Consider the following 241,114-nt stretch of genomic DNA (forward strand, 5'->3'; position numbering starts at 1 on the left):
AGGCTTTCAGATGTATATGAGGGGCCATATGTTTGGGGGATGATTGCCAGCATATAGGTTGGGGGTGGGGTGGCATAGGTAGAGATAAAGGAAGTTTCCAAAGGAATTATAAAAGACTTACAGGTTCCTGGGGGTTGGGCTAAGACTGCCTTTTGCCATTAGAAAAGTATCAGCATCCAGGCACCTGAGTGGCTCAGTTGTTAAGCATCTGCCTTCAGCTCAGATCTTGATCCCAGGATCCTAGGATGGAGTCCCCGTCTAACTCCCTGCTTAGTGGGGAGACTGCTTCTCTTTTTTCCACTCCCCCTGCTTGTGATGAAGTATTGAATATAGATAAAGTTCAATGATGTAGAGTTTGGAGCCCACGGACAAGAAAGAACTCTTGAGCTGTCTTTGGTGTGAAATGGAATGCTTGAGAATGATTGTCAACACTACCTTAGATGGCTTAGAGATAAAGTTTCCAAAGAATTGTTAAAGTAGACATACAGGATCCTGGTTGGGGGTAGCGGTTGGCCAGGCTAGGATTGCCATTTGCTTGTTCTTACTTAGCAAAGCCTTAAGGTGCAAGTAGTTGAAGTCCCTAGAGGAATATCACTCTGCCTATTTTAAGGGCTTGTCAGTAAGTAGGAAATTTAATAATTTTTCTTCTACCTCTGTTTCCCACATCATTCCCCCCTGAACAACTTTGACCCTTAAATCTTTAAGATTGCTGAGGGTGGAAGGTCTCGTCTTCTGTAACTTCTTCCTGCTGAATAGGGGCACAATAATATTGGTCAGTTGAGGAATGTACAGGGGAATTACGAAAGATGGAGGCAGCTGAATCCATCGCTGACAGTGTCTCTGTGAGTGCTAAGGATCATCTGTTGATGTGAAGTCATTGCAGCAATGGAGTCTCGCACCAAGCAGAGAAATAATGAAAAAGACAACACAATAAGATTAGGAAGGCTAGACAATGAGTAGTCCAACAAAGATCTTTAATTGTTGACCACAATCCTCCTTCAAACCAGTAACTTAACCAATCACTGGGAGAGAAAAGAATTTTGCAGAGTTGCAATTTGAGTATTCATATCTTGTATTATAGTCCAGTGACATTTTTGTGATAATCTGGGATCTAAACACAACATTTTGTTTTGATGATTGTACATGTGCCACCCTCTGCTGCTGTTAGGATAACTAAGTCTACTATATTGTAAAAATGCTTTACACATTTGTGTTTCAGTTATTTAATAGAGAAATGCTATTCCGAGCAAGGTCTTCAGCCATGTACTTATCAAGACCTTTCATGTGTCAAGCAACACCCACCATTCACAAAGGGGAACAAAAATGGATGTTAGTTGGTCACCAATGAGACACAGAATAAGGTCACCATTGTTTTAAGTTTTGGAAGTCTGGCCAAGTTGGTAATGGTTTTAATAATGCACCCATGATTCCAGGCAAAACCCAGAGTAGAGTGGCCTATCCAGTCTGGGGGAAGCCATGAACATGAGTCAGATCCATATAACCATTGGGTCCTGTTAGAGGAGACCATCCTTCAATTCTGGGTTTCTGCAACTGCAGTCAAGATATCAAGGGCTATTCAGTTTTGGAGGGCCATCTCTTTAACTTGTAACAAAAAGCAGTCCATTCTTATTTTGTAGGGACCAAGGGAGTCTAAACCAATGGACAATTTTCCTTCACAAAGTTTTTGTCATCTGTATGGCCTTTTGGTCCAAACCAGTGGCCTGATGTAAACCCTGTATTACTTTCATTGCTTCCTAAGTTCATATCCTTTGACGTCCTTTGCAATGAATTTTAGCTATCTCCTTAGGTAGGTGTACAGCCTCAAGAAGGGTCATGATCGGGGCGCCTGGGTGGCTCAGTGGGTTAAGCCGCTGCCTTCGGCTCAGGTCATGATCTCAGGGTCCTGGGATCGAGTCCCGCATCGGGCTCTCTGCTCAGCAGCGAGCCTGCTTCCCTCTCTCTCTCTCTCTGCCTGCCTCTCTATCTACTTGTGATCTCTGTCAAATAAATAAATAAAATATTTAAAAAAAAAAAAAAAGAAGGGTCATGATCTTAGGCCCATATATGATTGGGGAAGTGTGACTTGATAATAATCCCCTTTCCTTCCAAATAGCTCCATGGGCATGTAGTACCAGGACGGCATATTTGGAGTCAGTAAAATATTGATTTTTAAACCTTTTGCCAATTGAAGAACACAGGTAATACTACTATTTCAGCCTTTTGGGCCAAAGTATTTATTGGTAGGAGTTTTGCCTCAATATTTTTAATTAGACTGACTACAGCATATCCAGCCTTTTTTTTTTTCTCCCTTATCCATGAAGCTACTGCCATTGGTAAACCAATTATCATCTGCATTTTTAACAGGGGAGTTGTTTAAGTCTGGCCTGCTAGAATAGACAAGATCAATGATTTCTGAACAGCTATGTTCTATAGAAGTACAATGGTCAGGGTGATAAGTTATACAATTGTTGGAGAATCAATCCCATATTCCTGTTGTTTAATCATGCACCATGGAGTTATTATCCCCACAGAATAAAAAGCAATAAGAGTGTATAAATGAGCTACTATGTAACATCTCTGAAGTTTACCTCAAATTGTCTAGCTTAGGTAAACAACATTTAAAGACAATCAAACCTAGAACTTAACAGCCACAAAGGTGTGTTACTGAAACATAATTTTTCTCTCTAAAATAACCCTCATTTCCAGAGATAGCCAAAAATGAGGACTAATTCATTTGAAAACAAGTCCAGTTTTAACAAACTTGACTTAATTATTTACATAGTGGCTCAGCAAGAACAGTGAGTGATCATATAGATCTTTTAGAATCTGATTTGCTGGAACTTTTCATAAGGAATCTCTAGGGTGAACTTTTAGTAGACTCTCCAGGCCAGAAGGCAAGCCACATACTTGCCATCAGACATGCCTGCAATACCTGTATATTTGGGCAGATTCTGTTTCACAAGGTTCCCAAAGTATCCTGAGATTCCTGCACCTGCCAGGAAATGACATTCTTTACTCACCTGGTGAGGCTGCTGGGAACTCTGTAAGCAAGGTATCAGGCCAATAGTTTCAAGGGGTGTTGTGGCTCCAGGTTTCATAAAGTCAACCTTAGTTCGTTAAAGCTGTCTGGTCATATGCGTCTTTCTCAAATATGACATTCCAGTCAAAGCCTTGGTAAAATAACCAGTGTTTCCAATGGTGTCCTGTTGCAAGAACAGATTCTTATTGAACTGATTGCCATGGAAGAAAGAATACTTACTGAGACCTTTTGAGCTTCAGAGGATTCAGATAGAAAAGTTGAGTGCTTTGACTTGTTTAGAAATAAATATTTTTAATTTTTCTTAGTCTGGAAGAGTAAACATTAGAGAATGAGCAATGTCTAAAATAAGAGATATAGCACCATAATCTTTTAGTTCATTTAGTCCCTTGTTACTAGTTCTGGTTTAGTTTGAATGCAGCTTTAGATAGTTCTGGAATTTCTTGCCCATTTCAGTTTTAGGATTTTCAAATATATCAAATATCTGTATTTGTCCTGAAAGTCCTTTATATGAACTCTCTTTTAAGGTGAGACTCATTTTACAAGAGAATTCAAACAACTATAAATGACAAAAGCTCAGAATGTTTATGGTTAAAGAGCTGATGAGATGAGTTTACAAATTTATTTTTTTTTAATATTTTATTTATTTAACAGAGAGAAATCACAACTAGGCAGAGAGGCAGGCAGAGAGAGAGGAGGAAGCAGGCTCTCCGCGGAGCAGAGAGCCCGACACGGGGCTTGATCCCAGGACCCTGAGATCACAACCTGAGCCAAAGGCAGTGGCTTAATCCACTGAGCCACCCAGGCGCCCCGAGTTTACAAATTTAGATGGCAAGGAAATCAGGTTATCCTGTGACACATAACACTTCAATAATTACAACATGAAGAGATGATCTATCAAAACACTAAAACTTTAGGAAATGCATAGAATCTCTAGAATAGTTATAGCATTTACCCAAATGTAACCCAAATTTTATCATTTGTTTAGCAGTACTTCCTGAGTAAGTTCGCATACCAAGGAAAAGCCTAAAGAGTTAAAAGAGATTTCATTTACAATTTAAATCTTGTCAACATTTGCTAAAATCTTACAAACTTTTAAAGCACAGGCCTCAATATAATTAGGGATGTTAAAGACCTGATATAGGTGAAATGTGGAACACAGTTTTTCAGGACAGGCAAAGAGTAAACTATTGTTTACATTTTCTTAATAGCAGATCAATTCATTTAAGATAACTTTTGTCTTCCTTTTTTTTTTAAGATTTTATTTATTTATTTGACAGAGAGATCACAAGTAGGCAAAGAGGCAGGCAGAGAGAGAGGAGGAAGCAGGTCCCTGCTGAGCAGACAGCCCTATGCGGGACTCAATCCCAGGACCCTGAGATCATGACCTGAGCCAAAGGCAGTGGCTTAACCCACTGAGCCACCCAGGCGCCCCAAGATAACTTTTGTCTTCTTGAACAGAAAGAATTTCAGTCTTAAACCAATGTGCCTTTAAAACCCATTCATTTTGAGCAGTGCTCTCGGAGGAGAAAGCTTGCGGTGGGTGGCCAGGCGGTGGTCCTACTAGTTTTCTTTGTAATTGGTGGTCCGAGGCCAGGCCTCAAGTGGGAACGGCCTCACCATGATGGACGGAAGGCCGGGCCGAGTGCCCTTACAGTTCCTGCCGGATGAGGCCCAGAGCCTCCCCCCGCCCAAGCTGACCGACCCGTGGCTCACCTACATGGGCTTCTTGGGCTACTGCTCCAGCCTACTTGATAACGCGATCCGTCGGAGGCCAGTGATGTCTGCCGGTTTACATCGCCAGCTCCTGTATGTTACTTCCTTTGTCTTTATTGGATATTATCTTTTAAAACGTCAAGACTATGTGTATGCTGTGAAGGACCATGATATGTTTGCTTATGTAAAATCACATTCAGAGGATTTTCCTGAAAAAGATAAGAGAATGTATGGCGAATTGCTTGAAGAATTCCATCCAGTGCATTCAAGTCTCCAGAATGCTTCCTTTGGTTTCACTGGACAGTTATTCCTGAGTTTTGTGGAACATGTTTCCATGATATGGGAAGTTTATGTTAATCTGTGTGTTAACACCTTATGATTAAAATGGTCATCACGAGAAAAAAACAAAACAAAACAAAAAAAATTCATTTCAATCTTAGTCTGTCCTGACCACACCTAATATTCTTTTCCTGAAGATTTCCCTTCACTTCACTACAACTTTTCTTTGCATTCAGATTGTGTCCCAAGCCATTTCTTTCCAAACACCATCTCATTTAGCAAAATTACCTTTTATCTTTAACAAAATGCATTCCCATTCCTTACCTTTCTTACGTATCTACTCTTCCACATCCAGAGTTGTTTCCCTTGTTTCCATTAGTCTTAGTTACAGTTAGAATTTTGTACTCTTAGAAACACCTTAGTCCCTAGTCAGTTAAGTATTAATTCTGAACTGTTAGAACAGAATTCTTTATGAATCAGTTAAGCACAAAACGAGTTTACTGAAAGATTTAAATATTCTTTTTTTCTTTGCTGTAAGAAGTCAAAAGCACAGACCTACATCCAGTAATTAATGACTTAGCACTTTATCCTATTTGTAATGTAAGGACCTACTTTATATATTTATTTATCCAGAGGCTTCCATTGAGGTTAAACAATAACTTTGTTGTTTAATTCTTAAACTGTCCCTGCTCCCCTTCCCCCAGGGTTTTTAAAAACAAGTCCCGGAAACCAGGTCCAGGTGTGGAGGCCATGAAAAACAAGGCTGTACCCGCCTGAGTCTAGCCCTGACAGCCATCTTGGCAAAGCAAAAGCTGGCACCTTGCACTATGAGTGGGTTAGCATAAGAATGGCCATCCTGAAGGCCAGGAAGGCATTTTACTGGGCGTCCGTAACCGGCCCACACTGCGTACCTGACTTGAGATAAGAGGAACTAGCTAAAACCTGGAAAAACAACTTAATCATATACCACCAGGGTGCTTAGGCGGTGGTGCCTAGGGACCAGATGTTAATAAAAAACAGTTAACTTGCAGAGATCCCAATCCTGCAAGACAAGAGTCTCCCTCAGTTTACAAATGTCCTAGTGATTTACAACAAAGAAGCTATCTTCTCAATAGTCCAATTTCCAGAGACAAACAGCTCAGTTCTTGAGCCTAAGGTCGCCCTCCCCACCATAAAACCGAAGGAGGCTGAGGCAGAGGGAAATGTAAATAAAGTTAAGTTTCTTCTAAACCTACATCTCACTTAACCACCAGAGTGACGCCGGGGTGGCAAAGTGGGGCACAAGATATGTATGTAGCTATGAAAAAGTGCCTTGAAAATGCTATATTAAACCCTTGGTTTTCAGAGCTCAACCCTTGTTGAAACCCGCTGTGGCGGGCAGATACTTGGACCCCAGCTAGCTGGAAATAAACCTCGCTGCATGACTTGCATCATCGAGAGTGTTCTCCGTCTCATTGAGGGGTGGTCGACTCTGTACCCTAACAGTAAGACCTAGATGTGCATGAATTTAATTCCATTTGTCATCCAAGCAAAACTTTGTAAACTTTCAGGTTACCGAAGAGTTTGAAAGCCATGTTAACAATTAACCATGAAAACTCTGAGGCAGACAATGAACCATCAGTTTAGTCATCTTTTTGATGAATGGCCCAACAGTTAACATGAGGTTATCTGACCTTCAGTAGACCTTGATAGAATAAAAGCTTCACATTTACTGCTGTAACTTCAAAGACATGTCTATCTTAGTTAAACCAATAAACTTAACTTAGTTTAAATACTGATTTATGTTCCACCTGGGTTCACCCCATTTTCAGTATTTACCTGAGACACGGGTGGGGAAATCTGGGGGGGGGGGTGTTAGGTCCAGGGGGTGCTCTTCTTGGTCTTGACAGGGAAGAGAGAAGGAGCCGTGGTGCAGGAGGCACAAGAATGGTCTAGAGGCCAGTTATGCAGGCCGCACCCAAGCTGGTGCAGAAACAGAAGGGGGAGACAGAAGAAACAAAGTGCTGCCAGAAGGCAGAGAAAGGATTCCCATTTTAGAGCTCATCAGCCCCAAGAGAGGAGCATACGTGATGTTTTCCCTCCAACAATGGGGCAGGGGTTAAGCAGTCCGTCTCTGGCTAGAGAAGACAGGGAATTTCCCTGAAACAAAGGGATATTCCTTAAAGTCTCCATCTCAAGTTAGTCTAAACTAACCCAGTTGGCTCCAGTTATAGCCATTAACAAGGGAAATGAGTGAGGGAGAAGCCCTCACATCTATTAGGAGGACAGATAAAGTCATAGTCCCTTTCCTAGGGATGGCCTGTGTATCCTCCAGCAACCGGGGTTTACCAAGAGGCCTATCTACATAATTATCATCCAGTGTCAGGAGGGAGTTTACTAGGTGACTCATTCCGGCAAACACACTCTGCAAAAGACCCTTAGGTCGGGGTCCTGGTGTAGAGCAATGAAGGCCTAGGTATCCTAGGTCCATTCGCCCTATTTCCTGCAGAGGAGATCTAACTGAAATTTCCTAGTGAGGCCATGTAGTGTTACCAGAGCTCAGTCCTTTCCTAAGTTTTGCAATCCAAATTATTTCCAGTGGGTTAAAAGGCACTCCGAGGTAGAGAGTCCTTGGAAACTGAAAAAGCCCACCGAGGCCATGCTCCCAGAAAAGTAAAGAAGGTCCATTACAAATCCCCCCGACACCTGGGTAGTGTCCCACACAGGTTCCCTTGTGCCAAAAGCGACCGGAGGCATCCCTCAACAAGACATTTCTATTGATCACGATCCTGCCTTCCCTTGGAAGGCATTCCCACCATAAAAGGCCCTGGAGGGTTGCTGGTTCCCCTACCCTCCCCCATCACATCCTAGGCTGCCGATGTGTGCCTGGCGAATGGACCAAATGACTGTGCCATGCCATGCCATGGTCTGTCCTGAAGATTGCATACTGTGTTGCTATTTTAACCCATGGAAATACCAGAAAAGTTTTTATAAGGGGAAATTAACCAATTTCATAGCTTTAAGTAGTTTGTAGAAGACACTGACAAGAAACAGTAAAGACTGAAATACATCGTGGTCCATGCAACATTCCAACACATGTGGTCCTTACAGCCAACTTCCCTAGGAAATGGTCCCTGGTTGCGTTTTAATTCAATTGGGTACTGGTTTCAGCCAACTCCTAGTGGAGGCCCTGTGGCCAGAAGTGGCTAGACCAGGGATGTGGAGGGGATCACATTAGATCAATCAGGAGGAAACGTCACACGGGAGTCAAGACTGGCAGCCATCCTGGTGACTTAGGTGGCTGTTCCATGCACAAGAGAGACAACTTTATTTAATCACAGGAATAAAGAGAGGGCATCAAGTTTCTAGGTCTTACTACCATTCCGGCCAGGGTACTTACAGCCAAAAGGGAGACGTTCTCCTCCCAGTAGAGTTGCCATGCGCTAAAGGATCACAGCATGAGCAATTGATATATGTGTTCCAATAAGACTATATACCTTGAAAAGCCCCTGAAATGAGACTAAAAGGAAGAAGAGAGAAAGTACTCACCAATTTTGCACCAAAGCTCAGAGTCCAAATGTAAAGACTCAAAGTCCCTTCATCATTGCCAAAAGATGAAGTCTTAGAATATAGATAAGGTTCAATGATGCAGACTTTGGAGCCAATAGACAGGAAAGAACACTTGAGATGTCTCTGGTGCAAAATAGTCGATTATTAAAGCACAGGGATAGGGCAGAATGGGCAGAAAGAGCTGCTGCCCCAGTGGTCCATTATATGCTTGCAAGTTGGGAGGGGCTTAGGGAATAGCATAACTCTCTATGGAATTTTGGAAGCAAAGTTTCCAGGACCTTGAGGGCCAGCTATGGTTGGGAAAACCATTATTCATTACCAACAATAAAACCTTTCCTTGAGACCCTTTAGATATCTATTGGTGTCCATATGCTTGGGAATGATTGTCAATACTATCTTGGAGATCTAGAGATAAAGTTTCCAAAGGAATTGTTAAAGTAGACTTCGAGGATCCTGGTTAGGGGTAGGGTCGATCAGACTAGTATCCTTTGCTCTTAGCAAAGCCTTAAGGTGGGGGTAGTTGAGTCCCTAGATGTATGTCACTCTGCCCGTTTTAAGGGGTTATCAGTGGCTAAGGAAATTTAATCATTTTTCTTCTGCCTCTGTTTCCCACATGACTTGTGTTCCATCTCTTGCTGTCTCTCTCTGTTAAATAAATAAAATCTTTAAAAAAAAAGAAAAAGGAATGTGTCAACATTGAAACAGCTGAGCTCCCAGATTAAAGTCATTGTACCTGTTACAAACAATTGGTAATGGGCAGTAAGGAAATTTAATTTTTTTGCCTTTGTTTCCAGCATCACTATCACAGCCTATTTCCAATGGATTTAATCAGACCTTTGCAAAACTGAACTGCATCCCCTTTTATCAGTTGTGGGTTAAAGGAAGCACAGGTCAAATGCATTGGACATGCTGTAATTGTCTCAAACACAGAATTTTCAATTTCCATTTGTAAAGTAAGAGCTATCAGTAAATCAGGAATAATCAGTATTTGTTAAGAGCATTTATTGCAAGTCATCAGGAGAGGTTAATAGGTAATCCATCAAACTCAAACAGTCCTGGGAAATTTCCTCTATGGAAAAAGGAAGATGGGCATCAGGGTTGAGACTATTATAGCAAGTAAGTGACATGAGGTACTATTAGCAAGATGATTTCACAGGAAGTTATGTGGGAAACAAAGGCAATAGAAAAAATTAAACTTCCTTACTGATGAGGGAACAGAAGGCTGGCTGAGGACAAAGCAAAAGCTGACACCCTCCAACCTTCCCCCATCCCACTCCTGGGTGGGACATATGTGATATTCTTTAGGAATCTCCCACCCATCTTTTTCTTTTTTTTTTTTTTAAAGATTCTATTTATTTATTTGACAGAAAGAGATCATAAGTAGGCAGAGAGGCAGGCAGAGAGAGAGAGAGGAGGAAGCAGGCTCCCCGCAGAGCACAGAGCCGGATGCAGGACTTGATCCCAGCACCCTGGGATCATGTCCTGAGCTGAAGGCAGAGGCTTTAACCCACTGAGCCACCCAGGTGTCCCCTGGTGTCTGGTATCTTGTAGGTCCTCTTTAGGATATGAAAGTTCTACTGAACCCTCCCTTTCCTTACTTCCCTGGGGCAGCAGCTCTTCCTGCCCACAGATCCTGTTCTCATACTTTAATAAACCACCATTTTGCACCAAAGATGTCCCAAGAATTCTTTCTTGGTCACAGTCTCCAGACCTCACCCTACCAAACCTCACCTATATCCTAGAACTTCATCATTCCTACCTACAGACTTGATGAGTTCTTGAAACAGGCATAGTCATAGGAAAACACCTGCCTGCATGTTGACACTTTGCTAAGGATCCTGTAATTGATGTAGGAAAGACTTTAGAGTTTGAAGCCAATGGTCAGGAAAGAGAAGGAAGGAAGGGAGGAAAGGAGGAAGGGAGGGAGGAAGAGGGGTAGAGAGAAAGGGAGGAAGGACTGAGCCACTGAGGCATCCCATATTGTCTGGAAATCTTGGAAAATTTGCATTTTTGGCAACTGAGGGGTTTTTTTTTTTAAGATTTTATTTATTTTATTTAACAGACAGAAATTACAAGCAGGCGGAGAGGCAGGCAGAGATAGAGAAGAGGAAGCAGGCTCCCCGCTGAGCAGAGAGCCCGATGCGGGGCTCGATCCCAAAGGCAGAGGCTTTAACCACTGAGCCACCCAGGCACCCCTGAGGGGTTTTTTTAATTTAAGATTTTATTTATTTAACAGAGAGATCACAACCAGGCAGAGAAGCAGGCAGAGGGAGAGAGAAGGAAACAGGCTCCCTGCTGAACAGAGAGCCTGATTTGGGGCTTGATCCCAGGACCCTGAGATCATGACCTGACCCGAAGGCAGAGGCTTTAACCCACTGAGCTACCTAGGCGCCCCAGGTTGTTATGTTTTTTAAGAGTAAGGAGGCTTTTTAAGGCAATCAAAATTTCACCAAAAGAAAATTATAGTCATAAAATTCAATAAATAAATGTAAAGGTTATAAACAAGATTTTAATTATGAAAGGATTAGTTTTAGGTGGGTTTTTAAATTTTTCTTTAAGTTTTTTTTTTTAAGATTATTTATTTTTTTGATGGGCAGAAATCACAAGTAGGCAGAGAGACAGGCAGAGAGAGAAGACGGGAAGCAGGCTGCCTGCAGAGCAGAGAGCCCGATGTGGGGCTCCATCCCAGGACCCTGGGATCATGACCTGAGCCGAAGGCAGAGGCTTTAACCCGCTCAGACACCCAGGCACCCATATATTTTTTCTTTTCTTTTTTTTTTTTTTGTTTTGTTTTGTTTTGTTTTTTCTTTTTCTTAAAGATTTTATTTATTTGGGAGAGAGCATGAGAAGGGGGAGGGTCAGAGGGAGAAGCAGATTCCCCCATTGAACAGCGAGCCAGATGCGGGACTTGATTCAGGGACTCCAGGATCATGAGCTGAGCTGAAAGCAGTCGCTTAACCAACTGAGCCACCCAGGATCCCCTAGGTGGGCTGTTTTTTGTTTTTTGGGTTTTTTTTTTTTAGATTTTTTTTTTTTAAGATTTTATTTATTTATTTGACAGAGAGAGATCACAAGTAGACAGAGAGGCAGGCAGAGAGAGAGAGGGGGGGAAGCAGGCTCGCTGCTGAGGAGAGAGCCCGATGCGGGACTCGATCTCAGGACCCTGAGATCATGACCTGAGCCGAAGGCAGCGGCTTAACCCACTGAGCCACCCAGGCGCCCTTTTTTTTTAGATTTTAATTAGTTATTTGTGAGAGGGAGAGAAAGAGAGAGAGAGCACAAGCAGGGCGAGAAGAAGGTAGCCAGAGAGAAGCAGACTCCCCACTGAGCAAGGATCCCGTCTCAGAGCTCCATCCCAGGATCCTGAGATCACAACATGAGCTGCAAGCAGGCAATTAACCAAGGCACTCCTCTTTTTTCTAAGATAAATAAAATCTTAAAAAAAATTTAAAACTAAAACAATTTTAAATTAAAAATTTCAAAGTTAAGGGGCACCTGGGTGGCTCAGTGGGTTAAAGCCTCTGCCTTCGGCTCAGGTCATGATCCTGGGGTCCTGGGATCGAGCCCCGCATCGGGCTCTCTGCTCAGCAGGGATCCTGCTTCCCTTCCTCTCTCTCTGCCTGCCTCTCTGCCTACTTGTGATCTCTCTCTGTCAAATAAATAATAAATAAAATCTTAAAAAAAAAAAAAATTTTCAAAGTTAAAAAACATGACATTAATAAATTACTCTTAAAACTCAACAATATTGGGGCGCCTGGTTGGCTCAGTGGGTTAAGCCGCTGCCTTCGGCTCAGGTCATGATCTCAGGGACCTGGGATTGAGCCCCGCATCGGGCTCTCTGCTCAGCAGAGAGCCTGCATCCCTCTCATTCTCTCTGCCTGCCTCTCTGCCTACTTGTGATCTCTGTCAAATAAATAAATAAAATCTTTAAAAAAAAAAAACAACAAACTCAACAATATTGAAAAAAAATCCAGATTTAAAAACGGCCAATTAGGAAAATGCAAATTAAACAAGGGGGTACTACTCACTTATTAAAATGGTTAACAGTTTTGTTTTTTATTTATTTAAAAAAAAATTTTTTTTCCCTATTTGACAGACCGATCACAGGTAAGGAGAGAGGCAGGCAGAGAGAGAGGGGGAAGCAGGCTCCCTGCTGAGCAGAGAGCCCAATGTGGGGCTGGATCCCAGGACCCTGGGATCATGACCTGAACTGAAGGCAGAGGCTTTAACCCACTGAACCACCCAGGAGCCCCTATAATAGCCTATTTATAATCACAGAAACAGAAACCAAGATACCTTTCATTAAATGAATGAACCAAGAAGATATAGTAGATGTATATGATGGAATCTGACTCAGCAATGAAGAAAAATGAGCTATCAAGCCATAGCAGTATGTACAAATCTTAAATTCATGTGGTAGTAAAATAAGTCAATACAGAAAGGCAGTATATTGTATGATTGTGTTACAGGATTTTTTCATGGTCAGTGGCAGCAGTTCTTGGTCATTCCACGTCAGAGAATGAAGAGGTAGGCCAGACAGAGTGGTGGGAAACAAAGCAAGGTTTACTGGGTGATACCAAAGTGATAGTACCTACTTCCTATGGATGGAGGGGACCTGAGACAGTTGCCACCTGAGTGTCTAAGTATAGGAGTTTTTAATGGGCTCGTTGGCAGCGATTTTAATCTGATTAACTCTCCCTTTGCTGTCATCCAATCAGGTTTTCATCATGTATATCTTTGACAGGGTAGAGGGTAGAGGGCTCCTTCCAGGGTGGTATAAAATCCTTTTAAGTGTGGTTTCATCTTGGGGTGGGGGTGGGGGGCTTGTCCTTGCCTGCCTGCCTTCCAACCAGCCTTCATTAATTACATATATACAATATTTTGGAAGAGATAAAACTATACAGAGTGTAAACATCTTGGTGGTTCCCAGAGATCTGAAATGGGGAGAAGATTGAAAGGGGAGACATTTTTGGGGGTAAAACCATTCTGTATGATTCTGTATGGTGAACACATGACTCAATGCAATTGCCAAAACCCATAAAATTTTATGGCACAGGGCACCTGGGTGGCTCAGTGGGTTAAGCCGCTGCCTTCGGCTCAGGTCATGATCTCAGGGTCCTGGGATCGAGTCCCACATCAGGCTCTCTGCTTGGCGGGGAGACTGCTTCCCTCTCTCTCTCAATCTGCCTGCCTCTCTGCCTACTTGTGATCTCTCTCTCTCTCTCTCTCTCTCTCGCTGTCAAATAAATAAATAAATAAATAATCTTTTTTTTTTTTTAAGATTTTATTTATTTATTTGACAGAGAGAGATCACAAGTAGGCAGAGAGGCAGGCAGAGAGAGAGGAGGAAGCAGGCTTCCTGCGGAGCAGAGAGCCCGATGCGGGGCTCGATCCCAGGACCCTGAGATCATGACCTGAGCCGAAGGCAGCAGCTTAATCCACTGAGCCACCCAGGCGCCCCAATAAATAATCTTTAAAAAAAAAAATTTTATGGCACAAAAGTGAGGAGCGCCTGGGTGGCTTACTTGGTTAAATGTCTAGCTCTTAGTTTGCGCTCAGGTCATTATCCTAGGTTCATAAGATGAAACCCCATGGCAGCCTCTCTTCTTAGTGACAAGCCTTCTTAAGATTGTCTCTTTCCCTCCCCCTTTGCTCCCATTCCCTCTCCATGTTTTGTGTCTCTCTTTTTCTGTCTCAAATAAATCTTTTTTTTTTTTTTAATTAACCTTATGGGGTAGCTAGGTGATGGACACTGGGGAGGGTATGTGCTGTGGTGGATGCTGTGAAGTGTGTAAGCCTGATGATTCACAGACCTGTACCCCTGGGGCAAATAATACATTATATGTTAATAAAGAAAATAAAGAAATAAAAATTTTAAAACCCTAAAACTAAAAAATTGAAAAGTAAAAAATAAAAATAAATAATATAGATTCAAAAAATTAAAACATGAAACTTATGTGCATTCACACATATACATACCAATGCAAGCAGCACAATTAGCATAAAGAAGAGCCTTGCAAGAAACTCAGAATACCACAAAAGAATCTAACTATATTGGAAAAGTATGAAACAACCTCAGTGAGATGAGATGAGGGAAGGCTGACCTAAGTAACTTTGGAAATGAATGGGGTTTATAAAAGCAAAGGGAAAAGGAACAGCTTAGAAACACTACACTATAGTTGATAAACTTATTTCCTGGGAATAAGGATTATCAAGTTTAAAATCACTATACTTGTATGCTAAAATTGAACAATTAAGCAAATAAGTGGTGAATATTCAGGTCCTCACTAATCAAGTAAGAGATCACTGATAAGCAAAGGGAGGAATGTTTAATGATTCACATGATAATGGACTAGAGTTGTGGACATGGTAATGAATCCAAGTTTTGCTTAATTTAAAACTATCTTAATAGGGGCACCTGGGTGGCTCAGTGGGTTAAGCCTCTGCCTTTGGCTCAGGTCATGATCTCAGGGTCCTGGGATCGGGCCCCCCACATCGGGCTCTCTGCTCAGCCGGGAGCCTGCTTCTCCCTCCCTCTCTGTCTATTTGTGATCGATCTCTCTCTCTCTCTCTGTCAAATAAATAAATAAAATCTTTAAAATTAAATAAATAAATTATCTTAATAGAGATAACATATAAAGAATACTAACAGATATGTGTGTAACACAATTTAATTTTCATATATATATATTTCTATTAGCTGAGAAGGACTAAAAAAAAAATATCCTCATAGTAACAAGCACATGAAGTGCCTGGATCTTGATTTCTTGGTGCTTCTTAAAGAGTTTTGAGGTTTTTAAAAATTTTTTTGAAGTAATCTCTACACCCAAAATGGGGCTCAAAATTCCAACCCAAAATCAAGAGTCACGTGTTGCTGAGCCAGCCAGATGTTCCTGGGTCTTGGTTCCTTTTCCTTTTCTTTCTTTCTTTATTTTCTTTTTAAGATTTTACTTGACAGAGAGAGAGCATAAGCAGGCAGAGGCAGGCAGAGGGATGGAGAGAAGCAGTCTCCCTGCTGAGCAGAGAGCCAGATGCAGGGCACAATCCTAGGATCCTGGGATCATGACCTGACCCAAAGGTAGAGAGCTTAACGACGGAGCCACCCAGGCACAACCCCCATCTTTTTTTTTTTTTTTTCCAAGATCTTATTTATTCATTTGAGAGAGACAGACTATGACCATGAGCACAAGCAGGGGCAAGAGGCAGAGGGAGAGGGAGAAGCAGGCTCCCTGTGGAGCAAAGGAATGGATATGACTCTCTAACCCAGGACCTTGGGATCCATGAGTTAAGCTGAAGGCAGATGTTTAAAAGACTGAGCCACCCAGGCATCCCACCTAGTTACTATTTCTTAAACACACAAGGCACATTCCTGCCTTAGAATTCTTCGTTTTCCCCAATTTCTATATAGATATCATATCACCTCCAAATCTGTGCTAAATTTCTATCTATGCAAATAGGCTTATGTGCCCACTTTATTGAAATTGTAATCTGCTCATTTCCCCCATATTTCAAATTCTCTCATATACTAGTCCAGTTTTCTTTCTTAATTTTATTTTTTAAAGTAAGCTCTACACCCAACGTAGGACTCAGATTCATAGCCCTGAAATCAAAAATTGCATCATCTATGGATTGAGTCAGCAAAGGGCCCTCCATTTTTTTCTTTGTTATAGAATTTATCAATTTCTTACAGGTATATTATACATCATTAATTTTTCATTTGTAAGATCCTCTAGATCTCCTTTTATTCCTTTTATTCCTTGATACACCAAGAGAACTTTGAACTTTGAACAGGTCCTGGCACAAATATTAGTTCAAGAAATATTTTATTTATTTATTTAAGATTTTTTATTTACTTACTTGACACAGAGAGCACAAGCAGAGGGAGCAGCACGCAGATGGAGAAGCAGGGAGCCTGACACAGGCTCCATCCCAGGACTCTGGAAACATGACTGAAGCTGAAGGCAGATGCTTAACTAGTGAGATCTCTAGGTGCCTCTTAGGACAAATGCACCGATGAACAAATTAATCCCAAAGGCAAAAGTGAATGAAAGTTAGCTTAAATGCTAAATTCTACTATGAAAATGTTTACTTAATAAGGAAGAATTTTAATTCTACTTAGGTGATTTTATGTGGACAATGATATCTCAAAGGAAAATGCTCTAATACTAGGAAGCTAACAACTACATGATGAACATAAATGAACATAAAGATAAAAGAGAAAGAAACCATTCAGTAGGGTGCCTGGGTGGCTCAGTGGGTTAAGCCGCTGCCTTCGGCTCAGGTCATGATCTCAGGGTCCTGGGATCGAGTCCCACATCGGGCTCTCTGCTCAGCAGGGAGCCTGCTTCCCTCTCTCTCTCTGCCTGCCTCTCTATCTACTTGTGATCTCTCTCTGTCAAATAAATAAATAAATAAATAAATCTTTAAAAAAAAGAAACCATTCAGTAGAAGGAGAAAACCAAAAAATGCTTGTTCCCACTCACTATTTCTTTTCCTTTTCTTTTCTTTTTTGTAATTTTTTTTTTAGATTTTATTTTATTTTATTTATTTGGCAGAGAGAGAGATCACAAGTAGGCAGAGAGGCAGGCAGAGGGAGGAGGAAGCAGGCTCCCTGTGGAGCAGAGAGCCTGACGCGGGGCTCGATCTCAAGACCCTGAGATCATGACCTGAGCCGAAGGCAGTGGCTTAATCCACTGAGCCACCCAAGCGCCCCTCTTTTTTGTAATTTTTTTAAGATTTTTATTTATTTAATAGAGAGAGAGACACAGTGAGAGAGGGAACGCAAACAGGGGGAGTGGGGGAGGGGGAAGCAGACTCCCCGCTGAGCAGAGAGCCCAGTGCAGGGCTCAACCCAGGACCCTGGGATCATGACCCCAGCTGAAGGCAGAGGCTTTAACTCACTGAGCCACCCAGGCCCCCAATTATGGAGACTCTTATCCATTGTTTGTTAGGCTGTCATAACACTTTCCTCTATGATACAGAGAGCAAAGGTAAAAGAAAAAAAAACCTGAACTTCCTTATAACTTACAGCCCATTGACAAGTACTTTGGATAGGCAGATAAGCCTTTGCTAAAGGCTTAGCTTAGCATTAGTCCAATCCCCAGAATCCTGTATATCTCCTTCAATATTTAAAAATGGCTTTGGGGAGTGCCCAGCACTCCTGCTCCGCAGGAAGACTGCTTCTCCCCTCTCTCTGCTGGTCTCTCTGCCTGCTTGTGATCTCTGTCAGTGGAATAAATGAATAAAATCTTAAAAAAAAAAAAAAGAAATGGAAAGGAAAATAAAAAGGAGATCGTCCTTAATACAATTGAAAGAAATAAGAGACTGTTGGGTCCCCCCAAAAATGGATACCCCAATAATGGGTCCATGATTAAAGGAGTGAGACTGATACAAAGTGAAAATCAAGCAAAGCTTTATTTCACGCCAAGCATCAAGAATCAAACCAACCGTCAGGCTAGTCACCTGACGTCAGGGCCACCCCTTACAGCAAGAGCAACCCCTCCTTGTTTTCCAGACTAACTTTTAGAGAGCAAAGGCCATGTGGATGGGCCTGGCCATGCACAGGTGACCAATGAGATTGTAACACAGAGAAAGCTGCACAGTCAAGCTAGGTCACACATAAGTGACCAACTGAATTACAATTTACCCTAGTAGACATTTGAACCAGCCTATCATCTTGGTCAGAATTGGTGCCCAAGGGGCGCCTGGGTGGCTCAGTGGTTTAGGCCACTGCCTTTGGCTCGGGTCATGATCTCAGGGTCCTGGGATCGAGTCCCGCGTCGGGCTCTCTGCTCGGCAGGGAGCCTGCTTCCCTCTCACTCTCTCTGCTTGCCTCTCTGCCTACTTGTGATCTCTCTCTGTCAAGTAAATAAATAAAATCTTTAAAAAAAAAAAAAAGAATTGGTGCCCAAACTCTTGGTAGCGAGGGAGACAGTGTGTGCCCCCACTGATTGAATACCTCCACCTGGCCCAACCCACCCTTGTATTTGGACTTTATTACCTGGGACTGGTTTCTGGGACTTGTTTTTAAGTAAGTTCCCCTTGAGTCCATTTAAGTTTCACAACAAAATGGCAGTTCAACCAGGGTGGGGCTGCTTTGGCTAAATAGTCCCTTACAGTCATAGTATAAGTAAAGAATAAATCCATAGATTTTTAAAATCTATAAATATTGGATATTGAAAAACACATTCAATAGGGGTCCCTAGGTGGCTCAGTCATTAAGCATCTGCTTTCAGCTCAGGTCATGATCCCAGGACTGTGGGATCAACCTCCATATCAGGCTCCCTCCTTGGCAGGGAGCCTGCTTCTCCCTCTCTCACTCCCCTTGCTTGTGTTCCCTCTCTTGCTCTGTCTCTCTCCGTGAAATAAATAAATAAAATCTAAACACACACACGCATTCAATAAGGAAAGTGAGAAGATTCTCTCTAAAAGTTGATTTTAAAAGATCTGCAATTAAAAACATAAGTGTCAGGGCAGCTGGGTGGTCGCTCAGTCAGTTATATATCTGCATCTGGCTCAGGTCATGATCTCAGGGTCCTGGGATCGAGCCCCACATTGGGCTCTCTGCTCAGCAGGGAGCCTGCTTCCCTCTCTCTCTCTGCCTGCCTCTCTGCCTACTTGTGATCTCTCTCTCTCTGTCAAATAAATAAATAAAATCCTTTTAAAAAATAAATAAATAAAACTTATGGGAGGGGGGTTGGGAGGGGGAGTGGGGTTATGGACATTGGGGAGGGTATGTGCTATGGTGGATGCTGTGAAGTGTGTAAACGTGATGATTCACAGACCTGTACCCCTGGGGATAAAAATACATTATATGTTTATAAAAAAAAAACTTAAAAAACAAATAAACAAACAACAGGGCACCTGGGTAACAGTCGTTAAGGGGCTGCCTTCAGTTCAGGTCATCATCCTAGGGTTCTGGGATTGAGCCCCGCATCGGGCTCCCTGCTCAGTGGAGAGCCTGCTTTCCCCTCTCGCTCTGTCTGCCACTTGTCTTGCTCATGCTTTCTCCCTCTTTCTCTCTGTCAAATAAATAAATAAAATATTAAAATCTTTAAAAATAAATAAATAAATCAATTAATTAAATAATTTAAATAAATAAAGGACCTAAAATTGAGATAATCTTTGATTAGATGGCAATTATCCTTATAAAGGACAAAGGGAAAGAACTCTTCCAATATATTGACTTTTGAGTTTGTGGCCTAGCTTCCAGAACTATGAGAAAATAAATTTCTGTTGTTTTAAGCCACCGAAGTTCAGATAACCCACTATAACAGCCTTAGGAAACTAATGCAGTTGTTTATCAACAGAAATCTATCAATGGGGCGCTTGGGTGGCTCAGTGGGTTGGAGCCTCTGCCTTCCACTCAGGTTGTGATCCCAGGGACCTGGGATTGAGTCCCGCATCTGGCTCTCTGTCAGCGGGGAGCCTGCTTCTGCCTCTCTGCCTGCTTCTGATCTCTCTCTGTGTGAAATAAATAAATAAAATCTTAAAAGAAAATCTATCAATAAAACTTAACAAATATACATTGTAAAGCATAAAGCAATATAATTACCCATATATAATTATAGATATAGAATATATTTGACTAAATTTCAGGTATATTCATGATAAAAAACTCTTCTTAAACTAAAAATAGAAGTGACTTATCTTGTCATTATGATGGGATCTATGAAAAACTACCACAAACAATCTATTTAACAAAACAAAACTGAACTAAAAAATCTTTTCATCTTCAAAAATTAAACAAAGACATTCATGTACCTCCTTCATTCAACAACATGTTGGAGGTCTAGTCTGTCCAGAAAAAGGAGAAATAAAACTTGAAACAAAAGCCAAGTTTTTAGTGTCAGATAACATGAGCATCTACTCAGAAAGTTCAAAATAATCCATACAAGGAATTACGGGGGTTAATAAACCACTTAAGAAACTCCCTAATACAAAACTAAGAGAAAAAAAAAAAAACAATTGCCAGGGTGCCAGGGTGGCTCAGTCAGTTAAGTACCTGCGTTCAGCTCAGGTCATGACCCCAGGTTCTTGGGACTGAGTTCCATGTTGGTCTCCCTGCTCAATAGGAATCCTGCTTCTCCTTCCCCCACTCCCGCTGCTTGTGTTCTCTCTCTCGCTCTCTTTGTCAAATAAATAAAATCTTTAAAAAAGAGAGAGAGAGCCCGAATCAGGCTCATATCCAGGTCCTTGAGATCACGACCTAAGCCAAAGGTAGACGCTTAACTAACTGAGCCACCCAGTGCCCCAAAATCATAAAACTCTTGATCTCTTTATAAATTCAAGCACTATGGTGGGTGTATTACTTAAAAAATAAAATGTAAATTTAAATTTTTAAAATTTTTATTTATTTATTTTAGACAGAGAAAGAGGTGGAGAAAACACATGAGCAGCATTAGGGGCAGAGGGAGAGAACTTTCAAGCATGCTCCCACTAAGCAGGGAGCCTAATGTGGGGCTCCATCTAAGGATCCTGAGATTGTGACCTGAGCAGAAATCAAGAGTTGGGATGCTTAATTGATTGAGCCACCCAGGTACCCCAAAAATAAATTTAAAAAAATCTTTTGAGACTTGAAGTTGACACTATTAATAATAATTATGCTAAAACAATAAGAGTAGGGACACCTGGGTGGCTCAGTGGGTTAAGCCACTGCCTTCGGCTCAGGTCATGATCTCAGAGTCCTGGGATCAAGTCTGTCCTTGCTCGTCAGGGAACCTTTTCTCTCGCCACCTCTGCCTGCCACTCTACCTGCTTGTGCATGTGCTCGCGCTCTCTCTCTCTGACAAATAAGTAAATAAAATAAAATAAAATAAAAACAATAAGAGTAAACTAGAGTTGTTAGAGTTTCGATATATCATCATTCTACAAAATTCAACACATTTTCAATTGAAATCCCAACAAAAGATGCATTGAATTTGTACAATCTGATTCTTAAATATACATGAAATAAGAAAAGGCTAAGAACAGTACAATTTTGGGGGTGCCTGGGTGGCTCAGTTGTTAAGCATCTGCCTTCAGCTCAGGTCATGATCCCAAGATTCTGGGATCAAGCCCCACATCAGGCTCCCTTCTCAGCTTGGAGTCTGCTTCTCCCTCTCCCATTCCTCCTGCTTGTGTTCCCTCTCTTGGTGTGTCTCTCTTGTCAAATAAATAAATACAATCTTTTTAAAAAAGAGAGGAGTACATTTTTTTTTATTTTTTTAAGGATTATTTATTTATTTATTTGACAGATGGAGGTCATAAGTAGGCAGAGAGGCAGGCAGAGACAGAGAGAGAGAGAAGCAGGCTCCCCGCTGAGCAGAGAGCCGGATGTGGGGCTCGATCCCAGCACCCTGAGATCATGATCTGAGCTGAAGGCAGAGGCTTTAACCCACTGAGTCACCCAGGCGCCCCGAGAGGAGTACAATTTTTAATCATAAGAAAAGGAGATCTTAACAGGTAGGAAGACCTTTCTTGAGGTAATGGTAATTAGGAGAGTAGCATTCACTCAGGATAAGATAAATGATTAAGAGAACTGGCTGGTTTAGTCAGTAGAGTTTGTGAGTCTTGATATCCCCGTGATGAGTTAAGCCCCATGTTGGGAGTAGAATTTACTTTAAAAAAGAAAGAAAGGATAAATGATTAGTAGACCAAAGTAGGGATCCCATAAACAGAATTAGTATAAATAAAAATAGGTTGTAAATCAGTAGATATTCTTCACAAAATAACGAATATCATACTCCTATCAAATTTCTTGCACAAAAATATCTTCTGTGTGTGTGTGTATTTAAATATTTATTTATTTCTTTATGTGAGAGATAGAATACCAGTAGGAGGAAAGGCAGAGGTAGAGGAAGAAGGAGAAGCAGACTTCCTGATGAGTAGTGAGCTGGATGTGGGGCTTCATTCTAGAATCTAGAGATCATGACCTGAGCCAAAAGCAGATGGTTAACCAACCGAGCCTCCCAGTCACCAGCTCCACAGTCATCCCCCCACCCCCCATCCCAGTATATTTTTAAAAATCTAAATGAAAAGCAAAACAAGTTTTTAGAATAAGTAAGTTTTGGAGAATATCTTTATTGTCTTCAGGTGGAGAAGAATTTTTCCCCTCATAAACCATTTAATTTCTTCTATAAGATAAAATACAGACCATGAAGAAAAACATTAATAAAATTAACTACTGGGAAAGCTCAAAGATGGCAATGTAGGACAGTTCTGAACTCACTTCCTCTATTGACACCCCAAATCTACATTTACATATAGTGCAGTTCTTCATGGAAAGATCCCATAAAGAACAGCAAAGGATGGGACTCAGTTATGTGTCCTGGGATCAAGTCACTGCTTCTCCCTTTCCCTCTGCTTCTCCTTTTCCTCCTGCTTGTATACTTGCTGTCTTTCTTCTTCCCTCAAATAAATAAATAAAATCTTAAAAGAAAAAAAAAAAAACCAGCAAAGAAGATGGAGATATGGTAACAAAGGGAACTTCCCTAGCACCAATGCTGTAAAGTACATTGGGAGAGGATAGTATTAAGAGACTGTGTCAGGGGCGCCTGGGTGGCTCAGTGCGTTGAAGCCTCTGCCTTCGGCTTGGGTCATGATCTCGAGGTCCTGAGATCGAGTCCCATTTGGGCTCTCTGCTCGGCGGGGAGCCTACTTCCTCCTTTCTCTCTCTGCCTGCCTCTCTGCCTACTTGTGATCTCTGTCTGTCAAATAAATAAATACAATATTAAAAAAAGAGAGAGAGAAAGAGACTGTGAGCAGATTTGTCTGCATTAGGGCTCAGAAAAAAAGCTGTGGAGTAAAAAGGCAGATACCCAACAAAGAAATCACACCTAAAACCCTGCCAAATGACAGGGGAGCTGCTGAAACTGTCTCTAAGTCATAGGAGTTGGGGATACAACTCCATTTCACATTGATAGCATGGATGGAAACAGTCCAGGCGTCCTAGTCTGCATACTACCTCAGTGAGCTGAGGCTTCTGGCCTCTCCTGGCTTGCATTAGCCCTAGTCATCTGATCAAGGTATCCCTAATGGAGCCCAAACTTGATCAAGGCTCACTAATAGCTCAAATCATATCATCAAACTGACACAAATTCAAAGCACAGGCCACTTCCGGCCTACATTGCTTTGATGACTCATTGGCGCTCCCCCAAGGAAGTGTCCCTGAATCCCCCCAAGGGGGGTTGATATGCCCTAGCCACCCAGCCAGCTTACTCCTTGTGCAGAGTGCCCTGAAATATTCTAGCTTGCATCAATTTCAGCTACAGCTAACCCTGCTAAGATATCCTATCAAATTGATAGAAACAACTCGGAAAGTCGATCCAAATGAAGATACTGAGGAATATACTCCAAATGAAGAAACAAGACAAACCCTGGGTAAAGATCAAATGAAATGGAAATAAGAAACCTACCTGATGGGCACCTGGGTGTCTCAGTGGGTTAAAGCCTCTGCCTTTAGCTCGGTCGTGATCCTGGGGTCCTGGGATCGAGTCCCGCATCGGGCTCTCTGCTCAGCAGGGAGCCTACATCCCCCTCTCTCTCTCTGTGCCTGCCTCTCTGCCTAATTGTGATCTCTGCGTGTCAAAGAAATAAAATCTTTTTTATTTATTTGACAGACAGAGATCACAGGTAGGCAGAGAGGCAGCCAGAGAGAGAGGAAGAGAAGCAGGCTCCCTGCTGAGCAGAGAGCCCGATGCGGGACTCGATCCCAGGACCCTGAGATCATGACCTGAGCTGAAGGCAGCGGCTTAACCCACTGAGCCATCAGGCGCCCCAAAGAAATAAAATCTTAAAAAAAAAAAACAAAACACCTATCTGATAAGACTAGAGGTCAAAATAATGGTCATAAAGATGCTCACTAGGCTGGGGATGCCTAAGGGCTCAGTTCAAGTGTATGACTCTTGGTTTCAGCTCAGGTCATAATCTCAGCGTTGTGGAATCAAGCTCTGCCTGGGGCTCTGTGATCATGAGGTCTACTTATCCCTCTCTATCCCTGCCCTTACATGCATCCTTTTTGTCTCTTTCTCACACAAATAAATAAACATAATATTTTTTAAAAAGAAGAAATAGAAAATATTAAAAAGAATCAATCAGAGCTGAAGAATACAATAACTGAAATGAAAAATACTCTACAGGGGTGAACAGTAGACTAGAGGATGCAGAAGAACATATTAGTTATCTAAAAGCTACAGTGATAGAATGCACCCATGCTGAATAGGAAAACATATATAAATAAGGACAGGTTGAGGCACCTGCATGGCTCAGTTGGTTGAGCAATCCAACTCCTGGTTTCAGCTCAGGTGTTGTTTTGATTTCATGAGTCACAGGATCAAGCCACACACCAGCCTCCACACTCACCAAGGAGTTGGTTTGAAATTTCTTCCTCTGCCTCTCTGCCCACATGCTCTCTCTATTGTATAATTAAATAAAAAGTCCTTTTTTTTTTTTTTAAGATTTTGTTCATTTATCCGACAGACAGAGCTCACAAGTAGGCAGAGAGGCAGGCAGAGAGAGAGGAGGAAGAAGGCTCCCCTTGGAGCAGAGAGCCCGATGTGGGGCTCGATCCCAGGACCCTGGGATCATGACCTGAGTCGAAGGCAGAGGCTTAACCCACTGAGCCACCCAGGCACCCCGGAAGGGGACTTTTTAAAGTGAAAAAGAAAAGGTCTTAATTGGCAGTAAGAACATTACGAAATGAAAAAATTTCATTAAGTAAAAGCAAACATACAGTAAAGGTAGTAGGACAAACACTTATAAAGCTAGTATGAAGATTACAAGACAAAAGTATTTTTTTAAAGATTTTATTTATTTATTTGAGAGAGAGAGAGAGAGCGAGCACAGAGGGGGAGTGAGATGGAGAAGCAGACTCCACAGTGAGCAGAGAGCCTGATGTAGAACTTGATCCTAGACACTGAGATCATGACTGAGCTGAACTCAGACGCTTAATTGACAGAGCCACCCAGATTCCCCTACATGACAAAAGTATTAAAATCAATTTGTATAAAGATTATTTAAGTGAATGAAAAAAGATATAAAATATGATAACATATACAGCAAATGTGAGGTAAAAATGGACTTGTTGTAGAATGTGTTCAAACTCACTGATCATCACCTAACATAGACTATTATGTATGAGCCTCATGGTAACCACAAACCACAAACTGAAGTTAAAAAAGAAAGAGGAAAAAGAGTCAAGCATAATGCTAAAAAGTAATTAAAAGGAAAGAGAACAAAAGAAGAAAGGAACAGAAAAGAACTGCAAAACAACCAGAACACAATTAATGAAATTGCAAAAGTACATACTTATCAATAATTACTTTGTGTAAATGCTCTAAATCCTCAAATCAAAATACACAGTGGTACAGTGGTGACAGAATACACTTTATATATATATATATTTTTTATTTTATTTTATATCTATTTATTTTATATCTATTATATATCTAATATATATATGATTAATAAAATCTTTTTTTTTAAGATTTTATTTATTTATTTGACAGAGAGAGACCACAAGTAGGCAGAGAGGCAGGCAGAGAGAGTGAGAGGGAAGCAGGCTCCCCGCTGAGCAGAGAGCCCGATGCGGGACTCGATCCCAGGACCCCGAGATCATGACCTGAGCCGAAGGCAGCGGCCTAAACCACTGAGCCACCCAGGCGCCCCTGATTAATAAAATCTTAAATGAGGTGCCTGGGTGGCTCAGTCATTAAGCATCTGCCTTCAGCTCAGGTCATGACCCCAGGGTCCTGGGATCAAGTCCCACATTGGGCTCTCTGCTCAGAGGAGAGCTGCTTCTCCCTCTGCCTGCTGCTACCCCTGCTCATGTTGTCTTTCTCACTGTGTCTCTATCAAAAAAAATAAATGAAATAATTTTAAAAGTTTTTATTTATTTATTTGTCAGAGAGAGACAGAGAAAGAAAGTTTGCAGAGAAAGCTCAAGCAAGGGAAGTGTTAGGCATGGGGAGAAGCAGACTCCCTGCTGAGCAGGGGAGCCCCATACAGGACTTGATCCCAGAATCCTGGGATCATGACCTGAGCTAAAGGCAGATAGTTAACTGACTGAACCATCCAGGTGCCCCAGGAATGGACTTTTTATTTAAAAAGACCCAACTGTATATATGGGGCAACAAGAGACTCTCTTTAATAAAGACACATACAGACTGAAGGTGAAGTGATGGAAGAGAGTCTATGCAAACACAAGGAAAAAAAAAGAGAGAGAAAAAGAAAAAAGAAAATTTCAGGGTAGCAATACTTATATCAGAAAAAATAAACTTTAAAACATAGATACATTTTTCTGATATGAGTATTGCTACCTTGGAATTTGTTTCTTGGGGGTCTGCTTCTTCCTCTGCATCCTGATCCCCCTGCTTGTGCTTTTTCTCTCCCAAATAAATAAATAAAATCTTGGAAAAAACAAAAGTAAAGAAAGAAGAGATAATATCTGTTCCCTCAAACTATTCCAAAAAATAGAAGAGAAAGAAAAGCTTCCAAAAGCATTCTACAAGTGCTGCATTACTTTAATACCACAACCAAAAACATCACATAAAAAAGAAAACTATAGGGGGGCCTGGGTGGCTCAGTGGGTTAAAACCTCTGCCTTCGGCTCAGGTCATGATCCCAGAGTCCTGGGATCGAGCCCCGCATCAGGCTCTCTGCTCAGCAGGGAGCCTGCTTCCTCCTCTCTCTCTGCCTGCCTCTCTGCCTGCCCCTCTGCCTACTTGTGATCTCTGTCTGTCAAATAAATAAATAAAATCTTAAAAAAAAAAACTATAGGTCAATATCTCTGATGAATACAGATGTAAAAATCCTCAACAAAATTTTAGCAAACTACATTTAATAATACATTAAAAGGATCATTCATCATAAGAAATAAGATTTTTTTCAGGGCTACAAGGATGTTTCAATATCTGCAGATTAATCAAGGTGATATCCCACATTAATAAAATAAAGAATAAAAATCCTATGATCATGGGAGCCTGGATGGCTTTGTCCTTAAGCCTCTGCCTCCACGTTGGGTCTTGATCCCAGGGTCCTAGGATTGAGCCCCTCATTGGGCTCGCTGCTTATTGGGGAATCTGCTTCTCTGTCTACCTCTGCTGTTCTCCCTGGGCTCATGCTCTGTCTCTTTCTCTCTGTCAAATAAATAAAAACAGTGAAGATAACAAATAGGAAAGGTGAGAAATGAAGATAAACCTTTGTTGCTGAAATGATTATGGGATCATTCTAGATGATACAAGCTATGTATTTTATGACACAGAAAAGAATTTGTCAATGGAGGGACACCGGGGTGGCTCAGTCGCTTGAGTGTCTGCCTTCTGCTCCAGTCATGATCCCAGGGTTCTGGGGTCTAGTTCCACTTTGGGATCCTTGCTCAGTGGGGAGTCTGTTTCCCCCTCTGCATGCCTCTCTCCCTGCAAGGCTTGCTCTCTCTGAAAAAAAAAAAAAAAAAAAAAAGAATAAAAATAACAATATTTAAATAATTTGTCAGGAAGCCTGGGTGGCTCAGTGGGCTAAAGCCTCTGCCTTCGGCTCAGGTCATGGTCCCAGGGTCCTAGGATCCAGCCCTGTGTCAGGGCTCTCTGCTCAGCAGGGCGCCTGCTTCCTCCTCTCTCTGCCTACTTGTAATCTCTGTCTGTCAAATGAATAAATAAGTAAAATCTTAAAAAAAATAAAATGTGTTTGCTATTAATCTTTTTTTTTAATATTTTATTTATTTGACAGAGAGAAATCACAACTAGGCAGAGAAGCAGGCAGAGAGGAGGAGGAAGCAGGCTCCCTGCGGAGAAGAGATCCAGATGTGGGGCTCGATCCCAGGACCCTGGGATCATGACCTGAGCGGAAGGCAGAGGCTTTAACCCACTGAGCCACCCAGGCGCCCCGCTATTAATCTTTAGAAACATTTAAAATAAAAAAAATTATCTGATATTCCTGATTTTGAGTCTCATAAGCCATGGCCAACAGACTGATGTGGATATAATATTTGACCTTCAAATTTAGAGGGGAAAAAACCTGGCATAGGAGAGAATTGCTATGAGACAAAAAACAAGCAACTCTCTGGTGAGGCCTCTTTCTTAGAATGATTCATCAATGGGCTATTTCTGTGCCTCAAAATATAGTACTGTCTGGTTCTATAGCAGACAGTAGTTAAGAAGTTGACTCCTAAAGTTGTGATTATTAGAAAGTTTGCAGTGGCCCATCCGGGGGGACTCTGTCAGTTAACTATCTGCCTTCAGCTCAGGTCATGATCTCAGTGGGCTGACATTCAACCCCTCATTGGGCTCCCTGCTCAATGGGGAGTCCGCTTCTCCCTCTCTCTCTGACATTCCTGCTCATGCTTTCTCTCTCACTCACTCACTTTCTCAGATAAGAAAAATCTTTTTTAAAAAGGAAGAAAGTTTGGAGGGTAATCAGAGGTTGGTAGAGGGACATCTGTGCATCTGTTCCATCCAAACACTACTGAAGCAAAAGGCAGATCCAGAGGACTGTTTGGCACCTTTGGCACCTTTACCTGACCCTACCCTACTTCTTCTATCCTGCCATCCCCTGCCAAGGGATTCAGTTCTATTTGCAAAAATATAAGGAAGAGAACTCTCTGAGTTTGCTAAATTTGTGCCATTCTGCCTAAATTCATTAATTAATGCCTTAAGGAAAAGAATATGAATGAATATGGGGCCCCTGGGTGGCTCAGTTGATTCAGCATCTGCCTTAGGCTCAGGTTATGATCTCTGGGTCTTGGGATCAAGCCCCAAATAAGCCTTCCTGCTCAGTAGGGGAGTCTGTTTCTCCCTCTGCACCTCTCTTTCTCCCTCCCCCCTGCTCATGCTCACTCTTTCTCTCTGAAATAAATAAATAAAATCTTAAAAAAAAATGAATGAATGTTTTAAGAACAACTAAGCTAGGCTGAATGTAAATGCTATCATGAGGACACGTGACTGACTTAGTCTGAGGAACATGTGATTCTTGATCTGTGTTGTGGGTTCGAGCCCAACGGTGTCAATAGAGAAAATTTAAAAATAAAATCTTGGAAAATGTGGATTTTTTACAAAAGATTTTATTTATTTATTTATTTGACACAGAGAGGGATCACAAGTAGACAGAGAGGCAGGCAGAGAGGGAGAAAGGAGAAAGCAGGCTCCCTGCTAAGCAGAGAGCCCAATACGGGGCTCGATCCCAGAACTCTGAGATCATGTGTTATGCGCTCGCCATATTGATACAAGAAGTAACAACAAACCTGAGAGTGATTTATGAGCTATACTGGAACAGCAAGGACCAGTTAGAGTTTATGACCCCAACCAAATTGCTCTCATCTAACTAGTAAACGTGGGAAGTCACGTGGGCAAACGCACAACACATAGCACAGACCCTTTCTCGCGCTACTCAACTTTTCTGTCCTAAGCCTTTTGTTAGGCTATTCGGACTTTAAAGGAGACACAAGTCACGGCCTGGTTTGGTACTTGTCTCAAGCCTTATGGAGGCCTCCCACATGTCTTAAAGCAATTTACCTTTGATTTTTGTAGGCATTCCAGTTATCACAAGATCAGGATTAATGTTCACTGAATCTCTGATTCAGATTTTCTAATATTATACAGAAGAATAAATTGTACACCCAAACATGGTAACGACAAACATAAGTGAAAACTTATAATGAAAAACAAACAAACCTATCATGGAATAGTCACTTTTGACCCAAAAGTATTGCCATGATAAATTTCCTTATGATCTTCCTGTCTCTTATCTCTACTTTCTTGTCTTTTTTTTTTTCTTTTTAAAAAAAGAGTTTATTTATTTGACAGAGAGAGACATAGCGAGAGACGGAACACAAGCAGGAGGAGTAGGAAAGGAAGTAGACTCCCTGCTGAACAGGGAGCCCAACATGGGGCTGCATCTGAGGACCTGAAGTGTCTGAAGTGTCTGTTGTTAAGTGTCTGAAGGCAGACACTGAGCCACCCAGGCGCCCCTTCTCCATTTTTCCTACTAAAACTATGTGCTAAATATATAACAGTTTTAAGAGTCTTCATATATTCAGGGATCTTTGTTAAAACTGCTCACCTTTTCTAGGATCTTGCCTTGTCATTAAAATAAAGCTCCTCAATTATTGAGCTTCCCCTACTCTCCCATATTCTGTGTTTCAGAGTTTGTGAGTCCAAATAAAATGTTTAGCATATTCTTTCATTACTAAGCTGCCTGTATATATATTGATTTTATTTACTTATTTGATGGGCAGAGATCACAAGCAGGCAGAGTAGCAGGCAGAGAGAGAGGGAAACAGACTCCCCACTGAGCAGAGAGCCTGATGCAGGGCCTCATCCTAGGACCCTGAGACCATGACCCGAGCCGAAGGCAGATGCTTAACTGACTGAGCCATGCAGGCACTCTATATATATATATATATATATATATATATATATATATATATATATATATATACACACGCATATATTAAAATAATATCTAATACTTAATTATTGAATAATTTAGTGTTAAAATTAAATAATTATATTATTTTATAATTATATATTATTATTTGTATATTATATAACATATATTTATTTATAATGTGTTTAATGTGTAAATGGACATATAATATACATATTCTATAAAATAATTTTATATTTAATTATTGAATATTATCAAATATTAATATATGAAAAATAATATGATATTTAATATTCAAATAAATATATATTCAAATATTTTATTTATTTGCCAGAGAGATAAAGAGAGCACAAGCATGGGGAGCAGCAGCCAGAGGGAGAAGCATGCTTCCTGTGGAGCACGGAGACCAGCGTAGGTCTTGATACCAGAACCCTGAGATCATGACCCAAGTCTAAGGCAGACACTCAAGCAACTGAGCTACACAGGCGCCCCCCCATATTCAAATCCTTGAGTAAATTTTTGGGTTTATCACACTCTTACGTTCTCTGACTTCTGTGTTTTTACAGGTATGTAATTTCTGCCTTGACCATACTGTTGTATATAGCTCTTGCCAATTGATCCTCAGTTGTGCAAGAGCTTTCTCTGATTTTGCCTCCCCTGGTCTCTTCAGACTGAAGCACATGTCTCTAAGTTCTACAGAAGTTTGGGTAAATCTCATGGCAATCATTATACTGTATTACACTATTTACTTATACAGCTGCCCAAGTAAGGGTCACTTTGCAGCAGGGTGGACTGTACAATGTCCTTTGATTTTTCATAAGTAGGCTCCAGCTTTGGGTCCAAAGTCACCAACCTGAGATCAAGAGTTGCAAGCTCTACCAACTGAGCCAGCCAGGTACTCCTACACAAGGTCTTTAATAAATATTTGTTAAATTATGGAATGAAACAGTAAATATTTGGGAAAAAATTTTCAATTATCACATCTTTATCATTGATACCCTTTCTATTTTTTACTGGTAGCAACTAATGTAATTCCATGTTTCTGTCTTCAATGAAATGATGGCTACAGTGCCTCCATTTGCAAATGATTTTCTACCTGTTATTTTTCTACCCTTGCTTTTGTGATTCTGGAAGGCCAAGCATAGCCTCACTCTTATGGCCTGATTTATTTAGTTAAGATATGAAATGCAGCTCCTCAATGGGTAGAAACACAAATCTGTCAGGGAATAGTAAAGGATGTCTTTGTATATTAGTTGCTACAAAATGTCATTTCAGTACCTTAAAGCTGGGCATAGGAAGCCATTTTCCGGGTGGTCAGAAAAGCTCCATTATTGGAGATCAGATTATCAGCATCAGAATTTTGTCAATTAGTTTGTGTAGGGAGTTTCTCAAGAGCTAGAATCACAAAGAAGTCTCTTTGCCACAAACAGAGCAGCTAGATAAACATTAACAACAGTGAAAAGCTTGTAGAAGAGAAGGCTAGAAGACATAACCATAGGAAAATGTGCTTGTCAGAAAAGAAAAAGGAAAAAAAAAAACCTGAGAAAAAGTTATTTAGTATTATTTATAGAACTACATTTTATATTGAAGGCTTTTGTTTCCTTTCCTTTTATTTATTTATTTATTTATTTATTTTTATTTGTTTATTTTCAGCATAACAGTGTTCATTGTTTTTGCACCACACCCAGTGCTCCATGCAGTACGTGCCCTCCCTATTACCCACCTTCTGGTTCCTCAACCTCCTACCCCCTGCCCCTTCAAAACCCTCTGGTTGTTTTTCAGAGTCCATAGTCTCTCATGGTTCATCTCCCCTTCCAGTTTCCCTCAACTCCCTCTCCTCCCCATCTCCCCATGTCCTCCATGTTATTTGTTATGCTCCACAAATAAGTGAGACCATATGATACTTGACTCTCTCTGCTTGACTTATTTCGCTCAGCATAATCTCTTCCAGTCCGGTCCATGTTGCTACAAAAGTTGGGTATTCATCCTTTCTGATGGAGGCGTAATACTCCATTGTGTATATGGACCACATCTTCCTTATCCATTCATCCGTTGAAGGGCATCTTGGTTCTTTCCACAGTTTGGCGACCATTGCTGCAATAAACATTGGGGTACAGATGGCCCTTCTTTTCACTACATCTGTATCTTTGAGGTAAATACCCAGCAGTGCAATTGCAGGGTCATAGGGAAGCTCTATTCTTAATTTCTTCAGGAATCTCCACACTGTTCTCCAAAGTGGCTGCACTTATTTTTTTTGAGACAGAGAGTTATCATAATTGGAACGCTGGCTAATATTTCAAAGTATTGGAATAAATGTGAAAAGAGATGGGTCAGTGCTATAACCCTAGTTAACACATAACAACCTATAGTGACTACTACATGATGAAGAAAATTATCCATACGCCCATACCTCAAAAGACCTCTAGACTAGAAAAAAAAAGCAAATTGTTTTTAAAGTGAAAATTTCTTTTTTTAAAAAATTTTTACTTACTTATTGACAGAGAGAGAGAGAGAGAGAATGGGAGCTCATAGCAGGGGGAGTGGAAGACAGAGAAGCAATCTTCCCTCTAAGCAGGGAGCCTGATGTGGGGTTGATCCCAGGACTCTGGAATCATGACCTGAGCTGAAGGCAGCCACTTAATCAACTGTGCCACCCAGGCGCCCCTTTTAAAAAATATTTTATTCATTTATTTGAGAGAGAAAAAGCAAGGGTGAAGGGCGGTGAAGGGCAGAGGGAGAAGGAGAAGCAAACTCCCCTCTGAGCAGGGATCTGGACGCAGGACTCAATCCCAGGATTCTGAGATCATGACCTGAGCCAAAGGCAGCTGGTTAACCAGGTGAGCCACCCAGAAGTCCCCCAAACTGAAAAATTTTAAATTTAAAGTCTGCTCATTCTCAGATCCCTACCTCCTTTCAACTGTAATCAATGCTTAGTTCTTTCATCAAGGCTTACTGACGTCAAGTAGGTAATCTTTATGAAACCTATAAGAATAGGGAAAACTGGTAAAAATTAGGCTTGTGAGCAAATATTTTCAAAACTATTTTTGATGCTAAAGGATGATGTTTAGGTATATTTGTAAATCTAGATAAATCATGATTTTATTAGGTTGACTTTTTTTAAAAATTTTTTTTAAGATTTTATTTATTTATTTATTTGACAGAGAGAGATCGCAAGTAGGCAGAGAGGCAGGCAGAGAGAGAGGAGGAAGCAGGCTCCCTGCTGAGCAGAGAGCCCGATGTGGGGCTCGATCCCAGGACCCTGAGATCATGACCTGAGCTGAAGGCAGCGGCTTACACCACTGAGCCACCCAGGCGCCCCTATTAGGTTGACTTTTAAGATCTTTATACTTTATAACTTACACAGGTTCTACAGTATCTGTATTTCTGCTTCTGCAAAAAAGTGTTCTGTCAAGTAAATAAATAAAATCTTAAAAAAACCCAGCATTTTTACTGATAAGAACTGGAGGTTATATGCTATAAATGTTATAGGAAATTTATTTTTTATTTTTTTTTAAAAGATTTTATTTATTTATTTGACAGATAGAAATTGCAAGTAGGCAGAGAGGCAGGCAGAGAGAGAAAGGAGGAAGCAGGCTCCCTGCCGAGCAGAGCCTAATGCGGGGCTCGGTCCCCAGGACCCTGGGATCATGACCCGAGCCAAAGGCAGAAGCTTCAACCCACTGAGCCACCCAGGCACCCCTATTTTTTAATTTTTTAAAAGGATTTTATTTATTTATTTGAGAGGGAGAGAGTGAGATCACAAGTAGGCAGAGAGGCAGGGAGAGGGGTGGAGGGAAATAGGCTCCCTGCTAAGCAGAGAGCCTGATTTGGGACTCAGTCCCAAGATCCTGAGATCATGATCTGAGCTGAAGGCAGAAGCTTAACCCACTGAGTCACCCAGGTACCCCATGTTACAGGAAATTTATTAAGAAATTTCCCTTTTCCGTACCATGTTTCTACCTCTCCTACCCTTTTCCATGTGGTGTCCTGTCTGCAATCAACGTTGAAAAGTCTGGTTCTGCCAGTTTCCAAGCTATCTTCAAATGATTTGCATAGATACAGCTGTTACGTGTCCATGGGATGAAGTTAGCCCTGACTTCTACTCCACCATCTTCCCAGAAGTCCTAAATTTGGGGCACCTGGGTGGCTCAGTGGTTTAAGCCGCTGCCTTCGGCTCAGGTCATGATCTCAGGGGCCTGGGATCGAGTCCTGCATCAGGCTCTCTGCTCCACAGGGAGCCTGCTTCCCTCTCTCTGCCTGCCTCTCTGCCTACTTGTGATCTCTCTCTGTCAAATACATAAATAAAAAAAAAAAAAAAAAGAAGTCCTAAATTTGCCCTTTGAAAAGACTGGACAGAGGCCTGTTTCTCTCTTGATTATAGTATTCATTATTTACAATACAGAGGCCAGAACTAGAAAATGGTTATCTTTTATTTTCTAAATTTTCTAAGGTTTCTGCATTGTTCAAACTGTGATGCTCTTAATTATTCCCCTTATCTTTACAAGTAGCTCCTGTTAATATGCCTTATGAGATCAGGACAGCAAATACTGAAAGTTGGTAAAAGGAAACTTCACTAACACAGTCTGGAGGTTAGAAGGGAGAGCCTTACCACTCAACTTCAATTAGAGGCATTCTTTTAATTAAGACTCCAAGAGAAGAATCATAATAAGAACGACCAATTACAAGCCCCAAGATGAAAAGGTATACATGCATTAAATCTTGTAGAAGCAGCTGATTATCCCTATAGCGCAGAGTTGCAGGGGTGTTGCCTCACTGAGTCAAAGAATGAATCTAACAGTAGAAAACAGTAAAGTCAAAGTTTATTAACTGGAAGTGAGAACAGAAAGGAAAGAGAAGGATCCTTCTAGAGCCCTGAATGGGTTGCTGGAGGCCTTTTATGGTTGATCTTTTATAGAAAACTGACCAGAGAACTTGGTAAATGTTCTAAAACATGTAAGACAATTATGGTGGGTTTACAAGTATCATGAGACTATTCTGTCTATAGAACAAGGCCATTGGGACTCCTGGGTGGCTCAGTCAGTTAAGCATCTGCCTTTGGCTCAGGTCATGATGCCAGGGTCTTGGCATCCACTCTTCTTTGGGTTCCCTGCTCAGCGGGGAGACTGCCTCCCCCTCTCCCTCTGCCTGCTGCTCCCCTGCTTGTGTTCTGACAAAATAAAATGTTTTTAAAAAAGGAAGAACAAGCAAGGTGGATTAGGTTTCTTCCTTTCACTCTGGTTAATATCTCACTGATAACATTTCTCTACATCTGGTATTTCTTTGTGCCTGGTAAGGAGCCCCCCTGGGTGAGCCTAGCATACAGCCCTCTACATGTTTCTCCCTGCATAGCCTCGCCTATCCCTTAGGTACAACTCAGCTAATGAGAAATTGTCATCACCCTGCAGTCTCTTTTTTCTTTTTCTTTTTTTAAAGATTTTATTTATTTATTTGACAGACGGAGATCACAAATAGGCAGAGAGGCAGGCAGGAGAGAGGAGGAAGCAGGCTCCCCGCTGAGCAGAGAGCCCCATGTGGGACTCGATCCCAGGACTCTGGGATCACAACCCGAGCCAAAGGCAGCGGTTTAACCCACTGAACCACCCAGGCGCCCCCAGTCTCTTTTTTCTAAAGGACTTTCACTCAAAATAATTATTCTGAATATTCTTTTTTTCATAAAATGTCTTCCCCTTTGTTTGTTGGACTTGGCTATAGTTTTGCTCTAAGCTGCATGTTCTGAATTGCAATGCTCTGCTATTGACTTTCACTTTCACGGTTAACACTACCAACATCTGGCAGTTTAGCTCAATTTGGTATTTTCCTTAGATACAAATGAATTGATAAATACAAGGTGTGCAAAACTGTCATCAAGAGAACATCTGGAGAATTCAGGAAAGAAAACCCCGGAAAGAAACGATTCTTTATTTTTCTATTTTTTTAAAGATTTCATTTATTTATTTGACAGAGAGAGATACAAGTAGGCAGAGAGGCAGGCAGAGAGAGTGAGAGGGAAGCAGGCTCCCTGCTGAGCAGAGAGCCCGATGCGGGACTGGATCCCAGGACCCTGAGATCATGACCTGAGCCGAAGGCAGCGGCTTAAACCACTGAGCCACCCAGGCGCCCCGAAACGATTCTTTATTCTGAGGCTTCCAGATCTTTACCTCTTCTCTTTCCAGGTGGTTGAGAAATGGTAGCGAGACAGGGAGTCGTGCGCCGTTATTTCCAGAAGGGCCAAAAGTGCTTGACTCTTCCGCAGTTGACGAGGTTCAGTGCCATGCACTACCTACGAATACAATACCCTGGAAGAGCCCACCAACCACACAGGTCCTGAATTGCAAAGCACATAAAAGATATCCCTGCATCTTTCGCGAGCATTCGCATTTGTAGAACAACTGCGGGATTTCACGGTCCCCATCGGCTTCCTAATTTAGCCATCTTTGCTCCAGACAAAAACAAAGACCCTACGTCTACCCCCTCCTACTATCAGAGATTACTTTACCAGCACTACCCAAGAGTTGTCTGCGTCTGGTGATTACGTTTTCCCTGATAGACGTGTCTATCAACCAATAACGTGTCCGAATTGACAGCTCTCCTGTCCCCTGGTAGAGGAACGCCATGTGGGCGGGGCTGAGGCAGCTAGCAAGTTCAGTGGAACCTAAACAGACGTGCGTCAACAAAGGTCATGTGACACGAACCGGTCACGTCAATTGGCCGTGCCTACTTTGGGGCGGGAGAAAAGAGCGTCACGGAGATTTGGGTTTCGTCCTGTGACACAATTACAACTTTGTGCTGGTGCTGGCGAAGTTTGAGATTCTAGGAAATACTCCCTTTACTGCGAGCTTCCGCTTCTCCTGCTGTCTCCGCCTATTTCGCGATGTGATTCCGTAGCCGAGCCCCGCAACCCTGGCATCCACTGCTCTTGCCATCATCTTGGGATTTTTCGTCGCCGTCACCCGGGGTGTAGGGGGCAGCGCGATAAAGTTGTTGTGCCAGGTTTACGCGACGAAGGCATCTTTTCGAGCTCTTCACTGGGTGGTGGTGGGTTTCGGCGTTGGATTTTACATTTGTTGTGTGCTCATGAAATCCTGCGAAGTATCTCTCGATACCGCCGCCGCCGTTTTCGGTGATGAGGGAAAGAAAATGGCGGCGGGAAAAGAGAGCGGCGAGAGCAAGGAGGGGTCCTCTGGCCTGACAGCAGAAGAGAGGGAGGCGCTCGATGGATTGGACAGGTATGTTCGACTTCATTCTTTCAGCTGATTTCGCACCGGCTGTCGCCGCTCTCCTGGGAGGCCCAAGTACAGCTTGCTTAATGGTAGCAATTGGGTGCTTATCTCCGCGCTATGCAGGCGGCCTCCGCTACCGAGGCCTTGGGCTCGGCAGTGGCTTTCCCGGAGTGTTAACGAGCTGTCTGTATTTCTTTCTACAGCCGTCTCTTCGGGTTCGTGAGGCTTCATGAAGATGGCGCTAGGACGAAAACCCTTTTGGGCAAGGTAGGCAATAGCAGGCTGAGACTTTCATTCCTAAACTTGCAGGCTTCCTGCACCCACTGTCTCCGAGACCAATCAACGCCCCTGTGGATGCGAAAGAAAAGCATCTTTTTGCTTTTCTCTCATTCAGTATATCTTGCTAACGGACTTATGAAATGTTATTTTGTAGTTTGAGTGGTCGATACGGTGGCGTTCTGGTGCTCCGCTCAACAGTTATTTCACAGCGTTTTGGTTAGGAAATTTCTGAATCCTAGTATCACATTATAATGAATGTAAGCATTTCTAAAAATTTCCTACTTACGTATTACTTTCCTCCTGGTGGTTGACTTGTGATGTAATTTTTACTGCACGTTTGGCACGCTACTTATATCCCTAGTTTCAAGAAGAGTAAATGAAAGTTACTTTACAGCCGTGTAGAGTTTGTATTTCGTATTTAACGTGTGAATATTGATTTGCATGTGACCTTAAGTTGTTTACTTGTTTGAAAGCTACGAAAACACTGCTGTGAATGCGATTGTAGGTATCTGGAATTTTTTTTGGAGTCCTCTTTCCTGTCTCTGATAGAAACCACGGAGGATTCCCTCTTTATTTGTGTGAAAAGTTGTTGGCACTGCCCTTTAGTTAATGGCTGCTCCTGTCGCCCAAGATGGCGGGAAATAGAGGGAGGAGAAAGGAAGCGGGGGGGGGGGGGGGGGGGGGGGAGCTTTGGGAAAGGGAAGAGATACAAACAGGGAAATAAAAGCAGTAAGTAGGCCTTGCTATCAGCTGGTGTAGTTTGATGGTGCTTATTAGTAAAAGCCACTATTATTTAAAAGTACAATTAGTATAGTTCTCAAGTTTCAGATTATATTTGTAAGTCTAGATAATACACCCATCAACCTGTAGCGCATGTTGTTACTCTTATATAAGCTGCTGCACAAAAGCCATGCAGTTTCCTTCTCTCTCATTTCTCATTTCCTGAGCAAAATCTATCTAAAATGTCGGCTGTCACCTGGCACCATGAAAGTTGGTCTGTGTGCAACAGATACCTTCCATTACATATTTTCTATGTAAAGCAGGTTAACTATGAATTTGATTAGTTGATGCTGCAATTGTGAAGGAAGTATTAAATACTTTTAAAGATATATTTCTTCCCTGTGTTTTTGTTTGTAGTTTGAATTCCCATAATCATGATCCTGCAACCCACAATCTCATTTTTGTATTTATTTATTTATTTTTTTAAAGATTTTATTTATTTATTTGACAGAGAGAGAGATCACAAGCAGGCAGAGAGACAGGCAGAGAGAGAGGAGGAAGCAGGCTCCTTGCGGAGCAGAGAGCCCGATGTGGGGCTCGATCCCAGGACCCTGAGATCATGACCTGAGCCGAAGGCAGCGGCTTTAACCCACTGAGCCACCCAGGTGCCCCTCATTTTTGTATTTAGTAGTTTTCATGGTAACTAATGGCCAGAAACTGAATTGTAATAATTTTTAAGTAATTTCAGTACATTCATCAGGTATATAATTACTTCTTTAAAAAGGTCAGCCCCAATGTGAAACTCAGTATGGTAGAATGAAAGCAGTACTGCTACATTTAAAATTTTAAATGTACATTTATATTTAAAGGTTTTAAATTTTAAATGTTATATTTAAAATTTTTTTCTCATTAACGTATAATATATCACTGGTTAGAGGTCAGAGGTAGAGGTCAGCTTTCATCAGTATTTTTTTCTTTTCTTTTAAGATTTTGTTTATTTATCTGACAGAAAGAGATCACAAGTAGGCAGAGTGGGGGGGGGGGAGAGGCGGGGGAGCAGGCTTCCTGCTGAGCAGCCAGCCCGATGCAGGGCTCCATCCCAGGACCCTGAGATCACGACCTGAGCCGAACGCAGAGGCTTAACCCACCTGAGCCACCCAGCTGCCCCAGCATTCATCAGTCTTCACGTAACACCCATAACATGCCCTCCTTAATGTCCATCACCCAGTTACCCCATCTGTCTACCCTCCTCCCCAGTTATTGGCCTAGTTTATGACTGAGCACAAAATACAGCATCTTAAAATAGGACTCTTGGGCACAGTGATTCTGTTCACTATTTCTAGAAAGAGTTAATACAAAAAGACTCTTGGGCACAGTGATTCTGTTCACTGACTATTTCTACAAAAAAGGCTGCAAAAACATACTAGAAGTTAGAGTTACTCTTTTGTAAGGACAATTTACACTTAAATCTCCATTTGTGTCAACCTCTCAGTACAAGGAAGAGGAATCATAAATTTTTCTCAAGGTGGAAGGAACAAAAAATAACAGAACTTTCTCTTGCTTAAAGTGCTCTTCCTGGTCAACTTCCATAACTGGCCTTTTTCTTACCCATTATTTTATTTTTGCCTTTGGCTGACCTTAAGTTGGAGGCTTAGGGCTTTTCAAATAGTAACTTGCAGTTTTCCTGGGTATTTCCCCTACATACACTTAACATATACATATTAATAAACTTGTTTGTTTTTCTCTTTTTAAATCTTTTGCTATGGGAGGAAAGGATGTCATCTCAGTCAAGAAATCAGGTTAGAAGGAAAACTATTTTTCCTCCCTTGAACTTAATAAAAACGTACGGCACACAAGAACTCTGTTGCCAGAGCACCAAAGTAACATACCACCAACTCTTTAGTCTTAAAACAGTTATCCAACGGTTTCTGAACACATTTGCTGAAAATCTTAACATATCCATCCAACTCAACCAAGATATTTACTACCAAAAATTTAACAGACTTACTTATAGGATGGTTTTTCTTTGATGTAGAGATTATCTGGTAAAGAGGAAAAGCATTTTCCAAAGTAATTTTTAACTAAATGAATGATGATCTTTGGCCAGCAGTGTAGAACTAGGAAAAACATATATCTTAAAAGGTTACCTCATTATTTACTTCCACTTCTTTCCTTTTTTTTTAAAGATTTTATTTATTTGACATAGAGAGATAGAGAGAGAGGGAACACCAGCACAGAGACCTGGAGAGGAAGAACCAGGATACTCACTGAGGATGGCTGTGGGATTGAGTCCCACATGGGATTCCCTCCTCAGCAGGAAGTCTGCCCCTTTCTTCCTCCCTCAGCTTCTGCTTGCTCTCTCAAATAAACAATACCTTTAAAAAATTAGGGATTTATTTAAAATGCTTATATTACCTTTAAAATGTGAAATTTATTGTTTTATTAATGTAAAGTTTGAAATTATTTTAGTGTAGTCTTAAAAGCTTTTTCTTCAACCATAACTTTTTTACTTCTCATATTATTTCCCTGTCTTTCATAGTAGCAGAAAGACCATCTCTGTCGACTAAAATTCAAGTCATTCCATATTATCAGTTTTTACATTTCATTCATTTGTTTACATTTTTATTTTGGTATGTGGTAGTGTCATTTCATCTATTCCAGAATGCCCAGTGGATGCCTGAAACCACGGATGGTACCATACCCTATGTATTACCATACACATACACCTAAAACAGATTTTAAGGTCTAGATCAGGCACACTAAGAGATTAATAGCAATAACTAGTAGTAAAAGAAAATACTTTATCGGTGTTCTCAAAAATTATTTGAATGTGGTCTTTCAAAATATGTTCTGCTGTACTCACCATTCTTGTGATGATGAGATGATATATGCTATGCGATAAGATGCAGGAAGGTGAGTGGTATAGACTACTCTTGATCTTCCGGCGTACAGAGTGCAATTGACCATAGGTAATGGAAACTGTGGACAGTGAACTGTGGGTAAGTTCAGAGTAGTGTAAATTCAAACATGCAGAAAACCTGTATGAATAGAACAGTTAAAGAACCAACATTTAGCCTTTACCCTGGATCTCTATTAAAGAAAGGAAAAATATATATATACGTAGTCCTCATACAGCACTATTACAATACGATTCATTATATTCTTATTGCTGTAACTTTCATTCCTATTACTTATTCTGTAACTGGAAACCTGTACCTCCCACTCCTTCACCCATTTTCTCCATTCTGGCAACGTAAGTTTGTTCTCTAATACAAGTCCGTTTTGGTAGTCTGTAGTTTCAGGTATTATAAAGCAATAAGTTTTGTATCTTGTATTCTTTTTTTTTTTTTTTTTAATTTATTTTTTATTTGAGAGAGAGCACGCAGGAGTAGGGTGAAGAGCAGAGGGAGAAGCAGATTTCCCATTGAGTGGGGAGGCCAAGGTGGAACTGGATCCTGGGACTCCAGGATCCTGACCTGAGTTGAAGGCAGGTGCTTAACTGACTGAACCACCCAGGTGCTCTTGTATTTTTTCTTCTAACCATCTGCCAGATAGAACTACAGGTACTTGGATAAGAAAGGATCTTGAAATTTTGTTACCTCCAAATGATAGTAATTTCTGGGATCTAAGTATATATTGAGATTTTCAGTATTTTCATGGTTATAATTTGGTGTTTATGTATATGTAGATAGCTAACAGAATGATAACTGAAAGCAATTCTCTTTTAAATCTTTTTTTTTTTTTAAGATTTTATTTATTTTAAGAAAGATCACAGGACAGCTGGGGGAGAGGGATAGGGAGAGAGAATCCTGAGCAGACTCCCCACAGAGCTTGAAGCTGCCTCCAGACTTGACTCTGAGATCATGACCTGAGCTGAAACCCAGGAGTTGGATCCTCCATGGACTAAGTCACATGTGCCCCTTCTTTTAAATTTTATTGTACGGATAACTGAGTCACCTCAGAAGAGCTTTATTAATGAGGTATCTTTAAACTTTTAGAAGTTTTGTTGTTTTTTTTTTTAATTTTTTTTAGAGGTTTTATTTATTTATTTGACAGAGAGAACACAAGTAGGCAGAGAGGCAGGCAGAGAGAGAGGGAAGCCGGCTCCCTGCTGAGCAGAGAGCCTGACGCTGGCTGGATCCCAGAATGCCAGGATCATGAGCTGAGCTGAAGGCAGAGGCCTTAACCCAGTGAGCCACCCAGGCCCCCCTAAACTTTTAGAAGTATTAATGCTGTGTGTGACATACATATATTTTTTCCCTCTAGTTTTGGAATGTGGTTTTTTAATTTTTATTTTATTTATTTATTTTTTTAAGATTTTATTTATTTACTTGACAGACAGAGATCACAAGTTGGCAGAGAGGCAGGCAGAGAGAGTGGGGAAGCAGGTTTTCTGTTGAGTAGAGAGCCTGATGTGGGGATGACCTGAGCTGAAGGCAGAGGCCTTATTTAACCCACTGAACCACCTAGGCACCCCTTGGAATGTGTTTTCATCAAAGAAGATTATTTTACAGGAGGAAGCAAAAAAATTAAGATACTTTATATGGGGGCTCTGACCCACAGCACATTTTCTCATCCCAGCAGAATTGCTGAGGAAGTCTTTTATTTTACTGAGAAGTTAATCCTTTTTTTTTTTTTTTTTGGGGTCAGGGAAAGATATTTGACCTTAGTTGCTTTTTCAGAGCACCATACCCAGGAGTATTCCTGGGACTAGACCCAGAGTATACACCTAATTGTATGTATTTCTTTTGTTGTGGTTACTCTAAATGTATCACATAAGGGACTTAATTAGGATTTTTTTTTATTAGGAAGATTGAAACATTTTGAAGGAGAGCTTGGTTTTTTTGAAGTGCAATGTAAAGAAATGCTAAGTCCTTGTTGTGTGCTAAGCAAACAACAGTTATCTTAAGATTAAAATTTTTTTTTTCTTTTTTTCTTTTTTAAGATTTATTTATTTGACAGAGAGAGATCACAAGTAGACAGAGAGGCAGGCAGAGAGAGAGAGAGGGAAGCAGGCTCGCTGCTGAGCAGAGAGCCCGATGTGGGACTCGATCCCAGGACCCTGAGATCATGACCTGAGCCGAAGGCAGCGGCTTAACCCAGTGAGCCACCCAGGCGCCCCTTAAGATTAAAATTTTTATATCAGGTTTTTTTTTTTTTTTTCTTCTTTTTTTTTTTTTAATTTTTTTTTTTTTTTTTTTTTTTTTTTAGATTTTATTTACTTATTTGACAGACAGAGATCACAAGTAGGAAGAGAAGCAGGCAGAGAGAGAGAGGAGGAAGCAGGCTCCCTGTGAGCAGAGAGCCCGATGCGGGGCTCGACCCCAGGACCCTGGGATCTTGACCTGAGCCGAAGGCAGAGGCTTAACCCACTGAGCCACCCAGGCGCCCCTATATCAGGTTTTTGATTGTTAAGCTTCTGAGATCACCTGTGGTTACTGATAACTCTGGAGAAACTCTAGAAAGTTGTTCTTTGAGATGTTTTAGTGCAAAATCTTCATTTCTTCCTTCTGCAAACTTAAGTTCAAAAAGATTGGACTCTTTATTATTTTTCTCTCTTAAAAAGTACAAGAGGCTATGTGTATGTGTGTGTTGGGCTGAGATAATGTTAATATTAGTATGTTTGAAATAAGATTAGGAGAAAACAGTTGAAACATAGTATATATATTAAATATACTATATACATTTATTAGTCTAAAAGTTATTGTAATTTCTTCGCAAAAACAGTGATTATTACAAACGATAGCTATCCTATCCAGTAGAAATGTATTGTGATGCATGAATTTTTCATTATATGTAATTTTAAATTGCAAAATAGAAAAAGTTACTAAGGGATGCCTAGGTGGTTCAGATGCTTAAGCATCTTCCTTTAGCTCTGGTCATCATCCCAGAGGCTGGGATTGCCCTGCCATCAAGTTCCCTATGCAGTGGAGAGGCCTGCTTCTCCCTCTCCCTCTGCCATTGCCTTGCTTGGGTTTTTTATCTCTCTGGCTCTCTGGCTTTTTATCTCTCCGTTAAATAAATAAATAAAATTTTAAAGGAAAAAAAAGAAAAAGTAAAAATAAAAATAATAAAAAGAAATGGATAAAGTTAATAATTTATTTAATCAAATATCAAAGTTACTTTACTTTGTTATTAGTGAATTTTTTTTTTTAAGATTTTTTATTTATGTATTTGACAGAGAGAGAGATCACAAGTAGGCAGAGAGGCAGGCAGAGAGAGAGGAGGAAGCAGGCTCCCTGCGGAGCAGAGAGCCCGATGTGGGACTCGATCCCAGGACCCTGAGATCATGACCTGAGCTGAAGGCAGTGGCTTAATCCACTGAGCCACCCAGGCGCCCCGTGAATTTTTTTTTTTTTTAATTTTATTCATTTATTTGCCAGACAGAGATCACAAGTAATCACAAGTAGGCACTGGGGGGCAGGGGGGCAGGGGGCAGGCTTCCTGCTGAGCAGAGAGTCAATGTGGGGCTCTATTCCCAGGACCCTGGGATCATGACCAGAGTTGAAGGCAGAGGCTTTAACCTGCTGAGCCACCCAGGTGCCCTATTAGTGAATTTTTTTAAAAGATTTTATTTATTTATTGGAGAGGCGGGAGTGAGAGCCCACACAAGGTGGGGAAAGGGAGAGCAGAAGGATAAGCAGGTTCCTTACCAAGCTGGGAGGCCAATGTGGGGCAGATCCCAGGACTCTGGGATCATGACCTGAACTTTGATGCTTTACCAACTGAGCCATCCAGGTACCCCTTAGTAAGTGAATATTTTATACCTTTTTTATACATAAAGTCTTTCTGACATCTGTTGTCAAATTACAGTACATCTCAGTTTGAACTTGCCACATTCCAAAATTTGAAAATCACAGGCTGTCACTGGTTACTGATGCATTAGTCATTTTTCCTCATGCCTCTTTGAAAGTAGTGTTTTTTATGAACAAAGACCAAAGTAATTATTCAGATCTCCAACTCATTAAAAAGTCATTAAGGAGCTCCTATATTACATGTTTGGCAAGTCTTTCCCCCCATTTTTGTAAGGGAAAGCACCTAGATCATAAGTGATGGTTCCATTAATTAATAAATTCTAAAAAAGCTGCTTCTCGGGAATTGAATCATTAGTTTGTGGTAGAAGTGACATATTGATTCCTTTCATTTCTAGAGCAATCTTTTTTTTGTTTTGTTTTAAGATTTTATTTATTTGATAGAGAGCATAAGTAGGCAGAGAGGCAGGCAGAGAGAAAGAGGAGGAAGCAGGCTCCCTGCTGAGTAGAGAGCTGGATGCCAGAACCCTGGGATCATGACCTGAGCTGAAGATAGAGGCTTTAACCTACTGAGCCACCCAGGCGCAACTAGAGCAATTTCTTACAAATACACATTATCTCAAGAAGGATGCAGTTATATTTCTTTTCTCTTAATGCTTATATTTTTCATTTCTAGGCTGTTCGCTGCTACGAATCTTTAATCTTAAAAGCTGAAGGAAAAGTGGAATCTGATTTCTTTTGTCAATTAGGTCACTTCAACCTTTTATTGGAAGATTATCCAAAAGGTAATAATTTTTCTTTTATAAAAGTTCGGTTTGATTTATGTATGCAGATTGTTTTTTATGTTTGGTCTTGGATAAATTGTTTTCATTTTTTTGTCACAGACAATTTGCTACTGTTTTTAATCTATCTGTTTTAATGTATCTAAATACATTAGATAATGAGAAAGAAAGTAGAGTAGGTAGAAATGTGAAATTTTATGTAATTTTCTGTAAATAGTAATTTTGATCATTCCATAAAACTTTCTTTTTTTTAAGATTTTATTCATTTGTCAGCAAGAGAGAGAGAGCCTGAGAGAGCGAGCCTGCACAAAATGGAGAACAGCAGGCAGAGGGAGAAGCAGACTCCCCACTGAGCAGGGAGCTTGATGTGGGACTCCATCCCAGGACCCTGAGATACAATCTGAGCCAGAGACAGATGATTAACTCACTAAGCCACCCAGGCACCCCCATTCCATAAAACTCTTTTTTTTTTTTTTTTAAAGATTTTATTTATTTACTTTGACAGAAATCACAAGAAAGGCAGGCAGAGAGAGAGGAAGGGAAGCAGGCTCTCCGCTGAGCAGAGAGCCCGATGCGGGACTCGATCCCAGGACCCTGAGATCATGACCCGAGCCGAAGGCAGCGGCTCAATCCACTGAGCCACCCAGGCGCCCCCATTCCATAAAACTCTTAACAGCTTACAGTGTAGATGGGTATTTTGCTTGTTCTTGTGAAAATCCTTGTTAAGATCTTTTTTTTTCTTTTTTTTTTTTTTTTAAGATTTTATTTATTTATTTATTTATTTGTCACAGAGAGAGCGAGTGCACAGGCAGACAGAGTGTCAGGCAGAGTTGGAGAGAGAAGCCGGCTTCCTGCCGAGCAAGGAGCTGATGTGGGACTCGATCCCAGCACCCTGTGATCATGACCTGAGCCAAGCCAAAGGCAGGGGATTAACCAACTGAGCCACCCAGGCGTCCCATGTGTTCTTTAAAATCTTGATTGGTAACCTAATTATCTAGTTTGATAACTTTGTCTATAAGTACAAATGTGGACATACTAGAAAGAGTAAGTCTGGAGAGTTTTCCAACACGAGCAAAGCAGTTCTTAATTTTCAGAAGTGTCTTAAAAATTTAACTCAGTTCTGACCTTATATACCTGGAGATGTTACAGTTCCCATGGGTAAAGGAGTTACTTGTATATGACAGCTCCATTTCAGATACCAGTTGAGAATCAGGGTTGTTACATGCGCTACTTATTTTTTTTTTTTTTAATATTTTATTTATTTATTTGACACAGAGAAAGAGATCACAAGTAGGCAGATAGGCAGGCAGAGAGAGAGGGGAAAGCAGGCTCCCTGCTGAGCAGAGAGCCCGATGCGGGGCTCGATCCCAGGACCCTGAGACCATGACCTGAGCCGAAGGCAGAGGCTTAACCCCCTGAGCCACCCAGGCACCCACATGTGCTACTTATTAACCAACTCTGTAAATCACGGGTTCCACAGTCCTTTCCTTGGGTTTGATATTTTATTAGAATGATTCACAAATGTCAGGGAAACATTTGTTAATTTATTATAAAAGATGTTATAAAGGATACAGATGAACAGCCAAATGAAGAGGAATATAGGGCAAGGAATGGAAGTATCCTGAGCTCAGGAATTTCTCTCTCTCTGAGAAACCAGGGGTGTATTTACCAAATCAGAATCTCATAAACTCCTCTAATTCCAGTGTTCAGCAGTTTATTATAGAGCTTAATTTGCATTATTTTCCCCACCATCCCAGCTTCATATTGAGACTATTCATAAGTTGTCTCTGGCAAAAATTCTGTTGAGAACGAAAGAGCTTCTAATGAAAAACAAAACCACTCCTACCTAGACTCAGGAAATTCAGAATGTTTTAGGAGCTCTCTGCCAAGAACAGGGACAGAGATGCTCTTATATATTTTTATTCTGCAAACACAAATGGTATTTCTTTTTTTTTTTTTTTTAAGATTTTTTTTATTTATTTGATTCAGAGAGAGATCACAAGTAGGCAAAGAGGCAAGCAGAGAGATGAAGGGAAGCAGGTTCCCTGCTGAGCAGAGAGCCCGACACTATGCGGGGCTCATCCCAGGATCCTGATATCATGACCTGAGCCGAAGGCAGAGGCTCAACGCACTTAGCTACCCAGGTGCCCCACAAATGGTATTTCTTTCTTTCTTTCTTTTTTTTTTTTAAAGATTTTATTTATTTATTTGATTCAGAGAGAGATCACAAGTAGGCAAAGAGGCAAGCAGAGAGATGAAGGGAAGCAGGTTCCCTGCTGAGCAGAGAGCCCGATACTATGTGGGGCTCATCCCAGGATCCTGATATCATGACCTGAGCCGAAGGCAGAGGCTCAACGCACTGAGCTACCCAGGTGCCCCACAAATGGTATTTCTTTCTTTCTTTTTTTTTTTTTTAAAGATTTTATTTATTTATTTGACAGACAGATCACAAGTAGGCAGAGAGGCAGGCAGAGAGAGAGAGAGAGGGAGGGAGACAGGCTCCCTGCAGAGAGCCCGATGCGGGACTCGATCCCAGGACTCTGAGATCGTGACCTGAGCAGAAGGCAGCGGTTCAACCCACTGAGCCACCCAGGTGCCCCACAAATGGTATTTCTTTTTTGTTCTTGATTTTGTTTTCCATTTTAGTTTGAAAATACTTAAAAATCCACCTTCATCATGTTATATGTAATAGTACAGATAATCAGGTATAAGTTTGAACTTTGAAGAACATCTCCCATTCATTTAGAGTATTTTTTTCTCAGAAATAAGGGGGCTAGGAGTGCCTGGCTGCTTCAGTCATTAAGCATCTGCCTTTGGCTCAGGTCATGATCCTATCGTCCTGTTCTGTGAGTATCCTGGTTCTTCCTCTCCAGGTCTCTGTGCTGGTGTTCCCTCTCTCTCTATCTCTCTATGTCAAATAAATAAAATCTTTAAAAAAAAAGGAAAGAAGTGGAAGTAAATAATGAGGTAACCTTTTAAGATATATGTTTTTCCTAGTTCTACACTGCTGGCCAAAGATCATCATTCATTTAGTTAAAAATTACTTTGGAAAATGCTTTTCCTCTTTACCAGATAATCTCTACATCAAAGAAAAACCATCCTATAAGTAAGAGTCTGTTAAATTTTTGGTAGTAAATATCTTGGTTGAGTTGGATGGATATGTTTTTTTTTTTTTTTTTTTTTAAAGATTTTTTTTTAATTTATTTATTTGACAGAGAGAGAGATCACAAGTAGGCAGAGAGGCAGGCAGAGAGAGGAGGAAGCAGGCTCCCTGCAGAGCAGAGAGCCCGATGCGGGGCTCGATCCCAGGACCCTGAGATCATGACCTGAGCCGAAGGCAGCGGCCTAATCCACTGAGCCACCCAGGCGCCCCAAGTTGGATGGATATGTTAAGATTTTCAGCAAATGTGTTCAGAAACCGTTGGATAACTGTTTTAAGACTAAAGAGTTGGTGGTATGTTACTTTGGTGCTCTGGCAACAGAGTTCTTGTGTGCCGTACGTTTTTATTAAGTTCAAGGGAGGAAAAATAGTTTTCCTTCTAACCTGATTTCTTGACTGAGATGACATCCTTTCCTCCCATAGCAAAAGATTTAAAAAGAGAAAAACAAACAAGTTTATTAATATGTATATGTTAAGTGTATGTAGGGGAAATACCCAGGAAAACTGCAAGTTACTATTTGAAAAGCCCTAAGCCTCCAACTTAAGGTCAGCCAAAGGCAAAAATAAAATAATGGGTAAGAAAAAGGCCAGTTATGGAAGTTGACCAGGAAGAGCACTTTAAGCAAGAGAAAGTTCTGTTATTTTTTGTTCCTTCCACCTTGAGAAAAATTTATGATTCCTCTTCCTTGTACTGAGAGGTTGACACAAATGGAGATTTAAGTGTAAATTGTCCTTACAAAAGAGTAACTCTAACTTCTAGTATGTTTTTGCAGCCTTTTTTGTAGAAATAGTCAGTGAACAGAATCACTGTGCCCAAGAGTCTTTTTGTATTAACTCTTTCTAGAAATAGTGAACAGAATCACTGTGCCCAAGAGTCCTATTTTAAGATGCTGTATTTTGTGCTCAGTCATAAACTAGGCCAATAACTGGGGAGGAGGGTAGACAGATGGGGTAACTGGGTGATGGACATTAAGGAGGGCATGTTATGGGTGTTACGTGAAGACTGATGAATGCTGGGGCAGCTGGGTGGCTCAGGTGGGTTAAGCCTCTGCGTTCGGCTCAGGTCGTGATCTCAGGGTCCTGGGATGGAGCCCTGCATCGGGCTGGCTGCTCAGCAGGAAGCCTGCTCCCCGGCCTCCCCCCGCTACTCTGCCTACTTGTGATCTCTTTCTGTCAGATAAATAAACAAAATCTTAAAGGAAAAGAAAAAAAGACTGATCAAAGCTGACCTCTACTTTTGACCTCTACTTCAGGGCTCTTGCACCCTGTGACGCAGTTATCTCACATTATATATTAATGAGAAAAAAAATTAAAAAAAATTTAAGCCAGTGGATAATCAGAAATGCTATTTTGGTTTGAGACAGTATAGCATACTATATGAGACACATAATGTGTATTTATAGTCCACACGCAACTTCATTATTTAGAAAAAAAAATTTTTTTTTTTTAAAGGTTTTATTCATTTATCTGACAGAGAAAGATCACAAGTAGGCAGAGAGGCAGGCAGAGAGGAAGGGAAGCAGGCTCCCTGCTGAGCAGAGAGCCCGATTCGGGGCTGGATCCCAAGACCCTGAGATCATGACCTGAGCTGAAGGCAGAGGCTTTAACCCGCTGAGCCACCCAGGCGCCCCCCCAAAAATTTTTTTTTAAGAAATGTTTTAAATTAATAGATTTCTGTGTTTCCCTGGACTTTTGCCTATTCTGTAAATTGGGTAGTAGTAATACAGCAGCTTTATGAATGCTAAACAAAAATTTGACTGGTAGAAAGGAGTTTCACTCCAGTACATAGTTCTTACTAACAATAACACTCTTTTTAAATAATTTTTTTTTAAGATTTTATTTGAGAGAGAGCCAGCATGAGCAGGAGATGAAGGGGAGAGAGAAAGGGAGAAGCTGACTCTGCTGAGCAGGAAGCCAATGTGGGGCTCGATCCCAGGTGGTTGCCATCATGACTTAACCTAAACACAAATGCTTAACTGATGAGTCACCTAAACACCCCTGTCCATAATTTTAATCATAAGGTAACTGGGCCACAACGGTGCAAGAGCCCTGGGCTCTGGGGGTTGCAGACAACCTCTTCTGAACACCACTGACAGAATCTAAAGGCAGACACCAGTAATGAAACAAAAGAATTTACGTGTGAGGCTAATGCCACCAGGCTGTGTCCCAGGACCCATAGGATCCTGGAGGACTACCCAAGAGGGCCCCTTTCACAAAAAATGGAAATCAGACAAGGTAGTAGGAGATGAAAGCATGATTTACTGCATATATATATGCAGAGAGAGATTGAGAGATAAACATGGAGCATCTTGGAGACTCAGAAAGGAAAAGAGCATAAGTCTCATCTTTACTTGGGGCCTGGGGATTTTTTGCCATTGTAGATTGGTGCATGTGTCTTCTTAGGTATCCAGGAGCTGGTCAGAACAAGGATAGGGTTCAGGTGTCCTTCATAAATCATTCATTCCCTGAACTAAGGGGTCTTGACAGTCAGAGTATTTGTAGTCCCTGGTCTTGGAGAACATTTATGACAACTCTTCCTCGTAATTCCTTAGATGTTATCTATTGTGCTGGAAGGCTCTAAAGGTACCATTGTCTCTTTGTCCCTTACAAGGAGGATATATGTTATTTTCAATACAACGCATAAGTAGACTGGGATTGGGAATTCAGGTCTGAGCAAGAGCAGAATCCAGGGAAGAATGGAGTTCCTTCAGTTTCCCTGTCTAAAGGTCGACATTGGGAAGACTAGACAAAGTATGTTTCCAAAGTGCTGAAAATGCTTCCAGGTTTTTTGTTTGTTTGTTTTAAAGATTTTATTTATTTATTTGACAGACAGAGATAACAACTAGGCAGAGAGGCAGCCAGAGAGAGAAAGGTGGAAGCAGGCTCCCCGCTAAGCAGAGAGCCTGATGCGGGCCTTGATCCCAGGATCCTGAGATTATGACTTGAGCCAAAGGCAGAGGCTTTAACTCACTGAGCCACCCAGGCGCCCCAATGCTTCCAGGTTTATACGAGGAAAATGTTGGTACATGCAGGTGGGCAGTAAGGGTCATGTCGATCATTATCTTGGGGTCAGTCATGGGGTTTTTGCTGACTCAAGGCAGTCCTTGTTGCTTGAGGGGGTAATTTCGGTTCCCATCACAGGATGCTTTGCCTGCAGAATTTGCCCGTTTGAAGAGGTGATCTGAAAAGAACTTAATCAGTTAGAAAGTACAGACTTAGGTCAAAATGGAGGTAGTTGATGTCCCGTTACATTACTTTCTTAATCTTAAAAATTAGGATTTTTAAATATAAATTTGAGAGCAAATAACAAAAATCCCATAATTGAAATTGCATAAGAGATTGCCTTTGTTACCTGTATTTAATTATTAGTGTTTTTAATTTCTTGAAGTTTTAAGGCTGATAATTTAGTTAAATTTTTTTTAAAAACGAGGAAATTTTGTGTAGATGATAGTATTTGGCTGGGATGTGGGTAAATATTCCAGGACAATTTGTTTTTTGTTTGTTTGTTTGTTTTTTAAAGATTTTATTTATTTATTTGACAGAGAGATCACAAGTAGGCAGAGAGGCAGGCAGAGAGAGGAGGAAGCAGGCTCCCTGCTGAGCAGACAGCCTGATGCGGGGCTCGATCCCAGGACCTTGAGATCATGACCTGAGCCGAAGGCAGAGGTTTAACCCACTGAGCCACCCAGGCACCCCTTCCAGGACAGTTTGTATTGGAGTTTTATTTTCTCCTTGGTGAGGATAGGTTTGAGCATGTGGTAAATTAGCTATTGGGTAATACTGGCTTCAGTGCTTTGATTCTTGTATATTCATTGATGGGGAGACTAAGTTCTATGCCAAAAGTGACTGATGGTGTATGTTAAAATGATGCTGGCAGACAAGGTCCAGGGACCCAGAGGGGGTCCCCCCAGACCCTGACAAGAGAGTCTCTAACCCAAGCACAAGATGGAAATCAAACTTAAGATAGCAGGAGGTGAAAGCAAAATTTACTGAAGATACAGAGACAGTGTTTGGGAGACTCAAGATAGGAAAGGAGAGAGCCTTGTCTTGGTTTGGGATCCCTTACAAGAAGCACATTCACTGTTTGCATCTGAGAGGTAGGTAAAGTGGAGGGTGCAGATCCTAGCAAGAAAGGAGGAAAAGAAACAAAAAGCAGATTTTTATGAAGTCCTTCAGTTTCCTTTATCTCAAAAAGCTTGATGAGCGTTTTCTTTACCTCTGCCTTTTTGTGTGTCTTGAGTAGAATAATACTCTGTCCTGGGATATATAGTACAAAAATATAAACATAAAATGAGGGGTGCCTGGGTGGCTCAGTCATTGGGCATTTGCCTTTGGCTCAGGTTATGATCCCAGGGTTCTGGAATGAACCTCATATCGGGCTCCCTGCTCAGCGGGAGGCTACTTTCTCCCTTTCTCACTCCCCCTGCTTGTGTTCCCTCTCTTGCTGTCTCCCTCTCTATCAAATAAATAAATAAAATAAAATAAAAAACTTAAATAAACTTAAAATGAATCCTTTCCAGTGATTGGTCTTTGGGTTTCTTTTTTCCAAAACTAAGCAGGTGTTTTTTTCATCTCTGTAGTTGCATATATACATAAGTATGTTTTACATTTGTGTATATATGTATATGCATGTATGTATACACCTATAGTGTTTGTATCTGTCATGTGACAAGTTTATGTATATATTACACGCAATGAATTCTTTTTTATGGTAATTAATTTTTAAGTTTAAAAAAAGATTTTATTTAGGGCGACTGGGTGGCTCAGTGGGTTAAGTCGCTGCCTTCAGCTCAGGTCATGATCTCAGGGTCCTGGCATTGGGCTCTCTGCTCAGCGGGGAGCCTGCTTCCCTCTCTCTCTGCCTGCCTCTCTGTCTACTTGTGATCTCTCTCTGCCAAATAAATCTCTGCCAAATAAATAAATAAAATCTTAAATCTTAATCTTAAATCTTTATCTAAATCTTAAATCTAAAATCTTAAAAAAAAAAAAAAGATTTTATTTCTACATTTGAGAGAGGGAGAAAGAGTGTGTGTATGCCAGGGAGAGAGAGAGAGAATCTCAAACTGACTTCACACTGAGCTCAATCCTGTGATCATGACCTGAGCTAAAACCAAGAGTCCAGCAGGGAGCTTGATGCAGGGCTATGTCCCAGGACTCCAAGATCATGACCTGAGCCAAAGGCAGACCCCCAACTCACTGAACCATCCAGGTGCCCTTATTTTATTTTCTTTTATAAATATTTTATTTATTTGAGGGGCTCGTGGATGTCTCACTTGATTAAGTGTCGCCTTTGTCTTAGGTGGATCGAACCGTAACATCGGGCTCCCTATTTGGCTTCACCCTCTCCCTGTGCCTGTCATTCTGCCTACTTGTGCTCTCTATCTCTCTGTTAAATAAAGGAATAAAATATTTTCTTTTTTTTAAGATTTTATTTATTTGACAGAAATCACAAGTAGGCAGAAATCACAAGAGAGGCAGGCACAGAGAGAGGGGGAGGCAGGCTCCCTGCCGAGCAGAGAGCCGGATGCGGGGCTTGATCCCAGGACCCTGGGATCATGACCTGAGCAGAGGCTTTAACCCACTGAGCCACCCAGGCACCCCAAGGAATAAAATCTTTTAAAAAAAATGTATTTTATTAGGTAGAGAGAGCACAGAAGCCGAAGGGAGAGGCAGACTCCCCAGTGAGCAGGGAGCTCCGAGTGGGGCTTGGATCCCAGGACCCTGGCATTACAAACTGAGGCAAAGGCAGGCATTCAACTGACTGAGCCATCCAGTCACCCCAAAAAGATTTCATTTTTACCTAGTGTGGGGCTTATTAAACTCACAACCCGAAGATCAGGAGTCTTACACTTAACCAACTAAGCCAGCTGGTGCACCAGTTGGCTTTATTAAACAAGAAACAGTTTATTAGGGGCACCTGAGTAGGTTAATCCCCTGTCTTCAGCTCAGGTCATGATCTCAGGGATAGACCCCTGTATCCGGCTCTCCGCTCAGCTGGGAGCCTACTGCCCCCTCTCTGCCCGCCTCTCTGCCTACTTGTGATCTCTCTCTCTCTCTCTCTCAAAAAAATAAAAATAAAAATCTTAAAAAAAAATTAAAAACAAACAAAATCTATGCTCTCTGAAAGGCTCATAGTATCCTTACACCTTGGAGCACTAGACAGCCCTTACTATGCTTGAGGGGCATGTTTTTTATTTTATTTTATTTTTTTAAAATTATTTTTAAAGGTTTTATTTTCTGTTTGAGCAAGAGACAGTCAGAGGTGGAACCCAAACAGGGTGATTAGGAGAGAGAGAAGCCGGGCCTCCCGTGTAGTGGGGAGCCTGAGCCCCTGAACCCTGGGGACATGATATGAGCCAAAGGCAGATGCTTAACGACTGAACCACCCAGGTTGCCCCTTGGAGGGCATTTAAAAAAAATTTTTTTTTTTTTAAAGATTTTATTTATTTGAGAGATCACAAGTAGGCAGAGAGGCAGGCAGAGAGAAAGGGTGGGGAGAAGCAGGCTCCCTGCTGAGCAGAGAGCCTGAGGTGAGGCTCTATCCCAGGACCACAGGATCATGACCCACTGAGCCACGCTGGTGCCCCTAATTTTTTTCTTTTTAAAGATTTTATTTATTTATTTGACAGAGAAAGAGATCACAAGTAGGCAGAGAGAGAGGGGGAAGCAGGCTCCCTGCTTAGCAGAGAGCCCAATGTGGGGCTCAATCCCAGCATCCTGATTACGACGTGAGCCGAAGGCAGAGGCTTAACCCGCTGAGCCATCCAAGCACCCCTTGAAGGGTATTTTAAACAAAAGATTTCGTTACCAAAACCCACAAAAAGTAAAAAAAAAATATATATATATATATAATACTGAGAAAAGGACACCTATAGTCTGGGAACCAAGACAAGATAGTGTTACCTGTTTAGCCTAGCTGAGATGGGTGTCAGGCATTCAAATTTTGCTAATTCTGTTTAGGTCCTAGGTCCATGAAAGAATATGCAAGTGACATGGGTATTATTTACGAGGTTACAAATAAATAGTAGTGAACAGATGAATTTTCTAAATACAGAAGTGGTGGATAATAAGAATTAGCTATGTATTTCAGAGGTGATATGTTTATGCATTTGTATAAGGTGATTTATTCTTTCAGGTAGAGATTAATGGAAAATTTGTAAAATATACATATATTTTATTATAATGTGTATCTACTTAAAAGTTATTTATTTATTTATTTTTAAAGATTTTATTTATTTGACAGACAGAGATCACAAGTAGGCAGAGAGGCAGGCAGAGAGAGAGAGAGGGAGAAGCAAGCTCCCTGCTGAGCAGAGAGCCCAATGTGTGGCTCCATCCTAGGACCCTGAGATCATGACCTGAGCCGAAGGCAGAGGCTTTAACCCACTGAGCCACCCAGGTGCCCCTATTTATTTATTTTTAAAGAGATATTTTTTATTTATTTGACAGAGAGAGAGAAATCACAAATAGGCAGAGCAGCACCCATAGAGAGGGGCAGACAGGCTCCTTGCTGAGTCAAGAGCCCGATGCAGGGCTCAATCCCTGAGATCATGACCTCAGCTGAAGGCAGAGGCTTAATCCACTCAGCTACCCAGGTGTCCCTAAAAAAAAATTTTTTTTTTAAAGATTTTATTTATTTATTTGACAAACAGAGATCACAAGTAGGCAGAGAGGCAGGCAGAGGAGAGAGGGAGAAGCAGGCTCCTCGCTGAGAAGAGAGCCTGATGCGGGGCTTGATCCCAGGACCCTGGGACCGTGACCTGAGCTGAAGGCAGAGGCTTTAACCCACTGAGTCACCCAGGTGCCCCCCCTAAAAATTTTTTATTTAAAAATGTTTTTAAAAGACTTTGACTATATTTAGTCAAAGTAACTATTTTTAACTGGTTGCAAAAGAATTTGCTACATGCACAAAAACCCCTCCAGACCAGGCCTGTTTTGCCCACTTCAGATAAACATCTGCAGGCGGTGGCTGATGTTAGTACAATAGTTCCGTATTGATACAAGAAGTAACAATAAACCTGAGAGTGATTTATGAGCTGTGCTGGAACAGCAAGGACCAGTTAGAGTTTATGACCCCAACCAAATTGCTCTCATCTAACTAGTAAACGTGGGAAGTCACGTGGGCGAGCGCACAACACATAGCACAGACCCTTTCTCAGTGCTACTCAACTTTTCTGTCCTAAGCCTTTTGTTAGGCTATTCGGACTTTAAAGGAAACACAAGTTACGGCCTGGTTTGGTACTTGTCTCAAGCCTTATGGAGGCCTCCCACAAAACACTGTGCTTGTTTCCACTTTTTGCCTATCATTACTAATGAGGGTGTTGTGAATATTGGTCTACACTCTTGTTACTTAAAAAAAAAAGCAAAAATCTAGTCTGATCAGTCTTGGTTTGATTGCAGTGTTACCATTAGTAGTCACCCTTTGTTCCCCTCTTATATTCTGGAAACCACTGATTGAGTTTCTCTATAGGTTTGCCTATTCTACATATTTTATATGAATGGAATTAATAAATGATTTGCACCTGGCTCCTTTCCCTAGATATGTTTTTAGGGATCATCCATATTGCACTTTGTATCAATACTTCTTTTCATTTTATTGCTGAATAATATTCTACTGTATGTGTATATACATTTTATTTAACCATTTGTCCCTAGGTGGGTACTTTGTTTATTTCCACATCTTGACTCAGTTGTACTGTGAACTTTGGTATACAATACCTGTTTGGACTGTTTTCAGTTCCTTTGTATGTCTCTGTAAGAGTAGAGTTGCTGTGTCATTCGTACAATAATTATAGTTTCAGTGTTTTGAGAGACCATCAAAATGTTTCCCATAGAACCTGCACCATTTTACTGTTCCTTTTTTTCCCCCCCTTTTAAAGATTTTATTTATTTATTTATTTATTTATTTATTTATTTTTTTTTTTTTAAGATTTTATTTATTCATTTGACAGACAGAAATCACAAGTAGACAGAGAGGCAGGCAGAGAGAGAGGAGAAAGCAGGCTCCCCGCTGAGCAGAGAGTCCGATGCGGGGCTCGATCCCAGGACCCTGGGATCATGACCTGAGCCGAAGGCAGAGACAGAGATTACAAGCAGGCAGAGAGGTAGGCAGAGAAAGGGGAGGGAAGCAGGCTCCCTGCTGAGAAGAGAGCCCAATCAGGGACTCGATCCCAGAACCCTGAGATCATGACTTGAGCTGAAGGCAGAGGCTTTAACCCACAGAGCCACCCAGGAACCCCTCATTTTACTCTTCAGTAGCAGTATCTGAGGGTTCCAGTTACATTTATTTATTTATTTATTTATTTATTTATTTATTTATTCATTTATTTATTCATTCATTTATTCATTCATTCATTCATTTATTTATTCATTTATTTATTTATGAGAGGCAGAGGGAGATGCATGCTGCCGCCAAGCAGGGAGCCTGATGTGGGACCGGATCTCAGGACCCCGGGACCATGACCCAAGCTGAAGGCAGATGCCCAAACCTGAGCCAGCCAGGCACCCTCCAGTTTCTTTATATGTCCACACCAACACTTGTTTTTCCACTTTTTCTTCTTTGTAGCAATCTAATAACAGTTCACAGTTTTGAGAATCTGCATGTAACTTTTGACTCCTCCAGAACTTTTTTTTGTTTAGAGATTTTACTTGTTTATTTGAAAAATAGAGAGTGAGAGAAAGAGTGCATGTGTGTGCCCACACAAGGCAGAGAACAAGCCGGCTTCCCGTTTGTTCTACTCCATGTGGAATTGTAGTTTTAATCGTTAACATTTTTGTGGTTTTTGCAGGTTTATATAAACAACTGATTTTGTGTTGATAATGTATCTTTGTATACTTTATTAGCTTTAGCACCTATTATATATTTTAAGATCTTTATGGATAGGCTCATGTGAGTAGAAAGTTTTATTTTATTATCGGTCTGGATTCCTTCATTTTCTTGTCTTTTGCCCTGGCTAGAATTTATAGTGATGCTAAATAGTAGTGGGGAAAGACCCTTTCCTTCCTTCTTTTTTTTTTTTTTAAAGATTTACTTATTTTAGAGAGAGTGCACTATTGGGCTTGCAGGCAAGGAGCGGGAGAGGTAAGGGAGAGGGAGAGAGAATCCCAAGCCGACTCAATGCTCATCTAGAAGCCTGATTCAGGATTCCGCCTCACGACCTTGAGATCATGACCTGAGCCAGAATCAAAGGAGAGCTACTTAACGGACTGAAACCCAGGGTCTGCCCCTCTTTGACCATCCCCTTTTTTAAAAGATTTACTTATTTGACAGAGGGTGGGAGGCACAAGCTGGCGGAGTTACAGAAGGAGAGAAGCAGGCTCTCAACAGACTGAACCATGCAGGCAGCACTCTTTTTTTCTTTCTTTTTTTTTTTTTTTTTAAACTTAAAGATTTTATTTATTTATTTGACAGGGAGATCACAAATAAGCAAAGAGGCAGGCAGAGAGAGGGGGCGAAGCAGGCTCCTTTCTGAGCAGAGAGCCCCATGCGGGGCTCGATCCCAGGACCCTGAGACCATGACCTGAGCTGAAGGCAGTGGCTTAACCCACTGAGCCCCCTGGGTCCCTCCCAGGTGGCCCTCTTTGACCCATATTTAGTTGCTTTCTTCTAGTTGAGTTAAGAGCTCTTTGTACAGTTTTGAAAACAATCCTTTATCACAGGTGTCTCTTGCAAATATTTTTTTCCATCCTTTGGGAGGTTTGTACCTGCAGTCTTCTATAATTTTTTAGTTTTTTTTTTTAATATATATTTTTTTAGTTTGAGGTGGTTTTTTAAAAATCAGTTCTTTCTGATTTTCTATGTAAACATGTTGTCTGAACAGATCATTTTATTTCTTCCTTTCAATCTGTATATCTTTCATTTTTTTTCCTTACTGCATTGGAGGACTTCATTACAGTGTTGAAAAGTAGTGGTAAGATGAGACTTCCTTTTTTTGTTCCTGATTTTGTGGGAAAAATTTGAGTCTCTCACCATTAAGTATCATGTTAATTGCAGTTTTTTACAGATATTCTCTACCCAGTTGAGGAAGTTTTCTCTATTTCCACTTTACCCTGTGTATGTTTAATCATGCATTGGTGTTTGATTTTATTAGATGCTTTTCCTTTATCTGTATTATATTGTTACATGGACTTTATTTCTTAGCATATGATACGTACAGTACAGGAAATTATTTTGAATGTTGAATTTGCCTTTCATTCCAGGCATCAGTTCCTGTGGGTATCATGTGTGATTCTTTTTCTAAATTATTGTATTTGATTTGCCAGAATTCTATGGAGGATTACTGCATGTATGTTCTTTAGAGATAGTGACCTATAGTTTATCTTTGATTTTTGGGAAATCTGGCCTCATGGAATGAGTTAGGAAGTATGCCCACTTGCATGTTCTGTAACAGATTATAAAGAATTGGTATAATTTCTTCCTCAAATGTTTGATAAAATTCATCATTGAATCCATCCGGGTCTGTTGCTTCTTGTTCTGAAGGGTTATTATTGAACTAATTTCTTTTAATCAGTATATGCTTGTGTTTGCTTTTTCCAGAGAAAATCAGTTGTTTATATACATATATATTGATATGTAATGTGATGTTGGGGTCTGGGTATGAATTGTCACGGAAGAATTCTTGAGATGTCTTAAAAGGTGGTTTTATTAAATAACGCACAGGTACAGGACACATGGGCACAAAGACCCTGGGATTGTGGTGGGTAACTGATTATATACTTTTTTTTTTAAATATTTTATTTATTTGACAGAGAGAAATCACAAGTAGGCAGAGAGGCAGGCAGAGAGAGAGAGGAGGAAGCAGGCTCCCCGCGGAGCAGAGAGCCCGATGTGGGGCTCGATCCCAGAACCCTGGGATCATGACCTGAGCTGAAGGCAGAGGCTTTAACCCACTGAGCCACCCAGGCGCCCCTGATAATATACTTTTTTTTTTTTTTTAAGATTTTATTTATTTATTTGACAGAGAGAAATCACAAGTAGGCAGAAAGGCAGGCAGAGAGAGAGGAGGAAGAGGAAGCAGGCTCCCCGCGGAGCAGAGAGCCCGATGTGGGGCTCGATCCCAGGACCCTGAGATCATGACCTGAGCCTAAGGCAGAGGCTTTAACCCACTGAGCCACCCAGGCGCCCCTGATTATATACTTTTAACTTGAGAGGGGTATAGGGATAGCATAAGTCTCTAAGGAATTTGGAAGCAAGTCTTCCAAGACTTTGAGGAGCCAACTGCTGTTAAGATAAGGTTATTTACTGTTGTTTAGTAAAATGTTAGTCATGAGATCCTTCACATATATGTCAGTGGGCCATAATGTTTGGAAGATGATTGCTAATATATCACAGGTAGGGTAGAGACAAAGGAAGTTTCCAAAGGATTTTTATATGTTTTTTTTTGTTTGTTTGTTTGTTTTATTTTATTTTATTTATTTGACAGAGAGAAATCACAACCAGGTAGAGAGGAGGAAGCAGGCTCCCTGCGGAGCAGAGAGCCCGATGTGGGGCTCGATCCCAGGACCCTGGGATCATGACCTGAGCCGAAGGCAGAGGCTTTAACCCACTGAGCCACCCAGGCGCCCCAGGATTTTTATATGTTAAAGAACACTTGACGGGATCTAGGAGGTCAGGCTAATACAAAGGTAGGGTTGCCTTTTGTGTCTAAGCAGAGTATTATCATTAAGGCAGTTGTGTGTTCCTAGAGGAAGGTTACTCTGTTTATGTCAAGCTGCAAGTTGTAAGGAAATTTAATTTTTTCTGTACTTGTTTTGCATTTGTCTTCCATATCATATAGGAGAAGATTTATTATAAGAATTGGCTCAGGCGGTTATGAAGGCCCACAAAATGCCATCTGTGAGCTGGAATGACACTAAAAAGGCAGTTTAGTTTTTGGAATGTGTTGTGTTGTTGGGTTTTGCAGCCTGCAGCCTAGAATCTTGAGACTTAAAGCATGGGGACAGGGTTGGTGGTGGTGGGGGGGTGGATGTGGGTAGCAGAAAAGTGCTGCATTGAGGTCATGAGGAGTGACTGATTATAAACTTGGGAGTTGGGGGCATAAGGAAAAATAGAGGTTTTCAAAGGTCTTTCTTATGTTAGAGAAGTCTTGAGACTTTTTTATGTTAGAGAAGACACAGGGTCTACTGTAGGCCTTAGTGTTAGCAGGCTAAGGTGGTTTTCCCCTCTAGCAAGGCATTAACTTTAAGAGTTGGGAGTTTCAGAGCATCTGGGTGGCTCAGTGGGTTAAGCCTCTGCCTTCGGCTCGGCTCATGGTCTCAGGGTCCTGGGATCGAGCCCACATCAGTCTCCCTACTCAGCAGGAAGCCTGCTTCCCTTCCTCTCTGCCTGCCTCTCCACCTACTTGTGATCTCTGTCAAATAAATAAATAAAATCTTAAAAAAAAAAGAGTTGAGGGGCGCCTGGGTGGCTCAGTGGGTTAAGCCGCTGCCTTCGGCTCGGGTCATGATCTCAGGGTTCTGGGATCGAGTCCCGCATATCGGGCTCTCTGCTCAGCAGGGAGCCTGCTTCTCTCTGCCTGCCTCTCTGCCTACTTGTGATATCTCTCTCTCTCTCTCTCTCTCGCTGTCAAATGAATAAATAAATTCTTAAAAAAAAAAAAAAGAGTTGAGAGTTTCTTTTTCTTTTTTTTCTTTTTTTAAAGATTTTTTATTTATTTGACAGAGAGAGAGATCACAAGTAGGCAGAGAGGCAGGCAGAGAGAGAGGAGGAAGCAGGCTCCCTGCGGAGCAGAGAGCCCGATGCGGGGCTCGATCCCAGGACCCTGAGATCATGACCTGAGCCGAAGGCAGTGGCTTAATCCACTGAGCCACCCAGGCGCCCCAAGAGTTTCTTTTTTTTTTTTTTTAAGATTTTTATTTATTTATCTGACAAATAAATTTATTTATTTATTTGACTATTATACTGTAGTATAATAACAGTCCAATTCTGGACACCTGGGAGCCCGGGGATTTCTGATGTATGTTTAGAATCTTAAGGCCTAGTAACTAGAAATTCTGATATCTGAGGGCATGAAAAGATAAAGAGGCAGCCCTTCTTTAGTGGTTTGGTTCTGTTTAGATACTCTGAGGATTCAGTAGTGTGTGCACTTACTGGTGAGGGGTATCTTTTCCTCACCTTGTCTGCTGAATCTCGTGCTGATCTCTTCCCTAAATGCCATCATAGACACACCTGTAATAGAGCACATCATAGAGACACCTAATGATATTTGACCTCCTTTCTGGGCATCCATTAAGTTCATAAAGTTGATGCAGAGAGTTGATGATCTTAAGTGCTGTTTCTAGGTTGTCTTATTTTTTCTTGTATCAATTTGGGTAAATTGTGTCCCAGAATTTATTCATTTCATCCAGGTTATCAAATTTATGAGTATAGAGTCCTAGAATTTCTTTTTTCTTATGTTTAAGGACATTAACTCTGTAGTATGTCTCTCTTTAATTTTTGATGTTAATACTTTCTGTTTATATTCTTTCTGTTTTCTGTTTGTATTCTCTTTTCCCCTAGGTAGCCTTGTTAAAGGCCCGTCTATTCTATTATTCTTCTTAAAGAACTACCTTTGACTTTGTTGATTTTGGTTTTTCTCTATTGATTTCCAGTTTTCAGTTTCATTCTCACTGTTTGTTTTCTTCAGCTTGCTTTGGATTTAATTTTCTTTTCTTTTTTTTTAATTTATTTATTTGACAGAGATCACAAGGAGGCAGAGAGGCAGGCACAGAGAGAGGGGGAGGCAGGCTCCCTGCTGAGCAGAGAGCCTGATGCGGGGCTGGATCCCAGGGCTTTAACCCACTGAGCCACCCAGCCGCCCCTGCTTTTCTTTTCTAGTTTTGTCTTTCAAAGATTGGTTTTAGATAATTACTAATATATGCATTGATTGCTCCACTGCTAAATGCTACTTTTGCTGCATCTCACAGATTTTCAGCAGTTGTATTTTTTATTTCATGTAATTTCAAAATAATTTTGTATTTCTCTTGAGAAATCCCAAAAACTTTCTTCTTGGATTCATGTATTATTTAGAAGTATGTTAATTCCCATATAATTTGCTTTTTTGTAACTATCTTTGTGTTGTTGATTTTTAAAATTTCTTTATGGTCTTATACTTTCTTTTGTGGGTTTTTTTTTTGTGTTTTCTGGTCCAGAACGTGGTGAAATTTCCTTGTGAGCTTGAGAAGAATGTGTATTTTGCTTTTGTTAAGTGAAGTAGTCCGTAGATAAACTGTGATATCCAGTTGATTGATGGTATTGCTGAGTTTAAATATATTCTTGGTGAAATTTTCTTCCTGTTGGGTCAGTCCAGTTTGGTGTATGGGTTTTGAAGTCTCCAACTGTGATTGTGGATATATGTGTATAATATCCTTTATAGAAATTATTTCTGGAAGTTCATAGATTTCAATGCTTTGAATGCTTGGTAGGTAAGCTAGTCTATACATTAATACTTACCTTTATGAATTTCTTTCTATTTTTTTTTAATATTTTTATTTATTTGAGAGAGAGAGAGAGATTACAAGTAGTCAGAGAGGCAGGCAGAGAGAGAGGAGGAAGCAGGCTCCCCGCTGAGCAGAGAGCCGGACGCGGGGCTCGATCCCAGGACCCTGAGATCATGACCTGAGCCGAAGGCAGAGGCTCAACCAACTGAGCCACCCAGGCGCCCCTCTTTCTATTTTTTTTTTTTTTTTAAGATTTTATTGATTTATTTGAGAGAGAGACACAGCGAGAGAGGGAACACAAGCAGAGGGAGTGGGAGAGGGAGAAGCAGGCTCCCCATTGAGCAGGGAGCCAGATTCCGGGCTCAATCCCAGGACCCTGGGATCATGACCTGAGCCAAAGGCAGACGCTTAATGACTGAGCCACCCAGGAGTCCCTCCTTTTTATTTTAGATGTCTTTACATTTAAAGTAAGTTTCTTTAATGTAGTTGGTTCTTGGGTTTTGATCCATTCTTAAAATCTGTCTTGATAAAAAAAAAAAAAAAATCTGTCTTGATATAGGAAAGATGTTAGGGTTTGGCGTTGATGGCAAGAAAGAATTCTTGAGACAGTAGTGGTTTTATTAAAGCATGGGGACAGGACCCAGGGACAAAGAGCTACACTGGGGTCATAAGGAGTGGTGCCTCCCTGCACATTGTATACTTTCAAGTTGGGAGGGGTTAGGGACCAAACTTCCAAAGTTTTTTGGAAATAAGGTTTTCAAGACCTTGAAGGGGCTAGCTATTGTTAGGAAATGGTCATTTATTACTGTTTAGTAAACATTCAGTCATGGGATCCTTCAGTTGAATATCAGTGGGTCATATACTTAGGGAATGATTGCCACCATGTCTCTTAGAGCTGAGCAGGGAGCCCATCGAGGGGCTTGAGTCCCTCTGGGATCATGACCTGAGCTGAAGGAAGCCACTGAACTCACTGAGCTACCCAGATGGCCCTCTAAAGGCTTTTTGTGTGTTGAGGTAGACTTACAGGATCTTGGCAGTTGGGATAATGTTAAGCTAAGACTGCCTTTGATTTAACAATGTATTAACATCAGAGATAGCTGAACTCCCACAGGAATGTCCCTCTGCCTGTTTCAAGGACTTGTCAGTGGGGTTTGGCAGTAATTTAATTTTTTTTGTTTTGCCTTTGTTTCCTGTATCATTAATTCGTGCCTTTAGACCAGTAATGTTCATAATAGTTATTTTTTTTAAATTAACATAAAATGTATTATTTGTACATAATAATTTGTATATAATATCTGTATATTGTACGGGTCTGTGAATCATCAGTCTTACATAATTCACAGCACTCACCATAGCACATACCCTCCCCAGTGCCAGTCTCCCTGCCTCCTCATCACACCCCCACCCCCTCTTCAGTCCTCAGTTTGTTTCCTGAGATTGAGTCTTTTATGGTTTGTCTCCTTCTCTGCTTTGTATTGTTTCGTTTTTTCATCTCTCCCCCTATGATCCTCCACCTTCTTTCTCAAATCCACAAATCTGTGAGATCCACTGATAATTGTCATTCTCTGATTGACTTATCTTGCTTAGCGTAATACCCTCTAGTTCCATCCACATGCCTTGCAAATGGACCCGGTGTATTATGTTCCATTGATCTATGTATCTAGTTTTTGTGCCAGTATCATACTGTCTTGATGGTGAAAGCTTTTGTAATAGAACATGAAGTCTGGAATTGTGATGCCATCAGCTTTGGTTTTCTTTTCCAGCATTTCTCAGGTTATTTGGGGTCTTTTCTGGTTCGATATAAATTTTAGGATTATTTGTTCCATTTCTGTAAAAAAAAGTAATATATAGAGTGCTCTAGGTAGCATAGACATTTTCACAATATTTGTTCTTCAGGGCACCTGGGTGGCTTAGTCATAGGTGTCTGCCTTTGGCTCAGGTCATGATCCCAGGATTCTGGGATCAAGTCTTGCATCTGGCTCCCTTATCAGTGGAAGCCTGCTTCTCCCTCTGCCCCTCCCCCTGCTTATGTGCTCTGTCTTGCTGTCTCTTTCTCTGTCAAATAGATTAAATCTTTAAAAAAATTTATTAAAAAAAATTTGTTCTTCCAAACCATGAGCATTGAACATTTTTCCATTTTTTGAGTCTTCCTTCCACTTTCTTTAATAAGTGTTCTATAGTTTTCTGAGTACAGATCCTTTGCCTCTTTGGTTAGGTTTATTTCTAGGTATCTTATGGTTTTGGGTGTAGTTATAAATGGGATTGACTCCTTAATTTCTTCTGTCTTGGTGGTGGTGTATAGAAATGCAACTGATTGCCTGCATTCTTATATCCTGACACTTTGTCGAATTACTGTATGAGTTCTAGCAGTTTTGGGGTGGAGTTTTCTGGGTTTTCCACACGAAGTTTCTTATCCGTGAAGAGTAAGAGTTTGACTTCTTTGCTGATTGGTATCCCTTTAATTTCTGCTGAGGCTAGGACTTTTAGTACTATGTAGAATAGCAGTGGTGATAGTGGACATCCCTGCCCTGTTCTTTACCTTAGGGGAAAAGCTTTCAGTTTTTCTCCGTTAAGAATGATAGTCGCGGGGGGCGCCTGGGTGGCTCAGTGGATTAAGCCTCTGCCTTCGGGTCAGGTCATGATCTCAGGGTTCTCGGGAGTCTGCTTCCTCCTCTCTCTCTGCCTACCTCTCTGCCTACTTGTGATCTCTGTCTCTGTCAAATTAAAAAAAAAAACAAAACAAAACAAAAGAAAGAATGATAGTCGCGGGGCGCCTGGGTGGCTCAGTGGGTTAAAGCCATCCCGCGGTCCTGGGATCGAGTCCCGCATCGGGCTCTCTGCTCAGCGGGGAGCCTGCTTCCCCCTTCTCTCTGCCTGCCTCTCTGCCTACTTGTGATCTCTATCTGTCAAATGGATAAATAAAATCTTAAAAAAAAATGATAGTCGCATGATTTCATAGATGGCTTTGATGATACTGAGGTATGTACCCTCTGTCCCTACACTTTGAATCGTTTTAATCAAAGGATGCTGTACTTTGTCAGAGCTTTTTGTGTCTATTGAGAGGATCATATGGTTCTTGTCCTTTCCTTTATTAATGTATTGTATCACATTGGTTGATTTGCTGATGTTGAACCAACGTTGGAGCCCTGGAATAAATCCCACTTGGTTGTGATGAATAATCCTATAAGTTTTTAATATTTATTTATTTATTTATTTATTTATTTATTTATTTATTTGATAGACAGAGATCACAAGTAGGCAGAGAGGTAGGCTCCCTGCTGAGCAGAGAGGCTCGTGATCCCAGGACCCTGAGATCATGACCTGAGCCTACGGCAGAGGCTTTAACCCACTGAGCCACCCAGGCGCCCCTGAATAATCCTTTTAATGTACTGTTGAATTCTATTGTCTGGTATTTTGGTGAGAATTTTTGCATCCATGTTCATGAAGGATATTGGTCTGTAATTCTCCTTTTTGATGGGGTGTTTGTTTGGTTTTGGGATCAAGGTAATGCTGGCCTCATAAAATGAGTTTGGAATTTTTTGTTCCATTTCTATTTTTTGGAACAGTTTCAAAAGAATAGTTACTTTTCTTTATTGTTTTATTTTTTATTTTATTTATTCATTTTTTAAAGATTTTATTTATTTTTGTGAGAAAGAGAACATGAGTGAGCATGAGCAAGGGGAAGGATAGAGGGAGAAGCAGACTTCCTGCTGAGCAGGAAACCCGATGCAGGACTCAATCCCAGAACCCTGAGATCATGACCTGAGCTGAAGGCAGGCACTTAAACAACTGAGTCACCCAAGTGACCAATTCTTTTTTAAATGTTTGGTAGAATTTGGCTGGGAAGCCATCTGACCTTGCCTGGGCCCTTGTTTGTTGGAAGATTTTTGATTACTGCTTCAAGTTCCTTGCTGGAACTTTTCTGTTTCTTCCTAGGTCAGTTTTAGTAGTTTATATGTCTCTTGGAATGCATCCATTTCTACCAGATTGTCTAATTTGTTGGCATATAGGTGCTCAAAATATGTTCTTATAATTGTACTTCTTAGGTATTGGGTGTGATCTTTCTTCTTTCATTCATGATTTTATTTATTTGAATCCTTTCTCTTTCATATTGGATAAGTCTGGGCAGCAATTTATCAGTCTTATTCTTTCAGAGAACCAGCCCCTAGTTTCATTGGTCTGTTCAAAAGATGTATTCATCTTTTGGTTTCCGTTTTATTGATTCCTGCTCAGATCTTTACTATTTCCCTTCTCTTGCAAGGTTTAGACTTTATTGTTCTTTCTTCAGCTCTTTAGGTATAGAGTTAGATGGTATATTTTAGGCCTTTCTTGTTTCTTGAGAAAGGCTTGTATTGCTATGTCCTTCTCTCTTAGGACTGCCTTTGCTTTTCCCAAAGCTTTTGAACTGTTGTGTTTTCATTTTCACTTTTCCATGAATTTTTAAAATTCTTCTTTAATTTCCTGGTTGACCCATTCATTCTTTAGTAGGATGCTCTTTACCCTCCATGTATTTGAGTTCTTTCCAACTTTCCTCTTGTGTTTGAGTTTGACTTTCAAAGCATTGTGTGGTCTGAAAATATGCCTTGAATGATCCCAGTCTTTTGATACTGGTTGAGACTGGATTTGTGACCATGATGTGATCTATTCTGGAGAATATTCCATGTGCACTAGAGAAGAATGTGTATTCTGTTGCTTTGGGATGGAATGTTCTGAATATATCTGTGATGTCCATCTGGTCTAGTGTCATTTAAAGCTTTTACTTCCTTGTTGATCTTTTGCTTGGATGATCTGTCCATTTCAGTGAGGGGAGTGTTAAAGTCCCCTATTAATATTCTTTATTGTCAATGTGTTTCTTTGATTTTGTTATTAGTTGGCTTATGTAATTGGCTACTCTCATGTTAGGGGCATATGTGTTTACAGTTGTTAGATGTTCTTGTTGGCTAGACCCTGCAGGTATGATATAGGGCCCTTCCTCATCTCTTACTGTAGTCTTTGGTTTTTAAAATCTAATTTGTCTGATATTGGGATTGCCACCCCAATTTTCTTTTGAAGCCCATTAGCATGGTAAATGGTTTTCCATTCACTTTAAATATGGAAGTGTCTCTGGATCTAAAATGAGTCTTGCAGATTGCATATCAATGGGTTTAGCTTTTTTATCCAATCTGATACCCTTTTGATTGGGGGTATTTAGTCCATTTACATTCAGGGAAACTTGAGAGATACTAATTTAGTGCCATTGTATTGCCTGTAAGGTGACTATTATGGTAGATTGTCTCTGTTCCTTTCTGGTCTATGTTACTTTTGGCCTCTCTCTTTGCTTAGAGGAGCCCATTCAATAAATTTTGTAGGGCTGGTTTGGAGTTTGCAAATTCTTTTAGTTTCTGTTTGTCCTGGAAGATTTTATTTATTTATTTGACAGACAGAGATCACAGATAGGCACAGAGGCAGACAGAGAGAGAGGAAGGGAAGCAGGCTACCTGCTGAGCAGAGAGCCCGATGCGGGGCTCGATCCCAGGATGCTGGGATCATGACCTGAACTGAAGGCAGAGGCTTTAACCCACTGAGCCACCCAGGCACCCCTGTCCTGGAAGCTTTTTATCATTCCTTCTATTTTCATTGACAACCTAGCTGGATAAAGTGTTCTTTGCTGCATATTTTTCTCATTTAGCACCCAAATATATCATGCCAGTTCTTTCTGGCCTGCCAGGTCTGTGTGGATAGGTCCACTGCCAATCTAATGTTTCTATCCTTGTCAGTGACAAGCCTCTTGTCCCTAACTGCTTTCAGCATATTCTTTGTCTCTGAGAGTTGAGTTGTAAGCTTCATTATTATATGTCAGGGTGTTGGATCTATTTTATTGATTTTAAGGGCGCTTTTCTGTGTTCTTGGACTTTGATGCCTGTTTCCTTCCCCATATTAGGGAAGTTCTCTACTATAATTCACTCCAGTATACCTTCTGCTCCTTTCTCTCTCTTTCTTCATCTGTGATCCCAGTTATTCTAACACTTTGGCTTTATGGTATAACTTATCTTTAGGATTCTTCCCTCATGATCCAGTAGTTATTTATCTTTTTCTCAGCTCTTTATTCTTCATCATTTGGTCTTCTGTATCACTGATTCTCTCTTCTGCCTGATTTATCCTAGCAGTTAGAGCCTCCATTTTTTTTTTTTAAAGAGCCTCCATTTTTACTGGACCTCATTAATAGCCTGTTTGATTTGGACTTGGTTGATTTTTTTTTTTCTCCTGAAAGCAATTCTCTAGTGTCTTCTATGCTTTTTTCAAACCCAGCTTGTATCTTTATAATTATTCTGAACCTAAGTTCCAACATCTTACAAAGGTCTGTATTGACTAGGTTCCTGGCAGGTGTCTCTTGTTCTAACTTTTGAGGTGAATTTTTCTGTTTTGTCATTTTGTTGAGAGAAGAACAGATGAACAAAATGCTGAAAGGGTAACAATGACCCCAGAGAAGGAGACCTGAATCTGAGGGGGAAAGAGGGAAAAGGAATATGATCAGACTGGTGAACAGAACAGAGCCACCATACACTAGATTTGGGTGTATTTTGGTCTGTTAGAAGAAACTTCATCCCAAAATTTTAAAGAAAGGATAACATACATATATACACAAAAATAAGGTTAAATACAATGAAGGGATGGAATATAACTGTAAAAATAAAAATAAAAAATTTTAAAAAGGAATTGAGGGGCGCCTGGGTGGCTCAGTGGGTTAAAACCTCTGCCTTTCGCTCAGGTCATGATCCCGGGGTCCGGGATCGAGCCCCGCATCGGGCTCCTTGGCGGGGAGCCTGCTTCCTCCTCTCTCTCTCTCTGCCTGCCTCTCTACTTGTGATCTCTATCTGTCAAATAAATAAATAAAATCTTTAAAAAAAAAAAAAAAGGAATTGATAAGTTGGTTGGAAAAGGAAAGAAGAAAAATTTAAAAAAGAGAGAATGTGATCAAGTGGATGAATAGAACAAAGCCATACTCTAAATTTTGGGTATATTTTGATCTGTTAGAAGAAACTGCATCTCAAAGTGTGAGACAAAGAGAAATAATATATACACACATACATATATATGTATATATGTGTATATAGATACACAAAAATAAGGTAAATACGATGAAGGGATAGAATATGACTGTACAGAATGAAAGCTAAAGGATGGGTGGCTCAGTGGTTTAAGCTGCTGCCTTCGGCTCAGGTCGTGATCTCAGGGTCCTGGGATCGGGTCCCGCATCGGGCTCTCTGCTGAGCAGGAAGCCTGCTTCCCTCTCACTCTCTCTGCCTGCCTCTCTGCCTACTTGTGAGCTCTCTCTGTCAAATAAATAAATAAAATCTTAAAAAAAAAAAAAAAAAAAAAAAAAAAAAAAAAAAAAAGGAATTGATAAATTGTTGGTTGAAAAAGAAAAGAATAATTCAAAAAGAAAAATGAAAATAGGGGCGCCTGGGTGGCTCAGTGGATTAAGCCGCTGCCTTCGGCTCAGGTCATGATCTCAGGGTCCTGGGATCGAGCCCCGCATCAGGCTCTCTGCTCTGCAGGGAGCCTGCTTCCTCCTCTCTCTCTGCCTGCCTCTCTGCCTACTTGTGACCTCTCTCTCTTCAAATAAATAAATAAAATCTTTTAAAAAAAAAAAGAAAAATGAAAATAAAAAGAAAATTTAAAAAATTAAAATTGAATCATGGGGAAAAGGCCATGAATTCTATGTGCTGTATTGCCCTAGCCCTGGAGTTTTGGAGTTCTCATTCATCAGTAACTTGGTCTTGGCTGGATGTTCTTACTGATCTGGGGGAGGGACCTGTTGCTTTGATTCTCAAATGTCTTTGCCCTAGCAGCATGGCTCTGCCATTGCTAGGCTAAGTAATATGCTCGGGTTTGCTCTCTGTAGCTTTCCTTCCCTGAAGGCTTTTCCACACAGCCTTTAGGATGAGAATGAAAATGGTGGTCTCCCAGTCTCTCGCTTCAGAGGAGCCCAGAACTTGGGGTCCTACTCCTCAGTGAACCCTGAGAGAAAAGCAGTTAGTCTCCCTGGTCTCTTTTTGCACTCTGTATTCCCCTGGCCTGTGAGCGAGCGTTTCTCTCTAAGGCACACAGTCCTGTTTGAAGTCTCCAAACCCAAGAGGCTCCTACAGCACTCTCCCTGCCACTCCTTCTGTCAGCTCACCCTTTTCAGTTAGCTTTCCTGCTCCAGTATGTGGGTGCTGTGCTATACTGAGGCACCCCCCATCTTCCTGTGACCCTGAGGATCCTGAGACCTCACTGTCCCAGCAGTGGTTCCACCTCCCACTTAGTCAACTGAGCAACATTCCTCACCAGAGCAGACTCCTATAAGTTGCAGTTTTGTGACTTGCTGCTCTGTCACTTGGCTGACGGAGGCTCCTTCCCTCTGTCCTGTGGTCTTACCATGTGTCATCTCAGATTCACTCCTCCACACCACACTTCCCCTACCTTGCAGAAAATGATCGCTTTTCTGTTCATAGAATTGCTGGTATTTTTTTCTTTGTTCTCCAGCTGAGTTCGTAGGTTTTCTGAATGGTTTCATAGCTATATAGCTGAATTCCTGGGACTAGACGAGATTTAGGTCTCCTACTCCTCTGCCATCTTGGGATCTTGGGGCTGTAATTGTTACAGATACAATTAGATTAATAGCTCCATATATGTTGTTTGTCTTTTTAAAAAAAAGATTTATTTATTTATTTGCTTATTTGTCACAGAGAGAGAGATCACAAGTAGGCAGAGAGGCAGGCGGGGTGGGGGGGAAGCAGGCTCCTTGCTGAGCAGAGAGCCCAATGCGGGGCTTGATCCCAGGACCCCGAAATCATGACCTGAGCTGAAGGCAGTGGCTTAACCTGCTGAGCCATCCAGGCGCCCTGTTTTTTTGTTTTTATTGCCTTTATTCTTTGTTCTTATTTTTGTCTTCCATTCTTTTGCCTTTTCTGATTATAAATTGATTGGCTTTTTTCTGCTTTCTTAACAGTATTTTTTATTTTTTTATTTTATTTTATTTTTTTAAAGATTTTATTTATTTATTTGACAGAGAGAGATCACAAGTAGATAGAGAGGCAGGCAGAGAGAGAGAGGGAAGCAGGCTCCCCGCCGAGCAGAGAGCCCGATGTGGGACTGGATCCCAGGACCCTGAGATCATGACCTGAGCCGAAGGCAGCAGCCCAACCCACTGAGCCACGCAGGCGCCCCTTAACAGTATTTTTTAAAAAAGATTTTATTTATTTGATAGAGGCATTGAGAGAGGGGGTGGAAGAGGGTTCAAGCTGAACAGGAAGCTTGATGTGGGTCTTGATCCCAAGACCCTGGGATCATTACGTAGCCGAAGGCAGACATTCAACAACTGAGCCACCCAGGCACCCTTCTTTTTTTATTTTTAATTTTTTATTAACATACAATGTATTAATAGCCCCAGGGGGACAGGTCTCAGAATTGTCAGGATTACACACTTAACAGCACTCACCATAGCACATACCATCCCCAGTGTCCATGACCCAACCACTCTCTCCCTACACCCCTCCACCCGGCAACACTCAGTTTGTTTTGTGAGATTGAGAGTCTGTTATGGTTTGTCTTCCTCCTAATCCCATTTTGTTTTATTTTTTTCCTTCCCTACCCCTCAAGCCCCTGACTTTGCCTCTCAAATTCCTCATATCAGGGAGAGCATATGATAATTGTCTTTCTCTGAATGACTGATTTCGCTCAGCATAATACCCTCTAGTTCCATCCACATCATTGCAAATGGCAAGATTTCATTTCTTTTGATGGCTGCATAGTATTCCATTGTCTATATACACCACATCTTCTTTATCCATTCATCTGCTGATGGACATCTAGGTTCTTTCCATAGTTTGGCTATTGTGGACATTGCTGCTGTAAACATTGGGGTGCACATGTCCCTTTGGATCACTACATTTGTATGTTTAGGGTAAATACCCAGTAGTGCAATTGCTGGGTCATAAGGTAGCTCTGTTTCCAACTTCTTGAGGAACCTCCATGCTGTTTTCCAGAGTGGCTACACCAGCTTGCATTCCCACCAACAGTGTAGGAGGGTTCCCCTTTCTCGGTATCCTCGCAAGCATCTGTCGTTCCCTCACTGGTTAATTTTAGCCATTCTGACTCATGTGAAGTGGTGTCTCAATGTGGTTCTGATACATGTTTCCCTGACGGCGAGTGATGTGGAGCACTTTTTCATGTGTCTGTTGGCCACATGATGTCTTCTTTGCAGAAATGTCTGTTTATATCCTGTACCATTTCTTAATTTGATTTTTTTTTCCTTGGGTGTTGAGTTTGATAAGTTCTTCATAGATTTTGGATACTAGCGAGACGCCCCTCTTAACCACTTCTTAAAAAAATGTTTTGAAATGTCTACCCTAGAGTAATCAGTATAAATTTAGAAATAATTTCCATGTCAACTTTCAAATAATGCTTCATTGGACTGTGAGCATGTTATGGTAAAGTAACCCCAGTTCCTCTTCCTGTCCTGTGTGTCATTGATGACATTTCATGTTATATATAGGTAGTCTCCAATTTACTGTGGTTTGATTTGAGATTTTTTGTCTTTGTAATGGTGTGAAAAATAATATGCTTTCAAATAGAAGGTGTATTTGAATTTTGAACTTGGATCTTTTCCAGGCTAGTGATATATGGAAATGATGTGATGTGGGTCTCTGAGCCAATGGTCAGAGATTTTTGAAATTTTTTTTGGTACAAAATGTGTTTTTATTCAAGTATGGGGACAAGATCATAGGGCACAAAGAGCTGCACTGGGATTGTGAGTGACTGGTTATATACTCTCTAAGTCAGGAGGGGTAGAGATAAAGGGAGTTTCTAAAAGGATTGTCATATGTTAAAGAAGACTTACAGGATCCTGGAGGTCTGGCTATTATCCAGCAAAGATTGCTTTCTGCCTCAAGCAGAGCATTAATTTTAAGGCAGTTGCTGGAGCTTCTTGAGAAGGAGCTCTCTTTCTGAAGTGTTTGTTGGTGGGATGTAAGTTGTAAGGAAATGTTATTTAATCTGTGTTTCTTTTGCCTTTGTTCTTCTCTTCAGTAAGATCCTTTCATGTGCCTCTGGGCTGCTGCAGTTCTTACAAAATGATAACTTCTTTCTCTACTCAGTATCATTTGCCAAATACGACAGACAGCATTTGATGATGAGCAGGTAATTTATTCAGTGGCCAGAGAATGGAAGAAGAGGAACTCATGTTCTCATGTTGTAAATGCATCTTTTTTTTTTTTTTTTTTTTTTTTTTTTTTAAAGATTTTTTATTTATTTATTTGACAGAGAGATACAAGTAGGCAGAGAGGCAGGCAGAGAGAGTGAGAGGGAAGCAGGCTCCCTGCCGAGCAGAGAGCCCAATGCGGGACTCGATCCCAGGACCCCGAGACCATGACCCGAGCCGAAGGCAGCGGCTTAAACCACTGAGCCACCCAGGCGCCCTAAATGCATCTTTTTTTTTCCTGACAGACAGAGATCACAAGTAGGCAGAGAGGCAGGCAGAGAGAGAGAGGAGGAAGCAGGCTCCCCGCCGAGCAGAGAACCTGACACGGGGCTCAATCCCAGGACCCTGAGACCAGGACCCAAGTTGAAGGCAGAGGCTCTAACCCACTGAGCCACCCAGGCCCCCCCCCCCCCCCGCCTTTTTTAAAAAATTTTATTTATTTGACAGAAAGAGACACAGCGAGAGAGGGAACACAAGCAGGAGGAGTGGGAAAGGGAGAAGCTGACTCCCTGCTGAGCAGAGGGTCCGAAGTGGGACTCGATCCTAGGACCCTGGGATCATGACCTGAGCTGAAGGCAGACAGTTAACGACTGAGCCACCCAGGCACCTTTTTGAGTAGGGTTTTGGGTTAGGGATTTAGGGACTGGTATGGAAGCTGACCTAAGGTCATGACCTAGAGAAACAACTTGGGGTCAGAATCAAGAGTGTGACCTCTTTTCTTCCCTTAAGTGGATGCAGTTTGGTTCTGTTATGTTAATGGTACTGTTATGTTACTGGTACATTTTTATTATTACAGTTAGATGGTAATAATCTAAAGGAAGGTCATCAGGCATATGAATAGGATGAAACTGAAAAGTGATAAACACGTTTTTTTGAAAGTGTTTGGAGCTTGTCATTTCTGGCACCAGTTTCTGCTGACAAGTATCACCTGTAGCAGGAATGGAAAACCTGGATTACTGTGGCTTGTTTGGAGCTTTTTAAAAAGTGAGTTTCTGGGGACGCCTGGATGGCTCAGTTGGTTAAAGACTACTTTCGGCTCAGGTCATGATCCTGGAGTCCAAGGCTCGAGTCTGCATCAGGCTCCCTACTTAGTGGTGAGTGTCCTTTTCCCTCAGACCCTCCCGCCTCATGCTCTCTTTTATTCCCTGTCTCTCAAATGAAAACATCTTTTTTTTTAAAGGAAAAAAAAAAAGGTGAGTCTCTGGTGAACACATCAAGCCACATATTCTAACAAGTCATGAGGATAAATGGCCAGTATACCGACAACCTTTCTATACCCATGTAACAATTGTAACCATCTGTTTTTTCATTATGATATTCAATAAATTATTTGAGGTATTCAGCACTTTGTTATAGATCCCATTTTTTTTTTTTTAAGCAGCTCATGACCCTGATATCAAGAGCTGAGCTGAGATATAGATTGAACACTTAACTAACTGATCCACCAGGCACCCCTCAGGTTTTTATTATAAAATGGGCATTGTGCTAGATTTTGCCCAACTTCATAAAGGCTAATGTGAGTGTTCTGAGCTCATGTAAGGTAGGCTAGGCTAAGTATTACGTATGGCAGTTGATTATATTAAATGGGTTTTCCATTTATAATAGTTTCAACTTACAGTGGAATTATTGAACTTAACTCTAAGTTGAAAAAGATCTGTTTTATGTATGTGTATATGAGACATAGAAAACCTAATCAAAAACACAAGTTGAATGGTTATCTTTTAGATCAGCTAGTAAGAAAAATAAGTTTTAATTTTACATTTACTTATTTTCCTTTGTGATTTCTTCACGTAGTTTGGCGTTTTGGACTTGTATTATTTTCTTCTTTGTAGAGAACTTTTTAAAAAATATATATATACATATGTATATACACATGTGTATATTATATATATACGTATATATATATATATTTGGTAAGGCAGCTCTCTGTCAGCAATTTCCCTCATGTTTGCTTCTTTGAGAAGGTATTTCCTCACTTTTTTTTTTTTTTTCTTTTTTTAAGAGAGAGTGTGCGTGAATGGGCAAGCAAGGGAAAGTTTAGAGAAGAATATGAAAAAAGAATCCTAAGCAGGCCCCATGCCCACCTGGATCAACTCTGTAACCCTGAGATCTTGAGCCATCCATGTGCCCCTCCTTCACTTTTAAGTGATAATTTTGCTTTAGGTTGGCTTCCTCCCCTCTCCCCCAGAATTTAAGTATTCTGCTCCCATCTTCTGAGAGTTTGAATAATTCTTATCATTGCTTTTCTGTAGGAAAGGTGTTTTTTCTCCCTCTAGTTTCTGGATTGGTTTTAAAAAATCTTTTCAGGGTGCCTGGGTGGCTCAGATGGTTAAGCATTTGCCTTTGGCTCAGGTCATGATCCCAGGATCCTGCCTGGATCAAATCCTGCTTTGGGCTCCCTGCTCAGTGGAGAGTCTGCTTCTCCTTCTGTCTCTGCCTCTCCGCTGGCTTGTGCTCTCTCTCTCAAATGAATAAAGTCTTTAAAAATAAATAATCTTCTAATTTCTCTTGTTTAAAAATGATATGCCATGGGACACCTGAGTGGCTCGGTTGGGCATCTACCTTCGGATCAGGTGCCATGGGACACCTCGGTGGCTCAGCTGGTTGGCATCTGTGTTCAGGTCAGGTCATGATCCCAGTGTGCTGGGATCCGGTCCCACACTGGGCTCTTGCTTAGCAGGGAGTCTGTTTGTCCTTCTCCCTCTGCCTCTACCCTCTTTGGTGCTTGCTCTTTCTCTCTTTCACTCTGTGTAACTCAAATAAATAAATAAAATCTTTAAAAAATAAAAGCAATATGCCTAAATTACTTTTGCTTTTGGACATTTTTCCTCCTTGGTGTTCTCTTGAGCTTCCTGGATCTGTGATTTGTTTGTCTTGCATTAATTTCGGGAGAAATTCTTCATCATTATTATTCGAAATAATTTCTTTTTTCTCCCAGTTTTACCTTCTGGTAGGCCAATTACACACTGTTCAATTTTTTTGTAGCCCCGCAGTCCCCTTATCTCCCTTTCCCTGCAGCAGTTATTCCCCAGTTTCTGGTTTTTGAGGATTCTTTTCATAAATTCTTTATCTCCAGTATTCTTTCCCCACTTGTATCCCGTCTACTAATAATCCCATCAAAGGCATTTTTTATTCTTGTTACAGTGTTTTTGAAGTTCAGCATTTCTTGATCCTTTGTTACCATTTCTGTCTTCTCTGGTTCCATTGCTCTTCTCTTCTTGCATGCTGTTCTGTATATGTACTAGTTATTTTTAGCATATTGTATTGTTGAATTCCCAGTTTGATAAGTCCCATATACTTTCCATTTTCCTTCTGATGCTTGTTTTTTTCAGATTGTGTTTTTGCCCTTGGCATGTCTTGTAAATTTTTTCTAAAATTTGGACATAGTATGTCAATTAAAACTGCTATAAACAGTAATGTGGTAAAGTTAGGGGGGGTGAGGGGAAGTGTTTTATCAAGACTATGATTAGGTTTCACACTTCAGTGAGCCTTTGCCTTTGTGAAGTGAATTGAATTTTTCTGTTTCTGTTTCCCCACTTAGAATAAGAGGACTGGAGTGGTTTGGAGTTGGGTGTTCCTCTTAAGGTTTTGCTACCCTGACTTTTCCTATTAGAGCCGTTTGCTCTGGGCAGTGTATTACATGCAATATAATGTGACTCATTGTATTATGAATTTGGTTGTTTAGAGTTGTTTTAGAAATAAATCCTTTAAAAAAATAAAAATAAATCTTTTAGTCATTTAGTCATTTCTTAGACATGAAATGTAGTATATTAATGAGATAAGGATTCTTATATACACTCATTATTTCCAGAGCATTAAGTTTGCATACTTAAAAATTCTGATTACTTTAATTTTATGAAAATATTTGAAAAAAGCAAGGTTAGGGTGTGTGGTTGGGTCTGTCAGCTAAGTGTCTCCCTTTGGCTCAGGTCATGACGCCAGGGTCCTGGAATTGAGTACCTCCTGGGGCTCCCTGCTCAGCTGGGAGTCTGCTTCTCCTCTGTGCCTTACCCTCTCCATTGCTTCTGCTCCCTCTCAACTATCTCAAATAATAATAAAAAGGGAAGGAAGGAAGGAGTGAGGAAGGGGGAGGGCAAGTTTCCCTTTCGTTTTTTCTCCTCTAACTTTGTGTAATGAAGTCTATAGAAGATTTGATTTGATTTGATTTGTTTTTGAGAGAGCTTGAGCGCACTTGTGCTTGAAAGACCTTCACGGGTGTGTGAGGGTGGTGGAGAACCCAAAGCAGGCTCTATCCTGGGTTCCATCTCAAGACCCTCAGACCTGAGCTGAAATCATGAGCCAAAATGAAGAATCTGTTTCCCAGTTGTTGAGCCACCTAGGCCCTCTCATGGAAGGAATTTAGATAATGTTTACAGTTCTATTGTGAAAAATGTCTGAAATCATAAAAATGATTGTTTGAATATGAAAATCCTTAGCATATTACACTATGTACTAGCTCTTCTTCTGGTATACTACTGATACTGTCATTTTACTTGGACTTAGTGGGGCAAGTAAAATGAGTTCATTCCTAACTATTTTACTGTAAATGTTCCCCCTGAAGTAATTTAAGAAATAAATTTAGGGGCACCTGGGTGGCTCAGTGAGTTAATAAGCCTCCGCCTTCGTCTCAGGTCATGATCTCAGGGTCCTGGGATGGAGACCCACGTTGGGCTTTCTGCTCAGCGGGGAGCCTGCTTCCTCCTCTCTCTGCTTGCCTTTCTGCCTACTTCTGATCTCTCTTTCCATCAAATAAATAAATAAAATGTTAAAAAAAAATTTAAAGACTTTCAGGTACTACTGAAAATGTTAGAATTTCCTGTGTTCTTTATTTTTTAAATTTTTTATTTTTTTAAAGATTTCATTAATTTATTTGAGAGTGTAATAAGCTGAGGAGAAAGGCAGAGGGAGAGGGAGAAGCAAACTCCCCACTGAGCAGAGAGCTGGAGGTAGGCCTCTATTTCAGGACCCTGGGATGAGCAGATGGCAGTCGCTTAAGCCACTGTGTCGCCTAGGTGCCCCTTTTTAATTTTAAGTGTTGCCATATATTCTAACAGGTTTATGTCACATCTCTTTTACCTTTTTACCTTCTGTGCCTTTTTTTTTAGGGTTGGCAGGAACTGCTTCAAGTGATCCCAAACCTTTTATACCTTTGGATGGTTTAGGGACCACGGGAATAACCATTTTGAAATTAAATTGAAACTAGTGGTAGCTCAAGGTAATGTTGATTGTATTGATGAGGGAAACAAAAGCAATAGACATAAAGCTTAAATTAAATCTCCTTATGGCTTGCAGCCAACTAATACCTGAAACTGCAAAGTGTGACCTTCCTCAAGGAACTTGGGGTTGCTTTAGTGCCTTCATGGTTATGTTTTATTTTAATTTTTATTTTTTAAAGATTTTATTTATTTGACAGAGAGACACAGTGAGAGAGCAAACACAAGCAGGGGGAGTGGGAGAGGGAGAAGCGGGCTTCCCACCATTAGGGAGCTGGATGTAGGGCTTGATCCCATGACCCTGGGATCATGACCTGAGCCGAAGGCAGATGTTTAATCACTGAGCCACCCAGGTGCCCCAGTGTTTATGTTTTATTAAAGAAAAAAGTCACCTTATCTTAATAGCAGCTAGTCCTTCAAGGTCCTTAAAGTCTTCCTTCCATATTCCTTCTAGACTTACACTATCTCTAATCCACAGTAATTCAAAAGTATATAATCAGTCACTCCTCACAATCCCATTGCAGCTCTTTGTGCCTATGGGTCCTGTCCCCATGCTATAATGTCACTTATTTGGACCAGAAATAACTCAAGAATTCTTACCCATTTGCTCATAAACTCCAAACTGCCAAATTTCATCCATTTCAACAGAAGCACGTATGTATGTGCTTTTATTTTCTTGGGAAGTGAGTTGCACTTTTGAGGAAAAATTAGGAAATTTATTATAGTATGTAATAAGGTTAGAAAATTACCATGAGATTTGCTCCATGAGGGAAACCAAAGTGATTGAAGTAATTGTCAAGACTGGACATTTATGGGGCGCCTGGATGGCTCAAAGGGTTAAAGCCTCTGCCTTCGGCTCAGGTCATGATCTCAGGGTCCTGGGATCGAGTCCCACATCGGGCTCTCCGCTCAGCGGGGATCCTGCTTCCCTTCCTCTCTCTCTCTCTCTGCCTGCCTTTCTGCCTACTTGTGATCTCTGTCAAATGGATTAGGCCGCTGCCTTCGGCTCGGGTCGTGGTCTCAGGGTCCTGGGATCGAGCCCCGCATCGGGCTCTCTGCTCCGTGGGGAGCCTGCTTCCTCCTCTCTCTCTCTGCCTGCCTCTCTGCCTACTTGTGATCTCTCTCTCTGTCAAATAAATAAATAAAATCTTAAAAAAAAAAAGACTGGACATTTATTTAAGCAAGGATAAAATCTGATAATGATTTTATATTATAATGATAATGATTGCCTGTGGATTGTTTGTGTTGTAGATAATTTTATTGGTAGCCCATAAATAGTGAATTGTTTGCTATTTATATCATAGTGTGCTGAGATGCAGGCTAGAGGGGCAGCTTATTAAAAATTTAAAATCTTTGTTGTGTGGATTTTCAAATGAGACATAAAAAATTCACTAATAATTACTTTTCTTTTTTCAGCATTATCTGCATATCAGAGATACTACAGTTTACAGACTGATTACTGGAAGGTTAGTACACATTTCAGTGCCAGATTTGTTTTCTTATTCTGGGACAAATTATACAACATTGTAATGCTAAGTAATTGGAAAGAAAAGAATATTTTCTGTAGCTGTTTTGTGTTGAAGTATCTTGTTCCTTACTGTTCTTTTGTTTGTTTGTTTGTTTTTTTAAAGATTTTGTTTATTTATTTGACAGACAGCAATCACAGGTAGGCAGAGAGGCAGCCAGAGAGAGAGGAAGGGAAGCAGGCTCCCTGCTGAGCAGAGAGCCTGATGCGGGGCTCGATCCCAGGACCCTGAGATCATGACCTGAGCCAAAGGCAGAGGCTTTAACCCACTGAGCCACCCAGGCACCCCTCCTTACTGGTTTTTTTGTAACATATTCTTAGTAAAAGATACTAAGTGTGGTGTTTTAATAACAAAGCAAAAGAAGGGAAAAAAAAATTACTCTTCTTTTTTAAGTCCAGAGCTGGGACTAAATGAAGGATGGAGGATAGGTTTGTTGTTTTGTTTTGTTTTTTTTCCTAAGGTGGGTAAGCTAGGCTGCTTGCTAAGGGAAAGATCCCTTATTTTTATATTTTTATATTTTCTCTGTGGCGGGAACTATGCAGAGAATTAAAGTTATTTTAGAAGGTCTGTTAAATGAAGCATTAGGTGTAAGGATAAATTATCTGTTGTATCATAACCATTTAACCAGATAAACTAGTAGGCTAATCATTCATAGCATATGTACTTCCAAGTATGATATAGGAAGGTAAATAGATTGCTTTTCAACAGTAGTCACCATAAAGGAGGCTGGGTGGCTCAGTCCAATTGTTAAGTGGCTGCCTTCTGCTCAGGTCACGATCCCAGAGTTCTGGGATTGAGCCCTACATCGGGGGGCTTGGTGGAAAGTTTGTTTCTCCCTCTCCCATTCCCTGCTTGTGTTCTTCTCTCTCTGTAAAATAAATAAAATCTTAAAACTGTCTGTCAAATAAATAAAAATAAAATCTTTAAAAAAATAATAATATAGCTTTGTGTGTAGTATAACTTGAAATCTGGAATTGTAAAATCTTAGATTGCTTTGGCTATTCAGGGGTCTTCTGTGATTCCATAAATATTTTAGGATTGTTTGTTCTAGTTCTGAGAAAAATGGTGTTGGTATTTTGATAAGGATTGCATTAAGTCTATAGATTGCTTTGGTAGTGTGGACATTTTAACATTTGTTATTCCAGTCCATTTGTTTGTATCATTTTTAATTCCTTGGATCAGTGGTTTTATAGTTTTCCGAGTAAAGGTCTTTCAGCTCTTCAGTGAAATTGATCCTAAGTATTTTATTAGTTTTGGTGCAGTTGTAAATTGGGATTGTTTTCTCTTTCTGCTGCTTTATTAGTGTATACAAATGGAACAGATTTCTGTATGTGATTTTTGTAATCCTTTGACTTTACTGAATTCCTTCATCAGTTCCGGTAATTTTTGTTTGTTTTAAGATTTTATTTATTTGTCAGAGAGAGAGCACAAGCAGAGGGGAGCAACAGGCAGAGGGAGAGGCAAGTGGAGGGAGAAGCAGGCTCCCCGCTGAGCAAGGAGCCCAATGTGGGACTCTATCGCAGGACCCCCGGGATCATGAACAGAGCCAAAGGCAGACACTTAATGGACTGAGCCACCTAGGTATCCCCAGTTCTGGCAGTTTTTTGGTAGAGTCTTTGTAGGTTTCTATATGGAGTATTGTGTCATCTATAAGTAGTAGAGGTTTTACTTCTTACCAAATTCGATGCCTTTTATTTCTTTTTGTTGTCTAATTGCTGTGGCTAGGAGTTCAGTATTTTGTTGACCAAAGATGCTGAGAGTGGACATTCTTTTTCTTTTTCTTTTTTTTTTTTAAGATGTAATTATTTAACAGACAGATCACAAGTAGGCAGAGAGGCAGGCAGGGGATGGGGAGGGCCCGCTGAGCACAGACCCTGATGCGGGTCTCGATCCCAGGACCCTGAGATCATGACCTGAATGGAAGGCGGACTTCCAACCCACTGAGCCACCCAGGCGCCCCGTGGGTAGATATTCTTGCCTTATTCCTGACCTCAGGAGAAAACTCAGATTTTTATGTGGGGGTTTTCATATGTGACCTTTATTATGTTGAGGTATGTTCCCTTTAAACATACTTTGTTGTGTTTTTGTCATGAACGGTTGTTTTACTTTGTCAAATGTTTTTCCTGCGCTTACTGAAATGATCATAGAGTTTTTATCCTTTTTCATGGATGTGATGATTTATCATATTGATAAGACTTCTAAATAGTGAACCACTTTGGATCCTAGGACTAAATCACACCTGATTGTGGTGAATAATTTTTTTAAAATGTATTACTGTATTCTGTTTTGCTGATACTTTACTGAGGATTTTTGCATCTATATTCATCAAAGGTATCAGCCTGTAGTTCTCTCCTTTTTTTTTTTTTTTTTTTTGGTGGTTCTTACGTTTTTGGTATCAGGGTAATTCTGGCCTCATAGAATGAATTTGGGTTTTCCTTCTTCTTCTGTTTCTTGGAATACTTTGAGAAGAACATATATTAATGGGGTGCCTGGGTGGCTCAGTTGTTAAGCTTCTGCTTTGGGCTTAGGTCATGATCCCAATGTCCTGGGATAGAACCCCAGATGGGGCTCCCTGCTGGGTGGGAAGTCTGCTTCTCCCTTTCCCACTCCCCCTGCTTGTATTTCCTCTCTCACTGTCTCTCTCTCTCTCTCTGTCAAATAAATAAAATCTTGGGGCGCTTGGGTGGCTCCATGGGTTAAGCCTCTGCTTTGGGCTGAGATCGTGATCTCAGGATCCTGAGATTGAGTCCCACATTGGGCTCTCTGCTCAGCAGGGAGCCTGCTTCCTTCCCCTCTCTCTGCCTACTTGTGATCTCTGTCTGTCAAATAAATAAATAAAATCTTAAAAAAAAAAAAAAGAATATATATTAACTCTTCTTTAAATGTTTGTTGGTAGAAACCACAGATGATCTCTGGTCCTGGAATTTTTTTCTTTTTGGAGTGTTTTCATTTTGAATTCAGTTTCATTGCTTGGTTATGGGTCTGTTGTCAGATTTTCTTTCTTTTTTTTTTTTTTTTTAAGATTTTATTTATTTATTTGATAGAGAGAGATCACAAGTAGGCAGAGAGGCAGGCAGAGAGAGAGAGAGAGGGATGCAGCCTCCCTGCTGAGCAGAGAGCCCGATTTGGGACTCGATCCCAGGACCCTGAGATCATGACCTGAGCCGAAGGCAGTGGCTTAACCCACTGAGCCACCCAGGCACCCTGTTGTCAAATTTTCTATTTCTTCCAGCTTCAGTTTTGGGAGGTTATATGTTTCTAGGAATTGATCCATTTCTTCTAGGTTGTGGATTTGTTTACATATAATTTTTTTTTTAAAAAGATTTTATTTATTTATTTGACAGAGAGAGAGATCACACGTAGGCAGAGAGGCAGGCAGAGAGAGAGGAGGAAGCAGGCTCCCTGCAGAGCAGAGAGCCCGATGCGGGGCTCGATCCCAGGACCCGGAGATCATGACCTGAGCCGAAGGCAGCGGCTTAATCCACTGAGCCACCCAGGCGCCCCTACATATAATTTTTCATATTCTTTTACAGTCCTTTGTATTTTAGTGGTGTGGGTTGTTATATCCTCTCTTATCTATAATTTTGTTTATTTGCACTCTCTTTGGATGAGTCTGATTTATCAATTGTGTTGATGTTTTCAGAGAACCAATTCTAGTTTCATTGATTTGTTGTATTTTTTTGAGTTTCTGTTTCACTTATTTTTGCTTTCATCTTTATTATTTCCTTCTACTGGTTTTGGGCTTTCTTTGTTCTTTTTCTAGCTTTTTTATTTATTTAGTTTTTAGAGATTTTATTTATTTATTTGGTAGAGAGCAAGCCTAAGTAGGGGGAGCAGCAGGCAGAGGGAACCGGAGAAGCAGGCTTCTCATTGAGAAGAGAGCCTGATGGGGGACTCCAGTCCCAGAACCCTGAGATCCTGACCTGAGCTGAAGGTCGATGCTTAATGACTGAGCTACCCAGGCACCCTATTTTTCTAGGCACACCTTTTTTAGGTACTAGCTTAGGTTATTTGAGACTTCTCTTGGTTTCTGAAGTAGGCCTGTAATGCTGTAAACTTCGTTTTAGAATAGCTTTTGCTGTACCTCAAAGGTTTTGGACTGTTTTCATTTGGATTGTTTTCATTTTCATGTATTTTTTTTTTTTTTAAATTTCCTCCTTGATTTCTGTATTTACCCTTTCGTTGCTTTTAGTAGCTTGTTCTTTGATTTCCATGTATTTGCCCAGAGTTCTTCCCGTGGTTGATTTCTAGTTCTCATTTTCATAATGTTATGTTCAGAGAATATGCATGGTATGAGTTTGATTTTTAAGTTTTATTTGTTGACACTTGTTTTGTGGGCTAATAGGTGATCTCTTCTGGAGAATGGTCTATCTGCACTTCAGCAGACTGTATATATTGTTGCTTTAGGATGAAATGCTCTAAATTTATCTGTGAACTCCATCTGGTCCAGTGTCATTCAAAGTCACTGTTTTCTTGTGGATTTTTATTGATTTTTTTTGTTGGGATCATTTGTCCATTGTTGTAAGTGTTTAACAGTAAAAGTGCTTAAATTCCCTTCCTTTTGTCTTACTGTCAGTTACTTCCTTTATGTTTGTTAACTACTTTATTTATTTGATTGCTCCCGTTTTGGGTGCATACATATTTATGACTTTTTTAAAAGATTTATTTATTTGATTCAAGGAACACAAGCAGGGGAAGGGGCAGGCAGAGAGAGGAGGAGGGAAAAGCAGGCTCCCCACTGAGTAGGGAGCCCTACAAACAGATTATAACCCAGGCTTCTCTCTTTAGAAGCTTTTATGTGGGTGGAACTACAGTCAGACTTCCCCATCCCATACTTGGGGCTGCAGTGGTCTAGTGTGTGTGGTTATTTTTACCTTTCTCAAGGTCAAGAGTCTTTTTGGAGTGGTGCTGGCCCCTACTGGGGCTGATTGATTGCACACTTCCTGTGGCCTGTGTCTTGGGTGAACTCTGTCCAGGAGCATATTGGAGGGGCAGATCTGCAAAGTGCAGTGTTATAAATTAGTGAGTTTTTTCTTGCTGGGGTCCATATGCCCCATTGCCAGGCATATGCCAGGTTGGGGGTGGGTGGTAGGCAGCTGAGGGAAATGGTGCGTGTCAGCTCCCCGTTCCTAAAGGAGTCTCCCAGGGACCTTTGTCCCCTACAGGACATGCTCTGAGATTAGTAGATAACTCTCTCTCCCTTATGTACAGGCGTTTTTCAAACTGCTGCTTCTATGCCAGATTTCCCTGAGCTTTTTGTTTTGCTGTCTTATTAGTAGAGGGGACTCAGTTTCCTCTAGAAACTAGACTCTAGTTTCCTTTATAATTTCAGGTTTTAAGTCTGTCTTGCGTAAGAACTCATGAATTTGGTATTAGGGGATTGTTCTTCCCTGCTTGAGCTCACTGTGTGGGTGTTTGTGTCCTTCCCTTCTATCTGCACTTCAGCAGAGGCAGGGCCCTGCTCAGGGCTGTTCCTCCCTCTTGTACTTGTTCTCAGATCTGTTCAACTCCCCGCTGTGTCTTCTCTCTTCCTCTATCTTGTTCTCTGTGGCCTCTGCTCTACATTTAGTTGTGGGGTTTGTTCTTGATCTCTTCGGGTTGCTTCTGGGTTATTTACACTGATGTGGGTGTTACCTAGGTGTATCCTTGGTACAGCTGCCTTAGGATCCTCCTCCTCCATCTTTCCTGGAAGCCAGTTTATTTTTAATAGCAGAATTCCTGTATTTGGATATTCACTTCATTCTGTTAACTGTTGATGGACATTTACAGTCTGTCTCCCCTCTTTTGCATATAATAATTCATGCTACTGTGAACACTTTTGAACTTGTGTTTGTTGAATGCATGTTTTTATTTCTTCCGGAATGGAGTAGAATCTAATGGGCTGGTAATTAAAATTAAAAGATCTGTAAGGCCAGTATGCATGCTATATGCACCAGGTTACATTCTCACATTCTTTATGGAAGAGCCCAATTCCTCCCTAATTTTGTGACACTTGATTCTGTATTGAAATTTTTTTTAAAATTTGAAGACTTATTTATTTGTTTTAGAAAGAGAGCCTGTAGAAGTAGGTAAGGGGGCAGGGGGATAGGGAGCTAATCTCAAGCAGATGCCCTTCTAAGCATAAGCGTCTGACACAGAGCTCATCATCACCTGAGCTGAAATCACAAGCAGAGTCCTTAACGGGAGTGAGACATGCAGGTGCTCCTGTCTCTTCAAGACTAATGATGTTTGAACACTTTTCCTGTTAATTGGCCATTTATTTGTGTATTTTTTTGGGGGGGGGAAATGAGTATCAGATTCTCTGTCCAATTGTAATTACTTATCTTTAATATTAATTTGCTAGAATTATTTATCTGGTATATTTATACAGGTTTTCTCCTGTTTTATAGTTTGTCTTTTCATGTGTGATAGAACACTTAAAGGCACAAAACTTTGCTTAACCATATATCTATTTTTTTTATTTTGTTGTTTCATTCTTTTTGGTTCCTTTATACCCATTAACAATATGTAGCCATAAAAATTAATTCTTGTTTTTTTTCTTCTAAGAGTTTTAAAGTTGTTACTCTTACTTTTATATTCTTCATTTTTTTATCCATTTTTTTAATCCTTCATCATTTTGAGTTAATTTTTGTATATGGTGTGAGATCAAGTTCAGACTTTATTCTTTTGCAATTGGGTATCTATTTCTCCCATTGCTGTTCATTCAAAAGGTAATTTTTCCGTTTTGACTCTGTTAATAGTCTCTTGACCTTACATGTGTGGGTTTACTCCCAGAGTCTCAGTTTTATTTCATTGATATATTCTACCTTCAGTGCCACATTTTGCATTTTATTTTTAAAATCTACTTATATTGTTGAATCTAAATTTTGTCTCATAGGTAGCAGATAGACGTTTATTATAAATGGAATTTTTTGTAGTTTTATTTTTCAAACATTTGTTTTAAGTGTGGGAATTGTATATAGATTTTATATTTTCACCCTTGCTGAACTTGTTTATCAATAGGTAGTCTGAGTTAATTTGGATTTCCTATGTGTGAGATTGTGTCATCCGCAAATACAGATTATTTTACTACTACTCTTCCAGTTTGGATGCCTTTTGCTTATTTCCTTTTTTCTTTCCTCTACCTCTTTCCTTCCTACCATAATTGCCCGGATTACAATCTCTAATAAAATGTTAAGTACAATTGCTGAGAGAAGGCATATTTGTTTTGCTTCTGTTTTGAAGAAGAAAACATGTCATTTTTCATCTGGTATGATGTTAAGTGGGGAAATTATTTATAGTTATCTTTTATTAGGATAGGAAGATCTCTTAGTTGTGTTTTTACATCATGAAAAGGTGTTGAATTTGGTTGGATTTCTTTGTGTCTGTTTAGATTATGACTCCTTGTTTGATTCACTGGTTATTTAAAAAATACAGTCAATTTCAACCTTTGTAGGATTACTTTAAAATTTCATTACATTTTGTTCAAAGAAGATACCCTTGATTCTTGAGCAACAAGGGGTTCAAGACATCAACATTGTGCATGAGAAAATCTGTATATAACTTTTGACTTCCCAAAACAGTTATCTGCTAATTGGTGATTTGAAGGCTTACTAATAACACCATTGATAAATATGCATTTTGTATGTTATATGTATTGTATACTGAATTCTTAAAATCACATAAGATAGAGAAAACATTAATAAAGTTACAAAGAGGAAAAAATACATTAACAGTACAATACTGTATTTATGCAAAAAAAAAAAAATCCAGGTAAGTGGGTCCACATAATTCAAACTCTTTTTTTAAAATAATTTAAAAAAAATTTTTTAAATAAACATATAATGTATTATTAGCCCCAGGGGTACAGGTCTGTGAATCACCAGGTTTACACACTTCACAGCACTTACCATAGCACATACCCTCCCCAATGTCCATAACCCCACTACCCTCTCCCTACTCACCCCCTCCCCCCCCACCCCCCTGCCCCCCCCACCCGCAACCCTCTGTTTTGTGAGATTAAGAATCTCTTATAGTCAAACTTGTTTTTGAAAGCCAACTGTTCTTTACAGCCTTATAGTTCCTTTTAATGTATTCATATTTATTTTATGTCATTGGATGTGGTTTTATCTTGGAGAATGTTTCATGTAAAAAAGAAGAATGTAAGTTCTGTTTTTGTTGGATTAGGTGTTCTCTAAATATTAGGTTTGCTGTGTTGAAAGTTTTTATTCAGGTTGTTTTCCTGTTGAATTCTATTTCTGTCTATGTTGAATATGAGATTGAACTATTGGTGAATTGCCTACTTTTGGGGGTCAGTTTTGTAGGTTTTTTGCTCCATGTATATTCTGGTGCTCTCTTGTTAGGAGCATATATGTTTATAGTTATTATATGATTTTAATGAATTTTTTTTTTCAACTTTATGGAGATATAACTGACAAAACTGTAAGTTTAAAGAATACATACAACATGTGTTTAAGGTATATAATGTTGATCTGATACATTTATGTTGCAAAATGTTTGACATGCTCGCATTAGCTGTGACCTTTATCGTGTCCTAAAAATACCATTTTTTGGTCTTGAGAACTTAAAAAATTTGCCAGCTTAACTTTCAGATACATGATAGATTGATATCTTCACTGTCCTGATAAATTTCCAGTAACTTACTTTTGTTTTGAAGTAAAGTTTCATATTAGTACAGATAATCAGAATTTTTATAATTGTTTTCATGATATATTGCTGTCCATCTTTTTATTTATAATCTGTGCCTTTGAATGTAAAGAATTTCTTCTGAAGGTAGTGTGTAGTTAGATCTTTAATTTCACCCAGTGTGATAATTTGCACATTCTCATTGTTTAATTCCATGTGGTTTTTAATCATTCATGTAATGACTATACATTTGTCTTTACTTTTATATGTCTCTTTTTTTTCTTTTTTAAGATTTTATTTATTTGACAGAGAGGCAGCGAGAGAGGGACCAGAAGTAGGGAGAGTGGGAGAGGGAGAAGCAGACTTGCTGCTGAGTAGGGAGCGCGATGCCGGACTTGATCCCAGGACTCTAGGATCATGACCTGAGCCAAAGGCAGAGACTTAATGACTGAGCCACCCAGGAGGCCCAGTATGTCTGGTTTGGGGGGTTTTTTTGTTTGTTTGTTTTTCTTTTTCTTTTTTTGCCACAGTTCTTACATTACTGCTTTCTTTTGCAGAAAGCAAATTTTTAAATAGAATTTTTCAGACTTTTCTCATTTTATCTTTTTGAATTATTTCATTAGAGATTGCTTTAGGGCTTACCATTGTACATACTAAGTTATGAATTTACTTAATTGAAATAATTTACTCCTTGAAATGTAGAAACAAAAATTCTTATATACCCCTACATATGTGTGTCCTTTTTTATTCTTACAGACTTTATGCCAATAAGTGCTTCAGTTCAGCATTTACATTGTTGTAAGGTATACATTGTATAATAGTATAATTTTAGAAGATTAGGTTTATTTTTTATATTGTATTTATTTATTTATTTGACACAGAGAAAGAGACAGCAAGAGAGGGAATATAAGCAGGAGGAGTAGAAGAGGTCCCTGGTGGGGCTCAATCCCAGGACTCTGGGATCCTGACGTGAGCTGAAGGCAGATGCTAAACAAATGACCCATCCAGGCACCCCAATTTGTCAACTTTAAAAAAAGAAAGATAATAGTTTTGTTAGCTTTTTAAATTATTTCTGATTCTCGTAATTGTTTTGCATGTTTGATTTACCTGTATCCCTCTGTACCTTTTAACATTTATTTGGGAGGGAAATTTGCTTAATACAGTGTAGGAATTCTGGGTGTAATGGTTGCACTTTTTCCACAGACCTTGTATTTTTTTCTCCCTTATTTGATTAATGAACAGGTGGATTAGTTTTGTAAAGTATATTTCTCTCCTGCAGTGTGAAACCTCTGACGATCCTCTTTGGAGGTTGTAGCCTTGAGTATGCATGCAGTATGTTCTGGAATGGCAGTGGTTTTTAATGTGGCCAACTTTTCCCCTCACAACTGTCTCCAGCAGTGAAGCTCTACTAGTTGCTTCTGTGATGTTTAGTTTTCTTTAAAGATTATTTATTTATTTGTCAGAGAGAGTAAGAGAGTGTGCAAGCATAGCACAAGCAGGGTGAGAGGTAGAGGGGTAGAGAGAAGCAAACTTCTGTCGAGCAGAGAGCCTGATGCAGGATTCAATCCCAGGACCCTGAGATCCCAGGACCCTGAGATCATGACCTCAGCTGAAAGCAAATGGTTAACTGACTGAGCTATTAAGGTGTCCTGATGTGTAGTTTCCTGCAGTACTTCGGGACATAAATTGTTCTACAGATATTGTAATTAAAGTTTGGCTCTTGGGGCGCCTGGGTGGCTCAGTGGGTTAAAGCCTCTGCCTTCAGCTCAGGTCACGATCCCAGGGTCCTGATATTGAGCCCCACATCGGGCTCTCTGCTCATCAGAGAGCCTGCTTCCTCCTCTCTCTCTGCCTGCCTCTCTGCCTACTTGTGATCACTAGTCTGTCAGATAAATAAATTAAAAAAAAAAAAAAAAGTTTGGCTCTTTTGCAGTAATAGCTTTATGGTTGGTTGGTGTCTTTCTGTCTTTCTTTCTTTCTTTTTTTTTTTTAAGATTTTATTTGTTTATGTGACACAGAGAGAGCACAAGCAGGGGGAGCAGCAGGCAGAAAGAGAGGGAAAAGCAGGTTTCCCACTGAGTCAGGAACCTGATGCAGGACTCGATCCCAGGACCTTAGAATTATGATCTGAGGTGAGGGCAGACGCTTAACGGACTGAGTCACCCAGGTGCCCCAGGCGTAATAGGTTTTGAAGTGGTTGTTTGGGATTTGTCGTGATTTCAGGAAAGCTTTTGCTGGTTGGCTCTTTCTGTAGGTCTGTGTGGTAAGCTGTCTCTGACCTGTGGGCTCCTAATTTGTTCCTAATTACAATTGTGGGTTCTGTCCCCAACACAACCAGATAATTTTCAGATGCGTCAGGCCCAGCCTCATTAGGCATCTTCACCCTGCCACCTTCAGATGCCAAATGAAAGTCCAGGTTGACACTTGTGACTGACCACAGATTGGAGGTTCCTATCATTGCTGCCTGAAACTGGGTTCATCTTTTGTTGGGCATTGACCCAAAGACTCAATGAAGCCAAAAGACTGAACCAAGCCAAAGAATTTGAAAAGGAAGGTTTTACTTGGAACAAGTAAAGGAGGGCACTGGGGATTTTTTCCAGAGCTGTATGCTCCCAAAAAGAACTGGGGGTAGTTTTAAGTTAAGGTAAGGGTGTGTATATATTTGTGAAGTGGCTTTCACCTTGGGGAATACATCACGAGGCAGAAGTCATCTTAACGTGACCAGTTCTAGGTCTAAGTCACAAGGTCTGGCCAGGGTCTGCATTACCAGTTCTCTGACTCTAGTTAGAGTATGGTATTTGAGTGCTCAAATGTGTCTAAATCTTGCAGAGATAACTCTAGAATCTGTATCAGGTCAGTCTTCATTTTTGAGCTAGTACTGATTTATTGTCCATGATATATCTAGACTATCTCCTGATTTGGCAGTGTTTATCTGTTCTTTCATAGTATGTTTGGAGACCTAAAAGGACTTTTGTCAGGAAAGCCATGTGGTTTGTCTTTTTCTGGGGACCAGTATCTCCCTTGTGCTTACATTTATTATGTAAGGATGTAAGAAGCAAGCATTTGGAAGAGATGCATTACGCAAAATGTGGAGAATATGTGTGGAGCCTCCGTTTTCTCTAAATTTAGCACTCTGAGCATTTCCATGGATTTATCAACAGGAAGCTCTCTAAACCCCACCTGTAGATTTAGGAGACTTTATTACATAGATACGATTGACTAAATCATTGGTCATTGATGACTGAACTCAATCTTTAGCCCCTCTCTCCTCTCTGGAAGTTGGAAGTATGGAGCTGAAAGTTTCAACTCCTATCACATGTTGGTTCCTCTGATGATCAGCCCTATTCTTAGGTAACCTAGGGGCACAAATACATATTTCTTATTATAAAACATTATCACAGGGTTTACCTTAAATATCTAAGTCTTTTGTTTTACCACAATGTTGACTCCTCCTGAGAGTCACCTTATTCTTGAATTCCTCCATTATTCATTGGTAAGTGAAGTCAGTAGTTTTGGTAAAACTTTGTAGCTTAGTGAAGCTCTCTTCTAGGCCAAGATCTCTGAACCACAATTTTTTATTTGGGTCTTGGGACCATGGTAAGTAATGTTTTCTTTGACACTCATGTTTTAGAGATTTAAAGTGCTAAATGGGATGTTTGGCGGTGGCCTCAGATCTTCTCAACTTGCCTCTTCTGGTGTGGCCATCGTCCTACCAACTCACCTGGTACATAAAAAGATGGTGGAGCTCCACTCTTCTAAAGTGCCCTCTTTCCAACATAAGAGTCTTTGCCCTATGAATGGTGATTTCGTATGCATAAGAGAGTTAGCCATCTGTTCTCCTAACCCCGTTCCTACCTGCTGTCAGGTGGAGTTTAGTTTCTGCAACATACAGCTAGCTCTTACTCCTCTCTGGAATATACAAGATCCCTTTACTTGGGAGCTGGGGCAGAAGAAACCTGTATTCTAGATTGCACCCTTCTGAGATGATGTTTCTGTCACAGTAATGTAAGAGAGTAGATGGAAGGTTTCATGGTTCAAATTCCAAAGATTAATGTTTTTTGTGGATTAGTAGTTTTTCTTCCACTAATGGTTTTGCATTTGCTATACAGTGTTAAGACCTTTGCAGATATTTTAACTGGTTATACTTTTTTTTTTTAATACTTTATTTGACAGAGTATAAGCAGGGGGAGCCGCAGAAGGAGAGGGAGAAGCAGTCTCCCCACTGAGCAGGAAGCCTGATGTGGGGCTCAGTCCCAAACCCTGGGATCATGACCTGAGCTAAAGCCAAACACTTAACCAACTAAGCCACCCAGGAGGCCTGATTGTTCTCATTGCAGTGTTCACCATTTTTTCGGGAAGCAAGTCCACCTTACATTGTCATGCAGAACATTGAATTACTGCTTACAATTTTATATTTATTTGTATAGTTTGATTTAACCATAATGTCTCTTTTGGGGAATGTTCAGTAGTGCTCTTGAAAACTTACTATAATGTTTACATAATGTTGTCTCTTCTACCCTTTAACCTTGAATGTGTTTTTATATTTGAAATGTGTTTCTTTTTATCAGCATATAAATGCTATCTCCTTGTTTTTTGTTTGTTTTAATCTGTTCTTAAGATCTCTGGGGTTTTGTTTTTGTTTGTTTCTTCAAAATTGGTAAGTGCTTTTTACTTTTTTTTTTTTTTAAGATTTTGTTTATTAGAGAGGGCACAAAAGGAGAGGGAGAGTGAGAAGCAGACTCCTCACTGAGCATGGAGCCCAATTTGGAACTCAATCCCAAGACTCTGAGATCATGACCTGAGGTGAAGGCAGACACTTAACAGACTGAGCCACTGGTCCCCTGATTTCGTAGTTTTAACTGTGCAACTGGGACAGAGAGGCCATGCCTCTAGGAGTCCCAAACAGCCAGTCAAGTTTTAGGCCACTCGCCACTGACAAAATCCAAATGCAGAGAAATGAGTGGTGGTGAAATAAGGAGTTGATTTCACTGAGGCTGACCTCAGGAAGATAGTGGACTGAGGTCTCAAAAAACTGTCTCCAAAGTACTGAAAAGAGTTCTAAGTTTATGTAAGGGGATTGTGGGATGAAAGTGGGTAGGTATATGCAGTTGGGCAGTAAAGATCAGGTCCATCCATCATTGCCTTGAGGTCAGTCCCGGGGTTCTTGCTAGTTAGGGCAGTCCTTATGCTTGAGGGATAGTTTTGTTGCCCATCAGGAAGTGTTTTGTTCTCAGCGTCTTTTGCTTCAGTTGAGAGATAAGCTGGAAAAGAAGAACTTAATCATTTAGTACACACTGAAGTCAGAATGAAAGTAGTTGAAGACCTATTTTGATAGGAATTTTTAATCTCTTTTCATTTAATATAAATTATTATTTTTTTAAAGATTTTTAAAATGTATTTGACAGACAGAGATCCCAAGTAGGCAGAGAGGCAGGCAGAGAGAGAGGAAGGAAAGCAGGCTCCCTGCTGAGCAGAGAGCCCAATGCGGGGCTCTATCCCAGGACCCTGGGATCATGACCTGAGTCGAAAGCAGAGGCTTTAACCACCGAGGCACCCCTAATATAAATTATTAAGTTGTGTTTTTGACTTCCACCCAAATTATTTTACCTTTTTCCCCCTCTTTTTTTTAGTTTATCCTTCCTTTTTTTGTGTAAATCTGAAGTTTTTAGTGTTCCTTTTTTCTTCATTAACTCATCAGCTACATATACTCACTCACACTCACTTGTTTTCTTTAGTAATACTATCCCAGTTGCACTCACTTGTTTTCTTTTCTTTTCTTTTCTTTTTTTTTTAAATATTTTATTTATTTGACAGAGAGAAATCACAACTAGGCAGAGAGGCAGGCAGAGAGGGAGGAGGAAGCAGGCTCCCTGCGGAGCAGAGAGCACGATGCGGGGCTCGATCCCAGGACCCTGGGATCATGACCTGAGCTGAAGGCAGAGGCTTTAACCCACTGAGCCACCCAGGTGCCCTCACTTGTTTTCTTTACTCATACTATCCAAATTAGGATATTTCAGCCTTGTTATTGTTAACATTCGCGCACTTAGTTCTGTGGATGTCTGTGCTTTACAGTGTATAGCAGACTATGTGTATAGCAGAATATGCACCCCTGCCATTTTATTGAATATCTAAATTCTTAATGAGTCTTTGCTGGTGGAAGAGGTGTCCTCACTAGCACAGTAAAATCTACTTCTCCACTTCAGTCCAAGGGATTAACTTTGTCCTATCTATGGCAAGTAAAATTTCCCCCAATGTTAAAGTTGCCATGCAAAGCTAATGGTGACTTTCCTCAGGATCTCCACTCATTCACCTTGTTTTTTCTTTAGACCTAAGTAGACACAAGTCACAGTGTGTCTCTGTAGGTCAGGTTCAAATTTTAATCCATGAGAAAGTGCACTAAACTCCAGGAGAACTTCTTCAGTTTTCCAGTTTATATGCACAGAAGTTCAGGGAACCTATTGAGTGAGCAATGGTAGAAGGAATGTAAAAGTAGCATCAGGCTGAATTTTTTGATGTGGGCTTACTAAGCAGAGAATCTGCATTTAATATTGTAGTTTATGCAGTAGAGATCTGTTTAGCTTGCTACAAAGTGGATCAAAAGGTGGACCTCCTTAGGGAGTGACCCAGAAGACCTACCTTGACTAACTGTGGAGGAACTGATTGGATTGTTAGTGTGTGTTGTCCTTTAAGACCATCTACCCTTAAATGACCTGCTGCAAAGTACAGAAGATACACCTTTCACCATGATTTTGAGAAATAAATTCATGAAGGTAACTGGCATCTTTTTTTGATTTTATGATTGATCTTTTTAGGCTAGACTATAGAGTGGGAACTGTGGTCATTGAATCAGGTGCGGTGGGAGAGATTAGATCCTCTGGTGGCAACAATTAAGTGGTGGCACTTGCCACAGGCAAGGTGGGCATGGTTAATATAATATGTGTTTGGTTATCATGGTATTCCTAGAAGTGAAATGGATAGGAATCCTGCTAAATACATGCTTAAGTTTTGCAAGTAGAAAAATTGTAGATCAGGTCACCAAAAATACAAAAACAGAGAATTGGAGTCTTTCAGTCATTCCTAGACTTGAACTACTCTTTAGTCCCTGAATTCGGATGGAGTTCAAGGACTGGAGGTGAAAGGACCCTGGTACCCTGAAAATTTATACTGTGCATCATGATCCTTTCTACCAGGCTTCTCCAAATAGCGCATTGTCTTTTTACCAGAATAAGTGTCCATTGGGAGTAATAAATAATCCTTTGATAGCCACTGGATATTGACTCTGAACTGACTCTAATTCCTGGAAGACCCAAACATCTTTGTGATCTACCAGCTAAAGTAGGTGCTTACGGAAGTGAACATGATCAATGAAGTTGTATTTTATTTATTTCTTAAAAAGATTTTATGTATTTATCTGACAGAGAAAGACACAGCAAGAGAGGAAACACAAGCAGGGGTAGTGGGGGAGGGAGAAGCAGGTTTCCTGCCACACAGGGAGCCTGATGCGGGGCTTGATCCCAGGATCCCAGGACCATGGCAGACATCCAACAACTGAGCCACCCAGATGCGCCTGAAATTGTACTTTTTGTAGTGGGTCCAGTGGGTCCCTGAATCCATTCTGTGGTTATTTCTCCAATTTCAGCAAGCATATTTGGAATAGATACATACTCAGTAGCTGGCAGAATCCCCAAATAGGCTCCATGACTTGTAGAGTTAGGGCTGTTATAGTGGCAAGTATAAGTAGAAGCCATAAGAATTGTCTAAGTAGGAACACAGCAAACCAAAAGCTGTACTTAATTTCTGGATTTCTAGTTGGAGAGATTTTGCATCATCATCAAAGACTTCAAGGCCTAGGAGTCATGATTCCTTACAATTCACCTCACCTCATGGATCTTTATTGTAGATGGAAATTATGGTACATTTTCATAACCTTAACCACATCATTCTAATTGGAGCTGCTGTATCAGATGGGATTTAATTCCTTTAGCAAATTAACATTGTACCCTGTACCTATTTTGCAGCTGTTGATTTAGAACATGCCTGTATATCAGTACGCACCACCAGAAATAGTTTTATGATTTTTGGTTTTTTTGTTGTTGTGTTGCCAAATGATACTTCATTGAAATATTTTCATAGTTTTTTTTTTTTTTTAAGAGTTTATTTATTTGACAGAGATCACAAGTAGGCCAAGGGAAGCAGGCTCCCTGCTAAGCAGAGAGCTGGATGCGGGGCTCGATTCCAGGACCCTGAAATCATGACCTGAGTCGAAGGCAGAGTCTTAACCTACTGAGCCACCCAGGTGCCCCTTCATTTGTAGTTCTTAACTAGCTTATCAAATTCCACTATATCACTGTTGATGTCATCTGTGATGTCCTGAGGGTGATGGCCATCAGTATTGCAGCCTACAGATTGGACAGTCCCCAGATATCTTTAATGGTTTCAGAGAGTTCCTGAACTCTCTGAAGACCAGTGCCTTGTCTGTTACGCAGTGCTGACAGTTTCATCAAAAGTGATATTTCTAGTGTGCTTAATGTTTTCTGCTGCTTTCTGTCTCATGAAAGTTCCTTGCGGGCTTTGATAATCAGTGCAGAAGCAGAAGGTACCACTTTAATGTAGGCCTGTCTGTTCTGAATGGTCAGTCTCACTGAGACTCTTATAGTCGACTGTTTGCGTTGGTGATGTCATTAGCAACCTTTTTTGAACACAGAGCCTGGGAGTGAATCTTCCAGGCGGAGCAGGCATGGCACTGACTTCCCCCCCAAAGTTCAGGTATACAACTTTGATCTCGTTGTAGTCTAACTGAAGCGATATGGTGGAGGTGGTATTGTCAGGTGCATCCAGATTTGGGATAACTGAAGACATTGGCACTTTACCTCCTCCCTGCTGAAAGCCAAAAAACAAAACAAAACAAAAACTTGTTTTTGTGGGTGCCTGGGTGGCTCAGTGGTTTAAGCCGCTGCCTTCAGCTCAGGTCATGATCTCAGGGTCCTGGAATCGAGTCCCACATCGGGCTCTCTGCTCGGCAGGGAGCCTGCTTCCCTCTCTCTCTGACTGCCTCTCTGCCTACTTGTGATCTCTCTCTGTCAAAATAAATATATAAAATCTTTAAAAAAAAAACACTTTGTATAAAAAAAAACAACAACTTGTTTTTGGTTTTTTTTTAGTATTTTATTTATTTGACAGAGAAATCACAACTAGGCAGAGAGAGATGAGGAAGCAGGCTCCCTGAGGAGCAGAGAGCCCGATGTGGGGCTCAATCCCAGGACCCTGAGATCATGACCTGAGCGGAAGGCAGAGGCTTTAACCCATTGAGCCACCCAGGCGCCCCTTGTTTTTTGTTTTTAAATGGCAGTATCACCAGTATATCTTCACTCTGTCATTAGGAGTTTTATCAGTTCTGCAGCTTTGTGTTATAATTTAGTTTGCAGGAATCTTAACCGTCTGCTGCCCACAAGATAGCACTTAGTGTTATTAAGAGCTCCTTAACCACTTGGACCTTATTCAACAAATCTGATGGGGTTTGAGGTTTCTCTGGCAGCTAACAGTGCTGTTTGGAACCTTTGGGGTAGGACCCTCCATGTGAATCACAGTGTAGGCTTAGGATTTTGGAAACAGAGCTCTGCTCTTCCTTGTGGATCATTACTTTCCTTTTATGAAACAGCTTTTGGCCTGTTTCTGACCTTAGTAGACACTAAATAATACTAAAGCAGTTATTACCAAGTTACCACACTATCTAAGCTGTCCATAATGAACTGGGTAATATCTGACCAACTGAGGCATAAATACAGTGTACATTATCATGTGGAAGTGATGTATACAAGATTGGCCCAAGTATGTCCTGAAGGAACAAGCTATAGGAAGGAGTCCAAATGCCCACTGTCACCTCTCCTTCTGCTATCTTCTCTCCCACAAACTGCATCAGCGATACCATTTTCTGTCATAGTTGACAAAGGATGAAATGTCCCAGGCCTGATTTTATGGTGCTGGATAGTAATAGCATCTGAAATCTGGTAGCTGTAGAACCATAACTCCAGATACCTGAATAACAGTGGTGAAGGGAAATCCTTCCAGTGGGCAGAATTTCAGGCCATGCAAAGTTGGTCAGTTTGCCTGGAGGGAGAAATAGCCAGAAGTGGGATTATATATTAATTCATAAGTTCTGACCAATGATTTGGCATGATAGTGGGGACTGAAAGAAAAGTAATTAGATAACTGGTGACAAGGGGCCCCGGGGTAGCTCAGTCCACTGAGTGTCTGCCTCTTCTTTCAGCTCAGGTCATGGTTTTGGGTTGTAGTCTCAGGGTCGTGATTGGGTCTTCTTACGTTGGGCTCTGTACTGGGAATGGAACTTGCTTTGAGAGTCTGTCTTTCCCTCTACCACTGCGCTGCTTTCTTGGTCTCTAACAAAATTAAATCTAAAAAAATCAGTGATAATATAATTTGTGAAAGAGGTATGAGGCTAGACCTTTCTTAGCAAAAATTCATGAAGATACTTGTGTCTTTAATAAGAGTGATCTCATCTGAAAAGGGATTTCAATAATCAAGTGGGCAGGATGAGACTTTGTCTCTTTCTCCCAGCTCCTATGTCATTGCACAGTAGGCTCATGAACAAAGTAGCCATCGTGGTAAGGAATGTGGTTTTGCCTGAGTTTAACAACATTAACTTTACCTTACTAAAGTTAAGTGTCCAGTCTGCCAGCTGCAGACAGTAACTGGTTACCTCATCTGTGTGGCACCATTCTGCATGGTAATCAGCCATTTTCCTGATCGCACTGGGTCCATATGTATCATGAAAATAGGCAGTGTTTTTTCCTTATTAGTATAAACAGTTAATCTTGGTACAGATCTTTTTTTGCTTGCATGTGGTGCAACTGGCAGAATTGTCATCTGTGGACTGAAAGAATGTCTTATTCACTGTCATATGGTATATCACAAATCATTGTTTCAGATCGAGGGCTAATTTCATAGTAAATAAAAGAAGTGTGGCATTGGGTCTCTGCACATGGAATTCACTGATCATACCATGTTCCATGTGTTTGAAGCACCAGATTTGATAGAATGGGAGATATGATGTCATCTGTGTGGTGGAGTATTGCAGAGCTATAGGAAGTTTCTGTAGTAGACCATATATCTTTTGAATCATCATCCAGATTTTCTTTTCTCTCTCTGTTTTTTTTTATCCAGTGTTTCTTTTTTTTTTTAATATTTTATTTATTAATTTGACGGACAGAGATCACAAGCAGGCAGAGAGAAAGGAGGAAGCAGGCTCCCCGCTGAGCAGAGAGCCTGATGCGGGGCTCGATCCCAAGACACTGAGATCATGACTGAGCCGAAGGCAGAGGCTTTAACCAACTGAGCCACCCAGGCGCCCCTCATGCAGTGTTTCTTATATCTAGTACTCATGGGTCAGGAATTAAGGAATTAAGGGGTAGAAATAGGAGTGCCACAATTTTTCTTTTTGGGTTCTTTGACTTTAAATTCTGCTGACATAGAGGTTTTAGTTCCAGAAAAGGATTATCTCCAGTAGCAAGAAATGCTGTGATTCCCCTGAATGGGAATTAAAAATGCCACTTGATATGCCTGTAGGATTATTGATTGCTGTGTTGACTTAGCATCGTTCTTGCTAAGGATTTTAAAAGGAAGTACCCAAGTGGGCCTAGGAGAAGGCTCAGGAATCTGAATAAAGTTTGGTCGAACATGGAATTTTGTCAGTTCACCCTGTTACTTGAAGGAATAAAAAATTCCAGGGAGCTGGGATGGTCCAGTTGCTTGAGCATCTGACTTTTGGTTTCCGCTCAGGTTGTGATCTAAGTAAGGATGGTAAGATTGAGCCACATGTTGGGTACTTAGTTGCTTGGGTTTCTCTCTCCCTCTGTTCCTCCCCACCATGCTTTCTTGCTCTCTCTTTTAAACAAAATCTTTAAATTTATTTATTTTTTAAAAAGATTTTATTTATTTATTTGACAGTGGGAGAGAGATCACAAGTAGACAGAGCAGCAGGCTGAGAGAGGAGGGGAAGCAGGTTCCCCGCTGAGCAGAGAGCCAGATGTGGGGCTCGATTCCAGCACCCTGAGATCATGACCCAGGCTGAAGGCAGAGGTTAACCCACAGAGCTACCCAGGTGCCCCTTGAACGAAATCTTTAAAAAAATATATGCCTTTGATTAGAACAACAAAAGCGCATTTATTGTTCAGTATCCTTTCATTCATTAAGGAACTGCTGGATTCTAAGTTGAGACTTATGTACCAGAGGGTATGCTTTTTGGTGCTAGCCATCAGGCATTTAAGAGAAGTTTCTGTGCAAATAAGAGAAGAACAATGATTAATGTTAAAAACCAGTTTCTGATTTCAGAGAGTATCCAGTTAAGATTTTGTGATGTTGGGTTGAAAGCCCTTTAGATGGAAGGGTGAGGACAGCAGTAGCAATCTAATGGGTTTACTGGTTTGCAGTTTGGATGTCTGTGGTGATGGTACTTGCTGTCCTCTTGAACTGAGTGACCCACATAAGCACCAGGCAGAAAGGTTGCGTATTCATGATCTGTTGCAGTGATTTCCTTGAGGTTTGTATCAGGTATCCAATATTAACTTGGAGGGCTTCAGGGAAAGGCCATTAGCTCTAAATTACTCCAAATAGAATGGAGAAAATCAGAAAGTTCAATTTGGGGAGTTGTAGCCGGATATTGGGGGAAAGCTTCTAATTTGGGGTTTGAAATAGATTGGCAAGGACCACTTGGGTGGCTCATTTGGTTAAGCATTCGCCTGGTGATTTTAGCTTAGATCATGATGTCATGAGTTATAAGGCACGTTCAGGAGGAAGTTGGCTTGAGATTCTCTTTTCCTCTCTTTTTCTCTCTGCCCTTCCCCCCATACTCATGTGTGCGTGCGCGCGCTCTCTCTCTCTCGCTCTCTCTCAAATAAATAAATCTTTTTTTTTTTTTTTTTTAAGAAAGAGGGGCGGGGCACCTGGGTGGCTTAGTAGGTTAGGGCCTCCTTGGCTGGAGTCATGATCCCAGGTGCTGGGATCGAGCCCCACATGGGCCTCTCTGCTTGGCAGGGAGACTGCTTCTCCCATACCCCTCTGCTGCCTCTCTGTCTACTTGTGATCTCTGCCTATCAAATAAACCAATAAAATCTTAAGAAAAAAGAAAGCAAGCAAACCTGGGTGGCTCAGACATTAAGCATCTGCCTTTGGCTCAGGTTCTGATCCCAGGATCTTGGGACTGAGCCTGGAATCTGGCTCCCTGCTCAGCGGGGATCCTGCTTCTCCCTCTCCCACTCCCTCGGCTTGTGTTCCCTCTCTCGCTATCTCTTTCTCCCTCCCCCTCTTTCAAATAAAATAAATAAATAAATAAAATCTTTAAAAGAAGAGTAAAATAAAAATAAAGCAAGAGATAGACTGGGAAAATGTGCAAGATGGGACCAAAAAAAAAAGATACAGTTTGCAATGAAACATAATTTTCCTCCAATCAATCAGGATATTTGGAGTAATACTAATTTGTTTATTCAGCAAATCTTGTATCATTAGATACAAGGTCCTGATTTTTTTTTAAGATTTTATTTATTTATTTGAGATAGAGAGCAGGCAGGAGAGCAGGAGCAAGGGAGCAGAGGGAGGGGGAGAAACAGACTCCCACTAAGCAGAGAGCCTGACTCAGGGTTCCACCCCAACACTCCAGGAGCATGATCTGAGTTGAAGGCAGAGGGTTCATCAACTGACCTACACAGGTACCCCCTGTTTTTGTTTTTTTTTTTCTTAGAAATTTTTATCTGTCTTTATAAAAAATTCCATAACCCCCAAACTTGGTATGGCTATGTAAATGCATCAAAAATATTGATTGGCCACCTAGGTACTTGAGTTGACTTTGGAACTTTTCATAAGAAATCTCAGGTTGTGGTGTGCTTGAGTATCTCAGATGGTTAAGCGTCTGCCTTCAGGTTGGGTCATGATCCAGGTGGTGGGATGGAGGCCCACATAGGGCTCCTGGCTCAGCAGGGAGTCTGCTTCTCCTTCTCCCTCTGCCTCTACCTCTACTCATGCTTTTTCCATATGTTTCTCTCTGTCTCAGATGAGTAAATAAAATCTATTTCTCTTTTTTTAAAAGAAATCTCAGCTTTTACTTTTCTAAGTCTCTTGAACATAGGAAAACCTTGCCTCCAGATTTTTCCTGTAGTACAAGTAGATTTGGGTAAATTACTTTTTTCTTGGAATCCCAAAAGTACCCTGAGATTCCTGGTGTTCCTGGATGTAACCTTGTTTTTGAAATGTAAGGTGGAAAACCCTGGACAACAGGTGCAACATGGTTTTCTCAAGCAAATAATCTGTCAGTACCAAAGGGGAATTAGTCAACTACTGGGGAAATGGAGGAAAGGAAAATTATGTCTAGAAGACAGAACATTCCTTAGGACGTCTCTTAATATTGCAGTGCTCTGGGGCTAATGTCAGTAGGAAATTATAAAAACGGAATCCAATGTTGGTAATGGTCAGTTTTAGAATGTATAATTGGGGGGGGCGCCTGGGTGGCTCAGTGGGTTAGGCCGCTGCCTTCGGCTCGGGTCATGGTCTCAGGGTCCTGGGATCGAGTCCCGCATTGGGCTCTCTTCTCCACGGAGAGCCTGCTTCCCTTCCTCTCTCTCTGCCTGCCTCTCTTGTGACTTCTCTCTGTCAAATAAATAAATAAATAAATAAATAAATAAATAAATAAAATCTTTAAAAAAAAAAAAAAAGAATGTATAATTGGAATAGAGTCACTTAGCAGCGAAGGATCTGGAAGCTTCTTAATTTTCCCTTGAAATATGAAGTAAGGGCTCTTGCGTTGGGAAGGGCCATATGGAAACCATTAAAACTGCCTCTGCTAAGGAAAATAGTAATTCGGAAATACATATTCACATCTTTTATCTGGTCTGTGCAGAATACAGGTAGACCTTAAAGACTGACAGTGGATGTGGATTATTTTAAGCTTAACCTAATGGTAACTGTAACTTCAGTTGCTGTGTCATATGTAGTTTCATTAATTGAGGGCGAGATTTATTTATTCCAGAGAGAGCGGGCAAAGGGAGAGAGAAACTCAAGCACACTCCCCACTGAGAGCTGAGCCTGACACCCTGAGATTACAACCAGAGACAGGAGCTGGACACTCAAAACAATTTTACAACCTGGGCCCACCACCACTCATATCCCTTTTGAATTAGTATTTTTGTATCCTTTGGGTAAATACTTAGTAGTGTAATTGCTGGATTGTAGGGTAGGTTTTTTTTTTAACTTTCTGAGGAACCTCCATACTATGTCCCAGAGTGACTGCACCAGTTTCCATTCCCAGCAATAGTGTTAAGAAATTCCCCTTTCTCTTCATCCTGGACAACACTTGGCGGTATCTTATGTTGTTGATTTTTTTTTTTTAAAGATTTTATTTATTTATTTGACAGAGAGAGAGCACAAGTAGACAGAGAGGCAGGCAGAGAGAGAAAGGAAAGCAGGCTCGCTGCTGAGCAGAGAGCCTGATGCGGAACTCGATCCCAGGACCCTGAGATCATGACCTGAGCCGAAGGCAGAGGCTTAACCCACTGAGTCACCCAGGCGCCCTTATGTTGTTGATTTTAACCATTCTGACAGGTGATATCTCATTGATTTTGATTTATATTTCCCTGATGATGAATGGTGTTGAGCATCTTTGTATCTGTTGTTGGCCAAGTAAGAAACAAAACAAATAAGCAAGGTGGAGGGGGTGGGTGGGAAAGAAAGTGCCAAGCAAGATTCTTGACTTTACAGAGAACACATTGATGGTTACCAGAGGGGGGCTGGATGGGGAGCTGGGTGAGGGGCTAGGTGAATTTGTGATGGAGGTTAAGGAGTGCAGCCATTGTGATGAGCATTGGGTGATGTACACAAGTGTTGAATCACTGTATCATACACCTAAAACTAATTTGGTCTGTTAACTACTGGAATTTGAATGAAAATTTGAAAAAAATTCCACATACAAGAAGTTCATGCAGTATACATCTTGTGTGATTTATTTCACTTAGTGTAATAATCCTCAAGGTCTTTCTGTGTTGTAACAAATGTACAAAATGTCTTTCCTTCTTCCCTCCCTTCCTTAATTTTCCATTATGTGTGTATCTCCCTGTCTCATATTCTCTTTATTTGCTCATCCATGCATGGACTTAGGTTGTTTTCCATGTATTGGCTAATACAAATAATGGTGTAGTAAGCATCCAGATGGCAGATATTTCCTGAGTTAGTGATTTTCTTTTCTTCGGGTATATGCTTAGAGGTCAAATTGCTGTATCAGGTATAGTTGTAGTTCCCTTTTTTTTTTTAAATTTGAGAGAATCCTTTGCTCTATCAAATTACAGTCCCCCCAACAGTGTGCCAAGCTCCCTTTTGCCTACATTCTCAGCAGGGCTTATCTGTTGTCTTTTTTTTAATAGTAACAGGTGTGCAGTGTTTTCTCATAGTTTTGATTTACTGATGATTAGTATTAGCAGTTCTTCATGTAGCTGTTGTCCATTGACTCTCTTTAGAAATAATATCTATTCTGATCTTTTGTCTATTTAGGCAAATTTGCCTATTTGCCTTTTTTTTTTTTTTTTTTAAGATTTTATCTTTTTGTTTTTGTTTTGAGAGAGAGTACAAGTGAAGGGAGGGACAGAGGCAGAGGGAGGACAAGCAGACTCCCTGTTGAGCCTGATGTTGGACTCTATCCCAGGACCCCAGTATCATGATCTGAATGGAAGGCAGATGCTTTATCAACTTAGCCACCCATGTGGCTTTGTATCTTTAAAGGAAAAGTGAGTCTCAAAGATGGCATATCATTGGAACTTGGTTTTTTTTTTAATCCATTCAGGCATTCTTTGTCTTTTCAGTTGAAGAATTTAATCCATTTCTGTTTAAAGTAATTATTGATAGGTAAGGATTTACAAATGTCATTTTAATATTCTCTGATGCATTATAGATCCTTTGTTCTTTTTTCCCTCTCTTGGTGTTTTCTTTTGTGATTTGATGACTTTTAGTGGTGTGTTATGACTGACTTTTTTATAGTAATCTTCTACATAACTGCAAGTTTTTCCTTTGTATTTACCATGAAGCTTACAAAAAATACCCTTTAAAGAACTTTCTGCTTTAACTTTATACACATAAAACTTATATGTCCATACATATAAACTTACATGTACATGCATATAACATACATACATATACATATATACACACATATGTATGGACATATAAGTCTATACACATAAAACAGTTTTTCCATTAACATTTTGATGTTCTAATTAATGTATATTAATTAACATAATTTATCCAATAATAAATTGTTACACTTCAGGTTATTTTTAATACTTTTATTTTTAAACTTTTAAATTAGATTTGTAAATAAATTATATACTACTGTCAGTATATATATATATATTTTTTTAAGATTTTGTTTATTTATTTATTTTATTTTGTTTATTTATTTGACAGAGATCACAAGTAGGCAGAGAGAGAGGGAGGGAGAGAGAGAGAGAGAGAGAGAGAAGCAGACTCTCCGTTGAGCAAAGAGCCCGATGCAAGGAGCCCGATGCGGGGCTCAATCCCAGGACCTGGGACCATGACCTCAGCCGAAGGCAGCGGCTTAACCCACTGAGCCACCCAGGCGCCCCCTACGTCAGTATATTAAGATAATCTGAGTTTGACTGTATATTTACCTTTACCAGTGAGTTTTACACAGACATTCATGTTTTTACAATGTTAATTTTTATTTTTCCTGAAAAATTCTTGGAATTTCTTGTACAGGTATAGTGATGATGAAGTTTCTCAGTTTTTTGTTTGTTCAGGAAAAGCATTTCTCTCCTTCCTTCTGAAGGACACCTTTCAGAGTTGAGAGTTTTTCTTTCAGTATTTCAAGTATAACCTATTATCTTCTGCCTTGCAAAATTTCTGGTGAGGCATCTGTTTATGGTCTTGGTGTTATATTCAGAATTTGGGTAGGTCAAGAAATTTGCTTCCCTTTCTGAGCAGGGTCATGGAATGATTTCTTTGGCTGTTAAGGGCTGGATGTTTGAGCACTCTAATGACACGGGGTGGCTCACCAAACCCTCTTGGGCAGGTAGGACCATTGTGTAATATCCGGATAGGCAGAGCTGCTGGGTAGGTTCTCTGGTAAAGTGCTGTGGTAAGTGGAGCTATCAGTTGGGTAATGCATCTTCCTAAATGTGTTCTGGTTAGGCTTCCTGATAGGGTGAGATTGGTGGCTATACTCAACAGTGGGTAGAGCCACAGAACGGCTTTCCTGCTTAGTAGTGCCGTAGAATAGGCTCAAAGGCTGGCATGCCTTGCTGGCTGGGCAAGAGAGAACTGCAAACTGAGCTCCTTGACCAGCTGGACTTTCCAGTCATGGCCTCTCTGCTCAAATGCTGATTTAAATAGTGTTACACTGCCTCTCTGCCTAGTTGTGATTTCTCTCTGTCAAATAAATAAAATATTAAAAAATAAATAAATAGTGTTACAAGGTGGAGTACGCATCTTTCCTGGTTTACTGGAGTGGAGGATGCACTTTGCCTAGGTAGACCTATAAATTAATTTTCCTGACTTGGTAGGGTAGGAAAACAGACTTCAAAGCTGGAAAGGCTAATTGTTTGGTGTCCTGAATCAGGCAGAACTTTGTACTGAATTCACTCTTCTGATAGGTCTGGTGGCTTGGTTCTGCAGGTAGAGTTGCTGGCTAGCATCACTACTTTGGTGCCACTGCAAAGGGGACTTTAACAAGATCTGTGTGCTGGTTATTGTAAGTCCCTCTCCTCCCCTGCCTTCCTCAATCACATTTTGGTTCTTAGCAGAAAGTCTCACATGTTCTCTTCAACATCTCTGTGAGATGAGGCCTGTAGTGTAGTGGGTAGCTCTGAAATGAATCCATAATGGAAGGGGAGCTAGATGTCCATGTTGGACTCTAAAAACTTAAGGCCTGGGGGTGTCCTCTTGATATGCTGCTAGCTTGTAGTGGGTCAATGCAGTAAGAATATAACTGTATTATGTTTCTAATGCATGCTTCTCAGTCTCAGTGGTTCAGGGATGTGCTTTAGTCTCTACTCTTGTGTTCTGCAATTTTCACAGTATTGTCCTTTCTGTTGATACTTGTAAATTGGTCTTTTACTGAGGGGGAAATCTGAAATGACTTGGGTTGTATCCTAATAATATTACCTTGACACCAAATAACTATTACCCATATACATTTTTAAATTTTTATTTATTTATTTACTTGACTGGGGACCATGGGGTCTAGAGTTAGAGAGAGAGAGAGAGAGCACAGCAGGGAGAGCAGCAGAGGAACAGGGAGAAGCACTCTCTCTCCTGAGTATGGACCCGTGTGAAGCTCTATCCCAGGACTGAGCTGAAGGCAGATGGTTAACTGACTGAGCCACTCAAGCATCCCTACTACAACTCTTACCAACCTAACAGCAAAATTTTTCCTTCCTTTCCCCATGACTCTCTGCTCTGGTGGCAAAGAGGTGTTAGTTCCAAAGAGAGGAATTTTCCCACTAGGAAATACAACAGTGATTCTATCATACTGAAAGTTGAGATTGCTCCTTGGCCATTTGGACTCCTCATTTTTTGATTTGAATTAACAACAGGCAAGGCAGAGAGTTCCTTTTTCTGGCCATGCTGATTCATCTTGATATGCAGGGGGAAATTGGACTCTTGTTCCACAGTGGATATAAGGAAGATTATGTATTTAATATAGTAGATCCCTTAGTGCGTTTCTTAACATGACCATGCATTTTGATTTAAGGTCATTGAAAACTACAAAAACTCATTACAGGGTGGAATAGTAATGGCCCAGACCTTTTAGGAATGGTTGGTATAATCCTAGCAGGTAAAGAATGATGACTGGTTGAAGTGATTTGCTGATAGCAAAGGGAGTAGAGAATGATTAATGAAAGAAGGTAGTTATAAATACCAGACATGATCTTGTGACGATAGCACCAAGGACTTTAAATTGTCAAGTGTGCGTGAGGTGAGTATTTTTTTCTTCCTCTCTTACTTTAGTTTCTGATTATGTAATGTAGTATGTATCAATTTTATATCATAGTATTTAAGAATTTAAGTATTTATAGAATTTTAAGGAGAAGTGATACTGTGACTGAAGGTCTTTATCTCCCCTTCTGTAGAGGGAGCTACCCTGTTCTGGTGGTGTCTGTGCTCACCACTATACCACCAATATCCTGTTCTGGGTTGTATATGTGATAGTTGTACCAAGTTCAGAGTTACACTTGTATAATCTTTTTTTTTTCTTTTTGCCAGGGTGTAAGTCCACCACCAGGGGTGTGATGGACTTTTTTCTTTCTTACAGCTAATTTTATATGAGAGCCCAGTTTAGACTGGGCCTTGTGTCTCCTTAACATTATTTGGGTTAAATATTATTTATTATTTATTATTGAGGTTTCTGGATCAGATTAACATATCTGTAGACTAGCTGAAGCTGATTTTCCTTCCCAGTGTAGGTGGGCCTCTATCAGTTTTGAGACCTAATTAGTACAGAAAGGGTGACCGTCCTGTTAATAGGTCTTTGAACTATGATTCTGTAGTTTCTGGCCCTTGTACTGGAATTAAAACATGTGTTTTTCTGTTTCTGACCTGATTATTCAGATTACTATATTTGTCAGCCTGCATAACGTCAAGTCAGTTAGTTCCCTCTAATAAGCAACAGACCCACAGATGTACATACACACCTTCTCTCCTTCGCTGTTGGTTCTGTTTTCCTGGAGATGCATCATATAATATTATTGAACCCTTTTAAATGCAGTGTTACAAACCTTGTTCCAAGATAAATTAAATTCTTTTTAAAAATGCTTTTGTTTCATGTGTATCACAGTTATGTGGCTCAGTGGGTTAAGCCTCTGCCTTCGGCTCAGGTCATGATCCCAGGGTTCTGGGATCGAGCCCAGCATCGGGCTCTCTGCTCTGCGGGGAGCCTGCTTCCTCCTCTCTGCCTGCCTCTCTGCCTAGTTGTGATTTCTGTCAAATAAATAAAATATTTAAAAATAATAATAATTTCTCATCATTGTATGTAATTTAAAGAACTTAAGTTCAAAATTGTTAATTTGGGAGTTTGGCAAACTTTTTAATAGATTTGGCTATAAATTTTATTTATTTTAAAAAATTCTTTTTAAAGATTTTACTTATTTGGCAGAGAGATCACAGGTAGGCAGAGGCAGATAGAGAGAGGAGGGGGAAAACAGGCTCCCTGTTGAGCAGAGAGACCAATGCGGGGCTCCATCCTAGGACCCTGAGACCAAGACCTGAGCTGAAGGCAGAGGCTTAATCCTCTGAGCCACCCAGGCGCCCCTTGACTATAAATACTAAGTTTTATTGGCTACTTTAGGTTTCTGTCATGTAGTCGTCGTCTTTTTTTTTTTTTAGGTGAACTTGTAAACATGTAAAACCTATTTTTAGCATTGCAGTTTGTATAGAAAGATAGTGAGCCCAAATTGAATACTGAGCCATTCCTTGCTAATCTGTGCTCTAGTGTTAACTCACAGTTAACAGTATTTCTGTTCATTTCCTTTTTTTTTTTTTTAATTTGAGATTTTATTTATTCATTTGACAGAATCACAAGTAGGCAGAGAGGCAGACGGGGGGAGGGGGAAGCAGGCTCCCCACTGAGCAGAGAGGCTGATGTGGGGCTCGATCCCAGGACCCTGAGATCATGACCTGAGCCGAAGGCAGAGGTTTAACCCACTGAGCCACCCGGGTGCCCCTCTTTCGTTTTCTTTGAGAAGTTACACATTTTCTATTGTTGTATTTGTCTTTTCCCCAAAGAAATTTATCATTTTAAGGGAGGTCTGTGTATTCATAGCCTGCTTAACAACTACTTTTTTTTCCAATTGTCCCAAGGGACTTAAGAATATCAGACTGAAGAGCTAGGTGATGGGTGACCATCACTGGAATGCCAGTCTTAAAAGTTGGGCACATAAATGTGTGGTCCAGACACTTTCCTCTTTAAGGTGAAGACTGGAGTTTACATCATGATTATAAGAGGAAATGTGGTGGGAGTGTTTTGGTCTTTTCTGCCTGTCTTGATGTATTTTCTTAGTTCCTTCATATGTAGAAGTCAGCTAGTTTCTGGGTTTTATTTAGGGAATTAAACTGAAAGAAGCTGTATATTTAACACAACCCTGAAGAGAGGGGAGGTTAGAAGCCCCCACATATCTCATCATCTTGGTAGAATTCAGCAAAATTAACATTTTTTAAAACACAGACACGTCATACAGGGTTATTAAAATGATAATCATATGAAACTGTAATTATTTAACTGGGGTTTGTGATCGGCACTTTGACAAATTATAAATCCTTTAAACCTCACTTGATTTCTGATTGAAACAATGCAAGAATTTAATAAATTATGTATTTTGTAGAAAATTATTATTATTTTTTAAAGATTTTATTTATTTATTTGACAGAGATCACAAGTAGATAGAGAGGCAGGCAGAGAGAGAGAGAGAGAGGGAAGCAGGCTCTCTGCTCAGCAGGGCTCGATCCCAGGACCCTGAGATCATGACCTGAGCCGAAGGCAGCGGCTTAACCCACTGAGTCACCCAGGCACCCTAGAAAATTATTCTTAATCTTCAAAGTAGGTATAAAAATAACAAAGATTTAGAATCATTTCCATATAAGGTTTTTTGGTTGTCCTTTTGCATATATCATCATGATTGTCTCTGAGAATACCATTGAGATTTTCCTTTGATTAGGGTACACTGATATTATTTAGATGTGTTGCTCTTCTTTTTCTCCAAAACGTTGTCTTTTTTAGTCTTCCCATCTTAGTAGACAGGAGGAGATACCCATTTATTTATTTATTTTTAAAATATTTTATTTATTTGACAGAGAGAAATCACAACTAGGGAGAGAGGCAGGCAGAGAGAGAGGAGGAAGCAGGCTCCCCATGGGATCATGACCTGAGCCGAAGGCAGAGGCTTTAACCCACTGAGCCACCAGGCCACCCAGATACCTCTTTTTTTAAGGAGGAGATACCTTATTGAGATTTTGGTTTTCATTGCTGTGAAAGGTAATGATAAACATTTCTCCATACACTTACTAACTATTGTAAGCTTTATTTTTTAATTGAAGTATATTTGATATATAACATTAAAAATTAAGATGTACATATGCTACTTATATATGTGTATATATATAGTAATATGATTGTCACTGTAGCAATAATTAGCATCTCACATTGTATAATTATCATTTCTTCTTGGTGGTTGGAATAGGAAGTTTTTGGTTTTGTTGTTGTTGAGCAGCAAAGCAAGGTTTATTGAGTGATAGTAAAATGATGGTACAGAACTCCCGAAGTTTTTTTCCGAAGTTTGTCCATGTTTTTTGTTGATAATACAGTATGGTTTTCTGTGTTCACTGTACTGTGCATTAGATCTTGAGGGGTTATTTTGCTATTCACTGGTAGTTTGAAACAAAACCTGTCCTGTCTGTTCACTTCCCTTACCCTGATAACCACCACTTACTCTGTTTTAACAGGTTTGGCATTTTACCACACATGATTGATATCATACAGTACTTGTATTTCTCTGACATATCTTAATCATCGTTGCTCAGGGTCTACCCATATTATCACAAGTGGGAGGATGTATTTTCTTTTTCTTTCTTTTTTTTTTTTTAAAGATTTTATTTATTTATTTGACAGAGAGAGAGCACAAGTAGACAGAGAGGCAGGCAGAGAGAGAGAGGAAAGCAGGCTTGCTGCTGAGCAGAGAGCCCGATGCGGGACTCGATCCCAGGACCCTGAGATCATGAGGCCGAAGGCAGCGGCTTAACCCACTGAGCCACCCAGGCGCCCGAGGATGTATTTTCTTACGGCTGCATAATACCCCAGTGGGTTTATGCACTATATCTTACTTATCCACTCATCTGTTGATGGTTATGTTAGGTAGTTTCCATATCTTGGCCACTGTGAATAGTGTTGCAGTAAACATGGGGGTGCATATATCCTTTCCATACTTTGTTTTCATTTTGTTTGGATAAATGCCCAAATGGGAATCACTCTGTCATATGGTAGATCTAATTTTTTAAAGAACTTTTCAAATTATTTTCCATAATGGTTCAACCAGTTTATATTTCAGCAGTGTACAAGTTTCCCTTTTTTCCATATCCTTGCAAATATTTGTTACTCTTCACATTCTCATTAGAAGAAAAGATGATATTTCATTATGTTGTTGAATTGTATGTTCCTGATGGTAAGATGTTGAGCATCTGTTTTTTTTGTTGTTGTTGTTTTTTTGTTTTGTTTTCGTTTTTGTTTGTTTGTTTTACCTATTGGTCATCTTTGGAACAGTTCCTCTGGTCATTTTATTTTATTTTTTTAAAAGATTTTATTTATTGGGGCGCCTGGGTGGCTCAGTGGTTTAAGCTGCTGCCTTCGGCTCGGGTCATGGTCTCGGGATCCTGGGATCGAGTCCCGCATCGGGCTCTCTGCTTGGCGGGGAGCCTGCTTCCTTCTCACTCTCTCTGCCTACCTCTCTGCCTACTTGTGATTTCTCTCTGTCAAATAAATAAATAAAATCTTTAAAAAAAAAAAAAAAGATTTTATTTATTGGGGCGCCTGGGTGGCTCAGTGGGTTAAAGCCTCTGCCTTTGGCTCAGGTCATGATCCCGGGGTCCTGGGATCAAGCCCCACATCGGGCTCTCTGCTCGGTGGGGAGCCTGCTTCCCCCTCTCTCTCTGCCTGCCTCTCTGCCTACTTGTGATCTCTCTCTGTGTCAAATAAATAAATAAAATCTTTTTAAAAATTATTTATTTATTTATTTGGTAGAGAGAGAAATAACAAGTAGGCGGCAGTGGGGGGGCAGAGGGACGAGGAAGCAGGCTCCCTGTTGAGCGGGGACCCTGAGACAATGACGTGAGCCAAAGGCAGAGGCTTAAGCTACTGAGCACTCAGTAGGAGCACTCAGAAGGAGCCTCCTTCTGGTCATTTTATTTTTTTTATTTTTTTATTTTTTTAATTTATTTGACAGAGAGAGATCACAAGTAGACAGAGAGGCAGGCAGAGAGAGAGAGAGAGAGGGAAGCAGGCTCCCTCCTGAGCAGAGAGCCTGACGCGGAGCTCAATCCCAGGACCCTGGCAACATGACCTGAGCCGAAGGCAGAGGCTTTAGCCCACTGAGCCACCGAGGCGCCCCTATTTATCCATTTTTTAAATCCTATTTGAAGACATAGTCCTTTTGCCAGCAGGTGTTCTTGACTTCCTGGTTGAGTAATAATAGTTGATTGTAAATGTGGGGGTTTAATTCTGGGCTCTCTATTCTTTGCTCTTGGTCTGTAAGTCTGTTTTTATGCCAGTACTGTAGTACTTTTACTAAAACAGATTTGTAATGTAGTTTGAAAGCAGGAAGTATTATACCTTCTGCTTTGTTCTTTCTTTGGGTTACTTTGGTTGTTTGGGGTCTTTTCTGGTTTCTTCACACAAATTTTAAGATTGTAATTTTGATTGTTTTCACTGTGGACTTCAAAAAAAAGAAACTGAAATTATTAATTCAGGTAGTTTGGCTTCTGCATTACATGTTACCTTATGACTTCAGTGTTTCTTTCTTTCTTGGTTTTTTTTTTTTTTTTTAAGATTTCATTTTTTATTTGAGAGAGAGAAAGAAAGAGGAAGAAAAAGAGAGAGCATGAGAGGGGGAAGGGTCAGAGGGAGAGGCAGACTTCCCGCTGAGCCGGGAGCCTGATGTGGGACTCCAGGATCATGACCTGAGCCAAATGAAGGTATTCGCTTAACTAACTGAGCCACGCAGGTGCTCCTTCATTGTTTCTTTTAAGTGTATTATAATATGTGGTCGAATTTTGAGAACATGAAAAGCATGTCATACGTACTAGATTTCTAAATAAGAGATAGAAGTAAAAATTTTTACTGTGGAATTTCTTTTCTTTTTTTTAACAGAATGCTGCCTTTTTATATGGCCTTGGTTTGGTTTACTTCTACTACAATGCATTTCACTGGTAAGTAGACTTAAACTTTGTGTTTCCACTTTGTGTGTGTGTGTGTGTGTGATAAACACATATAATATTTTGCTGTTTGGCTTATCCCTTATTGCTTCCACTCAGCAAATCTGCTGACACCTTGTGATCACCAAAAATTCGTAACTTGATTATAAACTCTCAATACCTACAGTTAGGGATAATGAAACCACTCCTCCATTGTTGAGGAGTAACTGATAGTCGTATGTAAGATTTTGTAAAGTACAGCAAATTCTTTGGGTCTTGTCCTTGTTTTCATTTAAGCTATGTGAGAATCTGAGAGTGTTGCCAGTGTTTACAATCACGTTGGATGAATCATTTGAATATTTTTTACAGAGACCGTAAACATTCATTGACCAGTGTTTGTTATGGTTTCCTAAAATTGGATGTTTAGGTTTTAGTTGGATGACTTTCCCTGCTGTTAATACTCTTGCTCTTTGGCTTTTGGGCCATTTAGAAGGGCTGCATTGTTTGTTAAGCAAACTTATGAATTAGAGATGCTCTAAGTTTTTTCTAAATTACATACTGCTTTGAGTATTCTTCAACTTAAGCTAAGTACTTCCCTTTAGATGAATAACCCTTTCATCCTTTAGATGAAAAACCTATGCTGAGTAGATTAGGACTATTTTAAATTCTCTATAAATAAATTTCTTACAGATCCTAGTCATAGAATTTTTAATTCTAAACTTTAGAACTAGTTAAGTCCTTTAAAGATCGCTTAATTTTAAAACTCTTATTGTTGATGTGGTAAGTAAGATGTGTATATTTTTATTCATTCTTATATAATCGTTATTTAGTGGTTAAAACCAGCCTTATCTTCATCTTAATTAATCTTAAGTAATACATATTTTACTAAAAGAAAAAATTCTTTAATGTTTTTTGTTTTTTGGTTTTTTTTTTATTTTACTTATTTATTTGACAGAGAGAGAGACAGATCACAGGTAGGCAGGTAGGCAGAGAGAGGAGGAAGCAGGATCTCCGAGGAGCAGAGAGCCCGATGTGGGGCTCGATCCCAGGACCCTGGGATCATGACCTGAGCCGAAGGCAGAGGCTTTAACCCACTGAGCCACCCAGGCGCCCCTAAAAGAAAAAATTCTTTTGTACACAATGACATTAGGTTCATAGCCTTCTGATCACTTAAAAATGGGAAGATGTGGGCGCCTGAGTGGCTCAGTGGGTTAATAAGCCTCTGCCTTCGGCTCAGGTCTTGATCTCAGGGTCCTGGTATCTAGTCCCGCCTTGGGCTCTCTGCTTGGCAGGGAGCCTGCTTCCTCCTCTCTCTGCCTGCCTCTCTGCCTACTTGTGATCTCTCTCTGTCAAATAAATAAATAAAATCTTTAAAAAAAAATGGGAAGACGTTAGAAGGTTATACAAGTGAGAGGTGGGACTTAGAAAAATTTGGAAGAGATCTATTTAGAAATAAGACTGTAAGTTACACTAAAGGAATAATGTGTTGTACTTTGCCGTTTCTTAAGGTGGAAGGATGACTATTTAAATCATTACTTACAGTTCTTTGTGCTAGTAAGTACAGTCATTTTAGCCAGCCAGAAGAGATTTAGAAGAAATCCACAGTAAGGCTGAGAACAAAACTGTAATGTTTAGTAGTAGCGAGGTTTCTTTGTACCTTATATGTTGCATAATTCTCACATAGCTATGATAACTCATAAGCCTTAAATTGAATGTAAAAGCATAAAGTTAGAAGGGATATAAGTTAGTGTAGGTTGAAAATACTGCTTTTAATATGTGTATGACAATGTTGGTTGTGAATGATGAATGTAAATTTTGATAATTTATTTTTAAGTAATGTCTATATGTTTTTCCTACCTTTTAAAATGCTTAATTTTGTAATAAGTGTATATAGAAACACACTACTTTAAAAGTAGGAACCCGACCAAAATGATTTACTAAAGACATGTATTTTTTGTAACTTACTTTATTATGAGTTTATTTTATAATACATATTATAAAGTGTGTGTTAATTGAAATTATGTTATTGATAAAGATTCCAGTCAACAATAGGTTATTAATAATTAGGTTTTGGGGGCACCTGGGTGGCTCAGTGGGTTAAAGCCTCTGCCTTCGGCTCAGGTGATGATCTCAGGGTCCTAGGATGGAGCCCTGCATCAGGCTCTCTGCTCAGCAGGGAGCCTGCTTCTTCCTCTTTCTCTCTGCCTGCCTCTCTGCCTACTTGTGATCTGTCTGTTAAATAAATAAAATCTTAAAAAAATTATTAAAAAAATAAAATAATTAGGTTTTGGGTAGTAAAAAGTGGTAAGTGGATTTTCTGTTATGATGGGGGTTGGTTCTCCTCATCCCTGCATTGTTTACGGGTCAGTTGTAATTGAGATTCAAAAATCTTCTTAGCTCGTGTCATACTCTTTTTTTTTGAGGAGATAATAATTTACATAGATCAAATACTAAAAAATATTCAAAATATATCTAGCCTGTATTTTTCTCTACTCATAATTAAAACTTATTAAAAAGATAATAATTAAGATGGTACAGAATTCAACAAAGATAGACAAATGAACGTTGACATAGATGAGGAAAGTCAGAAGCAGTCCTACAAATATAGGTCCTTTATTTATGGCAAAGGTGTACTCCATTGCTTATTGGGATAATAAAATTTATGGAAAAGACTGTATTTTAGGAATTCTATATGGAAGTAGTAAATACTAACTCCTATATGTAACACATTATACCAATGATAGTTGGGGAATGTACAGAAAAATGTGGTGGGAAAAAGTGAAGTTTCTAAAAGTAGATTTATATGGAGCTGTAAAGAATGAAGATTAACATTCTTACCCTGTTGCTCTTTTATTTTATTTTTTAAGATTATTTATTTATTTGACAGAGATCACCCAGGCGCCCCCTGTTGCTTTTTTTAAAAAGGATCCTACCATTTGCTGTCTGACTTGCTTCGCAAACATTTAAATTAGTATTTTCACTGAAAATGTTATGAACCCTTTAAAAATTGTTGAATGATTTGTAAATTTTGAGAAAAAATTCGACTGAGATTCCATACCTATTTCTAACTTTAAAATGGTTGTTAGTGGGGCGCCTGGGTGGCTCAGTGGTTTGAGCCTCTGCCTTCGGCTCAGGTCATGATCTCAGGGTCCTGGGATCTAGTCCCGCATCGGGCTCTCTGCTCAGTGGGGAGCCTGTTTCTCCCTCTCTCTCTGCCTGCCTCTCTGCCTATTGTGACCTCTCTCTCTGTCAAATAAATAAATAAAATATTTAAAAAAAAATAAATAAATAAAATGGTTGTTAGTAATGTTTTTATAAAGTTGTAATTTCTGTTAAAATTGTGGAACCAGAATGTTTCCTGGACTGCCAGGGAAAGTACATGTAAATATTAGAACCTTAGATTCTTTTTTGTCTTTGTTTTTTAGGGCAATTAAAGCATTTCAGGAGGTGCTTTATGTTGATCCCAGTTTTTGTCGAGCCAAGGAAATTCATTTACGACTTGGACTTATGTTCAAAGTGAACACAGACTATGAATCTAGTTTAAAGGTAGGTGTCTTGGGTTTTTTTTTTTTTTTTGATACTCACTATTCCGTGTATGTGTTTGCGTGTATATATGTTTAATGTTAACAGTATTGAAAAATGTTGGTATTTATACTACCACTAAAAGAATGAATGCATTAAAAAAAAAAAAAAGAATGCATTTAGGATAGAAACCTAAAGAGTTAAAAAGCGTTGAATTTCAGGGTATTCGATAGTAAGATTTGCAAGATAAATTTTAAGTGTTCTAGATTTTGTTTACTTGGTTTGTTTTTATTTTATCTTTAAAAATGTTTAATCCTAAGCTTTGTTATTAGGGAACAGGGTTTTTATTCATTTGCGCATGTAAAATGCTGGCCATCATAAAGACAAAGAGAAGTTGGTTTTTTGTTTTTTTTTTTTAGATTTTATTTGTTTATTTCACAGACAGAGATCACAAGCAGGCAGAGAGAGGAGGAAACAGGCTCCCCGCTGAGCAGAGAGCCCGATGCGGGGGCTCGATCCCAGGACCCTGGGACCACGACCCGAGCCCAAGGCAGAGGCGGTTTTTGATGCTGTGTCAGTAATCTTTCGCTAGCCTTTATTTGAGATTGATTAGAAATGTCTCCACTTCTAGATAGTAGCAGGACTCCTGTCAGAGCAAAATTCAATAAGAAATTCTTATCTGTTAAGACTGCTAGTTTTTGAGTAAAAATATCACTGCAAAAAACAATATACATTATTGTTGAACACCTTAATTCTAATGTAAATGCGATTTGTCAAAACTTACGATTTTCCAGTTTCTGGGTTTGTGCTCTCATTTCATGTTTTCTGAGGATATTAATGGGATTAGAGTTTCTTTGCATAACAAAAGCATTGCTCTTTGAAAGAATTCAGGTTTCTGGGGAAAAACAACAGATTTTGTGAACGTGACCCTTTTGAATGTTTGCTCTTTTCCTGATATAATTCTGTTATAGAATATCTTGGTTGCAAAGGTGATTCGCGTGCGTGTGTGCGTGTGTGCGTGTGTGTGTGTGTGGGGGGGTGCATATGGCAGGACTTAATCTGAGCTCACTAACATGCAGATGCTAAATAGTTGTTATTTCAGAATTGTATTGGGGGGGCATCTGGGTGGCTCAGTTGTTAGGCGGTGGTCTTCAGCTCAAGTCATGATCCCTGGGCATGGAATCCTGCTTCTCCTTCTTTCCATCTGCTGCTTGTGTTCTCTGTCTTGCTGTGTCTCTCTGTCAAATAAATAAATAAAATCTCCAAAAATTTTTAAAAGAATAAAATAAAAAAATAAAAACTGTATGTGATTAGGAATCCCATAAACCACCCTTAACGTCAGTGATTTGCTAGAGGTCATTGGACTCAGACAACAGTTGTATTTATGGCTGGTTTATTACAGTGAAAGAATACAGGTTAAAATTGTCAAAGGAGAAAGCAAGCACAAGAAGATGGAGTCCAGGAGAGACAAGAGTCCTGTTTATCCTGTCCCATTGCAGAATCATGCAAATAATACTCAATTTTCCCTGTAAAGATGTGTGATAACATAACAGGATTGCTAACCAGGGTTGTTTAACCAAGCCTTTCCAAGGTTTTTTTTCTTTTCCATTGTGTGTGATGAAGTTTTAGAATATAAGTGAGTGGAGTGGGAGTCTGGAGTCGACAACCAAGAAAGGATTCTCGAGACATCTCTGGTGCAAAATGGTGGTTTATTAAACATGGGGACAGGACCTGTGGGCAGAAAGAGCTGCTCTGGGGTTATGAGAAGTGGCCCGTTATGTACTTACAAGTTGGGAGGGGGTTAGGGATAGCATAAGTCTCTAAGGAATTTTGGAAGCAAGGTTATCTAATAAAACCTTAGTGATGAGGCCCTTCAGATGTATATCCATGGACTGGATGATTGCCAGCACACATCTTGGAGGGTTTAGAGATAAAGGAAGTTTCCAAAGGAATTTTTATATGTTAAAGTAGACTTAAGGGGGGGTGGGGTGGTCACCCAGGCTAGAACTTTTGCCCTTAGCAAAGTATTAAGGTGAAGGCAGTGAAGGGACGCCTGGGTGGCTCAGTGGGTTAAAGCCTCTGCCTTCAGCTCAGGTCATGATCCCAGGGTCCTGAGATCGAGTCCCGCATCGGGTTCTCTGCTCAGCAGGGAGCCTGCTTCCTCCTCTCTCTCTCTGCCTACTTCTCTGCCTACATGTGATCTCTGTCAAATAAATAAATATTTTTATCCACAAGAAAAAAAAAAAGGTGAAGGCAGTGGAGTTCCTAGAGGAAGGTCACTCTCCCTGTTTCAAGGACTTGTCAGGGGGCTCTGGGTAGTAAGGAAATTTAGTAACTTTTTTTCTGCCTTTGTTTCCCACATCATGTGTATAATCTTGGGCATTGATAATGTGGATATGGAGAGCATACCTGGCTGACCTTAGTTTTACTCAGTCATCAACAGCTCCTTCTAAGGTCAGACTGATAGCATGTGGCCTCAGGCCCTCAGCAAAAGTAACGGTATCATAAATCATATGGATGACTCAAGGCTCACTTGTAAGGTAGGATATTCCAAGGATTTATTTTATTCTTTTTTATTTATTTTCATGTTTTTCAAAAGATTTTATTTATTTGAGAGAGAGAGCATGAGCAGGGAAATGGCAGAGGCAGAGGGACAAGCATATTTCCCACTGAGCGGGGAGCCCAACATGGGACTCTACCCAAAAACCCTGGGATCAGGACGCTTAATCGACTGAGCCACCCCATTGCTCCTCTTCCAAGAATTTAGAGATTATCTTTCAGGAGTTGATCAAGGGCCAGACCTTTCTCTGAAAGTGTAGTGTTCGCACAGTGGACATCTGCTGAATTAATCCCTTCTTATACTCTGTATTCATTCACTGCCTTGATTCTTCAGATGTTTAAAGTAATGAATTTAGCTATCCCTGCATTTCAGGAACTTAAATAAAAATGGCACAAATATTCAGTCAAGAACATAGAACCGTTGCTGGTAAACTAAAGAATTTAGATTACATAGTAGCCAGAAAGAGGTATTGCTAAGGAATAAGTCCAAGGTAAAAATGCAGCAGGTGTAGAGAGTGAAATCACATATATCACTTTATGTTTAGAGAGGCATTTATCAGACTGTATATTATGGGAGTTTAGTGGAATTAAAATGTAAGTATGGCTGTGACAATGTGAAGATTTTAACCCCTTCTTGACATTCACATAGTATATATTAACATATCAAAGATGCAAATATGTCTTATAGCACAAAATTAATTACAATGTTATTTTTTGGCAACATGTTATTCTATCGCAGTTGGAGGTTTTTTTGTTTGTTTTTTGGAGAGTTGTTTGAGAGGTGTTCTGGAAGTAACATTGGGAGACTAGAAGAAAACCCAGAAAAGCACTTTTTCTCTTAAGTATGGAGAGTGTATATAAAGTTAGTGAAGAGAAGATAAACTGAATAATAATAATACAGTAGTTAGTACTACTAAGATCCGTTTTAAATTAAAGCCGAGCCATGATTTGGTGATTTGGCAATACTTAGAATATCCCTTATTTACAGAGAGCAGCGTTAGATAATGTTCACCAGCTGGTGAAAGTAGTTTTACTTAACTGATGCATAAGAAAAAATGTCATGTATTTACCTTTATTTCCTTAGCCTTAGGGAGTTCCAAACCTTCACATGATGTTGATTTTAATAAAACTGTCTTAGATACATGCAACTTTTTCTGTATACCTCTTTCCTTTGTTCAAACTTCTCACAGCTTTCTGATGCTAATCTCATCTGCGTGAAAAATAGAATATCGGGATGTTTTTGACCATTAGTCTTTATATGTTATTTCATCCTGGCATTTGCTTTTTAACCTTTTTAATAGAAATGTGGCTTGTCTGTTGTGGGACCATTTTAGGCATCAATAAGTTGAATTCAGGAAGAGAAAGTTATGTATATTATGATATGATTACTTAACATTTTTAAATTAATGATGATATGAATCAGAATGAACATCTCCCTTTAGGAGGTTGTTAATTTTCCTAAATTGGGCTGTAGTAATTTAATCCAGTCTAGCCAGGTATGAAACCTCTCTAATAACACCGTGGTGTTTCATGGTGTAATATATTAGTGTAGAAACTTAAGTCCCAGCTCCACTTTGTTGAAATAATGGTAAGCACTAGTTTATGTCATAATGGTAAACACTAGTTCATGTCATGACTAGTTCGTGTCTAGACTTAAGCATTAATGGATTCACTTGTTCAGATATGAAATCAGGGATCCATCTTTTCTTTCTGTCTTTTCTTTTGGCTTTTCCATCTTTGATGTAGAATATTTACCAGGCATGAAAGAAGTATATTCTTTCTCATATGTTCATATGTACGGAGAAAACTAGTGTAACGATGGTGGAATGGAAGTGAAGGTACTTGTTTATTAAAGATTTTACTTATATATTTGAGAGAGTGAGGGAGCATGAGAGTGGGGAGGAGCAGAGGGAGAAGCAGATTCCCCGCTGAACAGGGAGTCCGATGTGAAATTCGATGCCTGACTCCAGCATCATGACCTAGCCGAAGGCAGTTACTTAACCAACTGAACCAACCAGGTGTCCCAGGAATGGAGATAATTTAAAGCATTCATCTTCTTGAATTGAAAAAAAAAATTTTTTTTTCAATTTTTTTTTTCAATTGAAAAAAAAAGTTTTTTTCAGATGCCATTTTAGTAGCATTTTGCAACAGCTTATCCTATGAAGCTATAATTAAGTTACCTTTCAGTGAAGAAATGAATTCATGGTCTATAAATCCTGTGTGTGAGTACTTTTTAATGGAAATATAATTTAAGTTAATGAATTTTTTTTTGAAGATTTTATTTATTTGAGAGATAAGTAGAGTGAGAGAGCCCAAGCAGAGGGAATGGCAGAGGTAGAACTGACTCCCCAGTGAGTAGACAACCTGATGTGAGGCTCAGCCCCAGGATTCCAGGATCATGACCTGAGCTGAAGGCAAAGGCTTATTAACCAATTGAGACACCCAGGCACCCCTGAAGATTTTTTTTTTTAAGATTTTATTTATTTGAGAGAGGAAGAGAGAAATAGGAACACAGCGAGAGAGCATGAACGTGGAGGAGAGGGAAAAGCAGGCTCTCCACAAAATTGTTGATTTGTTAAGGGTGTTTTACAAGATGTGAAATATTCTCATCCTCTATTTCATGGTTGTTAAATTTTGGAAGATGTATATAACAGGAATAGACGTTGTTTCTGTTGGGCTCCATTATCAAAGGAATGAGACTGAAACAAAGTGAAAGTTATGCAAAGCTTTATTCTGTGCCAAGCATTAGAAGTCAGACTGACTGTCCAGGGCTGCCTCCGAAGAGAGCGACCCCATCCTGATCTCATAGGCTTGTTTTATAGGGCATAACCGTGACCTCAAGGTACGTGGCTTCTATTATTAAAGTGTTTATTCCTGGAATTGATCCCAGAAACCGACACCAGGAACTGCTGGGACGTTTATTCCCAAAATGAAGTCCATGGATGTAAACAACAATATAGCTACCTAGGCAATATGGAGTTGCTCTGTCTAAGCTGGCCCTAATAATTAAACAGGTTTTAACATTAAATTGGCTCTAAGTTTCATGAGCTTCTGAATTTAGAATTTGCACTGAAAAATGTGCTGTATTTCCTCTTTGCAAGAAGGGAAAAGATCATTAAAAAATTCTTCTTAAATCAGAGTAAAGCTGTTCTGGTGATATGCTTCACAGCTGAAATTCAGTTCAAATTGTTTATATTGCAGTTAACACAGATCATTTATAGGTAAAATATTGTCATCAGAATATTTCTCATATATATTCTTTTTTTTTTTTAAAGATTTTATTTATTTGACAGAGAGAGAGATCACAAGTAGGCAGAGAGGCAGGGAGAGAGAGAGAGGAGGAAGCGGGCTCCCTGCGGAGCAGAGAGCCCTATGCGGGGCTCCATCCCAGGACCCTGAGATCATGACCTGAGCCGAAGGCAACGGCTTAATCCACTGAGCCACCCAGGTGCCCCTCTCATATATATTCTTATGATTGTATTTCATAATCTCATTTGTATTTCTTTTTTCATTTGTAGTGTTTTTGTTTTTTGTTTTTTCAAAGATTTTATTTATTTGACAGACAGAGATCGCAAGTAGGCAGAGAGGCAGGCAGAGAGAGAGGAGGAAACAGGCTCCCTGCTGAACAGAGAGCCCAATGCAGGGCTCGATCCCAGGACCCTGAGATTGTGACCTGAGCTGAAGGCAGAGGCTTAACCCACTGAGCCACCCAGATGCCCCTCATTTGTAGTGTTTTATATTAAATCATTATCTTGAATTTAATCCATTAGCTTTTATGTAGTTCACAATTTCTACTGCATCAGTAGGCAGATTGTTTATTTAGCAGTTCGTTGTTGTTGTTATTACTAAATTATTATTTTTGGGGGCCCCTGGATGGCTCCATGGGTTAAGCTTCTGCCTTTGCCTTGGGTCCTGATCTCAGGGTCCTGAGACTGAGCCCTGCATCTGGCTTTCTGTTCAGCAGGGAGCCCGCTTCCCCTCCCCCTCTCACTGCCTGCCTCTCTGCCTTCTTGTGATTTCTCTCTCTGTCAAATAAATAAAATCTTTAAAAAAAAAATTTTTGTAGTAAGACTTTCTTAATGAGGAAGGTAGTTATGGGTTTATAGTCTGAATAAACTCCTTAATTTGGTGGGTATTCCAGATTACTTTGTCTTTGGTACTGTATTTTCAGAGCATACACAAGAGTTTTATACAAAATTCAAATTATTATTATATTGTAATAATCTAATCATTATAGATTAATATAATTTAGAAGTATTTCTGTTTGTTAAAAGACTGAAAATAATTTCTTTGTAAATTTCACATGTATTAAAAATGGTAACATTTAAGCAATGTCTATGTATTCATCAGATTGCAATGAAAAATAAAGCACTGCTAGCTTTATTTGCTTTTCTACTAGTTATTTCCTGAATACTTGTTGTGTGAGAGGAAGGTATTTGCAAAATTATTTTCAAAGGCAAAATGAGCCAAGACCCAAGAAAAACCCCAAAAGGTCTAGCTTGATGAAAAATGGTTTATTAAGGAAGTTTATCTTGGGCAGTCTCACGGTGAGTAGACCTCTGCAACTCCACCTCTCCTAATACCTGCTTTTATAGCCTTAGAAGTTGGGAAAAATGCTTGAGGAAGAATATTGTGTGATAGAATAAATTTCAGAATTAATGTGTCTCACAGTGCTATCTCTACGGCAGATCAAGAACATTATGACAGAAGGTATACCTAAGGGTGTGGTTAAACAAAGGAAAGAATGTGGTTTGGTGTCTATTATAGTCAAGAAGGTTTTACGTCACAGAGTGCTCATCGTAGCAGATTTGTTCAAGATGACATTAGTTTGGTTCACACCATACCACAAGTTATGGTATAATTGGAGTGTGGTACTTCAAACAATTTCTTTGGCATTTTGAAATAAATTCCTTTAATACAGACTTTCAATTATGCTTTGGCAGTGTTTGGTTTTCTAGGCTTAACAATATAAAATGCTATTTTAGTAGAAGCATGCATGAACATTATTAATGAAATAGTATCTGTTTCTATTAGCTTAATCAATATTTTTCCCCAAAATAATTGTTTAATTTTTAACTTCTAAAAAATATTTACTAAACTGATTTTTGATAGCCAGACAAGAAGGGAATGAGGAAGTAGAATAAAACATGTGTTGTTCAGAGTACCTTTGGTAGAGGAAAATCAGAAACTTTCCACAGCACACTGCTGGGGAGGCGGTGGACAGGGGAGAGAATATTCAAGCTGGAACAGCACACTGACAACAGAGCCCCCTGTGGGGCCTCTGAGATCATGACCTGAGCCAAAACTAAGAGTTGGACACTTAATCAACTGAGCTACCTGGTATGCCAGGAACATTCAACTGTTAAGGGGAGATACATAGCCCAATGATTGAGGTTTACTTTATGGCTAGAAAATATGGATAGGACTTCAGTGTGAACATTTTGATAAAGATAATTCTTTTTTTTTTTTTAATTTATTTATTTTCAGCATAACAGTATTCATTGTTTTTGCACAACACCCAGTGCTCCCTGCAAAACGTGCCCTCCCTATTACCCACCACCTGTTCCCCCAACCTCCCATCCCTGACCCTTCAAAACCCTCAGGTTGTTTTTCAGAGTCCATAGTCTCTTATGGTTCGCCTCCCCTTCCAATTTTTTTTTTATAAACATATAATGTATTTTTATCCCCAGGGGTACAGGTCTGTGAATCGCCAGGTTTACACACTCCACAGCACTCACGATAGCACATACCCTCCCCAATGTCCATAACCCTCTCCCCCTCTCCCAACTCCAAGATAATTCATTTTTTTTTTTAATTTTATTTATTTATTTGACAGATAGATATCACAAGTAGGGAGAGAGGCAGGCAGAGAGAGAGAGAGAGAGAGAGAGAGAGGAGGAAGCAGGCTCCCTGCCAAGCAGAGAGCCCGATACAGGGCTCGATCCCAGGACCCTGGGATCATGACCTGAGCCGAAGGCAGAGGCTTTAAACCACTGAGCCACCCAGGCACCCCCAAGATAATTCATTTTTAACAAGATGGTATTGAGAGGGTGACAAACCATAAGAGACTTTTTTTTCTTAAGATTTTATTTATTTATTTGACAGACAGAGATCACAAGTAGACAGAGAGGCAGGCAGAGAGAGAGGAAGGGAAGCAGGCTCCCCGTTGAGCAGAGAGCCCGACGCGGGGCTCGATCCCAGGACCCTGAGATCATGACCTGAGCTGAAGGGAGAGGCTTTAACCCACTGAGCCACCCAGGCGCCCCCCATAAGAGACTCTTAATCTCAGGAAACAGAGTGTTCCTGGGGGTTGGGGGAATAGGGATAAGGTGGTTGGGTTATGGACATTGGGGAGGGTATGTGCGTGTTGTGTGAGTGCTGTGAAATGTGTAAGACTGATGATTCACAGACCTGTACCCCTGGGGCAAATAATGCAGTCTATGTTAATAAAAATAATTTTGAAAAGATAACTCATTTTTATTTGGGAGTAATGCAGTAGTCATATAAAAATGTCAAGCTTGAGAAACATGGGACTAGATTTTTTTTTTCAGAAAGATTACTCTTTGGAGGTGTAGTGAATTCATTTGAGGATTGGCATGGAACTACACTGAGAATTAGATACTGGAAAGAAGGCAGAATGTATATAGTTTCTATCACAGTCCCTTTAGTGGCTTAGTGTTGACCTTTTTTGTTGGTGGTATTTAACTTTGTTTTTTTATGTGAGAGTTTTTGTATGACTCTTGCTAGTCTTCCACAAGTATTTAGTTACTTATGGAGTCTTTTATTCTCATGTGCATCTTTTTAAAGGGTATAATTTCAGGACTTTTGTTTGTTTTCCAAACCAGGAAGACCAATATAACATATTCAAAACAAATATAACAGATTAAAGAAAAAACAAATAAATCTTATATATTAGTGAATTTAGTAAGCAGATGGCAGTGTTAGAATTATGGCAGGCATGACAAATAGATGTACTGTTACTGTATGTATTTTAGAAGTTAGACTTTTAATATATTTAGTCGCTTTTTGAAGTTTTTGATTCAGAGGATTTAATTGTACCAGGTTGTTTTTTTTTTTCTTTGAAGATACTATTTTTATTTGAGTGGAAGAGAGAAAGAGAGCACAAGCAAGGAGAGAGGTTGAGGGAGAGGGAGAGCAGACACCCTGTTTTGCAGGGAGCCCAATGCAGAACTCAATTCCAGGACCAGAGATTATGACCTGAGCTGAAAGCATATGCTCAGCTGACTGATGCTCCCAGGTGCCCCATTTATACCAGCTTTTTAATGAAGGAGAAACAAGTTCCACGGTTCTTTGCTGTCATTCTTGGATTAGCTGGTAGGATATTGAAATTTACTACTTTGATTAATGAATGGGAAGGCTGTGTGTATTTTAAACCAGAAGACTGGTCTTTCCTGCTAGGAAATAAAACAGAATGGATGCTAGGCCATGTGTCCTTTTGGTGATGGAGCAAATCTAAGGCTTTCTAACCAACTCAAGTTTGGATGATGTGTTGTGCATTGAGCTTGCTGTAAAAGGAATATGCACTGTGTACAATGGAAATAAGTGGACTTTTCCTTTTTGAAGTTTCTTTTTCTGCATTTTTAAGTAAGCTATGCACTCAGGCTCAAATCTAGACCCTAAGATCAGGACTCATGTGTTCTACTGACTGAGTCAGCCAGCCAGGCATTGCTTTCATTCATTTTCAGTGACTGCTTATTATGTAAAATAGTCTCAAAAAACCAACCAGTTTCCCACAATTTCCTTACTTCAATACTTTAGTTATTAGTTCAAAAAATTGAGACATGATATACAGCATTAATATGTATAGTGTGTATACACAATTCAGATGTACAATGTGATTGAGTATTTGTATATATTGCTAAATGATCACAAGAGTTAAGTTTGGTTAACAACTATCATCATACATAGGAAAAACAATTTTTTTCTTGTGATGAGAACATTTAAAATTCTTTTTTAAAAAGATTTTATTTATTTATTTGACAGAGACATAGTGAGAGAGGGAATAGAAGCAGGGGGAGTGGGAGACGGAGAAGTAGACTTCCTGCTGAGCAGGGAGTCTGATGTGGGGCTCCATCTGAGGACCCTGGGATCATGACCTGAGCTGAAAGCAGCTGAGCCACCCCAGGTGCCCCTAAGTTCTGTGGTTTTTTGTTTGTTTGTTTATTTTGTTTTTAAAAGATTATTTATTTATTTATTTGACAGAGGGAGAGATCACAAGTAGGAAGAGAGGCAGGCAGAGAGAGAGGGGGAAGCAGGCTCCCCGCTGAGCAGAGAGCCCGATTTGGGGCTCGATCCCAGGACTCTGAGATCATGACCTGAGCCAAAGGCAGAGGCTCAACCCACTGAGCCACCCAGGCGCCCCAAGTTCTGTTTTTTTAAGGAACCTTCAGATATACAGTACAGAATTTTTTTTTTTAATATTTTATTTATTTGACAGAGAGAAATCACAAGTAGGCAGAGAGGCAGGCAGAGAGAGAGAGAGAGGGAAGCAGGCTCCCTGCGGAGCAGAGAGCCCGATGCGGGGCTCGATCCCAGGACCCTGAGATCATGACCTGAGCCGAAGGCAGAGGCTTTAACCCACTGAGCCACCCAGGCGCCCCTACAGTACAGAATTTTTCACTACAGTTGCTGTGCTGTATGTTACCTCTCAAGACTGACTGACTTATTTAAGACTTTACATACTGGAAGTTTGTATCTTTGAAGTGTTGTATCTGTTGGCCACCAGCACTCATTTTGCTCATCCCCCACCCTGGCAGTCACCAGTTTGTTTTCTGTGTCTTTGAGCTTTATGAAAAATTATTTATTTTTATTAAATTTTAAAAATTGTTTAATTTCAATATAGTTAACATACAGAGTTACTATTAGTTTCAGTTGTACAGTGATTCAGCACTTCCATACAACACCTGGTGTCCATCACAGCTGCACTCCTTAATCCATATCACCGGTTTCAACCGTCCAGCACCCACTCTCACCCCCTGCCCCAGTAACCATTGGTTTGTTTTCTAGAGTTAAAATTCTGTTTCTCAGTTTGGTCTCTCTTTGTTTTTCCTTTGATTGTTTCTTAAATTCTACATATGAGTGAGATCATATGGTATTTGTCTCTCTCTGGCTTACTTCACTTAGCATTATACTCTTAGGATCAATCCATGTCATTGCAAATGGCAAGGTTCATTCTTTTTTAATAGCTGAGAAATATTCTCTTGTATCGTATACCACACCTTCATTTTCCATTTCTCTCTTAGTGGATACTTGGGCTGTTTGTTTGTTTGTTTTTGCTTTTTTAACTTGGCTGTTACTTTTCAAAAAAAAAAAAAAAAGCTACAATAAACATAGAGGTGCACGTATCCCTTTGAGTTAATGTTTTTTGTATTCTAACCCAGTAGTCTGATTGCTAGGTCATAGGATGAGCTCTGTTTTTTACTATTTGAGGACCCTTTGTACTATTTTCCAGCGTGGCTACAGCAGTTTGCATTCCTGCCAGTAGTGCAAGAGGGTTCCTTTTTGTCCATATGCTCTCCAACACCTGTAGTGTATTGTGTTGCCTTTTAGTTTTCCTGATTGTTTCCTTTCCTGTTCAGAAAGCTTTTTTTTTTTTTTTTGGGGAGAGTGGGAGAGGGACAAATGGAGAGGGAGACAGAAAAATCTTTTTTTTTTTAATTTTTTATTTATTTCGTTTTTTTTTTTAATAAACATATAATGTATTATTATCCCCAGGGGTACAGGTCTGTGAATCGCAAGGTTTACACACTTCACAGCACTCACCATAGCACATACCCTCCCCAATGTCCATAACCCCACCCCCCCTCTCCCAACCCCACCTCCCCCCAGCAAACCCCAGTTTGTTTTGTGAGATTAAGTGTCACTTATGGTTTGTCTCCCTCCCAATCCCATCTTGTTTCATTTATTCTTCTTCTATCCCCCTAACCCCCCATGTTTCATCTCCATGTCCTCATATCAGGGAGATCATATGATAGTTGTCTTTCTCCGATTGACTGACTTCACTAAGCATGATACCCTCTAGTTCCATCCACGTCGAGGAGACAGAAAATCTTAAGCATCTTAAGCAGGCTCTATGCCCAACTCAGCCCAGGACCCATGCAGGGCTTGTATCATGATCCTGAGATCATGACTAGAGCCAAATCAAGAGTCAGATACTTAATGGACCCAGGTGTCCCCAGAAGGTTTTGATTTTGTTGAAGTGCCAGTAGGTTATTTTGCTTTATTTTCCTTGCCTCAGGAAACGTATCTAGAAAAATGTTGCTATGGCTTGTAGTCTAGGAGGTTACTGCCTGTGCTTTCTTCTCGGACTTTTATGGTTTCATATCTCACATTTAGGATTTAATCCATTTCAAATTTGTTTTTGTGTATTCTCTAAAAAACTGGTCTAGTCATTCTTTTCCATGTTACTGTCCAGTTTTCCCAACATAATTTATTAAAGAAAATGTCTTTTTCTGATTGCTTTCTTTGTTTTTAAAGTTGTATTTATTTATTTGACAGAGAGACAGGGAGCACAAGCAGGGGTAACAGCAGGGAGAGGAAGAGGGAGAAGTAGGCTCTCCACAAAGCAGGGAGCCAGATGTGGGGCTCAGTCCCAGGATCCCAGGATCATGACCTGAGCCGAAAGCAGATGCTTAACCATCTGACCCACCCAGGCACTCTGCTTTTTGTTTTTTAAATTCAAGTTTTTTGAAAATTTTGTGTTCTCCATATACATGATAACACAGGATTTTCGTCTTACTTCACAAAACACAATACCTTCTAGGTCCATCGATGTTGTTAAATGGCAGGATTTCATATTTAATGATGGATTAATGTTCCATTATATATATGTATATGTAGATAAATACAGTATTTTCTTTATTCATTCATCTATCCTGATAGACACTTCTTAAGGTGTTTCCCTCTCTTGGTTGTATATAATGCTGCTAAGACCATGGAGGTGCATATATCTTTTTGAGTTAGTGTTTTAGTTTCTTTGGTGGGGTGAACTCAGAGGTAGGATTGCTGAATTGTATTGTAGTTGAATTTTTAATTTTTTGAGGAATTTCCATACTGTTTTCCACAAAGGCTGAACCAGTTTACAGTACCACCAGTAGTACATTTTCTCCATATCTTTGCCAACACTTGTTTTTTGTTTTCTTGATTCTGCCATTCTGACAGGTGTGATGTAATATCTCATTACAGTTTGGATTTGGATTTCCTTGGTGATAAGTAATGTTGAGTATTTATAGTTTGGATTTGGATTTCCTTGGTGATAAGTAATGTTGAGTATTTTTTTAATGTACTGGTAGGCCATGTTTAGTCTTTCTTGGAAAGTTGTCATTGCAGATACTCTGCTTGTTTTTAATCAGATTGCTTCTTTTCTTTTTTGCAATTCTGTTTAATGAATTCTTTATATATTTTGGTGGTTAACCTATCTGATAAGTGATTTGTACATTTTTTTTTCTCATTTGGTATATTGCCCTTTAATTTTGCTGGTTTCCTGTGTGTGTGTGTGTGTGTGTGTGTGTGTGTGTGTGTTTGATATAGTCCAACTTGTTTTTGTTTTGTCTCTGTTGCCTTTGTTTTTTGTATAGAGGTTTTCAAGGTTTGCAGTGTTTGAAAATGTTTAATATTTTATGTTGCCTTTGGTTTGGATTTCTCCTCCTGCAAGACAGGTTTCATCGTAAGATCTAGAATACTCAGATTAAATGCAGGGTGATTTAAATTATATACAACTCTTTGATTTGGGGGTTTTACTGTAATAATAGTACTGAAATACTATTATCTTAAATTCTTTCAGGGTCAGTTTGTTGTCTCATTTAGGAAAGATCTTTTTCACACATTGCATTGTAATATCTAGTTTCAAGATAAATAAGACTTAAGCATGAAGTGTGACTGTTACGCCATTCTTCCTGTGCAAAGGAAAGCATTTATTAAATATGTTTTGCTTTTAGTAGTACATATATTTTAAAATAGTTTTGTCTTGGGCGCCTGAGTGGCTCAGTGGGTTAAAGCCTCTGCCTTTGACTCAGGTCATGATTCCGGGGTCCTGGGATTGAGTCCCATGTCGGGTTTTCTGCTCGGTAGAGAGCCTGCTTCCCATCCTCTCTCCGCCTGCCTCTTTGCCTGCTTGTGATCTGTCAAATAAATAAATACAAATCTTAAAAAAAAAAAGTTTTGTCTTGCTGTGTTATCACATTATGGAGACACACTTGGCTTGCAGAATGAGAAAATAAAAACACTATTCTAAGTACTCAAACGTTGGGAATTTTTTTTTTTTTTTAATTTTATTTATTCATTTGACAGAGATCACAGTAGGTGGAGTGGGGGTGTAGGGTGGTGGAGGGGTGGGAAGCAGGCTCCCCGCTGAGCAGAGAACCCGATTCGGACCTCAGTCCCAGGACCTTGGGATCATAACCCGAGCTGAAGGCAGAGGCTTTAACCACTGAGCCACCCAGGCGCCCCAAATGTTGGAAGTTTCTTGAGTAAATTCATGTATCAGTTTTGGTTTATTATTAACTTTATATTTTCAGATTATAGTAAATATACATGTAAGAAATAGTATAAAGAGTTCATACATCTCATCAAAGTTTCATCCAGTGTTTATATCTTGCATGTCTGCAGTATGCAATATATTGTGATCAGGATTGAATATTGCTAAAAATGGGTTTATTTTTTGGAACTTCATACCCTCAGTGTCTCCATGGTTCTGTGCATTATTTGTTCTTAATTATCCTTAATATTGGTATATTAATGACTAAAGTATTTACTGTTTAAAGGCCATATTCATGTTAATAATTTGTCCCATTTCAGGAAATAATATGTATAATTCTTTTAAAGATTTATTAGTTTTAGAGAGAGAGCACACACTGGGAAGTGCAGAGGAAGAGGGAGAAAGAAACTTTAGCAGGATCTTTGCTGAGCTTGCAGCCTGAGATGGAGCTTTATCTCAGAACCTTGAGTTCATAACCTGAACTGAAACCAAGGGTCTGATGTTTAATTGATTGTATCACCCAGGGCCCCCAGAATACATTTTAAAGCTTTAAAATGTATGAAATGTATTACATATGGGCCAACCTAATTTTTCCAGGTATTATCTTGAATTATTAAAGTATTATTTTTATTATACTGTATCATAAATAATACTAATTATTTTATATTCTTATTTTTTAAAGATTTTATTTATTTGAGAGTGAGAGAGAGCATGAGAGGGGAGAAGATCAGAGGGAGAAGCAGACTCCCCGTGGAACTGGGAGCCCATGTGGGTGGGACTTGATCCTGGGACTCTGGGATTATGACCTGAGCTGAAGGTGGACAGCCAATGAACTGAGTAACCCAGGCGCCCCAATTGAAATGTGTGCATCACACATGACATTGAAATGTGTTTATCATTTAGGTGTATAATTCAGTAACATTAAGTATATTCGTAAGGTTCTATAACTGTCATCACTGTTCATTTCCCATGTTTTCCAGCATAGTACAAAAATTCTGTACCCATTAAACTGTGGATTCTCATTCTTTCATAATCCAGCCCTTGGTACCCCTGTAATATTATCTGTCTGGCTGAACGTAAATGGAATCACACAATACTTGTCCTTTTGTGTCTGGCTTATTTCTTTCTTTTTTTTTTTAAAGATTTATTTATTTATTTATTTGAGACAGAGATCACAAGTAGGCAGAGAGGCAGGGAGAGAGGGAGAGAGGAGAAAGCAGGCTCGCCGCCGAACAGAGAGCCCGATGTGGGGCCCGATCCCAGGACCCCGAGACCATGACCCGAGCCGAAGGCAGAGGCCTTAAACCACTGAGCCACCCAGGCGCCCCTCTGGCTTATTTCACTAAATAATATTTTCAGGGTTTATATGTATTCATATACCAGTGTACCATTTCTTTTTTTGGCTCAGTAATAGACATTGCGTATGTATAAGTCTTTTTATTCATTTACATATTGATGGACATTTTGGTTTTTCCACTTTGGTGGCTGTGGACAATGCTTCTGTGAATATTGGTTTACAGGTATGTGTTTGAGTCCCTTCTTCTCGTTCTTTGGAAGTATACCTAGGAGAGTAATTGATGAACATATGGTATAGTTGACTTATATTAATATTCTTGCTAAAGTTTTTTAGGAGAACTTTTTTTTGTTTTTGTTTTTAGATTTCATTTATTTATTTGACAGAGAGAGATTACAAGTAGACAGAGAGGCAGGCAGAGGGAGAGAGAGGGAAGCAGGCTCCCTGCTGAGCAGAGAGCCGGATGCGGGACTCGATCCCAGGACCCTGAGATCATGACCTGAGCCAAAGGCAGCGGCTTAACCCACTGAGCCCCCAGGCGCCCCGTCTTGCTAAAGTTTTTTAAAGAGTGCCTAGGTGGCTTACTTATTTAAGTGTCTGCCTTTGGTTCAGGTAATAATCCCAGGGTCCTGGGAGTGAATACTGCATTGGACTCCTTCCTTCCCAGGGAGTCTGCTTCTCCCTCTGCCATTCCTCCCACCTGTTTTCTCAGTCTTTCTCTCTCACTTAAATAAAAATATTTATTTATTATTACTATTCTTTTTTTTTTTTTTTTTTTTTTTTTTTAAGATTTTATTTATTTATTTGACAGACAGAGATCACAAGCAGGCAGAGAAGCAGGCAGAGAGAGAGGAGGAAGAGCAGGGAGCCTGATGCAGGACTCGATCCCAGGACTCTGAGACAATGACCTGAGCCGAAGGTAGAGGCTTAACCCACTGAGCCACCCAGGCATCCCCTTAAATAAAATTTTTAAAAGAAAAAATAAGGATTTTTACAGTGCCTGTACATTATACATTCACACCATTGTACATTCACACCAGCATTACAAAGGTTTCAGAATCTTCACATCATTGTCAGCACTTCCTTTTCTTTCCTTTCATTAAGAAGAAAAAATTATCAATCTTCCTTTTTAAAAAATGAATTGATAATACATTGGGATTTTATTTTGCATTTCTGTAATGACTAATTTTAAGTGCCTTCTGATGCATATTGACCATTTGCTTTGTCTTTGGAGAAATATTTACTCAAATCCTTTGCTCATTTTTAAATTGGGTTCTTTGTTCTCCTCTTGAGTCATAGGAGTCATAGGAGTTTTTTTTATATACTGTGGATATTAATGTCTTATCAGGTCTATGATTTGCAAATAGATTCTCCCAGTCTGTGGGTTTTCTTCTCACTCTATGGGTAATCTTTTATCTGCAGAATATTTAATTTTTTTTGTTGTGTATGCCTTTAGTGTCATAGCTGAGAAGTTACTGCCTGAATTAGAGTTTGTAAAGATTTTCCTTCATATCTTCTAGCAGTTTTATAGTTTGTTATATTAACATATCTAATCCATTTTGTGTTAAATTTTGTGTATGGTGTAAGATAGGGCTCAGCTTTAATTATTTTCCATGTAGATGGCCAGTTTTCCAAGTACTGTTTGTTAGAAAGGTTGGTCTGCGTATCTTACACAAGCCTAACAAAGAGTTGCCACTCTTGGGGCACCTGGGTGGTTAAAGCCTCTGCCTTCGGCTCAGGTCATGGTTCCAGGTCCTGGGATCGAGCCCCGCATCGGGCTCTCGGCTTCCCCCTCTCTCTCTCTGCCTGCCTCTCTGCCTACTTGTGATCTCTTCTCTGTCAAATAAATAAATAAAATCTTTAAAAAAAGAAAAAAAGAGTGTTGCCACTCTAAGTGTTTCTACCTTGGATGCTATTTGGAACTATTTTTTGATTACAGTATCAGATAGAAACCTTTTTTTGGGTCATTATCTGAGGCTATTTGAAGAAGAATAGTTACGTATTCCAGTGAATTCTACATTAATTCTGCATGTAAGAGTGGTTTTTAAAACTTGGAGAATATACTGTTTGAACTACTTGTACAGCTTGGTATTTCAGACTTGAAAGACATCAGCATGTCTCATGATTTTTTTTTTAATATACACATTGTACGTATGAATAGCATTTCTGTAGTTGATATTTTAACAATTTGTCCTTTGGTTACTTAATGATACTATAATTGATTATTTTAGCATTAGAAAATAAATGGGAACTTTAAAATGGAATGTACTTTGTGGGAATACTTTCTAGAATGATCAAAAGGCCTTATTTTTCATTTAACTTTAAAAATTCAAGTGCTTGGGGCACCTGGGTGCCTCAGTCATTGAATGTTGTCTTTTGCTCAGGTCATGATCCTAGGGTCCTGGGATTGAGCCCCACACCTCCCTCCCTGCTCAGTGGGAAGCCTGTTTCTCTGTCTCCTACTCCCCCTGCTTGTGTTCCCTCTCTTGCTGTCTCTCTCTCTCTGTCAAATAAATAAATAAGATCTTTAAAAAAAAATCAAGTGCTTATTGTCTTCTGTTGAGCAGTTTATGTTAGTGATGTTTATGGTGGCAAGTAATAGATGTTAGAACTTAGTGTTTTTAATAATGATTGGTTTTTTCACATATTAACGTTATCTGTGTTTTTAATATCTACAAATAGGTTAATGAATGACTTGTATATAATTATATTATGTGTTATTAGATATCCTATAATATAAATTATATATTATTAACTAATATTAGCAAATATTGTGTATTACCATATAATATAAATTACATATTGTTATGTATTTACTGATTAGCAAATGGTTGGTAATATTAGTTTTTCTGTCTAATATGTTTATTCAGGATACACTAGATATAAATGTGTCTAGACAGTTACAAATCTACATTGTGTGTTATACTTATTTGATATAATAAGTAGTGCGCTATATATTGTTAGTATTATATTTAATGAAGGATTCTTCATATTTTACACACAATATATAGTTTAGTTTTTAAAAGGATAGTGTAATCAGCCCACAGATGAAATTGAACATTGGTTTGTTTGTTTTAAAATCTTACTTATTTGAGAGAGAATGAGAGAGTGCATGAGCAGGAGGCAGGGGAGGGGAGAGCGAGAAGAAGCAGACTCTCTGCTGAGCAGGAGGCCTGACATGGGACTTGATCCCAGGAACCCAGGATGATGTTTAAGTGACTGAGCCATCCATGTGCCCCGAACATGGGTCATTTGTTACAGATGTGGGGTTACAGCTTTAAACTGTCTTGAAATACAACGATATGGAAGATCAGTGAAAGCAAATATATTTTATTCTTTAAGATAATTCTCATAGAATTTTCCAGTTTCTGAATTTGAAGTTTCATTTTGAAATAATTTTTTAAAAATCATTTATGTTCTTAAAGATACCGTTGGACTTTTCCATTCTTATATAATGAATTATAAAGCGTGAGTCATTAAATATTTCTGTAACTTAATTTTTTGCTTGAATACTGAAATAGGTTTGTGTTTTCCATCTAATAGAAGTTCTACATGTTACATCTTACAGAGCCTAAAATATAAAAGTTGATTTTACGTAGCTCAGAGCTTAATGTATTAATATTTTTGCTTTTCTCTCACAGCATTTTCAGTTAGCTTTGATTGACTGTAATCCCTGTACTTTGTCCAGTGTTGAAAGTAAGTATTTCTAAGTATAGTAAGTCTTTTGTCTCTTTGGGAAATCATGACCATAAAAACCTTTTCAAATCTACTGTATTTTTGTTTCTGTCTTTGAGTTGTTGAGAATAAGAGTGGAAGCGCACAGCCCTGAGTCAAAGACTACATGGGTTGATTTGGGTAGGTGGTGGTTGTTAAAGATACTCAACACGATTACTTCTTTTAAGAATAGAAATGTCTAGTTTCTAATTGAGTGGTATCACTAGGTAGTGGTTGTTCAACTATCTACTTTAGTGGAAAAATGATTTCTTTTCCTTCTGTTAATATTGTGGAGGATTTGAATATTCCTCAGAACATGATTATTTTTTGAAATTCTTACTGCGCTTGTAAAACTGGGAAGATCCTAAGAATTCAAAGTAAAGTTAAAAACTGAATGGAAAATTTATTTCATTGTTAGTAAATCATAAATGTATAGTTTCTTTAAATAAGTGTATACTTTTTTCTTTAGAAATAGCAAATGAATGTGTACCATTATTATTTTTGAAAATAATTAGGTGATAGAAAAATCTCATATATGATTTTCTTTTGGACTTACAGTCTAGTGTAGTAATTAACAAAAATTAACATTTAAATTTCAAGACCATTGTTGACACCATTGTCCAAATTTCAGTGTGTATAATTGAAAAGTGCTAGGTTGAGCATTTTTTGTAGTTGTATTTTTATGCTATTCTGTCAAAGAACATTTAAGAATGAAATACCTTATAAAAGATAACACTGTATCTTACACAGTTGTGAGCCAGAGACATGGAATCTGAGACTAAAATCTCGAGGAAGTTCAGATGGTATTTGGGTGCCAGTTCGCTGATCTTTGCTTTCTTTACCATTTATTAGATGCATGTGAAGTTTGGGAAATCGAGATAGTGATTTTCCATGTCTTTTTACCTTATTTCTTTTTACCTATAATCCATTTTTCTTCCAATAATGATGTAAGATGAGATTAGTAGTAACTGGACGTGGCATGGTAAGGAGAGCTATCTTGGGAAAGGGCATCAAGAAAGAAAGAAAATTGGAACATGTAAAATAAAGATTTTAGCCTTTAGATAAAGTATCTTCACCCATAAAATTTCTTAGCCTGTAAAATGAGTCTATAAAATAAAATATCTCTTTACTTACAGAACAAAATAACCTACAAAATGAAAAAAACCTACAAATAGACTCTTTGTTGTTGCTGTTAGTTTCTTTTTGTTTCGTTATCTTGTGATAGTATTTTGTCCTCTCTAGGGAAGACATTTTTATTCTTCATGGAAGGTGATTAACATGCAACGTGTAACCCCTTTTTGTACCAAAAAGTTGTTTGATTTTAGAGTTAAATATAGAATTTTGAGGACAATTTCTTTTTTATGGAAAGGAATTTATGGATACTAATACAGTGTTCTCCAACCTGGATATAGAGAAGTTATTAGAAGGGTGGGGAACTTCCTGAGAGTTTTCCAGGCCTTTAAAACCAGGCTAACTGAACCAGTATCTTTTTTTTTTTCTTTTAAGATTTATTCATTTATTTTGCAAGGAGAGAGAATGAGCAGCAGGTGGGGGGACAGATGGAGAGAGTCCTCAAGCAGACTCCCTGCCGAGCATGGAGCTTGATCCCAGGATCATGACCTGACCTGAACCTTTACCAAGAACAGTAGCAGCTGGGCCACTCAGGCACCCCTGAATCAGAATCTGTAAAAGCTAACCTTAAGAATTTGAATTTTTTCATGCTTCCTAGAATGAATTTTATCTTTGTGGTATTCAGTGAGAGAGAAAGTTTGAGGAAGGAGAAGAAAAGGAGAGAAAGACACATCGTGGTACTTTTCTTCCAGCAGATTTCATCACCCCTGTGAGAGTGTTTAAAAAAAAAAAAAAAATTCACATAAATTATATAATTTTGACAGATTCTCCTACTTAGAATCTAACTAACAAAGCAAGAAGAAAATAATATTTTTCTCATTAACAAACGAAAACCATAATGTTGGGGTCCGTTATCAAAGGAACGAGACTGAGACAAAGTGGAAGTTATGCAAAGCCTTATTCTATGCCAAGCATTAGAAGTTAGACTGACCGGCCAGGGGAACGAGACAGACAAAGTGAAAGTTATGTGAAGCTTTATTCTATGCCAAGCATTAGAAGTCAGACTGACTGGCCAGGGCCGCCTCCGAAGAGAGCGACCCCCTCCCGATCTCACAGGCTGGTTTTATAGGGCAGACCTAAGGTACGTGACTTCTATTGTTAAGGTATTTACTCCCGGAATGGATACCCGGAACCATACCAGGAACTACTGGGGCATTTATTCCCGGAATGAAGTCCATGGATGTAAACAACAATATGGCTACCCAGGCAATATGGAGTTGCTCTGGCTAAGCAGGCCCTAACAGTTAAACAGGTTTTAACATTAAATTGGCCCTAACACGTAAAATGCATAAAACTAAATTTTAGTTAAAATTTTTGTGATCTTTATCAACCATTATGGTCTTCACTGAATCAGTAATCCTCCAGTGATTGGGAATTGGGCAATAGGAAGAGCTCCCAAAAAAGGGGAAGCAAAATGTTCTACTTTATTTGATTTTTCACAAGATTACTTCATAATCTTGCTTTTTAGGTGGTTTGACTTTTTTTTTTTAAATTAAAGCTGCCTAATACTAAAAACCTGAAAAGTACTCATTTCCCCTATGTGTTATTTGTATTACACTGATCTATTACTTATAAGGAAGTGCTTTTTTAGGATTTACTATAAAGGCACAGCTTTTATATATTTAGAAAACTTGTCTATTAAATAGTAACTTTATTTGTAAGGTGAAAGTTTGTGAATGTTGTGTTATGATACATACATTTAAAAGATATATTTAGTTGTTATTGCTGATTTGAGCTTCATATATTTATGGTTGATTTTTAATGCTCCAAATATGTTAAAGTTTTCTAGAGTTAACATTAAGTAATTAAAATTACATTTTAATTTAATAATGACTTCCAGTAAGTTTTCTTTATATGCTTTGGGTCTTTAGCAGATTTATTTTCATGTTATTTAAGTAAACACAAAAGACACACTCCTAAATAAAATTTATAATATTTGGTTTTAGCATTTCCTTATATTTTACATTTTCTTTATTTCTATTACATTAAGTCAACTCTCCTGTAATTAATTCTTTTCCATGATTTCATATTGCAGTTCAGTTTCATATTGCCCACTTGTATGAAACCCAGGTAAGTGCTTTAACTAAACAAGAACAAAATCTTAAACAGAATCCTCTTCATGCTCTAAGTGAAACAAATTTTATAAGGCAATTTCATGCTTTAAGTGAAATAATCCATTTGATTGATTTCTCAGATCATATATTTAATATAATCATATGTATATATGTACATATATGTATATCATATGTATATATTTATACTCATTACATGTATTTGTAATATTGCTTAGTGAAAAAGATATGAAGGTTTTTGAGGTTTGTTTTCAATATGTGTATAGTGTTTGTAGTCCCTTCAACTCCTGTAATTTAATAAATTCTCCAGACATTCTGCTTGCTGAATATGGAAACTGTCCGTCCTTTAATATGGTTTGTCTCTAAACTTAAATCATTTGCATGCTGTGAAATGACTGTACTTCAGTTTTCTACCATTTGATATTAATGTCTGATTTATTTTTCAAAATGTTTTTGGATGTTTTTTATTTAAAATCAATTAATTTACATATAGAGTATTATTAGTTTCAGAGGTATAGTTTGGTGATTCATCAGTCCTGTGTGACATGAGTGCTCATTACATCACATGCTCTCCTTAATGTCCATCACCCATTTATCCCAGCCCCCAAACTCCCTCCAGCAACACTCAATTTGTTTCTTATGGTTTCTCTCCCTCTCTGATTTTGTCTTTCTCTCCTTTCCCCTAGCTAATTCTGTTTTGTTTCTTAAATTTCACATATTAGTGAAATCATAATGATAATTGTCTTTCTCTGATTGAGTTATTTCCCTTAGCATAATTCCTTCTAGTTCCATACAGGATGTTGCAAGTGACAAGATTTTGTGGTTTTTGTTTTGTTTTGTTTGTTTTGGGTGGTTGAGTAGTACTACTATACGTATGCCACATCTTTATCCATTCTTCTGTCGATGGACATCTGGGCTCTTTGCATGGTTTGGCTATTGTGGACATTGCTGCTATAAACATTGGGGTGCACATGCCCCTTCAGATCACCACCAGTTGGTATTTACCCTAAAGATTTGTATCTTTAGGATAAGTACCTACTAGTGCAGTTGCTGGGTCGTAGAGTAGCTCTATGTTCAATGTTCTGAGGAGCCTCCATATTGTTCCAGAATAGTTGTGCCAGCTTGTGCTCCCACCAGCAATATAAGAGAGTTCCTGTTTCTCCACATCCTTGCCAATGTCTGTCGTTTCCTGACTTTTTAACTTTGTTTGTGGATGTTTATAATAAGACATTATTTTAGAATAGTTTCCTGTGTTTTTCTGTAATACTGGAATGCCTTTAAATATCTTAATATTATTAGGCCACTTATGGTCAGCATACCTTTCTTTTTAATCCTTTTAATGATATAGCTAGAGTATTTCATAGTTTTTGCCTTTTTCAGAATGTCAGATTTGGAAGCATAGTATATTTACAATCCTTTTCAGATTGGCTTTTTTCATTTAATGTGCATTTAAGTTTCCTTTATTTCTTCATGGCTTGATAGCTCAGTTCTGTTTATCTCTGAATAATATTTTATTATCTGGATGGACTACAGTTTATTAATACATTGATCCCACGAAGGATATCAAATTGTGGCAATTATGAATGAAGCTGTGAAAAGCACTTTGGCCTTTCGTAAATGCCACTTATCCCCTCTATACCTAATTCCATGAGAAATATACCTAATAGAGACAAAGTTTTTCTCATGGAAAGATACTGAATTTTGTGAAATGGTTTTAAATTCTGTCGGGTGTTGAATTTTTAAATTTTTTTCTGCATCAATAGAGCCAACCATGTATTCCTTTCTGGTTCTTTCCTTTACCTAATCTCTGGTAACCCCTCTTCTACCTTATATCTTTAAATTTGTGTATTCTAGATGCCTGCTACAAGTAGAGTAATGCTGTATTTGTTTTCTTGTGTCTTGCTTGTTCCATCTACATCACCTTTAAGGTTATCCATGTCTAGCATGTGTCAGAGCTTCGTTAGTGTTTGTGACTGAATAATAAATTTTCTATCCCCTTGTGGGTGAATGCAGGTTAATTTTACCTTGAGGCAATTTTAAGTAATGCTGCTATAAAAATTGGAGTACAAATATCTGAAACACTGTTTTCAGTGCTTCTAGGTATATACCTGCTAGAATTGCTGTGTCCTGTGATAAGTTTATGTTTCGTTTTTTTCAGAAGCCGCAGTGACCAAACCATTTTACATTTCTCTGCACATAGCATACAGCATTACACAGTGTCCATATTTCTCCACATCTTCCCTGTTATTTTCTATATTTTTATCTGCATAATGGTTTTGAAATTATATTTTATTGTAATACTGATTTTCATTTCCCTGTTAACTAGTGGTTTTGATGGTTATTTCATGTGCTTATTGGGCATGTCCATGGAGAAATGTTTATTCAGATCCTGTGATCATTTGTGATTGGGTTGATTTTGTTGTTGTTGTTGAGTTGTTAGGAATTCTTTATATCCCCTGAACATTGATCCCTTGAGATATGCTATTTGCAAACATTTTCTCCCCTTCTGTGTATTTTTGATCCCTTTTGGGATTTGTACCATCCTCATAGTACCTTTTCATGTACAAAAGTTTTAATATATTTTTAATTAAGTCCAGTTTATCAATGTTGTCTATAGTTTTGTCATATATAAAATATAAATGTAAAATCCAAATTCAAAAAGGCTTCCCATTCTCTTTTCTTCTAAGAGTTTATAGTTCTATCTTTTACATATAGGACTTGAATTCATTATTAGTTTATTTTTCTTTTCTTTTCTTTCCTTTTTTTTTTTTTTTTCCAGAGGAAGCGAAAGCAAGCATAAACAGGGGGAGAGTTAGAGGGAGGGAGAGAGACCCTGAGATCATGAACTGGGCCAAAGTCAAGAGTCAGACACTTAACCAACTGAGCCACCCAGGCGCCCCATTTTTAGTTTATTTTTCCAAGGTGTAAGAGAAGGTTGCAACTTACTAATTTCCATATGGATATTGAGTTCACAACTTGTTGAAAAAACTGTTCTTTCTCCATTGAATACTCTTGGAACCCTCGTAGAGAATCAGTTTATCTGATATTGTGAGTTTATTTCTAGAGTCTCAAGTCTGTTCCATTTGTCTCTGTGTGTGGGTGCATTGTTATTCTGATATCATACTGTTTTATTATAGTTTTGTTATAATGAAAGCAAAAGATAAAATACAGGAATTTATGAAAGAAACTTAAGTTTTTAACTCAGGATGTGTAAGTCTTCCAATTTTTGTTTGTTTTTCCAAGATAGTTTGACTTTGAGGTCCTTTGAAATTCCGTATGGTTTTAGGAGGTATTTAAAAAAGAAACCTCTTTAATGAGAGCCGTGATCTTTTGTTAGTGATTGCAGTGAATCTGTAAATTGCTTTATGTAGTGTTGTCATTTTAATATTAAGAATTTCAAACAATGAATACAGTATTTCTTGCCATTTGTGTCTAGTTGTTTGAACACTTTGGCAGTATTATTTGCAGTTTATTGTGCTAAAAAACTTAACATGAGACCTACTCTGTTTATATTTTAAGTGTACAGTGTACTATTGTTGACTGTTTGTGCACTCATATACAGTAGATCTAAGACCCAGAGCATATTTAATTTTCTAAACTGCATTCTTTCCCATAAGTAATTCCCTGTGACTACTTTCTTTCATCCTGTCAATCATCATTCCATTTTTTGAGTCTATCAATTTGACTATTTTGTGTATCTAATATAAATGTAATCATGCAGTATTTGTCTGTGATTGGTTTATTTCACTTACCATAATGTCTTATGTAAATAGAACCCTCAGTAGTAAAATACTTTGTAAGTAAATTTAAGGAGATGAGAGATTTGTATACTGAAAGTAAAAAACATTGATGTAAGAAGACTAGCAAATAGAAAAATATCCTGTGTTTATTGTTTGGAAACTATTATTAAATTGTACACATGGTTTTCACTCATTTCTATGGGTTTTTGTTAATGAATTCAAAATTGGTTTACAGATTACCTTCCATTTCTATGAAAATCCCAATAGAATTTTTAATAGCTGTAGGAAGAATGATTTTCTAATTCCAGTGGAACTTAAAAAAAAAAAAAAGATCACAAATAGATATCTCTTGAGAAAGAACAAAGCTGAGAATACCTCATTTCTCGATTTCAGATACAAAGCACTGAAAACAATATGTCCTAGTGTACCATTGGAGCAGAATAGAGAGCCCTAGGTAAACCTAGAGGTCCGTGGATGTTTGACAGAAGTGCCAAGAATACATAATGAAGAGAGAATGGGGTATTCAACAGATGGTGTTAGGAAAATTGAATACCTGTATGTGGGAGACTGAAATTGAAACCCTGTTTTGAACCCTTTTACACAGATATAAACCCAAAGTGGGCTAAACCCTTAAAAAGAAGGTAGAACCAAATCTGTAGAACTCTTAGATGAATACTTCTAAGAGCGTCTTCTAAGAGCTTCATTATACCAGTCTTGGCAGTGGTATCGTGCATATGACACCAAAAGCACAGGTAACAAAACAAAATCAGTTGTTAGGACCACATCAAATTATTATTTTTTAAGATTTTATTTATTTATTGGAGAGAGAGAGATAGAGAGGGCAAGGAGTTGGGAGGAGAAGGAAGAAGTAGTCTCCCCACTGAGTGGGAAGCCCAATGTGGGACTCGATCCCAGGACTGGGGGATCATGACTTGTGCTGAAGGCAGACGCTTAATCAGCTGAGCCACCCAGTTGCCAAGGACCACGTCAGATTAAAAAGGCTGCCAGGGTGGCTCAGTTGATTGGGGGTGGGCAGGGTGGTCTGCTTGAGATTCTTTCCCTCTGCATATCCTCCTGCTTGTGTTTGAGATTCTTTTCCCTCTGCCATCCCCCTGATTGTGCATGCATGTGCATTTTTTTCCTCTCAAATAAATAAATCTTAAAAAAAAAAAACCCTTTTACACAGCAAAAGAAACAATCCACAGAGTGCTAAGATAGGTAACAGAATGGGAGAAAATATTTGCAAGCCATTTAATACAATAGGGGGTTAATCTTGCAAATATATAAAGAATAACTATAACTCAATAGCAGAAGAAATCTAGTAACTGGGTTTTAAAATGGGTTAAGTGTTTGCATAGAAATTTCTCTGTGGAAGACATATAGATGGCCAGCCTATAATGAAACAATGCTTAGTGTCACTAATCAGGGAAATTTAAATAAAAACCATAGTGAGGTATCATTTACATCTATGTAGACATCTATAATAAAAAACTAAAAGCAAATGTTGGCTAGGATGGAGAGTAATTGGAACGTGGTACGCTGTTGGGATGGCAAAAATGGGGCAGATACTATGAAAACCAGTATGTAAGATTTCTTCAAAAAAGCTACCACAGGATCCAATAATCTCACTTCTGAGTATTTACCCAGAAGATTGGCGATCAGGATTTCAAAGAGATATTTGCAATCCTGTGTTCACATCTTCATAATAATCAGGATGGGGAACAATTATTGACTGCTAAATACAATGTTCTTTCACAAATGAATGGACAAAGAAAATTAGGTGTTTTATACAAGTCTTTTATATTCTCAGTAATTTTCTAAAAAAAATTTTTAAAGATTTTATTTATTTATTTGACAGACAGAGGTTGCAAGTAGGCAGAGAGGCTGGCAGAGAGAGAGGGGGAAGCAGGCTCCCTGCTGAGGGCTCTCAGATCATGACCTGAGCCGAAGGCGGAGCCCTAAACCAACTGAGTCACCCAGGCGCCCCTAAATTTTTTTTTAAGTAGAATTGTTTTCTGAATTTCACTTTTGGATCATTCTTTATCTAGTGGGTAATATGCCACTGATATTTCATTGTTAATTTTATATCCTGTAACTGATAAATTTGGCTTTGATTTTGTGTGGGGAAGTCTTTATCATTGTATGTATGGGCATCTTTGTGGATATAGAGTTGGCGTCTGTTTGTATAGCTGTACATGCACGTATGATAGAAATAAAAACTGAATTTTTTTCTCCTGAGATTATTGTTTTGGTCATATTTGGTTAGGGAAGAAACTCAATGTATACATTTATTTGAATTAGTTATGTTGCTCTACTCATTTAATACAAATATCCTTGAAATGACATTTTTATCCTTACTATCCTTAAAAATGACTAAATGCTTTTCCAGATACATTAAAGAGATAATGCTTTAACTGATGAATCTCTAAACTCTGCCTCTGATGCTAATAATGCATTAATATGTTAATTAATTGAATTTAAAGTTTTAAAATGATGATGTTTTGTAATTTTCTGTTAGTTTTTCCTGTTATGGAGGAGTTGTATTAAACAGAAACACGCTAATAGTAATAGAGTTCAGTCTTATTAGTACTTTTTGGGGAGAACTGTGGGCAGAGGACTCACTTAGAAATTTGTCTGTACCTTAAATATCATGAGCATTATTTGTATCATAACTGTGGAACAAGGGTTAGGTCTTCAACCCTGTGTATGTGTTTTTCAAGAATATTTTCAACAAGAGAGATGTATAAAGTTAAAATGTTACCTACATTCCTCTTGTGTTAGGTTTTGTAAAACACAGTAGTACTTAAATGTATTTGCTTTATACTTTGAATCTTTGAAAGTCTTCCCAGTTAGTTTATACATTTTCTAATAGAATACTTGTACAAACAGACAAACAAAAGAATACTTGTACAGCTTTGTGAATGTTATTATATAATGTGTAAGGTTGAAGTTAACTCTATATGTAACTTTTGGGATGTAGCAGATCTTTTAAATGTTGTATTTTGTTGACACCCTGTTATATTGAAGGTTAATTTTATCAGCTCTTAGTTGTTCTGCAACGTAGCTGTCCAGGGTTAAAGAAATATTCCATTAATAATTCACTTCGTACATTCAATTATTTTTTATTACAGAAACTTTGTATTATCTAAATTCATATAGTACTGATTCTTTATAGTATACATTTTAGTGTTCTTACTATTTCATTACTTGAAAAGTTAAGTCATGTCATCAATTCCCTATTAAAATCTTTATTTTTATTTAAAGATTTATCCTTTTATTTTTCTTTGACTTCTTTTCTACTTTAGAGGAAATATCATTCTGCAAAAGAAGCCTATGAACAACTGTTACAGACAGAAAACCTACCTGTACAAGTAAAAGCAATTGTTTTACAACAGTTAGGTATATAAAAATTTATTTTCTACTACAGATTCCTTTAATTACAGATGTTTGGGTGGTTGGTGGGTGCAGTTGGAACTCTTCTGCATTAACAGTCCCTTTTTATTTGAAATTATGCGTTAAGGTTAATGATAACGTGTGTTAATTTGAGATTTTATTTAAAATACTTTATATTTTAAGTGTTCTTCTGTAACTATTACTCCCTTTCTTCTTCTGTCCAGAATTGATTCATACCCACTATCTAACACAGTCCATCTCAAAAACCCATCTAACTTCAGTGCTTCAGTGGCACTAGTCTTTTTAAACTCTCAGTATTAACCTCTTGTACTTGATCTCTGGAGTAAGTTTGAGTACTTTCATGTGCATACCACTTTATGAAGTTAATAAATTGACATCTTGCACACAGCTTCTGAGTGGCTGTTAAAAATTATAGAACATTTCACTCTGTATGTTCTATAGCATTTCTTAAAATTTTGTTTTTCATAAGAAAATCTAATGTTTAATGTAAAGTTAATATTGTTATTTCTTAGAAGATAATAATGAATATTCCTTAGTAATTCATATTATTAGTTACTCATCATGTCTATTTTATATTTTGGAGTTTGTATTTGTTTTCACTGTTTCTATTTGGTTTGAACAGATAATTCTAAATTTTAATGAAGTTTTTTGATAATATGTGTGTCTTCATAATGTCATTATATTATTCTGTCTGTGTCAAAGTAATTAAACATAGTTTTTCCTTAGTGTGGTATTTTTGCAAAGGTAATTTTATACACTTCTTTTGACTCAAAACTAAACACTGGTTTCTTTTGTCTTAAATGTAAATTTAACATATTTTGTCATGTTCTGGTTTTTCCATTATCTATTTCTGTTTCTGTAATTCTAAACCTGTTTATTAAGCAGGCCCTCTGTACTGCTCTTACTGCTCTTTAAACCCATTTTTCATTAGTTTTCCATAAGCCTAGGAGAGTTTTTGTTTATTGTTTTTGTTCTTGGTTAAATACTGTATTTAGAATGTTGATGAAAATACCCAGTATCAATAAGATATAGAGCCTTACTCTTTAAGGTTTTTAAAAATTATTTAGCTGATGTATCTTTTTTGATTATGTAAGCTTTTATATATTTATTCCTTAGAAATCAGTATTGGCTTGCTAGTTGTTTTAATATTCCAAGGAAAAGTAAATTAATCATCCTTGTATTTTTGGTGTATAGGATGCAATTTTTTTTAAAACTAAATTTGGAAAAGGAAAATCCAGGACTACTAATTTAATAAGTGTCAGTGTGTTGCCCTAAATAATTTAAATTTCTCTTAGCTCTTTAAGAGCCCTGAGTGGCATTGACTGTACCTTTTTGAGTGAGGTAGACTTTCCTCTAGCTATCTTCGGTAGTTTTAAATTTGGGGGAAGTTTGAAACAAGATGAATAAAATGTACAGAAAGGATATTTTATTTGTGTTCTTCATGATATTCTTAATATTCTTAAAATAGTTGGATCATGGGTAAATGCTTGCAATTTTTTAATTATAGGATGGATGCATCATAATGTGGATCTACTGGGAGACAAGGCCACCAAGGAAACCTATGCGATTCAGTATCTCCAGAAGTCTTTGGAGGCAGATCCTAATTCTGGCCAGTCTTGGTATTTTCTTGGGAGGTGAGACTAGACATTTGAATTGTGCTGCATAGAGTTAATTTATAATCTAAAACGTTAGTTTATAAAATACCTGCTTTTTATTATAAATACATGATAGCAGATTCTTGCTTGGTAAAACTGGATCACTCTAAATTTGGTGCTTTTAGTGAGAAATTATTATTTTGCTTATCAGTTTTTATTTTTACCTTGTCTTCATGGTCCTTGCATTGGTTAGTTTTTGAAGTATTGAACAGTTTTCAAGAGACATCAGATACTAATCACTAATACTGTTTTTCAATTCAATATTTAATTTTGTCCCCTCTGTTATTTCTATCATTTTTAATGTATTTATTTGATGATTCATTTTTTATTCTCCCTGATAACCTATTGTAAAGTTCATTTGAATAGTTTGAGATGTCAATTTTCATTTCACATAAATGAAAATATTAGATCTGTCAGGTTGATTTTCTCAGAGTTACACACTTAATTGTCTTACTTTGATTTAGTTGTAAATTTCACCTGATTCTTTTTCTCTTTTTATTATTATTATTTTTATTTTTATTTATTTATTTATTTATTTTAGATTTTATTTATTGGGTGCCTGGGTGGCTCAGTTGGTTTAGCGTCTGTCTGACTCGGGTCATTTTTCCCAGGGTCTGGGATCAAGCCACACATTGGGCTCCCTGTTGAGGAGCCTACTTCTCCCTCTTCTTGTTCTCCTTCCTCCTGCCACTCCTCCTGCTTGGGCTTTCTCTCTGTCAAATAAATAAATAAAATCTTTTTTTAAAAAAGATTTTACTTATTTGAGAGAGTGCATAAGTGGTGGGGAGGGGAGAGGTAAAGGACGGAGCCAGCTTGCCAATAAGCAGCCCTGATGTAGGGCTGGATCCCAGGACTCCAAGATCATGACCTGAGGTAAAGGCAGATGCTTAATCAACAGAACCATCTAGTGCCCCTCATCTGATTCTTTTTTACAAGGAATACTTTATTTTGAGAAACTCTGTCATGAAGGCTAATTCAGATTTAGTTTTTGCTTGTTTGTTTTAAAGATTTTATTTATTTGATAGAGATCAAAGGTAGGCAGAGAGAGAGGAGGAAGCAGGCTCTCTGCCAAGCAGAGAGCCCGATGTGGGGCTCAATCCCAGGACCCTGAGATCATGACCTGAGCTGAAGGCAGAGGCTTAACCCACTGATCCACCCAGGCGCCCTAGATTTAGTTTTTATGTTAACTTTAGGTTTTCTATGATGTATAGTTTTTTTTTTTTTTTTAAATAAATAAGGTAGATTATTGTTAGGTTAGTTTTTTTTCTTTAAAAAATTTTTATTATCTACTAATAATGTTTAATAACAATTGCTAAGTTAACTAGTTTTATTGTACTTTTTTCTAGTTTCCCCAGGACTTATAGAAGAGTCTAATTTGAGTTGTTTGTAATATAAAACTTGTAAGTCCAAACTTAGTCTCTCTCATCCACTTTAAGTTCTCAGAAAGAAGCTGAATCTTTTCTCTCTCCATTGTCTTGCATTGTATATTGAACAAAATGGCTATATAATATATAAGTAAAATAGCATTTGGATTTGGAGCTAAGTTATTATTGTTAGCTTTGCATAATGAGTGTCTTTTTAAAAAAAAGATTTTATTGGGGTGCCTGGGTGGCTCAGTGGGTTAAAGCCTCTGCTTTCGGCTCAGGTCATGATTCCAGGGCTCTGTTAGTAGTCTCCCACAGTACAGAACTGTTTTTTAAGAGTTAGGAGTTATCAGACAGCCAGCTTTGTTCATCCTCTCATTTTATACATGCGGGAGATGAGTCCAGAGAAGTAAACTGGTTTCCTTAAGTAATGTCGCAGAAAAGTAGTAAATGTCACAGAAAGAACTGGAACTGCAGAGCTGGAACTGAAGTTTACTTGGTGCTCCTTGTATTACAGGTCGGCCAACCTTAAATGAACCTAAACAAGTTGTATTAGGGGTACAGTTCTTTTGATTGGATTCAGACTTGGGCATATTGACATTCTCTCTTGACTTTAAAAAGGGGGCATGAAAATGCTGGTTTCAGAAATTATTTTTTATTTCTTCCGGCGTTTAGGTGAATGTGTTAGATAATCTGAAATTTTGTTTAAAAAAATACTCTTCTAATGCTATTCACATCATCTCTGATGTCTGTCCCTGTTTCCAGTTACCGCTAAATCCCTTTTTAATTCTCTGTCCAACAGAGATTTTATGCACTCTTTAAATCACTTTCTCTGTTTCCTTTACTGGTGTTTCTTCTGTTTGTCAGACCACAAATTAGTCCTCTTTATGTTTCTCTTCACTTCTTACATGCATCCATTCTTAAGCCTTTTTCATTTGGGTGAATTGCAAATTAAGATTTGTAACTCTTAAGGTTCTGAACTTGTTTCATACCCAGTTCTGTTTTCTGAACATTAGAAATGTACACACCAAAATATCTTTTAAAACCTCGTTTGTTGGGGCACTTGGGAGGCTCAGTTGGTTAAGCATCCGCCTTTAGCTCAGGTCATGATCTCAGATTCTGGGATCAACCTCCAATTCAGGCTCCCTGCTCAGCTGGGAGTCTGCTTCTCCCTCTTTCCCCTGCTTGTGCTCTCTCCCTATCGCTCTCTCTCTCTCAAATAAATTAAAAAAAAATTTTTTTTAATGTTTTATTTATCTGAGAGGGAGAGGGTGAGAGAGCTTGATGGGGGGAGTGTCAGAGGGAGAAGCTGACTTCCCACTGAGCAGGGAGCCTGATAAGTGGGGAGACTTGATCCTGGGACTCTGGGTTAATGACGTGAACTAAAGGCAGTTACTCAAGCAACTGAGCCACCCAGGTGCCCCAATAAAAATCCTTGGTGGCTCAGTGGGTTAAGGCCTCTGCCTTCGGCTCAGGTCATGATCCCGGGGTCCTGGGATCGAGCCCCACATCGGGCTCTCTGCTCCTCGGAGATCCTGCTTCCTCCTCTCTCTGCCTCCTTGCCTACCTGTGATACGTCTCTCTCTCTGTCAAATAAATAAGTAAAATTAAAAAAAAAAAGTAAATAAAATCTCATTTATCATGTTCTTTCTTAGACTAGCTACTTTATTCTTTTTTACTTTATTCTTTTTCACAATAATTTACTTTTTTATGCTAAGTTTTACAGTTTTATTCCTTTAGTATGTGGTGAAATCAGGGAGTCTTCATTCATTTGGTATTACTCTTTTTATACAATTTTCATTACTTTCACCTTAATTCTGGCTCACGTGTGTGTACCAGCCTTGTGGCTTTCTGTCACAAATTTTTCAGTCTTTGATTTTTTAGTTTATACGTTGTTAGATTTATGTTCTGTAAGGTGCTTTTGTCATGACACTTCCTTTTTTAGAAGGACAAACTCAAGTTGATCAAAGTTGGATTTAAATTTTCCATTTGTAGACTGACTAACTAACATTTGTTTATATGAAATGCCTTTTATCATTTCTACCGTAATCTGATTCCCAGCCATTTAGGTTACATGAATTAAAATTTAAATCAGTAATAGTAGTGTTCATCCTACACTGGCTGTACAGTTAAAGGTATTAAAATATTTCTTGTTATTTTGTATCCTACAAAGCCATAAGAAATAATATTACCCAAAAAGTTCCATTTTGGAAACACATATTTAAATAATTTCTGTGTCTTAAGAAGACAAATTTAAAAACAAAATTACTGGGGCGCCTGGGTGGCTCAGTGGGTTAAGCCTCTGCCTTCTGCTCGAGTCATGATCCCAGGGTCCTGGGATGGAGGCCCACATCAGACTCAAGGCTCTATGGGCAGCTGGCTTCTTCCTCTCTATCACTTGTGCTCTCTGATGCATGCACTCTCCCTCTCTCCCAAATAAATAAATACAATATTTTTAAAAGAAAAAACTTGAAGTTCTTGGGGTGCTTGGGCAGATTGGTTGATGTCTGGCTCTTGATTTTGCTCAGGTCATGGTCTCAGGGTCCTGGGATCAAGCCCTGCCATCAGGCTCCCTGAGCATGCTTCCCCCTCTCTCTCTGCCTACCTCTCTGCCTACTTGTAATCTCTCTCTCTGTCAAATAAATAAATAAAATCTTTTTTAAAAAATTACTTGTTGGGTAATTTCTATGGTTTAAATTTTTCTTGTCCAACAGCTAACCTATAGAACAGTTTTTTCTTTGATTCATTTTATATAAAGTTATATGGCTTGGGGTTTTATTTGTTGTTGTTTTTTATTTTGTTTTGTTCTTGGTTAGTTGGTTGGTTGATAAAGTCCCCATATACTGTCCTTTGCTTTTAATATTTCTTAATATAACTGCTTTTTTAAAAACAGGATTAGAATGTAAGTTATTTAAAATACCTAAATTGGGAGTGCCTGGGTGGCTCAGTCGGTTAAGTGTTTGATTCCTGATTTTAGCTCAGGGTCATGAAGTCAAGCCCCACTTGATTTATTTTAAAAAAATAAGTAAAATAAAATACCTATTAAATTAGATAATTAAGATGGTTTATGCTGTTTTTCATATTCATTTTGCTCAGTATTATTTGAAATTTTCATGAATTAAGGAATTTTGTTCTGAGTGTTGTAAGTTTATAAAGAAAAACGCAGACTGTTACCAGTTTTTTTTTTTTATCTATACCTTTAATCTTCATCTAAAGGAAACCTGAATACAAACTGCATATAGAGACCTATGTGCTTTACTCTTGAATATTATGGCATTGAACAAATTGGTAATGATTTCAGAGTTCATTATAACGTGATAACACTTAGAGGAAAGTTCATTTAACAGCTAATTACAATGTGTATTATAATTTAAAAATTTTGTGTATTTAAGCATGTATGTACACTTACATATATAGTAACGTTTTAGGTTTCTTTTGTTTCTATATACATCATTTTGGCAATAAATATAGTTAAATATTAATGGAATACGACATATGTATATGTATATATACAAACACATGCACGTGCACGCATGCACAAACACACATACCCGTTTGTCTATACTCATACCCAAATACACATAATTTTTTCCTCTGTTTCAGGTGTTATTCAAGTATTGGGAAAGTTCAGGATGCCTTTATATCTTATAGGCAATCTATTGATAAATCAGAAGCAAGTGCAGATACATGGTGTTCCATAGGGTAAGTTTTCTGTATATAGAAGTAATAGTATTTTCATAGATACACAAGTTCATTTTAACATATGTAATGTACTGTATATTACTATTCTACTCTGTTTCAGACAACTTATTCTTTCTCTTTTCAGTGTGCTTTATCAGCAGCAAAATCAACCTATGGATGCTTTACAGGCCTATATTTGTGCTGTACAGTTGGATCATGGGCATGCAGCAGCCTGGATGGACCTAGGCACTCTCTATGAATCCTGCAACCAACCTCAGGATGCCATTAAATGCTACTTAAATGCAACTAGAAGCAAAAGTTGTAATAATATCTCTACACTTGCAGGAAGAATTAAATTTTTACAGGTAAAAAATTGAGATAGCTTATTTTAAAAGACTTTCCTATATGATAACTTCATGAGGAGGGTGGCTGGAGAGTGTGTGTGTCTTTTCTTTTGTTTTCATGTCAGTAACTTTTTTCCATAATTTTTAATATTTTGTGATATTTCACTTTTCATTTAAAGTAAAAGACGCAGTGCTTATAGTGTTCTTTTGCACATTTATTTTGTTGATACACATTAATTTTATGATTTTTCTGTGCGCTATCTGCATCTTTAAGTCATAGCATTTTATAGAAAAGAACACATTGTTTTCCACTCTTGATTGAAATTTCCTGTGAAACTTCTGAAAAAGAGAAAGTGGTTTTGTTCTGACTCACATGAGTATATTCTGGTTGCCCTTTTTCTATGGAACATATAAAACCCCCCAAATTTCAGCTCTATTTTCTGTAAGAAATAAATACTTGTAACATTGAGGAAGATTTAGTGGACTTGCTCTTACTCAAGTAGGCCTGTGTTAAATTTGCTTTTTACATAATTTTTCCTAGGCTCAGTTGTGTAACCTTCCACAAGGTAGTCTACAGAATAAAACTAAATTACTTCCTAGTATTGAGGAGGCGTGGAGCCTACCAATCCCCGCAGAGCTTACCTCCAGGCAGGGTGCCATGAACACAACACAGCAGGTGAGAAGTTGGGTTATCTTTGTAGGTGCCCAGCTTTAAGGGTTCTTTCCAATCTGTAGTGCTCAAACTTATATTACTAAGTATATGATTGGCTTTTTTTTTTAAATAAAAATTCTTCCAAATTATGTGCAATGGATTTTATATCAAAATAAAACTTCCTTTGGGGCACTTGGTTGGCTCAGTCAAAAGGGCATGCGACTCCTGATCTTCGGGGCCATGAGTTCCAGCACCACCATGGGTGCAGAGATGACTAAAAAAAATAAATTTTATAAGTAAAAATAAAACTTCTTCTAAAATGGGAAGAAAGTTGGGGTACCAATTTCAAAACTTTTATATATCCTCATAAATTCAAAAGGGTTTTTTCTTAAAGGGACTATTATACAGTGGTGTATTAAAAATAAAAGTTCTTCAAATGAAGGTACACATTCCTCCATTAATGATTCATTCAGTTTAATTTTTATCACTCTCTGTGATGTCCACATAACTTTAAAAAGTATGCATCTTATAAATTTTTTTAATTTGAAGGGATGAATTATGAGTATATGGAACCATATTTTTTTTCTTACTTCTGTAATCCATAGGCTTACAAAGCTCATCATCCAAACACTGAACCTGTATTAGGCCTCAGTCAAATACCACTTTCACAGCAATCCTTGCCAGTACATACGATTACTTCTAGCCAAGTAGATGCCCCATCCAGTCCTGCCAAGAAGAAAAGAACATCTAGTCCAACAAAGGTATATATGTATACTTAGGGAAATGGAAAATCCCAATCAAAAGTGAAGCACTCTGTCTTTAAAGTTTTACTTGTCATGTGTTTTCAACTTGTGTACATCAGAGAGTTAAAGATTTTCAGTTTTCCTAGTACCTAAACAGCATTTTATATACCACTTATGTAAGCATCATTTAAATTTAGAAGGTAGTGATAGATACTTGAACAAGTAATTTTATTCATTTCTTACTTTTATAAACTTAACACACTTATATCCCACCTAATGGGCAGCTTGTTAGCTGTTTGAGACGTGATTTACATAAGAGGCTTTTTAGGTGGAGGTTAAAGAAGAGTGTATGTTTCAAATTAGAAAGCTTTCAGGGGGTATAGCTCAGTGGTAGAGCATTTGACTGCAAATTAGAAAGCTTTCAGATTGATTATACATTTTGTTATTTTTTAAATAATTTAAATCGATAAGTCCTATATATGTGTAAGTGTTCCAGTTACTGTCATGAATGTCTCACTTGTCATAATTATTAATGTATGAATTTAACCAAATGTTCCTTAATTTCTTTAAATAAACTTTCCTCAGAATAGTTCTGAGAACTGGAATAGAACTGTCTCACTTAATCCAGTACAACAGCAAGTTCATTCATGGTATTTGACACCACAGAAATTACAGGTATGAAATATACTTATATGTATGTCTGTGTATATGTATGTATATATGAAATTTTTTGTTGTTGTTAAAAAGTAAAAAATATTCCCGGACACCTGGCTGGCTCAGTCGTTAAGCATCTGCCCTTAGCTCAGGTCATGATCTCAGGGCCCTGGCTGGTATTGAGCCCCGGGTCAAACTCTTTGCTCAGCAGAGAGTCTATTTCTCCTTCCTACTCTCCCTCTCTGCTCTCGCTCTCTCTCTCAAATAAATAAACAAAATATTTAAAAAAAAAAAAATTCCAGGTAGTTTTAACATACAAAGCTTTAGGTGTACAATATACAGACTCAGCAGTTCCATAAATCACTGTGTGCTCATCATAACTGCAAACTTTAATCTCCATCATCTATTTAACTCATTCCCTCACGGGTAATCATCAATTAGTTTATAATTAAAAATCTGTTTCTCAATTTGTCTCTCATATTTTTCTCTCTTTGCTCATTTGTTTTCTTAAATTCCACATGAGTGAAATCATATGATATTTGTCTTTGTGTCTTACTGACTTACTTCACTTAACCTAGTAATCTCTAGCTCCATGCACGTTGTTGCAGATGGCAAGATTTTTTTTTAATGGCCAAATTCCATTGTATATATACCATACCTTCTTTATTCATCAGTTGATGGACAGTTGTGCTGCTTCTTTATTGTTGCTATTGTAAATAATGCTGCTATAAAAATAGGGATGTATGTATCCTTTAACTTAGTGTTTTCATATTCTTTTTTGTTTTGTTTTGTTTTCATATTCTTTGGGTAACTACCCAATAGTATGCTGAATCATAGGGTAACTTTATTTTTAACTATTTGATGCTCTGCGGTAATATTTTCCAGTGTGGCTGCACTAATGTGATATAGGGCAGTTCCTTTTCATCTGCAATCCTCCCCAACACTTGTTTTCTTGTGCTTTTTATTTTAGCTTTTCTACAGCTGAGAGTATTTTTTCATTGTGGTTTTAATTTGTATTTCTTTGACCATGAGTGATGTTGAACATCTTTCATATATCTTTTGACCATCTTGATGTCTTTGGGAAAATGCCTGTTCATGTCTTCTGCCTGTTTCTTCACTGGATTTTTTGGTTTGGGGGTTGTTGAGTTTGAGAAGTTCTTTTTAAACATTTTGGTTACTATCCCTTTAGCAGATATGTCATTTTCAGATACCTTCTCCGATTTGGTAGATTGCGTTTTAGTTTTGTTGATTGATTCCTTCACTCTGCAGGAGATTTTTATCCTGATGATGTCCCTGTAGTTCATTCCTACCTTCATTTCTCTTGCCTCATGAGACATACCTATTGAGAAGTTGCTATGGCCGATATCAAAGAGTTATTGTCTAGGGGTGCTTGGGTGGTACAGTCGGGTGTCCCAACTCCTTGTTTTGGGTCAGATTATGATATTAGGGTGGTGGGCTCAAGCCCGTGTCTGTGCTCAGTGCAGAATCTGCTTCAGACTCTCTCTTCTATTCTCTCTCCCTGCTATATGCATACTCTCTTTGTGTCTAAAGAAAAAAAAAATCTTGAAAAAAGAAAAAAAGGGTTACTGTCTGTGCTCTCTTCTAGAAGTTTTATGGTGTCAGGTCTTACATTTAGTTCTTTAATCTGTTTTGAGTTTATTTTTGTGTATGATGTTAGAAAGTGGTCCAGTTTCATTCTTTCACATGTTGCCGTCCAGTTTTCCCAAAAGCATTTATTGAAGAGACCATTTTTTTCCCAGTGTATATCTTGCCTCCTTTGTCAAAGGTTAACTAACCATATACCTGTGGTTTGAAATATTCTTTTGACATTTTTTCACTCTATTTTAAAGCAAGAGGTAATAAGCTTTAATCTTTTTTAGTCATTAATTCTTAAAATTGAATGGCAGTAAACCAAATTAATTGAAGTATAATGAGCCCGCATCTTTTAGAGTAACAGATTGAAATTGAAATTCATTTTATCCTTTTTTTTATTTATTTATTTTTAAATTTTACGTATTTTTTTGGCAGAGAGGCAGGCAGGCAGAGGGGGGGAAGCAGGCTCCCCACCTAGCAGAGAGCCTGATGCGGGGCTCGATCCCAGGACCCCAAGACCATGATCCAAGCCAAAGGCAGAGGCTTAACCCATTGAGCCACCCAGGTGCCCTTATCCTTTTATTTTTTTTAAAGAAGTAATGCATTTATGTGTTTGAAATGCAAGAGTTATTAGAAAATACAGGGTATACAGGTTAAAGGATTATTCTTGTTCCTTAGTCTAGCCATTTAATTTCCTTTTCCTATAAATAACTAATGTTAATTGTTTCTTTTGCATTTTTTCCCTAGAGATATGTTGTACATGTACAAAAAATATACTTACCTTATAGATTTCTTTTTGTTTTGTTTTAAAGATTTTATTTATTAGAGAGTGTATACAAGTAGGAGCAGGAGAGATGGGAGGAAGCAGGCTCTCCACTGAGCCGCACCCCCTGCCAAACCCCTAACATCAGGCTTGAACCCATGACCCTGGGATCATGACAGGAGGCTTCGCTTTTTTATTTTCTTTAAAACAAGTAAAATGTATATACATTTAGAACCTTGGTATTTATTTCTTTTACAGATGTATCTTCAAAACCTTTTCATGTTTATGCATTGCTTCATTGTTCTTTTATGGGTATAAAATGTTTTAAGACTTCATGGAGGCCACCCATTCTTTAACCAGGTTCCTGTCTTTGTCTTTTTGTGATTTCCATTGTTCCTGTTACCAACAATGCTGCCTCTAAGGACTTTTTTTAATACCACATTTTTGTTACTTAAATAGTTCCTGATGAACTTGTTTTTAATCTTCCTTTCTTAGATTTCTGGAAAGACTGCATTTTGGAATTGATTACTTGAGGTTAGAAATCAAAGCATTTGATTACACAGGAGTTCCAAGTTTATGGTCCTTTTTCAGAGTGACAGGTTGCCTGACAAACTTCTGTTTCTTAACTTTATCTTTGTGTTTTATTTTTGTAGCAGTTGGAACAGCTGCGTGTGAATAGAGATAATTTAAATGCGGCACAGAAACTGATGCTGGAACAATTGGAAAGTCAGTTTGTCTTAATGCAACAAGTATGTATATTATTTTTATTGAAATGTTTATTACCAGGCTAAATTTTTTCCTGAGTACAATATCATTTGAGAATATATTAATCGTCATTTCTATTTTCTACACATATTTTGTAGAACTTATATGTCTGGGAGTGCCTGGCTGGTTCAGTCTGTTAAGCATATATGACTTGACTCCAACTGAAGTCTTAATCTGAGGGTGGTTAGTTCCTTGGGCCTCTCAGGCTGTGCTTGGAGCTGGCTTTTACTTACTTACTTACTTACTTATTTATTTTTAAGATTTTATTTATTATTGGACGGGAAGAAAGCACACAAGTAGGGAAAGCAGCAGGAAGAGGGAGAAGCATAGAGCCCAATCTAGGGCTCAGTGTGAGGATCATGGTATCATGACCTAAGCTGAAGGCAGACGCTTAATGACTGAGCCATCCAGGTGCCTCATGGAGCCTACTTTTAAAAAAAAAAAGACAAAACACAGAATTATAAAATACTATTAGTGGACACTTTTTTTCCCCCCAATAGCTGTAAATTGATTTAGAACAAAACGCTGCCATGTTTTCTTTATCTTTTTTGGGGGGGGGTAAATAAGTCCATAGAACAGGTGTGTTAGAACAAACCTGCTCTTTGGACTTATTGTTATTTTAAAATAAAAGTATTCCATCTTGAGGTGGAGATGTTTGTAAGGAGTGTTTATTATGAAAGATTTGGCATAAATGTAATAGAATGGGAATTTGAAATCCCCCATTTTATGATATAAAATAAGGCCTATAGTTTACTAATTGATTATTTTAAAATGCTTTGTTTTTGCCCTTGTAACACTGAATAAAGAATTTTCTTTAAGTATATAATGAAAAAGATTTTTGGTTTCTCCGATGTTTCATTTTGGAAATGTATGTTTTTTAACTTAGAGATATTAAATATCATAATAATATTAAGGGATGTATGTATCGATTACGTATTTTCAGAGTCACACAAGCAGGTTTTCTTCTTTTTTTTTTTGAAGATGGGACAGACAGGACAAACTACTGAAATTCCTAATGGGCCAATAGCTAACTCATCACTGCCTACAAACTTTATCTCTAGCCAGCAACCACATTCTTCTCTGCCTAGAGAATCTAGTGTCTCCCAACCTGAAGTACGCTCTGCTTGTTTTGAAAAGCCTTTGTCCAGTGGACCATTTGCTGGAGGCTGTGCTGCTTTTGGCACATCAAAATCACTAGGGAGTACAGACACTACTTTGGTAGGCAATAATTATGTAACAGGAAGTGGAAGTAATGGAAATGTGCCTTACCTCCAGCAAAACATACTCACTCTACCTCATAACCTGACCAGCAGCACAGAAGAGCCATGGAGAAAACAGCTGTCTAACTCCACTCAGGTAAAAGATTATCTGTCTACTTTGTTGACTCTTAATAATTTTTCTTTGGCTTGTGTATATTTTCAGAAGAAATAAAATTTAATGAATAATCTTATCTGTAAAAATTACTTTTAAATAACTCATAATTGTATGATAATTTTAAGTGTTAAATTTTACAATAGTACTAATTAAAAGACCACATTGTAGAGCAATTCTAAGTTTATAGAAAATGTAGTAGACTGTACTAAAAGTTTCCAAAATTACTCTATCCTTTGGTACCCCATCCTACATACCTTGTAATAGTGTAGCACAATAATTGCAGATGATAATGTGTTATTAATACAGTTACTAACTAAACTCCATAATTTACATTGATTTTTTTTCTTTGTGTTATGTATTGTATTGGTCCTGACAAATTGGTAATGACATATATTCACCTTTATGGTGTCACACAAACTGGTTTGACTGCTATAAACATACCCTTGGTTCTTTTTATTCTTCCTTAACTATCCTGAACCTGTGCCAGTAACAGTTTATTATCTCTCCATTGTTGCCTTTTGCAGAAGTTCATAAGTACAGTATGTTGGCCTTCTTTGGATGACTTTTTTCACTTGCCATTATGCATTTTGGGTTCTTTTGTTTTGTTTTTTTAAGATTTTTTTATTTAACGCACAGAGGGATCACAAATAGGCAGAGAGAGAACGGGAAACAGGCTCCATGCTGAACAGAGAGCCCGAAGCAGGTCTCCAATCCAGGACCCTGAGCTGAGGGCGGAGGCTCAACTCTCTGAGCTACCCAGGCACCCCGCATTTTAGGTTCTTACATGTCTTTCTTTGACATAATAGTCATTTTGTTTTTCATTACTGAATCATATTCCATAATTTGAATTTACCAGAGTTCAATTATCCATTTACTTACTGAAGGACTTGATTATTTGTACATTTTTCAATTCTGAACAAAGCTGCTATAAATATGTATTGCAGTTCAGATGAACATAAGTTTTCATCTCACGGGGGTGAAAACCTAAGGGTATGATTGCTTGTCATAACACAATGTTTAGTTTTGTATAAAACTAACAAATTACCTTGTAAAACATTGGGACCATTTTACATTTCCGTCTGTAATGACTGAGTCTACTTTTTGTTTGCTTTTCCCAGAATTTTATGATCCATGTTTAAACATGAAGGTTTTTAGTTTGGGCAGATTAAAACAAAGTACCATACATTGCGTAGTTTATAAACAACAGAAATTTCTTTCTCAAAGTTAATGAAGGCTAGAAAATTCAGGATCATGGTAATGGAAGAGTTTGTAATTGTTGGGGGCCCTCTATTAGTCCTAGTGAGCATTCTTCTCACTGTCTTCAGGATCTTTTTTTTTTTTTTTTTTTTAAGATTTTATTTATTTGAGAGAGACAGAGCACACATGAGGCAGAGGCAGAGGCAGACTCTCCACTGAGCAGGGAGCCTAATGGAGGGCTCTATCCCAGAACTCGAGGGTCTCTTTTATAAGGGCACTACTAATCTCTTCCTTGAAGGTATTACCTAATCATTTCATAAAGATCCCATGGGCTTTAGTAATTCTAGTAGGGATATGGTGGTATCTCATTTCTTAGTTTTATAATTCTCTAATGTGTTTCGGAGCATCTTCTCATTCCATCTATATTAACTTTTGAGGCATGTGTTCAGACCTGTGTCTGACCTGTGTCCATTTTTCAGTTGTATTAGTTTCTTAATGTTGGGTGTTAGATGTTTTTTCTTTCTTCCTTCTATATTTGATAGTCCTTAACCATATATGAATATTGTATTTTCTTCCCCAATTCCTAGTTCTCTTCTCATTCTCTGACAGTGCCCGTTAGAGAGCAGAAGTTTTTAGTTTTAATGGACGTTTAGCATACCACTTCTTTCATGATTGTGCCTTACAAGTAATATTGAAAAACTCTTCACCATGGCTAACGTATCTAGATTTTCCTCTATGTTAATCATGCAGTTTTATACTTTCGCATTTTAAATTTAGATCTGTGATCCACTTTCAGTTAATTTTTGATGAAGGCTGAAAGATCAGTGTAAAGGTTAATTTTTTTAAATTAAAATTAAAACTTAATTTTAAATTAAAATTTAATTAATTAGTTAATTTAATTTAAATTAAAACTTTAATTTAAAACTAGTTGTTCCAGCACCATTTAAAAAAGAATGTATCTCTCCATAATAATGCTTTTGCTCCTTTATCAAAGAGCAGTTAACTATGTTTATGGTCTGTTTCTAGGCTGTATGTTTTGTTCCCTTGATCAGTTTGTCCACAGCATAGTTCTTTGATTAATATAGCTTTATACCAAGTCTTAAAATCAAGTAGTGCAGTTCTGTGGCTTTCTTTTTTTCCTGCAGAATTTTATGTTGGCTATTTTGGATGTTTTCTTTTTCCATATACACTTAAGAATGACTTTATTAACATTCAGAATAATTGTGCTGGGATTTTTATTTGAATGCATTGAATCAGTGGATGAAATTTATAAGAATGGACATCTTAAAATATCTAACTATGAGGGGCGCCTGACTGGCTCAACAGCCAGTTGACTGAATGACTCCCAGAACATCCAGCTCTTGACCTTGGGGTATGAGTTCAAGCCACACTTTGGGTGCAGTGATTAGTTAAAAAAAAGGGGGGGGGACTAACTGTGAATATGGAATATCTCTCAGTTTTAGTTTTTCATCACGTTTTGTTCTTCTTGCAGAACTTTCCATGATGTTTTGTTCTTCTTACAGATCTTTTCATCATGTTTTATTCTTCTTACAGATCTTTCACATGTTTTATTAGATTTATCCCTAAGTATTTAATTTTGGGGGTAGTATTGATGTGAATGCTATTAGTGATTTTTTAATTTGAGATTCCATTTGTTCATTGCTGGCACAGGAAAGCAAGTGGCTTCTGTATTATACCCATGTATCTTTAATATTGTTTATTAAATCCATGAGGTTTTGTTGAGTTTTAAGTTTGCTATTTGGGCAGTTACATAACCTTCAAGGAGTGTCTCCTCCCTTTCTTCCTCCCTTCCTCACTTTCTTCCTTTTTAAGATTATATTTTTGAGAGAGAGAGAGCAGAGTGAACACATGAGTTGTGGGGAGAGGCAGAGGCAGAGGGAGAGAGAAAACCAGGCTCCCGCTGAGCAGGATCCCAGGACCTTGGGATCATGACATGACCTGATGGCAAACCCTTAACCAAAAGAGCCATCCAAGTGCCCCTTCTTTCTTTATTTTTAATTTATTTCCCTTTTATATTCTTGCTTTATTGCATTAGAGTTTTTAGCACGGTTCTGAAAGAGTTGTGAATAGGAACATCCATACTTTGTTCCTGATCTTGGGGAACCCTTAATGTAATGCAGGTGTAGTCTTTTTGTAGATACTCGTACCAGAGGAGGAAGTTGCTCTGTTTTCCAGCTTTACAGAAGTAACTTTACCATGCTTGTGTTTGCTTTTCTTTTTCTGTATAGATCATACAATCATACGGTTTTGCTTTTTCAATGTTTTAATGTGATGGATTACAATGAGTGGTTTCCTAATGTTGAAGCAACCTGCATACCTGGGATAAATCTCTGTTGGCCATGGTATATAATTCTTTTTATACATAGTTAGATTCTAGTTGCTGATATTTTGTAGAGGATTTTTGCACCTTTGTTCTTAAGACATATTCCTTTTTGTTGTTGTCTTTTTGTAATATCTTTGGTGATGTCTTACAATGTTTAGTATTGATATTAAGATAATCATTATCTTGGCCTCATTAAATATGGTTATAAAATGTTCCTTCTGCTTCTATTTTCTGGGGCAAACAGTGGAGCTTTAGGATAATTTCTTCCTTAAATATTGGGAGAAACTCAACCAGTAAATTCATCTAGCTCTGGTAGTATTTTCTATTATGGCAAGTTTAAGTTTTGGCAAGTATTAAGTATAGTTCACATACAATGTTATATTACTTTCAGCTACACACATAGTAGTTCCAAAATTCATATATTAGGCAGTGCTCACCATAATAAGTCTAATTCCTTTCTGTCACCATGCATAGTTACATAGTATTCTTTACTATCTTTCTTACAGAGAGAGGTCACAAGTAGGCAGAGTCAGGCAGAGAGAGGCGGAAGGAGGCTCCCTGCCGAGCAGAGAGCCTGACATGGGACTTGATCCCTGGACGCTGGGATCATGACCTGAGCCGAAGGCAGAGGCTTTAACCCACTGAGCCACCCAGGAGCCCCTCTTTACTGTATTTCTTATCCTGTCCTTTACATCCTGTAATGTATTTTGCAACCAGTGGTTTGTGCTGCTTAATCCACTTAAATTGCCTATTCGCATACAGCCCTTCCCTCTGGCAACCACCACTTTATTACTGTATTTGAGTCTATTTCTGTTTATTTATTCATGTATTTTTATGTTTGTTTATTCATGTAATTTGCTTTTTATATTCCACCTGTAAGTGAAATCATAAAATATTTGTCTTTCTGTGACTTACTTCATTTAATAAAATATCTTCTAAGTCCATCCATGCTGTCACAAAGACAGCATTTCATCTTTCTTATCATTAATAGTATTCCATTGTGTATTTTTATACTACATGGTTTTTATCCATTCATCTATTGATAGACTCTTTGATTCTTTCATAATTTGGCCATTATATAAATAATGCTGCAGTAAACGGGAGCATTTATTTTTTCTAATTTAGTGGGGTTTTTTTTGTTTTTGTTTTTTATTTTTCCTGTGGGTAAACATTTAGTAGTGGAATTGTTGAGTAATACAATGTTTCTATTTTTAATTTTTGAGGAACCTCAATACTCTTTACTCAGTATTTGCTGCAATTTACATTCCTACCAATAGTCCATGAGAATTCCTTTTTCTCTATGCCTTTACTAACATTTAGTTAATTTTGTGTTTTGATTCTAGCCATTTTGACAGGTATGAGATGGTGTCTTATTACAGCTTTAGCTTGTGTTTCCTTTTGAGTGATATTGAGCATCTTTCTATGTGTCTGTTGTCCATTTGTATGTGGTCTTTGAAAAACTGTCTATTTGGGTCCCCTATCCATTTTTTAAGTCAGACTATCTGGTTTTGGGTATTGAGTTATTTATAAGTTGAGGATGCTAATCCACTTATTAGGTATATCATTTGCAGGTTATCTTCTCCCACCCCATACATCGTCTGTTTCTTTTGTTGACTATTTCCTTCACTGTGTAGAAGCTGTTTATCTTGATAAAGTTCCAGTAGTTCCTTTTCGATGTCTTGTCCCTTGTCTCAGGATTCAAATCTAGAAAAATACTTCTGTAGCTGACATCTATGAATTAATGTGTGTTTTTTGTTCTACAAATTCTGTGGTTTCAGGTATTGCATTTAGGTCTTTAACCTCTATTGGGTTTATTTTTGTGTATAGTATAGAAAAGTGGTCCAGTTTCATTTTTTTGCAGGTAGCCTTTCAGTTTTCCCAACACCATTTGCTGAAGCGACTGAGACTGGTTTTTCCCCCATTGAATATGCGTGGCATTTATTTTCTTATGAGTACTTTGAACCTTTTATCCCACTGTTGTCTAGTATAACAAGTCTTTTGTTTCTCTTATAACTCTTACATTTTATCGTGGTGAGTCATTTTCTTTGCTGCTTCTGGATTTTCTTTTTGTAGATTTTGGCATATATTTTATTATGATGTCTTAGGTGCAGTTTGTTCGTTTGTTTTAGTTAGGGTTTCTAAACTGAGTTTCAAATCAGATTTTTTTAAAATTTTATTTATTTATTTATTTATTTTTAGGATTTTTATTTATTTATTTGACAGAGAGAAATCACAAGAGAGGCAGGTAGAGAGAGAGGAAGGGAAGCAGGCTCTCCGCTGAGCAGAGAGCCCGATGCGGGACTCGATCCCAGGACCCTGAGATCATGACCTGAGCTGAAGGCAGTGGCTTAACCCACTGAGCCACCCAGGCACCCAGATTTTTTTTTATTAATACAGAAAGAGTTCTGCCTTTTTTTCTTCCAGTACGGTTTTTGGTGGCCTATTCCACTAAGTTTAGGCATTTTTTCTATTAGGTATTATTCACTTACAGTCTGTATTATAAGCTCTGTGTTTAATGGGTTTTTTTTTTTTTTTTCCTCAATGTATGTTTTTTTACCTTAGTAAAAAGGTAAAAGGAACCTCTGAATTTGTTTGTTCACAGTCACCATCTTGTTTTTATCGCTGGTTTTAACTTTTAGCCTGGTCTCCTGAGATATTTCCCTTTGTGCTTAATAGGTTGGGATCTAATACTAATTTATTATTAAATTTACTGGGGTCTAAAACTAATTTTTTATGATCAGCATTGTGACCATAGTCCATCAGGCTTCTTCTGTTGGCTGTCTATTCAGTGTGGATTGAGGAATACATTGAAAATTTCAGTCTGTTCTCAAGTCCTTCTTTACTTACAGTGTACCATGGAGTCCCTTTAAGAGAGAATAAATTCAAAGTACTCTGATCTATAGCTATAGAAGTAATATAATTACTGCTTTTAAAAATCTGTATGTCAGTTTGATGATGGTGAATGCGTTTTTTAATTGCCTACCCACTTTTGAATAGTATTGATTAGATGACAATATTTGCTACTTTTATGAAAATAGATTTTATACAAGGATTTTAAAGATTTTATCCTAATTACTCCATGATTATTCTTTTACTTAATTATTCCTCACAGTATCCTTTTGTACTTTTAACGTCCATCATTTTTAATGTCTCCAGTATTAAAGTAGATAAAATATAAGTGATATTCTTGATTTAAAATATATTGTTAGCTTAGGGTATTTTAGATGGTAAAACAGCAGCATGCTGGCAGATTTTAATTAGCTACCTAAGACTGACTTTACTGTGTATGTAATTTAGTTCTGTTTCATATGAAAGCAGAAGGCTTTGCCTTCTTGCTAAATTAATTACCAACTTAGAATTACCAATTCTAAGATACTCTCTAGCGTTTTAAGATTTAACTCCATATAAAGTTTTATATTAAAAATATGTTAATGTATAATTATATTTCTAACTCAAGAGAAGTTGTTTTCTTGTTCTGTTATTAGAGTAGCTCGGGAAGTACTAAACTTGTTTTCTTATGCCATATTACTTTAATCAGTGTTCCTTAATTACTGTGTTGTAAAACAAAATGAGAATCTTTCTAGAGCAGTTAACTATGCCAAAGACAAATTTCATTTAAAATTAATTCATTGTATATTTTAATTCCATGGATAACTTTCCTGTTGGTTCAGAACTTAATGGTTTAAAAAAAAAACTATCCCATAAAAATGCTCTAACATTATCCATATATTCTCCTAATCTTGTGAATTTAGGAAAAAGTGCCATCAATTCTTGAGTAATAAGTGAGGAACTACACATAAGATATCTGTGTGTTATGAGGGGTGAGGGTGAGAATATAGAAATCCATATAAGTTATTTCTTGAAATACATCCATAGATTTAATAGTTTTTGCTTTTTGGATGAAAGATACCTACCAGATTTATATTATAGAGTAACTGGTAATTTCAAAGATTTAGTAAGTGCATGTTCTATATTAAATTTATAATACATTTTTAAGATTTTTTTATTTATTAAGATTTTGTTTATTTATTTGACAGAGATCACAAGTAGGCAGAGAGGCAGACAGAGAGAGAGGGGAAGGGAAGAAGGCTCCCTGCTGAGCAGAAAGCCCGATGCGGGGCTCGATCCCAGGACCCTGGGATCATGACCTGAGTGGAAGGCAGAGGCTTTAACCCACTGAGCCACCCAGGTTCCCCTATAATACTTTTTAGATAAGTGATTTGTGCTATTTAGTTTGTGTAATGGCTTCACTTGGTAATGACCATATGTATTTTTTACCATATCTAAATTTACAGATAACATTTCTGTAAAGGTGAAAATGTATGTAACAGAAGTGAGCATTAAAAATTCTCAAAGCCCTTATATGAAGAAATATCTTGGCACACTAATACAAATTATGCAGCCCAGTTATATAATCTTTGCTAAAGATTCTAACCATCTTAATCAGTGGATTATGGGACCTTCTAAAAATAAGTTTTAGGTTTTAGATTGTTATACTGCACATTTAATTGCTTATTTTTGTGGCTTATTAAACATTTTTAATCCTCAGTACTGTTCTGTGTATGTATTCTGAGTTTGCGTAATAGTAGATTTAAACAAATCTTGGTAATTTCTTTTCTTTCTTTTCCCCCCACCCCCAAGGGGCTTCATAAAGATCAGAGTTCACATTTGGCAGAACCCAATGATGAACAACCTCCCTTTTCTACTGGGCCTGCCCAGTATCTCCAGGCAGCTAGCACTGCTGTTCAGAAACAGACTGGACTTCGAACTCTGCCTAGCAATTCAGTAACACAGGGAGCTGCTTTCAATCACCTCTCCTCTCATATTCCTACCTCAGGTGGACAACAAGGCATTATCTTTACCAAAGAGGGCAAACCTTCAGGAAATCGATCCTTGGTGCCTGAAACAAGCAGGCATGGTGGAGACAAACCTAATGGCTGTGCTGGTGTCAAAGGACTTTCTAATCATGTTCAGCAGTTGATGGCAGAACCTGTTTGTAGTCCTAACCATGGAGATTCCACATTACTAAACGTACAAATTTCAGACAATCCTCAGGTCTCTGCGTTGTTGGTTGGAAAAGCCAATGACAGTGGGGGTAGTGGAGCTTGTGACAGAGTCAGTAATTTTCACCCCACTGTTTGTACAAAGACTAATAATTCTGTTGCCTCTTCACCCTCTTCAGTCATTTCTACTGCAACACCTTCTCCAAAATCCAGCGAACATACAGCTATACACAGTGTTCCCAGCCTTAACAGTCCTCACAGTAGGTTACATACATTTAATGGAGAAGATCTAGAGAACTCACAGAGCTCTGTAAAAACAGACCTGCCCATAATTAGCCAAAAGCCTGGTCCTCATGTTATACCATCACTATCGGTGTCCATATATTCAAGTTCCTCAGAAGTGCTGAAGGCATGCAGGTTAGTATGGGGATGTCTGGCACAAAATGGGAATGGTTGACTACTATTCAGATCATTTATAATATTTTGACTTTAAAAGTAATAGAAATTATGTTTCAGAAAAAATATAAACTGATAATAGTCATCTAAAATAACAGTTTCAGAAGCGTCTTTTTTATGCTTCATACTGTGGTTGTAGTGTAGCAATGTATCAGATGTGAAAAACATTTTCTACAACCTGCTTTACCTGAGAGGAATGCTTTTAACTAGGATTGTCTTCTGTTGGTTGTTAGAGTTATCTGCTTCTCCATGATTGACCTTATACTGGGAAATAAAACCTGAAAATGAATTAAATCATATTTGGTAGAAAACAACAAAGCCTGGAAAACTACACTGTATGTTTCCTTCTGTTAACACTCTTGACTGTAGTAGAGGTTATAAAGTAGCCACTCTGGTAGGAGTTAGCCATATTCTGCTACTCCCAGAAATTTTTTTCTTAAGCGTTTGCCTTCCCACAAAAAAAGAAGAATCAAAGAATAAGGAAAAGTTTGTTTTGGTATTGTGACATCAGATAGATTTCCCCCTCTTACGGATCTTAATTTACTTCTTAAAAATACAGATTTACTGTGGTATGATTCACATACATCACATTTCACTCATTTAAAATGTATAGTTCAGGGGCGTCTGGGTGGCTCAGTAGTTAAGCATCTACCTTCAGATTGGGTCATGATCCCAGGGTCCTTGGGATTGAGCCCCGCCTTGGGCTCCCTGCTTGGTGGGAGGCCTGCTTCTCTCCTTTCCACTCTTGTGTGTGTCTCCTGTGTATTCTGCTAAGAACTGAATAGCTTCTATACTGCTTGTATGTCTCTCTCTGTCAAATAAATAAAATCTTTAAATAAAATGTACAGTTCATTGGTATTATAGTGTATTCCTAGATAAGTGCAAGTATCACCACAGTCAAATTTACAGGAATTTTAGCACCTCAAAAGGAAACTAATTAACAAGTTTTTAATGTGTTTTTCTGTTTGTACTAAACCCAATAGAATCTAATCCTAAATTAAATAATAAATTACCTTTTTCCTTTCTTGAATTTACTTATAAATGTTCTTTTTCAGTGTTTAGAAGACACTAATAAAACTTGGATAAAGTAAGTGCTTAGGGTAATGAAGTGCTCTATAAGGTTTTTATTACATAACATTTAAAATTTGAACACTGATACATTGGATCTTTTAAAAGATCTTTTTAATTTGAGGTTGAAATTAAGTAAAATAGAAAGTAAATGCAGTTTAAGTATTTTTGAAGTACCTTGGCTATTTACTACATGTTTTGAACTTCAAAATAGAAAATAATTGTTGCGTAATTTAAGACTAAATCTCCTCTTGAAACTGCTGGTTATGTATTTCTCTATTTGCTGTATCTAAAACTTGTTTAGATGTGAGTTATTAGATTATTAGGATTATGAGTCAGCCATTAAATGTGTATCACTGAGAAAGTTAAGCAGTATTGCACATTTTAAAATTTTTATGTAATTTGTACTTAGCAGCCACCTAGTGTGGAGTAATGAAAATAATTACAATATTATGTAAAGTTATGGCTAAATGAAATTGGTATCTTTCACATTTTTAGTAGGTTAAAGATTTTAACCTCATTTCATTTTTGAAATGTCTGTAAATACTCAATTTTGGGTTAACTAGTTTCTTTGAGATTCATTTTGGCTTAGCAACTGCTAAAAGGACTTTTGCCTTATGTCGGATATGATTTTTATTTTTTAAACTTGGAAGTATTGGGGTACCTGGCTGGCTTATTTGGAAGAGTACAACATTTGCTGTAGAGATTACTTAAAAATAAAATAATTAGAAATAAAGTTGCAGGTATCTTTAAGATACTGTATAAACCTGTGACTGCATGTTTCTTTGTTTGTTTCAGTTTTTTAGTGTAACTGTTAATTTAGTATTGAAGGTAAATTCACCACCACCATTCATTCAGAAATCAGAAAGGGAAAAAACAAATAGAAAGGACAAAAGAGAATAACAGAACAGGATCTGAATGTTAAGGTTAAAATTATTCTGAGACTTTGAGAAAGAACCAGGTTGACAAGTGATAACTGTCTTGCAGTTCTGTTAGTTAATACTGACTTGTTCTACACAGGATGAATTCATATTCCTGTAAAGGAAGAAGTATCAGTATGAGAGTGCCAACTCTCCCTCGTTGAGAAACTTCTGGAGGAAAGAAACTAAATTGCATATGAGTTTATCTATGAAATACCTTTCATTTTTGTTCTAAGTAATATGTTTGAAAGTAAATTTAACATTTTAAAAAGAATTTTTATGTAATAATGGATATCCTCTATAGAGTAAAAGAAGGTTTAAGAAGTCTTTAAAAATGAAATAAACTCTTCTAATCATTCCTGTATCTATCCCCAAACCCCCACTTATTCCCTTCATAGGTTGGATTTTTACAGTATAGTTTCCCATGGACAGTTACAGATACATGCCTATTAAAAAAACTAATTTATTTATTTTGTTCACAACTCTGTACTTTTGCCCTGGGGTTGACTCTTGTATTTTTAACAGAGGAAAACTTGTGGTTTCTTTCTTATCAAAAACATGTATTAGTTCTTTGAGAGAAATTTCTATAGTTTCTGACTTGAACTTAATAGGTAGAAATGTATTAAGCAATTACCATATGTTTCATTGTATTACTTGTTCTAGGTTTTCTTACATATCTGTGTTCCTTATAGGTTTTTGAAGTCATTTTTATTTTTATTTATTTTTATTTGTTTTTTTTTTTTTTTTTTTTTTTAGAGAGGGAGAGGTAAGGGGCATATAGAGAAAGAGAGAATCTTAAGCAAGCTCCAGCCCAGAGCCAGACGTTAGGTTCCATTCCACAACCCCAAGGTCATGACCTGAGCAGAAATCCAAATCCAGGCACTTAACCATCTGACCCACCGAGGCGCTAAAATAAGTCATGATTATTTTTAAAGTGCTACTGTTTGGGACATCTTGGTTTCACTTATGGTATCTTGCTTTTCTTAGAGTTTAGTTTGTAACTAAATGCATTCAAGAGATTGAATTAGTTTTAGCTCTCTTGCGCATGTCTTTTTTTCTTTTTAGAAATATATTTATACTTCACATTGCTTGAGTTTTCTGTATATCCGTATTCTGTTATAGAATTGTAAAAGTAAGGAGACATACACTAGCTATCCTTTATTACCTAGTCTTATTTTTCATACTGTGAATAGCTGAACTTGATGCCACATTAAATTGGCTTAAAAGACTTTGAAGAGCTTGTTAATATTTGACCCATATTTTGTGGTATTCTGAAATATTATCTGTTATATTCTATGACATTTCTCTCTATGAAACAAGCTTTTTGCAATCCGTCTGAATTGTATGTACTATAAAGTGATATATAATCTAGCATTGAAACCATTTTTTATTATGTAGAGATTGTATTGAGTCTTAATGCATTGGTCTAAGAAGATATTTGCATTTTCCCATTATCAGCTTTAGACAGGTAGTTTTTACTTGTGAAAAGCAGTTATTCTGTGGATTTTATAAATTAGAAACAGTTTTGTATTTTAAAACTTTAAAATGTATCATATCTAACTGGTAATGTAAACAGTATGGGTCATCATGTTTTGTAAGTACTAGAACTATTCATTTAACATTTAACCTTAATAAGTACTTACAAGTATAGAAGCTTAGTTTAATATAGGTCTGCACATTGTTTTAGTTTTTAAAAAAGTAATTTTAAACCTCCCCCCCCCCCCAAAGATTTTATTTATTTATTTATTTATTTATTTATTTATTTATTTATTTATTTTATCAGGGAGAGCACAAGTGGAAGGGGAGTGGCAGGCAGAGGGAGAAGCAGGCTCCCCATTGAGCAAGGGGCCCGATATGGTACTCAATCCTAGAACCCTGAGATCATGACTTGAGCCAAAGGCAGACGCTTAGCTGACCAAGCCCCTCAGGCGTCCCTTAAACCTTATTGTTGATTACAACATCAAAAGTTCTTCATTGTAGTTAAAATATAAGTTATATACCCTCAGAACTATTTAATATGGCATCTGTAAAGTTGACGGGTATTGTACTTGAAGCTTAGTTTTCATTACCCCAGAGGCCTAACTTTGAAAGTGTTTTTCTTTAGCAAAAATAATCAAGAAATGGTAATTTTGCTTTCAGTTTGTGTTACTAAATGATCCGAAATTTTAAAAACGTAATCTGTTCTAAACGCAGTTACTGATGTGTTTTTTATTTCCCAAAATAGTTTGCAGATTCTTTGAAATTTTAGTATTTTTAAGAGTGGTTTTCCTTACATATCTTAATTCATTAGTTATTTTTTAATGTGATACTTAATTAGGACAATCAGGTTTTTTTTAAGATTTTATTTATGTATTTGACAGAGAGCAAGAGCGAGCACAGGTAGGCAGAGGGAGAGGGAGAAGCAGACACTCCACTGAGCAGGGAGCCCAATGTGGGGTTTTGACAGGAGCCAACGGCAGATGCTTAACCAACTGAGCCACCCAAGCGCCCCAAACTAGTTTCACTTTTAAAAAATATTTCAGTCGGGGAAGGAGAGAGAGTGCATGCACGTTAGTAGGAGGGACAGAGAGAGAGAGAATATCCCAAGTGACTCCCTACTGATGGCGGAGGCCTGCACCTGCTCCATGCCACTACCTCTGAGATATGACTTGAGCTGAGAGGGGTTTATGCCCAACCACTAACCACTTAGGCTTCCCAGTTTCAATGATTTTAAAGGCTTAACAGTTTTCTGTATTTGTTTTGAGGGTTTTTTTGTTTTGTTTTTAAATTTTAAAACTTTAGAAATATTCCTGTAGTGTTCGTATACTAAAAAAGCATGCATTGGGGAGTAATTTTCCTGTACTTAAAAAATTTGTAACTTATGTATTTCACAAAGGAAAAATATTAATCCAAAACTATACATGTTATTTTTAAAATTACTATAATAAATTACAGTAAAATGATGTCCTCCTGAATATTAGGGAATTACACAAAATCAGTTTTGAAAATAAACAAATGGTCTTTCTGGATTTGAAAGTTGACAGAGTTACTCTGGAAATAAGACATTTAGGGAAAGAGACAAGTCTTTTTTTTTTTTAGATTTTATTTGTAAGAGAGAGCGAGCAGAAGCAGAGGGAACCGCAGGCAGAGGCAGAAAGAGAAGCAGGCTCCCCACTGAACAAGGAACCCCCTGCAGGGCTTGATCCCAGGACCCTGGGATCATGACCTGAGCCTAAGGCAGATGCTTAACTGACTGAGCCACCCAGTGGTCCCATGAAAAGAGACAAATCTTAATAACCTTGCTTTCTTCTATTTTTGGTTCAAAGTAGTGTTAATATTAAGTGAAGAAGATCTAAAGGGGAAATGTTGATAAAGTTGGAGTTTATATTTTTAAGACATGAAAATTAGAAAAATCTTGTTAATTCAAGTTATGTGGATATGTAGTGTATTTCACTTAGGTTTCCTTAAATGATACAAGAAATCAAAGTGAGTATCTGCCAAAATTAAGTTTTTTGTTATTTTTACGGAATAGATACAAATAACTTAGCATGACTTTATTTTTGTAAGTGCTGCTTACCTAAACCTTAGGTATTTTACTAAATTTTACTTAATTTTACTTTTTCAACTTTCTACTTTCAAAATTAATGTATAGCTGATATATTTTTCTGGTTATTATTTTCCAGGAATCTAGGCAAAAATGGATTGTCTAATAGTCATATTTTGTTGGATCAATGTCCACCTCCAAGACCACCAACTTCACCATACCCTCCCTTGCCTAAAGACAAGTTGAATCCACCCACACCTAGCATTTATGTGAGTTTGTTTCACTGACAAAATAGGAATATATCATGTGTCTAAACTTGTCTGTCTTTTGAAGATAAATTTTTATACCAATGTGGATGCCCTTTTAGGCAACATTTAAGTTTTTTCTCACAAGTTGATGATTCTGGAAAAACATATCCCAGAGGATGATAAATAACATTTCTCAATTTAAATACCAACCTTCTTTTATTAAAAATTCTTGCTACGCAGCTGTGGTTTTTATTTGCATGTTGTCTGTGATTGCTTTGCACTAGACTGAGAGACTTAAGTAGTTAACAAAACAACGTACAGTCTATTAAACCAAAAACATTTACCACCTGTCCTTTTGTAGAAGAGGTTTTTTTGTTGTTTTATTTTGTTAGATTTTATTTATTTAATTGACGAGGGAGACTGCAAGAATGGGAACACAAGCGGGGAGAAGGAGGTTTCCCAGTGAGCAGGGAGCCCGGTGCAGGGTTCAGTCTTAGGACCCTGTGATCATGACCTGAGCTGAAGGCAGATACTTAACCACTGAGCTGCCCAAGCACCCTAGAAGAGGTTTTTGGCTGGTGGTTTATTCAGAAAGATTTTTTGAAGTTAATATTTAAGTATCTTCTCACAGATGGCTGGGATTATTGGAGAGTAGCAAAAGAATTGTTTTTGTGTCATTTTTAGTTAACATTGTTATAAATGTACATTATATGTCTTATATTTTAGAAAATGTACATTATTATAAAAGTTGATATAAACCAAAATAATTAGATTGTTCCTCAAAGAGTTTTGTTGTCTATCCTTGCTATATTCCCTTAGATATGTGCCAAAAAAAAAAAAAAGTTTTGAGCTAAAAGTTGAATAAGCACTAAGAATGAATTTATAGATAGGGGATTTTGAAATTTGGCCTTTCTTTTCTCAGTGTTATATTATCCTTTATCAAATTAAAATGTATGCATATGTTATTGTGAAAGGAAGATGTGAGATAAACATAAACTTGAGGGAATAAATGAAAAACGAATACTTATCTTTATAGGTCTTATTGAATCATTTTTTTAATTTTGCTTTTAGTTTTTAAAACACTGATGTTGAACATTAAGTTTCACTTCTCCCACCTCTTTCATACAAGAAGTATGCAAGTACAGTTAAAGTACACTTAGTAATCCTTTGAACTACTAAAATGTTTAAATATCATCATATCAATTTTAGTATAATGTGATACAGTAGTGTAATATAACAAATTGGTAATTTCATTTGAAACTATCAAATTAAGATGTGTTTCTTCAAGAGAAATTTATGTTGCTATTCTAATAATTTCCTGCAAAAACTAATGATAAAATCCTGTAATACGTAGTAACACAATATTAATGGTTAAGATACATTTTAAAATGTGAAAATAAAAAAAATTCTACATGTAAAAATGATGAAAAGGTGAATAGAGATTTGCACTATAATTTTTAATCATTTATATGAAATCTAACAAAACATTTTGATTTTACAGTTGGAAAATAAGCGTGATGCTTTCTTTCCTCCATTACATCAGTTTTGTACAAATCCCAAAAACCCTGTTACAGTAATACGTGGCCTTGCTGGAGCTCTTAAACTAGGTAAGATTGAAAAAAGAAAGTCTGAACTTGTTTGTTTGTTTTTAATTATCTTTAGTATTTTAAAACACTGGCAAAAACTTTTTTTTCTCGTTCAATGTTCAGTGTTCTTTCTTTTTTTTTTCTCTGCCTCTTTAGCACATCTTTAGTAGGTGATGCCATTACTGACATATTTTTGATGGATGTTTACTTAGTTTTTAATTGGGTATCATTATGCAACATTACTGTTGTAGGTTACATGATGGAAGTCTTGCTAAGCTATAGAATATAGGTAAAATTATATCATATTTGTAAGTGCTACAGCTTCTTTTTATATCCTGTCATGATAGATATAGTGTCTCAAGGAGTTGCTTTGCAATTGTGGCCCTACATGGCTTCAAGAAGTCTTCAGGAAAATGGGATAGAGTTCCTTAAGGATTTTCCTACATAATTTTATATGTCCAGTGTACCACATAAAATTTTATTTATTAACACAACTTATTTATTTATGAAGATCTTGGACTTTTCTCTACCAAAACTTTGGTAGAAGCTAACAATGAACATACTGTAGAAGTGAGGACACAGTTGTTGCAACCAGCAGATGAAAACTGGGATCCCACTGGAACTAAGAAAATCTGGCGTTGTGAAAGTAATAGATCTCATACTACAATTGCTAAGTATGCACAGTACCAAGCTTCCTCCTTCCAGGAATCATTGAGAGTGAGTATTTATTTCCTGGAAATTATTTTGCTAAATGCCCATTGCTTTTAAAATAATCTGTTTAGTTTCTATGACTATGTTTTATAAGTGCTGTAACTTAGAAATTACTGAACTATTAACAATTTAAGCAAAGGTGAAGATAAAAAAGAAAACTTCTGTCTCATGATATCTTCTAATTTTGAAATATTTCTAATTAAAATAGTAAAGTAAGTCTACATAATAGTTGTAGAGTGATTAAATATTAAGGAAAACTATCTGAGTAGGTCTCATGTTCATTTAGTCAAACATCAAAAGGTGTTCTCACTTTGTTTTATATGAAAGGTACTCTTTCTTTGTCACTTGTAGTCTTTAAAGAAAACTGCAAGAGAAGAGAAATATCTCAAAATAAATGACAAGTACAAAAATAAAAAAGAATGGTACTAGGAAGTGAATCAGAAATTGAAACCTGTAGCAGTTACTAAAATAGAACTTTGTGGATTCTTTCACAATAATAATCAGATCACTAAATACATTTTTCAAACACTTCTCAAATTATGTTTTGTTTTTAATTTGAAAAATGTATTTGAAGATGGTTGGGAGTTGTGAGTGTAGCATCAAGTATGGAGTTACTGTTGCACATTCTGTTGTAAACCTGAAGCTAGTAAAACATTGTCTTTCAACGTATATGGAAATAAATATAAGTAAAGTAAATTAAAAAAAAATCATAAAAGTGAAAACTGGGGTGCCTTACTGGCGTAGTGGTTACTCATCTGCCTTCGGCTTGCCTTGTGATCCCAAGGCCCTGGGATCAGGCCCCCCATCAGGCTCCTTGCTTGGCTCTCCACTCACCCTGCTTTAGTTCCCTCTCTGGCTGGCTGTCTCTCTGTCAAATAAGTAAATAAAATCCTTAAAAAAAAAGTAAAACTGACTTTGAACTGAGTATATTACAGACAAAATAATGCAGAAATCTTATTAAAAATAGGATAAGCATTCTTGTTGAAGATCGTTCTTTTTAACCATATTTCTTTAAAAGAAAGACTAGTGTCTTTTTTTAAGCTAGTCAACTCTTTAAAGAATACACGAACAAGTACTAACACAGATACACCACATACAGTATAAAGTTTTAAATTTATAATTTCTCATGTCATTTATTTTTAGAAGTGTTTAAGGTTCTGACTTCATTTTACATTTTTTATAATTGATGCCGCAAGAATCAATTATTTGGGGCGCCTGGGTGGCTCAGTGGTTTAAGCCTCTGCCTTCGGCTCAAGTCATGATCTCAGGGTCCTGGGATCAAGCCCTGCATCGGGCGCTCTGCTCAGTGGGGAGCCTGTTTCTCCCTCTCTCTCTGCCTGCCTCTCTGCCTACTTGTGACCTTTTTCTCTGTCAAATAAATAAATAAAATATTTTTTTAAAAAAAGAATTACTTATGTGTGAATTGTGAATGTATAGAGTTTTTTGTGCTAAGTTATACATTACAAATTTACATTTGTGTAATTTTTACATGTGTAGTTCATTGGCTTTCAATTCGGAGTACATTTTTCATCATTTCACTCTGAAACAAATTTTTTTTTCTTTCAATTTTATTTATTTGTCAGAGAGGCAGAGGCAGACAGAGAGATGCAGGTTCCCTGCAGGGAGCCTGATGCGGGTCATAATCCCAGGGATCATGATCTGAGCCCAAGGCAGATGCCTAACCCACTGAGTCACCCAGGCACCCCAAAAATGTCTTTCTTTTAAGTAGGGAAATCACCATTATCTTTTTTCCATAACCCCTGGTAACCACTAATCTACTTCCTTTTCCTATAAATTAGACAGTTCTGGTTGCTTACAGAAGTGAGATCATATATTTGTCCTTTTGTATCTGGCTTCTTTCTTCTTTTTTTTTTTTTTTTTTTAAGATTTTATTTATTTATTTGACAGGGAGATATCACAAGTAGGCAAAGAGGCAGGCAGAGAGAGAGGAGGAAGCAGGCTCCCTGCTGAGCAGAGAGCCCGATGTGGGGCTCAATCCCAGGACCCTGAGATCACGACCTGAGCCGAAGGCAGAGGCTTTAACCCACTGAGCCACTCAGGCCCCTGGCTTATTTCTTTTAGCAGAAAGTCTTCCTATATCATGTATTTTGTAGTAGGTATTGCAATTTCATTCCTTTGAAAATCTAAAAATACTCTTGTATATATATAACATTTTGTTTTCCATGTATCTTTTGATGGGCATTTGTGTTATTTTCATTTGTCTATTGTGAATAATGCTATGAAAAGTTGGGTTTAAATGTTTTTACCCCTCCTTTCAGTTTTTTGGGTCTATGGCTAGAAGTGGAATGGCTGTATCATATAGTAATTCTGTGCTGAGTGTTTAAGAACCTGTTTTCCACAATGGTTATGTCATTTCATATTTCTACTAATAGTGCATACCAGTTCCAGCTTCTCTACATCCCTAGCACTTGTTATCTTGCTATTTGTGAGGTTTTCTTTATCATTTTTTTTTTTTAGTAGTAGCTATTTTCTTTTTTAAGATTTTATTTATTTATTTGAAAGACAGAAATTACAAGTAGGCAGAGAGGCAGGCAGAGAGAGAGAGCAGGAAGCAAGCTCCCCGCTGAGCAGAAAGCCGGATGCGGGGCTCAATCCCAGGACCCTGGGATCATGACCTGAGCCGAAGGCAGAGGCTTTAACCCACTGAGCCACCCAGTCGCCCTCAATGGTAGCTATTATAATGGATGTGAAATGATATCTTATGGTTTTGATTTGCATTTCCCTTTCAGTTAGTGATGTTGAGAATCTTTTCTTTTCCGGATTAGCCATTTGTGTACCTTCTTTGGAGAAGTATCTCTTCAGTTTCATTGCCCCCCCCCCCTTTTTTTTTAATTTTTAAGATTTATTTATTTATTTATTTGACAGAGATCACAAGTAGGCAGAGAGGCAGGCAGAGAGAGGAGGAAGCAGGCTCCCTGCTGAGCAGAGAGCCCAATGCAGGGCTCGATCGCACCCAGGTGCCCCTGCTTTTCTTTTTCTGTATAGATCGTACAATCGTATGGTTTTGCTTTTTCAGTGTTTTAATGTGATGGATTACAATGAGTGGTTTCCTAATGTTGAAGCAACCTACATACCTGGGATAAATCCCTCTTGGCCATGGTATATAATTGTTTTTATACATAGTTAGATTCTAGTTGCTGATATTTTGTAGAGGAATTTTGCACCTGTGCTTATAAGACATATTCCTTTTTTTTTTGTATTGTCTTTTTATAACATCTTTGGTAATGTCTTAAAATGTTCAGTGTTGCTGTTAAAGTAGTCATTATCTTGTTCTTGTTAAGTGCACTGAGGAACTCAGCCAGTAAGTTTCACCTGGCCCTTGTGGTGTTTTCTGTTTTAGAAAGTTATTTATTATTGATGCAATTTCTTTAATAGTTACAGGCTCATTTAGGTTCTCTTTCATCTCATATTATATTTGGTAGATTGTATTTTTCAACTACCCAGATTGTCAAATTATTCTTTAATGACCATGCTATTTATAGTGATGTCTAGTATTTTTTTTTTCTCCCCATGAGTGAAGTCTTCCCCCCCGCTCCCCAATTAACATGGTTATAGTGATTTTACTAATTTGTACAAAGAGCCATTTTTTGGTCTCATTTTTTTTCTTTGTTGATTTTCCTTTTTCAGTTTATTTACTTCTGTTTTAATTCTGAATATTTCTTTTTGCCAACTTATATTAAATTTAATTTACTCTTTTATTTTTTTAGTTTCCCGTAGAGGAAACTTTTCCTCTATAGTAGATCTTTTTACTATAGATCCTCTATAGTAGTTCTTTTTTCTTTCTTTCTTTCTTTCTTTTTTTTTTTTTAAATGGGTTGATTTTGCGGCATTTCAGTTTTCACAGGTTGGCGTTTTCATTGGAATTTAGTTCAGAATAATCTTTTGAGAGTCCTTCAACCATGTGTTCAGAAATGTTCTTTAATCTCTATGCATTTGCCTATCTTTGTGTCAGTGATCTTTGGCTTAATTCCATTATGGTCTGTGTTTAGGTATTGTATCATCTGGTATTTTAAATATGTTAATGAATATGTACCCTATGAACTTGAGAAGAAACTGTGTTCTGCTATTGATATACTAGTCTCTAGTTGTCCATTATATTCAGTTGGGTATGTTGAATTCCATAATGAAAGTACTAATTTTGTGCCTGTTGAATCTGTCTATATCCTAATAGAGGATTGTTTAAATCTTCCAACTGTAGTAGTGGATTCTTCTCCTTCTTGCAGTTCTATTAGTTTTTGCCTCATGTATTTTGATGCTTTATTGTTAGGATCATGTAAGTATTATTTTGTCTCCTGGAAGAATTCATCACCTTATTGTTGCGTAATGGCCCACTTTGTCTTGAACATCTCTTTTTTGTTCTAAAGTACAGTCTGTCTAAAATTTTAATAGTAATTATGTTTACTTTCTTTTGCTTGGTGTTAGCACAGCTATAGTTTTCTCCATCTATTTATTTTTGAAGGTATAATGTGTATTTCTGTAGAGCACATGTATTGGGGTCTTGTTTACTCACTCTTGAGAGTCTCCATGTTTTAATTGTTATGTTCAGACCATTTGCATTCAAAGTGATTCTTGATATGGTTAGATTATATCTTCCATTTTATTTCTTTTTATTAATTGTACTTATCATTTGTTCTTACCTTTTTCTCCCACTCTGCTTCTACCTTTTTTATTTTTTTACTTAGACAAAGTATATGATTCTTTTTATATCTCTTTTATTCTAATAACACTACCAATTCTTTTTAAGATTTTTTTAGGGGTTGCCCTAGAAATTGCACATTATACTTGGAAGTAATCCAAGTACACTGTCCAATAACACTATACTGTTACAGGGTTGGTGCACGTATTTTATTATTATATTTTATTCATTTCACTTACACATAAGCAAATATGTAGATAAACACATATATGTGCATATAAAATCAAACACATTATTATTATAACTAGGAACTATTATTATAACTAGGAACGTATAAAAGGTTACTTGTTACATTAATTGAAAATAAATAAAATATTTGTCTTTTATCAAATGTAAAAATTAACTCAAAATGGATTAAAGAGTTAAAGAAATGAATGAATAAATGAATGAATTAATAAATGAATAAATAATTTTAAAATATTTAGAAAAAGAGTTAATTGTAAAATATAAAACCATAGAAATACTGAAAGAAAACAGAGTTGCACACCTTGACATCAGTCTTGGCAATGGATTTTTCGCCCAGTTAATAAAAGCAAAACTAAACAAGTGAGTTTGCATCACACTAAAAACTTGTGAACCGCTAAAGGAACTATCATCAAATTGAAAGGCAACCTACTGAATGGGAGCAGATAGTTACAAATCTTACATTTGATATGGGGCTATTACATAGAGAGAAGCTCTTCTGTTGAGAAAAAGAAACATCCAATTTAAAATGAACAGAATATCCCAGTAGACATTTTTCTAAAGAAGACATTGAAGAGGCTAACATCACAAATGGTGAAAGACATTCAGAGCAAAAACCATAGTGAGATATCACCTCACTTAATATCCAAAGAAAACTACTATTAAAAAGAGGACAGATAAGTTTTTATAAGAATGTGGAGAAAGTGAACCCTTGTGCAGTGTTAGTGGGAATGCAAACTGGTGTAGCCACTATGGAAACTCGGGGGTTCCTCAAAAATTTAAAAACAGAAATAGCATATGAGCCAGTAGTCCTGTTTCTGGTATATATTTGAAGGGAATGAAATCAGTCTCTGGAAAAGGTATCTCTTTCCTGTTGTTTCTTATAGCATTTTTACAATAATCAAAACAAGGAAACAGTCTTAATGTGTATCACAAAGAGATAAAGATTGTGTGTGGGAGCGGGGGCAGGGAGGGGAGAGAAAGAATATTTTTCAGCCATTTAAAACAACATGGAAATACTACCATTGGCAAAACCTAGAGTGAACCTTTAAGGCATCATGCTAGTGAAAAAAGGCAAAAAAATAAATACTATGATATCACTTATGTGGAATCTGGGGAGAAGACAAACTTCTAGATAACAAGAATTGGTTGAGGGCTATATAGAATGGGTGAATGTGGTCAAAAGATATAAAATTTTAGTGATAAGGAAGTCCTACAGATATATTATACAATATGATGACTATAACAATACTGTCTTACATATTTGAAAGTTGATAAAGACAGTAGTTTTTTAAATTTCAATGTAATAAACAGTGTTATATCAGTTTCATGTGTACAGTATGCTGATACAGTATGCTCAGCTATTCTGTACATGACTCAGTGCTCATCATAAGTGTACTTATTATACCCTTCACGTATTTGACCACCTCCCACTCCAAACCTTCCTTCTGGTAAACTTGAGTTTGTTCTCTAGAGTTGAGACTTTTTTTGTTTGTCTCGGTTTTTTTTCTTTGTTTATGGTCCCTTAAGTTTGAACGCATTCTAAGAGCACTTAATTTTTTCTGCTCTCAGTCCTCTGTTTAGGAGTGTGTCCTGTTTTATATCCTTTTATTTTGTGTATCTCTTGTTTGATTTTTACAGATATATCTAATTTGACTGCTCTTTGCTTCCTTGTTTTCTTACTCCTGCATAGTCTTTCTTTTCCACTCAAAGGAATCCCCTTTAATATTTCTTGTAATCTACTTTAGTGCTTATGAATTCCTTTAGCTTTTCTGTGGGAAACTATCTTTCCTATTCTGAATGACAGCCTTGCTGAATAGAGTATTCTTAGCTGAAGAGTTTTTATTTCAGTACTTTGAATATATCATACCAATTCCTTCTGGCCCTGCAAAGTTTCTGGTGAAAAATAGCTAATAGCTTGAATGTACTGCTTTCTTTTCTCTTTCTGCTTCTACATTCTCTCTTTATCACTGCTTTTTGCCATTTTTATTACTGTGTGTCTTGGTGTGGACATCCTTGTATTGATTTTATCAAGAGTTTTCCGTGCCTCCTCGATCTGGATTTCTGTCTCCCAGATTGGGGGAGTTTTTAAGTGATACTTCTTCAGATTTTTGCTCCCTTTTCCTTTTTCTTTTTGGGATCCCTATAATGCAAATGTTTTTATACTCGTTGGTGTCACTGAATTTCTGAAACCTATTCTCATTTTGTATTATTCTTTTTCTTCTGTTCATCTTGATAGCTTCTGGTTACTCTTCTCTTCTGGGTTGCTGAGCCATTCTTCTGCTTCCTCTTATCTACTCTTTATTCCCGCTAGTGTATTTTTAATTTCAGTTACTGAGTTTTTCATCAATTGCTTCCTTTTAATGTTTTCTGTCTCTTTGTTGAGGGTCTCATTGAGATCCTCCACTCTTTTCTCAAGTCCAGTGAGTATGTTTATAACCATTACTTTAAATTCTCTACCAGGCATATTGCTTATTTCTGGGTTTTTGTTGTTGTTGTTATTCATTTGTTTGTTTTAGGTCTCTTGCTGTGATTTTGTCATGTTCTCTCATTTGGGACGTATTTCAATGTCTCTTCATGTTGTCTAACTCCCTGGGTTTGTTTCTGTGTATTAGGAAAGTCAGCTACATTTCCTGTTCTTGATAGTAGTGGCTTTATGAAGAAGGCCTGTGGTATCATGCCGTGCGATTATGTACCCTGTTCCAGGGTGTCTCCTGTATGTGTGTTTTATGCGCTCTACTATACGGTTGAGTTGTGTTTGCCATCAGGCCAGTCATCTGCAGTGGCTCTCTTTGTCTTCTGTAGGTTTGGTTCTTGCAGTTGTTTTGTTTTTAAGTCAAGAGAATAGAGTTGTTCTTTTCGTTTGTTTCTCTTTTTAAGATTATTTATTTATTTATGATAGCTACAGCACACAGGCAAAGGAAAGGGAGGGGTAGAGGGGGAAATGAAGGGGAGAGAGAGAATCTGAAGCTGACTCCCCACTTGAGCATTGGAGGCTTATGCAGGGCTTGATCTCCCCATGAGATCGTGACCTGAGCCCAAACCAAAAAGTTGGATGCTTAACTGACTAAGCCACCAAGACATTCCTGGTCCCTGTATTGATTGTTAGTGGACCAGTTTGGGGCCTCCTTAGGCTTGATTTGAATCAAACCAGGCATTTGCCAGAGCTACATTAGCACACAGCTGTGTGTTGTGCCTGTAGAAGCTTTTCTTGATAGGCAGTCCTGTGGCCAGAACTGATGTCTCCCTGAGCCCATTTCAAGGGTAGTCAGATTGATATGCGTGGTTGGTTATCTTTCCTTGTCCCTTGGGCAGAATTCCCTTTAGGATGGTGTTGTCCCAGGTGGGGCTGCTTGGGTACTGGCAAGCTTATGTTGCCCCTCAGGACATACTCCTACAAAGGCCAAGTCCACGGAATAATGCAGGGGTCATGCTCACAGTGATAGCAAGGTGTGTACCTGTATGCTGTGGGGGGGTGGGGGAGACCTGGAGCCTCCTGACTGAGGCTGTTGGGGTTAGAGGGGACATGTCCACAAGATAACCAGGGCAGCTCTTACTTTCAGCAAACTAATTGGAGAGTGTTGACACTGTACTGGTTTCAGAAAGTTTCCAAGTATCCTGGTTGGAGGGCAAGAGAAAAATGGTTTCCACCCACTTCTTTTGTTCTGGAGAAGTGCCTTGCCCCTTCAGCACACCTCTGAGATTAGTAAACAAAATCTTTTACTTTTTGCACTGCCACTACTGTGCTGTGTCTCTATGAAACTGTTTATTTTATGTCTTTAAGGGTGGGTGCTCAATTTTCTATCATTGTCCCACCTCTTCCAGAGCCCAACCCACAGATTTAGGAAATTGTAAGTGTTAAATCTGGTTTTCAAATCCGAATGTCATGGAACTATACCTTTCATGTGTGGGGGCTAGATTCTCCCCCTTTTGAGCCCAAGGTATCCCTCCCTGTCATGGACAGTCCTGTGAGTTTGTTAGGCTTGCTACTATATCTCTACCCTTCCTATCCTTTTCATTGTGGCCTCTTCTCAGTGTTTACCTGTGGCAAATATGCCACTCCCCAACCCCGGTTTCCCACCCCTATGTGTTGCCCTGGAGTATGTGTTTTGTTTTGTTTTTAAGACTTATTTGAGAGCGTGTGAGAGGGAGAGAGAGAGAGAACTTGAGTGGGGGCTGTGGAGGGAGGTGAAGAGCAAAGGGGAAGGAAGAAGCAGACTCTGCTGAGCAGGGACTCTAAGATCGTGACCTGAACTAAAAGCAGCCACCCAGTTAGTTGAGCCACCTGGAGTTTTTAACTCTTAGACATGCTTACATTGAGTCTTTGGCAGATTGTGAATTATGTTTAGTTTTTCCTGCCACAGCATTGTTTCCAGTGGAGGTCTCTTTTCCTGTTAGGATTTTTTACTATCTGTCTCTTCAGGTTTGGATGCAATATTTCGCCCCTGAGTCTTCACGTCTTTTACTCATCTGAAAATAGTTGATTTTTAAATTTGCTTACCTTTTTAATAAATTCTTAGTTCATTGTGGCTGTGTCTGCTCTTCTAACAGGTCCAAACAAGTCCTCAGTCAAGTATTTAATTTGCAGATACTTTCCTTGTTCAATAGTTACCTTTTTTTGGAGCACAAAACTTTATTTTTGATCAGTTATTACTTTACTTTGATTGCTTTATCTTTGATGTCATAGCTAAGAAATGACTGCCTAATCTATGGTTGTGCATTTTACTCCTGTGTATTTTATTTTAAGAATTTTATAGTAGTGGGGTGCTTGGGTGGCTCATTTGGATAAGTGTCTGCTTTTGGCTGAGCTCATGATCCCAGGGTTCTGGGATCAAGCCCTGCATCAGACTAACTGCTCAGCAGAAAGCCTGCTTCTCCCTCTCTCACACCCCCTGCTCGTGATCCTTCTCTTGTTATGTCTCTCTCTGTCAAATAAATAATATCTTTTTAAAAGTTCAAAAAAAATTTTATAGTGGTACATCATTTATATCTTTGATTTATTCTGAATTATGGTAAAAGAAAGGAATCCAATTTCATTCTTTTCAGTGTTGATTTCCAATTGTTTTGGCATCATTTCCATATTTAATTATATTGGCACCTTTGTCAAAAGAGTAACATTTTTATTTGGCTTTTAAATTCCTCTCTAGTGCTGTGTGCTCTATTATGTTTTATTATATGTAATATAATATGTGATGACATATATGTAGTCTCAAAAAATTAAACTATACAGAACTTGTTTATATGCCCTTCATTTTGTTAGTATTAATGCATACAGGCAGGCTCAAGATGACTAAACAAAATCATAACTTAAAATGGCAAATCTTAATTTTTCTTACTGTAAACATCTATAGCTGTATTTGTACTCCTGGGCAAACACTCTTCTGTTTTAGAATATATACTTTTGTATTGCTACCTGACATTTGTAAAATAACTTTTAATACCCCCTAAGTTGCTTTTTTTTTTTTCCATTATCTTTATGATTTGTGGCAAGTATAAAAACCTACATATTTCATTCCAGAACAATGTCCATAAGGGAAACAAATTTTGCTTTTTGTTTTTGAAATATGGAAGAGTGTTGTTCTTAGAGTTATGGATGTACTTCCAGAATTTTTTTCCTTAAAAAAGCCTCATTTTTAATATTTTTACTTTATTTTATATTATATTTTTTATTTGAAGGAGAGAGAGAGGATGTCCGAGAGTTAGGGAAGAAGCAGAGGAGGATGTACAGGGACAAATAGGCTCCTTAACCAGCATGGAGTATGAGGCAGGGCTTGATCTCACAACACTGAGATCATGATCTGAGTGGAAATCAAAGAGTTTGACACTTGACTGAGTCACCCAGGAGACCCTTTTATATTATTTTATTTTTCAGTTCTCTTTAAAGTTCTCTTGTAATCACTTAAAATGAAATTCATCTACCATTTTCAGAATGTCTGATGGTCCACAATTAAATTAGAATTGGTACATGTCTTTCTTATTTACATAATACCTGACTTTTATAATATTAATTTTGTGAACGATAGAGGAAGTTAGTACCATGCCATTTGGCTTGATTTTTTTATTTAATGGGATAAGTGAAGATATATTATGTGAAATGTGCTTATTAGAAACTTAATTTTGAAATGAGTATGTAATGTTCATGTAGGTAAAACTGTTTTATTAATTGTGTAATGAAAATTGTAGCCTGAAATACGTACTAAGAATGAGTGTTTCTGCTAATCTATAGGAAGAAAATGAGAAAAGAACACAGCATAAAGAATATTCAGATAATGAATCCGTATCTTCAGATTCGTAAGTACCTTTAATGTTTGTTCAGTATTTCTATCCAAAATTCATGAACTTAATATTCTTAAAAAAATTTTTTTTTAAGTTCTGGAAGGAGAAGGAAAGGACCTTTTAAAACCATAAAATTTGGAACCAACATTGACCTCTCCGATGACAAAAAGTAAGTCCTCAAGTTACGTGCAGTTTGAATCACAGGATTGAAAATTGTCTGGTTTCATATTTTTTTCGACCCTGGTCATTCTTTTTGTTGTTTTTTTTAATGTTACCATTGAAGTCTTAATTAACAACACTACCATTCTGAAATGATTTTTGCTAGGTTTTGCAGTAGATTTTAGTTACTGAGGAATATCAACACATTAAATTTACAAATTAGAAAAGAAACATTATTTTTTTTTCTCTTTTTTTAAGATTTTATTTATGAATTAGAGGGAGGGAGAGAGCAAGAGTCGGGAAGGGTCCAGGGAAGAGGGAGAGGCAGGGAGCTAAGGATCATGATGTGAGCCAAAATCAAGATACGGACGTTTAACTAACTGAGCCACCCAGACACCCCTCTTTTATTCCTAAAATTATAAATTTTTAGGATTTAATTTTTTTCAGTGATCTTGATTTATTTCCGGATTTTTTTCCTTAGAAGAGTTAACATTCTACTACTGCTAACCTTAAAAATGTAATAATTAGAGATTTAAATGTGTTTCTGATTAGAACACAGTACTTTCAGAAACCTGGTAAATTCTCTTAAGTATTTGCAACAAGGTGACACTTGATCTATTTATTTCAGGTGGAAATTACAGCTACATGAGTTGACCAAACTTCCTGCTTTTGTGCGAGTGGTATCGGCAGGAAACCTTCTAAGCCACCTTGGTCATACTATCCTGGGCATGAATACGGTTCAGCTATACATGAAAGTTCCAGGGAGTCGAACACCAGGTTATTTTTTGTGAACTAATATATCTTGTGTAACTGAAGAGTTTAATCAGATATGAAACACACATTCAACCAGTTTCTTCCCATTTGTAATTAATAAAGCCAGAAGCCAAATGGGGTTTTAATGCTTTCTCTTACATAAAAATATTTGTAATTATTTCTGTAAATTAGCTGAGAGTAGTTTTCTCTATGTGCCTTTTTTTTTTGAATGTCTAACCATGAAAATAATCCAAAACATTTAACTGGGAAGAAGGCACTAAATCAGTAAGGAGTAAAGGAAATAAGCAGTTTAAAAGCTTTGTCTTTATCCCATTGATTGCAAGCTCAGTGGTTTGCCAAATTTTTTTCGCCACAGTTAGAGCTATGTCATAATAATGAACTAATATTCTTACTGTTTAAAAAGGAATTTCTTTGAAGATATTAAATATTTAATACACCAATATTTTCTATACTGTCCTATTATGTTTCATTTTATAAAAGTGTAATTTAGAAATTTTCTAATGAAAGAGCCAATTAAACTTCTTCATGGTGATTCTAAGTATTTTAGGTTCTATAAGCCACGATGTAAAATTGAGGATATTTTGTAGATACTCATATAATGGAAAAAATATTTATATTACTTCTTACTGATAAAGGTCAAAATACGAAATAATTTAGTACAGTTTTTCCTTCTCATGGGAGAATAAATTTCACTTCATTGGGGTTTGGGGTTAGCATTCCCTGTGAGAGTCAGCTACAGATGTGCATCTATGAAAGCTTTACTACAATGAGATCTATGTATTTCATCTTTAAAAATGTCTTTTCACACAAATAGGCATTGTCAAATACTACTGTCAATCTATAATCCTATATTTTTGAGCATATTAATTGGTTGGAAAGCATTTATTGAATTTAGTTCTTTTACTTGATATTTTTGTTTTATGTCTCATTGTTCTGCAGATTAATCCTTCATAGTTTGCGTTTCGAATGTTCTCATTTGCAGTGGCTTCTACAATATGGAAAAATACTGATTGGAGATTTGAAACATGGTATTAGATTTGTAGTTTGAGCTTGAAAAATATATGCTGCAGATATTGGAGGGAATGGATGTCTGACTTCTTCCATTTTTAGAAACACAAAGTATAGAAAACAGCTTGCTAGTACTTGTGATTGCAAAAATACTGTTTTGCAAATGACTTTATGTAATTTAAGTTTTGCTTTGTAAGTTTAGGACTCTCTATAAAGAACTGTTTTGAAGACTAACAAAATTTTTATTATCCGTCAATGTTCATTCACTAACCATAACTGACAGTTGCTCTCAAGCAGAAAATGTTGAGTTTCAACCCTGATGGTCTAAAAATTATAATTTCATTATTGCCACATCGGGTCAGCTTCTATTTCTGACAAAAATTCAGAGAGCTAATATTCATGAAGTCTTCAAGAATGGTACACAATCAAATATCTACCAGTCAGTAATATTGTGAATAGCCATAGGCATTAATCACTTTACGTTTTAACAAACTTCTCTAGTATATCCATGCAAATTCACACATTTTGTCCACCATATTTGTAATACATTCTAATGGATTCCATTCTAGCAGTACTTAACGTTTTCCAACTTCCTTGGAAATATTCTCACTGTAGTTTGTCCTATAAAGACTAACCCTCAGTCACTTAACATTTGGTCTTAATTCTTCAAGATCAATTAGCTAAAATACGAATTAGCAAATACAAATTGGCAAAATCTGTTGACCTCTTAAGGAAAAAGAAAAACTGTCTAAAATTATTTACCTTTTTATTATAATTAACTATTTGTATTGCTCTCAACATCTTCACTGAGTAGCTGTTCTCCCCCCCCCCCAAAAAAAAAAAGACTATATTAATAGTCTGGAACCATTTCATTTTCTCCAGATACAGTGATTTTACTCAGTGAAGTGAAACACGATTTAATTAACTCCTGGTCTGTTCACCACTTTTTTTTTTGCTTAGCCAGACACTGACTTTGATTTCAGTCTCAATCTTTTTTTTTTTCCTCCTCCTATTTGTTTAATTTTTGAAAAGAGGTTCAGTGATGAGATACTGCATTTAACTTTTCTAATTTTTTTGTCCATTGTTTTTCTGTAAGATAGATACATTGTAATGAACGCTTTTGTAATTTCAGTGTACAATAATCTTTTTTGCACAGCAAGAATATCCTTGTATATTAAATACAATACTTTTACTGTGAAGTGGAGAAAATTATTTGCACTACCGCAAGTCGTTCATTTATCTTGCTTTAACATGATGGATATGCACTGGTCTTTTTTCAGATAAAATACTGAAATACGGTGATATGTTAATCAGTTGAAATGCTGATGAATTATAGCTGCCTTAATACAATATTTTACCAACCAGCAGTGAGAACTAATGCTAATGTGTAATATTTTTGTTACAGCTGCTTAATTGTGATTTGTTGAACCAGTGGTGTATTTGTGTTCCATGAAAGTGTACTAAACAAGAACACATGTTTCAGCCATGGGCAGTAGTTTGCCATCCCATGATTTAAAATCTTAAAAATCTTAAAATTTTCATCCAGCACAAATCATCTTTGTTTCCTTTGCATTGACATAGATCATGTTACATATCATAATGCAAATATTTAACAATCTATGAGTTCTGGCAACTATCCATAAAGGCAGATAGGAGAAACAGCCTGGTTCTCTCTATATGTACTGATGCCTATAGACTATGTATAAACCTCTTCTACTTCTGTCTTATTTATTTATTTTTAAAGATTTACTTGTTTGACAGAGAGCACGAGTAGGCAAAGTGGCAGTCAGAGGGAGAGAGAGAAACAGGCTCTCCGCTGAGCAGGGAGCCTCATTGACAGAGCTCAATCCCTAGAGCGTGAGATCATGACCTGAGCTGAAGGCAGACGACTAAGCCACGCAGGCGCCCTTCTGTTTTTATTTTTATTACTTGTATCAGTTATAGTTTGACAATCAGAGTGCTTGCTTCTTTACATTTTCACTGTATATTAGCCATATAGTTTGTTTAAAGTAGGTTGTTGCTTATTTTTAAATGAGTTAGGGTTTGCAACTTTTCTTACTAAAATCTGAAAATCTTTCTTTTTTTTAAGGTTTTTTATTTATTTATTGGACAGACAGAGGTCACAAGTAAGCAGAGAGGCAGGCAGAGAGAAAGGAGAAACAGGCTCCCTGCAGAGCAGAGAGCCCGATATGGGGCTCCATCCCAGAACCCTGGGATCATGAGCCAAGCCGAAGGCAGAGGCTTTAACCTGCTGAGCCACAAAAGATCTGAAAATCTTTTTGAAGAAATGCTGAATCAGGATCACCTTTGAGATATCCATATTTATTCTTATCAGGGATTTTGATGTTAATGGAACTCATTGATTGGAATGTTTATATTCCCAGGCCCTTACTGTAAAGTCACTTAATAATACTTTATCAGGGGTGCCTGGGTGGCTCAGTGGATTAAAGATTCAAGTAAAGAGCCCAATGCAGGACCCTGAGATCATGACCTAAGGCTGAGGCTTAACCCATTGAGCCACCCAGGTGCCCTGTATAGCATTAGTTCTTTAACAGCATCGTTTATAATAACCATGTGAAATTTCTTAGAGAAAATGTTTAGTATATTTTATTTTGCTGGTATAATTCCAAAGAAACACTGTGTTAAATTGCTTTTTACTTGGTAATGATTTTGTTTCTGTTCCGACATACATAGTAATGGTACCTTACTATAACAATTTACATTCTGACGTGATCTTGAAATGTGTTCTGAGAAATTCAGATTGTTCTCAGATCCTGTATTACAAAGGTTTTTGTTATTGTTGTTGCTGTTGTTTTTAAGTAAATCTGTCATGGTGTCCTCAAATCTCAAATTTAAAACTCTATGCCAGGATAGTATCTACCTCCTTGTGGATAGAAACACTTATAATTAATGTGTCAACATCACATTGGGATTTAGAAGAGCTGTGAAGGAGCAACAGGTTGTTAAGCAACCAAATTACATTTTGAAACCCTCCCTCTTTAATTCTTTGATACTCTAAGACTTGGGAGTGTTTTATGGAGGAAGAAGTAGAAATAATGACAGTAAGTAATATTAATTGCTTATCTTATGCTGTCCTCTGATTTATAAGCATATTTTTCACTCTTGAAACAACCCCATGATTTAAAGGCACATTTTCTCCCATTGAATTTACACTATGATAATAACTTTTGTTTTCCCTTTTTCTTTTCAGGTCACCAAGAAAACAACAACTTCTGTTCTGTTAACATAAATATTGGTCCAGGTGATTGTGAGTGGTTTGTTGTTCCTGAAGATTATTGGGGTGTTCTGAATGACTTTTGTGAAAAGTAGGTTTCTGAACAGATTTTGTTTTCAAATAATTTTGAGAAGACATTTATTATAAAGGACAAATTATGATGCTAAATTTCCAATTATCCAGAAATTTTATTTATTTATTTTTATTTTTTAATCCAGAAATTTTATTGTATAGTTGTTGTTTTTTGTAAAGATTTTATTTATTTATTTATTTGACAGAGAGAGAGAGAGATCACACGTAGGCCGAGAGGCAGGCAGAGAGAAAGGGAAGCAGGCTCCCCGCTGAGCAGAGAACGCCATGTGGGGCTTGATCCCAGGACCCTGGGATCATGACCTGAGCCGAAGGCAGAGGTTTTAACCCACTGAGCCACCCAGGTGCCCCCAGAAATTTTATTTTAAGTGGTATTATTTGAAATCTTTTTTACTTTATGTTATGTGGAATAACACTAAATGAAAAATGCTGTGAAACCAGTTAATGCAGTAACAACAGGTGTGAATTCAAAAGACAGGGAGTTAAGGAATTTTTTTAAAGTTAGCTTTAAAAATTGATGAGTGTGAATGCACATTCTTTTCAGATGTGCTTTACAGATAAATTTGATTTAATTATAAATGAAATTAGAAATGGTAACAATTCAAAAATTAACCATCCTTACACCTTCCTAATAATTCAAGCATGTATGTCTCTAACAGTGAGCCTAAAGTGATCAATGTTCAGTGGCAGGTGAATTCCCTGCTATTTTAAGAGTTGATTATGATACTGGTAAATGATATGTTTATGAAATATTAAAAATTGGGTGAGGGCGCCTGGGTGGCTCAGTGGGTTAAGCCGCTGCCTTCGGCTCAGGTCATGATCTCAGGGTCCTGGGATCGAGTCCTGCATCGGGCTCTCTGCTCGGCAGGGAGCCTGCTTCCTCCTCTCTCTCTGCCTGCCTCTCTGCCTGCTTGTGATCTTTCTCTGTCAAATAAATAAATAAAATCTTAAAAAAAAAAATTGGGTGAAATTATAATAATTATTAACATATGTGATCTTTAAAATCAGTACACATTTTATATATCAATTTTGAAGGGCCTTTACTCAATGTATTTGATTTAGTAAAAAGTTTGATGGTAGTTTAAACAATTTAGAGTTTTCTTACTGGCAAGGTATGATCATTTTTTATTCTCTTATGTATAATTTTTCTCATGTTAAGAAAAGGTCAGATTTCTAAATATTTAAAATTTATCAGGAAAATAATATAATATTCTCTTTTCTGAATGTTTATTCCAGCAGACTGGTAACTTAAGTAGGGTATAGGAAGGGTCTGATAGGAAGTCTCTTGTGTGTTTAAAAACTTTCTTTTTTTAAGATTTTGTTTATTTATTTTAGAGGGAATATGGGCACGCAGACATGCACACATTTGAGTTGGGGGCGGTGTAGAGAGAGTGGGAGAAACGAATTTTGAGCAGACTCCACACTGAGCGTGGTGGACCCTGATGTGGGGTTTGAACTCACAACCCTGAGATCATGACCTGAGCTAAAATTAGGAGTCAGATGCTTAACTGACTGAGCAACCCAGGTACCCTAAGAACTATTTCCTAAAGTTATAAGGAGGTATATCTAACTGTTACATGTACAAATATTCTTACTATTCTGAGTGGGAATTATTTTCAGGGTTTAACTTCTTTAAAATAGTATGGGTATATTTAGGTCAAAGATAGAAAACATATGGAGTAATAATCAAGTTAGAGTAATTCATCTTAAGTTGAAATCACACACTTATCATCTCAGGTTTTCTGTAAATTTTATTTTGCATAGAACAGAATATAGCTTTTTTTTTTTTAAAAAGATTTTATTTATTTATTTGACAAAGAGAGCAGGAGAGGGAACACAAGCAGAGGGAGCGGGAGAGGGAGAAGCAGGCTTCCCGCAGAGCAGTGAGCCCGATGTGGGGCTCAATCCTAGGATCCTGGGATCATGACCTGAGCCAAACGCAGATGTTCAATGGCTGAGCCACTTGGGCGCCCCCAGAATGTAGCTTCAGATGTTTAAAACTTTTATATTTATTTCAGGACTATACTTAAGATCTTTAAATCAACCACTGTTTTTAAACTTTCGAAGAAAACGTATAATCTGTTTGCCTTAGTTGGCTTCCCCCCCCTTTTTTGTATGATGTTTTCTCCACTTTAATGTTGTCAGTGTATGGGTAAAATAGGTTTATACCATGATTGTAATTTTTTACTTTCTTCTTTTCTCTCTCTCCCTCTTCCTGACCCACTGCCCCAGGTCCCTCTTCATATTTTTCTGACAACATTGCAGAGTTTACAGAAAACACAGTTTTCAGCATTTCTTTTATCAGTATCTGCTAGACTTAATCTCTAGAAAATTTTATTATTTTTTTAAGATTTAATTTATTTATTTGAATACAGAGATCACAAGTAGGCAGAGAGGCAGGCACAGGGAGAGGGGGAAGCAGGCTTCCCGCTGAGCAGAGAGCCCGATGCGGAGCTCGATCCCAGGACCCTGGGATCATGACCTGAGCTGAAGGCAGAGGCTTTAACCTACTGAGCCACCCAGGCGCCCCCCTCTCTAGAAAATTTTTTAGGAGGAAAAAGGAAGAGAGAAAAGTTCTATGTAGACAATTCTAAGACAGCCATTATCATTTTTTGTTACAAAAAAAACAGAAATAAAACGGAAGTAGGGCAGATGTTTTTCTTTGACCTTCATAAAGGAACAAGTCTATGATTTGAGTTTTCTCTTGAGAAAATTAAATAATTGAAGTACTTAAAACTAAATTCTTACAGAAAAGAATTGGTATTGTAGTTACCTTAAAATATTTCATATTGTGATGGAGGAGAGTAATAAAAAGTCACAATTTTATAATAAAAATTTGACAGTTTGATGTCTTCGCATTGATGCTGTTGCTGGTGGTGAATCATGTGAAGAAAAAGAACTTTATATTGATGGGAATTGAGGGGAAAGTCTTTGTTCTTATATCTGTCACAGTGCTGCTGGCTCAGAAGTTAAGTGGATTCTTGTAATCCCTACTCTCAATTTCCTTTTTAGAGATGCCTTGATATTAAGAGGTTATTCAGAAAGAAAGGATAAATCAGAAGGAGAATTAAAAATTAGTCTAAGTGTGGTTTGAATCTTTGAATTTTGGACTTCTGAAAAGAATTTAAGCATATAGTATAGATAGATCTTTGAATTATCCTACATAATCATGTGCTATTATTATTTTTTTCAGGATTACCTCTTAATATTTACTAGCCTCAACTTTTGAAACATACAGTTCTTTTTACAGTGCTACTAACTTTTAATGAAATACATAAAGTATCTTTTAACATTTAGAAATTGTCGCCCCATATTTTATGAGACATTGAAAAAATTTATTCCTTCCCACCTATCCCCCCTCCCCAGAAATAATTTGAATTTCCTGATGAGTTCTTGGTGGCCCAACCTTGAAGATCTGTATGAAGCAAATGTCCCCGTATATAGATTTATTCAAAGACCTGGAGATTTGGTCTGGATAAATGCAGGCACTGTGCATTGGGTTCAGGCCGTTGGCTGGTGCAACAATATTGCTTGGAATGTTGGTCCACTTACAGGTATTTTAATAATCTGTTAACAGATTTTACATTTTAAAGGATTCTTTTAATTGGTATTATTCTATTAGAAAATAATTCACTAAATACTGGAAAATTGTGTCTCGGAAAAGTGTTATTTGTATGAATAGTGCATTCAACTTAATAAGTGAATATCTAACAACAAATATTTGGGCAGCTAACACATTTATGCTTTTGTAGACTTGGTGTATATACTTTGGATATATCAGAGTGTTTTGTGTGGCTTTTATGGAAAATCTGGTTTATTATAGGAGTAGTCTACCCTGTCAGTTATTAAACTTTAATATATGTAAGGTAGAGAACTGAGCTTTTGGAGTCAGAAAGACTTGATTAGCTGTATCTTTGTTAATTTTTTGACTTAGGGCAAATGTTTTAACCCAGGGCTTATTTTCCTTATTTAGAAAATGAGAGTTAAAAATCAGTAAAGGAAAAAAAAAATCAGTAAAGGTTGAGAGAATGAAACAAGATGTAAAGTGAGCCTCACAGTACTATTAAATGCTGTTTGCATGATAAATATTTTTAAAACTTTTTAATTTGGGGGGCTTGAACTCTCAACCCTGAGATCGAGTCGCATGCTCTTCTGACTGAGCCAGCTAATTACCCCTACATGATAAGTATTTTTAAACTACTGAAAAAAAAAACTATTAAACTATTCTTTTTTAGAATTGGTGTTAGGTGGTAATAATTATCTTCATACCTTTTGTTAGTTGGGGTAGCTTTATAACTTAAAAAACTTTGTTTTCTCCTAGCCTGTCAGTATAAATTGGCAGTAGAACGGTATGAATGGAACAGATTGCAAAGTGTGAAGTCAGTAGTACCCATGGTCCATCTTTCTTGGAATATGGCACGAAATATCAAAGTCTCAGATCCCAAGCTTTTTGAAATGATTAAGTAAGTGTTTCCAAATCACTATAGTTCCTGTTTTTGTGGGGTGTGGGGAATGTGGTAGAAATGTTAACTAATCAATATTTTCCCCCAGAATTATTATGTCAGTTAATATCAAGTGATAAGATGGTCTAGAAGTCTTGGCAAAAGAGAATTCACATGTTAAAAAGTATTTTCTTCTTTTACAGGCTATAATATGATACAGAGAGGAATAAAGGCATATATACATGATTCTATACCATTAAAGATAGAATCTGTTCTTTCTCTTGCTCTCTCACCAGACTGATTTCCAAGACAACTTTACTTTTAATATTGAAAGTCTGCCTGTAGCAAGAGAGTGAGAATGTGATTTTGAAATAAAAGTCCAATAAATAAATTAACATTTATAATAGTGATTTAATGAAAATGGTTGAATTTTCTGGCTTTTCTATCTAAATCACCTCCTTTTTAGCTTCTTAAACTTAAGCTAATAAATTAGTTTACAAAATTAATAGATTACCAATTTGAATACACACATTGTATTAATTTCTCATTTATTAACCTGGTTCCATTCCATTTATTTTACACGTTTATTTGTAATAACATATTTTTAGACCCTGCCACTTACTGTATTTCTCCAAATTGTAGTGTATATGCTTTTCCTTCCTTCTCTGCATCACTATCAACAATGAAAAATCATTCTATTCAGAGAAATATGAGATGTTATAGATTATAATAATTAAGCTGCTTTTTTATTGTTTATTATGTGTTTTCAGAGCATATATATGTATATGTGTGTGTATGTATATACATACATATATAAATTATATATAGCATGCTATATATAATTTATATAAATAAACAAAACAGGAGAGGAAAATTTAGCATGTCTTACAAATCTGTTAAGCCAGTGTCTTTAAAATCAGTGCTGGTTTACAGGACGCCTGGGTGGCTCACTGGGTTAAAGCCTCTGCCTTCACCTCAGGTCGTGATCCCAGGGTCCTGGGATCAAACCCCACATCAGGCTCTCTGCTCAGCAGGGAGTCTGCTTCCCTTCCTCTATCTCTGCCTGCCTCTCTGCCTATCTGTGATCTTTGTCTGTCAAATAAATAAAATCTTAAAAATAAAACAAAATAAAATCAGTGCTGGTTTATTATGAACAATTTCAATTCTATATTGAAAATTTTGTTCTAATACTATTCAAACAAAGCTGAGGCCACGGTAATATGACTATTCACTGGCATATTCAGGGACCATTCAATTTTTGGTACATATTTGAAATTTAATTCAGAAACATTTGAAAGAGGATTTAGTCAAAACTCATGTAGTAATTCCTGTTAAAAATCTACACATAGTGGTCTTTTTTCAATTTCTCTGTGAAGGTCATTACTTCAAGTCTGTTTCTTGAAAATATTCACTGGCTGGTCCAAAATGAACTATTTTTTCCCAGTGCCTTAAGATTTTTTGGGGTTTATGGTTTTTTAGGGTTTATGCAAAATGAATCACTTGTGTTTCAGAACTGCAGAGTTTATGCCAGACACTGTTGTTGGCAATGAGGATAGATAGTGTGTAAGACAATCTTTTGAGTTGATGTGGTTTAAATTTTAGTGGAGTCAGAAAGGCAAATTCTGAACCAGGTAAATAAAGTACCATTAAATAATGTAAGTAAAATAAAAGAGAGCAGTTATTTTTTGTTTACAGGGTAGATAAAGCTGCTTTTGCTTAAGTGACTTTTAAGGGTGTGATTTCTACACCTGGACCTGAATAATGAAAAGGAGATAACCAACCATGAGAAGACCTGGGAGTAGAATAGAATATATCAGGCCTACAGAAGATATGAAAGGCTTACATGAGAACAACTTTGATACACTTACAGATAGAAAAGCCAGTAGATATTTGTGGAGCATAACAAAGAGCATGGAGGACATGGGGAGATGGAGAGGAGAAGGGAGTTGAGGGAAATTGGAAGGGGAGTTGAACCATGAGAGACTATGGACTCTGAAAAACAATCTGAGGGTTTTGAAGGGTGGGAGGTTGGGGAAGCAGGTGGTGGGTAATAGAAAGGGCACTTACTGCATGGAGCACTGGGTGTGGTGCAAAAACAATGAATACAATTTTGTTACGCTGAAAATAAATTAAAAAAAAAAAAAAAAGCCAGTAGAACTGTGGCAGAATTAAGGAAGGGAATAGGTGTGGTAGGGAGTTCACACCTGCTCATAAATAAATGATCAGATATTAAATTACAGACTGATTTGTAGCAGTGGAAGCAGAGAGGGATCACTCTGCAAAAAGTTGTGAAACTAGAACTGAAGGGCTTACACAGAGTGTGGGGTAAGAAGAGAAAAGGAATCATGAAAAGATTATCCTCTTTGTTGTTCTTAACTATTCTTCATTAACTTAAAGTATCTCTTACTACCCTCAATAACTTTTTAGACCCATTCCAGTTTGTCTCAATATTTCAAATGAGGAATAGCAAGACTTCATGATAGTAGATACTCCCATTTTCTGTGGTGGAAGTTTGTTTCTTTGTTTGTTTAAAAGATTTTATTTATTTATTTATTTATTTATTTATTTGACAGAGAGATCACAAGTAGGCAGGTACTTGAGCAGAGAACCCAATGTGGAACTTGATCCCAGAACTCAGCCTGACCTGAGCTGAAGGCAGAGGCTTAATCAACTGAGCCACCCAGGCGCCCCTTTGGTGGCAGTTTAAATTGCATGGTCTGAGTTGTGGCAGGTGTCTTAATATTGAATTTGAATATATAAATTTAGGTTATCTTCCACTTAAATTATTGAAAACCGTTTTCATCCATATTTTCCATACACATTTTTTTTTTAAACTTAAGTGAATCTCCTTATTTACCTATGCTCCATTTCTGCTGGAAGTTTTGGATGGTTGGGTCTTTTTTATTAAAGTATGTGCTTATAAACAGTGGGTTGTTTTTTGTTGTTCTTGTTGTTTTAAAGATTTTTATTTATTTGTTTATTTGACACAGAGAGAGAGAGATCACAAGAAGGCAGAGAAGCGGAGGGGTAGGGGGAAAGCAAGCTCCTTGCTGAGCAGGTGGAAATTTGTTTAAAAGATTTTATTTATTTATTTGACAGAGATCACAAGTAGGCAGAGAGGGGGAAGCAGGCTCCCCGATGAGCAGAGAACCCAATGTGGGGCTCGATCCCAGCTGAGGGCAGAGGCTTAACCCACAGAGCCACCCAGGTGCCCCAGACTGTGGAATAATTTTGAAGGTTGATCATTTATTATAATTTCAGAATTCTTCATATAGTTTTGTCTGATATTTAATTGGCACTCTGAAAGTGTTAACCAGTCTTTAGCACTCCTGAAAATGTACTTCCGTCAGCCAAAGATGCATACATGTATAGCTTTCATTTAATCAATATTCAAATACTAACTGAATGGAAGGCCTGGGGTAAGCCCTGTTGGTTTATAAACTGTACAAATTCCTTTCTTTGTGTATTTTTCCAGTAGGGAGTTAGGTAGAGAAAATGGAGGCAGGAGGGTAAAAGATTGTTGTATGTAAATACACTAGTGCATGGATTGAAAGATGTAGGTTAAAACATGTTACAATTATGTCAGCTATCCCTCAATAAAAATAATATCCAGTAAAGGGGTGCCTGGTTGGCTTAGTCATTGGGCATGCACTTGTTGATCATGAGTTGGTCTTGAGTTGGAATCCAATGCTTAATATTAGAGCTTACTTGATTAAGAGAAAGATAGATAGATCTTGGGGCACTTGGGTGGCTTAGTGGATTAAAGCCTCTGCCTTCTGCTCGGGTCATGATCCGAGGATCCTGGGATCGAGCCCCGCATCGGGCTCTCTGCTCAGCAGGGAGCCTGCTTCCTCCTTTCTCTCTCTCTGCCTACCTCTCTGCCTACTTGTAATCTCTGTCAGATAAATAAATTAAAAAAAAAAAAATAGAAGATAGATCTAGGTATCTTCAATAAAAACATAACAATACATCTTTTAGATATTGCAGAATCATGACAGGTTTCAGGGAGATACATTGTTTTCGGAGGGAAGGTAGCTTGTGTGAAAGACAAAGATAAAGTGTAAAAATTAGTGTAGAAGTTGATGTAGGAAAAGAAAGCATGAAATATCCCTTTGGATTTTCATGTCATGGGTTCTAGATGTCCTGTACTAGGTAAGTTTGGTAGACTGTATTCTAAGCTTAGTTCTATTGTAAGTGCTTAACAGAAGTTACTTATTACAGTATTCCTACGTTACGTATATAGTTGGAGGCAGAGTTAGCATTTTACACACAATATGAAAGAATTTGTTTGTAACTGATACATCACTTCATTTGCGGGAATTAGCAAGATTGATCAGCTGGATGCAGATTTTGGAAAAAGCTGATGGAAATACAGAGCTTAAGAGAGCAGTCAAAGCAGCAAATTATCTAGTAGTTTGTGATTGCCTGGAGAGGAAAAGAACAGAAAAAAAACAGGGAATAAACAGAGAAGTGAGCAATGGGAATATATTGTTAGAGAAATAAAGAGGACAATGTACTCTTTTCCTGTAAGTTCAGTTTTACTGTATAATACTGTATACATCATTGCTGAAGGTCACATACCACAATATATACACATTAAATCTTGGACCCCTATCAAATAGGAAGGGTTATTAATTTAACCTGGTTTGGGACCTGTATTAAGGTTCCCACGTGTGTGTGTTCTGTGTCTGTATATCGTGATTCCTAATAAACAGTCTTGCATTACTTTTTCCTTGCTTTGAGTTATGTCTCAGATGAGTTCTAGGTATTTTTTTAATTTATCCACAGCAGTGTGGCTTTTCACTTTGATACATCCGGAAGTTACTCTTGTAGAGATAACCAGTGAATAACTATTTTAAACATAGGGTGGCACAGTTACTATTAATAGCCATTTCTCCCACTGTTGAATTTAGATATGTGCTTGAGTTTTTCCATTATTTTTATTGCTGTATATTCACCATTTTAAACCTCATTTCAATTTATATTGAAACATAAAGCTGTTCCCAATTTTTAAAGGACACAAAAGCAACTAGTGATAAGTACAATGGAAAATATATAGAAAGATGCTTACAAACTGTCGGTTTAAACAATTAAACTGATGTTTAATTGGCAATCTTTTCACCCTTGTTCCTAACTATTCTGAATCCAGAGTAGGGGTGGTGGTATACTGCTTTTTAAATCTTCATTGTTGGCTCATAGGTAAATACAGTATACTTGAGTATAGTACATCAGTCAAAAAGAAAATCAAAATTTGCCTTGTGACTTATGCACTCCACTTTTTGATGATGTTTAGAGATTTTTTTTTTTTATTCTTTAATTCATGTTTACTGTGAACCAGCTTGATGATTGGGCACTTTTGCAAGGTGCTTACAAGATATGATCCATTCTTACAGATCATATCACTTAACACTTAATTGGAAACAAACCATTAAAATATGTGACCTTTCCTTTAATGGAAATATTAACAAGGAACAGTGGGGAAGCAGAGAGGAAGTCTCTTTTAAGAGAATATTCAAGAAATACTTCACAGAAGAAATAATATAGGTTATATAGTCCCTTACTCCAACTTTTTGGGCTAGATAAATTTTGAAAGTCAGATTTTTGTTTGTTTTTAAGTATATGTAGAATTATATTCTCCCCTATTAGCAGTCTGGGGCAGCATTCTCTTAAACATATATATAGACACTCAGTGGGCTAATAATAACTATAAATAATGTCATTTCAATACCATACAAGCTTTATAGAATTTAGGACAATTTCATATAAATTTTGTCTAAGTTAATTGTATTATATTTATTCCCCATTTAATTTATATTTGGATTGGTGATATAATAATGGCAGATGGTATTCTACCTACCAGCTACTTAATTTCTTACTGTTTTAAGTCTGAACTTGCTTTTTAAAAAAGATAGTGATGAAGATTTATTTTTAAGAAAAGTGTTAAGTTAAACTACTTAAAAAATGTTAAAAGAGGAAAAGTTTAAAAAATTAAAATAAGAAAAATATAAAATTTTAAAAATCTAATTAACTTTGCAAGACTAAAGAATCATGAGGAGAAAACCATGAATTCCATGCTTTGCTTTCCCCTCCTCCAGAATTCCTCTGTTCTCCTTGATCAGCGAGCTTGGTCTTTGCCGGATATTCTCAGTGATCTTCTGGGGGAGGGTCCTGTTCCCAGTGATTCTCAAGTGTCTTTGCCCTAGGCGGAATTTCACTGCCCTTGCCAGGGGCTGGGCTTAGTAATTCTCAGGAACGCTAGGGAGCTTTGTTCCCTGAGCGCCTTCTGTAGAGCTCTGGAGGACCGGAATGAAAATGGTGGCCTCCCAGTCTCTGGCCCAGAGGAGCTGAGAGCTCAGGTCCCGCTCCTCAGTGCTCTGAGGAGAGAAAAGCACTCAAACCCCCATCTCCCTGGTCTCCCGTGCTGTGAGCTCACCAGGCCTGTGACTGAGCGTTTCTGTCTCTGGCACATAGCCCCATTTGGATCTAAAAACCCAGAAGATTCCTGCTGTTCTGCTCTTCCAGGGGATTCTTCCCAGATCTGCCCTTTGTGGGGTCCCCGCTCAAAGAGCATTTGCTTCACTGTGCCACAGATCACAGTTTAAGGTAACCACAAGCTGAGAGCTCACTCCTTGGCTCAATCTCTGTAGCTGGCTTCCCTGCTCTAATACCTGGGAGCTGTGCTACATTCAGACACCCCCGATCCTTCTGTGACCCTGCAGGACCTGAGACCTTGCTGTCCCCATGAGAGCTCCACCACTGCTTAGCCTCTGGAGTGATGTCCCTCAGTGGTGCAGACATTTAAAAGTTCTGATTTTGTCCTCTGTTGCTCCACAGCTTGCTGATAGCCAGCCCCTAGTCCCCACAGTCTGTCTTACTGTTGCTTCACTTCTCTGCCAGCCCTACCTTTCAGAAAGTGGTCGATTTTCTGTTTTTAGAATTGCTGCTTTTCCATCTCCTGTTGGATTTGTAGATGTTCGGAATGGTTTGATAACAAACTGAACTCCTTCGACGTGATGTCATCTCAGCCTGCTACTCCTCTGCCATCTTGACTCCTCCCCATTTTTTTTAAAAGAAATATAAATATAAATAATGTGCTTTCACATTGGTATCACACCAATAGATATATAATATTGTGATTTCTCACTATTCAAGATTGGAATTGTTTAAATTGAGTGTATAATTATACAACTATAATTCTCTGACTTTTAAGTGTTTTCGTAAGTGTGTCATTAGATGTTATTATATGTGCACCTTAAAGCTTAAAATAAAGTTAAATTGTATAGTTAGGAGGTGTTTATTCTTACTTTTTAAATGTATTTTCCAAAATGAAGTTACCTTCCTTTTGGTTTTAGTTTTAAATAATTTATTGGAAGTTAAAAGATATCTTCACTCTATGTATTTTGTGATTGGTCTTTTAAGATACTTGAAATGTATTACTTGAACCTGTATTCTCTGCATATCAATAAGACTTTTTACATTTTCTTGAGCCTCATCTATCCATTATGTTTGATTTGGTAGTCATGCCAAAAGAATTTTCAAACTTAGAAACTAAAGTTCAGTTTAGCAATAGTACGTTATCTTAACTAAATTTAAGAATTTAGTATAATGTATCAAATGATACATACATTATTTATTGAGTAATTTTTTTTTTTAAGATTCTGTTTAATAGATATCGCAAGTAGGCAGAGAGGTGGGGGAGCAGGTTTTACACCTAGCAGAGAGCCCAGTGCAGGACTCGATCGAAGACTCTGAAATCATGACCTGAGCTGAAGGCAGAGGCCTTCAGCTACCTACTGAGCCTACTGAGCCACCCAGGTGCCCCTGAGTACCTAATTTCTAAGCCTTTTATATATTCTGTTAAGTTTACAATTGCTGCTTTAACAAAGTACTACAAATTTCATCTGAAAGAGGCCTCACAGAGCTAAAATAAAGGAATTGGGAAGCTCTGTTCCTTTGTAGAGACACTAGAAGAATATATGTTTCCTTGCCTTTTTTTTTTTTTTTTTAAAGGTTTCTTCCTGAGAATGTCCATATTTCTTGGCTTTATATGCCCCCTAACATCTTAAAAGCTTAACAGTGGCTGGTCATGTCTTTCTCACATTATATCTTTCTAACATTAACTCTTCTGCCTACTTTTTCTACTTCTAAGGACCCTTCTTTTAATTGAACACAGCCAGATAACCCAGGATAATGTCTGTATCCATGCTCACCTTGGAGTCTGCTTGGAATTCCCTCTTTGCCCTCCCTCCCACCCCCAAATGCACATATACTCTCTTTCTTTTAAAATAAATTTTTTAAGGGTATAAAAAGTTTGAACCAATAATATTATTTTTATCCTTTCGTACTATAGTTTAAGCTGATTTTATGTTCTTTAATGTCTAAACCTACAGTTTCCTGCCTTGGTGAAGTTCCAGCATGGAATTCAGACTGATTTCAGAGATGAAGAACTTGACTCTATAATAAATTTACTTCTTTGAAAAGTTCTCTTCTGTTTATCCAAATCAGAGCAAAAATTAAGATCATATATTTGAACAAGAGATGAGTGTTTTGTAGATTAAGGTCATTGTATTTTTCTATTCAGATACTCTTTGTGCATTAGTATTACCATGTGTTAAGGCATGTCATATGTGAAAAAGTGACAAAGAAATATACCACATCAATAAACTGTAGAACCAAGATACTCAGTTATACACAGATGGTATATCTTATATACTACAAATATTCAGTATTCAAATGTCATAAATAATTTTCTCCACAATAGGTACTGTCTTCTAAAAATTCTAAAGCAATGTCAGACACTGAGAGAAGCTCTTATTACAGCAGGAAAAGAAGTTATATGGCATGGGCGGACAAATGATGAACCGGCACATTATTGTAGCATTTGTGAGGTAACTACTCTTGCTGACAGTTGTTTTATTGTAGAATCTCTAGTTTGGGAGTGTCTTTCAAATTACAGATTAACCTGTACTTTAATATAATGCCTTTTTTTGATTGACAGTTGTATTAAATTTTCATCTGACAGTATAATATTTAACTTAATTCAGAAGTAATGCCTGCAGAGGCATTCATGTAGTATTTCCTTACCAGTTGACAATTATTTTGGATTTTAAACTAGCAATAATCTACAATAAGTATGTAAATGCCAGCAAACTTACCTGTTTCTGTGTAGATCCAGGCATATCAGTCATAATGCCATTTATTAATATAGTTGTTGGTTTTTTTTCCTGTGATGGAGGCTTCCATAAAGTACAGAAATAAAAGATTGGTACTTCCTGGGGAGGAGCTTACTTCTGCTTGGAGACAGAATGTAAATAAAATTTCATGAATAAAATTCATGAAAGCAATGAATATGAAGATGGACATGTATGGACTGTTACAGAAACAATGAAGAAAATAATTGCTTTTACTGGTTTAGAACTTATAGACTGTTTTAAAATTTGACTCCTAAGGTCTGTAAGAGGAAATGGGTTTAAGGAATTTGATCTTTACTTTAATGTCGTTGAAGCCATAGAGGTTTCAAGCAAGGCACTAAGTGAAGATGTGTGTTTTATTAGAATCCAGCTAGAAAGCAAAGGTGTCAATTTGAAGAACACTGGAATGGTCTCGAGGGTTTAACAAGGGTTTAATTAAGCTAGTCTTTCATTTTATATAAAAAGAAAGGAGTTTAAAAGTGTTTATGTCATCCCAGTAGTTGATCACATGGGGAATGATGACAAGTTCAGGAATCCCAAATTTTTAAGTTTCGTAAATTATGTTATTTATGGATAGTAATAAAATACCTCAGAAACTGACATTTTAACAGTCCTGTTCTAATATGATTTTAGTCAGTGAGTTTTTGTTACTAAAATCAAGCAATAGTTAGAGGACCCACTTGGATAGGAAATTGAAAATCCGAACTAAATCTTGAAATTGTGTGATACCGGGGTAAACTAACTATATTCCTTGGCTATTTTAATATTATGTAATCTCATCAAGATATGTTATTATAAGATCTACAAGATTCTTTCTGGTTAGGTGTTGTACTTCAGTTAAATATATAATCTTCACAGTATTTGAAAACAAAAATATTGCAGCTGTTATCCCCTATTCTGCTGGAGCTTTACAAATCATTATAGTTTCTATATTAAACAGGTTCTTACTATCTTCCAGCATAATACCCAGGAATATGCTGCCTTACATATATATATATGTGTGTGTATATACATATATATATACACACACATATATGTGTATATATATATATACAATTTTATATATAAGCTTTACAAGTGATCACTTCTTGTTACTGATCTGTCAGCTAGAAATAACGAGCTAATGGGGTTACTTGATTGACTTAGTCAGTTAACCACATAACTGTTGCTCTCAAGTCAGGTCATGATCTCAGGGTCCTGAGTTGAAGCCCCACATTGGGCTTGCTGCTTGGCGTGCGGCCTACTTGAGGGAAAAAAAAAAAAAGTCTGAATATATATATATCTCTTTTTTTTTTTTTTTAAGGATTTTATTTATTCATTTATTTGAGGAGTGAGAGAGAGGGAGCATAATAGAGGAGAGGTCAGAGGGAAAAGCAGACTCCCTACTGAGCAGGAAGCCCGACAGGGCACTCAGTCCTGGGACTCCAGGATCACTACCCAGGCTAAAGGACTGAGCCACCCAAGGCACCCCTGAATATGTATATTTCAATGATTTTGTTTTTCCTTTTATTATTAGCTTTCATTAAATATTTATGATACATGCTCTCAAGGTCCAAATTTAAATAAAACATAGTCACCACTTTTATGGAGCCAATCTGTGAAAGGAGAGAAGGATCTAAACACAGAACAACTAATGAACTGTTAAACACTACATCAAAAACTAATGATGTACTGTATGCTATTTGAACATAATAATAAAAAATAATAATTTTGAAAAAAATAAACACAACACTATGGATACTATCATAGAGAAATAAAAAGAATCATCACTTTTACCTGATTACTTATACTGATATTTTGGGTAAAATAAAAATAAGGTGACCTTTATCAAACTGAGTATTAAACTTCAGAAGTTTTAATCAATATTTGATTCCCTTGGATCGGTCTCTAAATCTATAATATGGCTCTCGTTTTTGCGGTACAAATAAACCTGGTATATCAAACATCCAACTATGAGGGTGTGTTGTTTTTTTTTTTTTACATACTTCCATTTACAAAAATTACTCTCCATAATTTCATGTAAAGTAGAACTCCATAGTCACATCATAGTGGTGCAATCAATGCAACTCTCCATTCAGTGCTTTTTTTTCTGTTCTATTAAAATAGGTGGAGGTTTTTGATCTTCTTTTTGTCACTAATGAAAGCAATTCTCAAAAGACTTACATAGTACATTGCCAAGACTGTGCACGAAAAACAAGTGGAACTCTGGATAATTTTGTGGTGCTAGAACAGTACAAAATTGAGGACCTGATACAAGTCTATGACCAGTTTACATTAGTAAGTGAATTCAGTCTGTGAGTACATAGTTGCTGGGTTTTTGAAGCAGCAGTGTTTGTTTTTGGTATCTGATAAATATAAATTAATAAGATATTTAAATTTTCTCTTGGCTCAGTAGATACTGCATAATAGGAAAATATTTCTGTGTTTTCCTCATACTTAAAGGCCTTTATCCACGTGCAGTTGATACACATTACTATTTTTTCTTTTTAGTCAGAATGGCCTAAATAATAATCACAACAATTGCATTTGAAAATCTTTGTTTTCTTTTATAATACTGTGATAGTCTTTATGTTATTTTATTTCACTGATAAAAGATGGGTTACTTAATTCTGTATGGATGCTCTATAAGGAAATCGGTATTTTTTTAAATGTACTCATGTTTTCAGACCTCACTGCATTTGTTGAAAACCTGTTGCTTATCTTAAGTGCTAAACTCTTGGGAATATTTATGTTTCTTGGCTTAATGATATGATATATAAGGTGTGGAAAACTAAATTCATACTATTTTAAATGCCATTTTTATGATTTCAAGGACATGTTGAGTTACCATTTATTTCTGGCTTTGAGTGGCAGTGAGAATGGAAACATTTAGTCATGAACTGTTGGCATTTTTCCATGCCTTTTCTTCAAAACTTTAAAATCTAGATTCAGATATTTTTAATTAAATTGTTCTCAGAATTGCTCAATAAAGAAAAAAATTATGACAAATATGTGAAATATGTACTCTACCAGAGAATTGTTCATCAGCCAATCACTCACTACTCAAATTTTAATTGACTTTTCAAATTACTTTCCACACTACTCTTTCAGCAGTCTAAAAAAATAGGTCTGAATGTTCCATTGTGTGTTTTGTTTTGTTTTGTTTTGTTTTGTTTTGTTTTGTTTTACTAAATTTTGAACTACAGAAAAATGGGGTAATGATTCAGAACCCTGAGCATACTATTTAGCAGGCTGTTGAACTTTGTGGGGATTTGGTGTTGCTTTCTAACTCATGTCATCAATAGGCTGTATGTTGATAGTCCTGAGCTAAAAACCGTATTAAGGATTAATATGCAAAAACAGTTAACATATCTTATTTTTAATTTTAGGCTCCTTCATTGTCAACATCCTCTTGATGTTAGACCGTGAATATTAAATGACACCTTTTTTGCTCATCAGGAAAGGTCTTGCTCCACTGGTTTTGTACCTGTTAATAAGACTGCTGACTAAAATCTGTGTCTATGCAACCTTCCAAGAACAAAGTGTCAACCAACTGGATGTAGGAGAACACTGCCTCTACTCCAGGACTCTCACAAAGTTGATCCAGCTGTAACTAATCATAATGGCATGTTTTATGATATCTGACAGTATGTGGCAATGTCAGACTACTGACTTGAAGATAACCTTTTTCTATATTTCTATATTTCTGGACAGCTAAATTAGTTTTCCTCTATAGTTTTCCCTTTCAGAATTTTTGTGAGGAAAAATTACTGTTACAGCTGGCCAGTCACTTGTTAAAATGTTTAATGAATTCAAATCTTTAATCAACTTTATTTTATGTAAAAAATTAGATGAGAAAGCTTTCTGGGGTTTTGTTTGTTTGTTTGTTTGTTTTTTAATCATTTTATATTTCTGTCTGTTGTTTGAGGCCACAGTGATTACACTTCTGATTTCCAAAATACATGTTAAGAAAAACTCCTAGCCTAATAGCCAAGACACAAAGATAATGGATTGCACATAGTGTAAGGAATAAACTTCAGATTTGTGATTTTTGTTTCTAACCCTGACAGATTTACACTATTTATGAATACATATTTATTGCTTGAAAATATTTGTGATGGAATGTTGTTAATTTTACCTGAGATTTACCTGCCATTAAATATTAAGGAGTTCTGTAATTTTAAACACTACTCCATTTACATTTTCTATGTGTAAATAAAACTCTGTAGTATTGTACAGAAACTTTTATTAAAATTGTTTAATGTTTAAAGGGTTTTCCACAATTTGAGTTTTAAAAAAGACTTCCTGTAAAGACCTAGCTTTTGTTCATTTTCAAATCTGATTGTATGTATTTTATATATACATATATATTCACACATGTGTATAACATAGAAATAAAAATATATAATTCTATAAAGATAAAACATTTTAAAATTTTCACATCTATAATCATTTTTGAGCTGCCTACTGTAAAGTAGTGGCTTACAAAAGTATGCTTATTTTTAAAGTAAATGTCTTTCAGCCTGTTTTATTAAGTTACTTATTGCAGTGATAGCCAATATTGCAGGCAAAATGTATATTAGAAAACAAATAGTGAATTTGAGATTTTAAGGGAAACATCATAAAGTTTGATAAATTTTATTTATCACTTTTTTACTACAGAAAAGAGATTCAGACTGATGATGGCTTCTGCTTCAGAGAACAAATACATTAAATGACTTATTTTTAAAAATTAGATAACTTTGAAATTCCATACTTTCCGTTTGTTGAATATAGCTGAGGAAGGAAAGAGGGGAGATACTCAAGTTCTGTATCACTAGTCAATTTCAAGAAGTTCTGTGAAGGCTTTTGTTTCATATGAACAAATAACCATATTGTCTCATTTTATAGTAACAACTTGTTTCTACCTCTATTTTTTCTGAAGCATTTGGCATGTATTCTCATTTTATCACAGTGTTCTAAAAGTTTTCTAGGGATCTTTGGTGGAGTTCTATAAATGAAGTTGCACAAGTATCTAAGAGAATTTTTAATCTTACCTGGTGAACTGCCTTGATGGATTATATGTATCAAGTATCTCTTTTCAAATAATACTCAAGTATTCTGGCTTCCTAGAAGTAGTTTAAAGAAGAAACTTATAGATACTTTATTAAATTAGGTAATAATTTTTCAAGAGTTAAAATCTTAGTAGCAATCATCGTGGTATAATTTCAAAGGAAAATAATTGCAATTCTGTTTTAATTAAGGAAGAAAAAAGTACTTCATCCTACTCAGTTATTTTATAATTACTGTTATTTTTGTGATTCTTTTGTAAAAGCTCTTATCCAGAAGTCATTGATAATAAAAGTCAAGACATACTTTTTCCTCTCCCAAACCAACCACCAGGAAACAAAAATTATAAAGTACTAATAGTATATATGAGTTTTTCTTAACCACTTTTGTTTTGTATTACTTATAAAGCATCTTACTGTCTCATCTCTTTTTGAAATGATTGTCATGATTAATGTAAATTGAATTTATTGAATTGACTTGGACATAAATATGACTTAGTTCTGTTTCTTAATATATTTGGATTATATGTTAAGAGTTGTACTTCTAAGAAGGTTACAGTCATGGGTGCCTGGGTGGCTCAGTTGGTTAGACAACTGCCTAGAGCTCAGGTCATGATCCCAGAGTCCTGGGATCGAGTCCCACATCAGGCTCCCTGCTCCATGGGGAGTCTGCTTCTCCCTCTGACCTTATCCTCTCTCATGCTCTTTCTCACTGTCTCTCTCTCAAATAAATAAATAAAATCTTTAAAAAAAAAAAAAGGTTACAGTCATTAAATAGGACAGGAAGTGAAAAATCAAATATATCAGAATCACTTAGAAGTATATCTAGATAATGAAGTCCTCTGTTATGTATTTTCATCAATTTAACATCCTTTGCAATTTGGATTTGGAGGCCATTAAAGAAATAGATTCTCTCTTTTTGTTCTTTTACTCCTAGAGGTGTGAGACTCACTAAGATGTCTATTCAGGTGCCTTTCAATTAAATTTGTATCATAGCACACACATTATTTAGAAAAAGACTATAGTATTATAGTACACACATTACATAAAATAGCAGCTATTAATCCAGAAAGAATGCACTTGGTCATATTCTTTTCTGTTTGTTGCAATTTAAATAGGAACTCTTCTTCATGGCATATAACTTACGAAAATCATAAATTTTGTGCAATGGATATGCAATTCAGTTTGCTATATTTACCCAAATCCTGGCTTCTGAAGGCCAGGATTTTTTTGTCTTTACTTGTCTGAAGAAGTAAATTGAGAATTAGGACTTTACATGATTGTCAGTCATACCTCTAAGTAGACTGGAAGTTAAAATCCAGCAAAAGAGAAGGACCAAGAATTCTTTGGAACAAAATTACATAACAAGCAAATGAGATAGAGCAAAGAAAACAAGAAGAGAAAAGAGATAACATTTGTCACATCAGAGCTTTTGAAAAAACTATGTCTAAGTCGTGAAAAGAGAATAAACCAAAAAGATGTTAGCATAGCAAGTGATACTAGTCTTAGCAGCTTTAATGAAGAAATGGGAATAAAGACTGATAGTCATGGTAAGACTAAGATTATGAATTTGAAAGGGATCGGTTGTGTCCAGAAAAGCCCTAGATACGAGATTATCTTCTTTGGTAAATGCCAGACAGACTAACAACTTTGATTTGATTTAGGGTTTTTTTGTTGTTGTTTTGGTTTTGTTTTAGTAATCTGCACCCAACACGGTGCTTGAATTCATGACCCTGAGATCGAGTCACATGTTCTTTCAACTAAGCCAGCCAGGTAACCCCAGGTTACCATATTTAAGCAATATTTGTATAGCATTGACCAAGAGTATACAGACTGTTCTGCTTCAGTATTTGAAACAACCCAGATAATATTTTGCTTTTAGTATGATTTAATTATACTATCATGCATTTGTACAGAGCATCATTCAAAGGATTTTTCAAATGTGCCTATTTAAACCTTCAGTGATCCTTTGGGTAGGCACTTGTTTTATTTTACAGGTAAGGTATTAAGGGCTGGAAAGATAAAGATTTAAATTCTGGCTATATTACTCTAAATGGAGTGTTTACTCCATCCTACTTTAGAAAATTTGGAATTGAAAGTGCTTAAAAAACGTTTTGTGTTTGAGGAATCTTTTCGTTGTTCTCTCTGAATTTGGAAGCCTGTAAAGGCATAATATGTATTTTGTTTCTTAATTACATTTTAATTTTCACATAATTGGGCATTCACTTGCAATGGTAAGAAAGTAGTAACAAAGTTCTTGTATGTAGGTTAGTCTCTTTGCCCCAGAGGGAACATCCTGCAGAACTATAGTATAATATGCTATTTCAAGGTATGTATGTTAATACAGTCAATATACAGAATATTGCTTTCAGGGCCCCTGGGTGGCTTAGGCGCTCGGAGGTGAGCTCAGACCTCTTACCCTCAGCTTGGGTCATGATCCCAGGGTCCTGGGATCGAGCCCCGCATCTGGCTCTCTGCTCAGCGGGGAGCCTGCTTCCTCCTCTCTCTGCCTGCCTCTCTGTCTACTTGTGATCTCTCTCTCTCTCTCTTTGTCAAATAAGAGTTCAAAAAATATATATTGCTTTCACCATTTGGATCCCTCATGTTCCCTTTTAATATTCAAATCCACTACACTTAACCTGCCTTTTCCTCCCTTTGACTCTGGCAACATTGTTATATTCTCCATTTTTCTAATTAGCCATTTCAAGAATATTCTAAAAGAAACCACAAAGCATGTTAGTTTTTGCTAAAGGCTTCTTTGTAATGTAATCCCTGGAGATGTGTCCAGGTTGTTGGCATGTATCAGCTTTCTGATTTTGTTGCTGAGTACCATTCAAGGTATGAATAACACAGTTTAGCCATTCACCCAGTGAAGAACATGTGTTTGAGCTATGCTAAATAAAGGTATCATATTCATCTACAGGTGTTTGAATGGACACCTTTTATTTTTGAATGGACACCTTTTATTTTTGTGGGGTAAATGCCTAAGAGGACAATTGCTGGATATATGGTAGTTGCACAGTTAGTTTAAAATATATATATTTCCCCCCCAGAGTGACTACCATTTTACATTCCTTTAAATTTTGAGGAATTGCTCCAGTTTTGGGTTTTTTGTTTTGTTTTTGTTTCTTTTTTTCTCCAAGTAGTAAAGATTTTTCAGTCTTTCATAATCCTATATTTGATCCACAACCTGTAATGATAAACTGTCTTAATTCTAATTGCTGTTTTATGTTTTTGTCCATATTTGGTCTTGCTAGAGGTTTATCAACAATATTTTCTAGGTTGTTTTGAGAACCAGAATTTTGTTCTGTTGATTTCTTTGGTTTTTCCATTTTGTTAATCTCTTTTGTTACCATTCTTTTCTTATGCCATACTTCGCATTTATTTTAGTTGGTGGGTTTGTTTGTAAATGTGGGAATTTACTTTTAGAAGTCTTCTCTTTTTTTTTTTCTTAAGATTTTTTTTTTTTTATTTGTTTATTTGACAGACAGAGACCACACGTAGGCAGAGAGGCAGGCAGAGAGAGGAGGAAGCAGGCTCCCTGCCAAGCAGAGAGCCCGATGCGGGGCTCGATCCCAGGACCCCGAGATCATGACCTGAGCCGAAGGCAGCGGCTTAATCCACTGAGCCACCCAGGTGCCCCTAGAAGTCTTCTCTTAAATATTTGCAAATGTCTTATCATTTAAAGGGCTAGTATCCAAAAATCTATGAGGAATTCATCAAACTCAACGCCCAAAGAACAAATAATCCAGTCAAGAAATGGGCAGAGGAGGGCGCCTGGGTGGCTCAGTGGATTAGCCACTGCCTTCGGCTCAGGTCATGATCTCAGGGTCCTGGGATCGAGCCCCACATCGGGCTCTCTGCTCCGCAGGGAGCCTGCTTCCTCCTTTCTCTGCCTACCTCTCTGCCTACTTGTGATCTCTCTCTCTGTCAAATAAATAAAATCTTAAAAAAAAAAAAATGGGCAGAGGACATGAACAGTAATTTCTCCAAAGATTTGCAAATGACTAACAGACATGAAAAAAATGCTCAACATCTCTTGGCATTAGGGAAACTCAGGTCAAAACCACAATAATATACCACCTCACATCAGTCAGAATTGCTAAAATTAACAGGTCACGAAATAACGGGTACTGGTAAGGAGGCAGAGAAAGGAACCCTCTCACACTGTTGGCTGGGAATGCAAACTGGTGTAGTGACTCTGGAAAACAGTATGGTGGTTCCTCAAAAGGTTGAAAATAGAGCTACCCTCTGACCCAGCAATTGCACTATTAAGTATTTACCCAAAAGATAATGTAGTGATCCAAAAGGGCATCTACCCCAGTGTTTATAGCAACAATGTCCCCTTAAGCCAAACTATGGAAAGAGCCCAGATGTCCATTGACAGATAAGCAGATGAGGATTGGTTACACACACACACACACACAGAAACACACACACACACACACACATTGGAATATTACTTAGCCATTAAAAAAATAATGCCATTTGCAACAATGTGAATGGAACTAGAGGTAAGTGAAATAAGCCAGAGGAAGGAAGTTTATCTCCTTGTGAAATTTAAGAAACCAATCAGGATCTAGTGGAAGACAGGGGAATATAAAACAAGACGATCAGAGGAAGACAGAAACCTGTAAGAGACCCTTAATCATAGGGGGGAAAACTGAGTATTGCTGGAGGGGAGGTAGGAGGGGGAGAGGGTGGAGTAACTGATGGGTAGTAAGGGCAAATGAGGTAATGAGCACTGGGTAGTACATAAAACTGATTAATCACTGACCCCAAATTTAAATAAAGCAGCTAGGGATCTCATTGAGCAATAGGGATGAAAAGAATTACTATACATATTTAGTACAATAAATTTTTCTTCAGTGTTTTAGCTTTGTTGTATTTCATATTTGGTAGGTTCCATTTTTTTTTTGTTTGTCTGTTTTATGTGAAATTCCCTGTGGCCTTTTACACTTTTCTTAAAAAATATTTAGAATTTGGGCACCTGGGTGTCTCAGTTAAGCTCAGTGGGGGGTCTGCTTCTCCCTCTGCCCCGACCCTACTCGTGCTCTCTTGCGCTCTCTCTCAAATAAAATATGGAGAACATGTATTGCATGAAGCACTGTGTGTGGTGCATAAACAATGAATTCTGGATCACAGAAAATTTTAAAAAAATAAAAATTTTTTAAAAAGCTCATTGCCGGGTGCCTGGGTGGCTCAGTGGGTTAAGCCACTGCCTTCAGCTCAGGTCATGATCTCAGGGTCCTGGGATCGAGCCCCGCATCGGGCTCTCTGCTCGGCGGGGAGCCTGCTTCCCTCTCTCTCTCTCTCTCTGCCTGCCTCTCTGCCTACTTGTGATCTCTCTCTGTCAAATAAATAAATAAAATATTAAAAAAAAAAAGCTCATTGCCCATCTAAATAACAACCATATGATCTAGCAGTCTCACTACTAGGTATCTACCCAAACAACAGAAAAATACCAATCCTTTCTTGGTACATTTGGGTTGCTCAGTTGGTGAAGCATCTGCCTTCCATTCAGGTAATGATCCCAGGGTCCTGGGCTTCCTGCTTCTCCTCTCTCTCTCTGCTGCTTCCCCTGCCTTTACACTTTCTTAAAAAAAATTTTTTAAATATTGAATTTAATATTGAATATTGCATTTATTTCCAAGTATTTGGATACTTTCATGGTTATTTTCTTATGTTAATGATTTCTAATTTGTTTCCAGTGTATTGTATTTCAGTTTCTTTTAAGTTGATTTTTACATTATGTCTCAAGGTGAAGTCTTTGCTGAATGATTTGCGGTGGTGAAAAAATTGTATATTCTGCTTTCACTAGAAGTGTCCTGTGTATTTTAATTAGTTCATTTGGTTGGTTGGTTAATTATAAATTGGGTCCAGATTTTTTGTATCCATCCTGATTTTCTATATAGTAGTTCAGCAGTTGCTGTGTCAAACTTTCTAAAATGCCCAACTTCTGGGTGCCTGAGTATTCAAGGTACCTGGCTCATGTCACAAGGAGCATCCTGGGATGTAACCCTGTATTGGGCTCCCTGCTGAATGGGGAGCCTGCTTCTCTCTCTGACTCATGTTTCTCCTCCTTGTGCACCTGCGCTCGCTTGCTCTCTGACATAAACACGAATCTAAATAAGTAAAATACCGAACTTCAGATTTGGGATATGTGTATTTCTCTTTTCAGTTGTATTCCTTTTTGTTTATTTTCAGTCTCTTTTACTTGTTCTGTTAAATATTTGGGATCATGTTTTCTTGGTGGTTTGATCTTTATCATTATATATCATCTCTCTCTGTTTTTAACAATTTTCTTTGATCTGAAGTATCCTTTATTAGGTACAGCACCTCTCTCTTAAAAATTTTTGTTTTATATTGTTGGGTTTTGTTTATTTTACTTTCAAATTAAATTCGTGATAAATTTATTTAAGCAGCATGTAGTTAGTTGTCTTTTAAGACACTTTGCCAGTCTTTGAAGACTTAACATTTAAGATAATTTGGGGGGGCGCCTGGGTGGCTCAGTGGATTAAGCCTCGGTCTTTGGCTCAGGTCATGATCTCAGGGTCCTGGGATCGAGCCCCGCATTGGGCTCTCTGCTCCGTAGGGATCCTGCTTCCTCCTCTCTCTCTCTGCCTGCCTCTCTGTGCTTGTGATTCTCTCTCTGTCAAATAAATGAATAAAATCTTTTTTAAAAAAAAAAAGATAATTTTGGTATTTTAGGGCTTCACACTGCTGTTTTTATTGTGTTTTCAGTTTTTCTTCCATTACTTCTCATATTAATGTTTTCTTTCCCTCTGACTTAACTTGAAAATATTTTGAAAGTCTGTAGTAATCTACGTACAGTGTTTTGAGTATGTTCTTTTGACTAGTTAGGAATTGCTTTACGTGTTAAAACATTTGAAACTTACCCCTGTTTTCCCCTTGAAGTATGGAAATTTTACTTCCCTTTATCCCTTTTTCTTTAAAGATTTTATTTATTTATGAGACAGTGAGAGAGGGAACACAAACGGGTTGCTGGAAAGGACTGAGAAAGGAGCCCAATGTGGTCTCGATTCTAGCACCCTGGAATCATGACCTGAGCCGAAGGCAGACAGACACTTAATTACTGAGCCACCCTGGTGCCCCTGTCCTTTCCACTTTTTTTTTTTTAAGATTTTATTTATTTGATAGAGACAGAGATCACAAGTAGGCAGAGAGGCAGACAGAGGGGGAGGGGGAAGCAGGCTCTCCACTGAGCAGAGAGCCCGATGTAGGGCTTGATCCCAGGACCCTGAGATCATGACCTGAGCCGAAGGCAGAGGCTTTAACCCACCGAGCCACCCAGGTGCCCCTAGACAGATTCTGTACAGTTCCATGGCTCTTCTGGTCCCCGACTCTGGCCCCAGCATAACCCTACTCTCTTTCAAATCTTGAAAAGGTGGGTGAATGCCTGGCTGGGTCAGTTGGTTAAGGTCTGAATCTTGATTTCAGCCCAGGTCATGATCTTGTGGTCCTGGGATTGAGCCCTTTATCAGGCTCAATCAAACTCAGTGCAATCTAATGCTTAAGATTCCCTCTCCCTCTACCCATCACCTGCTCCACATGGGCTCACTCTCTGTCTCATAAATAAATCTTCAAAACAGTAAATAAATAAGTGCCTGGATGGCTCAGTTGTTAAGCATCTGGTCTTCAGCTCAGGTCATGATCTCAGGGCCCTGGGATCCAGACCTGCATCAGGCACCCAGCTCAGTGGGGAGCCTGCTTCTTCCTTACTTCCCATCCCTTGCTTGCATACTTTTTCTCTCTCGCTGAAATAAATAAAATCTTTGGGAAAAAAAGATCTAAGAGAAATCTCTTAAAATCAAATGATACCTCACTTAATTGAAAAAATCTAAAAACAATATTCTGTTCAATAGAGATACTGTTTTGGGTTGGGTAAACTTTGACCTACCTACCATTTATCTTGTTAAATGTGGGATCTATTTTAACATATGTAATCTTGGTACTAAGATATGTAATATTGGTACTAAGCCAATCTGAAAAACTTAGAACCTGTTTTCTCGTGGTTTTTAAGCCTCTCCTCCCTCCTCATTCTCTCATCTCCTTTTACACACAACCTACTTTATTTTCTTCCTACCTTCCCCCCCTCTTTTTTTTTTTTTTTTTTTTTTTGCTTAGCATTTTTTATTTTCTGGCACCACAAGATGTTGCTGTTTGATCTAGTTTCCTTCCTAACCTCTCTCCCCATGCCAATCAGCCATTTCTCTTTACATTTTTTTTTTATTTTTTAAAATATTTTATTTATTTATTTGACACAGAGAGAGAGAGATCACAAGTAGGCAGAGAGAGAGGGAGAAACAGACTCCCACTGAGCAGAGAACCCGATGCGGGGCTCGATCCCAGAACCCTGAGATCATGACCTGAGCCGAAGGCAGAGGCTTAAACCACTGAGCCATCCAGGCGCCCTCTCTTTACATTTTTTTATGTTTTCAGTTTTAGTATGCCTACTATATACATAGTTAACTGTAAAATTGTTAGAGGCAAAATACAACACTATAGTTATGTTTGTTTTGAGCTTCAAGTGTCCAAACTGTTTTACAATTTACTGAAATAATATTTTCCCCCCATTCATTCTAATCATGTTATTTATATTACATTTTTTACTGTTTATATTCTATTTTGGGTTCCAAAAGTTATGGTGTATCTGAACTTTGTTTTGGGAAGGCATATATGTGAAACATGTATACTTCTAAGAATCATTACTAGATAAGTAACATCATTCTCTTGTCATCCCTACTGCTTTGTCTTGAAGTTTTGTCTTTCTCCTTTCTCAGCTAATCCCTGAAGTTAACTGATCCCATTAGATTTTTGGTTTATTCTTCCTATATTTCCACAGATGAACAGATGCATGTGTATTTTCTTTTATACCCTTATTACATGTAACATATAACCTGCCTTCTTCATTTAGCAATATCTACTGGAAATCACCCCAATTTCCTTATAATAACTAAGTTGGGGTGGCTTAACTTTTTTTTTAAACTGCGCAGTACATGGTGTGCAAGTGCCATATTTCTTTAATAACTCTATTGTAGGGGCATCTGGTGGCTCAATTAGTTAAATGTCTGTCTTCAGCTCAGCTCATAATCCCAGAGTCCTGGGATCAAGTCCTGATGGGGTCCCTACTCAGCTGGGAGCCTGCTTCTTGCTCTACCTTTGCCTGCCACATCCCCTGCTTGTGTGCTCTCTCTCTCTGTCAAATAAATAAAAAAATCTTTAAAAAAAAAGTGTATTGTACATGAACATTTAAGGACTATTTAGCATTTTACAGATACACAAATAATATACAAATAATATACAGATATACAAATAATAGTGTATTGTGTATACACTATATATATTGCTATATTTTCTTAATTGTTGAAGGTTTCTGTTCTGCATAAAATTTTAACAGTGGACTTGCTACTAAATTCATATATTATTGCCAACTTTTTCTCCAGAAATGTTTCGCCAATTTGTATATCCACCATCAAAGCAAGAGAGTTCCCATTTGCCTAGGCTATCATACTTTTTAAATTTATAACTGTGATGGGTGAGAAATGGCATCTCAGTATTATTTTAGTTTGATTGTTATAATTTACTTTTTGAACATGTCTGAGGGTCAGTTTTTAAATATTTTGTGAAACTTCTTTAATGGAATTGTTCCTTTTGTCTGCTAGCTTTTGTCCCTTGCCATATATTTTAATTCTTTACAAATCAAAGATACTAGTTTGGGGCGTCTGGGTGGCTCAGTGGGTTAAAGCCTCTGCCTTCGGCTCAGGTCATGATCTCAGGGTCCTGGGATCGAGCCCCACATCGGGCTCTCTGCTCAGCCGGGAGCCTGCTTCCTCCTCTCTCTCTGCCTGCCTCTCTCTGTCAAATAAATAAAATCTTAAAAAAAAAAAAAAAAGATACTAGTTTTTCTGTACTTTATGTTAAAATACTACTTCCTAATTTGTGTGTGTGTGTGTTTTAAATATTTTATTTATTTGACAGATCACAAGTAGGCAGAAAGGCAGGCAGAGAGAGAGGAGGAAGCAGGTTCCCCTTGGAGAAGAGCTGGATGCGGGGCTCGATCCCAGGACCCCAGGATCATGACCCGGGCTGAAGGCAGAGGCTTTAAACCAGGTGCCCCCTTAATTTGTGTTTTTAAAACCTATCACCTTTTTAGGTGTTACAAGTTATCTGACACAGTTTATTCCATCTGCTTAAATCTGTCTTTTACAAATAATTTTAAAGTTACCTTTCTATAGGGTAGAAAGGTAAACTTACTTTCTTTTTATTTGACAGAGAGAGATCACAAGTAGGCAGAGAGACAGGCCGAGAGAGGGGGAAGCAGACTCCTGCTGAGCAGAGTAGGGCTCAATCCCAGGACCCTGAGATCATGACCTGAGTTGAAGGCAGAGGCTTTAAACCCACTGAGCCACTCAGGCACCCCATGTTTTCTTTTTAAGATTACTTATGTCTGTGGGGCACCTGGGTGTTCCCCCTTTCTCTGCCTGCCTCTCTGCCTGCTTGTGATCTCTGTCAAATAAAGAGAGAGAGAGAAATGACTACAAACAGGGAGAAGTTGCAGAGGGAGAGAGAGAAGTGGGGAGCCCGACACAGGTGTCCCCAGGTTCTGCAGTTTTCTTACTAAATTTGCACTCTGTTCCTTTCCCCCCGCTGCCATTTAAATGAGGATATTATCTTCCATCTTGCTCTGTTTACATGCTGGGTATGACTTTCATATGTTAATTTTATATTCTACTATTGAATTATTGTTGCATTAATTTAGATTTGATTCTATGGGGTATTCCAGACAATCTGAAGTGATCCACAAATAGTAGTGATTGTACTTTCCCCTCACTGTTAAACTTTTGATTCTAATGTCTAATTTCACTGTGTAGTATCCCTGGAACAGTATTAGAACAGAATAGCCAACATTTGTTCCTGATTATACTGGAAATACTCCTATAATTTCTCTATTATTTCATATAAATATTTCATATTTAGTCATTTTTTTTTAGTCATTTTTATGATTGTGTTAAGTAGCTATAGGGACTTCCAGATTGGTAAGCACATATTCAGATAGGGTGGCATGTTCCTGAGTTATATTCTAACTTAAAGAGTGGTGGAAGGACAACATTCAGAGATGTCCTATCAGGCAGGAGAAGTTAAGGAAAATGTAACTGATGTGCATAATTTAATACTCTAGCAAATAAGATTACCAACCTGGAAATGGTTTATTGAGTAAAGTCAAAATAGCAGCCCAACTTCCAAAGGAAATACAAGCCATCTTTGATGGTTTAACCAAATAAAATACAAGTAAAAATAGAAAAACTGCCTTCAACTACCAAGGGAAATTTTGAACTGGAAAATTGCTATTGTTGCAGGTGAGAAAATCCTCACTGTCCCCACTTCACACTTGGCCCACTGTTGATTGTACTTTCTGTACAGGGAAAAGCTTTCTGGCCTATAGAACAAAGGTTATCCTTAGATGCACCATCATTGTAGAATTTAGACTCGTTATGACCTCATCATGAGCTACCTGTCAATGTGGCTGCAAAATCTATAAGTCAAAAGTGACCACAAGTTGTATCTAAATAACAGTGCTCAAAACGGAACACATGTTGTGACTCCCCAATATGGCTTTGAGCATGAGGCTCCATCCTGGCTCAGTGCTTTCCAGGCTTCTGAGGTATGCAGTTTTTCCCGTAGGACCCAGGGCCTTACCTCAGGATCACAGCCTGTGCTTTGGTGTGGCCACCTACCATCTTTCATGGGATGGTCCAAAGTGAATCATTTCACCAGCTTGTGCAGCCTCTCCAGATGCTACTGTTGTGGATTCTCTGCTACTTAGCACAATTCAGTACTCAGCAACATCTGTGCGTATTTTGAATCTGCCACTTACGGGGCTTCTGTGGTAAATAAAAGAATTCCTCAACAGGAAAAAAAAGCTCTTGATTCTTATTTTACTTAGTATTTCATTCATGAATGGGAGTTGAATTTTATCAACAATTATCACCCCAGCATTTTTACAGATGATTATTACTTTTCTAACATGGATTGATTAATATGGAATATGATATTAATGAATTTTCTAATATTGAAACAACTTCACTTTTGTAGACTGAACTTGATTTGATCTTCCCTTTGTTTGTTGTTTCTTTATTTGACAGAGATGACAAGTAGAGAGACAGAGGCAGAGAGAGGGGGAAGAAGGCTCGCCACTGAGCAGAGAGCCCGATGCAGGGCTCGATCTAGGACACTGAGATCATGACCAAGCTGAAGGCAGAGGCTTTAACCCACTGAGCCACCCAGGCATCCTGCCTTTCCTTGGGGAGGTGGGGGTGGTTAGTAATCTCTACACCTAATGTGTGGCTTGAATTTATAACCCCAAGATCAAGAGTTCCATGCTCTTCCAATTTAGTAATGTGGTGTTGCATTAGGTTTGTTAATGTAAATTTTTATTTGAAATTGTCTTCACAAGACAATTAAACCACTGAGGTGGCTCAGTGGTTTAAGCCGCTGCCTTCAGCTCAGGTCATGATCTCGGGGTCCTGGGATCGAGTCCCGCATCGGGCTCTCTGCTCGGCAGGGAGCCTGCTTCCCTCTCACTCTCTCTGCCTGCCTCTCTGCCTACTTGTGATCTCTCTCTGTCAAATAAATAAATAAAATCTTTAAAAAAAAAAAAAGAAGATGCAGAATTAGTATATAAAGTTACATCAATCAGTTTAATGCAATAGGGACATAAAACTATGATAAAATTTAAAACAAGGAGATTTTCAAATGTAGAGTATTTGTTAAGTACAACACTACAAACCTTAATTCAGCTTTTACAAGTACAAAAATGCTATGTGTTTATGGAATTTGGTTCAAGTAAATTTACATAACTACTAACAGTTAAGATACAAAATTCTTTCCTTGCAACAAAGGAACATACTGATGCTAATGTTTGTAGTACCACCTATCAGTCCCTTGACTACCTTGGAAACTACTTATGAATTTAAGTACTAAGAAATTTACATCTTTAGATTTGTCATTTTGAAAATGTTATAAAATGCAAACAATAGGGACACCTGGGAGACTCAGTCTGTTAACCATCTGCCTTCAGGTCATCTGCCTCAGTGTCCTGGGATCAAGCCCCATGTCGGGCTCCCTGCTCAGTGTGGAGTCTGTTTCTCCCTCTCCCACTGTCTGTAACTCACTCTGCTTGTGCTCTCTCTTTCTGACAAATAAGTAAAACATATTTTAATAATGCAAACAATATATGTATTATTTGTGGCAAAACAACATAACAAAATTTACCATTTTAATAATTTACAGGTGAAGTTCATAAGCATTAAGTACATTCACAATGTTCAACTATTCATTTGAAGAACCATTGCATCATCTCACAGAAACTACCCATGAAACAGTAATTCCTCATTCCTCATCTTGTTGCTGTGTCTTTGTCTCTGATTTTGTCTGTTTACCTTAATAAGTAGAATCATAAAAGATTTGTCCTGGGTGCCTGGGTGGCTCAGTGGGTTAAGCCGCTGCCTTCGGCTCAGGTCATGATCTCAGGGTCCTGGGATTGAGTCCCGCATCGGGCTCTCTCCTCTGCAGGGAGCCTGCTTCCCTCTCTCTCTCTCTGCCTGCCTCTCTGTCTACTTGTGATCTCTCTCTGTCAAATAAATTAATAAAATCTTTAAAAAAAAAAAAAGATTTGTCCTTTTGTGGCTGGTTTATTTCACTTAAAATAATGTCTTAAAATTTCATTTATGTTGTAACTCATATCAGAATATTCTCCTATTTGGGGGGTTGACTAATATTCCATTGCATGTGTTTTGTTTACTCATTCATTCCTGGATGGACATATAAGTTGGTTCCATGTTTTAGGTCTTGGGAATAATGCTGCTGAGAACATTGATGTACAATTAGTTACATGCTCAAGTTCCTGGTACCAATTCTTGCAGATGTATAATTAGCATTAGAATCACTGAATTATACAGTATTTCCATATTTGACTTATTGAGGAATTGTTAGACTGTGTTTTATATTAGGTGCACCATTCTTCATTTTCCCTAGTATTCCCCAAGTCTTACAACTTCTCCAGCATTTTCCCAACAGTTGTTATTTTCTGAGGGTTTTGTTCATAATAACCATCATGATGGGTGTGGAGTGGTACCTCCTTATTATTTTGCCTTGCATTTTCTTAGTGTTAATTTCTGTAAGTCCTTTAGAGAAACCTGTATTCAAGTTGCCCATTTTTTGTTCAGATTCCTTGGATATTTGTCATTTGTGTAATGTCTGATTCTACCCTTTCTGCACAGATTTATTGAGATGTAATTGAAATGTAACATTGTGTAAGTTCAGTGATAACACTCCTTTGTGGCAACATGATTACAATAGTAAGGTTAGATAACAAAGAAATATGTATATCACATTTCATACTAACACAAGTGAAATAAGAATTATATATTATTATACATTGTTTCTTCTTTTGTAATGAGAAAATTTAACATAAATAAACATAAATATAAATATCATATTATAGTTCTATTTTTGATTTTTGGAGGTATCTTCATACCATTTTTCATAGTTGTTCTACCAATTTAACTTAATTCCCAACAACAGTACAGAAGTTTTTCCTTTTCTCCAATAAAATTACCTCCAGTCAAATTATCTCTTAAATTGTGAGAGATGATATCTCATTGTGGTTTTGATGTGTGTTTCCCTGATTAGTGATTTCGATCATTTTTTCATGTTACTGCTGGCCATTTGTATATACCGGTTCTGCTCATTTTTGAATGAAGTTTGGTATGGTTTTTTGTTGGTTTTTTTTGCTGTTGAGATGTATGGTTTCTTTATGTATTTTAAATATTAATACATCATATATATAATGTGCAAATATTTTCTGCCATTGGTAGATTGAATTTTCATTTTGTTGATTGCTTCTACTGCTGTGTAGAAGCTTTTTAGTTTGATGTGGTCTGGTTATTTATTTTTCATTTTGTCTCTGGGTTGTTTTTGTTTGGTTTGGTTGGTTTGGTCAATTCCAGAAAATCATTGCCAAGACTTCCTATATTTTCTTTAGAGTTTTATAATTACTGTTTAATTTCTTTTACCAATGTCTTAACAGTTCCAGGATACAGGTTTCTCACTTCCCGAGTTAAATTTAGTTCTAGGTTTTCTTTTTGACATAATTGTAAATGGCATTGTTAATTTCTTTTTGTGTTATTTTATTATTAGTGCATAGAAATCCAACTGATATCTGTATATTGATTTTTGTATCCTGCATCTTTGTTGAATTCATTTATTATAAGTTTTCTGGTGGAGCCTTTATGATTTTCTATATGTAATATTTCATTTGCAAATAGTGCAGATTAATCTACTTTTGGATTTGATGCCTTTTATTTCTTGCCTAATTGCTCTGGCTAGGACTTCCAATTCTGTCTTGAGTGAGTAAAAGTGGCAAATAAGTGTACATACTCTATCTTGTTCCTGATCAAAAGTTTACCATTGTGTATGAGGCTAATTGTGGGCTTGATATATATGCCCTTTACTATATTGAGGTACATTTCCTCTATACCCACAATGTTGAGTTTTTATCATAAATACATGTTGAAATTTGTCATATGTCTTTTCTGCATCTATGGCAATGGTCATATGATTTTTAGCTTTTATTTCGTTAATGTGTTGTACCACATTGATTGATTTGTGGATATTGAAGCAACCCATGGAATAAAGCTGAGTTGATCACAGTGAGTGAGTATTTCATTTTATTTTTTTAAAGACTTTATTTATTTATTTAACAGACAGAGATCACAAGTAGGCAAAGAGGCAGGCAGAGAGAGAGGAGGAAGCAGGCTCCCAGCTGAGCAGAGAACCCGATGCGGGGCTCCATCCCAGGACCCTGGGATCATGACCTGAGCCAAAGGCAGAGGCTTTAACCCACTGAGCCACCCAGGTGCCCCATGAGTGAGTATTTCAATGTACTGTTGAATTTGGTCCGCTAATACTTTGTTGAGATTTTTCTGTGGTTGGTTTTTGGCTTTTTGTTGGGGTTTGTGTGTGTGTGTGTTTTGTTTTGTTTTTAAGATTTTGTCTATTTATTTTAGAGGGAGAAAGCTTGACCAGGGACAGAGGGAGAGAGAATCCCAAAGAAATTCTGTCTGAGCATTAAGCCTGGTGTGGAGCTCAATCCTATGACCCTGAGATTATGACCCAAGCTGAAATCAAGAGTCAGGAGCTTAACCAACTGAACTATCCAGGTGCCCCTTTGTTGAGGTTTTTTACATGATGTTCATCAGGGATATTGGCCTGTAACTTTCTTAGGTGGCATTCTTGTTTGGGTTTGGTAATAGGGTAATACTGCCCTCACAAAAGTAGATCAATGGATGCAAAATAAGCAATTAACAATTCAGTATCCTGTCTTGAAAAAAATAATGAGAAATAGTATAAATGGACCATGCCTCAACATAATATAGGTCATAAATGACAAGCGCATACCTAATATCATGCTCAATAGTGAGATTAGAGCTTTTCCTCTAGATCAAGAAGAAGAAAAGGACATCCATTTTCATTTTTTGTTCAACACAGTATTGGAAGTTCTACCAACAGCATGTAGACAAGAAGAGGAAAAATCGGGGCACCTGGGTGGCTCAGTGGGTTAAGCCGCTGCCTTCGGCTCAGGTCATGATCTCAGGTCCTGCGATGGAGCCCCACATCGGGTTCTCTGCTCAGCGGGGAGCCTGCTTCCCTCTCTCTCTCTCTCTCTCTCTGCCTGCCTATCTGCCTACTTGTGATCTCTCTCTGTCAAATAAATAAAATAATAAAAAAAAATCTTTAAAAAAAAAAAGAAGAGGAAAAATCATCAGGAATAAAGTAAGAAAAATTATCTGTTGCAGATGGCATGATCATATATATATATATATATATATTATATATTAAATATATAAAGAAAACCTTAAATGTATATAGAAACACTATACATGAATATACATACAGATAACTATTAAAATAACACAAATTTAGTTGTGTCACAAGATACAAAATCAGTATACAAAAATCAGTTGAATTTCTATATACTAATAATCTATCAAAACATACTAAAAAGGGCAACTGGGTGGCTCGGTTAGTTAAGCATCTGTCTTCAGCTCAGGTGATCCCTGCTCAGCAGCAAGTCTGCTTGTCCCTCTTCCTCTGCCTCTCCCTCCACTCATGCTTTTTCTCTCTCTGGCAAATAAATATGATATTGAAAAAAGATATTAAGAAAAAAATCTCAATTGCATTTGTGTCACAATAAATAAAATACTGAGTATTAAATTTACCTGAGAAAATAAATGGATACTAAAAACTATAAAACTTTGATGAAAGAAATTGAAAGGAGGCAATAGAAAAATATTGTGTTCATGAGTTAGAAGAATTAACAGTATTAAAATGTCTGTACTTGCCAAAATGATCTATAGATTCAGTCCAACTGCTATCAAAATTTGAAAGGCTTTTCTTGTAACAGAAATATAGAAACTACAAAAGATCCGATATAGGCAAAGCAATCTTGGAGCAGAACAATGAGAGGCATCACGGTTCATGATTTCAAGCCATGTTACAAAACTATAGTAATCAAAACACTATGGTACTGACATACCAAACATAACCAATGGAACATAATAGCCTGGAAGTAAGCCATGCATATACAGTCAATTTATAACAAATAAGGCAAGAATATACAGTGGGGAAAGGACAGTCTTGTCTTTCCTTTTTTGTTCTTTTGTTTTAGTCTTTTTTCCCCTAAGATTTATTTATTTTAGGGAGAGAGAACCCTCGAGCAGACTCCTCTCTGAGTGTGGAGTCCTCCATCAGGCTTAATCCCAGGAACCTGAGATCATGACCTGAGACTAAACCCAGAATGGTCTGCCTAACCTACTAAGCCATCCAGTACCCCAGGATTGTCTTTTTGATAAATTGTCTTGGGAGAACAATGTCACGTCCAAAAAAATAAAACTGAACCCCTATCTTACACAAAAAAATAACTCAAGATGGATAAAGATTTAAACATAAGACCTGAAGTCATAAAACTCATAGCTAAAAATGGTTTTGGTGATGATTTTTACAACTATTATCAATGTAAGGGCAATAAAAGCAAAAATAAACAAGTGGGATTGCATCTATCTAAAAAAGCTCTGCCAAGTATAGGAAACATTCAAAATGAAAAGGCAATACACAAATGGGGAAAAAATCTTTGCAAATTATGTCTCTGTAACAACTGTATGTATAATATATAAATAAGTAATGTATAATAATATAGTAAATATTTATAATAAATTTATAAGTAATATTTACATATTATATATAAAATATATATACTTATATAAATATATATACTTATATAAAAAACTCATAGCACTCAATAGCCAAAACAGTCTGATTTAAAAATGGGCAAGGAAGGATGCCTGAGTGGCTCAGTCAAACATCTGCCTTTAGCTCAGGTCATGATCTCAAAATCCTGGGATTTTGAGCCCAATCACATTGGGCTCCCCTCTGAACAGGGAATTTGCTCCCTCTACCCTTCCCCTGCTCATCCTTTCTCTCTCTGAAGTAAATAAAATCTTTTAAAAATAATAATAAAATGAGCAAGGATCTGAACAGATGTTTTTTCAAAGGTCATCCAAATGTCCAAGGACAAAAAAGTTCAATGTCACTAATCCCCAGGTAATGCAAATCATACCACAAAGAAATATCACCTCACAACACCTGCTAGAATACCTATTATGATGAAAAAGACAAAATACATTAATCTGGTGAAGATGTGGATAAAAGGAAACCTTTTCTTGTACATTGGTGCAGACACTAGGGAAAACGGTATGGAGGTTTCTTAAAAACAAAAACTACCATATCCAGTAACTAAAAATAAAATCTTAAAAAAACAAAAAACTTCAAACTGTTCTCAGAAGTTTTAGGGAATATGTTGAAGCTCAGTTTATTTATGTATTTATTTTTAAGTAATCTCTACACCCATCCTAGGACTCAAACTCAGGAACCGAGATCAAGAGTTGCTTGCTTCACTCACCCACTCAGCCAAGCACTCCTGAAAATCAATTTACGGGGCCTAAATTACCATTACCAAAGCCACACACACACACACACACACACACACATCCTCAGTAAAATACCAGTAAACCAAATTTAACAGTATTACAAGGATTAAACATAATGACTAAACAGATTTATCTCTGGGAAGTAAGAATGATTCGATAAAGAAGAAAGGACAAAGTTTACATAATCACCTAAAAATATCCAAATTTTGATTTGACAAAATTCAACACATTTCCATCATTAAAAAATACCCTTAAGAAACTAGAAATAGAAGAATCCTACCTCAATATAGCAAAGACCATATATTAAAAGTCCACAGTTAAAATCATACTCAACAGTGAAGAGGTGAAATCTTTAAAATCAGAAACAAAACAAGAATCCTAATTTCTGCCACTTTGAGTCAACATAGTATTGAACCCTGAAACTAATAGAACTCTGTATGCTAACTATACTGGATTTAAAAAATAAATTCCTCAGGGCACCTGGGTGGCTCAGTCATTAAGCCTCTCCAGGTCATGGTTCCAGGGCCCTGGGTTCAAGCCCTGCATTGGGCTCTCTGCTCAGCGGGGAGCCTTCGTCTCCCTCTCCCACTCCCCCTGCTTGTGTTCCCTCTCTCACTGTCTCTTTCTGTCAAATAAATAAATAATATTTTTTTTCTTAAAGATTTTATGTACTTATTTGACAGAGAGAGATCACAAGTAGTCAGAGAGGCAGGAAGAGAGAGAGGAGGAAGCAGGCTCCCCGCTGATCAGAGAGCTGGATGTGGGGCTCAATCCCAGGACCCTGAGATCATGACCTGAGCGGAAGGCAGAGGCTTAACACACTGAGCCACCCAGGCGCCCCAATAAAAAACATTTTAAAAAGAGAAATGTTAAAGGAGAATTTTCAAGTGGAAAAGTTGTAAAAGAAGAAAATTATAAAAAGAAAAAAAATTCACTAGTGAAAACAAACCATACTCAAGGTAGTAGGTCAATCAGTTATAACCCTACTATGAAAGTTAAAAGACAAAAGTAGAAAAATGAATTACATTTACAATAATTAAGGGGCACACAAACTAATAAAATATAAAATATGACATTATATATGTAAATGATGGAAAAAATAAAAATGTAGCTTTACGAACAACCATCGATTTGATATAGACTGCTAAATGTTCACTGTTACATATAAACCATGTGTAACCACAAACCCCCCCAAAATTATAATAGAGATACAAAAAAGAAAGGCAATCCAAGTATAATAATAGACATATTTAAAAAAGGAATCCAAGGGGCGCCTGGGTGGCTCAGTGGGTTAAAGCCTCTGCCTTCGGCTCAGGTCATGACCTCAGGGTCCTGGGATTGAGCCCCGCATCGGGCTCTCTGCTCAGCAGGGACCTGCTTCCTCCTCTCTCTCTGCCTGCCTCTCTGCCTACTTGTGATCTCTGTCTGTCAAATAAATAAAATCTTTATTAAAAAAAAAAAAGGAATCCAAGCATAATACTAAAAAAAAAAACAAACCATCAAACACAATGAAACAGAGCAAGAGAATAAAGGAACAGACAAGAACTAAAAAATCAACCAGAAAGAAAAATTAACAAAATTGGAAAGAAAATACATACATATCAATATTTATCTTAAATGGACTAAATGCCCCAGTCAAAAGATACAAGGTAACTGAATGAATAAAAATATAAGACCCTTCGATATGCTATCTAGAAGAGACTCACTGCAAACCAAAGACAAATACAAAATAAAAATGAGGGGATGGAAAAGAAAATATTTCATGAAAATGAAGGCAAGAAAAAGAAAAAGATGGGTAATAATATTTATACCGACAATACACAATAGAAGACAATAGAAAAATGACTAACCAGTTAAACATCTGTCTTTGTCTCAAGTCATGATCTTAGGATCCTGGGATTGAACCCCTATCAGGTTCCCTGCTCAGCTGGTTGTCTGCTTCTCTCTCTCCCTCTGCCTCTCCCCCCACTCCTGTTTATGCTCTCTCACTGTCAAATAAAAAATTTTTTTAAATCTTTTCATTTCTTTTTGTCTTCGTCAATTTCTCTCATGAGTGCTTTATAGTTTTCTGAGTATAGATTCTTTGCCTCTTTGGTTAGATTTATTCCTAGGTATCTTATGGTTTGGGGGCAGTTGTAAATGGGATCCACTCCTTAATTTCTCTTTCTTCTGTCTTGTTGTTGGTGTATAGAAATGCAACTGATTTCTGTGCATTGATTTTATATCCTGACACTTTACTGAATTCCTATAAAAGTTCTAGCAGACTTAGAGTGGAATCTTTGGGGTTTTCCACATAAAGTATATCATCTGCAAAGAGTGAGAGTTTGACTTCTTCTTTGCCAACTTGGATGACTTTGATTTCTTTTTGTTGTCTGATTGCTGGGACTAGGACTTCTAGTACCATGTTGAATAGCAGTGGTGATACTGGGCATCCCTCCCATGTTCCTGAACTTAGGGGAAGTTTTCCCCACCGAGAATTGATAAGCCCTGTGATTTTTTCGTAGATGGCTTTGATGATATTGAGGTATGTTCCCTCTATGACTACACATTGAGAGTTTTGATCAGGAGGGGATGCTGTACTTTGTTAAATGCTTTTTCAGCATCTATTGAGAGTATCATATGGTTCTTGTTCTTTCTTTTATTAATGTATTGCATCGCATTGATTGACTTGAGAATGTTGAACCAACCTGGCAGCCCAGGAATAAATCCCACTTGATTATGGCAAATAATCCCTTTAAATACTATTAGATCCTATTGTGTCTGGTATTTTGATGAGAATTTATGCATCTGTGTTCATCAAGGATATTGGTCTGTAATCCTTTTTTTTTTTTTTAAGATTATTTATTTGACAGACAGAGATTGCAAGTAGGCAGAGAGGCAGGCAGAAAGAGGGGAAGGGAAGCAGGCCCCCCGCTGAGCAAAGAGCCCTATGCGGGGCTTGACCCTAGGACCCTGAGATCATAACCTGAGCCAAAGGCAGAGGCTTAACCCACTGAGCCACCCAGGTGCCCCATGTAATTCTTTTTTTTTTTTTTTAATTTTTTATTTATTTACTTGATAGAGATCACAAGTAGGCAGAGAGGCAGGCAGAGAGAGAGGAGGAAGCAGGCTCCCTGCGGAGCAGAGAGCCCGATGCAGGGCTCGATCCCAGGATCTTGGTATCATGACCTGAGCCGAAGGCAGAGGCTTTAATCCACTGAGCCACTCAGGCGCCCTGTAATTCTCCTTTTTGATGAAGGATCTTTGTCTGGTTTTGGGATCACGATAATGCTGGCCTCGTAAAATTAGTATGGAAGTTTCCCTCCCATTTCTATTTTTTGGAACAGTTTCAGGAGACTAGGTATTAATTCTTCTTTAAGTGTTTGGTAGAATTCCCTTGGGAAGCCATCTACCCTTGGCTCCTGTTTTTGGGGAGATTTATGATGACTGCTTCAATCTCTTTACTGCTTGTGGGTCTGTTCAGGTTTTCTATTTCTTCCTGGTTCAGTTTTGGTAGTTTATACATCTCTAGGAATGCATCCATTTCTTCCTAATTGTCAAATTTGCTGCATATAGTTGTTCATAATATGTTCTTACAATTGTTTGTATTTCTTTGGTGTTGTGATTGCTCCTCTTTCATTCATGATTTTATTAATTTCGCTCCTCTTTTACTTTTTTTTGTTTTTTAAAGATTTTATTTATTTATTTGTCAGAGGGAGAGAGAGGGAGAACACAAGCAGGCAGAGCGGCAGGCAGAGGCAGAAAGAGAAGCAGTCTCTCTGCTGAGCAAGGGGCCCGATGTGAGACTCGATCCCAGGACACTGGGATCATGACCTGAGCTGAAGGCAGAGGCTTAACCAACTGAGCCACCCAGGCATCCCTCTCTTTTACTTTTGATAATTCTGGACACAGGGTTATCAATCTTATTAATTCTTTCAGAGAACAAGCTCCTAGTTTTTTTGAGTTGTTTTTACTGTTCTTTTGGTTTCTATTTCATTGATTTCTGCTCTGATCTTTATAATTTCTCTCCTCCTGCTGGGTTAGGCTTCCTTTGCTGTTCTTTCTCCAGCTCCTTTAGGTGTAGAGTTAGGTTGTGTACTTGAGACCTTTCTTGTTTCTTGAGAAAGGCTTGCGTGGCTATATACTTTCCTCTCAGGGCCGCCTTTGCTGCATCCCAAAGATTTTGAATAGTCGTGTTTTTATTCTCATTTGCTTCCATGATTTTTTTCAATTCTTCTTTAATTTCCTGTTTGACCCATTCATTCTTTAGTAGGAATGCTCTTTAGCCTCCATGTATTTGAGTTATTTCCAAATTTCCTCTTGTGATTGAGATCTATCTTCAGAGCATTTTGGTCTGAAAATATGCAGGGAGTGATCCCAATCTTTTGGTACCAACCGAGACCTGATTTGTGACCCAGGATGTGATCTATTCTGGAGAATGTTCCATGTGCACTAGAGAAGAATGTGTATTCTGTTGTTTTGGGATGGAATGTTCTAAATATATCTGTGATGCTCATCTGGTCCAATGTGTCATTTAAAACCTTCGTTTCCTGG

At 37.9% G+C, this 241,114-nt stretch overlaps 2 protein-coding genes across 4 annotated transcripts; both read left to right on the top strand.

Moving 5' to 3' along the window:
- Positions 1-4,604: 4,604 nt before the first annotated feature.
- LOC123935874 (NADH dehydrogenase [ubiquinone] 1 subunit C2-like) lies at positions 4,605-5,138 on the top strand. The gene has a single exon (XM_045996716.1). The coding sequence runs from the start codon at positions 4,659-4,661 to the stop codon at positions 5,130-5,132; it is 474 nt and encodes a 157-aa protein (XP_045852672.1). The 5' UTR covers positions 4,605-4,658; the 3' UTR covers positions 5,133-5,138.
- Positions 5,139-37,714: 32,576 nt separating this feature from the next.
- On the top strand, positions 37,715-220,828 carry LOC123935830 (lysine-specific demethylase 6A-like). Of its 3 annotated transcripts, XM_045996635.1 has the most exons (30): positions 37,715-38,166; positions 38,364-38,427; positions 46,588-46,696; positions 83,124-83,173; positions 117,780-117,838; positions 121,249-121,369; positions 141,336-141,390; positions 144,575-144,609; positions 151,657-151,750; positions 153,273-153,399; positions 158,388-158,486; positions 158,611-158,830; positions 159,351-159,485; positions 160,067-160,222; positions 160,790-160,879; positions 163,868-163,963; positions 164,961-165,335; positions 173,536-174,314; positions 180,004-180,133; positions 181,614-181,719; positions 182,210-182,415; positions 193,536-193,600; positions 193,680-193,754; positions 194,373-194,521; positions 198,738-198,852; positions 202,218-202,405; positions 203,173-203,314; positions 212,055-212,181; positions 214,591-214,761; positions 215,853-220,828. In XM_045996635.1, exons 1-30 carry the CDS (start codon positions 38,015-38,017, stop codon positions 215,877-215,879), a joined length of 4,317 nt encoding a protein of 1,438 aa, XP_045852591.1. In that variant the 5' UTR covers positions 37,715-38,014; the 3' UTR covers positions 215,880-220,828. The 3 variants fall into 3 exon arrangements, with proteins under 3 accessions (XP_045852591.1, XP_045852592.1, XP_045852593.1); XM_045996636.1 differs by lacking the exon at positions 159,351-159,485; XM_045996637.1 differs by lacking the exons at positions 37,715-38,166; positions 38,364-38,427; positions 46,588-46,696; ... (1 more) ...; positions 117,780-117,838; positions 121,249-121,369 and adding an exon at positions 123,829-123,885.
- Positions 220,829-241,114: the final 20,286 nt, after the last annotated feature.

The sequence above is a fragment of the Meles meles genome, chromosome Y (assembly GCF_922984935.1).
Source record: "Meles meles chromosome Y, mMelMel3.1 paternal haplotype, whole genome shotgun sequence".
In the NCBI taxonomy this organism is placed as follows: Eukaryota; Metazoa; Chordata; class Mammalia; order Carnivora; family Mustelidae; genus Meles; species Meles meles.

Bases quoted from the DNA above. Each gene is read 5' to 3' on its own strand.
- LOC123935874 (XM_045996716.1), top strand. From the start codon at position 4,659: ATGATGGACGGAAGGCCGGGCCGAGTGCCCTTACAGTTCCTGCCGGAT.
- LOC123935830 (XM_045996635.1), top strand. From the start codon at position 38,015: ATGAAATCCTGCGAAGTATCTCTCGATACCGCCGCCGCCGTTTTCGGT. The intron at 38,167-38,363 runs GTATGTTCGACT...TTCTTTCTACAG, and splicing joins GCGCTCGATGGATTGGACAG to CCGTCTCTTCGGGTTCGTGA. The intron at 153,400-158,387 runs GTGAGACTAGAC...CCTCTGTTTCAG, and splicing joins TCTTGGTATTTTCTTGGGAG to GTGTTATTCAAGTATTGGGA.